Genomic DNA, 273,000 nt, shown 5'->3' on the forward strand with positions numbered 1-273,000 from the left:
AAACCTCCCTCTTTCATGTGGGTGAGACAGGGCTGATGGTTCCCATACATGCATCTGAGATTCATCTGTGAGGCAGATGCTCGAGGACAAACATGCACAAAGGATATTGGCTCCACAGTGTGCTCCAGCAGTGGGAATGTGCTGCTTGCTGCCTTTCCCTTTCCTCAGCCCTGTGACTCAAATCTGATCTCATTTCTCATCCCAGCTATGGGGCCAGCCCAAGGCTCAGCAGATGAGGGATGTGGGACCTGTCATATATTTGCTGCTGCTGTGCCCGTGGGATCTGGGAGAGGATAAAAGCCAAACCCTCCTGGAGCTGGCAGTGCTGGAGCATGAGACACAGGGTCCCCAGCTCAGGGACTGTCACAGGCACTGGAGGCTCAGACAGGGCAGCATCCCTTTGTTCTGGGGCTCCTTGTCTCTGCACAAGGGCCTGGAGTTACAGGACACAGGGAATGGCTCCCACTGCCAGGGGGCAGGGCTGGATGGGAGATTGGGCAGGAATTGTTGGCTGTGAGGGTGTTGAGGCCCTGGCACAGGGTGCCCAGAGCAGCTGTGGCTGCCCCTGGATCCCTGGCAGTGCCCAAGGCCAGGCTGGACGGGGCTTGGAGCAGCCTGGGACAGTGGAAGGTGTCCCTGCCATGGCAGGGGTGGCACTGGATGGGCTTTGAGGTCCCTTCCAACCCAAACCATTCCATGATTCCCTGTGCACAGGACCATGAAAACTCCTCGCTGAGAGCACAGTGTGGACGTGCCTCTCCCGTGTCAGAGCAGCAGCTGCTGTCATTTCTCAGTGTGGAGCACGGTGTCTTGCTAGACCTGAAGCCATCCCAGATGACTACACATGAAATGCAGATCTGCCAGGGAATTTCAGGTGTGCAATGCCCCTTTTCCCTTCTGGAACATTGGGAGTCATGAACAAAACCACTCTGTGTGTAATTAAAGCTTTGTTTTTCGTGGGCTGCCATGAACTATCATTGTAACAATTCCTTGCTAGATGTGAGGTGGGCGTGCTGCAGAACATTTTCATGATCCATATCTCATCTTAACCAGGAAGGGGAATTTCTCAGCCACTGCTGAGAAAGGAAGGGAGTGAGGGAGAAAGGTCACAATGCTGTCTTGGTGCTCTGGCAGCAGGAGCTGCTGAGCAGGAGGCACCTACAAACCCAAGCAGCAATTCCCTTAAAATCAACCCTGTCTGTCTGTCCTGTGGCCAGGAGGGAGGAGGATCAGTCTGATCTCAAACTTCTCTGGTTGTGGTGGCTTCTAAGCTTTGTTTGAGAAGAGGAACATCCCACGGGACAGTGATATCACACTTGAACTGTTTTGCCGTTGAGCCTAGTGATGCCCATGTCAGTTGCCTCTTCCAGATGTGACTTTGGGCTGGGGTCTAATTCCTGCAGCTGGAGGTGCAGATACAAAGCGGGGGCCTGAGCTAGGAGAGGTCTAGGTTTGAGCTATGCTGAGATTCTAAATTAATTCTATTAATTCACAAGGATTCCTACCCCAGCAACCAAATTCACCTACAGCTCAGTTGGCCTGAACCTTCTGGCCCTGGCACTGGAGCAGCGAGTGGATCCAGGCATGGAAATGTCAAACTGGGAAAACTGGTCTGCTGGGACGGCTCCGGCACGCACCAGTGCAGCTCCCTCATTTTCCCCTGGGAGCTGGTTCCTGCCAGGAGGAGGTGCAGCTGGAGGGACAGCACGGGGCTCTCTGCCAGGTGAGGGAGGATGAACCGAGGCAGTGCAGCCCGGCCTGGCTTTGTTGCCGGCAGCAGGGAGCCACCGTGGAGCAGCCCAGCCCAGCCCAGGTGTGCTTGGGGCTCCGGCTTTCCCTGAGAGGGGCTTGGATTGAAAAGAGTGAACAATGCCCAGCCCCTGCAAAAGCTGCAGCAGCAGCAGCAGAGCCGGGGCTCGTTCCCCCAGCTGAGAACACCCGAGCCTGGCTCAGATAACGCCCAGGCAGAGGGATCCGTGCTGCTGGAAGCTGCTCCAACCCTGGAGCGGGAGGCGGATGTGGCGGGGAGCCAGCGTTTATTGCTTGGCAGCATAAACAAAACAGCTGCTGCCGCTCAGACGGCCTGAATGAAACCTCCGCTCCTCCGACTCGCTGAGCACAGTCGGACTCTGTCCAGCCCTCAGGAGTAGCTGGGGATGTAACAAAGGTGAGGCAGCTCCTGGCTGGGTGACAGGGTTGGAGACACTTCCAGATGGCTGCTGGTCCCAGCAGAGCCCTGTGCTGTGACTTTCCCCAATTGCAAGGCTCAGCCAGGCTGGGAGCTGCTGCATGGTTGGATCCTATGATCTTAAAAGCCTTTTCTCATCAAAATGAGTCTGTCTCTCTGCTGCTGCCTGTGCGCTCCAGGAGGGCTGTGGGCTCCTCTCCCTGCAGCCCGATGAGCTCCTGTTGGGCTCAGCCAGAGATGGAGAGGGAGCACAACAAGGGTGTGTGAAAAAAGGCCCAGCCTGGGGGCTGAAAATGACAAAAGCATCAGAAAAAGGGGTGGAAATGAAGCTGGTGCATCTGCTCCAGCCCCCAGCAGAAGGGCAGGTCTCTTCCTTCCCATCCTGCCGGCTCTTGCCTGTGCAAGCAGCTCGGAAGAACAGTGACATTGATTTATTTAATTCTGAAATAATGGATCACACCCAAACCATGCTTCTGTGGTGAGACAGTTGGTTGTACCTTTGGTGCCTGTTTCCTCTGACCATGCTGGTTCCTGTCTCACCTTTTCTTTCCCAGGAACTGCCTCCCCTCACCTGGAACAGGGCTTGGAGCACACAGCCCCTGGGGACAGAAGGGGCAGCACCTTCTCCCATTCTTTTGGATAGAGAGGAAACCCCATTCTGCAGAGAGTGACCAGGAAAGGGCAGAGAATACCTTAATCTTTGAAGTTTTGAAGAGATTTGTGTCTCCTTCAAAGACAGAAGGCAGTGTGAGATGTGACCTTTCCTCAGTCCCAAGTTACAAAGATACAGGAAGATCTGAGCCCTTGATTTGGACTGCAGCAGGGAATGCTCCTCACTGTTCTACTGGGAAAACCTGCACCTCAAGCACACAGAACAGGCAAAGGACACAGTGGATTTTATTCAGATTTATTGAAGCAGCTCCAGGCTGAGTAATAAACACACAAAACTGTTGTATAAAAAAGAAAGAAATGTACAGAACCAGCCCATGGGCAAAGTCCTGTCACGTGTTCTGACATTCCAGGCTACAGCTTGGGTGCTGTGAATCCCAGCAGTGCAGTCCTGCAGCTGGTCAGGAGAGTCCTTTCTCCTTTCTAGTATCACTGAAACCAAAATAATTCCTCTGAGATCGCACAAGTTAGACGAAGACTTGGAAACCTTTTGCTGTCTCAAGGGACAGCACAAGCTGTCAGCCCAAGGAGGTCCCTCCATGCCTGTCCCCTCCCTGGCCTGACCAAGGGGATGGATTTGCAGAAGCAATTCAAAGCCAAAACCGAGTTGCCTTGAGCTCTGCTGGTGCCGATGGGCTCCCTGCTGGAACCCAGCTCACAGACTTGCCAGGTGGGAGGAGGTGCTCCTGCTGCCTGCGTGTTCCATCTGGATCCTCAGTCAAGCGAGGCACTTGGCAAAATCAGGTGAGAAGCCTGTGGTGCAGAGCAGAGTATTGTGAGACCAGGGCACAGCAACCCCAACCCCACTCCTCAGCCCTCAAATCCCAGAGAAATCCCAGCAATGTCTGCTGATTTCCCTCTACAGCCAGGAATTTTCTAAAGGTGTCACTGGATGTTTTATTACAGTAAGTAATTTTATTTAGACAGCACGACTCCTGCAAGCAGAAAAGGAAAAAACCCTGCAGGGTCTGTGATTCACTGGCATCGTTTCTGCCAAGAGCCTTTAGAAAGGTTTAATTCCAGTTGCAAATGTTGAAAGTCAATCTCTGTGTAGCAGAAAAGTAATGGCATGAAAGGGACACCAGGGAATAATTAGAAGCAGAGAAACCCTGTGTTTATACATAGACAAGGCTTGTCTTATAAATGCAATTACCCACCATTCTGGGACTAAATCCCAGCTATAATCTTGTTCTGGCACCAGCTCACAGCCCTGGCGTCCCACAAGACATTTGGGTGCCACTGGCAGATTAAGCGTGGCACCAGGAGGAGGAGGCTGTGCTAAAAGCAGCAGCTGGACCCAGTGGCACCACGGGGTCTGTCCCAGCTCCTGCAGACAGCCTGCCTGCAAAAACATCGACTCCTCCAGCCTCCAGGGACGACACCCAATCCTCGCACACAGCATTCCCCAAAATCTTTGCACAGGCCGAGATGCCAGGTTAAGAGTCTTTTTATTTATACCCATCTTTTCCCTGCAGCGTTTCAGCACCTAGAGAGACCTTCTCTCTCCTGCAGGGGTTTTAGATCCCACACTACCAGCCAGGAAGTTCTGGAGCTGACGTTCACACAAGGCCGTTCTCTAGGACAACTCCAGTCCAGAGCCGCGTGCATCTGCCCCTCAGGTTTTAACCTGATACAGAGGAGCTCTGGTTGACCCACAACTATTTATTTACCTTCCAGGTGCCTCGCCACGCTCAGGCAGACAGGTACTTCCAGGTGCTGACGAAGGCGGTGGGGATGAGGGAGTAGGGCACCGTGGTGACGCTGCTCCAGGTGTCGGACGAGGGGTCGTAGCAGTCCAGGGTTTTGCAGCGCTGCGCCCCGCAGTAGCCCCCCACCACGTAGAGCCTGTTACCCGAGGTGACAGCGCGGCAGCTGATGCACTTGGCCGTGACATCCCCAAACTTGGACCACTGGAAGGTGTCGCTGTGGAAGCGGTAAGCGGAGCTGGCGGAGAACTCCGTGTCCCCGCCGATGACGATGACGTGGCTGCCCACCACGGCGGCGGCCGTGTAGCGCCAGGGCTGGGGGCAGCTGGCGGGCACCGTCCAGCGGTTCTGGCAGGGGTCGAAGCACTGCACCTTGGGCAGCTTGTTCTGGTTGGCGCTGGTGCCCCCGAAAACGAACAGCTTCATCTTGGCTCCCACCACGGCCGCGTTGCTCACGCCTTCCCGGAGAGGAGCCACCAGCGACCACTTGTCCAGCTGAGGGTCGTAGTGCTCCACTTGCTTGAGGGACACGGAGGGGGAGGCCGGGAAGGCGCCGCTCATGGCCGTGTGACCCCCCCACCACGTACAGGCAGTGGTCCAGCTCGGCGGAGCCGTGGCCAAACCGCGCCACCAGCATGGGAGCAGCTTTGGCCCACTCGTCGTGGAGGGTGTCGTACACCCAGACGTCCCTGGAAGCGCCGTTCTCCGAGCCCTTGCCGCCAGTGATGTAGACCTTGCAGCCGATGGCGCAGGCACTGCACTCCTTGCGGGGGCTGGGGATGTCGGCACGAGGGATGATCTCGCTGCTTTTATGGTCCAGCATGTAAATCTTGTCGCACATGAAGGTCTGGCCCCCGAGGAGCAGCAGGGCCTGGCTGACCTTGCGGGGCCGGGCGCAGCACCCCGTCACCAGGCCGTCGTTCTGCAGGATCTTCATTTTGCATCGCACGGCGTCGGCCACGATCTCCTCCCCCAGCTTGTGGCTGGTCACCAGCTTCTCACAGGCCACCTGCTTCCGCAGGTAGGACTCGGGCAGCAGGGCCAGGCGGACGGAGCGCAGCAGCTCGGGCAGAACTTCGTGGCGTCGGGGCAAATCATAGCGGATCCAGCCTATAACGGCTTCATAGACCAGCGTCTCATCCTCTACCTCCAGCTCCTCGCTCTCCACCAGCTCCAACAGCTTGTCTTTGGGCAGCCGGAGGAAATCTTCGGTCTTGCAGAGCGAGGTGAAGTTGGCCAAGGCCATCCTCCAGGACAGCTCCAGCAGCCGCTCGCAGCAGTGGGCATCGGACAGCAGGAGCATGTTCAGGCAATTCCCAGGGTAGAGATTCTTCTCCAGAAAGTCAGCCGAAGCATCCCGGATATCCTGGAACTGCAGCATGTCCCCGGCCTCCAGCAGGGACTCCGCGTTCTCCTCGTTGATCAGCACCCGGGCTGAGTAAGCGTAGTCCAGCAGCAGCTCCAGCACCTCGGGGTGCAGCGAGTCGTGGAAGTTGACCTCGCCGTCTCTGCTCTCCTTCAGGCCGCCGCTGAACATGGCGTTGAAGTAGCGGCTGCAGGCGGCCAGGACGGCGCGGTGGCACGGGAAGCTCCGGTTCCCTGCCCGCAGCACCACGTCGGTGAAGAGGTTTTGCTGGCGGAGCAGGTTCAGTTGGGTGAGGAGGCTGTCGGCGTGGCCCGGTTTGTGGAAGAGGTGGATGTTCATGGAGCCGGAGCTCGAGCGGGATTTCCGGTTCTCGTGGCTGCTGACGGACATAGTGCTGAGGCCGCTCTGCGAGGCAAAACCGGCGAGTCAGCACGGGCAGCGCGGTCCCGGGCCCGGCACGGCCGGGGCTGCGGCGGGACGGCGGCCGCGGAGAGGAGCCGGTGGCGGGAGCGCGGTGGGGCCGTCCCGCAGCCGCGGAGCACCGACCGAAACGGGGCACCGGGAGCTCCCGGACCAAACACCCGTGCATCGCACGGCTCCGCGGGGCCTCACTTAGTACCGGGGAGGGGGCGACGTGCGCTCCCGGTGATGCCCGCGTCCAGCCCGCCCCGCGATCCCGCACCAGCTCAGGGGTCCCGCACCCGGCTCCGCTGTCCCGCACCCAGCTCAGGGGTCCCGCACCCGGCTCCGCTGTCCCACACCCAGGTCAGAGGTCCTGGACCCCGGTGTCCCACCCGGTTCCGCTATCCCGCGCCTGACTCAGATATTCTGCACGCGGCCCCGCGGTCCCACACCTGCTCCAGTTGTCCCACACGGTCCCATCGCGTAGCCGGTCCCGTACCTGGTTCCGCGCGGTCCCCGCTATCCCGTACTCGGTTCCGTACCCGGTCGCCGCTATTTCGTACCTGGTCCCGTACCCAGTCCCCGCTATCCCGTACCCGGTTCCGCGCGGTCGCCGCTATCCTGTACCCGATCCCGTACCCGGTTCCGTACCCGGTTCGGTGCCCGGTCCCGCTCCGCTCCGGCTCTGCCGCCGCCCCGCCACCGCCGCCGCGTGGCCGCCCCACTCCGGCCCCGCCTCCGCCCAGCTCGCAGCCAATCAGCGGCCGCGGCGCCCAGAACTCGCTCTTTGTGAATGGGAGGCGGGGCCGGCTGTGCGCATGCGCCGCCCGCTGACCCCGCCCTGCCCGCGGGCAGCGTGGCCGTGTCCCCTCCCCACGTGTGCGGTGACCCCCGGTGACCCCCCCGGTGACCCCCGGTGTCCCCTGTCCGAACATCGCCGCACGGCCCGGGCCCGGCCAGCCGCGCTATGGGGCCGGGAAGGCGGAGCTGAGGCTCCCGAGCGCGGCGGAGCTTTGAGGACGGAGTCTCCCCCGTCATAAAGGGCCATAAACGGGAGAGCCGCGCTGGGATCAGCAGCGCCTGCCCGCGGCCTTTGGATCCCGGCCTGCTGACAAAGGCAGGTCGCGGCCGAACGAACCAGCCCCGCTCAGCAAATGTTTTCCTGCATGGAGCCCACCTCAGAGATGTGGAGCCCGGCCCGTCATCTGCACCACCAACACCAGGGCAGGGGGCTTTCATCGCCAAGGGAAGGAACTATCACCCTCTCTCAGGAGCAAGAGACGAGTTGGGCTGATGGTCACATCAGAAAAGAGAAGAAAACCACCAGGTTTTGGGAGGATTTCATCTGCCTGCACAGAGTCTTGTGCTAAAAATGAGCGAGTGCTGCTCTGGAGAGGCAGCAGCAGCCAGCACAGGTGTTTAGTCACTGTGTGTCAGCAGGGATCAAAACCACCTCAAGAAAAAAATACGAATTCCAGAAATACTGAATTACCCAAATTTGATTTATCTCTGCACGTTCCAGGTTTACCAGCTGCAAATTAAGGTTACTCATTGAGGAACTGATGAAGCAAATGCACTTAGAGCAGTTCACACTGTCCTTTCTCTACGTTAAAATTAATGCATGGTGAAGAGGTTTATTAATTTGGCATCAGAGGTTATGTGGGTTTTCTTGGTTTGTTGTTTTTTTTTTTTTTTAATTGGCAGAGCTACATCTTGTCCTGTGCTGAGCAGGACAGTGAGTCCTGGAGGAATGATTCAGTGGGGTTAAGAATACAAAATAAATCTGATTTATTATTAAAAAACACTAAAATTCAGGAGGAGCCACCACAGTGGGTGACAGGACCAGGCAAGAGCCAGAGCTGTCCCTAAGCAGAAGGACTCAGGTGCTCCCCGTTTGGGCACAGGACTAAGAAAAGGATGGAAAAAACAAGAGTCTCCCCCAGGTAAGCCCTGAGTTGTACGAAAATCTGTCAGTCTGGCAGCAAATCCCAGCACGGCCTGGAAGGCATTCTCAGGGACACTCTGCAGGGTGAAGGTCCAGATAAACACCAAGGACAGGGCAAAGAATAAAGAGTATCCAGGCCTCACTCTGCTCTTTGCACGCAGTTCCCCGTGTCCAGGCCAAAGACAACACCACAAGCCAAGGTCAAACCTCCTGGAAGTGCAGCGTGTGCCGTGCTGGGGGCAGGGACACGCAGACTAAGCAGAAATGTTTTCAAAGGATGCATTTCCACGGCAGTCAGGCAGGGACTGGGAATTATTTCAGCAGGAGGAAGGCTGGTGACACGTGTGGAGCTGCAGCTCACACAGCACTAATGCTTTGGAGCTTTCCAGAACCAAAGACAAAGAACTCCCTGTTATCAGGAGGAATGATCACTCAAGGCCACCTTTGAAGCATTTGTGTCGTTTATTATTAGCAATGCCCAGACTGTAACTGCAAACCCAATCCCAGCATTGGTTTGATTGCTCCTTTGAAAGGTGATTAATAAATTTCCTGCCTTTTTTTTTTTTTTTTTTAATAAAATAGGTCCGTTGGCAGCTGCGGGAGCCTGGTGGAAGAGCTCCACCCGGTGGCATTCCACAAAGGCACAGCTGGAGCCTCAGCTTCTCCTTAAACGGGCAAGGCAGGCTAGGAAGGTTCACGCTGCTTCCAGTGGCAATTTCCTGCCCCTCCCATCTCTAAGGAAACAACTGTCACAAACAACACCCCTGCTCGCTCCTGTCTGAGCTCTGGGCATCAGCTCTGAGCCTAAACCCCAAAATTCCTGGAGAACTCCCAGGAGAGGGGTCCCATCCCTGGCTCAGATGGAGCACCAAGCACCGAGCCCAGAGTGTGAACCCACAGGATTCATCCTTTACCAGTTCTCTGTGACAGAACCGTGGCCACTGTGCTCTCTTAAGTGGCAGAAAACACTGGGAGGTTGCATTTATCTTTTGGGACAGATGGAAGCAACTCTTTCCCCCTCAGTTTTACCCATCGTAGAAGATTCTTGATTTTCAGAGGATTCATTATTTCTGAATTATTTCTCTGATGAAGAGTAATAAAAACTGTCAGCTGCAAACAATCCCCTCTGCAACAGGCACCTGGATTCCAGTCCCGATTATGGGATATCTGGAATGACAATCATCAACCCAGGAAAGTTAAAATACACCCTGCCTCACTAAAGGCACTTTTACCATGTGAAAATTGAGCTTGTGAAACTCAGTTATGGCTTAAGCAGCTTCAGAATTTTCTCCTCTTGATGCCTGGTAGATTCCAATCAGGGAGGAGATGGTCCCCAGGAGTCCTACTAACCATGGAGGGAACTTTCCTGCCCAGAGGAACCCTGGAGGCAGCCAGTGGATTGCATTGGAGAGATCTGCTGTGCTCATGAGGATGCTCAGAACTTCAGCCTTCACCTGGGCTCTCAGCTTCTGCTGGCTCTGAGGTGAAGAAGTGCTGCTGGAAGAAAAGGTGATATTAGTGACAGTCCAGAATGGCCTAATGACTGTGATGGCTACAGATGAGAACTGACAGATGCGGGTGAGTTACACGAAAAGATGGAGAGGGACTTTGGAAAAGGGCATGGAGGGATAGGACAAGGGGGAATGGCTTCTCATTGAAAAAGTGAAATTTAGATGGGATATTGGGCAGGAATTGTTCCCTGTGAGGGTGGGCAGGCCCTGGCACAGGGTGCCCAGAGCAGCTGTGGGTGCCCCTGGATCCCTGGCAGTGCCCAAGGCCAGGCTGGACAGGGCTGGGAGCAGCCTGGGACAGTGGGAGGTGTCCCTGCTGGATGGCCTTTGAGGTGCCCTCCCAACCCAAACCATTCTGGGATTGCATGATCAGCTCTACAGCCACGCAGGGAAATCATACCACTTGTGCTGGCTCAGTTTTCTTCTTAACTGGTACAAGATTCTCAGGGATCTGAAAAGAACAGACTCATTTCTCCTCCAGCACCAAACAGGAGGGGGGTTTTTCCCCTTCCACTAACTGCTTCAGTGAGGAAGAGCACCTCCCACAGCTCTGCTGTACGCGGTGCCCCGGGCTCCTCCCCGCACTCCCGGGCCGTACCGCAGGATGTCCAGGAGCAGGGCACAGCCCCACAGCGCCGTGCTCCGCGCCCACCACTGCTGCGAGCCGGCGCGGACGATGCCGACATCCGCCGCCCACGCCAGGTGCTCGCAGGGGTAGTAGAGCTGGTTGGCCACGTTGCAGAGCACCGAGAGCCCCCGCACCAGCGCGTCCTCGCCCTGCGGGGAGCGGCACATGGGGCACGGCCGCGGCGGGGCCGGGGGGTGCTGCCGGGGACCCCCGGAGCCGCGCTCACCTTGGGGCCCAGCCCGTAGCTGCAGCTGTGCCGGAGCATGGCCAGGTCGTCGAAGAGGCGCAGGACGGTGCGGCAGGAGCTGAGCTGGGCAGAGGCGGCCAGGAGCCCCCCGGGCAGCCCCGCGGGCCCGGGCAGCGCTGCCCCCGCCAGCTGGCAGCCGTAGGACAGCGCCCGGACCTGCGGGGCACGGCCCGCTCAGAGCCCCGGAACCGCCGGGGGCAGAGCCCAGGGAAGGGGATGCTGCAACCAGGGCTGCTGATCTCTGTTTCTCTCTTTCTCCTCTCTTTCACCCCCCTCTTTTCATCTTTCTTTCTCTTCTCCTTTCTTTAATTCACCTCTCCCTCTTCAGCTTCTCTTCCCGTTACCCGAATCCCATCGTCCTGTGCTCCGGGGCTCCCATACCCATTTCCATCCCCAAACCTGGATTGTTTGTGGACTCTCTGCCTTTTGTCGTTCCTTTCCACCAAGGAGCACTTAGGAATCTTCAGGTGCTTCCGTCCCCTCAAGAGTCGGTTGCTACAGTAGAGTCGGGTCCCGTCGTTCACCGCCCGGTTCCGGAGGGCTCAGATCCCCCTCCTGTCACTCACCGCCCGGTACCGGATGGCTCAGATCCCCCTCCTGTCACCCACCGCCTGGTACCGGAGGGCTCAAATGCCCCTCCTGTCACTCACCGCCCGGTACCGGAGGGCTCAGATCCCCCTTCTGTCACCCACTGCCCGGTACCGGAGGGCTCAGATCCCCCTTCTGTCACCCACTGCCCCGTACCGGAGGGCTCACACCCCTCACTCACCGCCCGGTCGCGGCCCCGGTGCGTCTCCAGCGCGGCCATGAGCCCCCAGAGCGCGCCCGCCGCCATGGCAACACTTCCGGGTGTGAAGTCACGTGCGGACGCGGGGCACGCCGGGAAGGCGGCGGAGCCGTCGCCATGGCAACGCGGCCTAGCTGATCCCGGCCCGGCCGGGACCTGCCCGGGGATGGAGACGGGACGGGAATGGAACCGGGCCCGGGGTGGATTCAAAGAAATCTAGGAAATACAAGTTTAAGAGGCCCCTTGGTCCCCGTCGTGTCCCGACGGTCCTGTGTTCACATGCTTACAGATCTCCACATCCCCGTCATTGCCTGGGACATGGGGACATCTTCCCCTGTCCCACCTTTAGAGAGCTCCCAGCTCCCGGCTGGGTGATGGGAGGGGAACATTCTGTGTGGAGACAGAAATGGGGCTCTCTCCATCCTCCTACACCTTCCATACTGCACATGGATCCCACCCACCTCCTCCCAGGCTCCAGTGGGTCCAGTGGCTGAGCAGAATCACACTCACACTGCTGTTAGTTAAAGCTGTAAGAGCTACTTGGACAGTTTGCTTTCTCTTTTCACAGCTGAGCATCACAGAATCCCAGAATATCCTGAGCTGGATCCCACAGGATCATCATTCCAGCCCCTGTCCCTGCACAGACACCCCAACAATCCCACCCTGAGCAGCTCTGAGAGCGGTGTCCAAACGCTCCTGCAGCTCTGGCAGCTGGGACCATTCCCTGGGGAGCCTGGGCAGTGCCCAGCACCCTCGGGGGGAAGAACCTTTTGAGTAAATCAAGCTTTTGAGTAAATCATCCTTTGAGTAAATCAATCTGATTTCATGGAACAGGTTCATAGCATCAAGCAGAGGCACTCCCAGCCAAGCTTTTGCTATGCAGCCTCTCCAGTCTGGGAGCTGGACTTGTGATCCTTGTGGGTCCCTTCCCATTTGGGATATTCAGTGACTCTGTTCTACACTTGCTGTATCCTCGGATGCTGCAGTTCTCCCACCTGATGCACCACATCCTTGTTCCACAGTCTTGTGACTCACCTCACTGCAATCTGGTGTCAATCCCTTGGCAACTTCACTATGTAAAATGAATAAAATGAATGAGTTCTGGGACATGAACCAATGTCTTGATCTTTCTCCATCGCTACTTTTGTTTTTAAAAGTTGCTTTACATTTATTTTTGGGAAGCAGGAAAGGATTCTGATCAAAAGCTGTTCTTATGCAACCTCAGGAAGGGATGTGGTTAGAGCTGGTCATGGAAGGCATTAATAAAATCCTCCTCTGACGTTGTCTCCTGTTTCTCCAGCAGTTAAGAGAGCCGTCCCTTCATGCCATGGATCTGCGTTTAAGCCATTTGATTTACTAAATGTGGAACAGATCACAGCTGAATTGGTCTTTTCCTTGGCCCTCAACTTCTGGAGCGGCTCCATAACTGCCATCTGGTGTGATATTCCCGTAACTGCCACGTGAATTTCTTCATGTGCCTCCTCATCCTGAGAGTTGTTTCTGTTTGGGCGAAGGTTTTGAGCAAAGTGCTGACGGCAGAGTCGGCCTTTTCCTGTCTTCAGGGGAAATGCACACAGGGATGCACACTGCACAGCTTTCCTGCTGCTGCCTCCTAATTTACTGCCTCGAATTTAATTTTTATTTTTATTATCTGTCAGCAGATGAAAGTTCTGTCAGAACCACGCCAGCCATGCTGGTGCCACACAGGCAGCAGAGGGGCTCCCCAAAGATGTGCTAGAGCAGGTCCAGCCTGAACAGGCTTGGATTAACCACGGGGGAGGTGGGTTTAAACCCAGCAAAGCTCCAGCCTCCCCTTACCTCACCTTGGGGAGTGCTCCTGAGCTACTTGAGATGGACCAGTGAGCACCAAACCCTGTCTGCACCAGCCTCAGGTGGGAGCAGAGTTGGAGATGAGAAGTATTTTGAAGGGAGAGGAAGGACAGGCAACCAAATCCCTAAGCCAGGGAACGTTGGAGAGAGGCAGAAAGTGACTGAAGACCCCACAGAGGATCAGAGGAGGGAAATTGTCATGGCTCGAGCTGCCCAGCCAGGGTAAACATCTCTGCAGCACCAGCAGAGAAAGCTGAGCCAGGCACCAGAGACAGAGGATGCTGCAGCTGCCCGGTGGGGCGAGCCTTTAGTAACAACACAGGGCTCACATCTTGGGGCTGCCAGGTTCAGTGGTGCCACCTGCCCCTTTCTAGCCCCATCCCCGTGAGCTGAAAGCTCTTTTGTCTCCTCAGATGAAATGCTCACCCCAGGGACTGCCCAGGAGGGCACGGAACCTCTGCAGGGCTGAGCAGAGACACGAGTTCACACCCAAGCCCAGAAGCTGAAAATCCAAAATGCAAACTCCCAAGTGAGCTGTGTCCCCGTAGGTGCCCTGGCAGGGCCCTGTCCCCAGAGGAAGGTGATGTCCTCCCTTCTCCAGCGACTGCTGACGCACTCCGAGCTGCCTACACGGCGTGGGATCTCAGAGCCCTCCTTGTGCTCTGCTCTTGGCCCGTCTGCCTGCTGTCACAGCGAACATCTATTTCTCAGATTGAATGAGGACACAAGGAGGTGTTGTGACAGCAAGAATAAACACTAGGAGATTAGCCCAAAGGCGTGGGTGACACATCCCTCAGCACTGCAGGACCCACGGAGCGCCTCTGGGCAGGCCCCGGGGTGGAACAGGCAGAGGGAAGCACGGAGGAGAAGCAGGAGATCAAACAGAGCGAGGGGCACCAGCAGGGCTGGGTGGGGGATGGAATATTCCCTTATTATCTGTTTGGATTTTGGTGTCAAGGCCTGCAGCCAAAGGTCAGTGAACAGTAGGACAGCGAGGCAGCTCTGCCCAGCTCGTGATGAGTGGGCTGTTTTCCTAGAGGTGAGCCCCGTGTTTTTGTCGAGTTGGTCACTCACATGGGCTTCCCGACTGCTGAGCTTGCACTAACTCTGTTTGGGATCTAGGCGTGTTCCAGAGGGATCAGTGGGGGCAGGTCAGCCCCGTCCCTCGGGGGCTGAGCGAGCAGGGTGGCACAGCTGCCACTTCACCAGCTCTTCTCAGCCTTTTCACGCACACTGATTGAATTCCTCGGGACCCTTTGAGCACGGGGCTGGTGAAGTTTCACAGCTGCTTCGGTCTGTGTGTGAGCAGCGCCTGGGCCCACGAGCCCTGAACTTTCCTTTATGGATTTGACTATTTTTCAGGGATGGGGCAGTCTCTGCTCCACACGTGCTTCAAAGAAGTCGTGCACCCACATCTTCCAAGTGCACACAGGCACTCACATCAGTCCCTCACGCCAGCACGTTGTTAAACGCCTCCAGTCAAACACCTCAGTTGCATCATTTGGTGGAGTAACGTGGACTTGCATCTGCTCCAGGTGTGCCCCATTACTTCGATGTGACCCTGAGGTGGCATTGCCGCCTGTGCTGCAGGAACAGCCACGGGGATAAGCGCTGGAATCACCCTCGGAGGCACCAGCTGCCTGGGAGAACTGCAGGGACTCCCTGTGATTATTCATTTTCTTTTTCATGTGGATTTTTGTGCAACTTTAAACACGGAAAGCAAAGCTGCCTTTTGGAGCGAGGGCCTCTGCTTTCCAAACTCCTGGGAATGCCCGAACCGAGGCAGTTTGGCTTTCTCTGGCTGCCCCTCTGTGTGAAACGCGCCAGCACGGCCGGCGGTGGGTGACACCCCTCCCTGCCCGCGCAGCCACCGGCACGTCCCGGTGTCACGTCGCCGGTGTCTGTGACTCAGAGATAAGACGAAGCCACGTTGTTTTTTTTGGGTTTTTTTGTTTTTTTTTTTCCCCTCGGTCGGTTTAAAAACGCGTCCCTCCTCACCGCGGCCCCGGCCCGGCCGCGTCGCCGGCCTCACTCGCGTGCACGAGGCCGACGCTAAAGCGTCGCTGCGAGACGGGGGCTCCGTCCAAGCCCCGGGAAGGCCCGCAGGGTGGGGCCAGCCACGAGCCGGGGATAAATTCCCGCATTTTAGCGTCGCCTTTGCTCTCCCTCCTTTCTCTGGAAAGCTCCAGGCAGGCAGCAGCCTCCCGGAGCCTCGAGGGCGGCGTGGGCAGCGGCCATGCGGCCCCCGGGGCGCGTGCGGCGGCTGGCGGTGAGGCTGGAGGACGGCCCGGCGCGTGGCGGCGGGGAGCTGCTGCACGGCCGGGTGCAGCTGGAGCTGCGCGGGCCGCTGCGGGTGCGGGCGCTGGAGGTGTGCGCCCGGGGCATGGCCGCCGTGCACTGGCTGGAGAGCCGCAGCGTCGGCCTCAACGTCGTCTACCGGGACTACTCGGCCTGCCAGACCTTCCTGTACCGCCGCCGCCAGCTCATCCCCGGTAAGGCCACGGCACGGCGGGGGCGTCTGCGCCAGGGCGGGGGGCTGGGACCCCACCGGGTGGGTCTCTGCCAAGCCATGTGCTTTTGGAACCCCCTGGGTGGGTCTGTGTGCCAGGGCAGGGGGTTAGAACACCCTTGGATGGGTCTCTGTGCCAGGGTGTTGGGATTGGAACACCCTTGGATGGGTCTGTGTGCCAGGGCATGAGATTGGAACACCCTTGGGTGGGTCTGTGTGCCAGGGCATGGGATTGGAACCCCCTTGGATGGGTCTGTGTGCCAGGGCATGCTTTTGGACCCCCCTGGGTGGGTCTGTGTGCCAGGGCAGGGGGTTAGAACACCCTTGGGTGGGTCTGTGTGCCAGGGCAGGGGGTTAGAACACCTTTGGATGGGTCTGTGTGCCAGGCTGTGGGATTGGAACGCCCTTGGATGGATCTGTGTGCCAGGCTGTGGGATTGGAACATTCTTGAATGAGTCTGTGTGCCAGGGTGTGGGGCTGGGATCCTCCCAGGTGGGTCCGTGTGCCAAAGCAGGGGGTTGGAACCTCTTTGGGTGGGTCTTGAATGAGTCTGTGTGCCAGGGTGTGGTTTTGGACCCCCTTGGATGGGTCTGTGTGCCAGGCTGTGGGATTGGAACACCCTTGGATGGGTCTGTGTGCCAGGCTGTGGGATTGGAACACCCTTGGATGGGTCTGTGCAGCACCAGATTGTGAGGTTGGAACCCTCCCAGGTGGGTCTGTGTGCCAGGGTGTGGGATTGGAACACCCTTGGATGGGTCTGTGTGCCAGGGTGCGGGGTTGGGACCCTCCCAGGTGGGTTAGTGTGCCAGGACAGGGGGCTGGAACCCCCTTGGATGGGTCTGTGTGCCAGGGTGCAGGGTTGGGACCCTCCCAGGTGGGTCTGTGTGCCAGGGGGTTGGGTTGGGACCCCCTCAGGCTGCAGGTGTCCCCTCAGAGGAGCCTCTGCCCTTGCGGGTGTTGCCAACGCACTCGGGGCTGTTTGCCCCTCCTCTCACCTGCGCCGAGGGTCTCTCTCCCTGCTGCTGGTTTCCAGGAGGCTGCTGGCAAAGCCAGGGCTGGGGAGCACCAGAGATTTGTGGCTTTTGTTGTGTTTGCACAGGGAAGAGCAAACACGAGTGTCTGTTCACAAGTGTGGAAAGAGCACTCAGTGCTTCAGCCAGTGTTTGTTTTCGGGTCCCTGACGCCGGGACCGCGTGCCCGGCTGGCATGTTGCTCACATCTGCTGCAAGAGGACGAGCCACTTGCGTGCCACAAGCCATTCTTTGTGTGCTTGGCATGAAACGATCCAGAGCCGAGGGATATGGGATGTCTCAACTGTCCATCTGCTCATTAACTCTGGCTTTTCTTGGGAACATTCGTGTCTTTTATCCTCCCCTCCAATAACACTGTCACAGCCGTTCCTCTGCTGCTTCTCCTGCCCCTTTCCCTGTTTCTCGTGGCCTGTGGCCTGCTTGCCCAGCCCTGGAGACGGCTGTAGGATTTATGCTGAGGGCATTTCACCGTGTCAGCGGCCAAGTGCAACCCAGAGTGGTGCCAGCCCTATCTGGCAAGTGTAGGTGTTGCAGGAATAAACTGGAGGGATGGAAAGAGGACCTGAGTTGGCTTCCTGGAGGTGTTCCTGTCTCAGGACTGCACTGGGAAGGTGATTTTCTCTCTTTCTGGATGACTGTGCCCTGCCATCTGCTCCAAACACCAGCACTGCTCTGGAGTTTTCCATCTTTTGGCAGCAGCTCTTCCGTGCTGTGCTTAAGGATGTCCCCTTGGCAGCTGCACCTCTACAAAGTGCCCAAATTACAATTAAGCCCTTGCCCTGGAGACCAGCAGCGAAGGTCCTGAGCACTTGGTTTTGCAGTGCTTGGTCCTCGTTAGCTCTGAGGTGACAGGGTGAGTTTTATCCCCCATTATCCCTGCAGGGAATGTCCCACAGGCTGCTGCCGGCACGTTTGGGTTGTGCTGCTGCCTTTGTGTGCGATGATGGGAGCCCCTGGAGCCGCCTGGGGAAGGGCACTTGGCCAAGGGCTGCGGAATTGCAGGAGCTGCTCGGCCTCACGGGCACCCTGCACACCCAGAGCTCGGAGCTGCTGGCTCCGGGTCCTCTCTCCCTGCACAGGGAGCGCTGAGCTGCACTGCCAGGGGGGCACAGAGCCTCACCAGGACTCGGGGAGTTTACTGCCTCTGCCCATCCACAGATTCCTTTTCTGCCGTGTGAGAGGGACACGTGTGATCACCAGGACGTTTTAAGGCAGTGAACGGCAGAGAGGGGCTGTCCTGCAGCCAAAATAACTTCCTTTGCATCCTGCTGTCCCCTGTCCTGTCCCCAGCAGCAGCGTGAGGCCCTTCCCGATGTCAGCTGGTGAGAAACGTGCCACCATCCGACAGGCAGTCCCTGTGACTGCTCCTTTCTTGTTGCTTCTCCACGAGATCAGCTGTGTCTGCGTGGTGGTTAAAAAATGCAGGTTTTGTCATGGTAACAAGGCAGTGCAGAGGAGGGGAGCCGGGCACAGATAAGCGCCCTCCCTTCTGCTCTCCCCTCAGCTGAGTTTATCTGCAGTTTCCTGGCAGGGTGGTGAGCGCTGGCACCGGGCTGCTGCGCTGAGAGACAAGAAGAAAGTGTGCAAGGAGGATGTTCAGGCAGGGCCTTTAAACGTGTGTTGTGTAATCATCTGAGAGAGGAAAAGACAGGGGATTAATGGGCAAAGGAAAGCCCTGGACTCGTCTCCGTGAGGTGATGGGAGCGTGCCCTAAGAAATAAAATAATTGTTGTGCGGTGATCTTTTCTGTCCCAGGATCCTGCAGCACTTCCCAAAGGTGCAGTTCCTGCCCTGGTGAGAGGCAAACATTACCAGAAGCCATTTTATTTTTGTGGAGACACCCAGTAATGGCATCAGGGTTCTCCTTCCTCTGCGGGGTGCCCCTCAATCAGCCCCTGAATCCTTGTCCGTACGCGGCGGTCCCAAATCTGGCAGGGATGGAGCTGCATCCTCAGCCTGGGAGCCTGCGCTTGTGCCAGGCTCTGCTGGCACCTCACCCCCACGCTGGGCAGCTGCCTCACCTCTTCACCTGCTGCTTTCCCTTCTCTCCAGGGCCCCTCGTGTCGCTCCGGGCTCGGTGGGGAGAAGCCAGCAGGTGCCAGCAGCGGCTCGGGGAAGGTGCAGCCCCCGCGGGCCGGGCAGGGAGCGGCTCCAGCCCGGCCAGGCTCTAGATGGGGCTGGAGAGTTGGAGACCTTGCCCCGAGCGCTGTGCCCGGCCTGGCTGGGCTTGCCTTGGGCACCGGCAGCGCTCCTGGAAGGAAAACCCTTGGCTGTGCTCCCGCAGCCCCGCACCCGGCGATCCCGGGAGAGGGGAGAGGGGAGAGGGGAGAGACCCTCTCGGGGTGCGGGGGTCCCAGAAGGGTCCCAGAGGGGTCCCAGAGGAGATGCCCTCCCTCCCCACGTGGAAGGGACAGCCGGGGGCATCGCGTGCGCTGCCACGGGAGGGAGGTTCGGCTTGCAGGGATCCGCATCCCGTGGGCGAGGGCTGAGTCACGGCCCAGGGGTGTGTGCCGGCAGGCGGGAGGAGGAGGATGCCGAGCAAAGAGAGGGGCCCAGCCAAAGCTCCAGCCCCTCTCAAGAGCCTCCCCGCTTCTAATGTCACTGCAGGGACACCAGGCGCCTTCCCAGAGCCGGTGTCACCGCTTAACTCGCGCTGTGACGTGCCTTCCTTCCTCCTTTCCCTCTCCCTCCGCGGCGTTTGCTATGATTCACGTTTGCCCGTGGCAGCAAATGGTCGCGCATATAAAACAAACCACAGTCCCCTTCCCCTGGGGAGGGAGACAGACAGCTCCAGCCCGGCCTTGGAAGCAGCTAAAGCAGTGCCAGGCTTCAGCCCCGCTCGTTTTTTAAGCGGCTGCGATCAGGCGAGTTCAGCACAGCAGGTCCTGCCCGGCGTGGCTGGGAGCAACTCAAAAATCCCCAAAACTTGGGCGGCCAAATGCTGAGTAACATTTTTAATGCCTGTTCTGTCTCTACCCCCGCCCGTGCCGGGGGTGCAGGGCTCTGGTGCTCGGCAAACGTGACAACCATCGCTGGAGTGGAAGTTTCTAAGGTTGCATTAACCCTTTTGGGGGGCACGGATTCCTTTTTCCTCCCCTTTTACAACATCTCTGGGCGCTGCTGATGGTGATGTCCTCCCTGGGAATCCCCAGCTCCCGGTTTCCACAATTTCACCGCGGATGCTGCAGATGGAGCAAGGCCCTGTGCTGCTCCTGCCCACGCAGGTGGAATTTATCACTGGCTCTGGGACACCGATCCCAGCAGGATCTGGTGGAAAACCGGCGCTGGCCCGGTTAACAAGCGCAGGGAAGAGGATTGCTCAGCCTGTTGCACAAGCTGAACCCCAGCCAGTTCTTGATTTCTCAGAACTTAGTGATGTCCCACACATCACCGCCAGTTGGCAGGGCCCTGTCAGGAGCACAGATCCAGTTGTGGCCTGTTCCGAGCCCTGGGAATGGCTCTTGGGAAGGGAAGGATGAGGGACGATGTGTGGCACTGGAAGGAGAGAGGCTTTGACTGAGGAATTTGCCCCCCATGGCTGGGAATGGGGATTCTGGATGAAGATGGGGTGGGATGTCAGGACTGGAGCTGCAGGGGGAGTTTGAGGGGCAGAGATGGGGATTTTGCGGGGCAAGGATGGGAATTTTGTGAGGCAAGGACGGGGATTTTGGGGGGCAAGGATAGAAGCTGGTGAGGGAGCTTGAGGAGCAAGGATGTGAGCCAGAAAGGAGTTTTGGGGGACAAGGATGGGGGTGGAGGGGAAATTTGGGGGGCAAGAATGGAAGTTAGAGGAGGGCTTGGGGATCGAGGATGGGGATTTTAAGGGGCAAGAATGGGGATTTTTGGGGGCAAGGTTAGGAGCTGGAAGGGAGTTTTGAGGGGCAGGGATGGGAGCTGGAAGGGAGTTGGGGGGCAAGGAGGGAGTTGGAGAGGAAATTTTGGGGGGCAAGGATGGAGCTGGAAGGCAAATTTGTGGGGCAAGGACAGAAGCTAGAGAAAGGCTTGGGGGCCAAGGATGGGAGCTGCAGGGAGTCTTGGGGGGCACTGAACGACCCGGCAGCACTGGCAGCGTTCACCGCCTGCCCAGCCCACGTCTCCGCGGCGATGTCTCGGTGCCGCACCGGGATAAAACCGGGGATCCCCGCTGGGCCCGGACACACCCCCCCAGGCTTCAACCCCCCCGGGCAGCCGTCGCCAGCCGCGCCGAGGGGCCGATCCGCACATGCTCCCTGCCTTGTTTTGCAGGGCTCGGCGGGGCCGGCCCGTCCCGTCCCGTCCCGCCCCGCCGGGGCCGCCCCCGGCCGCTCCGGGCGCTTAAAGCGGGGCCGAGGCGCGCCGGGCAGGGCAGAGCCGGCAGGGCAGAACCGCATCCAGCCGGTCGGGACCGAGCAGCGCCATGATTTTCGATCGCCTCAAACGTTTCTGCATCGTGCTGGAGGGCTCGGAGCGGGACGGCCCCGCCGCTTTCAGCCCCGGGCAGGCGGTGTCGGGCCGCGTGGTGCTGGAGCTGGCGGCGGCCGCTCGGCTCGGGGCGCTGCGCCTGCGGGCGATGGGCGCTGCCCGCGTCCACTGGACCGAGTCCCGCAGCGCCGGCTCCAGCACCGCCTACACGCAGAGCTACAGCGACCAGGTGGAGTTTCTGAGCCACCGCGACACGCTGATGGCGCCGCCAGGTACGGCATCCCCTGCCCGAGGGGCACCGCCGGCACCCCCGGGGGCTGGGGCAGCTCAGCGCGGGTCTTGGGGCAGCCCCGACACCCCCCGGCTGTTGGGGGCTCCGGGCACCACAACCGGCTGGAATCTGGGCGCCTGGGGCAGCCGCCGATGCTGGGTGCGTGGCACCCTAAAACTGCAGAAATCTGGGGACAGCTTGGCTGCTGGGTGCTTGGTGACACACCAGCGAGCTGAAATGTGGGTGCAAGGGGTGCCTTAGGGTGCGAGCGCTCTGGGAATGGGCTGTGTAGGTCCCTGCGGACGCCTCACGTTCCGGGTGCATCCCGAAATCTTGGGGTAGCAAGATCGGGGCACCTCGGTTAGGGACGAGACTCCCCCTTTCCTCCGAGCTATTCATGGCAGGGAAGCAGCGTTGGAAAACTGTGGAGGTTCAGGATCAGGAGATTGTTTTGGGCAGCAGGGGTTGGCCTAAATGATCCCCTGAGGTTCCCTCCAGCCCTGGGGTGCAGACTCTTGTGGGGCACGGGGGCTTGGCTGGCCACTCGCCCTCCAGCTGGGCACCCTGGGCTCTCACTCAAAGCTGTGCAGCAAGGGCTGCAGGATGAAGCAGAGCCCTCCTGGGGAAGCTGCCCAGCTCTCCGAGGAGGTGCCTCTGGGTCATGGAATGCAGACAGTGCCCAGCTCCTGTGTCACAGCTGCTGCAGCTCAGCCCTGGCAGAAACTCTGCTGTGCCCTCGTCCTGCTCCTTGCTGGGTGCTGCACATCTCTGCGACCCGCCCGGGGAGGAAGTTTGCAGGAGGAGTTAATCCTCCTCAATCTGTTTTGCCCACAGACAATGGTGAGGCCACTGTCCTGCAGGCAGGAAGGCACGAGTTCCCCTTCACCTTCCAGCTCCCCGAGTAAGTTGGTGTTTTTGGGGGGAGAGGACATCTTGGAAATGAGGGTTGTTTTTTTTTTTTAGCAAAACCCTTCTAAAATTGTTTGTTGCTCGTGCCCAGGACCCTGGCCACCTCCTTCGAGGGGAAGCATGGCAGTGTGCGCTACTGGGTGAAGGCCAAGCTGCACAGACCCTGGTCAACAGTGAAGAAAGCAAAGAAGGAGTTCACTGTGATTGAACCCATCGACATAAACACCCCTGCGCTGCTGGTGAGCTCCCCCTGCTCCACCCCGGGGCTCTGGCATCCAAAACGTACCCAGGAAGCCCATGGGGAAGGTGTCTGCCTCCCCTTCAGCATTGCAGTGCAGGCCTGGTTTCCAGAGGGAATATGTTCCCCCCTGGAACTTGTGCCCTCCGGCGCTACCTGGGCTGGGCAGAGGTCAGCTGTGCCTCTTTGTTTTTGGAAACTTTAATGCATTGCAACAGCTTCTTGCATCAGATACCTGAGAAGTTGCTGATGCTCCCCGGCAGGTTCTTGGTGCCAGGGAGGTGATTGCTTTGAGTTTCATCCTTAGTTGCTAAATAGCCTGAATATTTCCCCTTCTCCAGGCTCCCCAGGCAGGTGCCAAGGAGAAACTTGCTCGTGCCTGGTACTGCAACCGTGGCCAAGTGTCTGTGACTGCCAAGATTGACCGAAAAGGCTACACCCCAGGTGAGACCAGCTGCTGGGGCCCTTGAACCTCGGTGGGCCCTGGGGTAGAGCCCAGAGGAGGGGCTTTGGGTCACTGCGAGCTGGCAGGAAATCAGAGAGCTTCGGTGTGCGCACCTGGTATGGGCAGCGTCCTTGGGACCTTCCTCCTGGATGAAGCCACGTGCCTGCCCCATCAGACAGCGTGACCACCCCTCAGTGCAGCAATTCCTCGGGGCAGGACTGGGCTCTGCCTCCCCTCCTCCAACGTGTGTGTGTCTGTTTTGGCAGGAGAGGTCATCCCCATCTTTGCCGAGATCGACAACTGCACGAGCCGCGCCGTGGTGCCCAAGGCAGCCATAATCCAGACCCAGACCTTCATCGCCCGGGGCACCAAGAAGCAGAAGAAGTCGGTGGTGACCAGCATCTCTGGGGACCCCATCCCGGCCGGGAAGCGGGAGGTGTGGCACGGGCGGGCGCTGAAGATCCCTCCGGTGGGGCCGTCCATCCTGCAGTGCCGCATCATCCAGGTGGAATACTCCCTGAAGGTGAGGCAGCTCCCCAAGAGCTCCCCAGGAATTCCCTGCGGAGCTCAGCCCCTCCAGACTGGGAAAACGCCGCCGGCTGAGCTTCCCTGCTGCTCTGTGTCTCGGCAGGTTTGCGTGGATATTCCTGGCACGTCCAAGCTGCTCCTTGAGTTGCCTCTTGTCATCGGGACCATCCCGCTGCATCCCTTCGGGAGCCGCACCTCCAGTGTCAGCAGCCAGTACAGCGTCAACCTGGAGTGGCTCAGCACCATCCCGGAGCAGCTGGAGGGTGAGCATCTCCTTCTCCCTGGGATGAACCCCCTGTTCAGGACAGCGAGACTCAAAAGTTCTCTGCTGGGCCTGTTTTGGCTTTTTTTTGAACCTAATTTTTTGGTGAATCTCCTGGGAGCTGGGAGGCTTTGGGAAGTAGTGGGTTTGGAGTCATTTTACCTGCGTGTCCCTTGTTTTTGGTGAGCGTTTGCTGTTCCCTGATGGTTATCCTTTCTCCTCAGCCCCCCCTGAGTACTCAGCAGTCGTGTCCAGCCCGGAGGCCGAGCAGAGCCTGGCTCCCCCGTGCCGCAGCGAGCTCGGGGACATCCTGGAGGGTCCCTTCTTCGCCTACATCCAGGAATTCCGCTTCCGACCGCCTCCGCTGTATTCAGAGGTGATGAATCCCTCTGGGCTGGGAGGCTGGTGGAGGCTGGGACGTTCCACCGCTGAGGTTTTTGACTCTGGACTTGGCTCTGCAGGTGGATCCGAACCCCGCGTCAGACAGCATCCGCCCGCGCTGCATGACCTGCTGAGAGAGGCACTTTGACGGCGTGTGACGATCCCTGGGGATGGCAGCTTGCACCCTCACAGCGCTCTGGGTCTGGAAACGGGGACCTGAGACCCCGACCCCGCTCACGGCCCTCGGCCGCTCCTGTCGTGACTCCCACGGGCCCGGAGCCGGCGCGGGCAGGGCGGGAGAACACGAGGGGCTGGCGCCGTGGAGCGGCTCCGTGTGCTGAGGACAGGAGCAGGGTTCACAACTGCCCCGGGGTTTGGGCTTCGAGCAGGGAACACGAGCCGAGGTCGCTCTCTCCTTGCCTGCAGTGCCGCGCTCCGAAAATTCCCGTCGGCTCCTGGCGTGGAGAGCGGGAGCTCGGAGGCATTTCTCAGGATTACTGGAGAATGTTTGGATGGTGCTCAGGGTTGGGCCCTGGGGTGATGCAGGTGGAGCCCTTCACCTGTGGCTCACCAGGACTGCAGGTCCCCGAGGCAGTGAAAGGTCCTTTTCTGGCTGGATGAAGCAGAGGGCTCAGCCACTGCTGATAATCTTTGCCACAAGCCTGCGGGTACCTGCGGGGGGGAACAGTTTGAGCCATTTGACCAAACTCAAAAGGCCTCCAAGGGCTGATACAAGGACTTGGGAGATGAATTTATGATCTGTGGCAGTGTTTTGGTGCCGTTTACTGAGAGCAGGAAGGCTGGCTTGTGAGTGTCAGCACCAAACCTGCACGGTGTGCTGGTGCCTCTCCCAGGATGGGGCTGAAACCGGCCCCAAACTGTGCTACCAGCACAGGGCCTTGGAGCTGTGCCTGGTGGCCAAGGAAGAGAGAGGGAAGCCCAGTCCAAGGCTGGTGGCAGCCACAGGTGCTGATGGGAGCTGTGGAGTTGGATGAATCCCTCAGGACTGGGAGTCCTTGGTGCTGCGCCCACAGAGGTGTTGGGGGCCCAGGTGGGGTGAGGACAACAGCCTGTGCTCACTGGGGTGGGAAGGGGGAGCTGGATGTTGTGGTGAGGAGCCAGGGGCTGACCCTGCTCGCTGCAGGGGGACCTGAGCAGAGTTTGGGGGCCGAGGACCTTTGCATTCCCTCGCTGAGACAATCCGTGGCCGTGCACAGCGTGCCTTGGGCTCTGTGCTGGGGTTGCTCAGATGAGTCTTTTCTATCTGTGAACACTTTTGTAATGACCACTCTTTGTCTCTACTCTTTTTGTACAACTTTTCGGTGGGGGAATTTTTATGTCTGAAATAAATTCTTCAAACCAATCTGTTGCCTGGATAGTTTTATCTTCCTCTTTCTGCTTCCCGTTGTCTGTGGCATGTGGGAGTGCTCCCTGCTCTCTCTTCGCTGCCCTGCAGACGCCCAGCTCCACCCTGGGCCCAGTCCTGCGCTGGGATTAACTGGGTCACTCGGCCAGCACTGCTCCCCGGCAGGGTTGGTCTCCTGAGCCTCCAGCTCCTCCACGTCTGTGCAGTTCTGGCACTTCTCCCCTTACCTGCGCTGCAGGGCTGCGAGCAAACCTGTTGGATTTTTCCAGGCTTGCTTCCTGTTTGCGTCCAGGCTCCTGGAGGACAGACACAGTGGAAGCCTGGCAGGGACCCAGCAGCTCCAGCTGGGAGCTGGGACACTCCTGCCTTGGCTCAGCCAGTCCCAAGGAGGCTCGGGATCAGCCCCATGCTGTGCTGCCTGGGAGCTGCTGCCGTGTGGGAAGAGCAAGGAGCGTCCTTCGCCTGCTTCCTTGGGCTGGAATTTGATTTTTCACAGCGTTTCTGTGCTCCACGTCTCTGCTGGGCACGGCAAATCTTGGTGCGTGCGAGGCAGGGTTTGAATCAGGGCTTTAGTTTGCTCTTCCATGGACTGTGCTGCTTGAAAATATTGCCACTGGAATGTGATTTCCCCTCCCCTTTATTTATTTTTTTTTTTTTGTTTGCTGAGCTGCTCAGCCCCGCAGCTGCATCAGAGCACGTGCTCCTGCCCTGGGCCAGGGGAGAGAACTTGTCCCTGTGTTTGCCTGTGAGAACCTGGTGCTCCTGCAACCTTTATTCAAATCTGCTTTTTATTTGGCATCCCCGGTGCTCTGATTAATTCTTCCCGGGGGAGGATTAACCGGCCTCGCAGGGAATTAGTTTAATTTGTTTACATCCCAGTTTTGGGGGGGGATCGTGTCTGGATCTGCCGCTGGCAGCGGTGGCCGGTGCTGCGCGGCCTCTCGGGTTTTTTTTTTTTTTTTTTGGTGACATCAAAGGGGACACGAAGCACAGCGCTGCACCCCCCAGGTGAGGATGGCCCCGAAATCAGCCCTGTGACCAGGCTGAGCCCAGCCAGGCACAAGGGAACCATTCTGTGCCGGCAAACGCCGAGCAGCGGGCATGGCCGGGGGCTCCTGGTCAGCCCCGGATCATCTGCCCCGGCTGCACAAGGAGATGTTTATTCCCCGGGCCGGAGCGGGGGGGGCGAGCGCCCAGCACCCCGTGTCTGTCCCGCTCTGCCTTCCTGGGAAAGCGCATCACCCGGTGACGGACCGCGGGCCAGGCCACGCCGGCCCGGGGAACCCGATGCCGGTGGGCAGCGCTCCCGGTGTGAGAGCCGTCTCTCCAGCGGGGATTCTTTGTCTCCAGGTTTTTCTCTCCAGGTTTTTTCTCGTACAGTCGGGCAGTAGCACAGCGAGGTTGGGGGGGGGCACGGCCAAGCTGGGGCTCCTGCCAGGAAAGGGCTGCACTCCTGAATCCTGAACCCCGGAGGGGCTAAAAATACCTCGTCTGGACATTTGGAGCCAGGGCATGGTGCAGACCCTTCCAGGCAGCGCTTTCACAACTGCTGGCAGCGCTGCCGGTGCTCCCTCCAACCTTCTGTTGTTTATCTGCCCCGGCTCCAAAGTCCTGATTGAACAGCCCGGGCTGTTCCATGTTTATTGGTACAGCCCGGGAGTTTGGGGCTCCCTGGGGGTCCGCTGAGCCGGAACGGCCCCGTGCCCTGGCGGCGATGCCGCGGCAGCACCGAGCCCCGACCCCGGGCAGGAGGCGCGTGATGCAATTACAGTGCCGCGATTATTTATAGCTCTTGGCCCCGTGCGCTGGAAAATGCCGCCCGGACCATCCGTCAGAATCCGCTCCTCGCGAGGGGCGCGGAACCCCAGCCCAGCCCCTGCTCTGCTCCTCTATCCTGTCATCTTCGCCTTTCGATCCCAAAATCGTGAGAGCCCCTTGCCTCGGCCGGGCGCTGCTGGGAACGCGCTCCCGGCTCTGCAGGGCGCTGGGACACCCCGGTCCTGCCTCCCCTTTCGGCGGCATTTTGGGGGGGCTCCCCCTTCCCCAGCCCGCCCCGCTCGGTGCCATGGCGGTGACCCCAGCCTGCAGCTGAGGCTGCTGTTGTCCTGCGGCCTGGGGGCTCCGTGGCGGGGGCCAGCGTGGCCGGTGACACGCGAAGCTTGGTGGCCGTCCCGCTGGCAGGGACAGAATGTGCCGGGGCTGGCGCAGCCCCGCGAGGGCCGGGATTAGCTGCGCCGCTGCTGCCTCCGGCCCGGGCGCCCGTCCAGCTCCCAAAACGAGCACCGCCTTCCCCCACGGCAGCTGGGCTGAGCCCTGCGGGGTGCAGCTCACCCCAGAACCTGCCCAGGGGCACCCACGGGTGCTGATCTGTTTGCAGGGGGGACGGGCGGTGATGATAAATCTAGATTTGCTCTGTCGCCGCGCCGGGGTCGGGCGCTGCCCAAATTCAGCATCCTTGGGCCGGTGCGAGGCTGGGCTCGCAGCGCTCGCACCCTGAGGGGCAGCTGTGGGTGCTGACGGAGGCTCGGGAGCACGGGGACCTGCCCAGCCCCGGTTACAGGGTCCCTGAGCACCGCGGGGACACTCACAGCCCCCAGCAACACCAGGCCTTGCTCTGGGTTTGCTCCAAGCCGCCGGCGCTGCAGAAGCACCGGGGCTGAGGACGGCACGGCTTGACCCCGGCAGCATCTTTGAGGTGTGGGACTGCGAGGCTCCCGTCCGTGCGGCAGAGCTCTGCCAGGGGCTCCGGGAAGCAGCCGTGCACCCCGACATGCCGGGGCGGCATCGCGGCCGCCCTCCGCCCGCTGACTCAGCCGCCTGTTTGCCGGAGCTGCTCCCGCCCACGGAAACCGCAGGCAAAGTCCCCGCATCCCTCCGCCGGGGCTTCTCCCTCCCTCCGGCTCGACAGGAATCGCAGCTTTCCCCCAGCCTGGTGCGGGCAGCGAGCCCCTCCGGCTGCGGGGGGGAAACTGCCGAGAAACCGCAGGATTTTTTTTTTCCTTTCTTTAATTCCAAACCGGTTTTTTGAACGGCGAAGAACGGGGTCTGGAGCTGCCGGGTTGGCCGCTTTGCACGTGCCACACGTCCCGTGCCCTGCGAGCATCGTGCGGTGACATCACCGGGACACCCCCAAACGCCGGTGGTGGCCGGTGCTGCCGGCGTTGTCTTTGCAGCAAACTTCTATTCGCTTTATCCAAACCAAACCTTTGTTTTTTTTCTGGGTCTGACCCCTCATTTGGGGTCCCTCGCTGTTGGCACTGCCCGGCCCCTTGCACAGTCACTCCTCGCTCCTTCCCTTCCTCGGGCAATGGAAAATTTTGGTGACTTTTTGACTTTCCTGCAGTTGTTTGGGAGCGAGGAAGGGGCCGGTGCCGCGCACAAACATGTCTATGTATAAACAACACTGGGGACAGCGCCAGGGATGGAGCCGCCGGCACCGGACCCTCCCCACGGAGCCGGGTGTCCCCCCCTCCTGCCGGGACCCCAGCGTGGCGTGCCGTGCTCAGTGACCCAGAGCCGTCCCCGTGGGGACGCAAATATTTTGGCTTTGTTAAAACAACAACAACAACAACAACAACGCTTAAAGAAAAATAAATAATCCCACCCCCCCCCCTCCCCTCCATCCCGGGTCATCCACGTGATGTGTTGGCACACAAACAGGGAGCTGGGGACAGCTGGGGACGGGGCAGGGCTCCCACGCCACGCGTGGGGACGGGCTGGGGTGTGCGGTGACACGGCCGTGCCCCGCGCCGGGGATGTGGCGCGGTGGGACTTTGCTCCCAGCGCCGCTCCACACCCCGGCTGGCTCTGCTGTCACTCCCAGGCGCCGCTTCAGAAACCGTGGAGAAATCCCCGAGAAATCCCCGAGAAATCCCCGTCCCGCCGCGGGTGTGTGCGCACGCCCGTGCCGCATCCCCCGGCCGTGCGCAGGTGGCACGGTGACATCCCAGCGCGGAGCCCAGCGCGCAGAACCTCGTTCGAGTGGCGGGTGGCACCGGGGAGGAGCGAGGGGCTCCGCGGTCACTGCCGAGCTGCTCTGGGTGCCCTGGGGACGCGGCTGTCACCCCGGAGTGACGGGGCAGCCTGGTCAAACCCCGCTCTGATCCCTCCACACAGGCCCCAGCCTCAAAGTCCTCACAAACCGGGCTCTGCTCCTTTCTCCTTCCCTATCGCCCTGCAAGAAGCAGCAAATCCGAGCTGATTTCAACAACAACAAACAACAAAAACCCTCAGAGCGAGCTCGGTTTGGGGGGAGAAGGGTCCAAGGCGGCTCGCAGGGATGCTCACACATCGCCTGCAGTGACCCCCCTCCCCATTCCCCAAGCCCATCAGGGAGCCTGAAGGAGTTATCTCGAAACGCGAGGGGTTATGTGGAGCACGGAGAGGGATTTTCCTGCCGAGCAGCTGCGTAAATGCCACCGCATCCCGTCCCAGCGATGGAGGCAGCGATAGCCCGGGGGCTCCCGGCTGGCTGGAGGTGGCTGTGCCGGTGGGGAGGGCGGTCCCGGGGGGGCTCGAGCCGGTTCCCTCCGCTTTCCCGGCGGTTTTGGCGCGTGAAAAAAATACGAGGGAGAGTCAATCTGCTCGCAAAGAGCTTGTAAACACCCCGGGAGCGAATCTGCGAGAAGGGGGGGGGTTGCTCTTGGTCCCGTGTTTATCGCCGCAAAGCTGGGCTGGCGGCGTGCTGGGATGAGACAGATGGGGGAGGCTGCCGTAAAAGGCGATTTTTTGGGGGGCTCTCCGGTTATCGAGCTGTCCTCAGCTCAACTCAGGCCGTCTGCTTGAGCAAAATATGTTTATGCTGCAGAACCTCTGGCCGGCTGGGCTGCCAAGGGGGCAGGGAAGGCGTGTGCCGATAAGGGCGCAGCGTCCTCCCCTTCCCGATCACCCGATACCCGGGGCCGCGCACGGCGGCGGCCGCCCGCCTCCCGGCACCCTGAGTTTACAATTTCTTTTACGGTTATTACAAAGTTTCCGTTGAAATAAAAAAAAAAAGAAAAAAAAAGAAAAAAAAACCCCAACCCAAAAATTCGATAGCTGTTGCTTTGCCTCTGCCAAAGCCTGGAAAGCTCTCGGCCGTGCCAGGGGCTGAGCTGCCCCAGGGGCTGCCGGCGCTGCGAGCAGCCATCCGAGAATATTCGAAGTGCCGAGAAGAAAACGCTTCCTGCCGTGGCCCGGCCGCTCCGGGCAGGAAGAAGATGCTTTTTCAACCACTTCTCCCGGCTGGAGTTCTGGAGCTCGCAGCATCCCGGAGGGGTTTTCAGCGATCTGAGCACCCAGCGCTGCCCCCGGGGCAGCTCCGGGCCCCTCTCGGTGGAGGGGAAAAGATGAAATATTCACTTTCGCTGCTGCTTGGAGTCGATTTCCGTGGCTGGGTTTGGAAACAGCCCGGCTGAGGCAGCTGCAGCTGACGTGAGCAGGAAAGAGCCGGGCCGGCCCCGGGGCCTGTTTGCGAAGTAGAACCGAGCTGTTGTTGTTGTTGTGACACCGAATGGTTGCAAAACGCCGGCGTTTAAACACCCGTGACTTTCAAAACAAGCTGAGCCCAGCTGCTGCCGGCGGCTCGCTGGCCACATGTGTCCGTCTGTCCAGCTGTGGGCCCTGCAGCCCCTTCCCTTCCCTGCTGGGATGTCTGTACCAGCAACGCTTGGGGATATTTTTTTATTTTTTTTTTATTTTTTTTGAAAGTGGAAGAAAAATCCCAGAAGCATTTTTTTAGGGAGGAAAAGTCCCAATTCCCCACCCACAGGGAACAGTCAGATATCCTGCCCGGGGCTTTGCAGTGCCTGGGGGGTGGATGAGATGAGCTGTCTGCAGCCCTTGAATTCTGCTTAAAATATAATTAAAAAAAAAAAATCCCAGGGATCAGTTTGTTTGCTTAGGGATTAAGTCACCTAATCTGCCTGGCAGCGGGTGACATTGTGGAGGTGGTGGCAGCGATGGCTTTTTGCCCGGCAAATGATCCTGCTCCCGGCCAGGGCTGGTGGTCAGGCTGGGCTCAAACCTCTCACTGGCATCAGCTCTTCTCCAGGATGGGGTTTAGGGAGCAGGAAATGGTGAGGGGTGCAGGGAAAGGGTTGGGAGAGGGATGTATGGATGAGGAAAGGGGCTGGGGAAGGGATGGATGGATGGATGGATGGATGGATGGATGGATGGATGGATGGATGGATGGATGAGGGAGGGGGTTGCCAAGTTGTGACCTTCTCCTCTGCCAGGCTGTGGCTCTGCAGGGAGGTTTCCCCGAGGTTGGAAAATAGGTTTAACTTCTCAACCTGGGAGCAAAACATCCCAATCTGGTGTTAAAATGTCACTCTGGGCCTTCAACTCTCCTTCTGCAGGGGCTCAGGCCCCCAAGAGCTGATGTTGATGGGGCTGTAGCAAACCCCGCTGGCTGTTTTATGTTCTGAGATCACATCCCCCAAAATCAAGAGGAAATGGCTTCAAGTCGCACCAGGGGAGGTTTAAGTTGGATATTATGGAAAAATTCTTCATGGAAAGGTTTGTCAAGCCCTGGCACAGGCTGTCCTGGGCAGTGGTGGAGTCACCAGCCCTGGAGGGATTTAAAAGCTGCATGGCTGTGGCACTTGGGGATGTGGGTTGGTGGTGGATGGACACTGAATAATTGGACTCGATGATCTTAGAGGGCTTTTCCAGCCTTAACCACGCTGTGATTCCATGAAATCAGGGAGCCAAGAGCAAACCCCCAGGCTGCCATCACCTCCCTGCAGCCCCTTCTGGCTGCCCCAGCTGCTTCCCTGGGATGCAGCGCTGAATTTTCCACTCCACAGGAGCAAGTGGAGCCAGGTCAATCCACGTGCACGTGTGCCCAGTGCCGTTTACTTTTGGGGACACAGCACAGGGACCCTGTGAGAATAGGGACAATAGGGAGAATAGGGACAATAGAAACAATAGGAACAATAGGAACAATAGGGACAATAGGGACAATAGGGACAATAGGGACAATAGGGGTTTTTCCCTTTAGGGCAGGGATGCTCCACGCCTGTGCCAGCAAATGCCATTGTCACCCGCGGTGTGTGGGCAGTGCTGGCACCGCTGGCGTGGACAGGGGATCCCATGGAGTGACTTTGGTGTTGATGCATCCTAACAGGACTGGGCTGACCTTTGTCCTCCCTGCTGGGATGGATTTTGTATCCCAGAGCTGTCCTGGAAGGAATCCCCCGCTGGTGTAAGGAGTCCCCCGCTGGGTGCAATGAGTTGTCCCCGGGCTGTGGGTGGCACTGGCTCCTGCCAGGCCTAACCAATGCCCTGTGGCACGTCTGGGTGCTGCGCTGGGGTAGAGGAGCAGGCAAGGTCACATCCTGGCTGCAAAAGCTGGCCTGGCGGCTGTCCTTGGGTCACCCAGCTCAGTGTGACGCCTGGGGACTCATTTGGAAACCAGTCCTGTGAAATTTAAACTAATTAGCAACTCCTGAGCCAGCTAGGACTAATTGGCAAGCCTGGCTTGATTAGTTTTCCAAGGCACGACCGTGTCTCCGCATGGCACCGTGTTCCTGGCAGAGCACTGGCCAGCTTGGGGCACGTGTGGGGAGAAACGCCCGGGGCCACTGGTGGGGACAGAGCCATTGCTGGGGACAGAGCCACCCCTGAAGGTGTCAGAGGGGATGTGAGTGGCACCACGGGTGGGATGGATCCCCGTGGGGGCACTGAGGGGGGTCTGGTGTCCCCTCCCTGCCCGGGGTGTTTTTGATGCAGCGGCCGGGCCTGGCTGTCCGGCTGTGACCTCGTTCCGTGAGCTGGAATGAGTAACTGGCATCGGCGCTGGCACGGAGCCGGGCCGGGTGTTCGCTGCCGCCACCCAACCGTGCTGAGCTTCCAGAGACCCCCAGCGCTTCCCCGCACGGCTCTGACCCCCAAACCCGGCTGTAAACGGGGCCGGGGCTGAAACCAGAACGTGCCTGGAGCGCCCGTAACGCGATACTTCCTCCTGAAGTGAGCCTGGCATCGCCCAAATCCCCACAAAATCCCTAAATCTGATCCCTGCGCTGGGCCACCGCCTGGCAGGATGCCGGATCTTCCCCCTCCAGCCGATCCCAGGGGTGCGGGGGGCCGGAGAGGCAAAGGGCGCAGGGGCCTGCCCGACGCTCCTGGCACACATTCCCGACACGCGCAGGGAGGGAACGATGGATTTGCTCTTCCCAGAGCTCGGGGATCGCCGTGGGGACGTGGGGCTGGTGCCACCTCGTGGCTCCGCCAGCAGCAGAGCCGGGCGGGCCGGCGGCGACAGGGCGCTGGTGACACGGCGCTGGTGGCACGGCGCTGGTGGCACGGCGCTGGTGACACTGCGCTGGTGACACTGCGCTGGCGACACTGCGCTGGTGACACTGCGCTGGTGACACTGCGCTGGTGACACGGCGCTGGTGGCGCGGCGCTGGTGACACTGCGCTGGTGACACTGCGCTGGTGACACGGCGCTGGTGACACTGCGCTGGTGACACGGCGCTGGTGACACGGCGCTGGCGACACTGCGCTGGAGACACGGCGCTGGTGACACTGCGCTGCTGACACGGGGGTCCCGCGTGTCCCCTTCTGCCCTAACTCCAACCCCGGCCGCCCCTGGCACGGCTGTGGGTGAAGGTGCCGCCCCGGAGCGCTGTCTCCGCTCGGCATCGCCGCGGTTTCCGCCCGCTGCCGCGAGTGCAATTTGAGTGGAACGCTTTGCAAAACTCGAGTGGAGCCGAGAGCGGCAGCGAGGAGGGCGAGCGTCAGTGGCTGAGACGCCGCGGCTGCCGCACCTGGATTTCCCCGTGTTACTAAATTCACGTAGCTTTTAGGTTTTTAAGAGGGTTTTTTTTGTTTTTTTTTTTGCTCTCTCAGCAAGTGAACACCGCCGCGCCAGTCACAGAAAGCCACAATTTTTTTTTTTTCTGTCCCAGATAAGGCCCGAGGCGGCGGCGTGGCCCCACGGGAAGGGGCTGGGGGGCCCCCCAAGGATCACCCCCACCCCGGCTGCCTGGCTGCGTCCTCCACAGGATTGAACCCCGGCTCTAAATCCATGCTGTAATCTGCTCGGGTCAGGCGAGGAAAAATCATCTCAGCCCTGCTGCTTTGTGCAGTTATTTTAATTTTTCCCTTTATTTTTTGCGCTTTTTTTGTTGTTATTGTTGCTGTTTTTTGCAGGTTGCTGGTGTTTGGTGCTGGGGCTTTTTGTGTCCCCATCTGGATACTGGTTCTGGAGGGAGCAACCAGCTGGGATGAAGCTCTGCCTCTCCTCCCAGTCCAGGCATGGAAATACCCTCTGTCCCAGCCAGACTCTGCAGCCGCCTTCGCTCGGGTTTTATTGTTGGTGAAAGGTTGAGGCTGGAAATGACGTGGCTGAAACCTGTCCCGGTGCAATGCTGCATCCAAAGGCATCACCTTCCCTGTCCTGGAAACCAGAAACCCCCTGGAAGTCCCAGTGCCACTCGCGGACTGGGCACTCACATCCCACTCGGCGTTCCATGGGACACCCCCGTGCCCTTCCTGCCCTCCATCCCCCCTGCTCCAGCCCGGTGATGGCTACAGCACCGACTGCTCCGGCGAGGGATCCCATCGCTCCTCATCCCTGATGATGATGGGTTTGTCGGAGATGAGCAGGGCGATGGGGATCAGCGGCTGGTGCAGCCCCTGCCTTCCCTCCTCCTCCTCCTCCTCCTCCTCCTCCTCCTCCTCTCCGGGTGTGTGCCCGGTGCAGCTGGTGCTGCCGGAGGCTGGAGAATCCCCCGGGCTCAGCATCTCCTGCCTGCGGTAGGCGAAGGGCAGCTCCTCCCCACAGCCCGGCGGCGTCACCACCGCTGCCACCGGCTTTGCCAGCGCGGGGCCGGGCTGCGACACGTCGGGCTGTGGCACCGCAGTCTGGGGGTCAGTCTGGGGGTCAGTCTGGGGGTCAGTCTGGGGGTCAGTCTGGGGGTCAGTCTGGGGGTCAGTCTGGGGGTCAGTTTGGGGGTCAGTCATCTCCTCGCTGGGATTCTGCTCCGTCAGCAGCAGCTCGGCTGGGTTGAACCTCTCCGAGGGCTCCAGGAGGCCTGTCCGGGGCTGGCCCTAAGGGTTGGGTGGGTTTGGGGTAGAACATCCCGTGTCAGGGCTGTGCGTGGGCGTTTGGGGCTGTGGGATCTGCCCCCTCCTGCACCTCACACCTCACCTGGCTCATCTCGCCGTCCGAGAACTGCATGGCTTTGGTGCCCACGGGCTTGGGGAGGGGTGGGAGGAGGAGGCGCCGAGCTCTGGGGAGGGAGTGGTTGGTCAGGGGGTGGGCAGTGCTGGGGGTGGCCCCAGCGGCTTTGGGGACGAGGGTGCTCTGTCACCTCTTTTTGCTCAGGTGGTAGATGGCAGCTGCGGCGGGGAGACCGAGCGAGATGCCCAGGTACTTCAGGCTGCCTCTCCACGCTGCTCCATGGGGACCTGGGGATCGGCACGGCCGGGTGGTGACATCCCAGTCCCCAACAGGGACACAGGAGACGTTTTGGGGTGGGGGAGAGCACTCAGTGGAGTGAGCACCCCACGGGAGTGGGAATCCCAGCCATTACCCAGCGCCTTGGTCTGGAAGAGCCTCCAAGCGCTGCAGGTCCTCTTGCTGTCCTCTGCCACCTCCCAAACACCCACCCTGTAGGCTGTGCCAGGCTGGAGGTTTTGGAGGGTGTAGTTTGATGCCGTGGCGTCCACCTCACTGTCTGGCCAAACAAAACCGAATGTGGGGCAGTCTGGCAGCTGCCTGCGGGCATCACCCTCCTCCTGCCCCACGGGGATCGGGGGGTCCCACTCACAGGTCACGTTGTCCCCTTCAGCCCCGTGGCAGACGAGGTACTTGGCCAGCGCTCTGGGACAGGCGGCACGTGGGGACGGTTTCCACCGGAGCACAACGGCGGCCTCGGCGGTGCTGATGTTGATGGGCACCGCCAGCGAATCTGCGTGTGAAAAACCCAGGGGGATTATTTCAGGAATCCCCTCCTGGAGTGAAAGCAGTGCGGGTGCTCCGTGTTGGCACACTCACCGTTTCTGGAGTAGCGGTGCCACAGGGCGAAGGTGGCCCAGCCCCGCTCGGGGTCCCAGCCGTGCACGGCGAGGCGGTGACAGCCCGGCGCTCCCAGCGCTCCTGGGGAGGAACGGGGGTGCTGCTTAGACCCTCTGCCTCCGGCTGGGGGGACAGCTGGGGGCTTGGGGCGCTCCCTTGCCTCTCTCCACGTGGATGCTGTTGGCAGGGAATTCCTGCTGGATGCAGACTCCCTGTTTGGGAGGCCCTGGCAGTGTCTGCTGCTCGAAGCAGAAGGCGTCGCCGGGGACCGGCGCTTCCCACCGCGCAGTCACGGTGCCGCCGGCCACGCTGATCTCCTTGAAGCTGAGATCTGGGATGAAACGGGGGGTACTCGGGGTAGCTGGAAAAAAACCCGCCCTGAAGGCTGCCGGGGGAGCTGGGAATTTCTGGGGCAGGTACCTGCGTGCTGCTCTGCCGGCACACGGAGCTGCCGCGCCGGCCCCGGCCCCGCGGCGTTGACGGCGGTCAGCAGGATTTCGTATTCAGCCCCGGAGAGAGTGAGGTTGTGCTCTGTCACCTCCCAGCCCAGCTCCACACTGTCCTCCTCATCTGAGTCTGCACAGTCACACGCCAGCATGTGGACATCCAGCTTGTAGGTGACATCCCTTTGCTCCTTGAGGACTGGCTGGGGAGGAAAAGGGGCTGGCTGGGGGCATGGAATGGTGGGGGACACCCAGGAGAGCCCCCAGGGATGCTGCCGTACCTGCCAGCTGAGCCTCAGCACCCGCTGCCCGTCTCTGCCCAGTTCGCCCAGCTGGTGGCTCAGCACCGGGCTCTCCAGGATTTCTGCGGGAGGAACGAGCCTGACTGAGCCATCATCATTGTTTTGGGAGCTGTTGGGATCTCACCAGGCTCCTCTCCTCTTCCTCACCCTCCGGAACAGAGATGTTGCTGCTCCAGTCACTCCAACAGCTGCTCCAGTGGGGAGGCTTGTGCCGGAGCTGGACCACGAAGGTGCCATTGACCCCCAGGGCACAGGTCACTAGAGAGGGGTGGCAGGGTCAGCTGGGGCGTGACCCCTCCTTTCTCCGAATTTTGGCCACCATGGAGTGCTTGTCCCCAGCAACCCCACAGGATGAACCAACCTGAGTCATCTTCATCTGTCACCATCACAGTCTCACATGTCACCTGCAGAGAGAACCGGGCATGGAGACACCCACCCCGTAAAACCAGTATTTTATTGGGACATCAATAAATGTGATCCCCAAACATCCCAGGGACTGGGGGAGGCAAACAGTGCAGGGGACGTGGTGGCCAGGGGTTCTCTCAATCCTGGGGCTCTCCTGGCACAACTGAGAGGGATGGGGGGTCCCCAGCTGTGAGAGCTTCACTGGGGACAAGCATCCGGATTTGATCCATTGTCGTCATTAGTATAATCCAGGGTTTTGTCTGTGTAATCCCTGAGAATCCTGTTATGGGCAGCAGCAGGATCCCATGGCCAAGGCAGAACCGATAACAGATGGGACACAGCTGGGTTTGGGGGGGGACAGTGACATCACTGAGCCCCCACACTCCCTGGGCTGCCGTGATGCTCCTCACTGTCCTGCCAGCTCCAGCAAACAGCTTTTTTACCTGTGTCCAGCTGCTGTCTCCCACCCTCCAGAAGCGAGCCTCACGCTGTGGCGGCTGCTCCAGGCCGTGGCACCGTGGCCGTGGCACCCGCACCCTCAGCTGGCCGCCAGTCTTGGAGAAGCGCGTCCCAGCAGGAGGTGGATCCAGTTTGACTGCAAAGATGAGGCGTTTTGGGGTGGCCTGGCGGTTTTTAGCGCTGGTGCTGGCTGCCAGCCCGGTCCCTGGGGCACTCACCAGCCTTGTCGAGGTGAAGGGTGTGGTTGGGGGTCCTGTGGGCCTGGTCCCCCCAGCGTGCCTCCACCCAGGCCGTGGTGTTCTCTAAGGTGTACACTTGGTGATGCGAGGGGCTGTACTTGGTCGCCGTGCCCACCTCAAACCGGCGGCACAGGCTGCGCTTCTCGAAGCTGGGGAGGGAGCGGGCGCAGGGTGGGATCCGGGACACATCCCCTGGGCTCCCCGCTGCCCGCCGCGCTGCCCAACTCACCAGAAGTTCAGGGTGTAGGAGGTGCTGCCGGCGGGGCCGAGGGGCGGCCAGGAGCAGTGGAACGGTTTGTAGGTGTTGCATTTCTTCCAGCAGGACACGACGTGGGCGGGCACGGGGCCTGCGGGGACAGGGCGGTGGCTGGAGGCTCCTGCATCCCAAACTCCATCCCGTGCGTGGAGGGAGCAGCGGGGCCGAGGTTGCCTGCTTGCCGTGTTGCTCAAACGGGGAATCAGAGCAGCTGCATCAGCGATTCTCACCCCAAGCCCCCCGTGTTCCCCTTGTGTTCCCCCTCCCCGGCGATGCGGCGCTGGCCGGGGCCGCTCGCCCCGGCTCCTGCCCGCTGCCAGATTCACCATCTTTACTCCGTCCCTGTGGTTTTGGGTGAGTATCTCCCATCTCTCTCCGGGAGCTCCCCAGGTCTTATCGCCCCCGAATCATTCATTGAAAGTCTTCTGAAGTTATCTCTCATCTGCCAGCACCGCAGGAGCACTTACCGCCCTGCGCCAGCGCCGCCAGCGCCGCCAGCAGCCAGCCCAGCATCGCCCACCCGGGCTGTCCCGCACCGGCTCCGGGGCTCCGCTGCCCTTCCCGGCTGCCCGATGCCCCGGTACCCCGCGGGTGCCCCTCTCGGGCGTGGCGCCAGCCCCGGTGCTCAGCGCAGCTTCCCGCGCTTGGGGTTTCCTCTTCTGCCGAAATGTGCCGTCCCCAGGCAGGGCAGAGCCCTAGACGTGAGTGCTTGCCCCACTTTTACCAAAAACAAAAGAGAAAGCAAGCGGAATATCCCCTTTTTTTTTTGGCGGGCACGGCTGCTGGGATGAAGCCAGCCCTGCCCCGCGGCCGCTCCACGTGCCCCGGCACGGGGAGAAGAGCAAGGTAAGCAAAGATGAGTCTCGGCGGTTTTGCTTGGGGTTTTTATTTCTTTGCTTTTTCCTTTGCACACAGCGTGCTTCTGCTCCTCTGCCCGTAACTGGGTGAATCTCCGAGGTTGGGGTTCTCTGGGTTGGTTTTTTTTTTTTGGGAGGGGGGTCCGGGGCTCTGTCCCCAGAGCCACACTCATTCCCTGCGCTGCGAGAACAAAGCCCCAGTGAGGCAGGAGAGCGCGGTGGCACCGGGACGCCAGAGCCGTGTGACGGGGCGGGTGACCCGCGACGGTGGAGCCGGGTGGCACCGAGGGCCGGGCACAGAGCGCCCTTGTTCCCGCAGAAAGCCGCCCCTTGTGCGGCCCTCGCTGGGGGCCGGAGGGCGGCGGGAGTGTCCCTGTGCCGGGACAGCGTGGGCACAGCCGGGATGGGGGCACAGAGGCTCCCCGGGCACCTCCTGACTCTCGGTGTGCCCCCCCTGTTCCTGTCCGGGGTGGGGGGTACAAATCAAACCGTGCTGGGCTTTGCTGTGCCACAACAGACAGCAGGACTGGGCTGGGCTGTGCCATGCTGAACCAGGCCAGGCCATGCTGGACCATGCTGTGCCACACCTGGCTGTGCTGTGCCATGCTGGAGGGTACTGGGCAGTGCTGCCTCAGGTCATTCACTCCGTAATGCCCAGGACAGACCTAGGCTGGACCACACCAACCCCAGGCCCTGCTGTGCCAGCCCCAGGCCTTGCCATGCTGGGCTGTACCATGCCAGGCAGCCCGTGCCAGCCCCAGGCCATCGTGCGTGTGCCAGAGCTGCTGCGCTGGGCTGTGTCCAGCCACAAAGACTGTGCCAGGCCTGGGCTGGCCCGTGCTGTGCTGTGCAGGCCCCAGGCTGTGCTGTGCCATGCCATGCTGTGCCATGACGCGCCAGACTCTGCGGTGCCGGGACACGCTGAGCCAGGCAGACTGTGCCAGCCTTTGCCAACCCCATGATGTGCTATACTGTGCCGTGCCATGCCAGGCTGTGCCATACTGGGCTGTACTGAGCCAGGCAGACTGTGTCCAACCCAGAATGTAGCATTGCCCCGTCAGCCCCACACCTTGCCATGCCATGCCAGCCCCGTGCCATTTCAGCCCCATGCCATGTCAGCCTCATGTCTTCCTGTCTGATGTTGTGCTGTGTCATTCCAGCCCTGGGCCATGTGGGTCCCATGCCATACTGTGCCAGGCCTGTGCTGTGCTGTGCCAACTCCATACCATGCCAGCCCCGTGCTGTGCCAGCCCCATGCTGTACCATGCCAGCTCCGTGCCATTCCGAGCCAGCCCCATGCCATGTCAGCCCCATGCTGTGTCAGCCCCCTGCCACACCAGCCCCATGTCATGCCAGTTTTGTGCCATACCAGCCCCATGCCGTGCTGTGCCAGCTCCATCCTGTGCTGTGCCGGCCCCACTCTGTGCCACGCCAACCCCATGCCATGCCATGCCATGCCATGCCAGCTCTGTGACATGCTGTGCCAGCCCCATGCTGTGCCAGCCCCATGCCGTGCCAGCCCCATGCCGTGCCATCTCCATGCCGTGCCGTGCCAGCCCTATGCCCTGCCAGCCCCACGCCGAGCTGTGCCATCCCCATGCCGTGCCAGCCCTATGCCATGCCATCCCCATGCCGTGCCGTGCCAGCCCTATGCCCTGCCAGCCCCATGCCGAGCTGTGCCAGCCCCATGCCGTGCCAGCCCCACGCCGAGCCGTGCCATCCCCATGCCGTGCCAGCCCCATGCCGTGCCATCCCCATGCCGTGCTGTGCCAGCCCCATGCCGTGCCATCCCCATGCCGTGCTGTGCCAGCCCCATGCCGTGCCAGCCCCATGCTGTGCCAGCCCCATGCCGTGCCAGGCCCACGCCGAGCTGTGCCAGCTCCGTGACGTGCTGTGCCAGCCCCATGCCGTGCCATCCCCATGCCGTGCTGTGCCAGCCCCATGCCGTGCCAGCCCCATGCCGTGCCAGCCCTATGCCGTGCCAGGCCCACGCCAAGCCGTGCCAGCCCCATGCCGTGCCAGCCCCATGCCGTGCCAGGCCCACGCCGAGCTGTGCCAGCTCCGTGACGTGCTGTGCCAGCCCCATGCCGTGCCAGCCCCACGCCGTGCCAGCCCCGGGCTCGGTGCTGATGCGTGTCCGGTGACGCGGCGGGGCCGCTGGGCGGCGCCCCGGGCGCACCGGCGGGGCGGACCGGGCGCACCGGGCGGAGCGGGCGCAGCGGGAGGCGGCGGCGGCGCGGCGGGATGGACGAGCCCAGCATCCTGCGGCGCCGGGGCCTGCAGGTGAGCACCGGGCACCGGGGGCACCGGGGGCACCGCGGCCCGGCGGGGCGGGGGCGGGAGGGGGCGCGGGGAGCCCGGTGCCGGTGAGCCCGGGCCGGGGGCTGCGCGGGGCGCGGGTCCGCAAGGGGTGGGAGCTGCGGGGACGCGGGGGGCGGGCGCTGTGGGTGAGAGGTGGGTGCTGTGAGCGAGGGGTGGGTGCTCCGGGCGGGAGGTGGGTGTTGGGGGTGAGAGGTGGGTGTTCCGGATGCGGGTCTGCGAGGGGTGGGCGCTGTAAGTTGAGGGGTGGGTGCTCCGGGGGTGGGGGTGCGAAGGGTGGGTGCCGTAGGTGAGCGGTGGGTGCTCTGGGTGCGTGTGAAGCGGGTGCTGCGTGTGCCAGAGGTGGGTGCTGCGGGTGAGAGGGGGGGGCTCTGCGTGTGCCAGAGGTGGGTGCTGCGGGTGGGAGCTGGGTGCTCTGTGCGAGTGTGCGAGAAGTGGGTGCTGCGTGTGGGAGTGGGGGGCTCCGCGTGGGTGCTGTGGGTGAGAGGTGGGTGCTGTGGGTGAGCAGTGTGTGAGAGGTGGGACAGGAGCCTGGCAGGGTCTGAGCCCCAGCTATGCCATGGGATGTTGGTGGGGGGTACCCAGCTGTGTGGGGGCTCCCGTGGGAGCACCGCGGTCCCTCCAGCCCGGCTCCCGATGCCGGTTGGTGCCGAACCGCTGTGCCAGCCCCTCTCTGAGCCCCTCTGTTGCCTGGCGTTCCCGCTGCCTCAGGCAGAGGGACACCCACCCTCCTGCCCATCCTGCACCCGCTGCCGCAGGACCCCCGGCGCTCCCCGGTGATCGCTGGGGACCCCCCCGGCTCGCAGAGCTGAGCGCTGAGCCGGATTTTCCGGGTGACCCCGACGCCTCCATCCCCATCTGCGGGATCCGGGGGGCCCGGGCGGAGCTGTCGGGGCGGTTGGAGGATGGCACGGCGCTGCCTTCATCCGAGCCGGCAGCTCCGCGGGCAGCTGCGCTCCGCCGCTCGCTCAGCCCGGGAGAGAGCCCTGTGCGGGAGCTGCCTCCCCGCCGATGCGGGTGGACAGAGCCGTGGCCGTGGGCTCTTGGCTCTCGGCTCTGGGTGTCGCTCCTGGCGCTCTCGGGAAGGGCAGAGCCCTGGGACCCCGCTGGGTGCCCACACGCCCGTGGCAGGAGGGCTGGGAAGGGGCTCCCACAGGGACTTAACCCCAAAGCGCTGAGCAGCGATGCCGTCCCCGATGCTGTCTCAATGCCATCCCCGATTCTGTCGCTGATGCCATTCCTAATGCCATCACTGATGCCACCCCTGGGGCTGTCCCTGATGCTGTCTTCACCGGGATCAGCTGATGGTTGATCCTGGCTCCCACTGGGGCTTGCTGGAGGGAGATGCACAGTGCTGGACAGGTGTATCAGGCACCCAGGGGGTGCTGGCTCCGTGACACTTCCCCACATGGGTCCTCAGGGCCCCTGGGGGATGCTCTGGGTGCCCCTGGGGACACAGAGTGGCTGGAGAACCCCTGGCAGTGAAGGGTATCGGGTTCTCTGTGCTCTTGCACCCATGGGTGGGTGAGCAGGGGGGACACTCCTCCGTCCCGCTGTTCCGTCTGCACACGGCTGAGCAGTAAAACCCTCAGCGTGACACTCCCCTGCTCAGGGGCTGGTGGCCAGTGGCACAGCTCCAGGTGTGGGTGGGGATCCGGGCTGGGTGAGGGGCTGGGGGGCTCCCCCTCCATGTAAGGACCCTGTACCCCCTTGCCCAGCCCAGGCCTGGCATCAGCCCGTGCTGGGTGCACGGGGACACCCACGCCCACGCCGTGTCCCCTGTCCCTGCACCCACAGACGTGTCCCATGCCACCCCGGGGCAGACGCGCACCCGTGGGCCCCGGGGCTGCCGAGTCCCTGTGCACCCAGGCATGATGTCACCCGTTGCCATGGCAATGCTGCTGCATCACTGCGTTGCAGAGCGCCCCAATCCCGGGATTTCCACAGGGGCTGCGTGGCGTGGGCAGCAGGATGGGGCGTGGGTACCTCGGGGACTGGGGGGCGTATGGGTGCTGCTGGGGGCTCCCACAGGGGTGGCAGCAGCTCCAGCCCGCAGGGAGCTCTGTCCCTGTGCCAAAAATGGGTCTGGGCTGCTCAGGGGTACGGGACTGGTGGGCACAGGGTCAGGGCAGTGATGGGGCATTAACCAGCACTTGCAGCTGCCACGTGTGCCTGCATCCCATGGTGTGCCAGGGCACACATCAGCCTGTCCACATTGTGCCACTCACAGCGTGCTGGGGCGATCTGTGACACCGTGTGCGGTGACAGGTGGCACTCAGGTGGGCACCAGAGCAGTGCTGGAGCTGGATGGCACCCAGCACACCAGGAGGATGGCACCGGCCTGGGTTCCTATCCCCAGCTGCCCTTTGGCCCGTTGCACCACCTGTGAGCAAACAGTTCTGACAAGAAATATTCCCAGAGGCTGGAAAAATAAATAACGTAGGGGCTGCTGGCTGCTCCCCTCCCCCGGGGTGGGGGGGACCAGGTGGGGACAGGGTGAAGCCACCATCCCGGGGCCACGCTCCAGCTGGGCACATGGGTGCTGCTCCCACAGCACCGCCCTCGTGCCATCGCTCCTGGGCCTGGCCGTGGTGCCACCAGCCCTGGGGACACTGCAGGATGTCCTCCTGTGCTGGCCCGGGGTGGGTGATTTGTCACCCTCATCCTGGGCACTGGTGACAGCCAGGTGTGGCAGTGGGGGTGCTGCCAGGTGTGTGGGTGTGGCTGGCAGGACTGGGGGTCCTGCAGGTGGCACCCCCAGCTCCCAGGGCCACGCTCTGACCCCACCTCGTGCTTGTCTCGTTGCAGAAGGAGCTGAGCCTGCCGCGCCGAGGAAGAGCGTAAGTCCCCAAGCTGGGCCCCCCAGGGCGTGGGGTGGGGTGTCCCTGGGAGGGCCACACTTGGGGACACAGCACTGGCACCGTGGGTGGCAGCAGGGATGGCTTTGAACGGCACCAGGCCTTGTTGTCCCCAAATCTGGAGTGGCATCATTGTGTTCTCTGGCACTGGAGGGACCTGACTGTACATCTCCTGGGGTGTACTGGGGTGTACTGGGGTGTACTGGGGTGTACTGGGGTTAACGGGGGTGCACTGGGATGTGTTGTGCTCTGCTGTAGGTGTGTTGGGGTGTTCTGAGCTGTACTGGGGTGTACTGGGGTGTACTGGGGTGTACTGGGGTGTACTGAGGTGTTCTGAGCAGTACCGGGGTGTCCTGGGGTGCATTGGGGTGTTCTGAGCACTACTGGGGTGTACTGGGGTGTGTTGTGTTCTGCTGTAAGTGCGTTGGGGTGTTCTGAGCAGTACCGGGGTGCATTGGGCTACACCGGCTGTAGCAGGAGGCTGCTGCAGAGCTGCCCTGGGTGTTTGTGCCGGGGCCGTGCTGGGGATGCCCGGCACCAGCGCTGGGGCTGCGTTAGGGATGCACTGCAGCCATACCGGCACGGTTAGGGATGCTCTGGGGCTGTACCGGGCTGTACCGGGGCTGTACCGGGCTGTACCGGGGCTGTGCCGGGGCTGTGCCGGGCTTGCGGTGTCTCAGCAGCGGCAGCGCCCCGGCACATCCCGGGAGCGGTGCGGATCGGGGCCGCCGCTGGACCGGGCGGGCCGGGTCGGGTGTGCGGGTACCCGGGGGCTCCTGTGCCGAGCCGAGCCGAGCCGAGCCGAGCCGCGGGGGCGGGCCCGGGCCGAGCAGGGAGCCCCGTCGGGGCCGCCGGTGCCGCCCGCCCGCGGGAGCCGCCCAGCGCGGGGGCAGCCGGTGCGGCGGGAGCGGAGCGGGAGCGGGAGCGGGAGCGGGAGCGGAGCGGGGCGGCGGCGGCGGCATGAAGTCGCGTCGGGACAGGCTGAAGATTCCCTCGCTGACCTTGGAGTGAGTCGGAGCCGGGGCGGGGCGCGCCGCTACCGGCACCGGCACCGGCCCCGGGGAGGGCGGCAGGATCCCGGGCCATCCCCGTCCCTCTGCTTCCCTGTCCCGGCATATCCCCCATCCCGGGCCACTCCTATCCCGCTGCATCCCCACCCCCGGGCCGCGGGTCCTGGTCCCTTCTCCTGCGGCCCCGCAGCCTCCCGGTGTCAGCCCCCGCGGCAGCGCCAGACCACCCGCTGTCGTTCCCAGCCACAGACACACGCTGCAGTGTCCCCGCTGTCCTCTGCGCTCCCCCTCCGGCTCTGCCTCGCTTTCCTTGCCTGACCCCCCCAGCCCATGTCCCCTCCTCTCTGGGCCCCCGGCCGCCTCCAGAGCCGGGGGTCGGTGCCACCGAGGGGCCACCAGCGCCATCCGTCCCCCGCTGACACCGCGCCGGCACATCTTGCCTTGCAGCTTGTCTCCGAGCGCCAGAGCCCGACGCTGCTGAGCCCCTGCAGCCCCTGCAGCCCCTGCAGCCCCTTACTAACCCTGCACCCCTGGAGGTAAGACCCCCCCAAACCCTCCCTGGGAACCGTGGCCACCCGCTCCAGGGAAGGAGGGGGCAGAGGTGGAGATGGGGACAGAAAGGCGGGTCCCCTCCACCAGGGACGTCCTGGGCACCCCAAAAGGGTACGAGTGTCTTTGATGAGACACATGGAGTGATGTGGCTGGGGTCTGTGCCAACCCCTGCACACCCCAAAACCAGCCTGGCCGTGCTGCTGGCTTTGTTCTGCTACTGACCGGTCCGTTTTGGGGATCCCCATGGGAATGTTGCGGCAGCAGCTCAGGCTCAGGCTCTGAGCACCCCTGTTGTGAGGGGGGATTTCGAGACTGGAGCAGGGCAGGGCACCGCCATGGGAGCAGGGTGGGAGCGGGGATGGCGCCTGGGAAACCTCCTTTGTCACCTCTTCTGCTGCGCCGTGTGAGGAGGGGCTGCTCCGGGGGTGGGGGGTGAGTTCCCTCCCTCTGCTCCCCCCTCTGTCTTCCCCAAAACACCACACGCCCCTTGTTGGTGCCCCGCCGATGGAGGTGGCGGCCGGGCCCTGCGCCCTGTGCCAGCCGCGCTCTGCCCCGGGGACAAGGTGCACCCGCTGTGCTGGCACCGGCGGTCACAGCCCGCCCTGCGCCCCGTGGCACCCGCGGCACGGAGCTGCCCCTGCCCGGCACCCGGGCGTGACGCCGGTGCCTCCGTCGGTCTCCCGGGGAGAGCAGCTGGTGCCGGCAGAGCGGGATCCGGTGGGGAGCTCTGCCGCTGCTCAGCAACAGGCAGAGCCACTTGTGGGCAGCAAGGCACCTGTGCCCTGCCAGCACACGGGCACCCCGCTGGCACACGGGCACCCCGTCTGCACACGGGCACCCTCCCTGCCGGCACACGGGTACCCCGCCCGCACACGGGCACCCTCCCTGCCGGCACACGGGCACCCTCCCTGCCGGCACACGGGCACCCTCCCTGCCGGCCCCTCCGGGGCCCTGCCCGGCCACCGCTTGCCCCGTAGTGACCGCAGCATGTGGGAAAAGCAGCGCGGCCTTGTGAATGCTCCACTGAGGCCTTGAGGAGAGAGTTTTTGGGATGAGATGGTGACAAGGAAGGGGGATGAGGATGGGGACAGGGACACAGGGACACAGGGACACAGGGACACAGGGACACAGGGACACAGGGACACAGGGACAGGCAGTTCCGTGCTGCTGTCTCATGGCTGCTGGGCAGCACCCAAGGGGAGAGGCGCCGAGCCCCTGCCCAGCCCAGCAGCACCAGGGTCTCTGCCTGCGGCACCGGCCCGGCGAGTGTGGCGATGCCATCATGCCACGCAGCTCGGGAGGTTCTGGTGGCCCCGGTGTGCCACCACGCAGGAGGATGGGTGTCCCTGGTCCGTGCTGGGATCTCCCCGGCTGAACGGGAGAGCCGCTGTGGGCGGGAGCTTGCGGGGCGCTGCCAGGACGCTGCCGGCCGGGTGCCCTTGGAGGACGCATCCCACGGGTGGCGGGGTGCTCCCAGGAATCCCCAGGCTTTGGGGCTGCCCCCGCTGACTTAGGGGATGATATTCGTGGCCCTCGAATGCAGCAGTGGCAGATGTTGAATCTCCATGGTAATCCTGACCCCATTTTGGGGCGCTGCCCTGTCTGTATGGTAACCCTAAGCCCATTTTGGGGCGCTGCCCCATCTCTGAGCTAACCCTGACCCCATTTTGGGGCGCTGCCCTGTCTTTATGGCAATCCCCATCTCCTCTTGGGACGCTGCCCCACCTCCAGGCCAATCCTGACCTTATTTTGGGGGTGATGCCCCATCCTTACCGTCACCCCGACCCCATTTTGTGCGGCTGCCGCCTTTCCGCGCTCACCCCCCCCACCTCCACTTCCTCTCCTTTTGGGGGGGATCCCCCCCATCTCCATGGAAACCCCGACCCCGTTTCGGGGCGCTGCCCGTTTCCATGGGAACCCCGTCGCCGCCGGGCGGGAAGGGGCGGGCGGCAGCGGGAGGCGGCGGCGGCGGGAGGCGGCGGGAGCCCGGCCCCGCTCCCGGCCCCGCTCCCGGCCCCCGGCGCGGCCCCGCACGCTCCCGGGAGCGCGGCTCGGTGCCCGGGAGCGCCGCTCGGTGCCGGAGGACGCGGCCGGGCCCCGGCGGGGCCGCGATGTCGGACCCGAGCTGCTGGGGAGCCGCCCCGCCCGGTTACCGGGGCCAACGGGCGGCTGGAGCCCTCCTCCAGCGCTCCAAGAGGTACCGGCGGCCGCCACCGGCACCGGAGGGGCACCGGCGGGAGGGGCTCAGGGTGGGAGCGGCGCCGGGATGCGCGGTTCGGGGGGGTTTCAGTGGGGGATGCAGCGGGTGCGCGGTTTGGGGGGGCAGCACACGCCACCGTGACCGGGCGGGGGGGATGCGTCCGCACCGGGGGCGCACGTGGTGTGGGGGTTTGGGGGGGTCCCCGGGGTGTGTGGGTTTTTGGGGGGGTCTGGGTGCACCAGAGGATGGAGCAGTGTAGGGTCTGGGGGGGAACACGTGTGTTTGGTGTCTCAGCACTCGGGAGGCACAGTGGGGTTGGGGGGGGTCTGTGCACATCGTGGGGTGCAGCAGGGTGCTTGGTTTGGGGGAGGCAACAATGCACGGGGGGCTGGGCGCCAGGCTGTGCGATATGGGGGAGGCTCCGCACCAGGGTGTGGTTTTTGGGGGTTCTGAGCACTGGAGGGTCACACGTGGCTGTGTGGGTTTGGAGGGGCTGTGCACCACAACTGCATCTTTTTGGGGGGTGCTGTGCACTGAGGCAACACCCTGCAGATCCTGGGTGGGGTGGGCTCTGCAGCGTTGGGGGGGTTGGTTGGGACCCCAGTGCTATAGAGGATGTGGGGTTTAAGGTTCCAGGGCATTCGGGGATGTTTTGGGGTGCTCTGTCCCCATCCTTGGTGTGTGTGGGTTTGGAGGGGGTGTCTTACATGTTCGAGGGGGGGTCACCCCCTGTGCCAAAGTGGATGCTGCTGATGGGATGGAGGCCATGTGGCACGTGGCCTGAGCCGGGGTGAGGGTCCCCAGGGTGCCTGGAGGGGTGGGAAGGGGCTTCATGGTGGCAAAGAACTCCCACCCCCTTTGGCAGCAGGGCTGGGGCAGTGCTGGGGGGTGATAAATGGGGTGCAGTGGGGCTGCCCCGCGTCTCCAGCTGCAAGGCCAGGCCTGACCCAGGCAGGCTGATGGGACACACCCCGAGGAGCGGGACAGGAGGTGCAGGGCACCCCCTGAGCCCCCCAGGCGTGGGTGCTGGAAGCTGGGACTTCCATCCTGCAGGTTCGGGGTGCTGTAGCTGGCCCAGGCATCAAACCCTCGCAAGGCTTTGTGTAACTGAGGTGTTCAAGCTGGTGCGGAGGCAGAGCAGAGAGATTCCCATTGTTGCTGTCTCTCAGTGTCAGAGTGAGCTGGCACAAAGCAACACGGTTGCTTAGCAAAGGTATCCATCCCATCCCAGCCCGGGAAGGCGCCCGCCTCACCTGGGCTGTGGGAATTCCCGCTGCCAGCGCACCAGGACGGGCAAAGAGGGCCTTCAATAATTAAGAAAAGGCACTGCATGGGGTTTTCCAATCTGGAGTGGCCAAGCCAGGGGGGGTTATGGGAGAGATGTGTAATTGGAAAGATGATCTAGGCAGTCATCTGTCTCCAGCTGAGCATGATGAGGCTGTAATTCTCATGAAGGGCAGAGGATTTGCTCTTCTTTCATTGGCATTCCTAGAATCCACGGTGAGGAGCGGTCTGGCCTATTTAACAGAGAGCATATGATGTTGTTTAGTGGGATTAAGAGGTTTGAGGGATCCTAATTTCCCGTGGGGGGATGCGGAGATGACCGGAGCAGGGCAGCAGAGTCGGTAGTTCGATGCTGACGGGGTTCTCCTTCTCCGTGGATGCTGCCCGTGGCTGTTCACACCCCAAACAGCACAAGAAAACAGCCCAGCCAACCTAACAGGTACGATTTCCTACCCACCACCGGGAACCCGCGGTGCAGGGACGTGCAGGGATGCACCCCAGGGTGCTGGGCAGGCTCCTGAGGCTTTTTTTTTGCAGTGCAAAGAAATAAATAAGTCGATAACCAAGTTGTTACCCTGTGATTCCCTTTGAGGATTTAGGACTTTGCTCTTGGGACGTGCCTGATGTGTTGCTTGGTGCTCCAGGGCGGGTTCGTAGGAGCACCCACAGTGCTTTTGGCTGGGGTGGGATGAGGGGACAGGGTGAGGGTGTGGGGGGTCTGTGCCAGGCGGCGAGCTGCATTTCACCATCCAGACCCTGCTCCTCATCCCAGCCCCACTGCAGCCCTCTCCCAGCCCCATCCATCCCTGGAGGCAGCCGAGTTCAGCGCTGTCACAAGTCCTGGAGGACAAGTGTCACGGAGAAACTTGGGATGCAGCTGCTTGGTTCAGTGGGTTTCAAAGTTAAACATGAATTTATCCCACTGGAAAGCAATTTTTTTTTTTCCAGGACGCGGTGATCCATGGCACTTCCCCAAATCTCCAGGCACATTAGAGCTGTTGGGGGATACGGAGCCAGCAAGGAAAGGAGCTGGGAGCACGGACACGTGCTCTCAGTCACGCAGCAGGAGCGGAGCCGCCTGCTCTGCCCTTTGAGATTGCGCCTGTTCCCTTATCACCTCCGGACCCCGCCCTGCTCCCTCCACCCCGCACCCACTTTGTCCCAAACCGATGTTTTCTGCCTCGGATTCACCCGCCTGCAGCCCCGGCAGCGGGCTGGCATCTGGCACATGGTGCCCTGATGCCCTGGGAAGTTTTTAGGGGCGGATCCCGCGGCAGAGGAGCGCGAACTGCAGCCCCTTCGTGCCCTTCCCTGCCTGGACCCCGGTGTTGCACAGCCCTGACCCCGGGCCACCCATCCCTGCTCGCCTGGCAGAGCCGTTTGCCGTGGGACCCCGGCGCTGTGCGGTGCAGCCGCATCCTGGGGAGAGAGGCTCCAGCCTGAGCTCAGGGAGCGTTTGGGGGCAGCCCAGTGGGGTTGGTGGGGTGTCCTGAGCAGGGCCAGGAGTTGGACTCGATGATCCTTGCGGATCAGCTTCGGGATATTTTGGGATTCTGAGGAGCTCTGCCAGGCTCTGCTCCATCTCCTGCCTCTGGACACCCCGTGCCGAGGCCGGCTGCTGCCGCGGTGCCGGCGGGAGCTGGGAGATGCCGGTCCCTCCTCCCAGGCAGCCTCCCGAAGGGTGACACGCCATTCTGCTCCACGCTTTGGGGTCACGCTGCCTGTCACACACTCTCCATGTCCCCTGGAACAAGTGCTGGATGGCAGCGGCTGCGCCGCGGCCAAGGCAGCCTCAGCGCGAGCGGAGCGGGAGATGCTGACAGCGATTTTCCACTCCATTTTTGGTACCAAACGTGCGATTAGGTGATGGAGGCAGAGCGGGCAGCAGCCCCAGCGCCTGCCATCGGGGCTCGGCGGCTGCCTCTGCCCTGGGGCTGGATTCTAGCCCGAGGTTTCCGTGCGGGAAGGATGGGAAGCAGCTGTAGATGATGTGTCGGGCGGAGGGAGGTTACAGCGGCTCAAGATGGTTGTGGGAGCCGAGGGTGGAGCGCACCAGAAACAGGAAACGTCGGCCTCTCTCTGTGTCACCATTACTGCAACTCGCTTCACTAAAGGTTTGTTTTCATTTCCAAAGCGAAAGCGAGGGAGGAGAGGCGACCCCCTTTGTCCGCCGGGCTGTCCCCTCTGCAGGACAGAGGCGCGGGCAGCCCGGTCCCTGCAGCAGGGCCGGCAGTGGGGCGATGTCAGAGCCGCTGGCAGCTCTTCGCAGCTCTGCTGGTTCCTAAACCTCTTCCTGTGCCGCTGGGGGCTGGGGCAGGGCTGCTCACGCTGCCTCGGTTTCCCACCCGGCACACGGAGCCGAGGCTGTGGGTTCTGGCTGCGAGTCTGCAGCTCTAATTGGGGTTCAAGGCTGTGATTAAAGGAGGAAATCAAACACCAGAGGCAGGAAAGAGAGCAGGGTTAGATGGGATGTTGGGGAGGGATTGTTCCCCGTAGGGCAGTGAGGCCCTGGCACAGGATGCCCAGAGCAGCTGTGGCTGCCCCTGGATCCCTGGCAGTGCCCAAGGCCAGCTTGGATGGAGCTTGGAGCACCCTGGGGCAGTGAAAGGTCCCTGGTCATGGCAAGAGGGTGGGATGAGATGATCTTAACGTTCCCTCCCGACCCAAACCATTCTAGGATTCTGTGATTCCAGGAAGGGGCAAATAGTCAGGGAGGGGAAGGTTTCTGTCTCCCCCCAACATCTCAGCTCAGCCCAGGTGCTGAGAAGGAACCTCTGAGCCCTCCAGGGTCACTGCAGCTCCAGGAGAGCTCAGAGCAGTCACAGGATGTGTCCCCGGGACACCCAGGGACCCCTCATCCTGGGTGCAGGGAGGTGCAGAGGAGGGGTTTGGGTCCGTGTGTGTGGAGCTCTGTCCATTCCTGTCCATTCCTGTGGAGCTCTGTCCATCCCTGTGGAGCTCTGTCCATCCCTGTGGAGCTCTGTCCATCCCTGTGGAGCTCTGTCCATGCCTGTGGAGCTCTGCCCACACCTTGCTGACGTTGGCTGTTCATCAGTGTCTTGTCCAGGTCCCACCTGGAGGTTCCTGTTGTGAATCCCTGTCCTTTACACCTGGATACCACAGCTGCCCCTCCCTTCTGCTTTTGGGATCCGTGGAGAATCCCTTCTCTTCCAGTCCACCCCCTCAGTGCTGTGGGTGTTTGTGGCCGTGGTGTGATGTTAAACCCTGTCCTTTAATTAGTAGCATCTGTGTGGGTTCCTGTTCCCAGCCTGGTGAGGAAACTCGGTGTCTTTGCGGAATCTGCAGCCTGAGGAAGCGGAAATACAGGAAGGGGAGGGTTGTCCTCGTGCTTGGGCTTCTGCTCTGTGCTGTGGATATTTGCAGTTTCCTCTTGGCAGAGTGAAGGAGAATTTCAACGAGCCCATCATGTTTTAAATGGGGTTGAAATGTGGGAGTGGGGTACGACAGGAGTGGGAATTCCTGAGGCTGAGCCACTCTTGGACTCAGGGCTGAAAGGAAAAGAAAACCAAAATTCCTGTGAGGGTTGAAACCTCGTGTGCTGGGAGGGTGGGAATGGAGATGGGGATGTGAAGACCCAGCTCTTGTGGCTGTGGCCTTGCAGAGGTGCTCTGTGGGATGCTGGGCTGTGGTACCAGGGTGGGATTTTTGGGGATTTTTGGGTTGTCAAGGTGCTGGTTCTGCTTTTCACCTGCTGCATGTGGCTCACTCCTGATGCTGGAGAGAGCACAACCCAGCCAGGCGAAAATTCCCACAAATTCCTGCTGACACAGCAGTCTCAGGGGGTTGGGACCTCTCTGCTGTGACATGGGGACACCAAGGGCAGGGAGATTTATAGGAACTGGGGGCATTTTCCACCCCTGGAGCAGGTCAGGCTGTGGCCGCTTGGCATTTCCTCCTTTTACATCCCGTTTTCTACTCCTGCCTGGGGCTGTTGCCCAAGGAGCCTCCTGCCTCTGCTCTCCCCAGAGACCAAAACCAGAAGTGGGACCTTGATGGGACAGTTCTTTGTTAAAAATAACCCTGTCTGCCCATCTCCAGCAGCGCTGGGCCTGGGGATGGATCTGTAATCAGTGGGGTGACAGCAGCCGTGTTCCCTGGCACAGGAATTCATGTGCAAGCAGATCCTTACGTGCCTGAGCCCGTCCAGCTCTGGCTGTCATTGATTCCCCGAATTAATTCCCTCTCTTTCCTCCCCAGTTGCCGAAGCAGCAATAGGAAGAGCTTAGTGGTGGGCACCCCCTCTCCCACCCTCTCACGGCCTCTCTCCCCGCTCTCCGTGCCAACAGGTAAGGGATTATCCCAGGGGATGGGTTCAGCATCCCCCAAAATTACCCAAATATTTTGGAGGGCTTCAGCACCTTGTCAGCAGCAGCAGAAGACTGGCTCTGGGCTGCCAGGTGCCTTTTCCGGGGGGGGAAATAGGTTGGGAAGTGGCTTAAACACTTTCTGCTGAAGGAGCAGCCCGAAGCACCCTGGACATTGCACTGGGGTGCGTTTGGGGATGAATTTTCCCCCTTTCTCCCTGCAGCTGGGAGCAGTCCCTTGGACAGCCCACGGAACTTCTCTGCCAGCACCTCCATCAACTTCCCCTTCGCTCGCAGGTGAGCTCCCAACCCCAGTGCCAGAGCAGTAAATATTCACTAGTAAAGATCATTCCCCCACCAGGGAACTGTTCTGTTGATCTCAAGTGACTTGTTTTCCTTTGATTTTTGCTTTTCTTCTGCCTGGTTTCTGGCCTGGTGATGTTTCCTCTGCCATGACTGGTTCCTCCCGCCACCCCAGCCATGCTCCTCGGACTGACAGGTAAATACCAGGGATGGGCATGGGCTGCATTTTGGGGAAGTGTCTGCTCCACATCATCAGGGACCTTCTTTTCTAAGTGTTCAAGGCCGAGCTGGACAGGAGCTGGAGCAATCTGGTCAAGGGGAAGGTGTCTCTGCACATGGCAGCGAGTGGGACTGGGTCTTTGGGCTCCTTTCCAATGCAAGCCCATCTGGGACTCTGTGACCCTTTGTTTGCATCCCTGGGTGGGAAATTTTGCACCAAGACTGGTGCAAATCCCTCTGTTCCCATCACACCACCCCTGCCCATGTGTTCAGCCCCTCCTCGGATTCCTGATGGATTTCTCAGAAGATCTCCAGGGATGGATGCTCATCCAGGTCCCCAGAGAGGCATCCCCTGCCCAGCCCACGCCGCCCCAGATGCAGCCACCAAACCCTGTTTTACTAATTAATTAATTGCGCACACGGAGGGCGGGTGGCTGATTTTAACCCGTCAATCGTCTCATGGAAAAACGCCGGCGGCTCTCGGGTGCTTTGCGCTCTCGGAGCAGAGGGAACAGCCAGGCTGTGGGGTCAGGAGTTTGCCAGTGCTGGAGCTGGATGTGGCACCCTGCCAGCTCCTGCTGTCCTTGACCCCGCACGGGAAATGGCAGTGGGAGGCGAAGAACCTTGTCTTGACCTGGACGTGTCCCCATCCCTCGGAAACATCTCCGAGAGGAAACATTCGCCTGCGTATGAGCAGTTCCCTTCCTGTTTATGGCCAGGATCTGCTCCCCGGCGCCTGCTGTCTCAGGATGAGTCTTTGGGAAATCCCAGTTTCTCACCAAGAAATCTCCCAGCAGGCTGAGTTTTGCTCTAATTAAAAATCAGACTCTCGCGGGCGTTTTTTTGGAGGTTTTTTTTTTTTTTTGCCCTGTCTGAAAAGGATTTGACGGAGCCCCAGCTTTGTCCCTTCGCAGTGACCCTGCTGCCTGCCACTGTCCCTTCACACTGTGGCTGCAGAACAGCCCCCCTCACCTGCAAACCCCTTCTTTCACCCAATTTCAGTCCATTCTGAAAAAGTATTTCAGAGCTTTATTCCTCAAGTCACCCCTGTGTCCTGTTCCCCAGCTTTTGGCTCAGATGTTGCTGATTTGCATTCAGACGCTGGGTTTTTTTTCCCTGTGTGTGATTTTCACGTTTGCACTCGCAGGGCTGATGGCAGAAGGTGGTCACTGGCTTCGTTACCCTCCTCTGGCTATGGGACCAACACCCCCAGCTCCACGGTCTCGGTAACGTCTGCTCTCTCATGCTCTCTCATTAGATGATAAGATCCTAAATCCCCTGATTTTTGGTGAAATGCCTCCCAAGCTCCATGGTGCTGGCTTCTAAAGGACCATCCTGCATCCTGCTTCCCAAATGAGCTTTCAAGACAGTCATAAGGCTTGGCTGTGGGCTTGCAGCATCCCTGGGGTGTCCAATTACAGCGTCTCTGGGTTAACTTCATCCCTGGGGTTACAGCATCTCTGGGAGTTACAGTGTTCCTGGGGTTACAGTGTTCCTGGGGTTACAGAGTTCCTGGGGTTACAGCATCCCTGGACATTAGAGCATCCCTGGGGTTACAGCACCCCTGGGGTTACAGCATCCCTGGGAGTTACAGTGTTCCTGGGGTTACAGTGTTCCTGGGGTTACAGTGTTCCTGGGGTTACAGCATCCCTGGGAGTTACAGTGCTCCTGGGGTTACAGTGCTCCTGGGGTTACAGTGTTCCTGGGGTTACAGAGTTCCTGGACATTAGAGCACCCCTGGGGTTACAGCATCCCTGGGGTTACAGCATCCCTGGGAGTTACAGCATCCCTGGGGTTACAGTGCTCCTGGGGTTACAGCATCCCTGGGGTTACAGCATCCCTGGGAGTTACAGCATCCCTGGGAGTTACAGCATCCCTGGGGTTACAGTGCTCCTGGGGTTACAGCATCCCTGGGGTTACAGCATCCCTGGGGTTACAGCATCCCTGGCAGTTACAGTGCTCCTGGGGTTACAGCATCCCTGGACATTAGAGCATCCCTGGACATTAGAGCATCCCTGGGGTTACAGCACCCCTGGGGTTACAGCATCCCTGGGAGTTACAGTGCTCCTGGGGTTACAGCATCCCTGGACATTAGAGCATCCCTGGGGTTACAGCATCCCTGGGGTTACAGCATCCCTGGGGTTACAGCATCCCTGGGAGTTACAGTGTTCCTGGGGTTACAGCATCCCTGGGGTTACAGCATCCCTGGGGTCACAGCATCCCTGGGAGTTACAGTGTCCCTGGGTGTGACAGGACTGAGGTTCCTGCATTGCCGGAGTTACAAGGGATCAGTGGAGCCAAACTGAGTGGGAGAATGGAGGATTTGGGCTGGGAGTGGGCAGTGCAGACCTCCCCAGACTGCTGCTCAACACATTTCACACTCCCAAGCCCAGCCTGTGCTGCCTGTCAGCATTTCCAGGCTCCTAAGAGGCTCCAAGGGACATTTGCCTCACGTGCTTGCTGGTTCCTGCTGCTGGGAATCATGTGTTGGAACCCTGGAGGCTGAGAATTTCAGGCTTTCTGTGCTAAAAGGCACTGACCCTTAGGCAGGCACTGCATTTGACCTGAGGCCGTGGAACAGGCTTCCAAAATTGAGTGACGGCACTGGGGTTGTGAGTGTGTAGTTTGAATGGTATTGTGTGATCTCACAGGGAGAAAAACTTTGGATTTAAGGTTTTAGTATACAGTAATGTATATGGGGGAAGATGGAGGATTTTGGGCATTGTCTAGGTTCTAGTTCTTTCACCTTCTTCTTCATTGTTTTGAGTGGTTTTTTCTAATTGGGTGAAGAGGTCTGCATTGCGGACCTTGGGTGGTCAATTATTGGGTTAAAAGTATAAATAATATAGGTGTCATCTCATTATTGGGTAATTAGTGCTTAAAAGACAGTGGAAAGAGTTAGAGACAGAGCCGTTTTCTACCTTTTTGTCTGGAACTCACAACTGGTGACACTGCTTTAGATAAGAATTAATGAACACCTGAGTCCCAACACGAGAAAGCTCCGTCCCCTGTGCTTTAATCCCGGCTGTAACACAAGAGGAGATAAGAAACCGACGAGCACGGAGCCATCCCCTGATCTCCTGCATCCCTCTCTCTCTTCCCAGTCATCTTCATCCTCCCAGGAGCGCCTGCACCAGCTGCCGTACCAGCCCACCCCCGACGAGCTGCATTTCCTTTCTAAGCATTTCCGCAGTACGGAGAGCGTCACGGACGAGGAGGGCAGGCACTCGCCCTGCCTGCGCCCACGATCCAGGAGCCTCAGGTGGGGCACCCAGCAGCTCCCAGGACACTGCACCGGGTGCTGGCACCTCCAGGGCATCCTCTGCCCTCTCACGAGCTGTTCCTGGGGTGTCCTGGTCCTGCTAAGCCTGTCCCAAACCCTGATCCGGGTTCTCCCCTTGGGGGGAAGTGGAGGAACTTTGGCTTGATGTTGTAGGTGCCTCATCCCTGGAAATATTCAAGGTCAGGTTGGGTGATGCTCTGAGCGACCTGGCCTGGTGGAAGTTGTCCCAAAGTATTCCATGATTCTGTGGTCCTGAGCACCACGGTCTGGCTCTCAGCAGGTTCTCAGCTGTTGGGATGTGGCACTGCTCTCCTGGCAGCAGGCAATGCCTGTCTCTGTTCTGAAGAACCACCACATGTCTCCTAGAGCTGAAGCTGGAGAAGCTGGGGTTTGTCCCACAGTAGTTGGTTTGCAGCCTCTTGCTGGTTTGTCTGAATGATTTTGGTGGCGAGGAAGGGGTCACCAAGCAGAAGCCCAAGCAGTGGCCATCCTTCTATGACTTACCTGCAGCAAAAAAATGAAAATCCCATTTCTGGGCTTGGATCAGAAAACATCACCTTTGCTTGCTGGCACTGGCCTTTGCCTCTGCAAAAGAGCCCCACGGGGCGAATGGGCATTTGTGAGCTGGAGAGAGGAAAATTTGGAGGAGGCGTCAAGGCAGTGGCCATGGCACTGTGTGAGCTGACCCTCAGCTGTACCTGCTGAGCTCCAGGCTGCTGCTCCAGGAGCACACCCTGTGCAGTGAGCCACCTACGCCGCCCAGCACCGCCGGCTTGTGCTTTTTGCAGGGGATGTTTTGGTTAAATCCTCTTTTCCCTCTGAAAAATCTCCTGACCCTCTTTGCTACCAGAGGCAGAGCCACAGCCCTGCGTGTTGCCGGCTAAAATTTCATTAAAATCAGATTAATTACCTGACAGGGGTTTGCAAGTGGCGAGATTTTCACTGAGGAGATGCCAGTTCTGCAGTTGGCACAGCAAAGGCTGAGACAGGGCTGGGGCTGGTTTTTATCACCGTGTTTATAATTTTATAGTGGTTAATGGGCTGCTGGCTGCTCCTGTGACTTGCTTTGCGTAACAGGATCATGGGGCAGAGCCCTGGGAGGGGCAGTGTCGGGTGAGGGAAGGAGGAAAACCATGTTTAATGAAGGTTGCTGTGTCCACCACGAGGTTTGGTTGCGTTTTTTGTTTGCTGGCGAGCTGCAAAAATGGCAACGATGGCAAGAAATTGTGGGCTCCAGAGGAAGGGAAAGGTGAGCTCGTTCTTCCAAGGCGAGTGGATGACGGAGCAGCCTCTCAGTTCTGGATTTCCAAGTGACTTGTGCTTGGGCACCTGGGTTAATCTTCCCTACACCACATCCCAGGGACCTCCAGTGGTCGGGATGCTGCTGGGAGCGCTGCCCAAGGCTGGTGGCTCCACTTGGAGGGGTTTTAACCACTTGGAGCCAGGAGTTGGGAGGAGGGACCGGACTGCTCTGCAGGGGCAGCGGCTGTTTGTGTGAGTGCAAATGAAGCTCGTAACGCCGCCCTCCTCCTCCCCCTGCAGCCCCGGACGGACGAGCGGAACGTTCGATAATGAGGTGGTGATGATGAACCACGTCTACAAGGAGAGGTTCCCCAAGGTAACTGCCAGGACTCCGGGCACGAGCGCGTTGGTGCCTCCTTGGCATCCTGGCAGTGCCTTCTCCAGAGCGAGCTCTGCTCCCTGCGGGAGTATGGAATGCCTGGGTAGATCACGGCGGGTGCTGGGGACACTGGAGGCATCATAAACCTGAGGTTTCTTACCCACACGAGTGCCCCATCACGCAAGCGGGCAGAGGGCTCTGGAGACTTGGGTGGAGCTTTTGCAGTCTGTTGGAAGCTGGGTCCCAGGTGGGGCCTTTTGTTAAAAGTTAAATCCTCACATATCACAGCTACCTCCATGAATTTGTTACTGCTAAAATATTTAGTCCTGGGTAACACATCCCAAATATCATAATACAATTGTGAAAAGGGTCAGTAATTTAAATAAAGTTTGCTGCGCAGCTATGAAATTAATTTCATAGGTTGATCAATGCAAAGCAATGCCTAATGCAAGCCTTAAATCACTTCCCTAAGGCAATAATTCCATTTCAGCAAGGATGAGAGGCTGATCTCTATTAAAAACATAAAAAATGGCCCCAAATATTGACATGTGTACGTAAATATTTGAGCTGCAGGAGGTGGTGGAATGAGATTCTGGATGGCCAAACCGAGTGCAGGAGGTGGTCGGGTGAGATCCTGGATGGTCAAATCAAATGCAGGAGGTGGTAGGATGAGATCCTGACTGATAAAACCCAGTGCAGGGGGTGGAAGGATGAGATCCTGACTGATAAAATCCAGTGCAGGGGGTGGAAGGATGAGATCCTGACTGATAAAATCCAGTGCAGGGGGTGGAAGGATGAGATCCTGACTGATAAAATCCAGTGCAGGGGGTGGAAGGATGAGATCCTGACTGATAAAATCAAATGCAGGGGGTGGTAGGATGAGATCCTTACTGATAAAATCCAGTGCAGGGGGTGGAAGGATGAGATCCTGACTGATAAAATCAAATGCAGGGGGTGGTAGGATGAGATCCTGACTGATAAAATCCAGTGCAGGGGGTGGAAGGATGAGATCCTGACTGATAAAATCCAGTGCAGGGGGTGGAAGGATGAGATCCTGACTGATAAAATCCAGTGCAGGGGGTGGAAGGATGAGATCCTGACTGATAAAATCCAGTGCAGGGGGTGGAAGGATGAGATCCTGGCTGGCCAAACCCGTGTGTTCCTGGCCATCACCGTCCCCTCTGCCTTGCAGGCCACGGCCCAGATGGAAGAGCGCCTGCAGGACACCATCACGAACTTCTCCCCGAGCAGCACCCTGCCCCTGGCTGATGGAGTGCTGGGCTTCATCCACCACCAGATCATCGAGCTGGCCCGGGACTGCCTGGCCAAGTCCCAGGGAGCTCTCATCACCTCCCGCTACTTCATGGAGCTGCAGGAGAAACTGGAGAAGATGCTCCGAGACGTGAGTACGGGGCAGTTCCCTGCCTGGTGCCACCTCGTGGGGCCACCAAGAGACACCTGTCTTCTGTCTCCATTCCCGACAGGCTCAGGAGCGTTCTGAGAGCGAGGAAGTGAAGTTCATTGACCAGTTGGTGAGGAAGCTGCTGATCATCATCTCCCGCCCTGCCCGACTTCTGGAGTGCCTGGTAAGGCTTGGAAGCTCCTGTCTTGCCCTTCATGGTGTGTGCCAGCCCGGAGAGGAGGCAAAGCCTCCAGGATGCCCCTGGATCCCTGGAAATGTGCAGGGACAGGTTGGATGGGGCTTGGAGCAGCCTGGGATGGTGGAAGGTTTCCCTGCCCATGGCAGTGGGTTGGAATGAGATGATCTTCAAGTTCCCTTCCAGCCCAAACCGTTCTGTGGCTCTGTGGTTTTCAGGTTTTTTTTTTTTTTTTTTTTGGCTGATTTGCTGGATTTCTAAAGCTGTGACTTTTTGCTGTGGCCCCTGATGAAGTTTTCATCTCCCTTAGTTTTTCTTCCAAGGCCAACTCACAGAGCTGCATTTTTATTTGCATCACCCTTGACGTGGGGAATGATGGGGGAACGCTGCGTCCGGGGCCTGTCCCCAGTCACAGGCGTCACCTGCAAGGCCTAGAGGAAAAGTTTAACTTTGCAAAATCTCTCTCCTCAACTGTGCTCGGTTTTCCCCATCCAGGAATTCGACCCAGAGGAGTTTTACCATCTCCTGGAAGCTGCAGAAGGACACGCCAAAGTTGGACAGGGAATAAAGACCGATATTCCCCGATACATCATCAGCCAGCTGGGGCTCGTCAAGGACCCACTGGAGGGTAGGGAAGCACTTGGGCTGGGGGCTCTGAGGTCTGCAGCAGGATTTGGACTCCCAGTTTGGCCGCTGGTGATCACGATTGAGCACTGGGAGGTGTCAGGGTGACCTGTAGGGCTGAGCTGGTGTCATGGCAGGGAGGTCACAGCAGGACCAGGATGATGGCCAAGTCCTTCTGGCCAGCCCCACATCCCTTATTATTGCTTTCAACACGTTCAGCAAAGCAGATTAAGCTCAAAAACACTTAATCCATGGCCCTGGGGGGGAAATCATAATCCCTGGAGAATGCAGGAATGACTATCAAAAAAAAAAAAAAAAAAAAGGAGAATTATATAAATGTTTAACCTCGTGTTGAACTTCTTAACGTCATGACCTGAATTTCTCCATACAATAGCTCGAGCAAAGCATGTGGCTAAATCCCCGCGGGGTCTCTGGATTTGGAGGGAGAGTGGTTGGGCAGGGGGTGATTTTGATGGGTGTTGAGCATGAGGGAAGTGAAAACCATCCCTGTCATCTGCAGAAATGGGGCAGCTGGATCACTTTGACAGCGGGAACACCATCACCCCGGAGAACGATGACACCTGTGAGGTGAGAGTGGCCTCACCCGCGTGTCCCACCCGCTGCCTCCAGCTCCCTCCCACCTCACCCCACAGCAGGGCTCCTTGCAGCTGTCCTGCACTGGGAGATGTTCATTTTGGATTGTCCCCAGGGGTGATTGATGTGTTCAAGGGGAAGATCTCAGTGCCTCATTTGGCTTCTTGAGTGGACAGAGCTCAGAGTGGGCTCTTGATCTGCAGGGCATCTCGGGCTTCTGGTTTGGGGTTTGTGACTGGGGAGGGCTCTGGCAGAAAGAAGCTTTTGGAAGTGGTACATGATGGTGCTGGGTGAATTCCTGCCTACATTAAAAACCCGTGTCTTCCTCAGAGCCAGCCTTCGGTCACCGTCCCGCGGAGGAAGCCCTGCGAGGGGGACTTTGAGACCATCAAGCTGATCAGCAACGGCGCTTACGGGTGAGTTGGGGAGCTCCTGTCACTTCTCTCCACCCGTAAACGACTCCCCTCTTTGTCCAAGCCCCATGTGTGGGGCGGTCAGTGCTGGTGGTGGAGGACCTGTGTTGAGGTCCAGCCGTTCCTCCAGGGCCGTGTACCTGGTGAGGCACAGGGAGACGCGGCAGCGCTTCGCCCTGAAGAAAATCAACAAGCAGAACCTTATCCTGAGGAACCAGATCCAGCAGGTGTTCGTGGAGAGGGACATCCTCACCTTCGCCGAGAACCCCTTCGTGGTCAGCATGTTCTGCTCCTTCGAGACGAAGCGACACCTCTGCATGGTCATGGAGTACGTGGAAGGTGAGAGCAGGACTCGGGGCTGGATGGTGCAGGGAAGAGGGGAGGACATCAAAGTCTGAGCATCAAGGACACCACCTGGACACCTCCTGCCCTGCTTTGCTCCAGGCAGCAGAGGGAAGCACAAGGAGATGGTTTTGTGATCCTGATCTCCTTGATGAAGGGGGTGGCCGTGGTCACCTCGGAGAGCGTTTGTGCCCCACGCCTGGGGATCAGCTGCTCAGGGGGGCTGGCTGGGAGCCTGCTGGTGCTGCTGACCTCGCTGCCCTCCCTGAGCCCCCCGTGTTCCCACAGGGGGGGATTGTGCCACGTTGCTGAAGAACATGGGCCCGCTGCCCGTTGACATGGCCAAGATGTACTTTGCTGAGACCGTTCTTGCACTGGAGTATCTCCACAACTACGGCATCGTCCACCGGGACCTCAAACCTGACAAGTGAGGATGTGGGCCAGGTCTGAGCAAGGGTGGGGGTGGCTTTGGATGGGGAAAGGAAAGCCAAGAGGGAAGGGCAGGATGGGTTTTGTTCCCCAGAAACTGGTTCTGTGCTGTTGCATCAGGACCAGAGGCCCTGGGGTGCGGCTGGTCCGTCTCAGGTCTCCCCAGAAGCAAGCAGCAGCATCGTGGGGTGTCTGTCTTCTCTTGCAGCTTGCTCATCACCTCCATGGGCCACATAAAGCTGACGGACTTTGGTCTGTCCAAGATCGGCCTGATGAACATGACCACGAACCTCTACGAAGGGCACATGGAGAAGGACACGCGGGAGTTCATGGACAAGCAGGTACGAGGTCCTGCCCCACGGGGCTGACCTGCCGTCACCGGGGCCTCAGATAACCTCGGGATTTGTTGCAAGGGTCACTGCAGAGGTGTCAGCCCCTGCTTCCCACGCAGGTGTGTGGCACTCCAGAGTACATTGCCCCCGAAGTCATCCTCATCCAGGGCTACGGGAAGCCCGTGGACTGGTGGGCCATGGGCATCATCCTCTACGAGTTCCTGGTGGGCTGCGTGCCCTTCTTCGGAGACACCCCCGAGGAGCTCTTCGGGCAGGTCATCAGTGGTGAGTGTCAGGGCAGGTTTGTGCTCCCAGCAGCCAAGGCTCGTCCTTTAACGCGTGGGAAGCTTCATTCCTTCCTGTCACACTCTGAACGGTGAGGAGGCTCCTCAAGCTTTGACTTCCCGCTTTGGGAGGGCCCTTCCCCTGCTGCTGCTCCCCGGGGACTTCCCTGTTGCCCAGAAATGTCCAACCCCTTCCAGCCACCCCAAACCCCTGTTTCATTTTCCTTGCAGATGAAATTATGTGGCCAGAAGGGGACGAGGCGCTCCCTGCAGATGCCCAGGACCTGATCACACGGCTGCTGAGGCAGTGTCCCCTCGAGCGCCTGGGCACTGGTACGCACGCCAGGCCCCTCGGGGGGTGACCTGGCACCTTGATTCCCAACAAATTTGCATGGCTTTGAGTCCAAAGCATGTCCTACCATGCTGAGGGTGCTCTGAGGAGGTCTCCTGCTCGGGGTTCCCCCCAGGAAGGCAGCACAGGGCCCCAATCCATCTTTTTTAAGCTGTTTGCTCTGTGTGGAGGAGAGACTGTGCTGTTTGGGGTGGGAGTGGGAGCATCCTGGATCCTGCCCCATACCCGACATGGGTTTCTCTGCCTGGCAGGAGGTGCACATGAGGTGAAGCACCATTCCTTCTTCCTCCATCTGGACTGGAATGGGCTGCTGCGGCAGAAGGCTGAGTTCATTCCCCAGCTGGAGTCGGAGGATGACACCAGCTACTTTGACAGTGAGGCCAAACCCACCCCTCTTCCACCTCTGCCAATCCATTATCCCAGCTGCACTTTGGGTGAAAATCTCCAGGGTGAAGCTGGTGGCTGTACAAGCCAAGTCACAAAAGATACAATCTTCTTTCCAGGCTTATCAGCTTCCTCCCCATGAAACTCCCTTGGGGTCTGGGACGGGGCTGTCACCCCACGGGTGTGGGTCCCACCTGGCCCTGCTGCAGGCAGGATGTGGGGTGCTGCAGGCAGGGTGACATCCCTTCCCCCTCTGGCTCCTGCTTTCAGCTCGCTCCGAGAGGTATCGTCACTTGGATTCGGAGGATGAGGAAACCAACGACGAGGAATCGTCGGTGGAGATCGGGCAGTTCTCCTCCTGCTCCCACCGCTTCAGCAAGGTGCTCCAGTCCCTCCTGCAGCATCCAAAATGCCTAAATTCCCAAACTCCTGCTCCTTGCTGATGGCTCCTCTCCTTTCTCAGGTGTACAGCAGCTCAGAATTCCTGGCGGTCAACTCCACCCTCAGCCTCTCCTCCTCTGACCGGAGCCACTGCGATGACAAAGAGGAGCGGTGGGACCGGCACTCGGGAGATGAGGACAGGAGCCGGCCAGCGGGCACTGAGCCGCGGTGCGTGGTCAGGGGGGGCTGCACTGCTGGTGTGGGCTCTTGCCAGGGCCCAGGGCTTGTGCCAGCACTGAGGGATTGTGTCAGGACCAAGGGTTTGTGCTGCCATCACGGGTTTGTGATGGTACTGGGGGGTTTGTGTTATTTCTGAGGGTTCACCGAGGTCAGCGGGACGTGTCCTGGGGGTGCTGCAGTGGCTCAGTGCCACCCCCCTTGCCCGCTTTGGGCTGTCCTGAGCCCTCCCGCTCTTCCCACGCAGCCTCCGCTCCTGGACGTCGGGCAGCTCCACGCCGTACACCTCCCGGCACGAGCGGAGCCGCAGCCCCACCGCGCTGCCCAGCACCCTCAGCCTGGACACCATGCCCAAGTTTGCCTTCTCCTCGGAGGACGAGAGCCCTTGCGTGGCGTCCTCCAAGCCAGAGAGACCCAAGTTTGTGGTGGGAGACTCGGACGCGGGGGCTGGCGGCGCGGTGAAGCCGTCGGCGTTATCCGGTGCGTGGGCTCTGGGCACCGGTGTGGGGCACCCTGGGGGCAGCCAGGGTCCTGCATGGCACGGGATGTCTTCTCCACGTCCCCAAACTCTCCCTCCTCCCCTCTGCGCAGCCGATCTCGTCAGCCTGAACCGCATCCGCCTGCGGAGCAACAGCACCGGCACCAAGAACTCGACTCCCCGGAGCCTGGAGCCGAGCGGGGGCCGTCGGCTGAGCACCCAGAAGGATGTTCCGGAGAGGCAGAGAGCCTCCCTGGGCAGCCGTGTGCCCAAATCTGCCTCCGTCTCAGCGCTGTCCCTCATCATCACCTCAGGTCCGCGTGCTGCGCCGTTTATCCCGCCGGATGGCCGCTGTCGCGTGGCTTTGCCGGACTGAGCCGCCTCCTTCTGCTTGCAGATGACTTCGGCGGTAGTGCCCTGATGAGCCCCATCTCTCCTCATTCCCTCTCCTCCAACCCCTCTTCCCGGGACTCCTCCCCGAGCCGAGACTCCTCGCTGGCCATCGCCAGCCTGCGGCCGCCCATCATCATCCACAGCTCGGGGAAGAAGTACGGCTTCACCCTGCGAGCCATCCGCGTCTACATGGGCGACAGCGACGTCTACACCGTCCACCACATGGTCTGGGTACGTGCCCTGGGGCCTGGTGCTGCCAGACGCTGCCTTTCCCGGCGGGAAAATCCCAGGAGGAAGCTGGCATCCAAATAAAATGGCTACGTTGGGGTTGCAGAGCGTGGAGGAGGGGAGCCCCGCGCAGGAGGCCGGGCTGAGGGCGGGCGATCTCATCACACACGTGAACGGCGAGTCCGTGCTGGGCTTGGTCCATCGGGACGTCGTGGAGCTGCTGCTGAAGGTGGGTGACCAGAGCCACTCTGCTCTCCCAGGACATCAGTTCAGCAGCTCCCTGGCACTGCCTTTGCTGGCAGCTGAGGCGGGCGCTGGCTCGGATCTGGTGCTGCAAAGGTTTGTTTTCCATCCCTCAGAGCGGGAATAAAGTGGCCCTGCGGACCACTGCCCTGGAAAACACCTCCATTAAAATCGGGCCTGCACGGAAAAACAGCTCCAAGACAAGGATGGCGCGGAGGAGTAAAAAGAGCAGGAAAAGGGATGGCCAAGACAGGTAGGTAAAATGGGGATAACATGGCATTTATCCCAGTGTGTGAGGCACTGGGGGAATGCTCTGGGTCTGCCATATCGGGGTGTCCTGTGGGGTCTGGTCCTGCCAGCATGGGTTGGATGCTCTGGATCTGCCATACTGGGACGTCCAGTGGCGTCTGGTCCTGCTGCCACCACGTCAGCAGACTTGAGGCTAACGGCTTTAAGGAGAAGCCAAACTTATTCCTGTCCCTCCAGCAGGAGAAAATCCCTTTTCAAGAAGATCTCCAAGCAGTCGTCGGTCCTGCACACCAGCCGCAGCTTCTCCTCGGGTCTCCATCACTCGCTGTCCTCCAGCGAGAGCCTCCCGGAGTCCCCCACGCACAGCCTGTCCCCGGGCCCCACGCCGCCGTGCCGCAGCCCCGCTCCCGACCTGCCCTCAGGTACCCGCAGCGGGGATGTCGGCTCGGGGCGGGGCAGGATGCTGCGTGTCCCTCGGGCAGGCCGTGTCCCTCCACCCCTACAGTGACCTTTTCTCTTTGTACGGCAGATGCTGTGTCCCCTCAGAGCACCTCTCCCTCCTCCAGCACCCCAACGTCACCCGCCGGCCACGTGCGCCCCAGCTCCCTGCACGGGCTGGCCCCCAAACTGGGTGGGCCGCGCTACAAAGTGGGACGTCGCAAATCCACCAGCAGCATCCCCCCCTCGCCCCTGGCCTGCACCCCTTCCTCGGCCCAGCGCCCGCCTTCCCCCCAGCGCTCCCCATCTCCGCTCCCTGGGTACCCCAAAACCCCCCATTCCTTCCAGGGCAAGACCCTGTCCCCCCCCACCATCGTCCGGCAGAGCTCCCGGCCCCGCAGCGCCGACTGCCCCCGCTCCCCCCTGCTCAAGCGCGTCCAGTCGGCCGAGAAGATCGTCACCATCCTGGCCGAGAAGAAAACGGGCGGCGGCCGCAAGCTGGGGCTGGAGATGTCGGCGCCGGATGGGGAGGCCATCGGGGAGGGCGACGCGCTGCCGTACCCCGGGGAGCACGGGTACCACCCCGCCAGCTCCCGCCTGGCAGAGCGGCACGACCGGGACCAGGAGATGGTGGTGATGCGGCGCCTGAACCTGTCGGAGCGCCGGGACTCCTTCAAGAAGCAAGAGGCGGTTCAAGAAGTGAGCTTTGACGAGCAGGAGACGGCGGCAGGAAGCGAAGAGGGCGGCAAGAGTGAAGAAGGGCAGGGCGCAGCTGGCACGGAGCTGCCGCCGAAGCCCAAGCCCGGCACGGTCCCGCAGATCGCGGTGCAGGGCTCGGAGAGCGACGAGCAGGAGCCGGCAGTGGCCGAGTGGGAATGCCAGGGCTCCTACCCCATGGGCGGCAGCGAGCAGCCGAACAGCAGCATCTCCTTGCCGTGGTGGGATGGGTGCCAGCACCGGGACCGTGGCTCCCAGCAACAGCGGAACTGCGGGCAGGGGTCACCCGGCCACTGGCAAGGGCCAGCACAGGGCCAGGAGGCGCAGGGTGCTCATCTCCCGGCTCCCCGGGGCACGTGGAGCGGGGCCAAGCACGCCTGAGCCCCACGCTGGCACCAGGGATGGTTCAGGCTCCCTGTGGCATCCCAGTGCCTCCCCAGCATCCCGTCCTGTGCGGCAAATCCGTGAGAGAAACGTCCCTGGAGCCACTCCGGACCTTGGCCGGGCCGGCTGCGCCCCGGCTCCTCGCCCCCCTGGAAGGCTTTTTGTACTCCCTGAAAGATGCTGATATTTTTATAGAGACGCAGGAGCTTTTCCGGCAGCGGCGTTTCCACAGCTGGGCCCCAACCTCTGTGTACAGAAAGGACTCGATGCAAATATTCCTTAATTAATTTATTACTTTTTATAAGCTAAACGGGCAGTGCAGGACTGTCGCAGGGGCCAACCCAGCTCTGGGAGTCCCAGCCTTTCCCGTGCGTCTCCCAGCTCCCAGCCCACTGTTTTCTAACCCACTCGCTTTTCCCTACTTTTTAACTTCAATTCTAGCTGGAAACACCCCAGATCTCCTAAGAACCCCATAATTCTAAATTTTAAAATGAAAACAAAACCCCAAATCCACAACAGCATCCCCCAGATGCTGGTGGTGCTCCGGGCTGGGATGCAGAGGGGGGATATTCTTTGCACATGGATCATCAGATGATGAGCATAGGGATCATTTTATAAGCTCATAGGAGATATAAAAAGGGTTTAATTATTTTCTTTGGAGATTTTATAGCCACCTGGCTCCACTGGCCCTTCCAGGTGGGGAAAACTGAGACATTCCCTGGACAGGAATATTAATGGGATTTTTAGGTCAGTTTTTGCTCTTTCCATTTCTCCCACACAAAATCCTGTGGTGTTGGTTGGGCAGTGCACAGACACCTACAAAATCCCAAATTATCTCTTTTTTTAATTATTATTATTTTTTTAATCGCCCCAACCCAGCGAGCACCTGTGCTTCTTCACTTGTAATTTGGGAATTTCATCCCTTTCTTTCCTCGCCCCGTTGCTCTTTATCCAACCAACAAACAGCTCAACCCAGCATTTCTCCCCCGTTTCTACCGTTTTCTGGGATTTAAACGTTTCCATTTGTTGATGCATGTTCCAGCTTCCCCCCCTCCGCCGTGGTTTGGTGCCGTGGTGCTCCGAGCACCGTGACGGTGACACGGGGACATCCCCGGGGTTTGCCGACCCCGCTGCCACCAGGCATCACCGTGCCCCCGGTGGGTTTTTGGCTGCGTGTTGGATTCTTTTGTGCACGTGTGGTTTGTGCCAGGCTCCGTATCCCGCTTCTCCGGTTCAACTGGTGCTGTTAACCCCCTGCTCCAAAAAGAAACCGAGTAACCAGGGCTGCTCCGTGTTTCCTTTGCTTCTCCCTTCACCCTCTGTATTAAGGTCTTGGAAAGGCAGCGGGGTTTTGGGGAGACACCGGGCACCCCCTGCCCACTGGCACGGCAGGATGGGGGGCTTGGCTGTGCACTGGTGGCGTGGATAGGGTGGGAAGAGGATTTTTTCTAATGGGAAATGTCTTAAAAGCCAAGGGGACTGTGTCTTCCTGCCCAGTGCCCGGCTCTGTTCGTACCTTCGGGAAGTTTTATGTTGGATTAAAATTGTCCCTTGCGCTGAGTGTGGTGTCCGGTGGCACTTGGAGCGTGCGGGGCAGCGAGTGCCCGCTCTGGGGGCGATGGCAAGGGGGGAACGGGGTCCCAGCACAGGTGGGAGGGGAGGGAAGGTGTCCCTGCAGTGGCACCAGGATGGCTGGCACCCAGCCTGGCTCCGGCACCGGGTCCCGGCTGTGGGTGCTCGGTGCCCGGTGCTGGTGCCTGGAGCAGTGTCCCACAGCCCCGCTGCAGTCCCAGCGCAGTGACCTGTGCCCAGGGTAGTGCCCGGTGCTTGGTGCCACTCCCCACTCCCAAATCTATGCCCCACTCCCAAATCTAAACCCCATTCCCAAATCTGAGCCCCATGCTCTATGCCCGGTGCAGTCCCGGTGCAGTGCCCACGTCCGGTGCTGTGCCCAGTGTCCAGTGCCCGGTCAGTGCCTGGTCAGTGCCCTGTTCCCGGTGCAATACCGGTGTCCAGGGCAGTCCCAATGCCTGGAGCAATCCCGGCGCCGCCCCGGCGCTGCACCCCGTTCCCGGTTCAATCCCGGTACAATCCCAGTACAATCCCAGTTCAGTCCTTGTGCCATCCCGGTGCTATGCCCCGTTCCCGGTGTGATCCCCGTGTGTTCCCGGTGTGATCCCGGTGTGATCCCGGTGCAGTGCCCCGTTCCCGGTGTGATCCCGGTGTGTTCCCGATGTGATCCCGGTGTGATCATGGTGCTGTGCCACGTTCCCGGTGTGGTCCCGGTGTGATCCCGGTGTGATCATGGTGCTGTGCCACGTTCCCGGTGTGGTCCCGGTGTGATCCCTGTGTGATCCCGGTGCTGTGCCCTGTTCCCCGTTCATTCCCGGTTCAATCCCTGTTCATTCCCAGTTCAATCCCTGTTCATTCCCGGTTCAATCCCTGTTCATTCCCGGTTCATTCCCGGTTCAATCCCTGTTCATTCCCAGTTCAATCCCTGTTCATTCCCGGTTCATTCCCGGTGCCCGATGCCGTGCCATCTCCTCTCGCCACCAGGGGGCGCCGCCGCGCTCGCCTTCCGCGCCCCCTCGGCTCCTTCCGGAGAGGCTCACGCGGGAGGCGGGGCCCCGATTGCGATCGGGCCATGGGAGGGCGGGGCCAGAACCTTCGGGCAGCTCCGGCCTCTGTCGTCTGCTCTCGGTTATTTCCGGGAAAGACTCGGGCAGTTCCGTTCTCTCTCGGCTGCTGTCGGCTGTTTCCGGGGCGGGATCGGGCCGTTCCGGCGGCGCTCGGGCCTGTCCAAGGCTCCGCCGGGCCGGAGGCAGCAGCGGGCTGGAGGCGAGCGGCGGCGGATGGGGCCGGCGGAGAGGTGCGGCGGGGCCGGGAGCGGCGGGATCGGGATCGGGGGGATCGGGGTCGGGGAGAGCGAGCCCGGATCGCAACCAGGCCCGGGGTGGGCGTCGGGACCCCCTCATCGTGAATCGCCCCTGGGCTTAGCGGGGAGCACCGGGGTGGGCCCTGGGCCGAGCCTCTGTTCCTCATGGCACAGCCTCGGGGATGTCCCCGGACCCTTCGGGAGCTGCCGGCGCACGGTGTCCCGCTGCCAGGGCAGTGCTACTGCTGGGTGGCTTCACCGTGATGCCAGGGCTATGCCCCCAGTCCCCTCCAGGGCTGTCCCTGTGTCCTCCCGGTGCCCGTGCTGTGCCCCCCGATCCCTCCCGAACTGTCCCTGTCCCCCCTCCCCGGTGCCCGTGCTGTGCCCCCCGATCCCTCCCGAACTGTCCCTGTCCCCCCTCCCCGGTGCCCGTGCTGTGCCCCCCGATCCCTCCGGTGCCAACCCAGCAGTGTCATCACAGATTCCGCCCCTGTGCCGCTGTCCCCACGGTGGTGACAGTGCAGGGACCCCCTCAGCACAGCACAGTCCCCATTACCGAGGGTCCTGGGGACTCCGTGGGGGAGGTGAAGCCAGAAAAGAGCGACCTCTCAGGGGCCCAGCTCTGTTCCCCCTGCCCGGGGACAGTTCAGCCCCAGCAGTTCCCAGGCTGGAGCTGGTGCCCCAGGGATGTGCCAAGTTCAGTCCGAGAGTGTCTCAACACAGCATCCCCCAAAGCCTGGCTCTGGGATGAGCCCCCCCACTGCTTCCCAGGGAGGTTGGTCATTGCATTTCTTCTCTTTCTGTGGATGTTTCTCAGCCCCTCGAGGAGGAAGATTCCCATGGCCATGTACCTCCTAAACTGGGGGTCTGTGATCGATGGGAGATAAAATCAGGGGAAAAAATTGTCGAAAAATGAGAGCTGTGAAGAGCTGGAGTGGCCCCAGCGTTGCCTTTCAATGGAGCCGTGCTGCCTCTCCTCCCATTAATGCGCGGCTTTGATTTCCCAAGCAGCTCTTGGAGCCGCTGGGGAACTGGCCCTGTGACTTTCTCTGTGAGAGCAGAGAATGGAGACAGCTGAGTAAATATAGCCTAAATCACTGCTTTCCTGGCCATTCCCCCACCCTTCCCTGACATGCCAAGGGCTGGTGTGTCCCCGAGGCTGCACTGGGCTCTGCTCTAGCCCGTCCACGATGTGGGAAAGTCCAAAAGCCGTGCTTTGGTTTCTTCGGTGACTCTCTTTGACGTGGGCAGCTCGTGCTTCCATCTGCCCGCGCGGTTCGTGGCACGGACTCATTCCTCCTAAAGCTGATCTCTGCCCCAAAACCCCGCGTTCCCAGCTCGCTGGAACAAGGTTTTAAGCACGCAGGAAAATCCTCTCTGCCTGCAGTTGGGTCTCGCTTGGACAAAAGCGCTGGGTTGGAAGGGAAAGCGCGGCTCAGCTGGAATGTGGCGAGGAGCAGAGTGGTTTGCGGAGCCAGTTTGGAGCCGTGTCAGAGCTCTGAGTGCCGGGGTGTGTTTACAATGAAAAAGAGTATTTATAATATCGAGGGCTCTTTTAATTCCTCTGGGAATCTCTGAAGCCGCAGCTTGGAGCTAAAGTAGCCGGGTAATGGAAGATGAAAAGCAGACAGAGGAAGGGATGGTGGATTTCTCAAGTTGGAAGAAGGTCTTGGCTCTCTCACCAATATCCAAATCATGCTGGTCTATTAACTTGGGTGCTTCTTACCTCGTCGGTTACTTCATGTGATCGCTGAGCTGTACAGAGCTGCTAATAAATCATATAAATTCCGAATACCCCGGGGAATGTGATTTTAAGCAGATAAGTTAGCAAGAGCAGTTGGATTTTTTTTTTCGTGTACTCAGGTTTTTTTTAGAACTGTAATTTTTTTGCCAAAATACAGCTCCTGGGTTTCTATATCCCTAAAGCCAACTCCATGAATGCTCCTAAAATGGAATTAGTGTGTTCTTGCTGCATGGGGGATGGTGTAAGAGCAGCCTGGAGTGAGGTGATGGGGCTGGTGTTGGGTGCTGGGTCCTTCTCTGCCCACTGCCAGCAAATAAAATTCTCTGGCCAAGTAAAAAGCTCTTGTAGGCAGGAGGAGAAAGTCTGTGAGGTGGTTAAGAAAGAACAAGTTTCAGCTGGAGCAAGGAAATTCAGTGTCAGGAGAAGCCTCTGGACAGTATGAAAAGTCTTGGAGTAGGTGTGCAGACTGCCTGAGGTGGTCTCATGTTGTCCAGCCTCTGAGCAGGGGGTCTCTGGTACCTCCAGTGGTCTCCCAAAAGTGAGGAAGGTATTGGTCATCCTGATTTATTCAGCTCCTCGTGTCCCTGCTAAATCATGACATTGACCTTTCCAGTGAAATATTTCAGATATTCCTTCACTTCCTCGGGCTTTGGTGAATAAAGCAAAATATTTAATGAAACTCAGGCATGGGCAGTAAATGCTCTGTGTCCCTGGCAGAGGGTGGCTTGTGGTTGTGGGCAGGAGCTGCTCCTCCTGGGGATCTGTTGCTGGCTGGCTGGGAAGCATTTCTGGGGAAGAGAAGAGGTGAAAACGGCCTCGGTTGTCCCATGCCTGGCTGGGGCACGGCTCAGGCATAACTCCCCTCCTCCCCTGCAGCTTTTCCCTGTTTGGAAGGAAATACCAGCTGGCTTGGCAGCGCCGTGGCCAGCCCAGGCTCCAGCTCTCCCTGCTCCGCTGGCCGCTTCCCCAGGGGCAGCTGCTGGAGCGTGTCCAGCTCCGCTTCCCGTCCGCTCCAGCTCCCTGCAGGCTCTCCCGGCTCCTTCCCCCACAGCTCCTCGTGGCACTGCTGCCTCTTGCACGGCCTCGCTCATGGCTCCAGCCTCGCGAGACGTTTTTCCAGTCATTGTTCCTGCTGGGGAGGCAGCGGGCCCGGGAAGCTGCCTGGGAGCACAGGGGTTTGCTGTGCTGTTTGTCCTGACTGTGAATCAGGGCTTGCCAAAGTCTTGCCCTCTCTGCCTCTGCCCCTTGGTGTTGTGGGTGCTGGTGGGCACTTGATGACCGGTGACGTGCTTGCCACTGCCAGCTTCAGGAGCTGAGGCCATCAGAGCTGTCCTGGCTGCGTGGGTCAGAAGGATGTGATGCAGCAGCAGATGTCACCATGGCAGGCAACTCCCTGTCCATTTTTATTCCCATCCATCATTGCATTGTTCTATTTTCTCTTTTTATTAAAGGAAAAGTTTGTTCTTTTTGTCTGTAACTTGCGGTTCAAACTCGATATTGTGTATGTTTTGCTCGCTGAGGATCTGCTATGACTTGGAGAGGTTGGAGCTGTGTGAAAACTTTTCTTTGAAATATTTTTATGCATTCTTTCCCCCTCCCTGGAAAGAAAGTAACTCAGTCTCACTTCAAGTCAAGCTGCACTTTGAACTGCATTTGGAACTGGGTTAAAAAGCACAGGAACCACATTTAAAATGTTAAGATGCTTTTATTTATGCGCTGGGCACAGAAAAAAAGACTTGTAATGTGTTTTTTGTTTCAAACCGATGTATTAAACAAAGAAAGTATTGACAGCAGTTAATGAATCGAGGGATTGTTTCTGGGCGCTGAGATAGATTTACCAAAGGTATTTAGCTGTCTGATGCATGGGATTTTCAGAGCAGCCCAACTAAGCAAGTGCTCGCCAGCACAGACACACGAGGTTCCTCTCCGAGAGCCGAGCAAACCTGGAGCTGGGCCCAGCAGAAATCTTTTGGCAAGGTGCTGCCTCTCTCCTGCTCGGAGGTGTGCTTCCAGCCGACAGGCTCGTGCGTGTCCCGGCCTCTCGGCGCTGCCTTCCCTCCAAAGAGCTGTTCCAGGGCTTTGGGAAATGTGTGCTCCCAATCCCCGAAGACTCTGTCAGCTGCTCTCCGAGGGTGCAGAGCTTTCCTGCAGCTCAGCCAGGGAAGCCTCTGGCTGGGTCTGTGGCAGGACAGAGGACAGCTGTTGCCCCTGGAGAGGACGGTGCCGGCATTAGCCATGAGGATTTGGGTCTCCTGGGGGGCTCCCCACTCGTGTTCAGGAGCACTCAGTGCCCACCTGGGCTGAGCGTGGGGAAAGCAGGTGAGGTTTCTCCAGGAATAGCCTGGCTCTGAGTTCTGGCATTTTTCGTGTGCCCAGTGACCCGGTGGGACGTGCAGAGCACGGTGGCACGGAGCCGTGCCTGCGTTCCCACCCCAGGGAAGAAGGCTGTGGAAGGAGTTGGTTGGAAGAAGCTGCGGGACCTGCTCTTTGGAGACACTCAGTGCTCCGGAGTCACTCTCCTCTTCCCACCCCTCCACTCAGATCTGCCTTTAAAAGCTACTGAACAAGTTTGCCAGGCCTGAGCGTTTTGTCCTTCCAGCCTCTTCAGCTGCGCTGGCTTGTCGGAGGCGCCTGGAGTCGGGGCTGGGATCCGCGGGTGGAAGCTGGGGGTGCCTGCAGGGGAGCGTCAACCCTGCTGGGGTTGGGTTCTGCCCCCTCTGGGTCACTCTGGGGTCTGTCCTCTCCAGGGGGAGCCACGCTGGGGTCTGTCCTCTCCGGGAGGAGGGGGAGCTGCCAGTGCCGTGCCCAGCGGGCAGCGGCCACTCAGGCCCTTGGCATTCAGACAGTGCCCCCGGCACAGCGACTCTGCTCTGGGGAACCCTGACAGGCAGCACTCAGAGGGGCAGCCAGTGAGCCTGGTCATAAATCTCTCTTTATGCTCTGGATTATGAAGTAATATTTTCCTGGCTGGGGCTGGCTGGACTGAGGAAATGCGGGCTCTGCTGCGAGCTCTCTGCCACCACCATCCCAGCACGGTGGGAGCTTTCACAGCGGCAATGCTGGTATGTGCTGCTTCCCCCGTGAACATCAGCAACCTCTGTAGGATCTCTCCATGAATTCTGCAGTCTGGTGTTGCTCCTGGAGTTGTGGAGAAGCAAGCTGGATCAGGCTCAATCCTGTTCCCCACCCGCCTGTGGCCGCAAGTGCCTCACCTCCCCGCGGGCAGTGCCTGTTCATTCATGGCAAAGACAGCCCAGCTGGGACGCCTGCCCGAGCTCAGGCAGGCGGTGCGGGCTCTGGCTGCTGCACAGGTTTCCTGTGCCATGGCCTCTTTGTGCCTTTTGTCCTTGTCAAGGGAAGGAGCCCTGATGCCAGGCTGGAGAGCCTGGCTGAAAGGTGGGGCTGGCTCCTCTCAAGGGACTCACCCCGATCTCAGACTTTGTGGCAGCACGTGCAGGTGTGGTGACACGTGCAGGGGTGATACCACGTGCGGGAGGAAAGAGGGATTTGTAGCTGATAGGAACTGGAAGGTATTGCTGGCCTGGAAGGGTTCTTTTGAAATCCTGCAGATCACCACCGTTGGTGCCTGTCACAGAGTCCAACCAGCAGGCAGAGCAGCCTTGGCTTCGTGCCGTGCTTGGTTGTTCACTGACCCCGCTGGGAAGAGTGTCCTGGCTCCCTTTGCCTCCTCGCCTCCCTCTGCTCAGGCTTCCACAGCCCTGAGAAGCACCTTCCTGCTCGTTAATAGTTTTCAGATGAGACTCAAGAGTTTGAGCTGGGTTTGGTGGTTTCTGGGCCAAAAGAGCTCAAGCCTTTAAGAGGACCTGCAGCGTTTGAGCAGGCCCAGGGTGTCCCTGGGAAGGCTGAGTTCTGGCTGCCCTGGTGCCTTGTAGGTCCGGTCCTCGGCCTTATGCCATTTCTGCGGGAACCAGAGCTCTGGGATTTGCCTGAGGGAGGTGGAAAACTGGCCTGTGCAGCCAGGAGGGGATGGGAAAAGAGGACGTGCCTGGCTGGTGGGAATGTCCCGGCTCGTACATCTCTTCCACAACATGTTATAACCCAGGTTTATTCTTTTTGGTGGATTTCTGGGCAGGGCGGGCAGCATATTCAATTTCTCTCTGAATAGCTGAAAGGCAGTTAGGAGCTCTAAGTAGACTTGAAGGCTTCTAAAGATTATTTTAACTCCTTTTGCCTCCATCTCTGCAAAAAACCTGTGCCTGCACTTGATGCTGCTGCTTTTGAAAAGTTCAAAAATTGACTTTTTGCTCAGAGCCAAGCTTTGAAGTGCTGCTCTGTGGGAATGGCAGCGCATCTCGAAAGCCTTTTGCTGAAAGCGTGGTTAACCTACATTTGTGGGCAGCTCCCTTCAGAAGATGCCTTTGTGGGGGATTGCGTGGCAAGATGTAAAGGTGAACTGTGAAATTTAATCGATTTAACAAGGGAAGGTTAAATCTGTTTGCTCTGCTCCCATTCAGGGCCTGCAGCTGGTTGGGTGCAGGGTCACCCTTTTCTGTATGCAAAAGTTATCCTGCATAAAGGCTGTTTTGTCCCACTTGTTGTCTCCTTGTTTGCATAAGTGCTGCGAGGAGGGTAAGCTGAAGAATCAGGGGTGAACCTCTTTGAGATGCAGAGCTGGTGCCTGGCTGTAGCAGAGAGGAGGCAGCGTTCCTGCCCGCAGCCACTGGCTCCTCGCTTGCTTTTGGGAGTGTAAATCGGGATTAGCATGCCCTGCTTGCAGCCAGGGCTTAGCATCAGCTGCTAGGTAGGAGAGAAACGCGTCCTGCCTCTCTCAGGTGAACCCCTGGTTTGAATGTTGGCGTGTCAGGAGGGTGTGGGGTGCCTGGCTGTGCAATTCCTGACAATTCTTCTTCTCTTTGCAGGCACTGGGAAGGGGAACGTAGCGTGTGACACTGTTCCAGGCTGGAAGCCTACTGTGCTTTTCCTCCCCAGATTCCAAGAGACTGGCTTTTTTGGTGAAACAGACCCTGATCTCGGGTTTCTTTGCTGCATGCCCGCTCACCAGTGCTGGATTATGTTCGTCTCCTTCTCCCTTTGCTCCATAATTTGGTTGAATCGTGGTTTCAAGCTGAGGAAAAGGGGCTGCACCTAAGCGCTCCGGGGCACCCAGACCAGGCTCCTGGGGTGCCGGTTCACACAGAGACAGTTCAGAGTGCTGATGGGGGAGAGCTGCCTCTGAGGGCCCTCGTCTCCCGCCTGGAACGTGCTGCCTCACCCTTCAGAGCCCTTCTCCCCTGGCAGAGAGGATGGGCAGCACCGACGGCTTCCAGTACCGCGCGCTCTACCCCTACCGCAAGGAGCGCGAGGAGGACATTGACCTGCTGCCCGGGGACATCCTGGTCGTGAGCAAGGGGGCCCTGCAAGCCTTGGGCTTCAAAGACGGAGATGAGCAGACCCCCAACCAGATCGGGTGGATCCTGGGCGTCAACGAGCGCACCAAGCAGAAGGGCGACTTTCCTGGCACCTACGTGGAGTACGTGGGGCCGGTGAAAATCGCCGTCCCTTCACACCGGCCCCGAGTGCAGAGACCCCTGCCCGCCACACCGGGGGCCAGCGGCTGCCGGCTGCCCGAGGCCCTGGAGCAAGGTAAGCCCTGCTGTGTGCCCTGGTGTCCTCCAGTCTTGCTGTGTGACAGATGAGAGTGTGTGAGTGGCCTCGTGGGATGGCGGTGAAACCCTCAGCTCGGCAGCACTGGGTTGCTCCACCAGCAGCAGTGTGGTTGAGTCTCAACCAAAAGCCGGCTTCTCTCAGTCCCAGCTCAGAGAAAAGCACTTTGTTCCTCCAGCTTGTCAATCTGCTCAGCAGAGTTTCCTGGGGCAAGCCTTGTCCCACTCTTACATCTCCAAGATCCGTCTCCTCTGTTCTGCAACCAGCCAGGATCCCTATGGTCCCTCTCCCTGCTCCACTGAGTTTTGCCAGGCTCCCTCCCTTCAGGATAAGTCCTGACCTCTCCCAACCACCACCTCCCCGCCTCTGCAGCGCCTGGGGCAGTGCTCCCTGCCAAGAGCTGCTCAACCCTGCTGAGAGACACAATTACTTGTCTCTGGGCAAGAGGAGAAAAGTCAGGGTCTAAAAGAGTGCTTCTGAGAACTGGAGCTAATTGCTTGTCTGCCTGGCAGCCAGCCCACCCCGCGGGTCGCAGAGCCCTCGCTGGGGCCGGGCAGCCACCCTGGGGCTGGGCATGGGCTGTCCTGCACCTGCAGCTGCCTCCCAGCCAGCCTGGCCTTGGCATGGACCCGGTCCGGGAGAGCCAACGTGCCTCAGCCCTGCCTGTGGAGCTGTGGCAGCTGCCTGCTTTTAGCCTGTTTTTTTGGCTCCCAGGCACATAAACCCTACGGCCAGAGGCTCAACAGCCCCCGGTTTTCCCCCTTCTACTCTTCCTTTGTGAGACCCCACCTGCATTGCTGAGTCTGGGTCTGGACAAAACAAGAAAGGTGTGGACCTGTTGGAGCGAGTCCAGGGGAGGCCACAGAGCTGCTCCTAAGGCTGGAGCCCCTCTGCTCTGGAGCCAGGCTGGGTGAGCTGGGGCTGTTCACCTGGAGAAGAGAAAGCTCTGGGAGACCTTATTGTGGCCTTCTAGCACCTAAAGGGAGCTTATATAAAAGAGGGAGAGAGGCTTCTTATACAGGCAGATAGTGATAGGACAAGGGGGAAGTTTTAAATTAAAAGTGGGAGAGATTTAGATTAGATGTTAGGCAGAAATTCCTGACTGTGAGGGCGGTGAGGCCCTGGCACAGGTTTCCCAGAGCAGCTGTGGCTGCCCCATCCCTGGAAGTGTTCCAGATCAAACTGGATGGGGCTTGGAGCAACCTGATCTAGTGGAGGATGTCCCTGCACAAGGCAAGGGGGTTGTAGGTAGGTGATCTTTTAAGGTCCCTTCCAATCCAAACCCATTCTGTGATTCTCTGAGGGGTGACAGCCACACTTGGCTTTCCCATGCCTTGCAGAAAGCCTCGTGTAATGGGAGGAGTGGGGTCAGCAGCAGGGGCTGGAGGGTGCCAGGGAACGCTCCCAGCTGGCAGCGCTGCCTCCTCCCCATCCCTCTCTGCCTGGGAGCCACGGCTACCCCAGCAGATGCTTCTGGCTCTGTGAAAACACCTCTGGGGTCTTACGAAACCGGGGTTGTGGGGCTGGTGTGGCTCCCTGCAGCTGCCTCCCTCGCTCCTGCTCCCGGAGCCGGAGGGGCGGCCCCAGGAAACATCTCCGCAGGGTGGGAATGCGGCCGGGCCCTGCGTTTGGGTTGGCAGCGAGAGCCTGACCTGAGTCATCCCGCTCACAACCTGCCTTTCCAAGAAAGCTGCTCCTCTCTGGGATGTGCTCTGTGCTGGATGTGCTGGCCTTGCCTGCCTGCAGCCCGGTGCTCCCTCGGGGGCTGGATTTCTGCCCTCCCTGGCTCTCCCCTCTTTTCAGGGGGCTTGGTGGAGGTGTCTGGGTAGTCAAAGCCACTGGTGTGGTCTCTGGGTCGTGGAACAAGATACGTGCCAAAGCTCCTGAAACACAGAAAACACAGATTTGGGAAGGAAACCAAAAGCCAGCCTCTCTGCATCCTGCCCAGGGATGGAGGGTGTGGTACCAGGGCATGTGAAACCACTGCCAGCCCTGTCCCTGTCCCCTGTGGGGGCATCCTCAGAGTCAGCCTCCACTCTGGGCACAGGCGTGGCCTGCAGGGAGGCAGTTCAAACACCCAGAGCCATTTTACACTCAGCCTGCAGGTTTGATCCCTCTATGGGCCATTCACTTAAGAACTGGACTTGATAATCCTTGTGGGTCCCTTCCAGCTCAGGATATTCTGTGATGCTTTATTTCTGTATTCTGCTGGGGAGACACATTTTTTTGCAATGGAAAAACCGTATTTGAGCCAAGCCTGTCTTATTTCTTCATGGTGTGCACTTTAGGAGGTGCAGAACCGTCTCCTGGCAGCCCCACCAAGCTCCTTCCCTGCTTCCCAGCTCCTTCCCTGGCTGGCAGGGACCCCTTCTCCCCTCGGTGTCACTTGTGGAGCGGGGCCAGCGCCGCAGCTGTCCCGCGAGCGGGGCCGGCCCCGCGGAGCAGCGAGACCCAGCGCGTTCTGCCAGTGGATTTACGAGCTGCTGGTGTTTGCCTTCCGCAGAGAACACGAGCGGAAAATGCGGCTCGGGAATATTTCCGCAGCTGCCCGGGCCGTGCTGTGAGCAGCCTTGTTCGCGGCGGCCCAGCCCGGAGGCCCGGCAGGCTCAGGAGCTGCTGCTGGCTCCGGCTCTGTGCCTGACAAAAAAAGACAAGCTGCTGCCTGCTGAAGCAGCACATTCCCGGCCGGGCCACGTGGGCAGCGCCAGTATTTACTCTCCTTTCAGCCCTTCCCAAGGGTCAGGCCGGGAGCTGCCAGCCTGGAAGTTTGCCTGCAGCTTCCCCACACTGACCCGCACCACGCTGGGCCCCTTCCTGTGCCCAGGAGCTCGCTCCAGTGGGGGATTGTCCCCCCTCTCCCCAGCTTTTGCAGAGCTGCCGGGTGCCTGACCTGTGTGCTTCCCTTCCCGTGGCTGTTCTGTCTCCCCTCGAGGCCGTGGGTGCAGGAGGCTGAGCTGGGTGCGCAGTTCCAGCTTGCTGCGCCTTGTGGTGAGACCACACCAGGCGAGTTCGGGTCAGATCCATGACAACGGAGCTGTTTCGCAACGGGGAGCAGCCTCTTGGCTCTGCCTCTGCAGAGTGGAGTGTGCTGGGTGTCCTCACCCACTGCAGGCTCCCCAGGGTCTGCCAGGTGCTGTGGACCAGCCTGGAGGAGCCTCCCGCTCCGGCTGGTGCTCCTTTGGAAGCAGGATGGAGCCTGGCACCGCTCATCCTTCGGCAAACCTCCTGCTGGCAGCTCCTCAGCCAGGCCTGCGTGCTCCTGCCCTGGCATGCACAGGGGAAGGGGGTGCCTGGAGCCAGAACCTCAAGATTTTCTGGAAACCGCAGTGAAATACCACCCGACACGGGGCTGCAGATCCCCCGGGAATGGGGGGACCCTGATCCCGTGCCACGGGCTGTCTGTGCCCTGTAGCAGCTTGCACAGAGGCTGTGGGCTCGCGAGGAGGGGGAGGCACAGGGCCGGTTTCCATGTTAAACGAGCAATCAAGGGCAGGAATTTGCTGACACGGCGTTCTGTCTGAATCGCTGGATTAATCACAGCTCACCACGGAGCAGAGCGAGCTCCCTGGCCCTGCTCTGCTGCCAGCCCTGCGCAGCCCCTGTGCTGGGCAGGGACCCAGCCCTGAGCTCCAGGAGCCCCGGTAACCCCTGTGCTGCCTGCCCGGGGGGGTACGGGTCCCTTGGGGGTCGGGCTCTGTCTCCAAGCCTCTGCACAGAGCAGCAGATATCTGCCTGTGCTCACCCAGTCAGGGCTGGGGTTCAACAAGTGCTGTGCTGGCTCCTGGGCAGGTTCCTTGCAGGCTCCATGCCGTGTTTGCCTGGGCCACAGCCTCACAGCGGGGGCCAGAGCTTTCCTTGCTCCTGTTGGGAGTTGCCCGGGTTGTGCCCTGGCCCAGCTCTGAGGGCTGAGCTGGTGCTGAGCCCTTCTCTCCCTCCCTCTCCCCCAGGGTCTCCTCTCCCAGACTTGCAGGAGCAGTTCAGCCCTCCCGAGATTGCTCCTCCGCTCCTGGTGAAGCTGGTGGAAGCCATTGAGAAGAAAGGTAAGGTGGCAGTGCTGATACACCCCAAAACCCCACAGTGAGAGGTGAGCTCTGTGGGACACACGGGACACGGCTGCTCTCATGTTCCTCCCTGGGTTGAGCTGCTGAGGCCCCTGAGGGTGTTCGGTTTGAGCACCTACACACATGGGGTGGGTGCTGAGGTTTGGGAAGTGCTTTCAGCCTGGATCTGTGCCACGGTGGAGAAATGGGGCCACTGATCCGGGTGTCCTGGGGGCCAAGGGGGCCGCAGCAGCCTCTGCAGGGGGTTGGCTTGGACGCCATCCAGGCCTTGGTTGGCCGTGCCACAGGCATTGCCCAGCTGGCACCGACACAGTGCCTGTGCTGGAGCTGACAGCGGCGTCCCCCCTTCCGCAGGGCTGGACAGCGAGATGTTGTACAGGACATCTGGCTCCGAACTGAGGCAGGCGCTGAGAACCGGTAAGAACCAGCTCTGCGCGGTGGAGGCGAATCGGCTCAGATGGAGGAGATTAGTGGATGTGACAGCGCCAGCAGTAATGCAATCCAGGCCAGGCTCGCCTGTCCCCGGCAGTTCCTGACTCCCAGCACGCTGCCTCTGGGGCTGGGCTGTCCCCATCCCGACACGTCCTTGTCCTGCGTGGAAGGGATGGGACAGGGGGGATTCCTGCCACCATCCCTGGGGGCAAACAAAGGGATGTGGTGCTGGCTCAGAGACTCGCAGGCAAACGAGTGAACCCCTGTGCTTGTCCCCCGCTGTCTTTGGGGTGCTCTGCTGACGGGTTGGTGAAGGCTTCTGTGGCTCTGTCATGCCACTAATAAGCAGGGGAGGATCTTTCAGCTCGGCTCGGTGGGTGGAGCCGTGGCTCCGCGGTGCCGGCAGCCCGTGTCTCTGCCGGGGAGCCCTGGGAGCCGTCTGCCTCTCGGCTGGGCTGGGGCCTCATCCGGCACCACACTGGCGAGTCCCCTCCCGCAGACCTTCCTGCAAACCCCAGCCACGCGGTGCTGTCAGCCCGGGCTGTGCTCTCAGGACAGGCTCTGTGTGCTTCCCAATGTCCCGTGTTCGAGGGAGGTGTTCTCCCCGTTGGGTTCAGTGTGTGGCTGCTCGGTCTGCACTCGACTCTTGCTGGTAGTGAGGAGCAGAACTCTCGCCCAAGCTATGCCTGCCCAGAATTCCTGTGTTGGGGCTCAGGGCAAACATTGTGGGTACCCAGAATGACCTCTGCCCTCTCCCAGGGGGAACTGCTGGGGTTCCCAGAGCTAGCTTATCTCTGGGGTGCACATCCTCTGTCACATGGGCTGCCTGAGCTCCCTCGTGATGCTGGTGAGCTCTCGTGATAGCTGTCTGCCGTGTGATGGTTTCTGGGATGGGTGTTGGCAGCACCAGAGCTGCCAGCTGGGTGACCAATGCTGTATCCACCCTCCCATGGGAAATCTGTGCCCTGACAGATTGGACCCTGGGTGACCTGGAGCCCCTGGACGTGCACTCCCTGGGCGAGGCACTGCGAGGTTACCTGCAGGACCTGCCCTCCCCCGTGGTGCCGGTGTCGGCGCACGGAGATATCCTTCGCATCCTGCAGGGTAAGGACCTCCCCTGGCTGCCTTGGGAATGGGCAGCTGGGTGGGGTGGGACACATCTGGGATATTAAAATAAGCCCTGTCCCTGTGGGGCCTGGCACACGGCCCCGCTGCTGAGAGCGCTCCTGTGCCGTGACGCAGCCGCAGCGTGGAGAGCGGTGCCGGCTGTCCCAGCTCTTCCCTCGTGTCTTGTTCTCTCCCCAGAGATCCCCCAGCCAGAGAATTGCCGGAAGCAGCTGCTGCTGGCCCTGGAGTCGCCTGCGGTCCCGCTCCAGAACACGCTCACCCTGCAGTTCCTGCTGCGGCATCTGGGGAAGGTATCGCAGCAGGCCGAGAGCAACAGCCTCCACCCTCGGGCCCTGGGAGAGATCTTCGGCCCCCTTCTCCTGCGGCTGCCTGGCGCCAGGTACGTGAGGCTTTTGGTCCCAGCAGTGTTCCCAGCTCCGGCCGCCGTGGACAAGGAGTCCAGCCTGGAACAACAGTGCTGCCCACAGCCCCTGCTGGGCTGCACGTGGGATCAAACTGCTGGCAGCACGCAGAGGTGGCACTCAGAGCCGGGACAGCGCCCTTGCTGCCCTGTCAGCCTGGGGATGAACCAGCTCATGCCAGGGGACATGGGAGCAGTGCCATGTTCTACCCCACAGCTGCTGTTCTTAACTTGCCTCTTCTCTCCCTGCAGCCCAGAGCTGAGCCCTGACTTCTCCGTGCTGTTTCTGGAGACGCTTCTGCAGACGAAGGAGCTGGAGCCCGAACAGTTGCCTCCAGGTACTGAGACAGCTCTTCCTTGGGGCCTGAGGCGTTTGTGGGTGTGGACTCTCTGCCCCCATGATTGGATTGCCGAGGGTGTTTGGATAGCCCAGCTGTGCCTGGAGGCCAGCTCAAGGTGTTCAGCTGCTGAGATGTGCCTGGAGCAGCTCCAGGAAACGTGGTGGCCAAGAGGCCTTCCTGGGCCAGTCACTGCAGGGAGGGGGACTCAGCACTCTGAGGGATTGCCAGTGGGGATTTGGGATTTGGGTTCACCCTGTTTCATCCTCCTCCTCCTCTCACAGCCCTGCCTCCCAAACCGCCGAAGCCAAAGCCCAGCGCAGCCAGCCTGGCCAACGGGAACAACGCGCCCTTGCAGGACGCAGAGTGGTACTGGGGGGACATTTCTCGGTAAGGAGGTGTCTGGCAGCTGACACTTGGGGTGCCCTGTCCATCAGGTGGGCCTTGGGGTCACCTCCCAGGCCGTGACAATCCTGTTCCGTGCAGGGAGGAGGTGAACGAGAAGCTCCGGGACACACCAGACGGGACCTTCTTGGTGCGTGATGCCTCCAGCAAGATCCAGGGGGAATACACACTCACGCTCAGGTAGGGCTTTGGGATCCTCTGGGAGCTGGGATCCCCTGGGGGCCTCAGGGGTGCAGCTCTTGGGATGTGTCCCTGTGCTTCCAGCTGCAGGGTTGCCGAGGTCTCTGGCTGGTGTAGGGTGCTGGGGTGGTGCTGAGTGCCCTCTTCTCTCCCCTCCACTCCAGGAAGGGAGGCAATAACAAGCTGATCAAGATCTTCCATCGGGAAGGCAAGTACGGCTTCTCAGAGCCCCTGACTTTCGGCTCGGTGGTGGAGCTCATCACCCACTACCGGCACGAGTCGCTCGCCCAGTACAACGCCAAGCTGGACACCAGGCTGCTCTACCCCATCTCCAAGTACCAGCAGGTGAGGCCTGTGCTGCAGGGACAAGGCTGGCAAGCACAGCCTGCGCCAGGGGCGTGTGTTCATCCATCCCTGCCCCTTTGGTAGACGACAATGTCCCATCCCTCTCCCTGCGTGCTGGAATGTTTTGCCGTGGGGTTTTGTGGGACCAGCTGGAGCGGGTCCTGACTGAGGCTGTGCCTGTGGCAGGACCAGGTGGTGAAGGAGGACAGCGTGGAGGCTGTGGGGGAGCAGCTGAAGGTTTATCACCAGCAGTACCAGGACAAGAGCTGGGAGTACGACCTGCTGTATGAGGAGTACACACGCACGTCCCAGGTATGTGGGCACTGCCATCTCCACAGGCCACCTGAGACCCCCAAGGGCTGCTCTGTCACTCCCTGAGTGCTGGCAGCCACCCTGCTGTGCACAGGGGAGACCAGAGACAGGGCACCTGTTGCCCCATTCGTCAGCTCGTGGACTTGCAGGGACTCCTGAGGATGGGATTTGAAGAGGGGATATTTTGGCCACAGAAAGGACAGAGCTGCTTCGGGGAAGTCGAAAGAGGGTCTGCAAATGTGCAGAAATGTTCCTCAGCTTTTCCCTCCCTTGTCCCCAGGAGCTGCAGATGAAGAGGACGGCAATCGAGGCCTTCAATGAGACGATCAAGATCTTTGAGGAGCAGTGCCAGACACAGGAGAAGTGCAGCAAGGAGTACATCGAGCGCTTCCGGAGGGAGGGCAATGAGAAGGAGGTGCAACGGTGAGGATGGGGGTGGTGGTGGCCTGCCCTGCCTGGAGAACGGCCCCAGGGGCTGGAAGGATCCTCCTGGCTCAGCACAGAGCCGAGGCACGCGGACTCCTTGTCTCTCCAGCAGCACGCTGTGGGCTGGAGCTGGCAGGCTGCCTCCTCCGCCTCCCCCACTCTGGCTCACAGCCTAAATCCCCCCCCCTCTCTCTCCCAGGATCCTCATGAACTCGGAGAAGCTCAAGTCCCGCATCACAGAGATCCACGACAGCAAGATGAAGCTGGAGCAGGACCTGAAGAAACAAGCCTCGGAGAACCGGGAGATCGACAAGCGCATGAACAGCCTCAAGCCAGACCTGATGCAGCTGCGCAAGCTGCGGGACCAGTACTTGGTGTACGTAGTGCCCCTGCAGCCCCTGCGGCCCGGGAGCCACCCGCCTGCCTCCCCCGGGGCTCCGGGGCTCGTTGGACCGGCTCGCAGCGTGCTGTGGGCAGGAGCCGCTCCCGCGGCGCGGCCTCGGGGCTCGGCGGTGCCGGCAGCGGCGGCTGCTGCTGCCCTCTGGCGATGGCCGCGCCCGGGGCTCGCTGCGGCCGCGCTCAGCTCTGCCCTCCTTCCCCAGGTGGCTGACGCAGAAGGGTGCCCGGCAGAAGAAGATCAACGAGTGGCTGGGCATCAAGAACGAGACAGAGGAGTGAGTGTCCTGCTGGTGTGCTGCGGCATTTGGGGGATGTGGGGGCACAGGCTGTGCAGCTGGTTCTGCCCGTGCTGCGGCGCTGGGCAAATCCCAGCTCCCTGCCTGGGGGGCTGAGTATGTCTTCCCTGCCAGATGGGCGATGGCAGCTGGCAGTGTGGGGAAATGTGGGGGCCACACCCCCAAATTTAGGGAATCTGACCCTGCCTGTGCTCGGTTGCAGTCAGTACTCCATGATGGATGATGAGGAGGAGCTGCCCCACCACGAGGAGAGGACGTGGTACGTGGGGAAGATCAACCGCGTGCAGGCAGAGGAGATGCTGTGTGGGAAACGGGACGGCACCTTCCTGATCCGTGAGAGCAGCCAGAAGGGCTGCTACGCCTGCTCCGTGGTGTGAGTATCCCTGTGCCGGTGGGGTGGGATGGGATGGGATGGGCTGGGCTGGGCTGGGCTGGGCTGGGATGGGATGGGATGGATGGGATGGGATGGGATGGGATGGGATGGGATGGGATGGGATGGATTGGGATGGGATGGGATGAGATGGATGGGATGGGATGGGATGGGATGGGATGGGATGGGATGGGATGGGATGGGATGGGATGGGATGGGATGGGATGGGATTGGGATGGGATGGGATGAGATGGATGGGATGGGATGAGATGGATGGGATGGATTGGGATGGGATGGGATGGGATGGGATGGGATGGGATGGGATGGGGTGGGATGGGATGGATGGGATGGGATGGGATGGGATGGGATGGATTGGGATGGGATGGGATGGGATGGGATGGGATGGGATGGGGTGGGATGGGATGGGATGGGATGGGATGGGACTGGCCCAGGTTGCATTCCAGCATTGCCCCACCCTCCCCTTGCCAGATGCTGGAGGTGACAGTTCCATCTGCCTTGGCTTCTCCTGCCAGGGCCAGGTGTATCTTTACACTGCTTTGGTGGCCCTGTTTGTGCTCCCCTGTCCCACTGCTGACCCAGGCCCCCGTGTCTCCCTGGCAGGGTGGATGGTGACACCAAGCACTGCGTGATCTACAAGACGGCGACGGGCTATGGGTTCGCCGAACCCTACAACCTCTACGCCTCCCTCAAGGACCTGGTCTTGCACTACAAGCACACGTCCCTGGTGCAGCACAATGACTCCCTGAATGTCACGCTGGCTCACCCGGTCCTTTCCCAGCCACCAGCCAGATGAGCAGCCCATGCACAACACAACAGCTGCCTTCAGCTTCTCCCCAGGGCGCTGCTTTCTGGCTCTGGACTCTTGCACCCTGTATAGTTGAGTCTCTGTGCTCCTCCTCCTTCAGAGCCTCTGAGATGTCTGTGACCGTTCCTGATGTCCCTCTTGGTCAGTAGCTGAAACCCGTGTTGGCTGATGGGACAGAAAGGCTGGGCTGTAGATTCGCAGTGGGCTCCAGCCTCTAGGAGGTGGGATCCAGCTGTGATTGAATTGCTGGGGCTGAGCACAGCCCCCTCCCCTTCCCTGATAAGCAGGTCAGGTCCCCTTCTTGCTGGCAGGTCGCCCCGCTACGCATCACTGTAGAGCTTTGGTTGCTGATTCCTCGGTGCTGTGCCCGAGGGGTTCCCTGCCGGGACACCCGAGGAGGCAGAGGAGGAGCCTCCATTGAGCGTGTGCATCCTTCACTCTGGCTTCCCTCGGTGGCCTCGCAGGCTGTGATGGTGTCTGGTACGAGGGGCGCTGCTCTTGCATGCAGAGACACATTTAGGAAGGAGAAACCTCATCCTCCATGGGGCTCCCCTGCCGAGACCTCCGCTCCGTGCTGTGCCCCACCTCGCCACCATTCCCTCTTGTCATAAAGCACCTCTGGAGTGTTACTGCCTGGGCAGGGAGGATCTGCTTAGCCGCGAATCTCCCGCCTTCGTTGTGCCAACGAAGCTGTGAAATCCCTGTTGGTACCCGTGTTTTTCCTGGCAGGATCTGTGGGATGCACAGCTCGTTGTTTCCGGCCTGTTTCGGTGACTCTGCACACGTAACCCGTTGAAGCTGACTGTAGCTCTGTAAATATGGTTCTTTTTGTGACCGGCTGCTCCCCTGGTGCTGGTGTTTGCTGAGCCCCCAGTGCCGCCCCCAGCGTGGGCAGCAGCTGCCAGGCTGCCGCAGCCCCGGGCCCTGCAGCTGAAGCGGGAGAGGGCTGGAGTCCAACGCACACGACGAGCCCTACCTGGAATGAAGGACCTCTCTGCTGCAGGAGGACACATCTGCGGGGCCCAGGGCATGCTGAAATGTATCTGCATGATGGTGAACTACGTATGCAAAGCACTTACAATCGTGGGTACTGTATGGGGCCGGGGCAGCGCTGCCCACCACAGCCAGCTGCTGCGGGCAGGGCGCTGTGTCCGAGCTCAGAGGGCCCAGGTGGGCCTGGAAGAGCTTTGAAAGCTGAGCTGAGAGTTGAGGCCATGGTGGCTTTTGCTTTTCTGGGTTATCTCAGTTGCCTGGCTGGAGGAGAGCGTTCCTGGTCCTCTTGATTTGCCAGAGTGGCTCGTTCCCTCTCGGAGGCTCCTCCTTGGGACAGGCGCGTGGATGCCGTGGACTTTGGCACTTCTGTTTCCTGTTGCAGCTTGGGTTCCGATGGATCCGTGGGGTGCTCTGTGCTCATGCTGTGCCTGCATCCTGTCCTTGGTGTGCCACCTGCGTTGGGGACTGCTCTGTCCCTCCCTCCCCGGCCAGCTCTGCTGCTCACCTTGCTCTGGGCTGGTCCCCAGATCCTTCTGGAGCTGGGGCTGCTGGAGCAAACATCCCATTCCTGTTTCTTGTGGCAGCTCTCCTATGCTCAGCTGTACAGCCCCGTTCCCTGCTCTGCATGTCCTCTCTGGGCCCTGGGCCCTGGGTTTTGGCTCTGGTTTGTCAGTGTTTGGTGCTCAGGTGAAAGCAGTGGGTCAGGGGAGCTGTGGGGACACGGCCCAGGAGAGATTGTGGTTGGCTTCAGGGATCACTTGGGAAAAGCTGCCAGGGATGATTAAGGGAATAGTTTGGACTCAGGCACGTGAGAGATGAGGGCACGTGGGAGTGACAGGGAGGCTCAGTCCTCACAGCTCTATCCAGAGGCCTCCTGAGGCCTGTGGAGTGGCCAGGGGCCTGCACCAACACTCCAAAGCTTTGTTAATGTCACAAACCTTTTCAGCCTGGGGACTCTGCTGGTCCTGTGCTTGTCCCTGCACGTCCAGCACGTCCCCACGTCACAGGACAGGCTGCAGGCAGATGGGATCCTCAGCCTCTCATCCCGTGGGCTCCATGTTCCTCCACCACCACCCCTAAATGTGATCTTGGGGCCAGTCCTGCCTCGGGAGATTGCTCCCTGCTCGTGTCAGGACCTGCTGAGCATCTGGCAGAGTCTCAGCTTGAAGCTGTCCCCTGTCAACACTTGCTTGGTGCTCACCTGGCTCTGCTGCCCAGGGCAATTCCAGCTTCTCTTTATCCTGTGTTTTTTATCCTTTTGGCTGAATTTCCGTTGTTCTCCCCGTGCTGTCCCTTTCCTGCTGTCCAGCCACAGCCCAGGGGGGGTCCCAGCCACCCCTCTGCACTTCCAGCACTGCCTTCCCTGCCCGCCGGCGGCCTGTCCTTGCCGGGGCACTGCTCACGCCCTGTGCACGACGAGGAGGAAGATGCCCTTCCCCGGGGCTGCCTTTCCCTGACGGTGCTTCACTTGGCTCCCCGAACAGCAGCTTTCCCCCGCTCTCCCTGGGGTGGAAGCCCAGCCCGGAGCTCCCCCAGCGTAAGCTCGTTGTGATTTGTCCTTTGCTGCTTTGGCTCGTTCTGAACCCGGCCGCCTTTCGAGGCGCTGGGCTGTGCTTTGCTGCTGCTTGTGACCCCCATGTCCCCCCAGCCGAGCCACACGCCCGCGTCCCGCGGGTGCCACACGGCTGTTGCTGCTCCCCAGGGCGCAGCCTGGGGATTGTCCCTCCGTGTCCCTGCTCTCGGGGGGCTCCGGGCTCCCCCATGTAACCCCCAAGGTGCCAGGGGAGGCTTTGTGCTCGGAGAGGACGTGGCTGCTGCGTGAGGTTTTAGTTTCTAGGTATATGCAATAAGGAATAACCTGCCCTCCCCCGTCCCCGAGCTGTCCGTTACCAGCAGTAGTGCTCTCTGCTCTTTCTGTTGATGTTTACTAATGTAAACCCAGTATTTGTTACTGTAAGAGGATTTTTTTTTTTTTTTTGTACGGTACTTCGAAAAAACCCACGAAAACAACCAAAAAACCAAAAAAAAGCCGGAAAAAAAAAAAAAAAAAAAAAAAAAAAAAAAAAGGAAAGAAATAAACAGAGTTAATGAACCAGGCTGCTGGATTGCTGGGGGAGGTTGTGCGGGGGCAGGAGGGTGGCGGGGCTGTGCCCCAGTTCCTGGGCTGGGTGCAGGATGTGACCCATCGCGCCAGGATTGTGCTCCCCGGCTTTGTAGGCACGTTGGGACGAGGACACAAACGAGGGAACGGCGAGGTTCCTCCTCACCCGGCCCCGCAGCTGAGCTCGGGGTGTCTTGGGCCGCACCCGCGTCCCGCAGCCGGAGCTGCCCCGGCACCCGCACCCCCCGGGGGCTGTGCTGGGAGCCAGCCCCGCTTCCCTGCTCGGGGAGGCTGCTCCAGGCTGGGTTTCACTCCCGGAGCTCTCACAACCCGCGGGGAATCGGCGGCTGCGGGCAGCGCCGTGATCCCGGGGCTCAGGGGACAGCGGGGACCCGGTGTCCGGAGCCCCGGTGTCCGGAGCCCCGCGGCCCCACGTGGGCCGGCGGCGTCACGGGAGGCGGCGGCAGGAAGGGCAGGAAGGGCGCGGGGAGGCGGAGGCAGCCGAGCTTTAAAAGTCCCCGCTGGGACGGGCTCGTTTCCGCGTCACCCCGGCGTCCTGATGGCCCCCGCGGTGCCGCTGGCTGTCCTGGCGCTGGCGGCCCTGGCGGCCCCGGGGCTCGGCGCTGCCCCCGGCTGTGATCACCCTGCTCACCGCTGGTGCAGCTCCCGGGACATCGCCGCCGCCTGCCAGGTCAGAGCCGCTGCTGCTGCCGGCGCTGGGGACGAGGGCAGGGTCACCTGCCCGGCGGCGGGGACGAGGGGCGCGGGGACGGGGTTGGGCAGCGCCTGGAGCGAGTGCCCGCTGTGAGCATCGCCGAGGCGCAGGCCGTCACATCCACAGGGATGCTCAGAGCCTCGGGTGCCCCACGGGCGCTACGGCATTCCCCAGCATCCCGCGGAATGACTGTGGTCCAGCCGGACCCTGACCGCGGCCCCTTCCCAGCTGCCGCTGGCACTTCTGCTTTTTGAGTGTCAAACTGCTTTTCGGCTTATCCTGCCCCAAACAGACCCGCGGGGCTGCGGCTTCCCCCCGGCAGCGGGTGCTGGGCCATACCCCCCACCCAGGCATGTCCTGGGCTAAATTTGTTTCCCCCTAAAATATTTTGGGGAAGTTCTGCTGGAAAGCCCCAGCGCTGGGTGTCAGCCACGCACAGGAACCTGTAGCAGCAGAAAGCTCCCGGCCACTCTCACTTCCCTCTAGCCCTGCACATCCTCATCCCCTTTTCTCCCTGCATCCCCGGAGCTTTGCCGCATCCCTACAGATCCCGGGATGGGGGGGCTGCAGCCACATCCCCCCCCCGTGCCCCCCGAATCCCTCCCGTGTGCAGGTGCAGAGCCGCTGCCCCAGCCTCCCGCACCCCGCGGCCGCGCCCGTGGAGCTGAGCCTGTACTACGAGAGCCTGTGCCCGGCGTGCCGCGAGTTCCTCGTCTTGAAACTCTTCCCCACCTGGCTGCTGCTGCCCGAAGAGATGCTGAGCATCACCCTGGTGCCCTACGGCAACGCCCAGGTAAGGAGCCGGCCCTCCCGGCGCCGCGGGCGCTCTCGCCGGTGCCGCCGGCCCCGCTCAGACCGGTTGGTCCCGCAGGAGAGGAACGTCAGCGGGAAGTTGGACTTCGAGTGCCAGCACGGCCCCGAGGAATGCTTGGGCAACATGATGGAGGTGACGGTCCCCGTTCCCACGGCGGCGGCACGGGGGGGTGCAGCGGCCCCTCACCGCCCGCCCTGTCCCCTCAGGCCTGCCTGATGCACGAGGCCAAGAACTTCAGCACCTACTTCCCCGTCATCTTCTGCCTGGAGTCGGGCAGCTCCGTCACCGAGAACCTGGAGGCCGTACGTCCCCCTCCCCGCCCTCGCGCCCCACGCTGGGGGACGTCCCTGTCCCCCTGACCGTGTCCCCCGTGCCCCCCAGTGCCTGAAGATCTACGCCCCGGAGCTGGACAGCGGCCGCATCGCCGCCTGCGTGCAGGGGGACACGGGGGTGGCCCTGATGCACCACAACGCCCAAGTGACCGAGGCGCTGGAGCCCCCGCACCAGTACGTGCCCTGGATCACCGTCAACGGGGTATGGCAGGCGGGCACCGGGGTGCCAGGCAGGGCTGGGGCACCCTGGGGACACCCCTGAGCGGCCCCGTGTCCCCCCCACAGAAGCACACGGACGAGCTGCAGGCACTGGCAGAGGCCTCGCTGCTGGGGCTGGTTTGTCACCTCTACCAGGTAGGACACGGCTCTGGGGGGACAGCAGGGCTTGGGGACACGTCCCCATCCCTGCTGGGGCTCTCATGGCTGCGCTCTGGCAGGGGGAGAAGCCTGAAATCTGTGGGGGCTCCAAGGCCCCGAAGTTCCCACCCGGCTGCAGGCGCTGAGGGACGTCGTAGGAGCAGAGAGAGGACAATAAAAAGGATATTTTTGTTGAAAACCACCGGGATGTGGAATGGTGTGCTGGGGGGAGCAGGGAGGGTGTGGGTTTGCCCAGCCACAGTGGGAAAAGGAGAGGGGCTGGGCACTGGGGCTGACCTCCAGACTCGGGAATTACCTGCTCCAGAGGTTCACAAGCTCCTTGAGGATTTGCAGGGAACTCTGCTAAGCAGCTCCCTGAGGAGCAGAACATTTCCTCTCTCCAAGCCTTGGGAAGCAGCTCTGGTGTCCATCTTTCTCCTCACACTGACAGCATTAAACTCAACCATTTCAGGAGCACTGGGGCCAAGACCATCCCAGGTCCCACCAGCCCTTCTCCATTCCCAACCAGCAGGTTTAGGATGGCATCTGCCCTGGTGGCTCCCTGAGCACTTGTGACAAGAAATTCTCTCCAGCAGACTTCAGGAATTTCCCAGGCTTCCTTGCCCCAGCCAGAGGCCGTTCCCAGACGGGGTCTGGGAAACTGAAATTCACCACAAGGACAAGGGGACAAGGAATTCCTGATCCAGAGATTTCTCCTCACTACCTGTAGAACAACACCTCAGTGCTGGGGTCCTGGCTAGGTGATGGGCACCAGAACCCACAGCTGATTCTTTTTCCATCCCCCTCATCCTCAGCCAGAGGCTCCCAGGTGCAGGCACTGCCCTCAAGCCTCTCCTCACACAAGGTGTGACCCCATCCCAGTCCTGCAGGCACAGGACTCATCCCATCACATCCCAGCTCCGGGTGCAGACCAAGGGCACTGAGAGACACCTGTATCCCCCCCTTAACCCCTTCCCAGAGGAGCTGGGCGTGCTGTGGGAGCAGGAGGGACACAGAAAGCCCAACATTCCATCCTCAGAGATGCCAGAGAGCTGTGGGCAGCCAAAAGCCAGGAGGAACCACGGCCCTGCCACCACAGCATCACTCGTGTCTCTCTCAGGCTCGGCCAACCTGGCCCACCTGTCCTGGGCACCCCTCAGTGTCCCCCCCACCCCAAGGACTGCAAGGGAGGCAGCTGCAGGCAGGCAGGGACCCTCCTCCCCCTTGTCTGGCTGCAACTCAAGATGAGGGGAAAACCTCCCCCACCCAAAAAAAAAAAAAAAATCACAGCATCAACCAGAGAGTGCCTGGAAACTTCATCTCTCTTTATTGTCCATTTCTCATCCAAAACCTGGACCCCAAACCCAGCTCTGGGCCCTGAGCAAGCACAGTCCCACGGGCATGAGCACAGCACGGCACAGCTCCTGCTGCTGCTCAGCATCTGCCTCGAGCATCGTCCTTGCTCCTAAACTTCTGTCCCCTGGATCAGCTGCACCGCCACTGCCCACAGCTCGCAGGGCCATAGAAAACTCTTCTGCTCGAGAGAGGAAGGGAAAAGAACAAAAACCATTAAACCCTAACCCTGAATCTGAAGGAGTCTCAGCGCCGGAGCACGAGTTCTCCTCTGCCGAAGCCCTGGGGCTGGCACAGGGCCCGGTCCCACAAGTTGTGGGGCTGGGATCCCCCCTGCGCTGCCAGGGCATCGCTGCCAGCGGGGCAGACGCTGCTGCCCCACGGTGTCCAGGACCCCCCCGCGCACCCCCGGCCCATCCCCAGCGGGGGAAAGGCCTCGCTGCTGAGGAGGGAGCCGGGGAAGGCGTTGGAATTCCCGGCAGCGAAGTCACCGCTGGGCCAGGTGGGTGCCAGCGGGTCCTGGCTGAGGAGGAGGGACAGCGACCCTGAAGCATCATCGCGCTCCGGGGAAGCGCCGGGCAGGGAATCCTCGAGGCCGCGGGGGAAGCTCAGGGCCGCCGGCACCTTCCAGGAGCTCACCACCCCCTCGTCCCCGGCTTTCTTCTTGCCCCCCTTGCCGCAGAGCCGGACCACCCTGACGCTGTGCCAGTCGCGGTGCCCGAGGCACTCGAAGGCGCTGCGGGCGCTCTCCAGGCTCTCGTACTCCACCAGGGCACAGCAGCGGCTCAGCAGCTCGGGGAACCGCGAGGAATATCTGCGCACGTCCGACGGCAGCTTGCGGCCCGGCCGCAGGAGGCGGATGGAGGCGATGGCTCCGAAGGGGCTGAACATCCTGGTGATGGTCTCCAGGAAGTTTTTCTGCAGGGGCAGGTCCTGCTCCCGCGGCTGCAGCTCCCAGGCCAGCAGCAGTTTGCTGGGGGGGACGCTCAGCAGGTGCTCGGGGATGGGGAGCCGCCGCCTCACTTTGGTGCCCTCCTTGTTCACCTCCAGCAGAGCCGAGAACTTGAGGGCGTAGAGGGTGAGGCGCCAGTCCCGGGTCAGGTATTTCACCTGCGCCGAGAGGGTGGGATCTCCATCAGCCCTCATCCCCCAGGCAGGGATCGCCCTCAACCCACCCTCCAGGCAGGCTGTGACCCCATCCAACATCCCCCTTGGACCCGAGCAGCTTTGAGAGCTGCAGGCAGTCCTCAGCGGCCCCTGAGCTCTGGCGAGAAGCCACAACTTCCCCCGAAGCCACACCACCAGTGCTGCCCCGGGTTTGTTCCGTGAAGGGCTGCTCACCTCCAGAGCAGCCCGGGGGAAGCGGGGGGGGAAGAGGTGAACGCAGCCCTGGGGCTCTTTTGAGGAGCGTTCCCTCCCTGGGAGCAGAGCTGCCGCGGGGTTTGGAGGGCAGGAATCACCGGGACGCAGCCCAGAGCCCCCCACACACCTTCTTGAAGGATGTCAGCAGCTTGATGCTGACGAAGCCCATCTTGTTCTTCTGCACGTGTTTGAGGAGGAAGGCGTCCTTGGCCAGGTTCTCGTCGGACAGGTAGAACTCCACCTGGGCCACGATCCTGCGCACCAGCTGCGGGTCGGGGGCCGAGCAGCTGCAGTCCAGCAGAGCCACCCCCAGCTCGCAGGAGTCCCTGGCACAGCAGCGGGGACACGCAGGGTGAGCTGCTGCCGAGGCCACCGCCGTGGGGTAGCGTCAGGGGGCACGGCAGGGTCAGGAGAGGGGACAGAGGGACAGGGGAGGGGAAAACGGGGGGTAAAAACCAAAATAAACCAGACACTGGAGGGGGGGTGACGGGAGCAAACCACAACCCATCACCACCGTGGGACAGCAGGGACACCGCGGGCACCCAGGGCTGCCAGCAGCCATGCGCTGGGTACGGGGAACAGCTCCAGCCTGTGCCTCGGGAGCCTCCCAGGAGAGCCCGACTGAAGCAGACGCAGCCAGGCAAGGGACAAACACACGGGAGGAGCGGGGCTCAGCCCTCCCCACGTACCCGCCGTAGCTCTCCACGTCCTCCTGGCCGAGCAGGGCGAGGGAGCAGCTCCACGGGGCAGGGAGAGGCTGTGGCAGGAGGGAATTCCTCGGGGCAGGCGCCGCAGCGCTGCAGCTGGGCTGGGAATCGAGCCCCAAGGCCAGTCCAGAGGCACGGGAGGACATTGTCCTTCACCTGGGACACGACACAGGAGAAGGACGGTGCTGGGACACCCCGAGCACAGCAGCCCTGGGACAGAGCCCTGCAGCCCCCAAAGCCAGCCCAGGGGCACTGGAGGAGGTGGTTGTGTCCTTACCTGTTCCACCTGGAAGGGTGGAAGTTCTAAATTCTAGCAGCGCGCCCCAGACACCCCGAGGCAGCAACTCCCAAATTCCCCTCAGCTCCAAACGAAAGCTCCCAAAATGCAAAGGCAAAAAAAAAAAAAAAAAAAAAAAAAAGGAAAAAAAAAAGGAAAAAAAAAGGAAAAAAGAAAAAGGAAAAAAGAAAAGGGGTGGGGGGGAAGAAAAAAAGGAAAGAAAGAGAGAGAGAGAGAAAGCCCCTGGGGTGAGGGGGTGTGGGTTTATAAACACACCCTGAGGGCACTGCAGGGGTGGTTGTGGACCTGCCCCCAGACTGCCCGCTCCAGGTGAAACCTGTTTGTGGTTAAACTGCCCCAGCTGAGCCCTGGGACCAGCCAGGCTCCTCCTCCCCAGGCCGGGCACCGGGCAGGGCAGGGCCAGCAGAACCTGTCCCCTGCGGTACCCAGGGGGCAGAGAATTGCACAGTCTGTGCCTCAGTGTCCCTGCCTTGTGCGGGGACAGTGGCAGCCGCGTGGAGTGGAGGGAAGTTTCTGCCCAGGGAATCCTTTGGGCTCTCAGGGCTGCCAGAGCAGCAGGGAAAAACTCTTCTCCCTCAGAAACATCCCCCAGGCCAGCGAGGGAGCAGGGATGGGGTGAAGCCCGGGGCAGGAGGGGCCCTGGCTCCATGGGGAGGGGTCTGGAGGGGAACATCCCACGGCCTGAGCCCCGTGTGGGGCAGCACGGGAAGGTGAGGACACAGAGGCCTGGGGCAGGTGGGGGGTGACACTGGGCTGGGGACAATGCCAGGGCAAGGGGAGCTGGCTGGAAGGGCTGGGACCCACCTGAGCCTCTCCTGCCAGTCCAGGCAGGGGCTTGGCTCATGTTCCTGTGGCCACATGGACAGGCCAGGGCTCCTCTGGCACAAGAGAAGATGCTGTTTCACACCAAATGATGGGAGAAGTTGCAAGCAAACAACAGAAGGTGGTTCTGGCCCCTGGTTTCAAATCTGTATTTTTGTGTTGGTTCATTTTGAGAACTTCAGCTCATTTCTCCTCACAAGTCCCCCTGCCCCAGAGGCCTCCTACACACAGGTGCCTCTTCCCCGGCGCTGTGGGGACAATCCAGGAGTGCCAGAGCATGAACCTAAAGCCATCCCAGCCAAGGGACACATTCCTGAGGGGACAAACAGGAGACAAGTCTGGAGCTCATCCCATCCTGGCTGCCAGCATAGAGTGAAGCTCTCCGAGGTGTCCTGGCTGTCCCCAGGCTGGTGCCCTGCGGTGTCCCCTCCCCTTGGGCTGCTCCCAAGGAATCCCTGGGCTGTGCCACCCTGTGCCCAGCTCCAAGGTCGCCCTCCTGGGATGAGCCACAGGGACTGGCAGTGTCCAACTGCTTCTGGAATGTTCTAACCCCCTGATTTCCCCGGGCTTGGCGTCAACCCCCGGCCACCTCCCCTTCCCCTGCCACCTCCTGGTGTTCTCTGCTGGTTGGGAAGAGGAGGAAGACAAAATCCTGGGATGCTTGTGCTGAAATCTCTGCAGGATTTGTTCATCTGGGCGAGGAGATGGAGCCAGAGGCAGGCTGAGGATGGGGGTGGAGGTACTAACAGGAGGACTTGGAGCTGTGGTTGCTTTCTGCCTAGAGGCAGGTTTTCTCAGCGTTAGGAGGTGCTGCCCAGCTCCCCTGGGGGGAATAATGCAGGAATCTCCTGCTTCCAGAGCCCAGATTCCCAAAGGAAGAGGCTCTGTCTGGTCCAGCCAGGCTGGGCATAATCCAGAGGCAGAGGGAAGCAAAGGCACAGAGGCTGAACCTTCCAAGGGGTCAGAGCAGGAACGACCCAGCACTTGTCACATCCCTCCCATCCTCACTGCTCCCGTGCTCTCAATTAGCCTGGAAGCTTAATTAGAAAATCCTCCTGTGGGCCTGTGCTCAGTCTGATCCTTCAGCCTCTGAGGCTGCCTGTGCCAGGGGCCATCCCCACACACCAGCTGCTGCTCCAGGGGGATCTGCAGACCCCAGATCCCTGCCCAAAACTGCGCTGATCACCCTGCCCTGGGCAGCTCCTGCATCCCCCCGAGGCTGCGGCAGCATCTCCTGGCACCTCTCAGGGCTCAGAGAAGAAATGGGACCACGACACTCCTTGTGCAGGCCTGAGCGTTGGATACACCTTTATTGCTGTTCAGGTTGAGCTGGGAATTCTGTGCAAGGGGCTTTGGGGGCTTCTCCAGCCTCCTCACACGCTGCTGCAGAGCTCCAGAGCATCTCCTCTGCACGCTGCCTTCCCTTGGAGGAAGAGCTGAACTTCCTACGGCCCTCAGTGGGAGCAGGGCAGTTAAGATTTGGTCGCTCTGTTGTGTTTTTTTAAGACCCTCTTATCTCATCAGCAGGATCCCGAGTGTGGACTCTGACCCGGGGAGTTTTCATGGTTATGTACATTTAAATCTGCCTCTCTCCCTTCTCTCCTGCCACCTCCGTGTGAGGCATTTACAGACAAACATCACCCTGCCACGACAGCGTGGGACACAGGGGAGACGTGCCACTGCACACACTCTCATTTCCCTTGCCATTAGGAACGTGTTTGAAGGTGTCACCTGGGAACTTAGTGCCACTGGGAAGGAGGAAAATGGAGATTTGGATGGGATACGCTCTGCCTGGGAAATGTACACGAGACCCCTGGAAAAGCTCACGCCAAACACTGCATCATCAGAAACCATCATGATAATAAAAGCTATTTATGACACGGCCTTTATTCACAGAGAGATTTGCCCCAGGGCTTTGTTTTTGCAGTTCAGCTTGATGACAGATCCCCCCTCTTCCTCTGCCCTGTGGCCCCATGGCACCCCAGGGCGATCCCAGGGCCACGGGAAAGGGAGCAAACCCTGCTGAGCTCCCTCATCTCGGCCCCACGGACACGGGAAAGGGAGCAAACCCTGCTGAGCTCCCCCAGCTCAGCCCCACGGACACGGGAAAGGGAGCAAACCCTGCTGAGCTCCCTCATCTCGGCCCCACGGACACGGGAAAGGGAGCAAACCCTGCTGAGCTCCCCCAGCTCGGCCCCACAGACACGGGAAAGGGAGCAAACCCTGCTGAGCTCCCCCAGCTCGGCCCCACAGACACGGGAAAGGGAGCAAACCCTGCTGAGCTCCCCCAGCTCAGCCCCACGGACACGGGAAAGGGAGCAAACCCTGCTGAGCTCCCCCAGCTCGGCCCCACAGACACGGGAAAGGGAGCAAACCCTGCTGAGCTCCCCCAGCTCAGCCCCACGGACACGGGAAAGGGAGCAAACCCTGCTGAGCTCCCTCATCTCGGCCCCACAGACACGGGAAAGGGAGCAAACCCTGCTGAGCTCCCCCAGCTCAGCCCCACGGGCTCTGCCGCCGCAGGAAAGGGCAAAAGGATCCAGAGAGGGAAACGCCACTGCAGTGCTGAGCCCACCCCGGGTCTGTGCCAGCCCCTCCCTACCCGGGATGGGCTCTGCTGGGCCAGTCTGGGCTGTGCTGGGCCAGTCTGGGCTGTGCTGGGCCAGTGTGAGCTGTGCTGGGCCACTCTGAGCCGTGCTGGGCCACTCGGAGAGGGGGAAATGGGAACAAGGCTCACCCTAAGGCACTGCAGTCACACACCCTCGCCCTGCTCCCGACCCCCCTTCAACATCAGAGCAGGACACGGAGTGGGAATTTCACAAACCCCAGGGTGTGGGACCAGTTCCTGTCTGCCTGGGCACCGTGGAGGATGGGGATTGCCATGGATTGCCATGGGGTTACCATGGATTGCCATGGGGTTGCCATGGGATTGCCATGGATTGCCATGGGGTTGCCATGGGGTTACCATGGGGTTACCATGGATTGCCATGGGGTTGCCATGGGATTACCATGGATTGCCATGGGGTTGCCATGGGGTTACCATGGGATTGCCATGGGGTTACCATTGGGTTACCATGGATTGCCACGGGGTTGCCATGGGGTTGCCATGGGATTACCATGGATTGCCATGGGGTTACCATGGGGTTACCATGGATTGCCATGGGGTTGCCATGGGGTTGCCATGGGGTTGCCATGGATTGCCATGGATTGCCATGGATTACCATGGGGTTACCATGGGGTTACCATGGGGTTGCCATGGGGTTGCCATGGGGTTACCATGGGGTTACCATGGATTGCCATGGGGTTGCCATGGGGTTACCATGGATTGCCATGGATTGCCATGGGGTTGCCATGGGGTTGCCATGGGGTTGCCATGGGGTTACCATGGGGTTGCCATGGATTGCCATGGGGTTGCCATGGGGTTACCATGGGGTTGCCATGGGGTTGCCATGGGGTTGCCATGGAGTTGCCATGGATTGCCATGGATTGCCATGGGGTTGCCATGGTGTTGCCCCCTGGCATGGTGGTGCAGGGAACAAAGAACACGCTCTGCCTCCAGCTGCCGCTGCCTCGGAGTCCTTTGGTATGGTGAGTCGGGGTCCCAGGAGCGTTGGGGTGCAGTGCCAGGCTGGGGAGGTGTGGAAGCAGGTGGGAACGCTCATCCCGTAGTCCCAGAGCACGGCCGTGTCCGCTGGGATGCGCAGCCTGAGCCCCTCCCCGGGCGGGGACACGAGGCACAGCCAGCACGGCTGGTCTGCAGAGGCTGGAGGAGCAGGGCCGGGTGTTTCCCCTTCTTCTTGGGCACTGATTGGTTCAAGTTCGTATCACAGTGAAGTCTGAGACGCGGGGAAGGAGCCCAAAGCACCTTCCCTGACAGAGAAATCCTCGTTTGTGCAGCTCGCTCCGGCTGCAGAGCGAGGACAGGACCCTCCCTGCCAGGCACATCCCGCCCGCTGCTGACCACTGAGGCTTCCATCCCTCGGGAGCAGACCCTGCAGCTTCTCCCTCCGCTCTGGAGGGACGCTGCCGGCCAAACCAGCGCCTGCCCCGGCTCAGCCCATCCTCAAACACGAGTAAACATAAAGAGAAACTAAGAGGCACTATAATAACGCAGATCCGGGGAGGCGCAGGCTCGGCACGCCCGGCCGGGCTCCGCACGGCTCCGTGAAGCGCAGAGGAGGGCTCAGATGTCCTGCAGGGAGTGGCCGGGCTCGCTGCGCTCCCGCTTCACCAGCGGCTCCCCCAGCGCCCGCTCCGGCTCCTCCTCGGTGCCCAGCTCGCCGATGTCATCTGCAAAGGACACGGGTCAGGCCAGGGCACCGGGACACCGGGAGCGGCTCGGGCTGCGAGGGGCAGAGCGGGGTGCGCCCCTCGAGGGGCAGAGCGGGGTGCGCCCCTCGAGGGGCAGAGCGGGGTGCGCCCCTCGAGGGGCAGAGCGGGAGGCCCCCTTCGAGGGGCAGAGCGGGGTGCGCCCCTCCCGCCACCCCACCCCGGCCCCCAAGGGGAGGTACCTTTGTCCAGCAGCGTCGGCGACAGGGACGTGAGGTCACCAAACTGAAAGATAAAGGGGTCACGGGGTCAGTGAGGCTGCGGGGAGCCCCAGGGCAGAGCTGCCCCATGGCATCAGTGAACAGTTCCAATAGTGCCAGAGCTGCCCCATGGCACCACTGAACAATTCCAGTGGTGCCAGAGCTGCCCCATGGCATCACTGAACAATTCCAGCTGTGCCAGAGCTGCCCCATGGCATCACTGAACAATTCCAAATGTGCCAGAGCTGCCCCATGGCATCACCAAACAACTCCAACCACCAGGAGAGACCCTGAGCACCAGTGCTGGTGGTAGAGAGCAGAAATCAAAACCAACCACGGGTTTTTTTGGTGAAAAGCCTTTTGTTGTCATTTAAACCTCTGGGCAAACACCACACACCACGATCCAGGGCAGGATTTAGCTCTGGAATGAGGGGAGAATTTTTTCCATCCCCCAAGTGACGACCAAGTGGTGCCACAGGCAAAGGTGGTGCCTTTTCTCCAGGCTTTTCCGCCTCTCAGGCATTTCCCCTCTCCTGGGCTCCACCTCTCTGCAGAGCCTTTGCAGTGATGCCAGAGAGAGTTTGGCCAGCGTGGTGCCAGGTGGGACCAGAGAGCTCCTTGGTTCTGGAGGTGTGGTGTCCCCCTCCACGGCGAGGTCTGAGACACCAAATTGCTGTAACAGCAACGCTGGAAAAGTCACGGACAGCTGGGCAGCAGCAGGAGCGGGGAGAGCGGGAATTGCAAAGCTCAGGGGGAATGGAAGGACACCATCCATCCTTCCTCGCTGGGAAGAACCAGCCTCCTCCTGGAGAACAGGAATATTGCAAGGGTTTGGTGAAGGAAAAGCCTGGGGGCTGAGAGCCTCCCACAGCTGGGTTTTGCTGGGAGCCAGCCTCTGCCTTTCGTGTTCCTTTAACATCAATAGAGGTTTTGCAGTTGGAGCAGTGTGGGAGGAGGAGGGAAGGCAGAACCGACGGGCTTTGGTTTGCCTGGCTCCCTTCGTGAGCTCTGTGGAAGCTTCAAGGAGCAAATGAGATCAATTTTGAACAGTGAGGCTCAGTTTTGAACTCAGGTAGTTTCAACATTGCTGTCACAGGTTCATCTGGGGCTTTGAACTCTGTATTTCAGAGGGGAAAACTGGATGTGGCTTCAGCTAGGCAGGACAGGACCTGCCTGCAAACCAGGCACCAGACTTACTGCGAACAAAAAAACCCCCAAACCCTCACACACAGCCCAAACAACCCCATCATCCTCTTCTTCACCTCAGAAACCGAGAGAGTGGCTGACTGTGCACGTAACGCTGGAGCTTGTAGAGGCCTGGAGAAGTTCATTGCTGAAAGCAATTTTTGGACCATTTTTGCTTGGTTTTGACGGACTTGGCCCTGTCAGGAGTCCCAAAGTCAGGGACTCAGAGAAGTGGGGACACCATTTCCCTCCCTCCTCCAGGCCTCCAAAGCCTTAATGATGCTCAACCACCCCAAACCCAAACCCAAACCCAAACCCAAACCCCACCAGCTCAGGGAAGCTGCTCCAGCAGCTCTATCCTTGTATTTCCTCCAAACAACCCAGCGAATAATTTTTGCTGCAGAACAAGCCGAGGGCACGGCGTGGTTTGTGAACCAGTGGCGTCTCTTGAGAGGAGCTGCTTCCTTCGGGCGGGTTTGTGGGGGATAAAGGGTTCTCACCTCTCCCATGACAGCGATGGGGGTCTCCCCTGTTGCCTGGGCCACGCGATGCTCCACCAGGTAGAACATGTACTCGTCGTAGAGCAGGCGGATCAGGTGGAAGGAGCCGAAGCTGGCGGCGCTGCGCAGGGTGAGGTCGCGGATCACCATGGAGCTGGGAACGCACAGGAGTCACAGATTTGGGGTGAGTTTTACACCTGCGCTGTGGCTGGTGCGAATTCTGGACCCTGGAGGTACGGCGGGACCCAACACTGACCCGAAAGTGTCAAAGCACCGTCAGTAATTAGTTTAGGGAGCATCCTATCCCCATCCTGAAAGGACACACGGTTATCCAGAGTTTCATGGGAGTAAAGAGCCTGGCCTTGGCTTTTCAAGGAGCTCCTTACACGCCCCAAGCCTGACGCAGAAAAAAACCCCAAAATGAGAAAGAAAACGTACCTGTAGAAGGACCACTTCAGCAGGAACTGCCTGGCTGCCTTGGGGAAGCTGGGGCTGCCCTCGTGATGCTTCAGCACCTGAGTGACAACATTGTCCAGCCAGCTGGCCCACTGGTCCAGAGAGCTCTGCTGCTGCAGGGTCAGCTTGAAATCCTGCTCCAGCTTCTGTACCATGCCCTCCTCGCACTGGCACACCCACGAGGCCTGCTCCTGTTTGGAGGAAAGGCTCACAGTTACTCATACCCTGCTCCTGTTTGGAGGAAAGGCTCACAGTTACTCATACCCTGCTCCTGTTTGGAGGAAACACTCACAGTTACTCATACCCTGCTCCTGTTTGGAGGAAAGGCTCACAGTTACTCGTACCCTGCTCCTGTTTGGAGGAAACACTCACAGTTACTCATACCCTGCTCCTGTTTGGAGGAAAGGCTCACAGTTACTCGTACCCTGCTCCTGTTTGGAGGAAACACTCACAGTTACTCATACCCTGCTCCTGTTTGGAGGAAAGGCTCACAGTTACTCGTACCCTGCTCCTGTTTGGAGGAAACACTCACAGTTACTCGTACCCTGCTCCTGTTTGGAGGAAAGGCTCACAGTTACTCATACCCTGCTCCTGTTTGGAGGAAACACTCACAGTTACTCATACCCTGCTCCTGTTTGAAGGAAAGGCTCACAGTTACTCATACCCTGCTCCTGTTTGAAGGAAAGGCTCACAGTTACTCATACCCTGCTCCTGTTTGGAAGAAGGGCTCACAGTTACTCATACCCTGCTCCTGTTTGGAGGAAGGGCTCACAGTTACTCATGGCCTGCTCCTGTTTGGAATAAGGGCTCACAGTTACTCATACCCTGCTCCTGTTTGGAAGAAGGGCTCACAGTTACTCATGGCCTGCTCCTGTTTGGAAGAAGGGCTCACAGTTACTCATGGCCTGCTCCTGTTTGGAATAAGGGCTCACAGTTACTCATACCCTGCTCCTGTTTGGAAGAAGGGCTCACAGTTACTCGTACCCTGCTCCTGTTTGGAAGAAGGGCTCACAGTTACTCGTACCCTGCTCCTGTTTGGAAGAAGGGCTCACAGCTGCTCATGCCAGGCCTGCACAGTGTTGCATCCCAACCCAGGAATTCATTTCCAGCAGGCAAGGGCTGCAAAGCAGCTCTGAACGATGGCCCCTCTGATGTGTCTGCACCACAGCATCCTTGGAATACACAATCGTTGTGCTTTTCTTCACTGGGGAAGTGGGAAAGCATTGGACTGGGGTGCCCAGAGAAGTGGTGTGGTCACCACCCCTGGCGTGATCCAAAAATGAGTGCACGTGGGGACACGGTTCAGCTGGGCTCAGCTGAAGGTTGGGCTGGATGGCCTTGGAGGTATTTTCCAGCCTGTGAGTCTTACAGAAGCTCCTCTCCCACCGCTCGCAGCGAGGCGGAAAATTTCCCCGGCAAAGTGACGCCAAACCCATCGCTCGTTCGTTCCTCCGGCTGCCAGCGCCGGGAGCTGAACCCAATTCCCAGCAGAGACCCCGGCTGTGGAGCCCCAGGTGCGGAGCAGCCGAGGGGGACAGGAGCCCCTGGTTACCTGCACGTTGGCGAAGTCCACGCGGTTGAGGTCGCTGAGCATCTGGTTGATCTGGGACGTGTTCTGCAGCACGGCGCGCGCCGCCTGCGCCAGGTGGTTGAGGGACGTGTACCTGCGCAGGGTCTGGGCAAAGGCACTCACCACCCCCACCTGCAACACAGCACGGGGGCTGCAGGGCACGCTCTGCTCCCCGCACGGCCCTGCAGGCGCTGCTGCAGTCACCAGCGCTGCAAGCGCTCCAAAATCCCCCTGGGGACGCGGTTTAGGGGTGGCCTGGGCAGGGCTGGGGTAGTGGTTGGACTCAAATCGTCTTAAAGGTCATTTCCAACCTAATCCCCGTGCCAGGCACTTGGAACAACTCAATCCTTGGGCACAGCGTGGTTTGGGAACCGACGGTGTCTCTTTGGGCGCTGCTCAGTTTTTGGGTTGGTTTGTAGGGAATAAAGGATTCTGATCTCTCCCATCACGTCTCCCTGGCTGCCTGGGCCACACAGTGCTGCACCACGTAGAACATGCACTCGTCATAAAGCACTGGAAGGACCCAAACCTAAATAATTCCATGATTCCTTTATTTATTCTCTTTAAGCTACCAGGTTTTCACACTCTGCCTCCAGCAGAGACCAGCGAGGTGGGAAGAGGCAGCAAGAATCCCTGGCTTTAGGACAGCAGGAGCCTTGGGGCAATGCCAGTCACTCCTGTGCTCTCCAGGAGGACAGAGCCTCATTCCAGAGCAGAGATAACAGGGAATGGTCCCAGCCCCGAGGCTGCCAGAGCTCCAGGAGCGTTTGGACACCGCTCTCAGGGGTGCTCAGGGTGGGATTGTTGGGGTGTCTGTGCAGGGACAGCGTTGGACTGATGATCCCTGTGGGTCCCTCCCAGCTCAGGATATTCTGTGGCTCTGTGATTTTCCCCCACAAATCTTTATCTGCCATTTCAGGACACAGGGAACAGCTCCATGGACAGGGCACCATCAGCTTCTGGTACAAAGGAATTGTCCCGCCTGTCCTCCCTCTCCTGGCTGCTTTTGGTTCAGAATCAATCACTGCACCGTGCCAGGTGGCCAAACCCCAGCAGGAATTCCCAATCCCTGCGGAGAACAGACGCAGACACCCGCTGGGCCCATCTCTGCTCACCTTGGTCTGCACGACCTGCGGGGGGAATTCACTCATGGCGTTCATCAGCCACCCCTCCAAACTCTTGGCAAAGTTCCGGATGGCCTGGGTCAGCGTGCCTGCAAAGGAGGCTGCGAAGTCAGAAGGGCTGCTCTGCATTTTTGGGCACCACTTTGTAGCTCAGGGCTGCTGGGGAGGCACAGCCTGAGGGCTGGTTAGCTGGGGGGTCAACTCAGCCCCGAGGAAATCAGCTTCGATTATATTATTATTTTAAATTATTCTTCGATTTTATTACTCAAACTCTCCCTATTATTCTTTCTCTTTTTCATTTTTTCTTATTCTTACTTTTATGACAATTGGACTTGTAGGTCTTTTCCAACCTAAACAGTTCCATTTTTTAAAAATTATTATTCTTATTTTCTTTTGTCCTTTTCTTATTCATGGCCCTTCTGAGGATTTTCCAAGCATTGAAATTCTCTCTTCAAAGACACCCTCGTGCCCCAGCTTGTGACAGCCCTCAGAGGGACATTTGGGAATCCAAATCAGAGAGAAACCCCTCAATGCCCCATCATTAATCTCCCAAAAATTGACCCCTAATTTCCAGGAGTGCAGTCAGGGGCAGGATGTGCAAACAAAGAGCTCCAAGGAACAACATCCCAAAGAGCTCCCATATCCAAACTGTGTTTTTCACCTGACTCCTGGCCAAAATCAGATGAGAAAAGGGAGGGGAAATCCCAGAATATCCCCCCAGAGCAATGCTGCAGCAGGAACTCTGCTGTTGCCGTCATATTTAGGACAAACCCCTCCGAGTGGGTTTTTACAGTGGGAATCTTTGTGGCGAGCGGTGGCCGGGGTGAGATCAGGCCGAGGTGCCAGGAGGGGCTGTGGGTACTCACTGGGCACTGGCCTGAGCACGTCAGGGATGAGGATCTCCACCAGGGCCTGGTACAGGATGTGGTCACAGCTCCTCATCCACTTGAGGATGGGCTCGTACTTGCACAGCGTGATCAGTTTGTCCTTTGGGAGGGCCCCCTCGGGTTCCTCTTCACTGCAGGAGGAGGAGGAGGAGGAAGGAGGCAGAGTTAGCAGCAGGTTTGCATTCAGTGCTTCCCCCCTCCTCTGCATTTCTAACTCCAGTTTTCAGCGGAAAAAAAGATGTTTGTGCGCCTTGCGAAAGGGAATGTTCGACTGCTCGTACAGGTCTGGTCTCTGCCAGCACCTCCCCGTCCTCGGGGCCAGTTTGGAGCAGCTGTCCCTCAAATCCACACTCCTGGTGCTTTCCTGCCTTCCCCTGTTCCCTTTTTCACTTCGCTGCCTCTCACATCCCCTGCTGATGTGGGAGCTGAGCTCCAGCACGGTCATTTCAGCCAGCAAAGGCTCGGCTGGTTCCTCCTCACAGCCCCAGCTGTTCCCAAAACCTGCCCACCCCTCTCCTCTCTCCTCTGCTCTCAACCTCCTGAGCCACAGAGCTGGGAACTAAAACTGTGCAGCCAATGCAGGGGCAGATGAGCTGATATTGAGATGCTTTCAAGGTGTTTGGCAGCTCCAAATGCTGAATGTTTAGGAAGGACGGAGACAATGTTTGGATGAGAACAGAACATTTCGGCTGTAACTGACGGAGGTCAATCCAGCTTCCATGATTTTCACTTGGGAGATGTGCAAAGGCACAAGATCTTTGTTAGCAAAGAGGAAGCAGAACGAGCTGAAACCTGAATGCGCTGAGAGCATCACAGCAGAGCTGCTCGCCCCACACATTGTGTCAGGAATTGGGAACTGGGGTCTTTCCCCATGCATTGCATCAAAATCATTAAAGCCAAGCCTTGGACGTGCTCTAAAGGGGAACTTCGAGCCTCAGCCTGCAGGATTTTAGTGGTGAACTCCACGGGCACAGCTCCTGGAAAATCCCACATGGAGAAACAGGTATTGAAACTTGCTGGGAGGTGCATCCACGTTCTGCATCCTCTCGCGCTTTCAGGGCTCCACTTCCCTGATATCTGGGGTTTATAGTTCTATTTCTATCCTAAGAAGGGGAGGGAGCGTGTTCTTCACTTCTCTGGGTTACTGGCAGAGGTGGGAGAGCCCTGCACAAAAGCTGCCTCCAGTTTCCCCTGTGTAGAAACAGCTCCTGGGGTGTTGCAATCTGCCTGGGAGCTGTTCCCTCAGGAAAAGTGAGATTTTAAACCAAGCAAACACAGCTGCAGTGAGTTCTTGCAGGAAAATATCCCACGGGCAACATCTGCAGGGCCAGATTCCACAGATTTTGGAGGCATTTTTGCTTATTACTCAACGTTTTACCATTTTTCTTATTTGTCTTTCTAGCATCAGTTAAGAGTGGACAGAACTGTGACAGAAATTTTTAGAAGAAACCTTCACTTTTTCAATTTTCTCTGCTCTCACTTATTTCCATTCCCCTGGCAGCAGCTCCCAATGCATAAAGGATGAGGAAGAGGCACAGCAACGAGCCGGGCAGGAGCGAAAAGTTTAAATCAGCTTCGTTTGCAACGATCTGCCTCAAAACACGAGGCCCTGAGAGGTCTGGGCAGCCCTCAGTCTGGATATCCCAAAAACCCTAAAACCTCAGAGAATCCCTAAAATCTGAGGCAGAGGATGGCAGTGATTGATGGCAGGGAACCATCACCCTGTGCTCCCGAGCAGAGGAAAGCAGCATCCCCTTCTGTGCCGCAGGAGGTGCAAGGGACACGGATCTCCAGCTCCGGGAGGAGAGGAAACAGCCTCAAACTGCCCCAGGGGTGGTTTAGATTGGATATGACGGAAAATTTCTTCACTGAGAGCGTGGTCAGGCAGTGGAACAGGCTGTGGTGGAGCCACCACCCCTGCAAGCGTCCAAAACACGCGCGGATGCTTGGGGACGTGGCTGAGTGCCGCGTTGGCGGATGGACTCGATGATCTTTGGAGGCCTTTTCCAACCTCAGTGACCCCACAGTCCCCTACTCAGACTTTCCCAGGGCTCTGCACTTTGCGTTACGACATGAAACACTTCCAACGCTCTCTGTCACGGCTCTGCGGGGCAGGAAGCACTCCCAAATTCTCCAAATCACTCCAAAAAAAAAAAAAAGCCTAATAAAAAACCCCACCACATCTCTTAAAACGAGATCTACCAGCGAGAAACGGAGCAGGGAAGGCTGGGGGGTACCTGGAAGGCAGAGCGGTGGGGCCATCACTAGAGGGTGCCTTGGGACTCCAGAAGGATTGCCACAGCTTCTCGATGTAGTGGAACTGCAGGTTCATCACGACATCCAAAGTGGCCTGACAGCAAGGAACACGGCGGGGTCAGCGCTCGGCTCGAGCGCTGCCGCTCGCGGGAAATAATTGACACGGCAAACAAGGGAACTGGCACTGCTTTAGTAACCAGATAAAGATAAAACAGGTCACAGGGTGAAAGGAAAAAAAAATTAAAAAAAAAAAATCAGTGTTTGAGGTGTAATTCGCGGCAAGTGAAGCATTCCTGAGTGTATTCCAGCAAAGAGGAGGATATGAGGGATGTCCCACGTTAGTTAATAAATCAGTTATCGATAGTCACCAAAGAATATTGCAAACAATCACCTCGCAGTGCCTCCTGTAGAGAACCTGCAGGGTTTTCACGTCGTTCAAGGTGAAACCTTCTTGTAAGAGGATGTTACCAAGATCAGGGGCTGGGAACTCGGGAAAGACGTGGGTTACATCTGGGAAAAGAAATTGGGAGAGATGGGGAGGGTTAGGAAAGCTCAGAGTACAGGTGAGCACAAGGTGCTGCTGTCACTGGAGGCTCTTTCGTGTTCCGGCTGGGATGAGACAGGAAAAATGAGATAATTTAATCCTTTCCCTGATTTGTGCTCTTACACTGAGAAAAAGTAAACAGCCACAGCCCACTGGATTCAGTGGGAAAAGGAAAATGTTTCCCTTAAAAGAAAAGGATTGCCCTAAAATCCTTTCCTAAGAAGAAACAAGAAAACATCACCCTCATCTACCAGCCATTAGAATTTCCCTGAAGCCTGGAAAATCTCTCTCTGGCATTTAAGGAGTAAATGGGGAAGAGAATTGGGCAGCAGAGGTGTCAGGAGCTGGGATTTGTGATGGAGACACCCAGATCCAGGCCCAGCAAATCCAGACTTCTGTTCCACAAGGAGAAGGTCAATATGGATCATCTCCACCCAGATCCCCACTGCAGCCTTTGCAAGGAAGGGAATTGCTTTCCCCCTCTGGCCAGGACCTTCCATGGAATTTAGATAAACCCAGATGGATTAAAAACACACTGTGAGGGACCCAACAGACCCTCAAGGAAAAAAACCTTCCTGGGGAGACAGGAGTCAGCAGATAAACTGAGCAAGTGTGACACTACAAAAACCTACAGAACACACGCTGTATATAAAATACATATATCTGGAAAAAAATGAATAAATAAAATGCTGTCGATTTATTAGGAAAGCAAACAAATGCACGGGACAAATGCACATGGATAAAAGCTTCCCCTTAAAGCCCAAATCCATGATGTGGAGTAATTCATCCCCAAAGGAGTCTCCTCACCTATGAACTGCTGGTGGTGCTGGCTCTGAGCAGCCACTGACTGCTCGGGCGTGGTGTGGGCGTTGCTGTTGGATGCACTCTCTGCCATCCCATCCATCTTCTGGGCTGCTCTGTACCTAAATCCCATCAGAATTTGGGTGGATTAGGATCCACACAGACAGGAGAAAACACCTACACGTTATTTACAACGCACATCTGTGAGCTCCTGGAGGGCTCGGAGCAGTCAAGGCAAATGTGTTGGGGGCTGATCATTTATAGTGTGGACTCAAATGGAGGGGAAATGGGAAGCTCCTTTTGAAAAGCTTCCCCAAGACAGAACTAAAGGGGCTAAGAAGTTTGGTGACACCAAAAAGTCAAAAAAGAGAAGCAGAGCTGCAGTGGGTTCCAGAGCAGACAGTCTCAAGCACTGACTTCCGCATTTACTTTCTCTTTGGGAGCTGAAGAAATAAATTCTGCTCCTTCTGCACTTCAGCAAAAACCAGAAGTGTCCATGCTTGCAGGAAACAATTCCAAGTCCCTTTCCACACTGGGTTTTACCTTTAAAATCACTCAGGCACAAGACTAAGCATGGCATTATTTAACCTGCACTTTTGCACAGAAGAACACCCAAACCCCAAAATCCACCCAAATGCAGCACAAGCCCCCAGGTCCTTCACACTGATTGGGCACCAACATCTCCACAGCTGAGATCCTAAAGGCTGTGAAAGGTGGCACACAGGGTGGAACGTGCCACTGGCGAGGAGAATAGGCAGATAAATCCCACTCCATGGAATTCCAGAAGAGTTTGGGTTGGAAGAGTCCTTTAATGACCGTCTGGTCCAACCCCCTGCAGTGAGCAGGGACATCTGCCACCAAAACTGATTGCTCCAAGTCTCATCCAGCTTGGCCTTGAATATTTCCAGGGATGGGGCATGACCTGGGATGGGTTCTGGACCCTTCCACAGCTCGGCTCTGGCTTTTCAGCAACATTTGGCTTGAACTTCCCAAGCGGAGCCAAATCCCAGGGAATCCCTGAGTATTTTGGGAAGGGCCTGGGAGCACCCACCTCTGCTTCTGGTGGATGGGCTGCTGCCTCATGGCCATGTACTGCGTGTCCTCCTGCAGGCGGTTCAGCGGCGACTCCGGCTTCAGGCGGATCCCGTAGTAGTGATATTTGGAATTTCCCCTGGAAATATCAACTTGGTCAGTGGAAGGGGCATTGTGGCCCTGCATTTCCTGCAGCACACGGCTGCCAAGCGCTGTTTGAGTGGTTGAAGGGATGAACTAAAGAAATGCCATCACCCCCTGGAAAATTTAACCCCACGCGTGGCCGAGTGCAGTGGCGCCCACGCTTAAACCTGGCCAGGATTGTTCCAAGCCACCCATGGTGACTGGGGAGGAGAGGAGGGAAGGGCTACAATAAAAAAGTGTTATTAAGCAGAGTGACTGAAAGACCACAGGAGGCATTTTGCTGTTTGGTTTTATGGATTTGGGGTTTTTTTCCCATAAAAACAAGCGGCCGTCTTTATCTAGACTTGGACAAAACCAGCCTGACTGAGTGGCTCACTATGAAAAGAAAAATTTCTGCTGCCAGCACTTCTGCAGCAGCAGCACCAGGCTTTGGTGTGGTTTTGTCCTTGGAGCTGCTCATTTTTTGTAGGTTTTGTAAAAGCTGAAAGCTTTCTCCAAGCACGGGGGGCTTTGCTGCTGTGGTGCTCCTTTAGGAGGATGTGACTCCGCTACATCGCAGAGAGACGTCGTCAGCTGAAATTTTTCCACCCAACTGGAATTTTTTGGTCCCAGTGGGAGCGAGGACAGTTCTGCAGCCATGGACACATGGTGACACATGGTGACAGCGTGTCCAACTTGGCCTCAGCCCATTTGTCACCATAAATGGGTGAACTGAGTCCTCAGAGGGAGAAGAGACCAAGCCAGGGAAGCACCAACAGCATCTCCAGAGCACAGAGTAGGGAGGCTTAAAATTCCTTTGCTGTGCCACTAAAACTGGGACTGGAGGGACCTAAATCCAAGGGTGCTTCCCACTGGAAAATTAGAGAAATATAAGAGAGGAGTATTTATCAAATTGGGTCCTTCTTGGGGGGAATTTGCTCTTTTCAAGGGCCCAGTTGAATTGTTGGGTCTTTGTCCCTGCAATAAAGGTGAGCACCCCATGTTCACCCCTGCCCTAAGTGATTTAAGCGCCTGCAAATTAAATAACAGCTGCCTTTATAACCTAAAATTACAATGAGAAAGGAAATAATGGGGGTCAGCTCTTTCCATACGAATTGAGGTTCACTGTCCCCTTCCCAGCCTGCACTTTTCCAATGTTCAGTGTGGTGTTTTTGCTCGCTTGTTTACTCTTTAATCCTTGATGGGATTAAACAGTTTCTCTCCTCCAAAGAAATTACTTCAGAGCTCTTGCATTTGACCCAGTCTAGAGAAATCCAATGCTCCCCTGCTCTTCCTATGACTGTTACCTTCACAGTCCAGCTGTGGAATGCCCTGGTCACATCTGGGTTTGCTCTCATTTAAAAGCCCAGATATCTAAGCTTGAATTTTATAATAAAATCTTCAACAATCAGAGCAATGACTGTTTAACAGGCAATATATTACCCTCTTTTTAAATATTATAAGCTGGGAGAAAGTTCACACTCAGCTGTGCAGAAGCTTTGGATGCTCCCTTGAAGGACACATCTGTAATTACAGGAGTTTATTTTCTCATATTACACCTCTCTTGTAACATCTTACGGATCTTTGCTGGTTTAGAAGAAAAAACCCTCTTGCAAGATTCAGCCTGATGCTTTGGGTATTCCTGAAATAAATCTTTTATAATTTTACACCTTGTCTGCACCAAAGCTGTGAGCACGGGAGATCTTTACTGGACCCAAAGGGAGAAATGGCTTCACTGACCAAGAGTTTTGGGCTCTGCAGTGGAAATTGTGAGGAGGAGTTACCTCATCTTTGTCAGACAATACAGAATCCCTGAATATCCACAAGGATCACTGAGGCCCTGCACAGACACCCCAACAATCCCACCCTGAGCACCCCTGAGAGCGGTGTCCAAACGCTCCTGCAGCTCTGGCAGCCTCGGGGCTGGGACCATTCCCTGGGGAGCCTGGCTGTTACCCTGGTTTTTCTGAGTTTCTTTATTAGCCTTTTGATTTTCAAAAATGGAGTCAGATCTTTTAGTTACTGTAGAATATTAGAGCAGTTTTCTACCTTTCCCACAGAAGTAATATAAACAAATCCTTTGTTTTTCATTCTCTGTCCTTTGTTTGCGTATTTCTAACCTAAAAACAAATGTAACTGACAATTTGTCTGGCCACTGAGGCTGAGGGGTAGAAACATCAAAAAGCCAATCTTCTGCTAGACCCACAAATGTATTAAAAGTAAAAAAATAAACAAAGGGTTCTCCTCTCCGCTCTTTCAGCTGGGAGCTGGATCAGAAGAACCTCTGCGAAAATCTCTTGTCTGCGTGTGATTGCTTTGTGTGTCTCGGTGACACCTGGGCAGTGCCCAGCACCCTCGGGGGGAAGAACCTTTCCCTGAGCTCCATCCCAAGGCCTGGCACAGCTCCAGCAGTCCCTGGAGCACTGGGATCTTCGTGGCATGAGAAGCAATTCACGTTCACATAAAACACATTTCCCCACCGGATCAGGGTCGGATGTTCCCCTAAATCCCAAAAGAGAAAAACCCGAACCTTCCAACCGTGCTGAGGAGGCTCTGAGCGCACCAGAGATGCTGCAGGAGGGGTTTTTTTTGCGTTTATTTAACCGCAGATTCCCACCAACCTGGTGCCCAGGCGCCGAGTCCTCAGCCCCATGAAGACGGAGCGGATGAGTTTGCCGAAGGACGCGGCGTTGACGGGGTCCAGTTTGTGCTCCTGGCAGTGCCGCAGGTAATGGTTGTACAGGGAGCTCCTGGGCAGGCTCACGCCCTCCGCTGTCTCGTAGTTATCCAGCAGCCACTGCAGCTTCAGGCAGGGAAAAACAAAGAACACGCGAGTCTAAAGAGTGCTGGGGCATCAGGCGGGGTCGGCGCGTGAAACGTCCGGCCGGAGAAGTTCAAGGGAACTGAGTAATTAATTTATGCGGGTTAATTCTTAGTTTATAGGATGGCAAAAGCACCCCCAGCCCAAACAAAACCAGTCAGTTTTATCATTAAAACACAGTCCTGCTGCCACCTCGGGGTCCACCTCGGGTTCGGATGAATTCCTGCAGAGCCGAAACGAAGCTGTAAAAACTCGCGTTTTCCAAGGAAAAGAGATCTTGAGATGCTGCCTAAGAGAAGTAAATTCTAGGGGAAGCAAATTGATGCAAAGTCTTTATTAATTGGAAGATTGGCATGTCTGCAACGGCTCCCTTAACAATAAAATTAACGGTTGCCAAAGCAACCTTCAAAATCGGAGGGAATCCATCTACTTTGCAAAATTTACTGTCTGAACTTCTGACACGGCTGTTGATTAAAATCTGCAATTAATATAAATTATTTATAGCGAGATGGTCTGAAAGGGCAGGTCCAGCACACGGTGTCAGCACAGGAATTCGAATGCAAAGCCCCCGATCTCCTTTAATTGACTAAGTGAGTTCAGCATCAATAAAATGAGTGTTGTGATAATTGAATTTTGGAAGGAACTGGGTGTACAAGTTGGGCTAATATCAGCAGGGTGAGTAGGAGCAATTTCGCTGTCGTGAGGGATGTCTGGGATTAACATTTTCCAGGCTTCCCTCTCCCCCCAGATCTCCGTCCCTGCCCCAGAACCAGCCGCATTCCCACCAGATCAGACTTGGGTTGTGGATGTCAAATATCAGCCACAGCATCTCCATGCAACTGAGAGTCCAAGCAAACATGGGAACTGAGCATGGATTTAGTCTAGAAATCAGTGGGATTTGACAAAACCCATGGATCTGCACTCAAACCCCCTCCACTCCCACCCCAGCGTCCTTCTCCTTTCTCCCATTCTCTCTTGGTGACACCCCAAGGTCCCAATTCACCACAAGGCTGAGGTTTTACATCGATAATTCTGTGAAGATACAACCTGAGCTGTGTGACGACATCCCTGGCAGCTCGCTCCAGGGAGCTGGGCTCAGTTTCTGTGCTCCACATCCCACCCTGCTCTCTCACAGAGGCTCTGCAGCACCCTCAGCCTGGGTTCCCTGCGTCTCCTTCACACATCCAAATTTAAACTGCTGCTGCACAAAGTCAGCTGGATCCAAACCTGGGCACTTTAAGCTCTACAATTAAAACTGTTCCACTCAGCCTGGAGAGGAGAAGGCTCCAGGGAGAGCTCCGAGCCCCTGGCAGGGCCTGAAGGGGCTCCAGGAGAGCTGCAGAGGGACTGGGGACAAGGGCTGGAGGGACAGGACACAGGGAATGGCTTCCCTCTGAAAAAGTGAAATTTAGATGGGAGATTGGGAAGGAATAGTTCCCTGTGAGGGTGAGGAGGGGCTGGGATGGAATTCCCAGAGCAGCTGTGGCTGCCCCTGGATCCCAAGGCCAGGTTGGACACTGGGGCTTGGAGCAGCCTGGGACAGTGGGAGGTGTCCCTGCCACAGCAGGGAGGGGCTGGATGGGCTTTAAGGTTCTTCCAACCCCCACCATTCCATGATTTGTCAGCTGGAGCCGATCCAGATCCAAGCCCAAACCCCCCATGGCTGCACCCATCAGCTCTGGTGACCTTTGGAGCAGACCAGGGGCTGCCACAGCTGGAAGAAATTAAAACCTCTTGGCCACTTTTCCCTCCGTCCTGCTCCTCAGGAGCTGCTTCTCCTCCTCCCACCTTCCCCCAGCTCCACACTCTTTGAGGGCATCTCCCCAGACAAAGGCCATTCTCCAAACCCCCCAGCTCCAAGGGATGTTTTGTTAATGATCCATGATGATGCATCCTGCTCCCATCTGCAGCGCACACACCCCTGGAAGCCCCAAAAAGTCTTTCCTGAGCCCCCTCCAACCATTCAGCTCCCTCAAACAAAAGCGGATCCTGGCGGTTTTGCCATAAAACACCAGCAGGAATTCCGTTTTTAAGTTGTCCACAGCTACGTTCATTTTGGCCCATTCCTTATATTTAAAAGATTATTGCTTATGATCTGTTCAAATTTTTAAGCCAGGTATTTTATTTACCCTGTGGAAGGTCCTGAATGTGCATCAGCTATTTATCTCCCAAATCTTAGGCCTTAAATAAAAATATAAAAGTTTTCTCTTACGATGGAAAAATCAGATAGAGATAAACCCTCTCATTTAAATTTGATCCTGGGCATTTTTTATTCTAATCCCTGATATTTCTAGAAGATTCCCTTCATCTCCCAGCTTCCTTTTCCTGCAAAAGTCTTTTCATATTCCCTTAAACACTGCAGAGTTTCACAATATGAACTCCCACTATTGAATTAGAAATTTATTACGAAGCACACAAAAGAGCTTGAAACAGAGATCTGTCAGAATATAAACAATTTTCCAAACGTGATTTTTGCTCTTCCTGCACAACTAATAGCACATTGGGCACTTCAAATGACAAAATTAAAAACTCCTCCCATTTGGATCTCTTATTCTGTTTGCTTTCTGAATTTTGTTCAGCTGTGACAATCAGATATTCCCCAGTTTATTTCTGTTTATGCCACGATCGGGTTCCAATAAAATCACTCTACAGCCATATGCTGCTGTGGTTGTTATAGGCACTACAGGGGAGCATTTAATTTTCATTTCTACCTTAACTTTATTTCTATCTGACTCTTTGGTTTCCTTTGGAAAAAAAAAAAAACAACACTCTGGCAAAAACCTCATCCTGGTTTGATCCAAGGATGGAAAAAGCCGCTCTTGGAGCTGGCTGAGAAAATAAAAGGCTTTTTTGGTTTTTTTTGAAGGTCCAGGTTGGGAGAAGTTTTCTTGTGACCACGTCTATGAAATATAAAAAAGAAACCACTTTTGGGTCATATTTAAGGTGTTTTTAGCTGGGACCATGAGCAGCAGGTTCTTAAATTTCCCCTCAGTCGAGCTCAGAGTTAGGGCAGAGCCTTTCACTCACAGGAAAGAATTCCAGGGGAGGCTATTTTGTGGGGTTTTTTGTATTTCATTTTGCAGACAATGAGGAAAAAAAAAATCACATTTTCTCCCTCCTCCTACTCGTGCTGTGGACATCCCTGAGCCGCAGGGCCTCAGGCATCCAACTCCTCCAACTTCAGGCTCTGGAGCACAAAAATTGCAGTGTTTTTTCTCTGATTTCTTTGCATCATCTGCAAGCTCATAACTGGCAGGGAAATATTCAATCCCCTGACCCTGTGCACTGCCAGCTGCAGTCACACATTGGCACAATTTCATCAGAGCCACCCCCTGCCACCGGGGCTCAGCAGGAGCTTCACCTTCCCCACTGCACCCTTCAAGTGCACTCAGATAACCTCCCAGGGAGGTTTTGAAGCCAAATTCAGTTATCAAGCTCCATTTCGTGCTGATTTTAGTTAAATTATGTGAAAAATTCCCTCGGGACTGAGATACCTTTAATTGTCCTCTTATTTTGTTTTTTAATCCCAAAGATTCCTGGCACCAGCCATCCGCTGATGGTAACAAAATAAACCTCGTTATCCCAAGCATTTGCACTCCTCCAAAATGCCAAACTTAAAACGAGGGGCAGAAGACAACGAAAAACTCCGCAACCTTAAGGCTCAGAGCAATTAAGCCACAACTAAGCGCAATTAGCATCATCTCCTTGTTTCCTCTTGCTTTTCCCAAGCTGGAATTTGCTTTTTAACCTCGCCAAATTGCAGTCACCTGCTGCTTCCTTCCTCCAGCATGAGGCTATGTGGCAGCAGTGGGGGATCTGGGGTGGGTAATTCTCTCCCTGGTGCTCTGGTTTTGCTCTTTGCCATGAAGAGGTGGAACTGGAGCGTCCTGGAGAGCAGCACGAGCTGGGGAAGGTGCAGCACCGGTGGCACTGGGATGTCCCCACCCTCTGGCCTCCTGCAGTCTCCATCCCTGGAGCATCCAAAGCTGCCTTGGGCAGAGCTCTGAGCCCCCTGCTCTGGTGGAAGCTGTCCCTGCCCACGGCAGGAGGTTGGAATTAAATGAACTTTAAGTCCTTTCCAACCCAAACCACCCTGCTCCATGCAGGGCTCAGGTCCCTCGCTCAGATGAGTCCTGAAAGAATCTCCTCCTGCAGAGCCTCCCTGGGTCATGGCTCTGGAGTTCCTCCAGCCCTGGAACTGCCTGATCTGGCTCCCCAATGTGCTGTGTCCCCTCCAGGCACTGCTCATCCCATTTTTTATCCCCACTTTTCCCCAGACACCTCCCTGTGCCTGGGAGGGCGAGCAGGGACATTGGGGACAGCAAGGAGCCCGCAGGGTTCCTCAGCTCAGGCTCTGTGCCCTGCCCCTTGCGCAGGAGCAGCACCTTCAGAGGGACCAGCCGAGGGTGGATGTGTCCCACACGCTCAGGAAGGAGTTTGTTTGTGCCCACAGGGGCTCAGGAAGGAGCTGGTGTGCTCCAGAGTTTGTAAGAGCACTTCAACCTTAGGCCAGACCATGAACCACGACCCAGAAGCAGGGACACCAAGTTCTGCACTTCTACCCTGCAGGACAAGGGAGGGGAAAGTCTGACCAAGGGCTGGATGAAGCCCCCATTCCATCCTGCACAGCTGGTGGTCAGTGAAATCTCTTTTCTACCTTTTGCTTTCTTTCCTCTGCTCCTTTCCTGACTTTTTTTTTTTTTTTTTTTTTTTTCCCCAAACCTTGTCCTCGACGAACAAGAAAAAAAAAAATCCCTCAGAGCAGCACAATCCTCGTGCAGCACTTCAGGAGGGTGAGCCTGGCACAGCCTGGGGTGGGAGGGATGCAGGGACTGCCTGATCCTGCAGGTTTGTGTTCCCCCAACTACCAGCAGAAACCTTCCCTCTCCACCAGCTGAAATAAGGATTGAGCTCCCCCAGGAGCCCTGGCTTGGAGTTTGAAATCAGCTGAAGAGAATCAGACTGGTTTAAAGTTCCTTTAGCTGTCTCAGGCTGTTTATCTACGGTGAAGAAGCCAAAGTTGTTGTTTTGGGGTATTTTTTTTTTTTTTTTTTTTTTTTTTTTTGCAGGCCCTAAGAATGACAGCAAAGCAGCCCCCAAACCCAGAGGAAATCTGTTAGAAGAGAATCAGACTGGTTTAAAGTTCCTTTAGCTGTCTCAGGCTGTTTATCTACGGTGAAGAAGCCAAAGTTGTTGTTTTTGGGTTGCAGGCCCTAAGAATGCCAGCAAAGCAGCCCCCAAACCCAGAGGGAATCTGTTAGAATAGAGAAGCACCACTCTGTGCACTGGGATTTATGAGTGCAGGACATGCTCGAGCTTCATCCAAACACAGGGAAACCAAGGCAAATCCAGGGACCCCAACATGACCTGGATCAACCCAAATCTCCCCCAGGCATGTGCTCACCCCTCCGTGCTCCTGCATGGGAGCCACAAACCGAGATGCAAAGGCCCAGCAGAACAGCGGGAAGATCACACAAAGCAGGGAAATCACTGGCGGAGTGCGGAGAGAGAGGCCCAGCACATGGATTTAGCACAGCATCACGACAGGGATGGGTTTCCTGAGGCACAGAGAGAGGTAGAAAAAGGCATCCCCAGGCTTTTGGTGCGTGCTGGCTGAGGGGAATCTGCCACGGTTCACACCGAGCCCTGGCTGAGGATTTACAAGTCATTTTCCAGCCATTTTTCAATTCCGGTGAAAGGAAGAAGAACTTCCCCCAACGTGTTTATGTGATTGCCAGCAATTTCCATTGCAAGGCAGATGAAATAAATAAACACAGGGCAGAGGCAGTTAACAGACCCCAGAGCATCTCAGCAGCAGACATGATCATGTGGCAATTTTTGCAGACTCCTTTTCCTTGGGCAGGGGCTGTTTTGGGCAGCACAGCTCGATCGCAGGCTGCTTTGGAGCGACTCGTGCTGTTGAATCCACCAAAGAAATAATTCTCCTACCCAAGCAGGGGAAAAGGTTGTAAATTCTGATTGTAACTTACATGGCTGTTGAGCAAACTGCTTTTGTGTGATGTAATCCCTTCATTTTTTTGTAGGTTTTCAATCGCCATTTCAAGCTAAAGAAAAAATGTGCGCAGGAGAGAGAGAAAAACAAACAAACAAAAAAAACAAAAAACAAAACAACAACAAAAAAAAAAAAGGGGAAAAAAAAGAAAGGAAATCAGATAGTTAGCAACAGCCAGGATTATTGTTTCTTTATTAATATTTGAATGATTAATGCTTTACATCAACAAGCTCGTGGAAAAGAGGCAAACAGATGAGCACAGTCGGTGTGGATGGAGCTGCAGAGGCGTTACTGGGACATGCAAATGGACACACAGCAGGAGTCCCCACAGGGGTGACAAAGCCAGGCCAGGGGGGGTTTATCTTCCACTAAAAGCGCTGCTTATTTATTTAAAAAACCCCCAATTTTCCTCTTCTTTTTCCTTTCCTGCTGAGAGCAAAGCATCGCCGGGCAGATCCGCTGCAGCGGGTCGGGGGTTGGCTGCAGAGCTGTACCCAAGGAGAGCTGGCAGTGATGACTCGGTCACTGTCACCTCCTCATATTTTGTCAAAAAACCCTAAAAAATGAAATAAAACTGGGGTGCAAGGAGAGGGCATGAACTGGAATGGGCAAGGGCTCTCTGATGCAGGGAACTGCGAAGGGAAGAAGGGAGGAGGCAGGTTTCAGTTGGGGCAGTTCTCCCCCAGAAGCCAGGACGGAACATTTGATGCTGCCTGTGCTCATTTCTGTTGATCTCAGACGAGCCAAGGTGAGGCCTTCTGGCTCCTGAGGAGCCCCTCGCTCTCTGTCTGGCTCCTGTTCCACCTCAGCCCAGCTGTGGCTGCTGCCTTGTGCCTCAACTCTCTCCTGAACCTTTCTTGTCTTCTCCATTCTGCTGCGGGGCAGAAGCTGGGAAGCTCCTTTAGCAGACAGCTGCTGGTCCCAAAGCTCCAGTGCTCCTCTACAAGCTTTTTACAAGAAAATAAAAATCCCCAGACCTCCCCAAACCCCACATGAGAGCCTGGCAGGAGCAGAACTACTGTTTGTCGCCAGCAGATGTTGTCAAACCCCGTTCTCCGTGCCCTGGCAGTGCAGGCAGGACAAGGCAGCAGCACCCAGAACCTGCCTCTGTCCTCATTTAACACCTCTGTGGGCACACCCAGAAGTCATCTGCAGATGATCTGCCCGTGGCCTCCTGCCCACACTCACAGGCTGCACTGACTCAGGGAGATAAACCCAGCCCTTCACAAAGCCAGGCTCTGTCACAGGGGGGTGCAGAGCAGAGCCGGGCTCTGAGGTGACATCCAGCGAGCACCGTGCCACATCCAGGTGTGGAGGTGACACTCCACCTCCAGCACAGTCCCTTGGCTCCACCCCAGAGTGGAAGCACTTCTCGAGGTGTCCTCACCCAACTCACTCTCAGATCAGAGGGGTTTCTGAGAACACGGCCTCACCGTGATGGACCACGAGGAACCAAAGCCTGAGCGCTGACACAGCCTTCAGGAAATGAGTCACAGTTAGAGGGAGACCCAATTTCCTTCCCCTTCTCAGCAACAGCTCCGAGGAGAGCACAGAAATGCTGCCTGGCCTTTTGCTGTTGGCAGGTGTCCCATCCTAAAGGACACCTTGCCTCTGCAATAAAAAATATTACAGGGGAAAGACTAAAAGCTCTTAGGCAGTGCTGCAGGAAGGTGAAGAGCTCTGAGGACCCACTTATGGGAGGTCTCAAGGATTTCCTCTCTTGGTCCAGACTAATTTAGGTGAAGATTACCAGTGCTGTGTTGGCAGATATTGAATGGGACTGTTCCCTGTGCTGTTTCAGCCCATCTGATGGAGCAGAACATTGGTATTCCGGCAGACAGGGAAGGTTCCTTCAGAGGTTTCTCCAAGTACTTGAAGATTTTTCTTTAGTGCACACACAGACTTTACCAAACATCTCCCAAACTCCTCAGGCAGCTCTTGAGCCTGCTGATCCTCCCTTGTTTCCATTCTCCTCTGGAGGTGCCCTCCTTGGTCTCCTCCCCAAGCCCTCAGCACCTCCAATCCCTCTCCTTCCCCACTGCTGACCACTCTGATGTCCATCCCCAAGGCCACTGCAAACACTTTGTCCTCTCTGGCTCCATCTGCACCAGCTCTGTTTTCCTTTCCTCCCACAAAGCTCCCAATCCTGCCCCACCACCTTTTGCCAGGACTACCAGAGCCCCTCTGGCCCCTTTAACACCAGCCTTTCACAACCTCTGTTTAGGCTGGACATTAAACCAGAAAATAATGTTCCTGCCCATGGATTTGATTCAGTTCCTGCTCTCCTGGAGCCACCCATCCTTCCCTGTGGGTGTCTGTGTTACCCTGGTTTTTCTGAGCCTTTTGATTTTCTTAAATGGACTCAGATCTTTTTAGTTATTGTACAATATTAAGAGCAGTTTTCTACTTTTCTCACACATGTAACATAAACAAATCCTTTGTTTTTCATTCTCTGTCCTTTGTTTGCATATTTCTAACCTGAAAACAAATGTAACTGACAGTTGGTCTGGCCACTGAGGCTGAGGGGTGAAAAACCCCAGAAGCCAATCTTCTGCTAGACCCAGAAATGTATAAAAAGTAAAAAAATAAACAAAGGGGTCCTCTCTTCTCTCAGCTCTTTCAGCTGGGAGCTGGATCAGAAGAACCTCTGCGAAAATCTCTTGTCTGCGTGTGATTGCTTTGTGTGTCTCGGTGACATGTCTGGAGAAGCTGTGGCTGCCCCTGGATCCCTGGCAGTGCCCAAGGCCAGGCTGGACGGGGCTGGGAGCAGTGGGGCAGTGGGAGGTGTCCCTGCCATGGCAGGGGTGGCACTGGATGGGATTTGAGGTCCCAAGCCAAGTGATTCCACGATTAAGTGAAATTCCAAGCAGTCAAGGCTCTGCTCCATCCCCTCCAGCCCCGGTCTGTGCTGGAAGGACTGAAGCCACACACAGACACAGCCCTGCCAGGCTCCTTTCCACCTTCTCCAGCCCTTCCTCAGATATTTTGTGTTAAAATACCTTCAGAAAGCTCATTCCTACATGCAACTCTGTGAATTTATCTCAGATGTATTTCTATAAAGGTCGCTTTCTAATTTTATTATTTTTTTTTTCTGCACGGCCTTATCTCATGTAATAACCACCAACTAAATCCATTCGTGGGATATTTCTACTGACATATTTTCCACTTGGGCTTTTATATTGTGCTCATCACCGTGGAAATTACAAAAACCTCCACACAACAACAAAAAAAATCCCCCCAAAAATCCAAGAGTAAAGTTGTGCATCTTTGTAAGGTGCAGTCCCACACTGGTGATGCTCCCAAATAATAACTTTGAGCAAAAAAATCAAACGGTCCAGTGCTAATTTTTAACTGTGAACAGTTAAAATACGCACACACACACGATTCTCACCCAAGAAAAGAACCTCAGCATCTGTCATTTTCTCTTCCACCCAACCTAAGGACTTTTCCCTTATGCCTACCCAAGGCAGAGCACATTTACTACAGGACCAAAGCAACCTTTCGAGGCACAAAGATTCAAAAAACATAAAGTCTATATTCTAAAACTCAGTGGGAAAAGAAAGCACAACCTAACAGGCCAGATTTATAGGAGTTCTCAGTAGCAACAGCTCCTCTTTTTCTCCCTAGTGATGCTGCTCACATTTTAAATTCTGGCTACGTACCCTGAATTACACCTACATTAGTATTTATATTTATATATGAATGCATAAACACGCAGAAGTCTGCAGAGGGAGGTGAGCAGTGTCCCCGGAAATGAGCTCCGAGCACTCCTGGCAGCTGCTAAGGGCTGGGAGATTCCCAAATCACAGCCCTGGTGCTTCTTACTGCAAAAAAGCTGCTTGGGGTGAAGAGCTGTAAGGCCTCAGTCCCACACAGCTGAGCTCCCAGCCCCTGCCACCTCGGCTGGCGGCTGGAGGGACACGACTTAGAGAAATCAGAACTTTAAACCATTTCTGTTCCATCAGTATTACCCCTAAAAGACATTTTCTAAACGTATGGCAAGGAGAGAATACGCAATGGTGTAGGAGCTACATACACAACGAGTTTTTGATCACTGTGCACTTGGCATGATCAACTTGACATCATTTATGTGCTAATCATCCACTGGGCTGAGGAAGGATTTCTCAGGTTTTCTTCGTAACTGAAGCTATATTTCAACATTTTGGGTAAGCACTTATCAGAAAACGTAAACAGAGACAAATCTTTAAAAGCCAAAATATTTTGCTCGGGGCATGGGCGGGGAAAAACCCCAACCAAATCAATATTTGAACGATTTAACTCTTCCCTAATCTCCTCTCACGCCTCAGAACTTCAGCGGCCTGCCGAGCGAGAGGAGCGGTCCGAGCACCGAGGGAAGAAAACGAGCGCGGCACACCAGTGCCTATTCTCTCCCTTGCACGCACGTCACAGACACAAACAACGACGACTCCGGGTCAGTTTGACTTTCTGAAGGCTTTTCAAGCTCCCTTCGGAATCATTCCTGGCCCCCGAGCTGCGGCGCCTGCAGGGCTACGTACCGTTGCTGGAGAGGAGCGCGAGGTGTGCGACAGAGAATGTCTAGAGTTCTCCAGCCCCCCATGAATGAGATAGGCTCCCGAGCCGGAGAGGAGCTGACTTCCCCCAATGTCCATGGTGATGCCCACCATGTTGTGAGAGGGAATGGCCGGAGGAGAGGATGCCGCTGTAGTCACCTGAGCTCCACCTCCTCCCTGCGCGTCGAAGTAGGGCGCGGCGCCGGCGGGAGCGTAAATCTGCGCCTCGCTGCTGTAGGAGTAGGCGGCTCGTCTGCGCAGGGGACAAAAACGGGGACATGGAGAGGAGCTGGAGGAGGAGGGGATCTCGAGGTTGAGAGATTCTGGAAGATGCAGGAGAGCGTCAGGAGAGCCCCGCAGGAGCTGGTGGGGTTTGCTCTGTGGGAATGAGGGACTGTGCCGTGCGGCACGCGGGGAGGGCAGAGCCTGGAGGTCTTGGAAGGAACCGGGGGGAGGAAGGACAAGAGGAGGCACAAAATGGGGCACAGCAGACAGGAGGAAGAGGAAATTTTAAAGGTGGAGAGGCCCTGGTACAGCTGTGGCTGCTCCAGCCCTGGAAGGTCCAAGGCCTGGCTGGATGAGGCTTGGAGCAGCCTGGGACAGTGGAAGGTGCTGGGGAGTTGGAAGGAAATGGGATTTAAGATCTTTTCCAACCCAAGCCATCCTGGGATTCCTTGACTCCACAAAATCTTCCAACACCCCCTTTTTTCCTCCCAAATTTCCACTCCTAAAGCTGCCCATGTCACCACAAAAAGTGCCCGGCACAGGGGAACACCAAACCCTTTCATGACCAGGATTCCCTGGAGAACCGTCCCTCCATGAGGACAACACCCCCAGGGCTGGAGTCTGGCTGAAACCACCCTCACACCCAAGAGAACACCTGAAACAGCTCCTCCTCCTCCTCTTTCCACCGTGGGGCTGGGGTGGAAGGAGCCTGGGGCAGGGAAGGGCTGGGAGGTGGGAGGGGGACGGCTCGGAGAGGCTCTTACATGGTTCCATTGGTATAAACAGCTTCTCCTCCTTCCACATACTGCACCTGGGCTGGATAAACGTGCTGCACTGACTGCACCTGCAACAGGCGGCAACAAGTCAGGGATTGCTCAGGGAACCGCTGCTTTTTCCTTTTTTTAAAAGAAAAGGAATAAAAAAAAAGCAAATACCCTTCCTGCCCTCCCCTTAGGAGTCCCAAAGGAGGTTTTTATTTTCAAAGGTCAAGTTAAAATAGATAAATAAGTGGTTGCTCCACGAGCAGTGGAAACAATGGAGCTGGGTTTCCTCTGGACACGTGTCTGGGGCTGACTAATAGGGCTGAGCTCATGCTGCAGCCTTTCCTTCAGGGGGGAGCCTGACAGCGTCCAGCTGCACCCCAGCCACCTTTTTCACTGCTCTAGGAGGGATGGAGTTGCCCTCTGTCAGTTTTTCCCCCCCCCCCTCCTCTCTGAAATGGAGCAACCAAATCAAAAAATCACAAAAGGAAATAAAAAATTAAGAGGGCCAGACTCGCTGTCCACATGGAGCAGCACCACATATCCCTGGTTTCTCAGGAAACGAGCCCTGGAAAAGGCAAAGTTCAAATAAATAAAAACACTTGCACAGCTCCCTGGCACCAAACCTTTCTATGGAGCCACGTGCGGTCAGTAAATTTGTTTAATTTAAAAAAAAAAACAAAACCCAAACATTTTGCCTCTAAAATCGTCTTTACCAAAGGAGATTGCTTTTAATTTAACTTTGATTTAATAAATGTTTTAAAATTTAAGTTGAAAGCATCCATCAAATCTTCAAATACACGAAAGACAACTGCTACAGCAAAGGTTCTTTCTTCAAACTTCAAATATCTTGAGGATTTCTTTTGTCATCAGTCTAAAAAAGGAGGGGAGAGCTGGAGAAAGTGATCCCAGCTCTCTGACTGCCCACAAGTCTTTAATTTAGGATTTTCTACATCTGGCACCGTTTCAGAAGTCGTGTGGGACGTGGGGACCCGTGTGTGTCCCGTGTTCCTTACCTGTTGTGGCACCTGCTGCACTCTGGGAACAGAGATCTGCTGCATCTGCGCCCCTTTGGGAGCGGAGCCTGCGGCTTGCACCAAAACCCTCTGCAAGAAAAACGTACAGGGAGAGACAATTTCAGTCCACAACACGGGTGAGCCAAAATTGCACTCTCTGACACCAGCAGCAGCAGTGGCACCCTGTGAGTGGGGTCCCTGTGGTCCCCACCCTCCCCGTGGGGTGCACCAGCCTGAATTTGGGCAAAGCTGCCTCCACAAATTCTGACAGGAGCCATCCTCAAACCTCCATTGAAAGGAAATAGCAGGTCATTGACAAGTTCAGCCACAGCTAAAGAAGAATCTCTCCTCACACGTCCACATTTGGCTGCAAAGTTCCTTCTCTTAGAGCTGCCAAACCCAACCACACTCTGCCTCCTGCAGCGAGAAATCCCCCCGAGCTTCTGCCAGCACCAAAGCTCAGGTGGTTCTGCTTCCCCTGCAGTGCCACCAAGGGCACAGGGACCTTTCATTGTGGTGGCTCTGTCACTTCCATCGTCCCTGTCTTACTCCACTTCCAGTCTGAGCCTGTCAACACATCTCAGAGTGCTCAGCACCTTCAGTTCCAGCGAAACAAACGTGGGGATGTGGTGGATGGAATGAAAGGATTCGGTGGGAACAGAGCCAAGTATCCTCATGGCCTCTTAAACCTTCTCCAAGCAGACACATCCTCTGTGGTTGGAGGCTTTAGAAACACCCACAGCAGAACAAAGAGCCAGAAAACAATCCCAGAAGCAGCCTTGATAATTGCTGGCTACCTTATACATGGATATTTATGATTTTTACCCCTCCCAACATATCTACGTAACAACCAGACATCCAGTCCTAGCAGAGGTACAGGTTCGTGACAACTGCTCAGAGCTCCAGGCAGCTGCTCTATCTGCATTCCCTGGAGATCCTGCCCTGAGGACACCCACACTTACACCAGCCATCACCTGGCCTCTTTTCCCTGCAGAAGGGGCTGTCACCAGTGCAGGATGGGGACATCACAAACCCTGCTTGAAGTCAGGCCTTGGCACTGCCACCTACATCACAGACTCTTTCCTTTCTCCTACTTCTCTTGCCGTTTTCTGGCACTGCTTTTGCCAAATGCCACGTCCCTGGCCCAGCTGCCCAGCTCAGCTCCTCACTGCCTGTCCAGGTGCTCTGTTATCATCTTCCAGCCAAAAGAAGGAATCATCCCCAACCTGGAAGGTGAGGCCCTCCTGCTCAAACGGCCTCTGCTCACGCCAAAAGGGGATCCGGCGCTCAACAACCCCGAGGGCTTCATCCTCACACCATTCCTGCTGCCAGCAGTTCATTCCCAGGTTTTTCTTTGTCCTGCTGGTGAGAAGGGAAGGCTCTGGATGCTCCTCCTCTTCAGCAGTCTTCCACTGTCCCCCAGATTTTCCTTAATCCATGGAGTTCCGCTCGGTGCTCCATGCCCCGACGACAGCACAGGCGAAGGCTGGATGGGTGATTTCATAATCCAGAGGTTTTCCAACCTTTGTTCACAGCCAAATCCACACTACTGACCCCAGGGACACCTGGCACTGCTGGTCACTGCTGTCCCCATCCCTGTCACGCCAGCAAGGAAGGCTCTCCATGGATGGGAGGGCTGGGAGGGGACAGCAGCACCCCGGATCACCTGATGGGAACGTCCGTGGCTCCTGGAGAGTCCAATATTCCTTCCAGTTCCCAAACTTTAATTGCTCCTCTTCATCAGCATCCAATGGCAGCTGCTGCTGCTCACTTGGGAGTTGGAGAAGGATGAAGCTGAGTTACACCCACCCATCCTCTTATCCCTCCAGCTTCCTGAGACAGAAATTTCTTTTGAAAGTTCCCCAAAAGACATAAAAAGGAACAAAAAGGAACCAGTTTCACTTAACCCTTCCCGTTTTGCACTGGGTGGTTCCCGTTCATCACTTGAAGCTGTCACTTTTCTCCTGGGCCTCCCAAATGCAGCATATTCATGGACATTGATCACAAATCCCCCCTCTGCAAATTAAAATGTTGGGATCCTGTGATGGTTTCAGGTTGAAACTGGGCAGGAAAAAAACAGCACAAGTCTGCCTACCCAAGGAATCATGGAAACATGGAATGGTTTGTGTTGGGAGGACCTGAAAGCTCATCCTATTCCACCCCTGCCATGGCAGGGACACCTCCCACTGTCCCAGGCTGCTCCAATTCCCAATGTCCAGCCTGGCCTTGGGCACTGCCAGGGATCCAGGGGCAGCCACAGCTGCTCTGGGCACCCTGTGCCAGGGCCTCAACACCCTCACAGCCAACAATTCCTGCCCAAATCCCATCCAGCCCTGCCCTCTGGCACTGGGAGCCATTCCCTGTGTCCTGTCCCTCCAGCCCTTGTCCCCAGTCCCTCTGCAGCTCTCCTGGAGCCCCTTCAGGCCCTGCCAGGGGCTCGGAGCTCTCCCTGGAGCCTTCTCCTCTCCAGCTGAGCACCCCCAGCTCTCCCAGCCTGTCCCCAGAGCAGAGGGGGACAATCCCCTCGCTGGCCTGTGGCCACAACTCTGTGGATGCAGCACGTGGCTCCTCCAGCCTCTCTTGCATCACCTCTCCCTGTGCCCTGGGCACTTCCAGGACTGCTCCAACTTCCCCTGCTTTTATTGACACACCAAACAACAACAGGAAATTAACCCCAAGCAAACACCCAGCTGGAATGAAATCACTCCCCTGGGGACCTAAATTAAACCCCAGACCCCACTTTTTAAAGCTTGCACGTGGATTGGGAGGGCTCAGACCCACAGGGGACCTGAATTAAACCCCAGACCCCACTTTTTAAAGCTTGCACGTGGATTGGGAGGGCTCAGACCCACAGGGGACCTGAATTAAACCCCAGACCCCACTTTTTAAAGCTTGCACGTGGATTGGGAGGGCTCAGACCCACAGGGGACCTGAATTAAACCCCAGACCCCACTTTTTAAAGCTTGCACATGGATTGGGAGGGCTCAGACCCACAAGGGACCTGAATTAAACCCCAGACCCCACTTTTTAAAGCTTGCACGTGGATTGGGAAGGCTCAAACCCACAGGGGACCTGAATTAAACCCTAAACCCCACTTTTTAAAGCTTGCACATGGATTGGGAGGGCTCAAACCCACAGGGCCTTTACCAACACCTCGTCCAGCAACCGGTTGTCCCCGCTACCTTGACGAGCTGATGAAAAACCCTCTCCCCACTATCAAAACCCCACGATTAAAACACATCTGCCAGGGAAAGCAGGGCTCTTCTCCATGGAAACAGCATCTGTAGAAATTGCTTTGCTGCTGCTGCTGTAGACTCCAGGACGGTGTAGATAAATGCAGACGAGAGATCCCTGAAGTTGGGTTTTAGAAGATGAGGTTTATTGTAAGGGATGTGAGGCCCTGCTCTGAGCTGCCAGGCTGCAGCTGGTGGCAAGGCCTAGGGAGATGGGGAAGGGAGAGGTTGGGAGTGGAGGAGAGCAAAAAGCAAAGAGCAAAGGGGCAAAGAGCAAGGAGGGCTGAGCCACCTTCGCAGCCCCCTGATAGGGGTCTCGAGGTGGGCTGGAACAGGACTTGTGCCTATGGAGTTACAGATACCTGATACTTCAGGGGAGGGGTACAGGTGTGGGATGAACCATTGGGGGGTGAGACAGAACATTCCATTTGACCTGGGTCTGGCTGCAGGTGACCTTCAGCTGGTCCCATAACTGTTTTCCCAGACATCCAGTAGCTAATACATCTCAAACATCAAAACTTACTTTCAATTCTATCTCACTTACAGGTTTCTCATTCTCAGAATCTAAGCAATCATATTTATAGGGCTTTCTGGCTTCACCCTCCCCAACGAGCATCCCCAGGCGCGCGTACGTTACCTGCTGCGAGGCCGGCACCGGCTGCACCACCGGCGCCTGCGCCGAGGCCGAGGCGTGAAGAGCCACGGAAGCTGCTGAGTCTGATCCACCCTCGGGACTCTGCATGCTCACTGCTGGGGACAGCACAGGGACATCAGTGGGGACAGCACAGCACGGCCACAACCCCCCCCCCCCCCAAGCCCTTCAAACCAGGGGGAAAACCCCAGCGGGAGATCCAGAGGGAAGCGCTGGGAAGGGAGGCAGCTCCCGTCCTACACGCGGGACTCTTTTTTAGTCCTGCGGCTAATTTTAATGCAGAATTATATGGAGGGGGAAAGAAAGTTGCACAATTGTTTCACGGAGGGGAGAGGGAAGGAACAGAAAATGCACTTCTATATTTAACCGAAAAGCGGCGTTGGAAAATTATTGTGTCACGGTGAGCGTGGCACGTGATGGGGAGGAGTAGGGGCACGTTTTTAAAATAATGCTTTCTCCCCCTCTGCCTTAGCACGTTTAACTGCTGCAAAAAGGCTTTTAACCAAACCAAAGCCCGTGCCTGGAGTTTAGCTAAGATTTCACTGGGAAAGTGGAGCGGCCAGCTTGGGTTTATTACCAGAAATAACCGAGGATGTAGAGCGCAAGAAATCATTTAGGAACCCCCGAAGCAGCATCTCCACCCTCCCAGCCCTGCCCTTGCCCCAGAATCCCACCGAGGTCCCAGGACAGCCACAGCATCGCCCTCCAGTGCCACACAGCCCTGCGGAGCTGAGGCGCCCTGCTGTGCCAGCCCTCCCTCCTGGCACTGTCCCAGCCCGTGCCCATCCCTGGGGCACCCAGGGGTGCTGACGTGGGGCTTCTCACAGCGCGCTATGGCATTTTGAGGGGTTTTTTTTGGGGTGGGGGAGCCTTTTTTTCCTCGGTTTCTTGTGAAACTTCCTGCTTAATAAACTGTTTTTAGGAGGGTTTCTGCTGTCGCTTCAAAATCAAAAGGTTAAAAACATCCAGATTTTGGGCAGTGTCATTTCTGCTTTCTTGGCCTCGCTGCCGAGCCTCCAAACAATATTATGATGTCTTTTGTTTTATTTCCCTTCTCCTGCCGGTGTTTAAACTTTTCCCTCAACTTTGTGCAAGTTAAGAGGGAAAAGGAAAAATGAGAAACCGAAAGACACTGGACCTGCTCATTTGTGTTCAAAAGAAATGCAAGGGGATGTGAAGTCACAAAATTTATTCCTTCAGCCCCTGACAAAACCCCCCAAATACTAAATTTCTCCAAAAAAAAAAAAGGTTTTTAAAAGTCCCAATACTCCATGCTCCCACTAGCAAATTACAATTAGTCTCCCAACCTTCCCCAAACCCCAGAGCTCGCAAATCATTCTTCTCACATCTGGGAGAAAAAAAAAAAAACAGATACAGAAGCCACAGAGTCACAATCCAACAATCCCCAGAAACACGGGGAATGAAATCAATATTTATTCCTGTGTCCTCCCCAGGCCCCCGAAGCTGCCCTCAGCACCCCAACCCCTGCAGCTCTGCTATATAAAGGCAGCACCTGCCTCTCCCCATCACTGCCTGGGTTTTAGCCAAAACCTCCCCATGAGAAGATTTCCAGTTGCAACAGCGCCGTGGGATCGGGAAAATAATGATTCTGCCAGTAAATGAGGGAAAGAGCTCCTTGCCTGCTCCAGCCCCTAATTATCGGCAATTAAGCACTCGGCCAGCACATTCCAGTTTGGAATGCTCAGGTGGAGATGCTCAGGGAGGAGAGGGGGGCACTTTTACCACATCTACTCCCCTAACTTTTCCAAAAGTATTTATTGTCCGTCTCTTGTGCCCAGGGCTTTGGTTTGCAGCTTTCCAGGGTTTTCTGAATGTAAAATGTAGCATAGCTACAGGAGAGAGGTGAGTGAGTTGACAGAGATATTTTAATCACCTATTTATGGTTCTGGCAGGGTCAGCTCTTGGCATTTTAGGTCTACAAAAGGTCTCCTTTTAAGTGTGGCTATAATCAGAAAAGAACACTTAGAAAAGATGGAGTTGGACTTTGATGATCCCAGAATATTCCATGACTCGATGATTCCGATCACCAACGACTCATCCCTGCCGAAACATTTTGTCTTCTGCTTTCCCCTCAGTGACCAGAAGAGAGCAGAGGGATGTGGGCAGGGTGGAAGGTGAGTTGTCTGCTGCCAAAATAAATCCCCAGGGTGATTTTCAGGTTTGTTCCACAAGGCAGGCCCTGGCGGTGATGACAGCCACGCCAGACACAAAGGCTCCGAGGAAATCTGCAGATGGCACTTCCAGACAAGGTAGACAGACAGAGAAGTCCTGCACTGCCAAGCCACACGTACAGGACTCGTCATTATTTTATTTATCAGTGCAACATCCTGGAGAAAGAACAATTCACTTCTCATTAAAGCCATCCTGCGCATCCTGAGAATTGGCTTCAGATCCGTGTGCGCCATCTGCTCTGGTTAATTTGTGCTGATGGAAAGCTGACAGCACACACAGAATTCCTGCGCTCCCAGAAACCGGCACAAGGTGCTGCAGAGCCCTGCTGTGCCCTGGCAGCACGGCTGCCAAGAGAGCTGGCACCTTGAGCCAAGGCTCCAGAGGGTGCAGAAAGCATCGGCTTCCAAGGAAATGTGGCACCCAAAGCCTTGCTCTTTCCTCTTCAGCTTGTTTTTGTTTTTTTCAGGACAGGTCACGCGAATCAGAGGTGGGACTGGCGTGGCCTTGGTTCTCATGGGGTATTTAGGTCTTGTGTTTCCATCACGGATTGGTTTGGGTTGGAAAGGATCTTATACCTTAAACCTCCCAGTGTCCCAGGCTGCTCCAAGCCCTGTCCAGCCTGGCCTTGGACACTTCCAGGGATCCAGGGGCAATTCCTCTCTCAAACTCCTCAGCAGTCCCAGGCTCAGGAGCTCCCCTGGAGCTCCCTCAGCCTCGTGCAGCTCTTTGGCAGCTCTGCCACATCCCTGATCAAACCCCTGAGAGCACTCCCTGCTCCCTCCCAGCCCCCTGTTCACCTCTCACAGGGGAGCACATTTTACAGTGCTCTCGATCACCTTGGCAGAAATCACTGGCTCAAAAGCCAGACCTGCTTCCCACAGATCTAAGCTTTGCTCCTTCCTCGTAGATCTGGCCTAAGAGAGAGAGGTTTATCCCACCTGTAGCTCTCTCACAGAAGGACTGACAGAAGCCATCCAAAGGTGTCTCGTGGCCTCTGGCAGCCCCTGGGACTGGGGAGTTTGCAAACTGAGAAGTTAATTAATAATCAACAAAGCTGCTGGTGGGTCACAGAGAGGATCAGCAGCGCCCACAGGTGATATTCTCAGTTCCAGGGCTCCTTACTGGTGATAAGTCAGTTATTGTGGAGAAAGGAGCAGATGGACCTGACCATGCAAAAGGAATAAAATCGTGGTGGGAATCCCAGAATGGTTTAGGTAGGAAGGGCCCTTAAAGCTCATCTTGTTCCAATACCCTGACCCTGGCCAGGGGACACCTCCCACTGTCCCAGGCTGCTCCCAGCCCTGTCCAGCCTGGCCCTGGGCACTGCCAGGGATCCAGGGGCAGCTCTGGGCACCCCGTGCCAAGGCCTCACTGCCCTCACAGCCAGAAATTCCTTTTTAATTTCTAATTTCTTATCTAAATCTGCCCTCTTTCACCTTAATGCCATTCCCCTTGTCCTGTCACTGCATGGCTTTATAAAAAGTCCCTTTCCAGCTCTTTCATAGGCACCTTTTGGACACTAAAAAGCTGCTTTAAGTTCCTCCTTACGGTGGATTTATTCAACACATTGGCATTTCAGGGAGAGACAAGTTTAAAGGCCTGGTTGCTCAACGTGGCCGGTGATGTCACACGGGCCACCAGGGCCCTGGAAGGCATCACAGACATCTGGATTCCAGGTTGCATCATCACTGAATGAATCAGGCAGATAAGGAGGCTGCTGCCGCTGGAAACCTTCTGTTTACACACAGCTATCTCGGTATCCAAGCAAACAGCAGGGACGGGAAAGGAAATTCAGGAAAAAAAACCCCCAAAAACAAAAAAACCAAACTTCTGGGTGCTATTTCTGGTCCTGCCACCAGCTCTCTCCGTGACCTTGAACAGGATGCTTCCCTTTCCCTGTGCTTTCATTTTCCCACTCCTAAAAAAGCCACAGATACTCCCCCAGGCAAGGTGTTTTTCAAGCACTGCTCTCTGAGGGCTGCCAGAAAGACAAGGAGCAACAGTGCAAGCCTTGAGGGCTGATAAAAACTCGGGGTTTCATTCATAAGGAACCTTTGCCTCCCCTGTAAATGGCCTTGCCTTTGTTCACCTCTGCTGCTGAAAGCAGCTCCGAACCCCTGGGAAAACAGAGATAACGGGAGCATTTCAAAATATTTCCTATGTTCCAATTTGCAGGGGCAGTGCTGGGGAAAGGAGGAGGCTACAGAGTGACTCCTTCAAGGGAGGGGATGGAGCAGCACCCCCTGCACCCCAAGAGAGCCTGGGCAAGGAGGGGCTGATGCCAGAGCCGGATTTTTACACAGAATGCTTGAACCGACCCCATTGGCCCCCGAGCCCTCAAACACTAAAGTTTCGGAGCTCAACGCGGAGCCCTCAAACGTGGAAGGAGCTCTGGTGATGTGAGCCAGAGCAGACGTCAGGGAAATGTTTGGTTTATCTGTCCTTGGTGCCGAGGTCCTGGCTCCGCAGAGCCCGTGGCAGCAGCCCCCATCCAGCCCAGGCAGCTCCAAACTCCAAATTAAAGGGGATTGAAATTCCTGGCTTCCTCAGGCTCAGGACTGCTCCTGCTGTAGTTGTGGCCACGCTGCTTTTTAGTTTTATCCTACAGGTCCCCACTGGACATGGATAGAACTCCTTCTCCACCTTATTTTTATTTTTTAAGAGCAGGTCACATAAATCAGGGGTGAGACTGGCACAGCTTTGGTTCTCATGGGGTTATTTAGGTCTTTTTTTTTTTTTTAAGGTGAAAATGTAAAACCTATGAGCTACCCTACAGCAGCAGCCAACTCAGAAAATCATGGAATATGGAAAGTTTTGGATGGGAAGGGACCTCAAAGCTCATCCAGTGTCACCCTGCCATGGCAGGGACACCTCCCACTGCCCCAGGCTACTCCCAGCCCTGTCCAGCCTGGCCTTGGGCACTGCCAGGGATCCAGGGGCAGCCACAGCTGCTCTGGGCACCCTGTGCCAGGGCCTCAACACCCTCCCAGGGAGGAATTTCCTCTCTACAGAATCATACATTTCTATTAGTGCTGCTTTCAGAACATTAAAATTGTTCCTGTCCCAGTGAATCACTCGCTCGTTTGAAGGAAAAAAACCAGATCGTGAACTATTTTATTGAATTTGCTTTTCAAAGCTTACTTGGTTGGTCATTCTTTGATCTTATTTAAACTTTTCAAATTCCTTTATTACATCCTTTTATTTCTAGCAGGACTTTTGAAATTGAATATAATACCGGGATATAAATGAGGGAAAATAAAATATCCTCAGTGAGGGTTTTTGTTAATTTTAAGAACAATCAATTATTAGACCTCTGGGATAAAGTTTTTTTTTTTTATAGCTACTTATATTTAAGCTTCCCAGTAAACCTTGGTGGGTGCTTTTACCTCCATGGGTAAGAAATCCACTGCCCCTGCCCTTGCCATACATAAATGTATGGCATACATACATAACAACTTCTTCTCCAAGGGGATTTAAACGTGGGGCATAAAAATCCAACAGAAAAATGACTGCCTAGAGGTACAGGAAATGTTAAATCAGATTTTTGATGCCTGGAGGATGTATTTATAGAATCCTTTCGGTTGGAAAAGACCTTTGAGATCATTGAGTCCAACCATCGTCACTGCCAAGTCAACCACAAAACCCCACAGCTTTTATTTCAAATTAAAAGGTGGGAGAAGTTTATTTTTCCAGGTGAAGCTGCTCTGATGATGCTGGCCTTTTTTATTTCTGGTGTTCCTCAAACGCCAGCAGCCTCGGCTCTCCAGGTAAACCCGGGCATCCTGAATTTCCAATCATCACCTGCGCAGGCTGTCAGACGCTTCCTGTTGTGAGGATTGAAAAGAAATCTGCAGCTAAAATCTCCACAGACACGGGAGAGAGAGACAAGCTCAGCTACAGCAAGATTTGTATTTGTTGGACTTGATTTTAGAGGTCTTTTCCAACCTTAAAGATTCCGTGGTAGAGCTAAAAGCGTCGCATGCACCAGAATTGCAGGAAACTTGGGAGGTGGATGGGATAGCCAATGGCGTTTTGTACAGGAAAATTCACCTTGAATTAATACAGCAAATAACTTTTGTTCATCTTTAATATTATCAGGAATTAATGAGCCTCAGTTTGTGCTCCACGTTTTCCTCCTGCTGATCGGATCCCAGGCTGGCCAGGGAGGGTGAGTTACCCAGGGAATCTCATCCAACCCCATTTCCATATGCAGGTTCCATGATGCAGCTATGAATTTGTAATATAAATCTCCTGATATCTGTTACTTTACTGAAAAGAATGGGAAGGCTGAAGTTCAACTAAAATAATAATAATAAAACAAATTCCTCATTCACAACACTGACCTGCAAGGATCAATATTAAAATCCGGGTTTTTCTTTGTTTTTTTGGTTGATTTTGTGCTTTTTTGGTGGTTTTTTTTTTTTTTTTTTTTTGCATGCTTTGAAGGGAAGGCTTGTACTTAAAAATAGTTATTTGGTTATTGGAACTTTTATTCAGGTTTACTTGGCTTGGAGCTTAGATAAATGGGAAAACCAGAAGAGCAATAACGGAATGCAGGAGAAATAAAAATGCCATTGAACCATCATGCTCTAGATGGGCTCTAAATGGTATTTTCTCCCCTGACTGCAGAAAAAGGAACCAGAGGATTTACATTTAATGGTTTCACTACTGAGAATTCTCAACACTCTCAAAACAGACTGAAAATAATAGAAGCAATGCAAGGAATGGCTGATTTTGATTCTTTTCTAGCAGATGCAAGCATCCATTTACTTCATCCACCGCACTCTAGGCCGCAGTTATTTTACTAAAGAAAACTTTCTTAAATATTTTCCATTTCATTCAACATTTCTGGCTCAGTCTGGATGTAATAACTTGCCCTGAAAAGGCATTGGTTGTGCTCGAAGCAGGGCACAGAAAGGAAGTGTTTCATTCTTTGGAAGAAGGAACTGGTTTATTTGATGTGAATGAAAACGGATCGAGTGACTTCTCCCTCCTCTGAGGCAAATATTTGTGTTGAACCCAGCCTGGCTCCTGCCTCACACACATCCTTCATCCCTGCTGCTCATGAGACCTCCAAGGAACAACAGGCGTTCCCCTGAAATTCCAGTCAGGAAAACGCCAATTTCATTTTTTCCATCGCCCGAAAAAAAGCTCCCAAGGTGGAGGAGCACAGGAGCGGGACACGGCTCCTAACAAAGACCACGGGGTGCCCCCATCTCTGCATCCTCTTTGGAAAAACACTATTCCAGCTCCCTCAGATGGAGAATCAAAGGAAACTCTTTGCTTTTGATGGCTGAGCAAAGGAGAGCCCAGCATTCCCATTCAGGAATTCTCTTTTCCTCAGACCACACAGGGATGCTGAGAGAGCAAAGCTCCCGCCTCGGCTGTGAGCAGTGGGTGCAGCTCAAAGCTTTGGGATTCTGCCTGTCCAGCACCTGAGCTCAACCTCTGTCCATGGTGTTTGTGCCAGTTGTGACATTCCCTTGGAGGACAACTGGGAGCAGCAATTCCTGGGATTGAATGGCTCTGAAAGCACTGGGAGATGAGCTGCTGCTCAGGATTGAGAGGGAGCCAGGAAATCTCACAGAATCATGGAATGGTTTGGGTGGGAAGGGACCTCAAAGCTCATCCCATTGCAGCCCCTGCCATGGCAGGGACACCTCCCACTGTCCCAGGCTGCTCCCAGCCCTGTCCAGCCTGGCCTTGGGCACTGCCAGGGATCCAGGGGCAGCCACAGCTGCTCTGGGCACCCTGTGCCAGGGCCTCAACACCCTCACAGCCAACAATTCCTGCCCAATCTCCCATCCAGCCCTGCCCTCTGGCACTGGGAGCCATTCCCTGTGTCCTGTCCCTGCAGCTCCTGACCAAGAGCCTCTCTCCAGTTTCCTTGCCAGCCCCTTCAGATCCTGGAAGGATATGGGAGCAGGTTAAGACCAGACAGATCCTTGGCTCATCCAAACCGTGACCTCAGCACCAGAACTCTCCATCCCACGTGGAGGTGACACCGAGCCACCCCACAGAGCCTGGGACAGGGTGGGACAGTGCCCAGCATCCCCCCAGCAGCACCCACCCTTGGGTGGGTACCGTCCCACCAAGGGCTGGAGCAGCCTGCACCTCAGAGCCAGCCCCTCCTCACCCAGCAGGGCAGGGGGAGAGCTCTGGGCCACCTCTGACAGCCAGGACACGTCCCTGTCCCCTCCCAGGCTGCTGGGAGCTGGCACCTGAACCACGTGTCCTCACCTCTCCCCCTTCCATGAGCCCTGTTAAGTGGAGGGGAATGGAAGTGGGAAGCAAACACGCCAAGGAACTCGAAAAGAAGCTTTCTGAAGAGACTACTCATTACACGGCTTCAAAATTTTATAAACAAGAGGAGGCACCAGACCCTGCCACCGATTAGGTTAAATTAATTTAAAACAGAAGCAAATACTGCTTGTCTACGAGCTCCAGTTACCTGGAAACACAGATAAACCCAAAACATACTTTTCAAGGGCAGCAGGCACTATAGTTGGGGTTGGGTTTTTTGTTGTTTTTTTTTTTTTCAGAAACCTGGTCCTCATGGAAAAATACAAATTTGGAAATAGCTTTTATTAGCAAGTTAATAATATACTGAAATACAAATATACACTCAGTCTTTAATTAGATTTCACAGAATTAAGTCAAGTAATATATATACACACACACATAACTGTTGTGTAACAGCCGTTCACTGATCTCTGGTGTTTCTTTAAAAGTAACTTTGAGGACAGAAAAGAGTGAGGAATGGATCTGTGCTGCCCTGGAATCTGGAGTTTCCTTAAGAGCCAGATGAAATTGAAGAGCAAAAACCACAATAGTTTAGGGGTTGCTGGCAAAATCCAAATCCCACGTGCAGGAATCTCAGACATGAACAGGGGCAAAATATTGTCGGGAACATCCCATACAAAAACCTGTCCTGTTTTCTTTTGGGTTAATAACCTGAACACTCTCCAAGCATCAAAAGCCAGAGTGTCCCTGTTCCTGCCCTGCTGCTCCTCACCCTCAGGAGAATCCCAGAATATCCTGAGCTGGGAGGGACCCACAGGATCATCATTCCAGCCCCTGTCCCTGCACAGACACCCCAACAATCCCACCCTGAGCACCCCTGAGAGCGCTGTCCAAACGCTCCTGCAGCTCTGGCAGCCTCGGGGCTGGGACCATTCCCTGGGGAGCCTGGGCAGTGCCCAGCACCCTCGGGGGGAAGAACCTTTCCCTGAGCTCCATCCCAAGGCCTGGCACAGCTCCAGCCCTTGCTGGGGCTCTCACAGATCACCTGCATCACTCACAGCTCTTTACTGGTGAGAAAAGTCCAAGAGGTTCCAGATTTTTAGTGCAGCACAACCCTGTCAACAAGTGGAACTCCTTATTTCTTTCCTATGAACCTCCTAAGCCTTGACTTCAGAAAGGTTTTGCTCCAATGATGGCAAATGTTAGCTAAAAAAACAACATCTGGGTATCTGCTGAGCAGTGAGGATGCTTCCACATCTGGAAGGAGGCGTTAAAAGTCACCTCCGGTGCTCTCCATGTCCAGGCTGTAACAGACACATTGGTGCTACCTGGTGAAAACAAGCACGGGTTCTGGGCTTCAATTAATTGTTTCCCATATTTTTAACATGTACATTGTAGGAGTTTTCCCAGGACTGTGATTCAGTGAGGGAAATACAATTCCTGAAAATATAAATATTCTGAAATAGAATCCCAGAATGGTTTGGATTGGAAGGATCTCAAACCTCATCCCATTCCACCCTGCCATGGCAGGGACACCTCCCACTGTCCCAGGCTGCTCCAAGCCCTGTCCAGCCTGGCCTTGGGCACTGCCAGGGATCCAGGGGCAGCCACAGCTGCTCTGGGCACCCTGTGCCAGGGCCTCAACACCCTCACAGCCAACAATTCCTGCCCAATCTCCCATCCAGCCCTGCCCTCTGGCAGTGGGAAGCAATTCCCTGTGTCCTGTTCCTGCAGGCCCTTGTGAGAAAACAGCGTCTCCAGCAAAAATCTGGCACAAAAGCATTTCCAGCTTCCTTTCCAGGACGCATCTAAAAGTTTCCATCATCAGCCAAACCAGAGCCTCTGGTTCCTTGTCCCCTGCAGAGCTGGTGCCTGCTCCCAGGACAATCCCAGCTACCTGGGTACAGCTAATCCTCCTCTGGCTGAATTGGGCTCGTTTTGGAACAAGGAACTGCAAACCTTGGTGCTGCTTTTTATAGCTTGTCCTATGGCTTTTATATCCTGTCCGACGTCAGACAGCTCCAGAATGTGTCACTTGCTTGAGATGAATTCCAAGAGAACGGTTGAACTCACACCTGTAGCTCCCCAGCCCTCATTTTTTACTTGCTTAGTGGAGACAACCCTTCACTGGCTGTAAGACCAAGCAGCCTTTTGGGAATTTCAGTGGGAAGCAGGAAAATTACTGCAGTATTCCATGGAGATTGGCTGCAGTATTGCATGGGGTTTAGATGCAGTATTGCATGGGGTTTAGAAGCAGTATTCCATGGGGATTGGCTGCAGTATTGCATGGGGTTTAGATGCAGTATTGCATGGGGTTTAGATGCAGTATTCCATGGAGATTGGCTGCAGTATTCCACAGGGATTTACTGCAGTATTCCATGGGGATTGGCTGCAGTATTCCACAGGGATTTGCTGCAGTATTCCATGGAGAATTGCTGCAGTATTCCACGGGGATGTGGGGCGGCAGCAGCAGCTGTTTCCAGCCAGCACAGCAGGAACTGCTGCCAGCACAGCCCAGGGTGTTGCTATTTATTCACACAGCACCACTCAGGAGCGTTGTGGTGCCTCACGAAGTGAAGCAGAAGAAGCAACAAACACAACCCGGGGCTGTTTGGAGAAGGGATGACTTTGTGTCAGATTTTACAGCTTCAGGGGAGTCAGGGCTCCGCATCTCCAGAAGATCCCACCATGGGGTGAACTGTGGGATGAACCGGGGGTTTGTACTTTGGGAGGCAGAAGAGGAGGAGGCAAAGGAGGAAGAAGAGAAGGAAGAGAAGGAAGAGGAGGAGGAGATTCCAGGTTGTCCCAGCTCAGCACCACACAGGGAACATTGCTCTGGCCAGGAGTTGGTGTAACTGGGGACCACCTCAAAAATCTGAGCTCTGCTGCTGCACTCCACAGAAAATGGAATCAGGGAGAAGAGACCTGGAGAAGGACTTTGGGCAGGGGCCTGGAGGGACAGGACAAGGGGGAATGGCTTCAAACTGCCAGAGGGTTGGGTTAGATGGGATATTGAGAAGGGATCACCACCTGGGAGGGTGGTGAGGGGCTGGGATGGAATTCCCAGAGAAGCTGTGGCTGCCCTTGGATCCCTGGAACTGTCCAAGCACTGGGCTTGGAGCACCCTGGGACAGTGGAATGAGTCCCTGCCCGTGGCAGGGGTGGCACTGGATGGGCTTTGAGGACCTTTCCAGCCCAAACTGTCCCATGATTCTGTGATCTTCAGCCACTCCTCAGTCACACGGGGTGGCCCAAAATTAAACTCCCAGCAGCTCCTCAGCTACCCCATCGCTGTGTCCAGTGCACATTTCAGCAAGCACAAGGACACCAGCAATTCCTTCCCCACCTTCGCACTGCCCCAGCGAGGACGGGGAAGGAGCTGGGGATTTTTTTCTGTGGCAATTTAAGGTTCATAAATCTGCCAGTGACTGGCACAGATTCCAGGACTAAACAAGACCCCAAATAGAAGACAGAAACTATCTAGAGACAGGCAATTCTCCCTGGAAAGGCAAAGAGAAGGCTGCTGTAGGTGTCCTAGAAACGCAGTTTGGAATATGGATTTGAATATTCTGCACTTGGAGAACGGCACTGGTGGATTTTTGGTGAGGACAGCAGTAAGATAAAGTGTATCCTACAAGAACAGGAGGAGATAAACAGCTCCCAACGGCTCCACACTGCTCCACCAGCTCCCACTGTCCCAAAGAAAGAGAATTGACTGCTACAGAACTGGAATTAACCGAGCGAGATCATTTATGCAGGCAATAAATTCCTGTGGGCAGCGTTTTTGGCCTGGAAAACCAGTGGGTGGCTTTGTGACAGGCAGCTCACCCCAGTGACCTTTCTGTGTCTGGTCTGGCTGGACAAGAGCACTGAGGATGCCAAAACCCACCTCATCCCACCATCTCCAAAACACACCACACCCAAAACCCACCTCATCCCACCATCCCTGTTACCCTGGTTTTTCTGAGTTTTTTAAAGGTTTTGAATTTTCATAAAAATGGAGTCAGATCTTTTTAGTTACTGTACAATATTAAAAGCAGTTCTACCTTTTTCCCACATATGTAACATAAACAAATCCTTTGTTTTTCATTCTCTGTCCTTTGTTTGCATATTTCTGACCTGAAAACAATTGTAACTGACGGCTGGTCTGGCCAGTTGGCTTGAGAGGTGAAAACTCTAAAAGCCAATCTTCTGCTAGACCCACAGATGTATATAAAGTAAGAAATAAAACAAAGAGGCTCTCTCTCCGCCTGGATTCAGCCTTGAGCCGGATCGGAGAAGGACCTCTGCCCTGCGAAACCTCTCTCTCCGTGTGACTGCTTTGTGTGTCTCGGAAACACATCCCCAAACTCACCTCATCTCACCTACTCCCCAAACCCACCATCCCCAAACCCCATCTCATCCCACCCCACCATCCTCAAAACTCACCTGATCCAACCATCCCCAAAACTCACCTCATCTCACCTACTCCCCAAACCCACCATCCCCAAAACCCATCTCATCCCACCCCACCATCCCTAAAACCCGCCTCACCCCACCATCCCCAAAACTCACCTGATCCAACCATCCCCAAAACTCACCTGATCCAACCATCCCCAAAACTCACCTCATCTCACCTACCCCCAAACCCACCTCACCCCACCATCCCTAAAACCCAGGTGACCCCGCCATCCCCAAAACCCATCTCATCCCACCCCACCATCCCCAAAACTCACCTGATCCAACCATCCCCAAAACTCACCTCATCTCACCTACTCCCAAACCCACCTCACCCCACCATCCCCAAAACCCATCTCACCCCCATCCCCCCCAAGGCCTGCCTCCCTCCAGATGCTCCTGATGCTCCAGGACGAGTGAGGAAGATTTAAACCCTTTTGAACCACAAACTGGGACGGGGTAGGGGGAAGAAGAGGTGGGAATATCTTCGCTGCTAACCCTGAGACCCCCTCGCAGAGGTTTCGAGGAGCGGCCCAAGCTCCCAGATCCCTGCGGCGGGCGAGGAAGCGGCGGATGGCGGGGAGGATGCGGGGGAGGCTGCGATGTTTGGGGAGCAACAGCGGTTGCCAGTGGTGACGCTGTCCCCTCCCCGGTCCCCTCCCCGGTCCTTTCCCGTTGCCGGGAGACGCGGGGAGCGTTTCCCAAACCAAACATCCCCATCCCTCTGCCCGCCTGACGAAATATGTCAGCGGGTATTTTCGGGAGGGCGGGCGAGGCAGGACGGACAAATAACGCCTCTGCCATGGAAACTGCGAGGGGGGAGCCGCGGGCTCCGCCGAGGCTTTTGTTTCGGTTCGGGTTTATTTTATTGGATTGTTATTTCAGAATGAACGGATTAGTGGGTTCGGGGAGAGCTCGTCAAAGCGGATGCTCGGGAGAGAAATCTTTTTTTGTTCGGTTTGGGGGGGTTTTAAAAATAATATTAAGGAAATTTTGGAGCTGGGAGTAAACTACTCAGGGTGTTTCTGCGCTCCTGAACACACACAAGTCCCTCAGCAAGTTCTCTTTCAACTTATTTCTTTTTTTTTTTTTCCCCCTCACTTATTTGTAGATCCCTCGAAGTTTTCCAGCAGAATTTAGATCCTTTTCAAGCAGGGCTTAGCTTACTTAAAACAGGTTTGCTTTTCTTGGTGGTGGCTGTGAATCCAGGCAAAGGCAGCCAGGCTGGGAAATGAGCTTTTGGGAGAGGGGTGTGTGTGTGTGTGTGTGGTTTCGGAGTGTCCTCTGATTTGATGGAGAGGAGAAATTAATCAAAAGGATGTTTTCTTCTAGTGCCGTGAACACGGAAAGCTAATTTAAATTCTCCACATCGATATTTTTTTTACATTAGGATTTGAGGCAATTAATCATAAGCAAAAGTGTAGAGACACTCGGAGGACTTTAAGGGAGGACTTGCTCTGGGGAAATAAAGATTAGAGAAAAGCTTTTGTTGGGCTGGTGGAAACATCATTGTCCCGGGTGCCGTGGTCTGATCGAGCACATAAAAGTTCTGCTGTGCTTGCTGATCATCACTGAGGCCACAGAGTGCTGTCACAGGTCCCCAGACTCAACAGGAGCAGATCTGGGGCAGAATTTGTCCCTCCAGCTTTTCAATCTCAGCTTAGGCAGTGGCATCGCTTCAGTTCACCTTGGCGGTGATCAATAAAAGCTCAGCACCGGTGATTTCCAGGGGTGGGCGCTTTCAGTGCTTCCTTTGGTGTTTCTGCAGGTGTTTTCCTACTGATCACAGAATCACTAAGTTGGGAAAAGAGCTGCAGGATAAAGCCCAGCCTCAGCTGGAATGCACGGGCCCCCAGGGCGCTGCACAAGCTTGGACTGAGGCATTCACTTCTCGGAGGCACATGTCATAAAAAAGCTGGAATCACTCGTTCACTGGATAAAAAGGAAAAGTCACAATCCTGAGCACGTTTTAAATAAAGCCTCCCAAAATTTGGGTTCTTTGTTTAAGGATTTTTTTTTTCCCTCAGCTATTGCTGACCCAGCCCTCAAACTACTCCTTGGTCTTTTAGCATTTATCTCCTTCTCAGGGGAACTGCCCTGCACGAGAAGAGTAAACCCAGAAATATTCTGAAGGAGGCAAATAATCTTTTGCTGGAGATGTTCAGAGCAGCTACTTATGGAAGACAGGCAAGAGCAACTTAAAAATGACAACTGGAAATTAAAAAGTCATCATTTGAAGACTCTCCCTGGCAAAGGGATAACACAGAGAGCACCTGCAGCTCTTTGAGGTGATCCGGGAGCGTTTACACTCATTAATGAAAAAGTCAATCAAACCGAGCTCATCCAACCCTTGCCCATCCCACCACTGCTTTAAGGCCAACTTCAGCCCTGCAGCCTCCGAACTGTGTGAAAATGGTTAAAAGATGCTTTAGCACATTTGGCCAAGTGAAGGACTTCAAAAGAGAATTCTGGTCACGCCAGCAGAAGGAGCAAAGGTGGACGTGACCAACCTCCTGACAACTCTGGGCTCACTCAAAGCCCAGCCTGTGAAACCAGCCCAAACTCCCTGTCTGGACCCCCTTGCTCCTTACACCGGAATTCCTGCAGGGATATCTTTGCTGGCACTGACCCAAGAGCCATCAGCTCCTCTCAGAGTGTAAAAGAGACCAGCTGCCCTCAAAGACCCACTATATTTATTCCAAATTAAATCCAAGATCCTTCTCACTTCATCCCTTTCTCCTAAGTGCCCTTTTCCCTGCTTTAATATGCTAAAAATTACTGCTGGGATGAGGAAAACACATTAAAATTGAGAGTTCACACCTCTCAAGTGTGGATGGCAGCGGAGGTTTTAGGATTCCAGTTGCTGGAGTCCTGTAACTCCCACAAGTGCCTGATGAGGAAAAGGGTTTCCAGCTTTCCAACTTTTACTGGAAAAAAAAAAAAAAAAAAGTCAGGAGAAGAACACGATTTCAGAAAATCACTATTTAAACTGTCAGCCTTCCTTATTTTTTATCTCCTAGTGGGTTTTAACCCAGCCTTATACTCTGGGGCATTTCTGTTCTCATGGGGGAAGAAGTTTATTTGCACTCATAGAGCAGCTCAACCCCACTCCCCTTTTTTTTTCCCCCCCGGTTTCTTTCTACTTTTGCTTTTCAGAAGACGAAATGAACTTCTTGCAGGAAGGAGAGCAATGCAAGGAGTGTTAAGTGTGACTGCAGGAGCTATTTCCAGTCTCTACAGCATTTACTGAGCAGTATATTGAAGAGGCCATGAAATGCTAATGATCTCCAGACTGCCAGAGATACCGTCCTAAATAGAAGGGAAAAAATCTCTTTGAGATATATTTTTTTTTTTCTTTTTGCCTATTCCATCTCCAGAAAAACCACACAAAACTTTAACACCTCCCCTTGGCTAAAGCTCTCCAAGTTACACTTGAAAAAAAAAAAAAAACCCCGAAAAGGAAAACCAGATGGGGGTGGGGGAGTGGATAGAGATGATCCAGAGCTAAAATATCCATTAGTGGTAAATTCCACAATCTCCTCCCCTTCCCACCAAAAAAAAAACAACAAACCAACCCCCCCCAAAAAACCCCAAGCGGGCTGCATGGGTCAGATTCCACCCGCAGACCCAGGAACCAGCTCCAAACACATTCACTCAGCCCTTTTTGTTCTCTTGCTTGTCTAAGTGGCTGCTAGGCAACCCCAGCAGCATCGCTGCTCATATGCATTAAGTATTAACTATTATTTCATTCCTTCCCCTCCCCTCCTCTTCCCACAAAAAGGCAGCAACCTCAATTCCTGGCAGATCATTCTTTTCCCAAAAGGGAATGCTGCCTGAAGGAAGCTGGGAATGGAGCCGTGGAAGGGGTGGATATTCCCAGTTTAGTTCCAGGGTGCATCCACCACCCTGCACTACCCACCTGGAGCTCTCCTTAGGGGATGGAAAACTCATTTTTGGTACACCGGGAGATGCAGCTGCTCCGAGCCAAGCTCTGGAGGGAATTGCAGTGCTGCCCACACAGGGAGCCAAAAATTCCGGTGTCGGTTTGGTGAAGCAGCGACCACCCCCGCTGCTGCAGCCCTTGTGTCCCTCTGGAGGTGGGAATTCAGTGGGAATAAGCCCTGATTCTGCCAGAGATGGACAGCAGCAAGGATGCTGCTGCCCTGCCCAAGGTAGGATTTGAGACACAATTCAAGGATTTCTGCTCCCCTCCCTCTGAGAGCCGGTTGTGGGAGCAGCATCCCCATCCCTGCCAAAGGCAACTCCTCCAGCCGTTCCAGGGGCTGTTCTGTCTGAAGAAATAAACATCAAAATTGGGATGGGACAGAAGAAAGCAGAAGCTGGTGGTGTTTAGAAATGTCTGGGATACTTCAGCTCAGCAAAGAAATCCAGTGATGTATGGAGCTCCCCTCAGCCTGGTCCCTAACTTTGGTGAGGCTCCTGTACCATTACCAGGACAATCATTACAACAGAGGAGGATAGGTGCTGCTCGGGATAACAAAACCTCAGGAAAATTAATTTTTCACCTGCAGGAAGACTCCAGGAAGCAGGAGAGGGAAGGCTGCTGATAGGCAGAGCCCTGCACTCTTCCAGCCCAGTGACATTTCTGAGTAATTACAAACCCTTACGATCCATTATAATGTTAATTTACAGGCCAGTTGTTGTGGAGAAGTGTGATTAGATGTTGTGTAGCTACGATGCAGACTGGAAGGAATGCTAAGAATGCCTCCGCTCCGAACTGAAGTGAGCAGCAGCGGGAAGAGCGGGAGCTGGAGCAGAGAGGGGCATCCCAGACACCTGCAGCTCCTGGGCAGGATCACAGGCACGGGGCACGTCCTGGCAGCAGGGATCAGACCCTCTTCTGCTTCCAGAGAAGCTGCCAAGCAATGGAAAAGTTCACAGAATCATGGAATGGTTTGGGTTGGACCTCAAATCCCATCCAGCGCCACCCCTGCCATGGCAGGGACACCTCCCACTGTCCCTCCCAGCCCTGTCCAGCCTGGCCTTGGGCACTGCCAGGGATGCAGGGGCAGCCACAGCTGCTCTGGGCACCCTGTGCCAGGCCCTCACTGCCCTCACAGAGAGGAATTTCTCCCCAGCACCTTTTGTGTGAGATCTGCACACTGTGTGTGTGGGAGGGAGAGGGTCTCGCTCGTGTCACTCCTCACATCTTCCAAACAAAGAAATGAGCATTTGCCTTCAGCTGGGAGCATCCTATTGATTTATGTCACCAGTCCAATTCAAGGGTCCAGGCTAAGTGTTTTCTCTAATACAGACCAGCCAGAAAATGTTTGTTTTTCAAATTACGAGACATTTCTCATGTTGGGGCTTCACTCCTAACCAATACCAGTTGAGGATGACAACTTTTAAAAAGGCTTTAAAGGATGACAAAACCTGTTAAAAAGGTTTAAAAAATGAAAAAAAAACCCCTCTTTATACACAATGTCTGCCCATTTCACAATGAAGAGAGGCAAAACTTGTAATTTTAATTTTTTTTTAACACTAATGTCACAGAGCATTTGGAACCAGAATGAGGCATAATTTCATTTCTGAAGCCTCCCCATTAAAAGGGCTGCCAGATTTGATATAAATTTTCCTCTACAAAACAAATTGATTAAATGCAGACTGAAGTGGAGTCCCTAAAGCTTTGTCACAGCAAACTTCACGCAGCAGTTTTGTAATTTGCAGGTGGAAACACATCAGAACATTCATTTTCAGCCTCATACAAGCACCTCATTAGTCTGCAAAGTAATATTTTTCATCTGTGAATAGTATCTAAATTATTCAGGGATGGAAAAAACAAATCCATCTCCTCTGGAAAGGAAAGCCACCAGCTACTGAGAGCAGAGAGATTCTTCTCCTAAGGCCAAACAATCAGCAATGCAAATACCAGTGGAGAAGTGCAGCCCTGTGAGCAAAGAGAAAGGTTTTCTAGGAATACTCTTGCAGGGAAAAAGGGTTTTGTGACATCATTTAGGCTGGAAAAGAACTCCCAGACCATCGAGCCCAAGCTGTGACTGATCCCCAGCCCAGAGCACTGAGTGCCACGTCCTGGACACCTCCAGGGATGGGGACTCCAAACCTCCCTGGGCAGTGCTTCCAATGTTTAATTTAAATTATTACATTATTAACATCCTTACGTAATGCAATTCTTAACATTCCAATGTTAAATCCCTCCCGATGGCCAGGCTGAGAGGGTGCAGCAGCTCACGAGGGAGCAGAAAAGGCAGAGGGAGAAGGAATCTCCTCAGCATCTCCTGAGGTTCTGACACAGCCAGGCCAGCACACCTGGAGCTGCTTTTTTTCCCCGTGGATATTTCAAATCTCAGTCTCCTGCCACGCTCAGGGAGAGTTGAAATGGGGACAGGGAGGTGTCTCCTGTGCCACTCCATGCCCCAAACCGTGCCCTGGAGTTCATCTCACACCACGCCCTGCGCGGGCTCGGGCCCTGTCGGGACATTCGCACAGATTTAATTCTCTGAGCCCATGAAGGGGGAGGAACCAGGGCTCCTCTGCCAGCCTCAGCTCTCTCTTGGCCACCCAAATGTTGGCAAATTCCCACAAGGAGCCCAGTTGCCAGTGCAAGGATTAACTCGTTTTTGTTCCAGCCTCCCTTCCAGCCACACCCCGGCTGACCTCAAAGAGTTTTGTGCCAAAGCTCAAGGACCAGGAGCAGATTTCCTCTTTCTGGAGCACCAAAGGAGGCAGGAGGATGCTGCCCAGGCTGCAGCTCCTGGATATTTGTGTCTCCAGGAGCAGCAGCTGAATATTGCTGGGTTCAAGCACTCCCCAGACTTGTCTGGGGCATCGACTGGTTCTGGATTTTGGAAAATCACAGTGCGAGAACACTGAAGCAGCAGCAGCAGCAGCAGCAGCTTTCTGGTTCCGCTGTGAAGAATACTGAAGATCTGCCATCACACGAAGCAGAGGGAGATCAGTCTGAGGCACTGAGGACCAAGACCCTGCTCTGTGTGGGCTGAGAAGCTTTCAAAGGATTTCTTTTCCATAGGAGACATTGCAGAAAAGGCTTGATAACTCACCTCAAGCTGACTCTCCTGCCTGAGCTACCCAGTTTCTAAAGGATCAGAGGAATCAGCGTTCAGGTCTTCCACTGTACTAGGGATTCACTCAATTTTCCTTTTCAAGTTATGAATTGTTTGATTATCACCCCATTATTGCTCTCTTAACTTTCCTTTGTGACTGAATTGCATAAACCTGTAGTTAAAAACACACAACCTAACACTAATCTGATATTCCACAGGGTAAACCTCCTCTTGGCAGCGTTCTTCCCAAACAGACAAAGAAGGAAAAGAGTCCTGGAGGAAGGGGAGAGAGGACAGGTCACAGAGATGAAACTCCACTTTATTCTGTTATTGAGGTTTTGGGGTTTCTACACCGTCCACACTCCTCTCTGACTCACAGGTCTCTGATGGGCCGTGAGCTGTGGGTATTTATGAGCCAAACTTGTTCCAACAGCTCAAAGCATTTTAGAAACAGCTTCCAGCAGCTCTGGAGAGCCTCAGACCAGCAGGTAGCCAGGAAAGACCACGGTACTGCCAATTTTAACAGCAGGATGATTTGTTCTCTTAAAAAAAAAACCTTAACCTTTCATTGGCTCCTTCATTTACCAAGGAGAGATTTGGGTGGGGAATGGTGGGGAGAGTCTCTTCTGTGCAGCCAGATGGAATTCCAAACCCAGTTAGTTCAGGCAGGGAGCGAAGGGGAAGATGTCAAAATATGTTTTCCGTGAACGTAACAGCGGAAAACACGAGTGGTTTAAAATACAGTGTACAAACAATTACTGCTCTGCTACCAGAACCTGTGCCAACAGGAGGGGTTTTGTCACCATAGTCAGTTTAAACCAACAGCAACAGTTGTAAGTCAGAATTATGGTATTTTATGCTGAAATATTTGCTTGGGGTGCTACTTGACATCAGACTTTAGTCAAAATAAGCTTTAGCAAATGATATGTTAAACGATCCCATCTGCCTGTTTCAAAGGCAAAAAAAGCCGAGTAGATTTTGTTAATCCTGAATTTCCAGTTCAACCTTCCAGACTAGAAGGGACATTTTCTGCTCTTATTCACCACGTGGTGCTAAAGTGAATGGAGTTATTGGTATAGAGCAGAGGAGTCCAGCAATCAAGACATTAACAGCAAATTTTAACAATCAATAGAACATTGATTTTTTTTTTTTTTTTTTTTTTTTTTTTTTTTTTTTTTTTTTTTTTACTGGAGACGTTTTACTTTCTGCAGATGGAAGGGAGAAAAAAAAGAGAGCACCATCATCTTCCCTGCATCTGCACTCAGGTGCTGTGGCAGAAAACACTCCAGAAGGAATAATTCTCCTTGCTCTGCACTCACAGCTGAGGGGTTTTGTCTCTCACAATCACTTTGTGCCAGAGTGGGGGGTGACTTGGGGGGTGACTCCCGCTCCAGGAGTGACACAAAGGCACAGAGGGAGCCTGGAGTGGCACAGTCCAGGACTTGGACCCAAAGGAGCGACAGGGAGGGGTTTATAGGAGTTCACAAGAGGTGGTGGTGTCTAGGAAAGGCAGTGACAGCTGTGGAGGGAGAGAAGGGGAAAGGGGAGAGGGGAAAGGAGGAAAGGGGAAAAGAGGAGAAGAGGTAAGGGGAAAAGAGAAAGGAGGAAGGGAAGGGAAGGGAAGGGAAGGGAAGGGAAGGGAAGGGAAGGGAAGGGAAGGGAAGGGAAGGGAAGGGAAGGGAAGGGAAGGGAAGGGAAGGGAAGGGAAGGGAAGGGAAGGGAAGGGAAGGGAAGGGAAGGGAAGGGAAGGGAAGGGAAGGGAAGGGAAGGGAAGGGAAGGGAAGGGAAGGGAAGGGAAGGGAAGGGAAGGGAAGGGAGAGATTTAATCAAACAGTGCTTGCAGCCTGGCTCTCCAGTCCCACGAGCCTCTGCACTCTTGTGAGCAAGGGCCAAAGTTGTTTGTGCCTCTGCAGTGGGAAAACAGTGACAGTTGTCCAAAACTCAGGGAATGGCATCCCTAGGGGTGATTGACCTCCCAGCCAGGCCAGCAGCACTCAGCATCCTCCAAGGACTCACACAGCTCGCTGTACCCAGCTGAGGCTGGAGGGAGGGGCAGGCTTTTAATATTAAAATCCTGTGTTAGTACATTATTGAACCTCATTACTGCCTATGGCCTCTAACCAGTCTGCACACGCTCTTGTTTTGGGGGAAATCATTCTTCCAGGGAACGGGCAGCAGCTCTGCTCTTACATTAACTTTCAGATTGTTGATACAGGAAAAATTAGTAAAATTTTTATAAACCTGAGAAAGAAAAAGGTATAAAAATCACTGCAGAGTGGCCAGAGGCTGCCAGTTGTCACCAACTCCCACTTCACTGCTGTGCCACAACGGTTATAAACCTGAAGTGTAAAGTGGAAATTCATCCGCAGACAATTTACTTTTCCCCAGCAGAATATTGCATGATGTTCTGTCTAATCACATAATTCAATCCTCATATATTCAGAAAGCACTCAGAAATCAGGAGAATGCATTCAAAGTGTTCACTGTGTGGAACAGTTCATTGCCCAAACATCACAATATAAATTCAAGCAAGAAGCTGCCAAAATGAAAAAGTTAGAACAGAAATTCCTTAGTGATTGACTAAGGAGAGACTCATCACCAAAGCATTGAGTAATTCTTAGGGAAAGTGAATTCGAATTGCAGCATGTGATGTATTAATTATTTGGTGGCAGTTGAAGGAAAAAGCTTGGGTTTTAAGGACACGAGGTTAGAACACAGCTGGAGGAATTTAACCCATTATGTAAATTGACTTTTTAAATGTGCAAAGAGGGAAATGTCCTGAGTTTCACTGGGTCCTGCAAACAGAGCAATATAGAATAACAGAGTTTTGCTCATCTGCAGTTCATTTTTGTTCCAAAATTCCTTTTTTAGAGCATCCTAGCTGTGTGTTTGTCTGGATTGTAAAACAGCCTGAAGAGTGACACTGGAGTCACTTCAGCAAGAACTGCCCCAAGCACTCATTCCCCCAAATTTCTCTAATTAAACCATTTCCCAGGGGTTTGTTGGCTGTTTTCCCTCTCTCAATTTTTTTCAGCACCAAAACACAGCACTGAGCATCATCTCTGCATCTCCACCAGCTCAGGCCCTGCAGGATCCCTACCCCCAGCAAACTGGGAGAGGAAATTTTAAAATAAGAAAATAGGAAAATCCTCTGGGTAGGGGCTTTTCCTGGGGGATCATTTCCAGGGAGCAGAAAGAAGCCAGGAGGTCCCTTCCAACCAAACCATTCTGGGATTCTCTAAGTGCCTCTGAACAAAATATTCCAGGAGGGCACAAAGCAGAAAAATAATGACACCATCCCACCCCCCCCCCCAAAAAAAAAAAAACCAAACAAAAAAAAGGAAGTAGAACAGCAATGACACCATCCTCAAAAAATGTGTGTCTTGTTTTGATCGGTGAGTAAACCAACAATCACCTGAGGCTTTCAAAGCACTTTACAAATATTGCTCCTTATGAGTTTGCCCATCTTAACTTTCGGGCTTCTAGGGAAAAGAAAAGGAAAAGAAAAGCAGGGATTGAATTATTCCCTACTGGAAAATGGAAATGAAAGCACAGAGCAAATGAAGTAGGGTTTCCCAAACACACTCTGAAGTGAATGGATGTGGATTGTGGATCAGAAAAATCCAGATCAGAGATTAATTCACAGCTCAGAGCACAGGTCTGAGTGTGGGAGCACAGAAAGCCCAGTGAGGATGGAGTCCAGAGGCAAAGAGATGAATCAGAAATGTGGAATAAACACCCCTGGAACTGCACTTGATCACAATTCACTCTTGGAATTGCACTCTCTCATAATGTGTCCGTATATGTATGTATACAGGTATATTTCATACATCAGTGGGTAGAAATATCTAGAAAATGACCCAAATCCCACAGACCCTGATACAGCTGCAGCCCCAAGGCCTGAAAACCCAGAGGTTTTGTGACAGTCACACCCTCAGATGTTTTGATATGAAAATATCTCCTTTCAGTCCTCAGGAAGGAAGTGGTGATTTTGATTTTTCACAAAGACAGAGCCTGCAAGGAACCTGTGGAGCTGAAGACAAAGCACATTTCCCCACAGTGCAGCCGCCAGGGACTTCAAAATCCTCAGCATGACAAGATGGATCACGTTTGTACGACAGATTCCATCCATGAAAAAGGGGCAGAAAAGGACAAAGTGAGGCTCACTCTGCAATCCATTCCTTGTAATCACAGAATCATGGAATGGTTTGGGTGGGAAGGGACTTTGGAGATCATGGCAGGGACACCTCCCACTGTCCCAGGCTGCTCCCAGCCCTGTCCAGCCTGGCCTTGGGCACTGCCAGGGATCCAGGGGCAGCCACAGCTGCTCTGGGCACCCTGTGCCAGGGCCTCACCACCCTCACAGCCAACAATTCCTGCCCAATCTCCCACAAAAATCTCCCCTTTTCCAGTGGGAGCCATTCCCTGTGTCCTGTCCCTCCAGCCCTTGTCCCCAGTCCCTCTGCAGCTCTCCTGGAGCCCCTCCAGGCCCTGCCAGGGGCTCGGAGCTCTCCCTGGAGCCTTCTCCTCTCCACCTGAGCACCCCCAGCTCCGGAGCAGAGGGGCTCCAGCATCCCGGTGGCTCTAACCTCACTCTCCATGGGGTTTATCCCTAATTAACAGGGTTAATTAGCCCCGAGGTTGCTCACTGCGGCCACAGCCCATCCCACCAGCCCGGGTGGGTGACGAAGCTGCGCTGGAATGTCCTGGATGGGGATCGCGGAGGAGGCTCCTGTGAGGGATGAAAGGCGCTGACAGCACGGGGTGATTAAATAATTAACCCCCTGTGGGACGATCTTTGCTCTGCCTCTCCCGTGAAAACCTCTGAGAGCATTTTGGGGCACGGAGCAGACCCCACCCCAGGCAGGGTAAGAGATTATCGGGATCCTTCTGGGGTTCCTGGCACTGCAACAGCTCAGAATGTCACGGTTTTTAACTAATATTAGATAATGAGACGTAAAGAAGCTATTTCTACTTAAGTGCCTCTACCTCACTCTATAAGTTTTATGCTATATCGGTTTTATAGTCGCTTTATAAGAATAAATAATGATCTGACTCCATATTTCAGTAGCCAGGTATAAACTTCTGGGAACACAGAGTTTTCTGATTGTTACAAAAAAACTATTGCACTTTTTACCTAAAACCAAGTCGGGATTTTGTGACATTTCGGGGTTTTTGTTGTTGTTGTTGTTGTTATTTGTTTGGTTGGTTGGTTGGTTTTGGGTATTTTAGAGTTTTTGTTTGTTTTGGTTTGAGGTTGTTTTGTTTCATAGATGTTGTTTTTTAAGATTTTTTACATTCTGAGCAGCATCACTGGGAGGCACGAAACTGTAGAGAACAGCAGTATTAAGAATCAAAAAGCACTTTTGCTGCTCCAGTACAATTTGAAACATGAATTATCTGGTTTACAACTCCTCACCTTCCACAATTACCTCTAATAGTGGCAGCACACAAGACAATACTCTGGAATTTAAATAAGTCCATTTATTAGCACAACAAGCAGCAGTTCTACCCTTCTGAGAGCTTCCTGCCTGCCAGGAATATTCAGAGCACCACAAAACCATGGAATTATTTGGGTGGGAAGTGACCTGCTCATCTCCTTCCACCCCCTGCCATGGCAGGGACACCTTCCACTATCCCAGGGTGCTGCGTCAGTCACGGTGTTGGGAGTGATCTTAGGGAAACTCCCAGATTTTCCCATAAATACTATTCCAAAATGAAAACATGGACCCCAACAGATCTCTAAGCTACACCAGGAGTAGCAACAACTTTGTTTTTACAAGCCCAGCTCAGGTCAGAGAGGTGCAGGTCAATGTGACAGAGGAGGTGCTGAAAATATGAGGGTGAACTTTGCATTTCTGGCTTGAAGGGAGGTGTTTCATACAGAAAAATCAACATTCTGAGTGCAGGCAGCTGTGAGAGCTGGACAGCCTGCAGGCCAGCCCCAGGTTCTTCAAGGGGCTTGAAGAAATATTCTGGGGAGGATATTTCACCTTCCTGGCAGACAAGCATCTTCTAACAACGGTGCTCATCCATCACATTAAGGAGGATAAATATTTGCTAGGAAGAAGGAAGCTCTGAAGACCAGCCTGGTGATCAGGAGCCATTATTTCTCTTATTATTTGTACCTATTAAAGAAAAATTTCCTCCCATGATTGGTCATTTAAGGCCATGCATATTTGAAAAGATCTGCATTTCCTCTCCTTTGGGGTGAAGGGTGGGGGTTTGAACAGCACAAGAAATTGTTTAAATGAAAGGACTGAAGATAAATTAGACACAACCAGTCCGTGTGCTCTTATTCTCATCTCCCTCCAAATTTCACAGCTCAGAGGTGGATTTTGATTTTTTTTTTTTTAGATTGGACTATCCCAGACAGCTCAGGGAAGGAGGAGAAAAATATCCTTGTACAGAGCAGTGAGGTGACAGCGCTGACAACAGCACCTCCAGCACACGGAGAGCTTGGACTTATCTCCCAACCTGCTTCCTCCCACCTTATCAGAGGCTCTGCACAACCTCCCCTTACTGCCCAAACAAGAGCCCTGGGTAACAGAAAATATGAGACTGTTGGTCAGAAAGGGCCCAGAGCTGGCTGGAATATCCAGAACCCATCCTTGTTTCCATGCCTTGTTTCCCATGAGCTGTGCAGAGAAGGGCTGTTGTCCACCTCACCACGCATCTCCAGGTGCCTCCTGCTCCAGCCTGGGCTCACAGAATGCCAGAATATCCTGAGCTGGAAGAGACCCACAGGGATCATCAGCCCAGCCCCTGTCCCTGCACAGACACCCCAACAATCCCACTCTGAGCACCCCTGAGAGCGCTGTCCAAACGCTCCTGCAGCTCTGGCAGCCTCGGGGCTGGGACCATTCCCTGGGGAGCCTGGGCAGTGCCCAGCACCCTCGGGGGCAAGAACCTTTCCCTGAGCTCCATCCCAAGGCCTGGCACAGCTCCAGCCCTCGCTGGGCTCCTGTCCCTGTCCCAGAGCAGAGCTCAGCCCCTGCCCCTCCGCCTCCCCTCGGGAGGAGCTGCAGCCCCCAAGGAGCCTCCCCTCAGCCTCCTCTGCTCCAGCTGAACGAGCCAAGTGCCCTCAGCCCCTCCTCAGACCCTTCCCCATGTTTGTATCCCTGCAGGGCTGAGCAGGCTGCAAAGGTTTGGCAGCAGGGAGGAACAGGCTCAGGAAGGACACACTGCTCTCCGCACACTCCCCGTGGTGACACAGTTCTGTCCTGGGCACTGGAGACACTGGTGGGACTCTGTCCCACTGTGGTCATGAGGTGATGCAGAGAGAAATGCCACTTGCATTTGGAGCTGTGCCTTGTAAAGCACCCTCGTTCATACACTGGGTAAAGGATAATTAATAAATCATCTAATTGTGAAACTGTCCATTACCAGCCAGTAGCTGAACCCATCCTAGGTACCATCAGCCGACCCACACATCATCAAGCATCAGCTGAGCTCAGGATCAGGTCTTGGAGAAAGCCAAGAAGGGAACAGAAAAAGAATCCCAGAAATGGTTTGGGTTGGAAAGGACCCTAAAGCTCATCCCATTCTGCCTCCTGTCACCTCCCACCAGACCAGGCTGCTGCAAGCCCCATCCAGCCTGGCTTGGAACCCTTCCAGGAAGCCACAGCTTCTCATCACTCACACAGGGAACAATTCCTTCCTGATATTTCATCTAAACCTCCTCTCTTTCAGCTTAAAGCCATTCCCTGGCACATGAGCTGACGCTCCACTCCTACAGCGCACCTAAAACGTGGGAAATCCTGCGTGCAAAAGCATCACCAGATGCTCGGGTCTGTTCCAGCACCCATTCACCATAAACAACCCTCATAAATCAGGGGAACACAGTGACTTCCACCAGCATTGCACTGAGACCAGCACTGTACTGCTGTGTAGCACTGCTGGATGTCTCTACATTATAATAATAAAAATTCAGTGCTCAGCGCCCTGGTTTCTCCAATCACCGTCCTTGCCAAAAATCCCGCTCTGTCCCTGCTCAGCTGCACAAGGGCAAGGGCAGCGCAGGGTTTTACCTGTCAGTGTGAGGCTGCTTTATCTAAAGCCTCCAGGACTGACACCAGAGGTCAGAAGAACGAGAATAATTGATATAATTCCCTGGGCAGGGTGAATGTTTAATCAGCTGTGTGTTAAGCCAGAAATTCTCCAGAACAGTTCCAGGGTTGTCATGGTGGCAATGGGATCTTAAGCTGATACTAAGGAACAGGCTGACAATGACTAACCAGGTGGTGGTTAAGGAAATCGTTAATTCTGCTGAGGTTGTTTGCCTGTAATCATTCCACCCCCGCCTTTTCCCTTCTCTCCTCTTCCCCTGATGTTTCTTGTCAGTCTTAACTAGTGACACCTCCAGAAGAGGCATTCTTAATTAGGGGCTCCATTCAGCAGGACCTTTTGCCTCGTGCTAACCTCAAAGAACCACCAGCCACGTAATCCCAGACAAAATCCTCAATTACTGGTGCCTCCCTGCACACAATTGACTTTACCCTCGTGCTTCCAAACGAGTGGGGCACTTCCAAAACTCAGCCATGGAGGCAGAACCATCTCTCTTCAGGCCTGGATTTGCTCCTGATGTGTGGAGTCCACAAGGAATCCCTCATCCCCAGCGCAGCTGCAAACGGGATGTTTATGAGTTTGGAGCATGGGTTTAGGTCCTGATGGGAAAGGGAAAATGTGCACTCCAAAGCTGCTTGGGAGAGAAGTAAATCCAGCCAGGATCTTCTTCTCTGGAATGGATGGGGAAATATAATTTTATGTGCAAACATAAAATCCCAGAATGGTTTGGGTTGGAAGGGTCCTTAAAACTCCTCCCATTCCACCCCTGCCATGGCTGGGACACCTTCCACTATCCCAGGGTGCTCCAAGCCCTGTCCAGCCTGGCCTTGGGCACTGCCAAGGATGAGGCAGGCACATCTTCTCCGGAAAACCTGTGGCTCACCCTCCTGACAGCGAAGAATTTCTTTGGTTAGCAAACCTAAATCTCCTCTCTTTCAGTTTCAACCCATCCCATTGCCCCTCCAGCTCCTGATTCAGAGATGCTGCTACACGGTGCCATCCCCTGAACCTCTGCTGTGTTCCTGCTCATGTCCCACGTTTTCTTTGCCAGGATGAGAGTTTGTAAGGATCAGAGATGCCCTGAAGAAGTCAGAGCACGGAGCAACCCTGCCAGGGGAGACAGGGATGTGTCTCGAGCTGCTCCTCCTCAGAGCCTGCTGCCGTTTGTCCTCACACATCCACACATTCTGCACATGAAGACAAAGATAAAAACCCTCAAACAGGACAAAAAAAAAAAAAAGATTTGTGGAACCTGGATGGTGGGAATGTGCACCAGTGAGCCAAGTGCAGCGTCAGGGAGGAATATCTCTACAGTCCGTGTAATTATTATTTCTGTCAGCTTCTTGCTGGAGACACTGAGGATTTCTTTCAGATTTGAGACAAAAAAACCAAAGCATCTGATTTTTATTTGGATATTCTTTATATGAAAGTCATAATTGCTGCAGCATTCTGTGACCTGTTCCTTTGACTGCAATGTTCAGTCTCTAACCTCTTGCAAAGCTTCCTCCCACGACACATTTGTACAAAGCTGAGACTTCTCTGGCATTTATTAAGCTCAGAAAAACAAATTCCTAATAGAAATCCAACTCAGGGAAAAAAAAAGCAAACTTATGAATTGCCTTTAAATGACTTTTCAAATGCCTTCATTTGGGATTTCTAGAGCTCTTCACTCCTGTGGAACATCGGGAAATACCCAAGGGAATGACATGAAGTTGTGTCAGGGGGTTGGGATGGATCTCAGGGAAAGGCTCCTCTGTGGTTTTATGACCAGCTCAAGCAACCAAAGCAGTTTCTAAAGTTCTGCCTGGGAAATTTCTTGCTTCTGTTTCAATTTAAAATACACTTGTAACTTTATTGCTGGGTAGACACTGCCTAACCCCTGCAGCGACATAAGCGAGCAGGAATACTGTGGGAAGAAGATTTTTCTCATTCATTGACATGAAACCACATGTCTAGACATAACTACGAATTGTTTTAACAACTCAGCTGAATTAACAACACTTAAACTTCTCTATAAATCGCCACCTTTCATAAAACATCACCCAAAGCTGAAAGTAAGTTTGTTTTTTTTTCTCTTCCCCCTGCTACCTGGAAGTAATTTGTGTATTAACGTGTCCTGAAATCATTTCTGAAATGCAAACATTGCCATCTCTTATAAAACATCACCAAAAGCTGAAAGTGGGTTTATTTTTTCTGCTTTCCCCTTGAATGAAAATAATTTGTGTATTAATATGACCCTGAAATAAATTCCTCTGTGCCTTGTGTGCTAAGAAAAGGGACTCTAGGAATTGCCCTGTACAAATGGATTCCTCTCTGCTCAGGGAGTTCAGGTTTGTGCTGAAGGCATCTATTTATGAATTTATGGATAATTAGTCCATAAGATGCTTGGATTCCTCTTTGCTCAGTAGGATAAGGGGTCCATGGTTTGTGCTGAAGGAAGATTTTGTCATCTATTTGTGTATTTATGGATAATTACTCCATAAGCTGCTGGGACAGACAGACGTGGGAAAGCCGGCACGTTCCCAGACAATAAGCTGGATTTGTGAGTGTTTGAACAAAGGAATAAAGACTTGCCAGTCCAAATAAGACAAAACAGCGCGTCTCAAAGCGCAGATTACGGAGAGAAACCCTCCCTTGCGTGTCAAATATCGGCAACGCCGCATCCCGACGGATCCCAACCCCCGAGCCCGGGCGAGCCCTGGCACGCCGGGCTCCCGCTGGCCGGGCTCCAGCCCTCACTGCGCTGGCATTTGTTCCGAGGGAGGCAGGCAAAGGAGGGAGAACTCGGGTTAAATATAACTCGGTGTCCTCCAGCAGAAACTCCGGCGGAGGAGCCGAGCGGGCGGGACCCGCCTGTTGAATCAGCAGCGCGCCCGGGCTCCGCTTTTAGCTCGGGAAGGGCTGAAAGAGAGCGGGGGAAATGGGCTGGAATACGTGAAAGCAGCTCTGTTTACGGGCCCGTATCGGCAGGGAAAACACGCTGTGATTAAACGTGGCAGCTGTCGGTGCTCCGAGGTGTTACAAGCAGGGGGTTATTTAAAGACAATGACTGGCGCCGTCTATTCCGCCGCGTTTGCGGCAGCCCCCAAGTTATTGCGCGGCAGAAGGGGACTTTTAGTGGCAGGGAACACTCTCAGCTGGAGGATTTCCCCCAAAAGCCAGGACGAACGATGTCATCAGAGGCTGCTCAGTGATTACAGAATCCCAGAATAGGTTGGGTTGGAAGGGGGCTGAAATCCCACCGTGGTCCAGCCTGTCCCATGGGCACCTTCCACTAGCCCAGGGTGCTCCAAACCCTGCCCAGCCTGGCCTTGGACGCTTCAGGGATGGGTCTGTTCGTGTTTACACGCACAAAAGTACACAGAAACTGTGTTTCTGATGTGCCTTCACATACCTGACACACAATTTAACAGTGACTCTCTCTAGACCACGCTCAGCCTTAAGTCTTGGGCTGGGTGACCCCATCCCTCCCTCCCAGCCTGGCTGCAGGGGCTCAGTGAGTCCCTTGATGAAGGAGGAGCCTCCATTTACAGGCCAAATCTACAAATTTCTATGGCAATCCTACCAATTTCTATGGCAATCCCACAAATTTATATGGCAAAGCAACAAAACACTCTTGAGAGGGCAAGTCTGATGCTGAAGGAGAAGAATCTGCTGCTGGCCACGGTCCCAGGTCTCAGCCCCTCTGCAGGTGCTGCAGATTTCCCACCGGCTCAGAGCCCTGGCCAGGGGCAGAGCCGGCACACGGGGCCCCAGGACAGGGACACGCTCCTGTCACAGGAATTCATGAGATGCAAATGGCTCAGCAGGGAGATGCAAAGCAGGGAGTGTGTGTGGGAGTCACGGTGGCTGTGACAGACCTGGCTCTGCCTTTCCTCTGTGGCACTGGATGCTCCCATCCCCATCCCCAAGCGCACCGGGATCATTCCTGTTTTGCAGGATTTGAGCAGGGACAAAGAAATTCCAGCTGTCAACCCCTTCTGGCTGCGCTTTCAGCCTTCAGGCCAAGATCCTGTTGTTACCTGAGAACCCAGATTCCGATTAAAAAGATGAGCAGTTCCAAACCTCGTGGTTATGGGAACAGCTCTGACAACACCAACTCCAAACAACAAACCCCCAGAGCCTGCCCACAGCTGTGTAACCCCGAGGCAAATGCAACACCTCTCACAGAATTCCAATACATCTCCCCTCCCTTGGGACAGCAACACTGAGAGGTAAAGACCCAGCTGGATGTGTTGTTGTTTTTTCTAAAAACATGAACAAAGATTTTCACGTATCCAACACCCCACAGGCTGATCCTACAAAGTCCTACAAGGTCCTGCCTTGGGGGTTTTGCCTCATCCAATTCCAGCCACCCAGAAATCAAACTGTACATCCCAAACTCCCCCAGCAGACACAGTCAGAGGTTGACTCAATTCGTCTTGAACAAGGTAACCGTGAAAGAGCCTCCCAAAATGTCCCCCCTTCTACTAAAAGTGCCACTTTAAAATAAAACCTGAGACTGAACTGATCCTGAACTGACTGAAGCAAACTCAGACCGAAAAGTGAAACAGCAGAGGCAGAGAGGGAAGCCCAGGAGCTTAAGGTTGGCATTTAGAGACTGATTTTTTTCTTTTTTTCTAAGCCAGATGTTACTTTCTATTCTCAAGTGATTTGTACCCAAGATAGAATTGAAAAGTTTGGGCAGAAGCAGATGAAAAAAGCCTCGACTAAATGATTCCGAAGCCGAGCTCTCAGTTTAAACCTACCAGTTAAAGCCTCAGTTTAAGGACATTCCAAATGCAAAAATGTAAAGCAGATTTAACAATATTTAATAAAATTGTTTTTTATTCTGCTCTTTAATTAGTAAATCTCGCCTCTTTCAATAGCAAAGTCGAAATAAAGGCTTCAGAGAGCTATCTAAGTAAAAAGAATGGAAAAATTTAATCAGGCAGCGGGAACTCACGCTTGAAACAGGCACGTCCACAAAATCCCACTCTAACAGGAGATGAATCTTGTCTGACAACACACTTTATTCAAAACAAACAGGAGGAACCACGTCAAGAACAGGCGGCAGTTGCTTGTAAATAGGTCTCGCTGCGATTTCCCCTCGTTTCTAAGACCGACACGGAAGCGAGCGCCGGGATCTCCCAGCTCTGGCAAACTCCAGGGATGAGCTGGAGTTGAAACCACCTCCCTCCACCCCCGAAGAGGAGGAGGAGGAGCGCTTGGGGGGGTCGGGGACAGCACGGGGAGAGGTTCGGGGACAGCACGGGGAGGGGGACAGCAGGAAGAGAGGTTCGGGGACAGCACGGGGAGAGGGAGAGCACGGAGAGGGGCACGGGGACAGTACGGAGCGCTGCCGACTCCGAACCCAGGGGAGCGGCTGCGCTGTGCCCCCTCCCGACCCTGAGCGGACACTTTGGGGCTCTCACCCCGCGGAGCCGGGCGGGACCCCCCGGCAGAGCCGCGTCCCCGCCGAGCCGGGAGCGCGGAGTTCCGGGAAGCCCCGCGCCGGGAGCGGCGGTGCCGCGGGGGCCGCGCCCCCGCCGCCGGCCGGGCGGTGCCGGTTCCCGTGCCCGGGCGGGGCCGCGCTGCGGGCGGTGCCCCGGGTCAGCGGCACCGGCCCGGGGAGGGGGAGCCCGGAGCGGTTCGGCGCCGCCGCTTCCGCCGCTCCCCCGCTCCCAACTTTCCGGGGGCGGCGCGATCGGAGCCCCCCGCCCCGGCGAGCGGCGGGACCGCGCATCCCGCGCCGGGACAAGCGGGGTCCGCGCCGCCGGCCCGCGCCGCGCCGGCCCCGCGGAGGACGCGGAGCCCGCGCACATCCCCAGCACCCCCCTCCGGCCGCGGTGCCACGTCCGGCCCGTCACGGGGCGGCCCCGCTCACCTGCCGTCCCCGCCGGGTGCCGCGGGCTGCGCTGGGCTCCGGCCGCCGGGGCCGCGCGTTGCCGCCGTTGGCAAGTAACAGTCTCCAGGGCTACGGTCACTATGGCGCCCGGCGCCGGGTCTCGAGGCAACTGTTGCTACCCCGGCCCCGCGCGTCACCGCCCGGACCCGCCCTAAAGAGGCGTGTCCAGAGCATATACTCTTCTCATTGGTGCAGCGTCTGTCAATCATCTGAGAGGGCGGGACGCATCGCGGGAGGACCAATGGCGTGGCGGAGAGGGCGTGGCCAGAGCTTGGCGCGCCGTTTGGCGCCTCGGCGCGGGGCGGGGCGGGCGCGTGACGCCAGCGCGCGCGGGGGGGGGCGGGGGGAGTGTGAGGGAAGGGGCGGGGTGAGGGGGCGGGGCCGGCTCGCGCGCCTGGGTGATTTCACCTCAGTAAATCACCCCCCCAAAAAATGAAATAAAATTTTAAAAAAAGAAAGTTGATTTTCCCGCCCTTAGACATTACGAAGTGGCGGGCTGGCGTTTTCTGCCGTTGCCGCTGGGGTTGTTTTTGTTTTTATTTTGTTTTGAGGTTTTTTTTTTTTAAACCCACTCCTCATGACATCAAACCGTCGTCATGGCGACGGCGGCGTGACGTCAGCGACAACAAACAGGACGGGAGCGGGTGGGGAAAGCGGGGTTTGGGGCGAACCGGGGGGATTTCGGTGAATCGCTGCTCCCTCCCGCTCCGGACGCGGCGCCCGGAGCTCGGCGGGGGCGGGGAGCAGCGGCAGCAGCGCCCCGAGACACCAAATCGTCATCTGCGGGGGCCACGGAAGGACGCGGGGCTGGCGGAGAAAGGCCGGAGAAAACCACCGGGGTGCTCCCAGGGCTGGACCCCCTCTGCTCCGGAGCTGCTCACCTGGAGAGGAGAAGGCTCCAGGGAGAGCTCCGAGCCCCCGGCAGGGCCTGAAGGGGCTCCAGGAGAGCTGCAGAGGGACTGGGGACAAGGGCTGGAGGGACAGGACACAGGGAATGGCTTCCCTCTGAAAAAGTGAAATTTAGATGGGATCTTGGGCAGGAATTGTTGGCTGTGAGGGTGTTGAGGCCCTGGCACAGGGTGCCCAGAGCAGCTGTGGCTGCCCCTGGATCCCTGGCAGTGCCCAAGGCCAGGCTGGGCCGGGCTTCACTCCCCGCATCCTGTCCTGTTTTATTTTGTCAGTGACACCCAGCACAAGCTCTAGGTCGCTCTCGTATTTTTTTGAATGCAGGTGCTGCCAAGGAAGACAGCATTTTTTAGAAAGCTTTACGAAATATCTCTGTTTGTGGGGTTTTCATGGGTTTTCCCCCTTACAGTTAAAGTCAGCAGAATCACCGCTGCTTTGCTCTGAAAATTCCCCGTCAGGAATTTTCACAATTTCCAGGATCTCCTTCCTGACGTGCAATAAAAGAAAGCTTTTATGATGTATTTTTTTCTGCAACGTTTTCTGAAAAGTATGTCCCAGCCTCAGCCAAGGAAGTGTGTGGAATTTGTACCCATGGAGACTCCAATAACACAGCCCGCTCCAAACACCACAGGATTATTACTTTTCTTACCTAATGCTTCGGGAAAGGAGTTACTGGAAAAGGAAGTGACTGAATGAGGCAATATAAATTGGAGACACTGGTTAGCATGTGGCCCATCTGCTGATGTGGGGTTCCTGTTCCTGCTTTTGGGGGATTACACTGGAATTACACTGGAAAAATTCCTGGAGCTGTGTGCCTGACCACCACGGACACACTGAGTGAGCTTTTGAGAAGCTCCTGAGAAAAATAATTTTTGTTCTTAATGGGCTGGAGATGCTTAGGCCACGGATATTTAAAAAGAACAACATTTAGCTGAGTGAAACATGCAGTAAAAGAGAAAATAGAGGTGGAATAGTTTTTTAAAAACTCTTTTTAAACATCCACCTTTACTCTTGGAAACTGAGACCAGATTAATAGATTTGCCTTTAAAACTCCTGATGTGTTTGAACGTTGTTCTGATTCCTTCCCTCAATCTCCTGTTTTACAGATGAAGCAATCCTCTGGTTTTCATGCTGGAAAAGCCCAGACCTTTCCTAAAAAACACTCAGTAAACAGCTATTTTTTAATAGCTCTTAATAGTCATTTATCCCTTCTTGTGCAACATGCATTGGGTTTGGCCACACTGAACTGCACCATGCTGACTTTGAATTATCACTCATATTTCCCGGGAACTAAATGAAATTCCTCAGTCCTCTCCCCTTTATCACCTCCAGTGTGTTGTTGCAGCTCTGCCACCACTTTATTTTTTAGACCATGATGAACAGCGAAAGAAATGTAAAACACATTTGGATGTGCGTTACCCTGGTTTTTCTGAGTTTTTTATAGCCTTTTGATTTTTCATAAAATGGAGTCAGATCTTTTTAGTTACTGTACAATATTAAAAGCAGTTCTACCTTTTTCCCACAGATGTAACATAAACAAATCCTTCGTTTTTCATTCTCTGTCCTTTGTTTGCATATTTCTAACCTGAAAACAATTGTAACTGACGGCTGGTCTGGCAGGTTGGCTTGAGAGGTGAAAACTCTAAAAGCCAATCTTCTGCTAGACCCACAGATGTATATAAAGTAAGAAATAAACAAGGAGTCTCTCTCTCCGCCTGGATTCAGCCTTGAGCCGGATCGGAGAAGGACCTCTGCCCTGCGAAACCTCTCTCTCCGTGTGACTGCTTTGTGTGTCTCAGTAACAGATGTGCTCCCGTTCTTCCCAAAGTGCCAATCACTGCGTGAAGCCCAAAGCACAGCATCCCGAAATTCACAGAATCACAGAGCCACTGAGGCTGGAAAAGAATCATCAAACCCAACCACCGGCCCAGCACTGCCCAGGCCACCACCAACCCCGTCCCCAGTGCCACAGCCACGTACTTTTAAACGCTTGATAACGCTTGAAATTTTTGATAACGCTCAGCACAGCACCTTTGGGAAAGTCTGCAGCCCCCCGGCAGTTCCCAGGGAATCACCATTTAACTCGGGACCTGCCTGCCTCCTCCTGTGCCAAGCTGGTCACTGGGGTTAATTTTTCTTTCTTTTTTCCAGCCTGTTGGTGAGGCAGATCTCGCTCCTCTCACACCGTGCCAGGCTCTGGGGGAAGGAGATTCGTTTCAAAAAGCTGTTGGTGAAGAAAGAGGAGTTTGGTTTTTCTCTCCCTTCTCTTTTCTCCCGGAGGAGCAGCCTGCTGCAGCTGTCTCTGCTACCCACAGGAGGGCACGTTCCTCAAAGCAAACTGGAATTCAGCTCCAACCCAGTCCCGCCCCAAGGAGCTCATTGATTGACTCCATTTCACTAAAGGGAGGTTTTGACAGAAAAAATAGTGTTCTGATGAAAGCAAATTCCTCGTGAAGGTAGCGGGATCCTTTGAAACATTGCGTTTATCCGCGAAAAATATTGTTAATGGGGGTGCTGGAAATGAAACCTGAAATGAAACTATTCCTTTAATTGTTTCCTGCGTGAAAAAAAAAAAAAATTCCCTGAGGGTTAAAACAGAATATTGCCTTTGGGATTTTTTTTTTTTGCTTAAAGAAAATGTTTGTTTGTTTTAAATGGGAGAATCCCCATTCTGAAACAGGTACAGAATCCCCATTCTGAACAGCACTTTCCTACCTGGGAGATTTCCCCCTGGTCCTTGGAGGTGTTTTCCAACCCTAATGGTTCTGGGATTCTCTCCATGCCGAGTTTTACATCTGGAGCCTGAACTGGTGCCTCTCCGTGTCCCCTGTCCCACAGGAGCAACAGCTCCATCCCATGTGGGTTATGGGGATCATCTCATCTGTGATCCTGGATTTTCCCTTTAATGTATCAGCCTTCAAATTAAATGTCACGATCCTTTCATTCGCGATCATTTTTAATTTGTGGCGCGCGTAAACGGCTCCCGGTTTTGCAGGCAGGGGGTCACTCAAGGGGTGCGCTTAGGAATTAAATCTCCATTTTAATCTCCATTCCAGCCATTTCCGAGGAGATTTCAGTGGGACTGGTGCAAACTGCAGCTTTTCCTTCACGGAGCTGCCGCACCCCTTGGCACAGCCCTGGCACAGCCCCTGCTCCAACCACGGCCCCCAGGGCTGTGTTTGGTGCACCACAAACTCCTGACCTTGCTGCTGGTCAGACAACAACATTCTCCAGCGCTTTTGGCTGGGCTTGAGAGGAGGAATCTGTTGAGTGTGGCTGTGCCAAGGCCACGCTGGCATTTCCCAGTGGCGCTGTGCCCTGTCCTGCTCTGCCCACGCGTCTCTGCAGCAGAACAATGAATTCCAGGCTGTTATGGGATTCTCTGTCCTGCCCTGGCAGTGGCCCAGAGCATTTTTTATTTTTTTTTCCCCTCAGCCTTGCCCAGGCTGGAAGCTAACAGGTGAGTGCTGAAGGTGGGAGAAAGAAGAGAGGATGTTCAGCAGCTCTTTTTCCTGTCTCACTCGGGTTGTATCCCAACAATCCCTGGCAAAATCTTCCCTGCACAATGTGGGGTTTGGAAGGCTCACTCTTCCCAACCTCACATTTCCCCCCTAACAAGTTTTTAGCGCAGCTAAAACCCCAAATGCTCTCTTTCCCCCCCTACCCTGGAATTTTCCTTCTGCAAGATTTAAAGGACCAAACATTTATCTGCAGTTTTATCTGTTTGGTTTGGCTGTAGCTGCCTGGAAATTCCAGAGAAAACACTGGATAAAGCAATGGAAAAAACCCGGTGCCTGTGGGGTTTTGTGTGCCACTCCCTGCAGGGAACTGCAGCCTCCCGAGCCCACAGAAGCAGGATGTGTCCACAATTTGGATGTAATCAAGTGCAGTCATATTGATATGACCGAATCCATGCAGCTTCTGTCAACACAGCTCCTGCACGGAGGCAACATCTGTGTCATTAAAGCCTCGGTGGCTGAACAGCCCCTGTGCAGGGCTCAAATGGAATTTCTGCACAAGGCACGCGTTTCCTGGTGAGGGGTGTGGATGAGGCTCCTCTCATTTCCCACATAACCACAGAAACAGTGAGTGGGAGCCTTGAGGGAGTGAAAAGTGAAAGCCTGGGTGATGTGGTGGGAAGGGGGCACAAAAACAACAAAACGCACGGTGATGGCACCTTCAGCACCTCATGGCAGCCAAGAAGAGCCTCTGAGGCACCTGGAGAGAGCCTTCTCTGCTGCTCCTCATCACACCGCTGCTCCAGCCCCTTCCCCAGCTCCGTTCCCTTCCCTGGACACGCTCCAGCCCCTCCACGTCCTTCTAACCATGAGGGGTCCCAAACAACCCAGGGTTTGAGGTGTGACCCCAGTCACTGCTCCTGCTGGCCACTGGCACAAGCCAGGTCTTCTTGGCCCCCCCTGGCACACTGCTGGAAGCTTGGAGTCTGAACATTGACCTAAAAGGTTTGGTTTGTCGACGTGGGGAACATCGACATCCTCACGGCTGCGAGCGCCTTAAAGCTCTGTAACTCTTTGACTCCGGTGAGTTTATGTTTAAAACCCACGGAAAATGATTAAGTGGTGCTGTGGATGATTAACATTTCGGGCTGGATCGCAGGTGCAGAGGTCTTGCAGTGTTACCCTGGTTTTTCTGAGTTTCTTTATTAGCCTTTTGATTTTCATAAATGGAGTCAGATCTTTTAGTTACTGTAGAATATTAGAGCAGTTTTTCTACCTTCCCCACAGAAGTAATATAAACAAATCCTTTGTTTTTCATTCTCTGTCCTTTGTTCGCATATTTCTACCCTGAAAACAAATTGTAACTGACAGTTCGTCTGGCCACTGAGGCTGAGGGGTGGAAACCCCAAAAAGCCAATCTTCTGCTAGACCCACAAATGTATAAAAAGTAAAAAAATAAACAAAGGGGCGCTCTTCTCTCCACTCTTTCAGCTGGGAGCTGGATCAGAAGAACCTCTACGAAAATCTCTTGTCTGCGTGTGATTTCTTTGTGCGTCTCGGTGACATTGCAGCTCGCTCCAGCTCGGTCAGCCATCAGCAGAAACCCTTCGGCTCCCCGAGTGGCACCTGGCCGGTGTCACCGAGGGCTCGTTTCCGTGCCGCTGTCTCTGGTTACACATTCATCCCTTTCCTGTTTCAACACAGCTTCGGTGGGGCGGGCAGCGGGGGCACAGCCTCGCTCTGCCTGGCAAACATTGTGACCCCAGTGCCACAAAGCCCCTTGGCTCGGCCCTGGGGGAACATCCCATTGCCCTCAGCCTCCAGCAGCAAGGGGAAAGACAGAATTCCATTTTTACTGGAGTTCTGGAGGCGCGATTCCATTTTTTTTCCTGAGCTGGAAAACAACTTCTTTTGCTGGAAACAACTCTTGTTTTGCTGGAAACAGCTCTTCTCCGTGCAGCTTCTGTATCCATCTCATTTTAGAGCAAGCTTTCCAGCAGAATAGGTTTTCCAGCAAATTCCTTTCCAAAACTGGGATTACCTGCGGGCATGAGTAGTGTCACAGTGTGGGTTTAAGTTTAATGTTCAGGGGATATGGGCATGGCTTCTGGAGTGAGGTGATATCTAACATCAAGCTAAATAATTATACAGCCAAGAAATCCTAATTCTCCACTGCTTTTCAGGCTTTATAAATATGTATTCCACACCCTGCACTTTGCATACTGCATAAACAGCCTTTGCCCGCTCCGTGTTGTTTCAAAATCCATGAGTGTGCAGTTTTAAATGAGTTTAAAAAAAAATTAAAAAGGAGTTTATGCCCATGACAGGCCAGGGTAAATTGGTTTTGCCCCGTTTTATTTATGAGAATTGCAGAAGAGTCATTTAATCACAGACAGAGGCAGATAAGGGTCAGTTATCAGCTGCCGTGTCCTGGTGATGAGTCCTTGCTTTGCTGATTTATGACTGTTGGGAGTTGGATATTAATCTAGAGCATAATTTGGTGGGGATTTTAGTGTGTGTGTGTGTTTCTGTTGTGTTTGGGTGCTTTTGGGCTGTGGTTTTTTGGGGTTTTTCCAGTATTTCCCACTCCTATTTGCTGTAGACACTTTCACATGACCAGAAAAGATGCTGCAAGCACTTGATGGGAAAGACATCATGAGCATTTTAAGTCTGGAAATGACTCAGGTACAGAGACACTCTTGTCTCCTTTCCTGCCTGTGACCACGTGGTTTCCAGCCTGTTTCCTCATCTCCTCCTCCTGTCCAGCTTCAAGTGGAAATTGCTGAAATATTTTATTGCCCCTTTATCTTCCAAGTCAATGTCCTGAGGTGCAACAGCTTGGGTTGAGTCACTTGCTACCAGCGACTCTGGAGCTGGAAATTTGGGAGTGTTATCAGAGGAGTCTGAGCCCAGAATAGCTCCCAGATCCAGTGCCAGGGCTGGTGGCAAAAGTGGAAATTATGTAAACTGTGTTGAGTAATTCAGATGGGCCCACAGGGCTTGATCCATACGGGGAACGATTCAGCTGAAGAAGAATCCTGTGTCCACTCTCCGTGTCCGCAGCTGTACCAAGAGATGATGCTTTGCTTGAGGCAGGAGAGGAAAGAACCTGCAAGTGGAAATTCCACTGGGGTGATGTTCTGCAGGGCACAGGAAAGCTGTGCTGAGGTGAAGGAGCAGCAGCCAGCCTGTGTCTCACTGCCAAACCTGTGCACCAGAGTTCCTGCCCTCGGTGACGTGGTTTGACATGCACAAATCTGGAATCCCACCCCCCAATCTGCATTTATCCTGGGCCTTTGCTCTAATCCTGATGCTCTTCTCTTGTGAGGGACAGCTCTGTCCCTGCTGGCATCTCCCCCTGCCTGTGAAGTACCTGGAAATGTCAAAGTAACACATAAATGTGAAAGCATTGTGGAATTATTTAAGTTGGAAAAGATCCTTAAAATCACCAAGGCCAATAATCTAACACTGCCAGCCCCTACTAAACCATGTCCTTAAGTGCCACCCCTCCACATCTTTTAAACCCGTCCAGGAGCGTGTCTGCTCTTTGGAAAAAGTGACTTTTATCCCAGAGGTAAAAATCTGTAACAGCCCAGCACAGACATCCCAGACACTGCTGTAACTCACCCAGGATCATGAACTGAAGGCTTTGTGCGTGTTCTCACCACAGATTTACCAACAGGGACAGAATGGATTCTGTGGAGGCTTTGGCCCTCCTCTCGAGGTCGAGCCTGTGCTCTCAGCAGAGCTCGGACTGCTGATCCTGCAGCCACCTCCTCTCTCCTGATCTTGTGGCACAAGAAATGACCCAGTCCAGCCAAGGCAGGGTCACCTGGAGCAGGTGACACAGGGAAGTGTCCAGGTGTGTTTGGGATATCTCCAGAGAGGAAGACTCCACACCCTCCCTGGACACCTGTTCCAGTGCTCCTACCCTCAGCGTAAAGAAGTTCTTCCTCATGTTGAGGTGTTTGTCTTGTGTTTTAGTTTGTGCCCATTACTCCTTGTCCTGTCACTGGGCACCACCTAGCAGTGGCATCATCCTCTGGACACCCCTTGGAGATATTTATATAGGATTGATGGAATCCTCTCTCAGCCCTCTCTTCTCTGGACTAAGCAGGCCCAGCTCCCACAGCCTCTCCTCATCACAGAGATGCTCCAGACTCCTCATCATCTTCGTGGCCTCCACTGGATCCTCTCCAGTAGCTCCTTGTCTTTCTTGTGCTGAGGAGCCAGAACTGGACCCTGGACACTGCTCCAGATGTGCCTCACTAGGACCAAGGGGCAGGATCACTCCTGCCCTGCTGGCCACACTCTTCCCAACGCCCCCAGGGTCCCACTGTCCCTCCTGGGGTTGTAATTCCCTCCCAGGTGTTTCTCTGCAGAGCTGCTCTCCACTGGGTCACCCTCAACCTCTCCAGGTCCTGATTCCTTCACTCTCCTGGAGCTGCTGGGGCCACCCTGCTCCTGGTGCCTCAGATAACGAGAGCCCTGTGGCTCCACAGGAGTTAATCCTGGCAAACACAGAGCCAGCAAAGGAGCTGTTTGACCAGATGCCCAGTCACTCTGGTGCATTTGCTATTCCAAGCTCAACATCTCCCTGCTTGTTTATAAAAGGCTGTGCTGTGCTATCACCAATCAACGATACCTCCGAGGTATCCGACTGTCACCGAGACACACAAAGCAGTCACACGCAGACAAGAGATTTTCGCAGAGGTCCTTCCGATTCCAGCTCACAGCTGAGAGAGCCAAGAGAAGGAAGAGACCCCTTTGATTATTTCTTACTTTTTATACATTTGTGGGTCTGGCTGAAGATTGGCTTCTGGAGTTTTTCACCCCTCAGCCTCAGTGGCCAGACCAACTGTCAGTTACAATTGTTTTCAGGTTAGAAATATGCAAACAAAGGACAGAGAATGAAAAACAAAGGATTTGTTTATGTCACATCTGTGGGAAAAGGTAGAAAACTGCTCTTAATGTTGTACAATAACTAAAAGGATCTGACTCCATTTAAGAAAATCAAAAGGCTCAGAAAAACCAGGGTAACATCAGACCCTCTCCTGCCTGTGGCAGGGGAGCCTGAGGACCACCTGTGCTCATCTCTGCTCTTCTCCACCAGCGTGCTCCCCTTTGGCCCCAGAACCAGCAGGAGCTCAGCAAACACCACAGGAGTTACCTTGAGAGTGATGCAACCTCGGTGTGATGGACAAGGACACGTGCAGCACAGAAAAAACAGCTCTCACGAGGAAATCTGTTGGCTCAGGGAATGGCCAAAAATAGATCTGGTGACTCCTGCCGCTAGAGCTAACCTTTGGGCTGTGCCCCTGGAGCTCTCCTTGGTTCACTGGGGATTACAGTCAGCATAGCGGGTCCTGGCTGAGGACCAGGGCAGGCTGGAGTATGAAGGTCAGGAATCTGAATTTTACAGATCTCGCCAACTCACAGGCTGCTGTTCTGTCTCGCCCTTCAAACTAAATTCGCCATCTGAGTGAGAACGGAGCCGCCTTGGAGGGGCTGCAGAGAGGAGGAGCTGAGACAGCTGGGGAGAGCTGGGAGCGCTGAGGAGCTGCAAGGGAAGGCTCAGAGTGCAGGAGATGGGAAATGGCCAACACAGCAGGAACTGGAGGTGCCTGGGCCGGAGGACAGCACAGGGCTCCCCAGGCTGCCTTGGCCCTCCCGTGCTGCTCTGCTGCTGCAGTTTTACAGCTGCAATATCCCCAGCACTGCTCTGTCCTCGGGCCCTGCCCCTGCTCCAGCTGCAGCCTGACCTTCTGGCAGGAGCTTCCCTAATCACATATTCCTTAGGTTTGCTCATCAGCTGAGCGGTGTGAACCCTCCCCTCCCTGCGTGAATGAGGAATGTCTCTGGGCTCTGGGAGGAGGTAGAGAACAATTCACAGGGGAAGGAAAAAATGGCTTGGAATTCTTGGTCTGCAGCAGGAAAATAGCAGCAATAATTCATTTCACAGATACAGCTGTTTTCCTAACAGGATAAACAAAATCCTGGCTTTTCTGCAGCTTTATCAGCCAGGAACAACTGCGAACAGTTACATGGATCCACCTGATCATAACCCTTAAAAATAAATTAATGAATAAATCAGTATGCACTGTTGGATTCCAGCTTAAACAAGCAAGACCCAGGGAGGGCAGGGGATGGTGGAGGTGCCAGCAGATCACAGGTTCTGGTAATGGGGGGCCCAGACATCACGGCCAGAGCTGCCCAGTGCTTCTCCTGGGGCTGGTCCAGCCTGTGCCCTTGGTTTGTGCTGGCTGGAAGACAACAGCACGGGGCTGGTTTGTCCAGGGCTGTGCTCTGCAGCCCCCACACTGCTCCCCCCTGGAGCGCAGGGGCTCTCTCACCCCCTGCATGCCTGAACCTAAAAGCCTGCTTTGATTCTTCCCCAGAGATTTCTGCTCCAGGTTGGACTGTTCCCCCAGCCGTGGTGGGAGCACGTTTTACACCTTGTCCTGTCCAGAATGGCCCAAGAGCTTCTTCATGAACCATCTCCTGTTTCATTTGGTCGAAGGGTCGTTGTTGCTCAGGGTTCTGCTTGAAAATCTTTTTCACAGAATCATTAAGGCTGGAAAGGACCTCTGAGACCAAATATGACTATCAACCCATGGTCACCATTAAACCATGTCCCCCAGTGGCACATCCATGAGTTTTTTTAGCTTTTCCAGGGATTGGGACTCCACCACTGCCCTGCACAGCCTGTTCCAATGATTTACAACCTTTTCCATGAAGAATTTGTCTCTGATGTCCAACATAAATCTCCCCTGGTGCAACTTGAGGCCATTTCCTCTTGTCCTATCGAATCTCACCCTTAACCTTTATTTTAGGGAAAATCAGCTTTCAGAAGGATTTGGACTGTTTTCCTCCCTTCCCTGGTTTTCTGCTGGGTCAGCCCACACCACCACAGCACCCCAGGCACTTCAGAGCTTCAACCTGTTCCAGAACAGCCTGGGACAGAGTTTGGGCTGCGATCCCAGCCCAGGAACAGGCAATTCCTGGTGTTTGGCACAGCCCAGTCCCAGTGTCCAGCACAGCACATTCCCTGTGTCCGGCACAGCACATTCGCAGGGTTTGACACAGCCCATTCCCGGTGTTTGGCACGGCCCATTCCCGGTGTTTGGCGCAGGCGCATTCCAAGGTGTTTGGCGCGGCGCATTCCCGGTGTTTGGCACAGCCCATTCCCGGTGTTTGGCACAGCCCATTCCCGGTATTTGGCACAGCCCATTCCCGGTGTTTGGCGCGGCGCATTCCCGGTGTTTGGCACGGCGCATTCCCGGTGTTTGGCACAGCCCATTCCCGGTGTTTGGCACGGCGCATTCCCGGTGTTTGGCACAGCCCATTCCCGGTGTTTGGCACAGCCCATTCCCGGTGTTTGGCACGGCGCATTCCCGGTGTTTGGCACAGCCCATTCCCGGTGTTTGGCACAGCCCATTCCCAAGGTTTGGCACGGCCCATTCCCGGTGTTTGGCACAGCCCATTCCCGGTGTTTGGCACAGCCCATTCCCGGTGTTTGGCACGGCGCATTCCCGGTGTTTGGCACAGCCCATTCCCAAGGTTTGGCACAGCCCATTCCCGGGGTTTGGCACAGCCCATTCCCGGGGTTTGGCACGGCGCATTCCCGGTGTTTGGCACAGCCCATTCCCGGGGTTTGGCACAGCCCATTCCCGGGGTTTGGCACAGCGCATTCCCGGTGTTTGGCACAGCCCATTCCCGGTGTTTGGCACAGCCCATTCCCGGGGTTTGGCACAGCCCATTCCCGGTGTTTGGCACGGCGCATTCCCGGTGTCCCAGACACCGCGCCGGGCATTGACCACGAGTAACCCGAGCAGGGAGTGGGCGTGGCCTGGACGTTATTGACAGCCGCCTCCTCCAATCGCGTGGCGGTGCGTCTCCCTCCAGCTCCGGGGGCGTGGCCGCGCTCTGCCCACCGCGGTCTCACCCAATGGGATGTTCCGAAAGGGGGCAGTGGGCGGAGCAGAGGGGTTGTGGCCACGCCCCGCGCTCGCGGGCCCTGTAAAAGGCGCCTCCCAGCGGCGCACGGGAGCTGCTGAGGGGCCGCGCGCGCCCGCCGGGCCCGGAGGTAACGCGCGCTCCTGAAGCCGGGCCCGGGGCTCAGGGAGGGGGGTCCCAGCTCCACGAAACCCCTCTGGGTGTCCCTGGCGACACCTGGTCTGTGTGGGATGCTCCCCCACCGCGGGGGGGTTCGCTGTTGGGGTCGCCACCCCGGCGGATGCTTCTCGTGATGTCCCGTTCGTGGGTGGGTGTCTGCGCAGCGCGGGGGGAATTCTTTAGTGGTTTTGGTTAAATGAACACACGGTGGGTTGTGGGGGGAGTTTCCCCCAGCCGCCTGTCAGGGCAGGAGGTGTTCTGAGGAGATGGGATGTCCCTTCCCCTGTGCTGTCCAGGCACCCATCGTGAGGACCGTGAGGTGTCCTGAGAGCTTGGGATGCTCTGAGGTGTCCTGGGAGGTGGGAATGCTCCGTGAGGTGACCTGAGGGATTAAGGATGCTCCCTGAGGTGACCTGAGAGTTCGGAGTGCTCTGTGAAGTGACCTGAGGGATCGGGGATGCTCCGTGAGGTGACCTCAGAGTTTGGGGGTGCGTTGAGTGACCTGAGAGTTTAAGGATGCTCCACGTGGTGACCTGAGAATTTGGGATGCTCGGAGTGACCCAGGCGCTCGGGACGCTCCTGTGCCAGCTGCCAGCCCCGCTGTGCTCCCGGGGGACACAGAGCCACGTGCGGGAGCACAGGTGAAAACACAGCCCCGTGCTTTGCTGCTCCCCGCGCTGTGCAGATGTGTGCTGAAGCAGGGCTTCAGCAAAGAGGAGCTCGGCGCCGCCTCCTGCTCAGTCCCACTGCTGGGGAATTCCCCTGAAGCATGCCGGTGCCCTGGAGAAGCAGTGCGCCTGAAATGGAGAGTCCTGTGTTTGTCTGCTGACCAGGCGATGGTCAGTGGGAGGCTTTCTGCGGACTAAAGCTCAGCTCTGAAGGTGCTGCGGTGGAGTCAGCAGTCGTGACAGTCACTCACAATCCTAACAGAGGCTGAAGTTACTTTTCCTCCTGTTTTCTCCAGCATCAGGAGGGCATGGGGTGACTGCCCATTACTTACGGTCAATGGTGCGGTCGAGGATAAAACCTTTTACTGCTCAGGAAGTTTTTGTCACTGCTCTTCCTAAAAACAGAGTTTATCTAAGAGGAAGAAGAGTGAGTTGCGCAGCTTTTGTTTCCTCACCTAGGAAGTCTTTAAAGGGAACAAAGGAACAAAAAGGCCCAAGTTTCGGTTTTGACGGTGATGTGGCGATTGCCTGGAGCTGCTCTGGATAGGAGCAGAGCGGATGTGGTGCCTTCACCGGTTAAAAGAAACCAGCTACAGGAAGCCGAGTGGGGCCGTGCTGGAAAATGTCAAGTGGCTGATAAGTGCTCGGTAATTTGAATTTGAACTGGTGTTGTTGAAGCTCTGTGTGTGTTTTAGGTAAAGGTGTGTCCAAAGCCTGTTAGGAATGAAAACGTCACTCCTACCCCCTTCAGTGTCACGAGTTTGCACGTTCTCAGACCTTTATTTGGTTTGTCAGTGAAACCCCATAGTGGTTCCAAAGAAACACCCCATTTCCAGTTCTTCTGGGTCACGGTGCTCCCTCCAAGCAGAACGCGTTTTTATTTAAATAATTTAAGGAGCCAGACAGGGTTAATTAAGAGGGAGGTTTCTTCCCGCAGGTTTTTTGTTTGGGAGTGTGTCCTCCATGTTCCCGAACACTGTGGTGCATCGTGGTGTGCTGATTCCTCAGGGAACAGCGTGGGGTTGGGAGTGTTTGGTATCCAAGAGTTACACCTGGCTCTGGTGAACCATGAGATGGTTTGGGTTGGAAAGGACCTTAAAGGTCATCTCCTCCTAAGCCTGGAACGTGTGTTTGTAACTAAGCATCAGGGAGGGAAGGCCTGAACTGCAGTGCTGAGCTAGGCTAGGGAGGCTCTGTATATGTTGGGAAATATTTGCTCCTAACCTGAATTTGTTGGATGAAACGCATGTCTGGTTTGGGAAGCTGCACAATCAGATTGCACTTCAGTTCATGGTGTGAGCGTACCCCGGGTTGTGCATGGTGAGAGCAGAACTCAGGGAATCATCCCTGGGAAGAGCTTTTCCCTCTTGGGTGACTGAAGGTGATGCAGAGATGCCACCATGGAATGAAACTTAGAGGGATGGATCACCTCTGATGTGAGGGAGGGATGAGAGAATTGGGATTGTTCAGCCTGGAGAAGAGAAGCTGTGGGGTGACCTCATGGTAACCTTCCAGGACCTGAAGGGAGCCTGCAAGAAAATGAGAGACAGAGAGAGATGATTTGAAAGGGTCTGGAGTGCCAGGGAGAATGGCTTCCCACTGCCAGAGGGCAGGGTTAGATCAGGTATTGTAGGAATTGTTGGCTGTGAGGGTGTTGAGGCCCTGGCACAGGGTGCCCAGAGCAGCTGTGGCTGCCCCTGGATCCCTGGCAGTGCCCAAGGCCAGGCTGGACAGGGCTGGGAGCAGCCTGGGACAGTGGGAGGTGTCCCTGCCATGGCAGGGGTGGCACTGGATGGGCTTTAGGGTCCCTTCCAACCCAGACCATGCTGGCATGCCGTGATTCCCTGAGAGCAGGAGTGAGAACTCCTCACCCTTTCCCTTGAAACTCCGTTGCTGCACTAATGCACAACTGGCAGGAGAAACGCTGTCGCTAGTGCAGAGGCCAGAGCTTCCCTCAGGGACACTGGGGTGCCCTGAACCCCTCGCTGTGGGGCGCTGGGAGGGAAGGTGGGAGCAGCATTGCGAAAGGGGGTCAGGAGCCATGGCAGCTGCTGCCCTCCCTGCCTCTTGGGCTCTGTTTTCCTTGAGCAAGAGAGGCCGTGGGGACAGCTCGGGTGGCACCGGCGGTGGCTTTGGGCTCCTCCGGGCTGGGCAGGTCCCAGTGGCTGCACGGGGCTGCAGATCCAACACCATCTCACGCTCCCGATGAAGCTCTCCAGTGTCCCAGCCCCCAGACAGCCCTCTGCCAGTCACCCGAGCGCTTCAGAGATGGGTTTTTTGCGGTCATCCCGCGCCCGCTGCTCATGAATTAAACTATTTCTGGCGTGGTGACTGGCAGGCGGTAGCGGAGCGTGGCGTGAGCAGCAACGTGTCCTTGCGCAGAGGAGCAAGCGGAAAGGGGACGGTCCCTGCGCTGTGCCTGGCGTGGCTTTCCCCTCCCGGCAGAGGCAGCGTGCTGCCTCGCATTTATGGCATAAAAAGATCCTTTCACTTCTGTCCCTCATGGACACGAACATGCCCCCCGCATCACGCGGTTTAAATGCGTCTGTCCAAAGCAGGTACGAAATAGCAGCCTAAAATCCACTTCTTAGAGAGATCAAGGATAGTGGGATTCATCTCCAATCAGCTTGAAATCCCTTGAAACAATTAAAACTCGGCCTGGCGACTCATAAGCATCAAAGGCTTCTGATGAGTGTAAACCTTAAATAAAATCAGCGTTTACAAAACACTTCGTTTAGACGATGAAATCCCCCAAGACAAAGTGCTGAAAGCCTCGTGGGAGCCACCAAAAAAAAAAAACCCACCACCCAAAACCCATCTGCAAAACGCTGATTTTGATAGGAACAGGTGAAATGTGAGCTGTCCCAGGGCTGTGTCCCCCCAGAGGCTGCCGAAATCCCCGGTGTGCCGGGGGAGGCGTGGGGCCAGGGCCTCCTTAAGAGGCGGCGGTGTGGGGTGACGAGCCGCTTCCAATTGCAAGGCGGCAGCACATGACATAAGATGCTCCAGATCTGCCTCCTGGGCGCTAGTTTAAAAATAAAGGATCCTGCACGTCGGGCTGGGCGCCGGTGCGGAGCGGCTGCGGAGGGGAGGCTGCGGGACGGGCGATGCGCGGTGAGGCTGGAGGGATCCGGGGGGAGCTGCCAGCTGGGCGTTTGGGGCAAAGGGAGCGTGGAATTGAAATTGTTCGCCTCGTGGTGCTCTCGGGGAGCTGCGGGTGTCACGCTGGTTCTGCTGTGGGGGTTTTGCAATGACTGGAGCGTGCCCGTGGTCAGAATTCCCTGTATTTCGTGCAAATGCGGCAGGCTCGAGTTGTGCCACTTCGGGGTTGCCTCGCTGGCGTCAGCGGAGCTGCTTTGCTGTGACGTTTGGCTGTGTTTTAATTTTTCCAAGCTGTTTTCGCAGGGACGGTGCTGTGTGAGTCAGACGCGAGGATGGCACTGGCAGAACCAGTCTCGGTGGCTTTCTGCAATTCAGCTCTCCGAGGGAGCTGCGAGGTGTCACGGGAAGATGTGCTGCTCAACTCTTCACCCAGGTTTGTCTCATTTGGGATTTCATTCACCCTGTTGTGACCTGTATGTATAGACTGTATTCTACCGTGCTCACTTTGATTAATTAAAATGATTTTGGAAGAGCCCTGCCCCTGCAGGGATCAGCTCATGTGCAGTACTTACACTGATCTCAAACTCCTGCTGCTTAGATTTACAGACTGAAGAGCAGATTAGGGTCTATATCTCACCACAGCATAATGGGATCTAGCTGACTAAAACCTCTTTACCTAATTTTTTGGGGCTGCATTGAATTACATGTCGTAAGGGGGAGAAAAAGATGACTTGACTGACTGAGAGGGGAATAGCTGGGGCTTTTCTGCTCATATTACTGGGTCATTTGCATGCTTTGATCATAAAAGCTGGTGGAGAAATGGTGCAGAACTATTGCAACTGAGGATTAATTTGTGCTGAAAAATGTTCTCAATAATGAGGAGGAAGCACAGACATGGGAACATCTCATAATCCCCTTGGGGGAAATAAAGAAATTATTTACTCAGCCCTGGTTGCTGGCTTGCAGATTGGTTCAGAGAAGCAGCTCTGCTTTAGGACAGGACATGGGATCAACCATGCCAGATCTTCCCTGGGCCTTAAACCCCTTCATACACCCAGAGCAGTCATAGTTGACTGTTGCCTAGAAATTCAGAATAAATGTAGATTAGAAGGAAGAGATTTCCCACTTACCCTGAAATTCACACGGTGCCTGTGCTGGATTGTCTTGTCTCTGGCCTGGTAGAAAGGAAATAAAAGGTGGGGCTTGGTGGGAGCCCTGCCTGGCTTAGGCTGAGGAGTTTGTGTGGGCCCAGAGGAGCTCTCAGCTGTGTACAGTGGTGGGCAGTCAGGGCTCCTTTCTGCTGCCCCTGCAGCGCTGGGTTATTGTGATGTCAGGGCCCTGCTGGAAGAGCCTGGGCTTGTGCTGCAGGTGTTGCTGTGAGGAAGGGAAAACACCGGCCTGGAGAAACAACACCTGAGTGATGGGCTGAGGCAAAGGGCCCGGTAGGGCAGGGCACGATGGAAAGTTTGGGTCTCTGCAGTGTAATCTTAAATCTGCTAAAACTCAGAGCTCTGCCCATGGTGCTGGCAGGGATTGCCCAGGGCAGGGAGCAAACCCTGCCTGGAGCGTGGGGTTCCCCAATGTCACTGGTCTGGCTTCCAGCTCCTGCTCTCAAGGGGGACATGAGGCTTGATTATCCCTTATCCTCCTCACTAGGGCTGTGAGACAGCCCAGCTTGGAAAGGGATGGAGTAAGAAGAGTTTTGCAAGCAGGCAAGTGGTGCTTCACCAGCTCCTGCAGGAGCTGAAAGTGAAAGGACAGCTCAGCTGGGAGGAGCGAGGCTGAAGCACACGGGGATGAGCCTGTTTCTGTTTCTCACTGAGCATCTGGTGGGAACACTGGCTTTAATAGGAATACCTAAGAGCAAGATTTCCTGTTAAATCAATTTCCTGCTCTTCTGCAGGAAATCTCTGTGGGTTTCCCCATGGGGTGACTCCAGAGTGTCCCCAGGGCCTCCGCTGTTGTTGGACTCACATATTGCAGACAGGAGATGAGCTCCAGATCCAAGTGTCCCTTCCTGCCCCCCTTCTCCTCCTCCTCCCAGCTGCAGACTCTTTGTTTCAGACACCTGGAGAAGCCTTTAGGAATTAAATGATGGCTGGTTTTGGGCTGATGTTTATGCATTCTGCTGCAGCTTGTCTGCAATGAAAGCTGCAATTAGGACAACATTGATGTGTTCAAAAACCAGCACAGGCTGAGCTTGCACGCTCAGAGGGACCTGTTCCATTGCTGGGGCCATGCAGGGCAGTGAATTAATAAAGTCACCAGCAGAACATCAGGAATTGCTTTGACATCCAAGGACTGAGTGACATTAAGGGATGGAGCAAACCTGCCTGTGGCAGGCAGCCCTCAGTGCTCTCATCCAGGGATAATTCCTTGTGCCTTGCAGAACTGCTGAGCCACACAACAGCAAGCCAGGGGAAGATTCCAAGATGGAGAAATATCAGGTGAACGAACTCAGTCCCAAAGGTGAGTGGATGGAAGTTTGGGGACTGTGGGATGCCTGAAATTATTATTGCAATGAGAGAGGGATTTGTCAAGCCATGACAATGGAAGAAGCAGCTCGGGTTGCAGGATGGGTTGTGCAGGAGTGTCTGGAACTCAGACTTTAAAGCACAGCTGTGCTTCGGGGATTAAATAGGCAGTGTCAGTGCCTGGTGCTCATCTGCCAGGTACCAGTGTCCTGCTTTCAGTCCTCCTTAAAAGAAAAAAAAAATTTAAAATAGCAGAGTATAAGATGCAGTAAACTTTCACCTTACCAGTACAAGAGCATTAGGGCAGCAGAGCAGGTTAGAGGAGGTGTAAGAGGGAAATGTTTAACAAAATTTGAAAGTGCTCTAGAGGCTTCTAGTCTAAAATACTGAGGGTCACAGTGCAAAATTGAAGAAAGGGTCAGAAAAGGAGAGTGTGTAACAGCATTTGCTTTCATTTGCTTGATCCTTGTATTTCTACTGCTGTTATGGCAGCAGGAAATTTCTAAATCTGAGATGCTGAACGCTTTTCTTTCAAATCAGCCTCCTCCCCTCCTGGCTCCAGTGTGTGGACGACACGCCGCGATGGAGAGGTGAGGCTGAGGATGGAAGAGCAGGGCTCTGGCAGCGAGGCCCCAAAGACTGTGCACCAGCTCCTGCAGGAAAGTGTCAACAAATACAGCGACTATTACGCCCTCGCATCCAAAAAAGATGGTCGGTGGGTAAAGCTGACGTACAAGATGTACTACGAGGAGTGCTGGAAAGCAGCCAAAAGCTTTCTGAAGGTAAGAGTTTGTTGAATTCTCTTTGTGCATATTCACAGAATACTAAAAGCAGCATGGTTTGGGTGGGAAGGGAGCTCAAAGCCCATCCAGTGCCACCCCTGCCATGGCAGGGACACCTCCCACTGTCCCAGGCTGCTCCCAGCCCTGTCCAGCCTGGCCTTGGGCACTGCCAGGGATCCAGGGGCAGCCACAGCTGCTCTGGGCACCCTGTGCCAGGGCCTCAACACCCTCACAGCCAAGAATATCTTGTGTAAATCTCTCTTCTTTTAATTTAAAACTGTTCTCCCTTTTCCTACTGCTGTGTAAAAAGTCAAGTTTAGTGTTGACATTTAAGTGCTGGAATGGCTGCAGTCAAGTCTGTCTTAAACCTGCAAACTCTCTGAGTGCAGATGAATCTTACAGTGCCAGGGAAGTCCCTGAACATGCTATGGACACCTTGGTATTTTTTTTTTTGACAGTTACTTCCACATTTAACCAAGAGAAAAAGCATATAGGGAAACATTTAAAGTGTTTGAGGTGTATGGCAAACCTGGACACTGCCCCTCCAGAGGCATGGAAAGGTTCATCTTCCTAAGTAAAAAACTTCCAGGGATGCTTACAAACCAGACTTAAATGTCCCATGTGGCCTTTTGCTCGTGCTGCTGGGATTAGGAGACTTGCAGACAGAAACCAACCCTACCTGTTTTTACTGTTGGCATCAAGCCTTATCTCTTCAAGTTAAGGCCAGCCTGGTTTCACTCCTGTGGTGGGATCTTCCACTCTGGGACAAAACCAGAGGCTGCCTGGGGGAGTTAAAGACTGGGACTCCAGGAGCTGGAATTTCACAGCCAAGTGTGACTGCCGGTGGATCTCTGGTTGCTCTGGCCATCGCTGATATCTGACACTCCCAATTTGTACCAAATGTCCCAGGAGGTGTTGCCTGACCTGACCTCTCCCCTCCTCATTCCCAGCCCGAGGGGACTCCCTGGATTGCAGGTTTATATTCCTGTTTGTGAAATCCAGTGAGCCAGTCTTTCCAAGGGCAGACCTCAGCAAATCCCTCTTTCCCTGCCCACACAGTGCTGTGAAACTTTCACTGGTTCCACCTTGGCTCCTGGGGAGTTTTTCAGTGTAAGAACAGGAGCTCTTCCCTCAGTGCTGTGCTCAGCACAGAGCTGCAAATGCACCCCGAGCTTAGTCCGAAGCAGAAGCCAGGCTGCTGTAATGCCATCTCTTGTTTACAGCTGGGGCTGGAGCGTTTCCATGGAGTTGGCATCCTGGGATTTAATTCTGCAGAGTGGTTCATTGCTGACATTGGAGCTATCCTTGCAGGGTAAGACTCTTGTTTCTCGCCATGTATTTTGCTTTGGCAGGCAGAGAGTGACTGCAGTATTCACATGAGAAGCAGGTTTTGATTAAAATCCCGGTAAAACAAACCAAAAAAGCCCCAAACCCAATTGCTTATGTTTGGGTTTAATGAAGGTAGATGGAAGCTGAACTATTTCATAATGAATTAATGAGACAAAAATGAAATTCTTTTTTTTTAGCCAGCTGCTTCTCTACAAATAAAATGACCAGAGGTTAACCCAAAAGCATTCTTATATACACAGTGATTAAAATATGGTGGGAAATGCCAGAGAATCCCTGAATTGTGATATCTGCCTTTTACATGAGATATTTTGGTCCCTCGCACCACTCTTGACATTTCCCATGCCCCAGAAGAGAATCGTTCCTCTTGGAATTAAGCCCTCCCCTCTTTGTTGTCATTTTATGGGATAGTCTTCCTGAAGCTTTTTTCTCTGAATTGGTCTGAATTTTGCCAGCAACTCTGCTTGTACTCTAACTCTCTTTTGCTTTTCTTTTTTGTTTTTTCCCTTTTCCAGGGGTTTTGCTGTTGGGATCTACACTACAAACTCTCCTGAGGCCTGTCATTACGTAGCAGAGAACTGCAGTGCCAACGTTATAGTGGTGGAAAACCATAAGCAGCTGCAGAAAATCTTAGAAGTAATTATGTTTTTTACATGCCTGGGGGTCACAGCAGCCTGTTGACAGATGTGGGAGGGTGAAATGCTGTGGAAGGTCATTACCTGAGTGCTGGGTCTGGGAGCAGAGGTGAGCTCAGTGTGCTCCCTGCTCCAGCCAGCTGAGCTGGCACTGGCACTGTGTCTCACAAGAGGTTGAGCGGGGTTTTCACTTCTTAAAAGCCTTGGGCTTAAAATAGGAGAAGCCAAAATGAACAACTGAGCATCCTCTGGGTTGTCTGGCAGCATCCCAGCTCAAATTATGACTGTTTCTGGTGAGGCAAACCCATTCTTTCAGCACAGATGGGATTCTCTTGGCTTTACATAAAGAGGCAAATACGAGGAGCGTGCTAAGTGGGGTTACAGAGGCCTGAAAGGGACAAGCAGCATTTGCTCCTTCTCACAAATCTCCCTTCTTAACACAGATTGAAGACAGACTACCTCATCTGAAGGGGATTGTCCAGTACAAGGAGGAGATCAAAGAGAAGAGACCAAATCTGTACTCGGTAAGTGTTTGGCTTCTTCATGGCTTCTGAGTGCTGGTTGTGTTCAGCTGATGGCTGCAAATGCCTGTGGCCTGCTGTGGGGCCTTAAACACCGGGTGGGTGACATCCCTGTCCATGGCAGAGCTTTGGAATGAGATGGTCTTTGAGGCCCCTTCCAACCCAAACCAGCTGGCAGTCCTGTGACCGTGATCCCCTGAGCTCGTGTTGGCTGTGGTGGGCAGGAGCTGTCTGCTGTTGTGCAACCTGGATAATCTGTGTTGTAAAGGGGGCTGTGAGCCTGCTGACCTTTGCCAGACACCCTGGGGCCCCACAGTTCCTCCAGGGAGTTGGTACAGAGCTGTAAAGCTGCTGGGGGTGGCTCTGGCTGCTCTCTGCTCCTCCCTGTGTCAGCTGCGGGGTGACAGCGTGCATTTACAGCCTCTTCCAGAGCACTGGGCAGGGAGAACAGCTTCCTTCTCCTGGTGTGTAGCAAAGAGTTTCATTCTTCCTGTGGGTGACACCTTACAAAGGGTCTGAGCTCTTGTGTTCTCTGCAGTGGAAGGAGTTCATGGAGCTGGGCAGGGACGTGCCGGACTCGCAGCTCCACGCGATCATCGCGTCCCAGAAACCCAACCAGTGCTGCTCCCTCATCTACACCTCGGGCACCACGGGGCAGCCCAAGGGCGTCATGCTCAGCCACGACAACGTGAGTGCCCAGAGCCACCCAGCCACTGTGACCCCGGGGTGCTGGGGGAGAGCAGCCTGAGCTGGATCCCTCAGGGATCAAATCCAGCCCCTGTCCCTGCACAGACACCCCAACAATCCCACCCTGAGCACCCCTGAGAGCGCTGTCCAAACGCTCCTGCAGCTCTGGCAGCCTCGGGGCTGGGACCATTCCCTGGGGAGCCTGGGCAGTGCCCAGCACCCTCGGGGGGAAGAACCTTGCCCTGAGCTCCATCCCAAGGCCTGGCACAGCTCCAGCCCTCGCTGGGCTCCTGTCCCTGTCCCAGAGCAGAGCTCAGCCCCTGCCCCTCCGCCTCCCCTCGGGAGGAGCTGCAGCCCCCGAGGAGCCTCCCCTCAGTCTCTGCTCCATCTGAAGAAGCCAGGTCCTGCTGTTGGGACCCCAGGATGGTGCAGCTGTGTGCTGTAGCTCTGTGCTGTCCCTGCCCTGAAGCCCCTGTGGGTTCCTGTTGCAGCTGACGTGGACGGCGGCGGTGGCCGGACGCTTCACCATGCTGAGCGACGCCCGCAGCAGGCAGGAGGAGGTGGTCAGTTACCTGCCCCTCAGCCACATCGCTGCGCAGATGTGCGATATTTGGGCAGCCATGACCTTCGGAGTGCAAGTTTACTTTGCCCAACCAGATGCATTGAAGGTAAAAAAAAATAAGATAATAAACTCAGACCCATCCACCTGCTTGAGCTGGAGTGGGTGCTCGAAACGAGGCTGTGTTATCTCGTGGTCTGTCAGCTTTCCTAAGCGGGTTTGCTTTGCCCACTGACCGAGTGCCCCTGTTGGTTTGACTGGAGCCTGACCTTCAGCTTTTGCCTGTCACAAACTGGGAGAGGCTGACCCAGCACTTCACAGCTGGGAGCTGCTGAGTTCTCGCCTGACACCTGGTGCCACATCAAGAACTGGTTGAGCAACAGCCTCGTGTTTGCTCTGCTCACATTGCACCACGGCCCCAGCTAAACCTGAGTCCTGAGTAAAGAATTCCTGTGCCATCTCTGGCACTGAAAGCATTGACCCTTGCTCCCTTCCCAGTTCCTGCTGGAATGCCTCAGGGGTTCCCTTCTCTTGGTGGCGCTGTGAAAAACAAACAATTCCTCAAAACTGATGGCAGACTCCCAAGTTTTTGGTAGTGACCAGTACTGACCTGAAGCCTGCAGTGAATCACTTCTAAAAGCTGCATTAAATCCTGCTTCTCTCAGGGCAGCTTGGTGGAGACCCTGCGGGAAGTGAGGCCAACTGCTTTTTTGGGAGTTCCTCGTGTCTGGGAAAAAATGGAAGAGAAAATGAAATCTGTGGGCATGAAAGCCTCAGCGCTCCGCAGGAGAGTGGCGTCGTGGGCCAAGGGAGTGGGGCTGCAGACCAACCTGAAGAGGATGAACGGGTAATTATGAGCTGCATTTCAGGGATGCTGATGAGCTTTAGGAGAACTTCACTGTCAGATCAGGGGTTATATTCCATCCAGGATTATATCCCACGTGACAGGCCAGTGGCACTTGGACCCGAGGGGGAGCAGCAAGGGCTGGAGGGGGGAAATAATCCATTATTTTATCGAATGAACTAAAGTAGGGTGAAGATAAGAGGAGGAGGGGGCAGGAGCTCGATGTGTGCCCGTTTCCCTGGTGCAGGTGCTCCGAGGTGCCGGTGAATTTCCGCCTGGCCAAGCAGTTGGTGTACAGGAAGGTGCGCAAGGCCATCGGGCTGGACCGCTGCACCAAGTGCTACACGGGCGCTGCTCCCATCACCAGAGAGACCCTGGAATTCTTTCTGAGCCTGAACATTCCCGTGCTGGAGCTCTATGGGATGAGTGAGAGCTCTGGGCCTCACACCATCTCCCTACCTCACGCCTTCAAGCTGGGCAGGTGAGCGCCTTCCTGGGAGCAGAGGCAGGGGTGGCTTCTGCCTCTGGCACATCCCTCTCTCCTGGTGCTGCTCGTGCCCAGAGCCTTGCTGCCACTAAAAGGTCACTGGGGAGCCACGTCACAGGTGAAGAGATCTGCCAAGGGCACCAGCAGCAGCAGGGGTAGCTGAATTTACCTTGGCTGGGTTCTGTGGGAGCTGGGGAAGAAGTGAGGGGCTGGTGGGACGAAGGAAGAATTGGTAACTCCAACCTACCCTTCACTTTAATGGCAAATGACTGAGGGGTGCAGGGTGTCTTTGAATAGCTCCTTCAGTCTGCACAGGGAAGGTTTGCTGCCGAGCACATAAACCTGCTCATTGAAAGCCCAGGTGCTGAGAACAATGAGTGCAGCCCAGGAGGTGTGTGAGCACTGCTCTCTGCAGTGACAGCTCTTTCTGAGCTGCCCTTGCACGAGCAGATGCCTTTGAAGCTCTTTGCTGGAGCTGTTGTGCTAAAACGCTGCTGGGCTTTGTTCAAACCCTTCAGCTTGAGAGGTGCTGCTGTAACCTCTGCTTGGATCCAGTTTAAAATAAATCAATCCTTGGCCTGTGCTCTGTTTCAGCTGTGGGAAGGAGCTGGCAGGCTGCCACACCCTGATCCACAAACCAGACAGGGATGGCGTTGGGGAGGTCTGCTTCTCAGGGAGGCACGTCTTCATGGGCTACCTGAACATGGAGGACAAAACCAAAGAGGCCATCGATGAGGATGGCTGGCTGCACTCGGGGGACCTGGGCAAGCACGACAAGGATGGGTTCCTCTTCATCACAGGCAGAATTAAAGGTAACACATCCCCCAACTTTATCTTGATGCTGTGTGATGGAATCGGCGAGTTGTTAATGTTGGGAAGGACCTCATGGAGCCCAACTAACCCACGTCTCTAGTTTCCACATCCTTTAAATCTCTCCGGGATTGTGACTCCACCACTGCCCTGGGCAGCCTGTTCCAGTGCTCAGCAGTGAAGAAATTGTTCCCAATATCCAACTTAAACCTCCCCTGGTGCAGGGGAGGCTCTTGCTGGTTGTGTGGTTGGGATTTGCACAGAAGAATATTTAAATCCTTCTCCTGGAGTCCCCAGATGAGTGTGGCTGCAGGGTGTCCTCCCCTGTGGTGGGAGGAGAGGGGTGGCCTCTGGAGCCAGGCTGTGTTTGCAGCGCTCTGATTTCAGCAGCAGTGCAGTTGATGCTTTGTGGGCTTCTTTTACCAGCAGCTCCCTCACTTTCAGGAGCTTTGCTGGGTGACCTCCAAGGAAAACAGCAGCTTAACTCTGTTGTGCCAGTGCCTTGTAGCAGTGTGGCTCTTGGGACAGAAGTTTGAGCAACCCCGGACAAAGCCAACGTCACTCAAGCCTTCAGCCCTCAAAAACAGAGAGGTGCTGGTGTGGGGCTGCTCCAAGGAACAGGAGCTTGGGAAGGGGCTGCCCTGTGCTCTGCAGCACAGGGGAACCTCCTTTCTCTTCCATTTCTGACCATTTGGGAGCCAACTTAGGGCCCCAGGGCTCTCTGCCAGGGTGCCAAGGGGCTCACGCTGCATTGCCAGACTGCAAACACCCCTGGAGCATCGAGGCAGCTTTGGCTGAGCTCTGGGAACGGCTCCTGCTCCTCTCCAGGCCTGCTGGAGTCACGGGATCAGCACTGAGGCTGGAAAAGGTCATTGAGTGCAGCACCCCAAGGTCACCACTAAAGCACATCCCCAAGTGCCACATCCCCCATCTTTGAACACTTTTGGGGATGGGCACCCTGTGACTTTCCCAGGCCCGGTGTGCTGCCTTCTCCAGCTCTGCTGACACAGACTCAGCTTGATCCAGCAGACACAAAGGAGCAGTTGAGCTCTTTCAGATTGTGGGAAGGGGAGAAGCTCCAAGCATTAATCAGGATTTGATGGTTTTCCAGAGCTCATCATCACTGCAGGAGGTGAGAACGTTCCTCCTGTTCCAATCGAGGACGCTGTCAAGAATGCTGTTCCCATCATCAGCAATGCCATGTTGGTTGGAGACAAAGCCAAATTCCTTTCTATGCTCCTGACACTAAAGGTAATGGGAAACAGGATGGGGATCCACCACCTGTGCTGCTGAGTCTGATTAATTCCAGGGAGGAAGAGTTGTTAGACATTTTTAGTGTCTTGTGGAGGCAGGAGAGCCCAGAGCACATCTGGCTGTAGCTGAGCTGCAAAGAGCAGCTGAAAGCACGGAGTTGTCACCTGCTCAGAGCATCAGGCTCTGCTGTTGTCCAGGGCAGCTTTTTCTGTGCCACAGAGGGCAGGAAGAAAGAGAAGACCCAAAAGAGAGGCTGGAAAAGCAAACTCTTCTGCTCTCCTCACCTGTTTCAGTCTCTCCCAGAGCAGGCTGGGAGGTAAAACGCTGTCAGGGATTTCTTTGCCAGACTTTGGCTTTAAACTCCACCAGGGCACATCTGTGGTGGCCTTGGCTGCCTGTCAGGGTGGGAATCACCCCTCAGTGACACCGGGGCCTTGGCTGGGGCAGGAGACCTGAGCCAGGCCAGGAGGTGGCAGCCCTGGAGATGGCCCTGCTGCACAGTGTAGGGAAGTAAACTGTGCTCCAGAAAACGTCTGCAAAAAACTGATTAACTTTGGATAGCACAGGAGGAATTTGGCAGATGAGCTCTGCACCCTGCTGGCTCCTGAGCAGGCAGAGATCTGAGGGGGTTTATCTGTGTTTGTCCCAGGTTTCCATTGGCAGCCAGGGGTTGGGTGAGAGCTGAGGTGGGGTTGGGGTGGGGAAGGGACCCGGGAACGTCCCAGGGCAGCGTCTGGGGCTGTGGAGGCTCCTTGGTGCTCAGCAGTGCTCAGTCACCTGCTGTGTGTTGTGATTTCGCCTGCAGTGCGTTGTGGATGCAGAAACGGGCGAGCCCGGAGATGACCTCACTCCAGAAGCTCTGGAATTCTGTCAGAACCTGGGCAGCAAGGCCACCAAGGTCTCAGAAATCATCAGCACCAAAGACAAGGCCGTCTACGCCGCCATCCAGAAAGGGATCTCTGCTGTCAATGAGGGAGCTGTGTCCAATGCCCAGAGAGTCCAGAAGTGGATCCTGCTGGAGAAGGACTTCTCCCTCTTTGGCGGAGAGCTTGGTGAGTGCTGGGCGTGGTGTCTGGGGTTTGCCCTGTGCCCTTCCCTGGCTATTGAACATCAACACAACCACGGCCCCCGGTGCCCAGAGCTGCCCCCAGCCTTTCCTCACTGGGGCTGTTCCATGTGGCAGTTTGGGGTGGGATGAACTGGGGTCAATTCCCAATTTCTGCCCAGCAGCACCGAGTGGAGCAGCACTTACCCTTGTGCTCTGATGCCTCTTGCAGAGTTATGGAACATCCTGAGCTGGGAGGGACCCGCAGGGATCAAATCCAGCCCCTGTCCCTGCACAGACACCCCAACAATCCCACCCTGAGCACCCCTGAGAGCGCTGTCCAAACACTCCTGCAGCTCTGGCAGCCTCGGGGCTGGGACCATTCCCTGGGGAGCCTGGGCAGTGCCCAGCACCCCCTGGGTGCTGCTGTGCTGCTTTGGCTCACTGGGGAAGGGAGGGAGATTCTGTTAAACCCAAAGAGAAATTTAGAACCGGTCCCTGTTCCCGTGTTCTGCCTCTCCCCTCAGCTCCCAGGGGTTCCTCCCCATAAACCCTGTGCTGGTTCCCCACAGGCCCCACCATGAAGCTGAAGAGGCCGGTGGTGGCTCAGAAATACCAGGAGCAAATCGCTCGGTTTTACACGGACACAGAAACCCCCTCGGGGGAGCCCTCGACCCGGACATAGAGGCCTGGGCTGAAACCATTCCCGAGGACACTCCCAGCTGCCCAGCAAGGATTCCCTGGATCCTGGTGAAATAAAGAGGCTCAGCCCCTCGGCGCCGCTTTGCTGTCCGTGTCCTGCCCTGCAGTGTGGTGAGCGTGGTCCTGCCCATGTTCTCCTGTGTCTTGTGCTGAGATATCCCAAATATCTCAACTTCCTGGTTTTTATTTCCATTTTTATAAGGGCGACACAATGTTTACCTGAAATCCATGTGACATGTTACGTTCTAACCAAAGTTTTCTTTTCCTGAGATGAATGTAAAACAGGAGCTGCAAATCAGGAGCTGCCCTCTTCCTGCTAAGGGAGAAAGGCAGATTTCATTTTCCAGCAGTGTCCTCACTCCCTGCTGCACGTTTCCCTGCATGCTGATGGCATCCATATAATTTTAAATCTCCTTCCTCACAAACTGTTTCTGTCTGAGATGACAAATGCTGAGTGACTACACACACCAGTGGAGGTGGAACCTCACATGAACTGGGTTTGTCTGTGCAATATTTTGAGTTTGTTTTACCTTTTTGAGTTATAATGAAGCCATAAATTGTATTGTTGAAGTTGTATCCATGGCTGGTATTCTGGGAAGCGATTTACTCCAGGGATTATTTATAAGGCTGTGTACAATGTGTGAAATCTGTCTGTGTCTTACAATCCAGAGGTAATGAAGTGTCTGAAATGGGGAGCTCCGGAGCGGAGGGTGGGTGGGCTCTGTTCCTGTGCCTGGGGAGAGGAGATGGTGCTGGGAGCCCAGGCTGCTGCCCCTGGGGTCTGTGATGGACCAGCCCCGAGCTGGGCCGGGCCTGCACGGTGAATTCACTGACGGGAGGACACACGCTGGAGGGAGGCCCCTGTACCCAGGAGCTCCCGGTGCTCTGCCAAAGGCTCTGCAGGGATTACTCCAGCCCCAGCAGGGGAAGCGGTGCCTGTGAAATGGCTCATTTCAGTCCTGACCTGAACACAGGCACAGCAGCCCAGCTCTGATTCCCAGAAGCATTTCCCATGGAAAGGAGGAGCTGGGAGCTGCTCAGTGCTGGGATCAGGGAGGGTTAAACCCAGGACTGTCTCTGCTTTGTGTCGGTGTACCTCCACTGCCCGGTGGAAGGGTGGAACTGCAGCTCCTCCTGTGCCAGAGTGCGCTGAGCTGCCTGGGGCTGCAGAGGAACGTGAAATAAACTCCTCAGTTTGTGTCTCTCAACTCTCACTCATTGCTGGGATGGAGCGGGGCTGGGCCATGGGGCTGGGCTGAGCTGTGCCTGGGGCATTCCCAGGGCAGCAGGGACACAGGACAACTCCCTCAGGGCAGGGGCTGGGCAGTGCCACCCTGAACCTGCGCTGAGCCAGGGCTCTGTCCTTGTGCCAAGGGCTGGGATGGGCTGGGAGCAGCGGGGACCCCTCAAATTCCCCGGGAGCTGCCCCAGGCAACGCCCTGCTCCAAGGGCAGGGACCCTCAACAGCCAGAGCTCCATGGATATGGGGACATTGGAGCCACCCCATGCTTAAAACAATTCCCTTTCCCTTGGCTTTTCCCCTCCCAGGCCCCGTGGTGTCACCTGTGCCACGAGGGGAGGTTTTGGGAAAGCCACAGTGGCACCCCTGGAGAAACAACACAACTCAAAACACTTCCAAGCGATACTTTTCCATCTTACTTTATTTCACTTTTTCTAGAAAATTCCTCCATAGTTCCACAAATTTAACAAAAAGTTTAAAATTCAGGACAAACAATCCTGTAACGTATTACAAACATGAGTTTTTTTGTGTTTTTTTTCTTTTTTTTTTTTTTTTTTTTTTAATCTTGCAGTAAGTCTTGGCTCAGCTGCATTTCTTCCAGCTGAGTGAAGAACTTTCTCCCAACACAACTTTTAAAATCCTCAGGTGCTGAGGTATTTAATACCTCGGCTCTAGGCAGAAATACAATTAAAAATTCTCTAGAAGTTGAAGTACTTACATTTCTCTTTAGGAGTGCAAACTCATCTTGTCAGTTTTTGATGGCTATTCCACGCCCCAGGAAAGCAACACCGCTCTGGGTCCTTTGAGCACTAATTAACGCCTGTCCCAGGTGCTCCGGGGCTGTCACAGCATCACCAGGGCACCCGGGCGAGCAGGGAGGAGCCTCAGGCGAGCAGAGCCGGCTCCAGCACATCCCCAACGGAAAACTGCGGAACCGGAGCCGCTGCGGGCTCTGCTCGGGGAGAGGCCCCTCCCTAAGGGACGCTGAAACCTCTCTCACCATCAAACACGGTCCAAGATCTGACAAAAGAAAACTGCTTCTGGATTGTTGCATCAATTGCTTGGCTCGTTCTGATGCTCCCACCGCACCCCACGATCCCACGGGTGGCAGAGTCATTGCACTTCCATGGATTCAGCCTGACCTCAGCCAGCCTCGCTCCCTCCGTGGCACAAACGCCTCAGCCGGGCTTTGCTGCCAGCCTTCCTCTCTTCTGCTTTCCTCTCTTTTTAACCTTTTTCAATAGTACACGTCAGTAATCAAAGCCTCAAGGCTTAACACATCGCAGACCAGGACCCAGGAGAACGCTCCTGGCCCTCCTCGCCCTCTGATCCGACGGCCAAGGATGGAGGAGCCGAGTCCTGATCCCACCTCCAACACGATTCCAACTCGGGAAGCCCTCGGGCTGCCCAGCACCTCTCTGTGCCAGCAGCACCACCACGAAGGACACGGAAAAGTAACAGAGTCCTGTCCATTTTCCTTGGAAAAACCATTATGGCTACAAGTCAATTTGGGATTCTTTTTTTTTTTTTTCTTCCTTTTTTTAACAACGCAAGCTACTACACATCCTCGAGGACCTGAAGCAATGCCCACAGCAGCACTGCCCCCTCCTTCCTAGAGTACAATAATCCATCCATGCTCTCAAGAGTGACACAAGAACAAACACTTTATCCACAAAAACCTGTACACGGCATGTTCAGAACAGCGTTCAGCCAGCCTAGAGGGAATCTACACAGGGAACTCCAAGGGGACACAAGATGAGGCCCAAATGTGACCATTCTTTGTTTGCAGAGTCACCCCTCCTGTGCTCCCCGACGCTACCACATACCCCAAAAACATCAACTCTGTAGAACAACTAAGTACTTGCAAAAACCTTTTAGTAACAAATCAGCATGTGCACACAATGGAGAGGAACTATTGCTGGGGAACAATCCTACTTCGGGTTTTCAGGGGGATTATAAACAGTCTAAAAAAATCCATGTGTAAAATTCTTCTTATAAAAACCAAACGAAATCCCTATCAACGCTCAGCAGACTTCACCAACAAAGTCACTTCCCAGGACAGGACGATGCCACGGCCGCGGCGCCTCCAGCCAGGCTCAGGAGTGTGTTCTGGGCCTGGCTGGGAGCAGGGGCAGGGCGGGGATGGCACCTCCGGCCCCTCCAGGGCGGGGATGGCACCTCCGGCCCCTCCAGGGCGGGGATGGCACCTCCGGCCCCTCCAGGGCGGGGATGGCACCTCCGGCCCCTCCAGGGCGGCTCTGGAGGCTGGGACAGTCTGGAAGTGCTGGGACCGGAGCTGAGGGAGGAGTGACCTGGGCGGGGAGGGCAGCAAGGACTCGGGAGAGCCGGGGTGGGACAGTGTCACCAAACCCGGCCCGGCGTGGGCACAGAGCTGCCGCCCCCGGCACAGCCCCACAGCGACACGAGGAGCTCGCAGCAGCCACCAAGGGTGTGAGCACCAGCCTCCCCCCTGGGTGTCCTGCTGCCACCTCTGCCCCCCGCCCTCCACCTTCTCCGGCCTTTCCATGCAGCCCTGGCATCGTCCAGCAAGAAAGAAAACAGCTGAGATCACTGGCGTGACAGGGTTTGCACCTGGCATGAGCTTGAACTTCCATATATATATATATATATATACACACACACACATATATATATATATATATATATACACACACACACACGACACATGAAGGGTGGTACAAGGACAAAATTAACGGGAATCGGATCAACATGACCCAACTCAAACAAGCTTATCATCATATTGCCACTTCAGTTGATTAGTTGCAACATTTCCATGATAAAGAAAGGGGGAACCCAAAACAAGGGACAGCAAACCTGGAGCGGTGCAACCCTCCCTGAGCAGAGGGGCTCCCCAGCACCGCTGCTCCCACACCGCCCGCGCCCCACGGACATTTGGCAAAAGCTCGGAAAAACGGCAATTCCTGGGCAAATACTGAATTTAGGGACCAGGAGCGTAACACAGCCCACCTGGACAACACTTGGAGGTCAATACTAGTTTAACTAGAAATCTAGGGGGAGGGGTTGCATTAGTGTTTCTGTCTCCTGCCTTTTCCTGCACAGGCAGCGGGGCGGGAGAGGGAGGAGGGAACAAACCCAACCCCACGTCGTGTTCTACATCGGCGTCTCCCAAGATTTAAGCTCTCCCTTGTTTTGGTTTTCCCGAAGTACAGCCACTACTATAGGGGCCACTGTAAGGAGATTCCTCTTTGAGAACACAGAACAAAACCAATCACATGTTTTGGCAAAGTTATCAAACACTGACAAATGGAAAGACGATGGGTGAGCCCCCTCTGGAGCACGGGATGCCTGGAGGTTGCTGTCCAGCTTCCTTACGCTAAAAATCGTCCACAAGGGGCATTGAACAAACGAGTCAAATCTTATTAAGCGCCTTCCCCTGCCAGAGCCATTAAAAAAACAACAGAAAAACACACCCTTAAGATCATAAGACCCAACTAGGCCCTTCTTATACATACAGTACATACATATATATAATATATATATATAAAATATACAGCTTACAGTTTTGGAGTCCTATTACAGTTAAAGCAGATTGAAAGGAGTGGGACTTTGTTTAGGAGCTCAGATCAACAAACAAGACATCTCCAAACCCCAGCAGGAGACAGCAGGTTCCAGAGGCCTCCTCACCGAGCACAGAGCGTCCCTGCAGGGAGCTGAGGGTCCCGTCCCCACCGGGAGCCGGGTCACTGAAGCGGTGTGTGATCCCAGCAGGAACGCAGCCGGAATGCAGCCCCTCTCCTCTGCAGCAGACCAGCAGGACCCCGGGGAGCCTCCCGTGTGTCCCCAGCGTCCCGGCCAGCTCTGTCAAAGCCGATGTCACCCACACGGCGCGGGGCAGAGCGGGAGGGCTCCGGTTCCGGAGCTCTCCACAGGCTGGTCCCGAGCTCCAGGGAAAGGGAACAGCATCCACGCTTCTTCAGAGCTCAGAGATGCCTGGAAAATGTGCTCTTGAAACACAGTTGCTCGAAGGGGAACCGAAAAGGTCGCGCTGTGCAGCCTAAGTGCGGCACGCCTGCTCCGCTCGGGGCCTGGCCCACGAAGCCGGGGGGGACAGACTCAGCAAGGCGGGCGCTGGTTTGAAGCCTACAAGAAAAGTGCAGCTGGCTGAGCGTTCCTAGAGCATGGCTGTTCTCTAAGGCAGTGCTTCTTCGGGTGAGGCAGGAGGATAAGAAGGCCTAGTTCCGTGGGGTGGTTTCCTGGTACCAATGGAGGGGATCTCTGGTTGAAGAGCAGAGCCAGCTTCCCAGGCCCAGCGTCATGTGGCCACGGCCTCCAGGTAGCTCTGCAGCTTGCGGACGGTCGTCTCATCCAGGGAGAAGAGGTCAAAGTCAAAGGTTGTGTTGGTGACGTTGAAATGCCCGGTTTCCTCAATGAGATTCACGATCTGCAGACAGGGAGCTGGATGTGAGTACAGACACAGAGCCTATCCAGGCCTTCCCAGCCCTTGGAGGGGCTCACAACAGCAAGGGAACCCTCTCCCCAAAAACACAAACCAGCTCCTTCTGCCTGACTAGCTCAGTCTGGACAGTGATGTGGGCACATTTCATTTTAAACATAAAATAACAGAACAGCCTGAGCTGGATCCCACAGGATCATCATTCCAGCCCCTGTCCCTGCACAGACACCCCAACAATCCCACCCTGAGCACCCCTGAGAGCGCTGTCCAAACGCTCCTGCAGCTCTGGCAGCCTCGGGGCTGGGACCATTCCCTGGGGAGCCTGGGCAGTGCCCAGCACCCTCGGGGGGAAGAACCTTTCCCTGAGCTCCATCCCAAGGCCTGGCACAGCTCCAGCCCTTGCTGGGCTCCTGTCCCTGTCCCAGAGCAGAGCTCAGCCCCTGCCCCTCCGCCTCCCCCAGGAGGAAGCTGTCAGTCAGACTGAGCTGTCAATCAGACCGAGCTGTCAGTCAGACCAGCAGATCCCAACTTTGGGATTCCTACCAGGATGGCAGAGGGAAGATGCCCACACCACACTCCTGTACCATTTCCGACAAGAACATCGCATGCACAGCTGATTTTATTTTTTTTCTCCCCATTTCTGCTTTCAAAGCCAAGCAGAGCCCCTGTGGAAGGGGCTGGCTGAGCCCAGGTCGGTACCTGCTGGAGCACGTTGCGCTCCCGTAGTGCCATGAGCCGCCTGTGGAGCTCCACCAGCTCATCCGTGTAGGCCTGGAACACAAACAGGGACGCTGAAGGCTGCCACAGGGACTTCCCCAGCGAGGATCAGAACAACTTGAGGCCCTTTCAGACATTCTCAATTTTTCCCAACTTTTTTACTGCCTCTTTCTCAAGTACTGGGTGCCTGAGGAATTCCCTTAAATACAAGTGTTCTGAAGGCCTTTTTTTTTTTTTTTTAATTTAATGACACTTAAACACCTGTAACCAGCTCCAAGGTCAGGGCAGAACCTTTGAGGACCTCAGTGAGGTGAAGTTCACCTTGGTGAGCCTCAGTGTGAGCTCCTCATCAGTGGGTTCTCCTAACAAATTCCAAATTACATGGAAACATCACGTGCATCAGTGATCAGACCCCAGCAATCTGCTGAGCAATGATCTGCATTTAGGTACAGAAAAATTCCTGGAGTGCACTGTATTCCCAGGTAGTTTTCTCCAAACCACAACAGGAAATGAAGGATTGTTCACAGGCTCAACATGCTAATTGTTCTTAGTGCAGAGTGGTTTGGTTTTTCTTCCTTAATTTTAGGATTTTTCTTAATTTTAGGGTTTTTTAGGCAGCCAACAACAGGTCTCTATCAGCAAAACTGATTCACAGAATCAGTGAATCACAGGATGGACACTGCTCTGTCATGCTTAGAAGTAAAAAGGAGGGAATTTCATTCAACAAACAAAGGTTCCAACTAAACCTGCAAAGCAGAGCATCAAAAAATCTTTTTAAGATCAAAGCCAGATGAAACTGCCTTTTAATGAAGTGCCCCAGCACTGCAGCGGTGCCCAGGCCATTGGTTCAAAGGGCAAACAAATACAACAATTTCAACATTTTGCCTATGAACACCACCTGGGGCTCCAGCTATTTAATGTACAAAATTTCTGCAGTGTCACTCTCCAAAGCCTGTCCTTTCAACAGCTGGTTTTTGTTAAACTCAAGCTTTTACCCTGCTGAGCCAGAACAATGAACGGGCTGGGCTGATTCAGGTGGCTTTGTGCACAGTGAGGCCCAACTGTTCTGTGATGCTCAGTTCCTCAAGTACAGAATCCTGGAATGGTCTGGGTTGGAAAGGACCTCAAATCCCATCCAGTGCCACCCTGCCATGGCAGGGACACCTCCCACTGTCCCAGGCTGCTCCCAGCCCTGCCCAGCCTGGCCTTGGGCACTGCCAGGGATCCAGGGGCAGCCACAGCTGCTCTGGGCACCCTGTGCCAGGGCCTCAACAACACCCTCACAGCCAACAATTCCTGCCCAATCTCCCATCCAGCCCTGCCCTCTGGCACTGGGAGCCATTCCCTGTGTCCTGGCACTCCAGGCCCTCATGAAAGATGCCTCCCCACAGGACACACCTTGTCATACGTTCCCTTCTTCAGGATCTTCTCTGGCTTGTTACAAGACTCTGGGCTTTTCCTTCCAGATGCCTGAAGGGAAAAGAAATCAACAACAGGACCAAAATTAGCTCAGGAAAAACAGGGGTGTCACAGCAGCTGGAAAGGGAGGAATCACCTGAGGACAAGAATAGGGAAAATTTGGTGCAGGTGGGAATTTCCAAGGCGGGGGCCAGGACAGGTGGGAAGCAGAGCTGTGGGAAGAGGGGATTTCATACCTTGTTGTTTGTTGGGGGCAGCTTCTGCCCAGGAGGCGGCTCCCGGCTGGGCGGGCACGAGTCGGCGCTGTTGTCACTGTCACTGTCACTGAGGCTCAGTCTGAAAAGCCACCAGCAGAGAATGAGCATCACCAGGCAGCAGCAAACTCATCAGCTGCCAGCTGAGCCACACACAGCGGAGGGAAATGCTCGTTTTTATCACAGACTACTGCACTGCCTGGGAGAATGGGCTGCTGGAATTCCAAGGATCCCATTGTTCCCAGCTGATGTCACCTTGCATTCCCAGAGCAGGGAGCTTTAGGTGACACATTACAGGTGGCAGTTCAACTCTGGCAGACACAAGTCCTCTAGAACAACTAAGCACCACTTCCTTTCACAAACAACAACCCCAGGAATTCCTCCCAATGTTACAAAGCACCTGCATGAGATGTTTACTGACACCTACACAGGCAAAAAATGCATTTAGTGTTGCTGTCGGTGTAACCTCTAAGATTTCCAATTTATTCCCATTCTCTCTTGGCCCTACAGATATGGCAGGTACCCCACAACTAAACTGGATATCCCCTAAAGGTCTACAAAGATACCCTTCAAAGTCTCTCCATTCTTATTTCGTTGATGATGACAAGTGCAAGAATGGGTATCTGGTATTTTTTGGTGACCACCAGCAGCATTTCCAATGTGCAGCTGCTCTCTGGGCCAAGCATTCGGGTTCAAGTATTCACCGAGACCCCAGCTTTGGGCTGTAACAGCATTTACTGCAGGAAGAAGTTCAATTCTTCCCAGGGCCTGGAGCAGGAAACAGCTGTCACTGAGGAGTGGAGCAGCCAACACAGGATGGGCAGAGTGACTCCTGAGCCCTGACAGTGCAGGCAGCCAGAGCAGCACACTCTGCCTGTCCCCTACACATCCCCAATCCCTGCAGATCAAAGGTGTCACCCTCCAGCAGCTCTGCAGAGATCTGAGGGTCACAAAGTGACTGTTTGAAGGGGCTCAGTCACTGACACCTGCCAGCTCAGCTCAGCACCCCTCAGTGCTGTCCCCTCATTGTGCTCTTCAGCCAACCCTGCTGCCACCAGCTCTGTGTCCCCACACATCTGCCCCTCCTCCACACAGAGCCCTGTGATTCCTCCCTCCACGTGGAGAGAGGAATCCCAAAAATCCCAAAAGCAGAACAAAGAGCCACCCGAACCCCTCTGCTTGGATTTGTTACCACCTGGAATCCCGGCTGACGGGGTTTGCTTTGACTGCTGCCTCCTCTCCCGAGGAGCTGTCGTCATCGTCCGACTCCTCCGACTGCAGATCCTCCACCATGGAGCGCAGGGGGCCTGGGGCAGGTGGGAGAAGGGAATTCAGCACCAGCACAGCTCCACCCAGCCCCGGCACCTAAACTGAGACACCTCCGGACTCCCAGTGAGATGTGACTGGGAAAGGAGCCTGTCCCAGTGAGATGTGACTGGGAAAGGAGCCTGTCCCAGTGAGATGTGACTGGGAAAGGAGCCTGTCCCAGGCTGGAGCTAAAGCAGAGCTGACAAACTTTACAACTCCCTCCCTTCCCAAATGAGAACAAAAGGACACATTTTTCATGTGTGTGGAGTTGATTTAAATGTCACTGGAGACAGGAGCAACGCAGCATTTGCTGCACTTGGAACATTTACTGTTGCCAGTCTCTCTCTCTGGGTTATCGGTGGAGGGATCTGACAAAGGAGCTGTTGCACACTGGCAAAGTGATGAATGGCACACTTCTAATTTTTAATAAAACATAGATGAGATTGGAGGAGAACTGTTCCAGTGATTCTACAGATCAGGCAGCAGCAACACATTTATAAACCAAGGCAGAAACCAAAGCCAAAAGGGAAAGAACCAAACCCAGAGGGATTCCCTACTCATAAATTAGCTGCCAAGAGAAGAAAAATACTTGTTCATGATGTTATAACATTATTGCCTTTTCTTGCTGAAGCATCACAGCTCCAACACATGGCTGCATGCAGGGGACTATTATTATAGTGCTGGAAAAGCGGATTTAACTCTCTTGAGCCTTTTAAGGTTACACAAGGAAGGTTCTAACAAACCATTTCTTGCAACACACCTTGACTGTGGTTCTGAGATGGCTCGAAATCAGAGTCAGAGCTGGAGTCGGAGCTGGAGCTGGAGTTGGAAGGGCTGGACTGGACAGACTTAACCCCCCATAAAAGGGAAACAAAAGAAAAAGAATCTTAATCTTTCTAATCCAGAAAACCAGAGCATAAAGCAGTGTGAGGCAGCAGCATCTGAGCACTCTACAGCATCACCCATCACTGAATACAGTTCTCAGGGTTACAGAAAAAAGCAAAATGTGAGGTGAATAAAAACATTTCTAGAAGTCTGGCAGGATATAGCTCAGCACTCCTTGGAGCAACATCAAGGACTCTCATCAAACCCCTGCACACCATGAGGTTCAAACCCCCCAAAAGATGATATGGAGCATCTGAAAAACATTTAAATGAAAACCCTTACTTTGAAGTGTGACAGACGACCAGCACAGAACCCACAACTACCCAAACCCTCTTAAAATGTGTATTTATTGTACCCACCATGGTTCCCTTGAACCTCAGACTGATCACTGACATGGAATTACAGGATCATGGGATGGCTTGGGTTGGAAAGGACCTTGAAGACGATTTAACCCAAAGCTCCCACTGTCCCAGGCTGCTCCAAGCCCTGTCCAGCCTGGCCTTGGGCACTGCCAGGGATCCAGGGGCAGCCACAGCTGCTCTGGGCACCCTGTGCCAGGGCCTCACTGCCCTCACAGCCAACAATTCCTGCCCAATCTCCCATCCAGCCCTGCCCTCTGGCAGTGGAAGCCATTCCCTGTGTCCTGTCCCTCCATCCCTTATAAATAGTTTATTTTTCCTGCAGGCTCCTTTAGGCACTGGAAGGTCACAATGAGGTCACCCCAACCCTTCTCTTCTCCAAGGAACAATGCCAGCTCTCTGCCCCTTTCCTCACAGACGTGGAGAGGCCTATCCCAGCTAGCTCACATGATTCCAAAATGAATTCCAAATTATTATTATATCCTAAACCCAGCTGTCTCTACACCAGTTTGAGTGATCCACTGGCTCCACTGAACTGTGGAACATAACAGAGACCAACTCAACCCTTGTGACCCCAACTCTGTCAGCACCCGGCAGAAATAGCAGGAGTATCCTGAGCAGTAAGAGTGAGTGAGGAGTAAATGAACTACTGGTAACAGCAGCGTGCAGGAAGAAAATCTGGGTGAGATCGGGAAATTTTAATCGTAAATCCGACCCTGAGCAGCAATCACCTGCAACAGCCCTGGGAACCGCCAGAGGGCAGAAGAGGCCACGGCAACTCCCTCTGCCCCCAACAGCTCCTAAAATCCCCTTAAAATGGGCGTTTTTGCTACTCAGGTGGGTTCTAGCTTAAAGATTCTCCAAGTACTGGAATATCTTGCCTCTTTAAAAGTAATCCCCTGGAAATGAGCATTTCAGTTTCACTGTTTCGTTCCTAGGGATCCACTTACTACTACTGCTGCCAAATCCTGATGCTGGAACAATCACACATGCCCACTGATAAATAATTTGACAGAGGGAGAGTTAATACTATGAAAACCTTGACATGGGCACAAAGAGGCACACTGGCAGCTTTGGCAATCGGTAAGTGAAAGTGGCACCACAAGTTTTTCCTCCAAGTTCACCCTTTATAATTCCTCACAGAGTCCCTCCTGTCTGTGCCCAATCCCCACCTTGTCCTCAGCCCAGAGCACTGAGTGCCACATCCAGGCCCTCCTTGGACACCTTCAGGGATGGGGACTCCAAACCTCCCTGGGCAGCCCCTTCTGATTGCTGACCACCCTTTCCATGCAGGAATTCTTCCTGGTGTCCAACCTAAACCTCCCCTGGCCCAGCCTGAGGCCGTTCCCTCTCCTCCTGTCCCTGTTCCTGGGAGCAGAGCCCGACCCCCCCGGCTGTCCCCTCCTGTCAGGAGTTGTGCAGAGCCACAAGGGCCCCCTGAGCCTCCTTTTCTCCAGGCTCAGCCCCTTCCCAGCTCCCTCAGCCCCTCCTGGGGCTCCAGCCCCTTCCCAGCTCTGTTCCCTTCTTTGGACACGCTCCAGCCCCTCAGTGTCCTCGTCCTGAGGGGCCCAGAACTGGACACAGCACTTGAGGTGTGGCCTCAGCAGTGCCAGCACAGAGGGACAATCCCTGTCCTGGTCCTGCTGGCCACACTGTCACCCAAGTATCGGCAGGAGTTTCATTATTTCACTGTAAGAAGGGGGAAATGTGTCAAAAATAGTATTACAACCCTTGGGAAGGGTTCAGGAGCAAAGGAGAATAATTTAACAATTCCAGTATCTGTTCTATTGGCACATTGCAGGAGCCCTGGATGTTCAGGGAAGTTTCAACTTGGAAGTGTAGAGCAGGGAGAACAGGTTGTCCTGAGAGGCTGGACATGTCCAAGGCCAGGCTGGACAGGGTTTGGAGCACCCTGGGATAGTGGAAGGTGTCCCTGCCCATGGCAGGGGATGGAACTGAGTGAAATTTAAGGTCCCTTCCAACCCAAACCATTGTGGGATTTTATGAATATTTCCAAGCTAACGGAGCATAGCTCTTGCATCTGAGCCACAGCTCCAATCCTACATCCCTCATTCCTGGTCGTCTGCAGGTGTTCCCTTAAAATGACTTCACAGGAGCTAAGCAGCAGTTGTTGGAGATAACCCATCTCTCCTTTTGCCATTAACACCATCAGCTCTTTGAGCCAGAGGAGGATGCAGCTGGACACGCCTCGTGTGCTCAGTGATTGTCACCGGGATGTGACCAAAGCGACGCCGACAATGGCAAAAAGTAACGCTGCCTCCCATTGCTGCCTCTCCCTTTTGTCAGCACTGAGGCAGCCAAGCATGGGGCCAGTTCAGGGAACTGGACTTGAGGGGGGAGGAAAAAAAAAAAAAAAACCAAGTAATTTCCAGCAGGAGCTGAAAGAGCAGGAGAAACTCCATCCCTCTGCAGAGACCCCCTGTGAGCTCCCAGGCCAGGAGCACAAATGGGAGCAGGGCTGCTCCTCTCTGCAGCAGCCTGTAAAGATTTCAGCTGGGAGCCACTGGAGCTGCAGCCCCGGAGCTGTTGCACAATCCCCTGGCTGCAGCAGCAGAGCTGATTTAAGAGTTTCCGGGCCCTGGTCCACCTCCAGCTCAGTGATGTGGCTCCCACACCACACACAGCTGTGCCAGGAGAAACCCTGGAGCAGCAACCAGCAGTGCTGGGAGCAGGGAGATCCCCGCAGGGTGCAGCTGGGCCCTGGGGCTCAGGTTCCCCAGGAACCTCAGCTGCTGTGAGGGACACTGCCACCGCTCCCTGTGTGTGACACAGTGTCCCCAGGTCCCGCTGTCCAGCGCCCACCAGGAGCTGGGGCCAGGGAGGACACAGGGCAGGAGAGGCTGCAGCAGGAGCTGAGCCCCACTGTCACAGGCTGTGGTTCCATCAGCTCACACCGTGGGGACCGAGAGGGGACAGGGACACCTCGGGGACACCTCCAGGATCAGCACAGTCACAGGTTTGCAGGGAGGGCTGGGAACCTAGAACTGAAATGTGGAGCTTGCTGAGCACTGCTGCACCTTGAGTAAAAGGCTAAAAGGGAAGAGGAACTGCCTCTTAACGCCCAATGTGCACATTTAATCCATCTGGGAAGTCAAGTCCTAAAATCCCAGAATGGTTTGGGTGGGACAGGACCTTAAAGCCCCTCCAGTGCCACCCCTGCCATGGGCAGGGACACCTTCCACTGTCCCGGGGTGCTCTGATCCCCATCCAGCCAGGCCTTGGGCGCTGCCAGGGACGGGAATTCTCTGCAGAGTGGAATTAACACTTGCCCAAAAAACTCTTCCACTGGGAATCCTGCAGCTAAAAACCCCTTCCCAACAAACACATGAATATTTGCTGCACACAGTACTGATTAAATCATAATACAAACTGTCCCTAGAAAAATCATCGTAATAAAATAAACCTTTCTTGAGGTGGTCAGGAGGAAGCAGTTCCAGAATTCCCATGACATTATCCTGTGAACCCCGTTACAAGATACATGGCTTCTTTATAACAAATATACCAGTGAAAAGGAGCAAGAGTTTGGATTTGTCTGTCCGTTGCTTTTTTTTTTTTTTTTTTTTTTTTTTTTTTGCCTTCTTTTGGAAAACACTTTTTAGAAAACAGAAGATGAGGAATGTTCTGAGTTGTAAAAAGGGAAAAATATTTAGACAGCTTTTAAAAATAGTAGTACAAGAACATAATTTGTTTTATGTTTCACAACACAACTTATTTAGATTTAGTGGCATGTGGTTGTATTTTGAGCTTCAGCCAGTGGCACATTTTTTACAGGCCATGGCAGGAAGAGGGGCTTTATTTACATTTAATACTGGGGTTATTTCGTTACCAAAACTGAGATGATTTCTCTCCTTTCTGAAATAAGATAATTTTCTAAAACATTGCTATCATGAGCAGAAAGAGGCTCTGTACCTCTTGTAGCTCGTTACTGCAAGGGATGAATGAGGGACCATAACCTTAAACTCTGACTTTTAGGTAACTGGCTGCAGATAAATCTCAATAAAAGTTTGTATCTGAAACAGGAGCTAAACCACACAGGAAGAACATTTAATTTTGACTGGAGTTTCAAAGAAGAATTTTATTTGAGATGCAACCCAGCCTAAGCATTTACCAATCTGCTGCTCTATCTTCTCTGAGAGATTATTTTTAACATTTTTTTAAGGCAGGGATTTAATATCACCCTTCCAAACTGGTAAAGAATAAATCCAGACTCACCTCTGACTTGAAAGAAGTTTCATCCTCTGAGTTTGACTCCTCCATTTCCACGGGCTTTTTGATCTCCTTGGCCTCGCTCTCAGATTTTACCTTCTCCACTTTGGCATTCATCTTCTCCTTGGTTTGTTTCTTCTCCGGATACGAGGAAGACGAGGTTCTGGGAGATGTTCCCAGGATATTCTTTACCCCTTTGGAGCTACTCTTTTTTTGTTTTTTGGCACTAGGCTTTGGTGACTCCACGTTGGAGGGCCTCTTGCTGGAAGACTTTAACTCCGGCTGTGGCCCCCCCTTTGGAGAGGTGTTCTCCAGTTTGGTCTCCTTCACAGCCAGTTTTGGTTCCTTGAAAGCAGCTTTTGGAGGCGCCTTCTCCTCCTTAGGCAGTTTGTTCTCAGTTGGTTTTCTGGAGGAATCCTTCAAAGGCTTGTTCTGTTCTCTCTCAAGGTCTTTGGAGGAGTTTTTGCTCTCAGAGTCTTTCCTGGGCCTCTCCCTGTGCTCCTTGGTTACTTTGTGTGGCTTGGATGCTTTGCTACTTTCCTTGTTTGCATCCTAAAATTCAGCAACAGAAACATGCAAGCTGGGTATGAAACTGCAGCTCTGCACAGAACGATAAAACACATCCTCATAAATCACATGGCAGCGTTTGTGCCGTGCAGAAATCCACCCCCCATGCCCAGGTAAACATCCACACTTCCCTCAAGCTGCTGCACACAAAACGGCAGTGGGAACTTCAACATTTAGGAAAGGAAGAAACACGTTCTGCTCCTTTCCAGGGTCTGTCAGAGGTCTAGAAACATCTACAGATGTTTAATTCAGGTTTAACCTGAATGCAAACACAGACGCACCTCTCAGGGCACCCTGGAGGAAGGGAAGCAGGAGAATGTTCTCTCTAACAACTGACAATTTTCACCAGAGCTCATCTCAGAGCCCTTTATTCCTCTGCTGTGTTTTCCAGTGCTTAATTCCTGACCAAAATTAAATCAGCCACTAACAGGTAAGTCATCTTCACTCTGTTTCATAACATCAGAGGGCATAACTGAAGTGCCAGAGTGTTTAGAGCCCTGAAGAACACGGCTATCAGAATCGAATTACACTGGAAAATGAATTGTTGTTAATACCTGCGACTGTTCAGGCTGATAAAGTGCATGTAATCTGCTCCAAAACACATTGCTTGGGGATTGTTTCTCCCATGTAGGATTATACAAAAATAGCTTCAGCACATAAGGGAAAAAAAAAGAAAAAACTTGAGGTTCTTTGGAAGTCTCAGGACCTGGCTACTGCTGGAGGCAAACATCCAATCTGGAAAGCACCCGTTGGACCGAGTGAAGCGTACTTGATGTTCTCTCCAGCACTGCCCTGAGGACAGAGGAAGGGCTGACTTTCCACTCAGCCTTCCTGCCAAGAGGCGCAGGGACTCAGAGTGCAGCTGAGCATGGCAGACAGCGAGAGAGCCACGGAATCCATGCTCAGCATCGAGGACACGACCAGAACCATCAGGGAGGATTTCGTCCGTCTTTAAGGGAGATACCATTCACCAAAAATTCCCCGTCTTGCACATTTTATTTTCTTCTCAAAACTTCCCTGGAGAGAAGTCTATCAGATCATAAAAAAGCCTCCTAAAGGCTGGGAAGTTCCAGACGATTAACTACTGAACTGCAGAGTACAAGGAGGTTCAGAATTAGCAGCAGCCAGGAACAGCTGCTGAACAAGCTCTCAGCAGCCTGGCCTCAAAGACTCCCTCACCTCGGGCTGACCCAAACGTGTGCTGCACTGACCTTTGACCCATGGGAGGGTTTGGTCTTCTTGGGATCAGAGAAGGCAGAGAGAGGTATCGTGGGCAGCATCGGATAATCGGGACTTGGCCTTGAAACAGTCTCTGCTCCTTCTGGCATCACCATTACCTGGGAATAAAGAGGAGGGAAATTATGTCTGTGCAAAGTCTCACGGACTATTAACTATTAACACACGATTATGTTAAGCCACTTGCTCAATTAACACACTATTATTCATCTTTTCAATGTTTTTTTCCTCGCCTGCTTAAAGGCCATAAAAAGATATTGTCTCTGGAATGCTCAGTTTCAACTCCTCAAATACAGAATATTAAACCCACAAAAACTGAAAGGCAGCAATGCAATATCGAGTGTCTTTCCCAAAGGGAATGCCAATATTCTGAGCACAGGCAGGCAATAAAGCTCTGGACAAGAACTGTGTGTTCTGCTGCAAACGCTCTTCCCCTGAAAAAGGGTAGGGAGATAAATCTGGAAGGAATGAGCAAGGCTTTCTTGGTTTAGGAGAAGCTGAATTCACTCTTTCAGGGAAAAAAAAAAACCAAAAAAACAACAGAGCTTGGGTCTTTCCCTTTATAAAATCTTAACACCAAGCACTGAGCTCCATGGAACAATTCCCTTACCTTCCCTACATTGTCAGGATAATTCTGTGGAAAATTGCCGCCAGAGAAAAGGCATCAAAAGTGATTAACAGCTGAAACACCTCAGTACACAAGGATTAAAACACCATACTGTGAAAATCCTAGAAAGCAGATGATGTTCCAGCCGTCCTAGGGCTGAAATGAGCACTTTCCTCTCTCTGCCCAATACAGGAAAGCACTGGCACACTGAGGAACAGGAACCATGGACTGACTTAGGTTGAAGGGGCTTCAAAACTGACCTTATTCCATGCCCTGCCACAGGCAGGAACATCTCCCACTATCCCCAGCTGCTCCAAGCCCTGTCCAACCTGGCCTTGACATCCTCTGGCTCATTACAAACTTCTCGCACTTTGTGGCTTGGACTGATTTGCCCAGATCCTGCAGTTATTTGAGGATCATCCTTTAGAGTCTATTGCTCTTCATTACCTTCCCAGATGGAAGGGTTCAGCTACTGTAGCGACCCATGGGCCTTCTAGAGAATATCTATTTCCCCTCCACACACCTGTTTTCACTCTATATTGTCCAAATTTTTATTATTTTTTTATTATCTAAGCCACAAGTAGCTGATGCCAGGTTTAGAGGTCATTTGTTGACCAGGAAGCACTATTAAGCTAGAAAACCCAAATTAATAAGGAATGGTTTGAAAGTCTCTCTCTTTCTCTGAGCTTTTGTGTACTGACCCAGCTCCTGGCACCAGGAAGGTCACAGGTAATTGCTGCTGCCTCACTGACAGCCTGCAACATCCACAGCAGATCTGACTTTCCAGAGGGGTTTTCTGCTTTGATATTAATGCTCACATTTAAACCGACAAATGAAGTGTCACCAATCACATACCAACAACACATTTGTTCTGCTGCAAGGACTGAAGCCCTACAACAACCACAAGTCAAAACTGGCCGGGTCATCTTTTAAATGAATGCAGAAAATTGCTTGAAGCTTGCTGGGCTTAAAGAAACCTCAGAGCAAAACAAGCCCACTCCTTTTAGGATCCCAAATTGAGCACTTACCCCTCCAGCCCTGATGAGTTTGCGCCTGAATTCCTTGGTGGGGTTGTTGAAAGTCAGTTTCTCACAACGAAGGTGGTTCACAGGTGGGTTCCCCTCCAGATTTAGGAACAGGTCATATGTGAAACAAACCTTTTTGGGCTCCTCCTGAAAAGAAGAAAGGCTTTGGGAAACCGGAAGAAGCTTGGCAAGCACATTAAGTCTGGGGATCCGAACAGTCACTCCTGAAAATCCCAAATAAACCACCAAGTGTTGGACTCATGGAGTTTTTCACCATGAGATCAGAGAGCTGGAAATTAAACTGTTTGTGCTTGAGGTTAGCATTGTTCATCAGGAACTCAGGCATGAGGCGTCTCACTGCAAAACAATGCATGGACATAGGTTTTGACACAAAATTGTCTGTTTAAAGCTGTTCAAATCTCCCCAGAAAAGCACATTCACAAGCTTTATGCACTAGTGTTTTCACCAAAATTCAGATCCTATCTCCTTTGGGAAGCAACTCTAAGTATCAATATTAAGAAAAGCATAATCCTTTTTGAGAGAAAGAACAACTTCTGAACTCCCAGGATCTCTGCGGGCACCGAGGAAAGATTAAACGCAACGGGAAAAGGATGGCTTGGTTTGTAAAATCCTTTTCAATATGCATATTGCAGGGGCTGAATGGGAAGATATCCCAGGCTTTTGAACTTTCCAAGGGCACTTTCACCCAAGCAATCCCGAGTTTGTATGCATGGTGGGGGGATCATCTGCGCCTCACTGCTTCTGTTCCACCTGCTGCGTTTGCAGCACAGAATGGAAGAAATCCCCCTCTTTCCCCCCCCCAAAAAATTGCAAATACTCTTCTTGTGTATTACAAATATCGACAGGACACTGCCTGGTGTTTCTTGCAGTTCACATTTCCAAGCTGGAAATTCAATGTGGCAAGAGAGACTCTGCCGGGAAGCCCAGCGAGGCCGGCGGTGCCCTGCGCATTTCCATGAATGCATCCCACGTGCCTCATTCCCTGCGCAGCACCGAGCAGCTGCACAGCAGTCTTTTCCAGAATTCCCATCCAGCAGCTCGATTTCCTGGTGCAGTGGCATTGTTGGATGGGAACAGGCACTGCAGGCTCCCAGCCCCAGCCATTACATTTGCTGAAAATAGGTTGAAATGGCTTCAGACCATCCTGGCTCCTGCTGTTTGCTCCAGAGGCCGTTCCTTGGACAAACTGCACCTCTAACAATACAAAGGGTGGGAGATACTCCTGGTTTACATCAAAATCGGTACCCTGAGCTCATCTAGGAGTCAAGGTCTTGGGTCCTCACCCTCAAACACGGGCAGGCATCAATAGACACAGAGAAGAGTCTCAGATTAACGTGTGGTCAATGCCAGGTCTTCAGACCCTCTTTTGGGAAAGTTCTGAAGAATCCACACGCTCCTGAAAGGAGTTTACTAAAACAGATAGATAGGAGGAAAAAGGAAAATCCTTGCAAAATCCACTGCCCTGTCATTTGCCTGTTTTCCATGCCCGTTCTCATTAACGGAATCATTAGCGAGCTCTGCGTGTGCGCTCGCTGCAGTTCAAACAGCAGCTGCACAGGGTCCCTCAAAGCCTAATAAACTGAAATGAAGGATGAATAGAAATCCAAATATGGCCTAATAATGGCTTCTAAAATGCTTTCCCTGGTTTACAACAGAGTAAATAATCGTGGCTCTATCAGCAAGCGCAGGCTTTGGTCAGGAGATGTTTTGCCATCCCATTACCAGCTCTGCTTTGTCATCTGTCCATTTGCTTTCCCAGCAGAAGAGAGGCAGCAGATCCCTTTCCCTCTCACCATGGGTATCACATTTTTTGGTGCATTTTTCACAAGCACTGAAATATTTATCCTGTGTCTGTTGAATTTTTGTAGAATTAAGGCAGTTTTTTAATGTGATATTTCTCCAGCTCAGAGATCACAACTGCCCTGGGAATTAGCCCCAGCAGAGTGCCCTGATCATTAAAATCTCCTTTGTATCCCCCAGGCCATAAGGAGCCCCACACCCCCCCAGTGAATAGTTGAGATTACAGCACTCCTAAAAGAACCACCACAAAAGTCTCAAAGCAAAAAGCTGCAAATAAACATTCTTTCCTTTACTGCCCTCACTGCCCAGCTAATGATTACAGCTCAGGCCACTCCAAAGCTTAATCCATCCGGTCCTCCCTAAAAGGTTCTTCCCCCAGACAACCATCAAGGGGAAGAAGGAGGGGGAGAAACCCAAGGAAAAATCTCTCTCAATTGACCCAGACCTATCCATCCTCTAACTTTAAATGGAAAGCCAGGCTGAGTCCACAGTGCCACACTTCAAAGGCTTTCTCAATAACCTGTTGGGATCCACACATCCTGCTGCTGGGGGCTGCAGCCCAGAGTAGGATCTTTCTCACCCTACAAACTTTGGTACAGACAATCCTACACATCCTTCATGTAACTCCTGCTTCAGTAGCAACTACAGACACGAGCCAAGCTTTGCTTTTAAGGAATTCCAGCTACTGATATTCCTTGATGTCAATCAGAAAAATTGACAAGGGAAGACACTTTGCTGCTCCCAAGACCATCAGCTTTTCTAAAGGGCCCTACATCCAAGAAAAGCTTTAAAAAGTGGGGATCACGTCCATTTCTAACTGGTAGGTATGAATTGTTCCGATTCAAATTCAGTGGTGCATTTAGCCATGAAATGGTTAAGCTGGTGCACAGATGTCTCAGCAAGGCACCTCAGAACCTCACTTTGCATCTGCCCCTTAAATCCCAGGATGCCAGAGAAGTAAACTACAAGTGAGCACCACAAAGCCAGGGCTTTTATTTGCAGCTGCTGTAAACTTCCCTTCATCCAGTGAATCCCCCTATTCCACCTCCAATCTCCTGAGCTGGGTACATTAGGTTTTATTTTTACTGCTTCCTGTCTGCACAGCCTGCCACTGCGCTGTTACGAGCTCTGAAGCCGCTTTCTTTTTCCTTTGAGTTCTGAAGTAATGGGTTAAAGTTCTTTTGGCACTTTTTGTAAGAGGAGGAATCTTTAAAAGTCTTTTGTTAAAATTTCCTTGTCTTGTTTTTAAGGCAGGGTGTGCCCTTTGCCACCTAACACAAATCAAAAGAATTTCGCTGGTAGCGTGCGCATAAAGCTCATAAATCACTTTTAGAAAGCCATAAAACAAAATTATCTACAAAAATCTAGCACACCAAGGAAGCAGGCTCATGGTTATTCAATAACTATAACATCTACCACCACTTCCCTTTTGCCATAGATCCGGCCTGACAGAGGCATTTATCCGGAACGTCTGGAGAAATGAAACCCCTTCCCAGGCTGGTACAACCCGTCTGACTGGTCCTGGAGCAGCTTCCACACCGGGCATTGGAAAGGGAATAGCCCAATATTCAGATTTGGAAATAATCAGCCTTATGTTCCACTCAGAAATCCATGAACCACCCTTACCTTTTGGGAGATTCTCCAGGGTTAAGTATTTAGGACTTTCCTCAATCAGATGCTTATTACTTCATTTGAAAATTAGGTTTTCCTAATATATTTTTATTTTATATATATAAAATGAGCACAATAAATATATTAGTATAAACAATATGGATTAGTGTAAATATATCTCTTTATCTACTCGCTACTCCAATACAAGCACTTAATAATCTACTAACTCTTACAAATACATGATATGAAGCTGGCATAGCTGATAAAGCTTTTGTCTTTGCAAACACAGCCTTGTTACACACTGCAAACATATATACATACATATATATATATATATAAAAAATATATGTATTATGTGTATTTTCAGCATCTGGAGGTGCCTATGGATTTGCCACACTGAATGGCTACTCAAACACACACAGCCCAGGGGTTTTGGCCACGCTCAGATAAAAGAATGGGTAAACTGATAATCCATCCTAATTTCTGATAGAAAAAGGTAAAAGCAAAGTTTCTCCAGTCAGCAGCAGCAGGACAAAAGGAACTGCTGCAGGTTTGGGAAGGAAGATGGTACAGGACTGACCAAACGTTTCCCTCAAAGGGCAGACAGAAGGACAAGTTTCACTCCTCCTTGCCCAGGTTTCAACAACACTGAACTCCTCCTCTCCTCGAACCTGGGCACATCCTGCCCCAAACGGCAATTTCAGTAAAATCAAATGTCTCATGCGAACACAGGCTCTTCAACCTTCCTTAGGCCGATCCCTTCCTGACAGCACAGCCCTGACACCAGTTGCAGCTGATCCTGTTTCACCTCCCCTGCCATATGTGCAGCCCACCTACAACGTCTCCACTGCGTTCCTACTTTGATACACAAATAATTTTCCCATTTTCCAATATTTCTCTATTTGTTTTCTATATCACTCTACAAGTGTTGCAGAAGGGGTAAAATATGCATATTTTTCTTTTGAACCTCGCTGGAAAAATCAAACGAATTTCTCTGCTTTCTTTGCTTATCTCTTTCTCGCTAATAGGAAAAACCCAAGTTCCATGTATCCATTATGTAAATCCTGGAAGGCTTTTATCTCCAGCACTAAAATTAGGAGGTAGCATCTTTAAAGAGACTTTAATACAACATCTTATCCATGTTGCATTAATATCATCTGCCTTATATCAGAATAACATGAAAATCTACTAGACCTTTAGCTTTGTGGGGAGGATTGATCTAATTTGATTAGGATACAAAAAATGTCACAGGGAATGAATACCAAAGCCAGACCTGTATTAAAGCCTCCAGATTACAACATGTACCACTAGAAGAGATTTATTTGGAGACAACAATGAAAAAAAGCCTCCAGACTGTTGAAATTGAGGGGGAGAGGGAAGGGGAAGAGCAGGAGAAAAACAGCAACGCATTTGTTGTACCCGGTTTGTATCGATTCGAGCACCAGAAGCCACTCACAGCAGCCCTCGTTACAGGAACACAAAGGATTTCAAAACAAAAATAGCACACTAACATTTCCAGTCCAAATGATCTGCTGTCATTAGCCAACTCGACTTTCAAAAGCTTTATCAATCAACCTGCTGAGCCCCTGCCATTTGTTTTTCAGGATCAGTTACAGCAGCAAAGGCTCTGCCAGTGTTAAAGGAGACAACGAGTCCTGTGGCTGCTCAGAGCCCCCAGCTGCCCAGGCTTACTGCAATATTCACAATTTATATTCTGCAATTCAAATACCGACCCTGAGAAAGCACCTACTCATGGAGGAGCTGGATTGCAGCACAGGAAGGACAAACACAGGCCAGCAGTGTTCACAAAGGATAAGAACAGCTCTTACACCTTTTTCACACTCAGCTGACACTTCCCTATCTGACAAAAAGGCACCAAGAGCACCGAGCCTGCTGCTCCAAACGCACAATGAAAACAAAAAGGGAGCCCTCCAACACAAAGAATCAATGGGCAATTTTATGCCAAGTTGCTTAAAACATCCCTGATGAAGTTCATTAAACCAGTTCTTAGTAAAGCTGTTCCTTCCCAGAGCACAGGATGGTATTTCTTCAGTCAAAGCAAAGAGCACTCGGGCTCTGACAGCCAGGATTTGTCATCCCAGTAACAAATCGGAACAGGGAAAGGAAATGGCTAAGAAAGGAGGCTTAAACTGTAGAAAAAAAAACCCCATTTCAGCCAACCAAGGCAAAGATCAATCTCCACAGACTGGCTCACTATTTCTTTAAATCCTTTCTCTTCTCACCTTCATAAAGCTAAACATGCATCGATAAACAAATCCCAAAGCCTCGGCAAGTCTGGTTTCAGCAAAACAACAAAAATGTGTCAGAATGTGAGCAACATATGGCCACAAAACCCACCCAGCTCCCCTGCTCAGTCACCTCCAAGGAACCTTTTCTCCCCAACCCCAGAACCAATCCATACCATCTACTTGAAGAGAATTACTCAAGGATGAGTCCCAAATGCTGTAATCAATTCACAATATCTGCTGCACACACACCAGCTGATCCCCACCACTGTCAACAGGTTTACACAGATCAGAGCGAACACAACGTCTTGAAGTAATGAAGACTTTGATTTATTTGATGTTTTAACATCATCTTCTTTAATTCAGGAGAACACAGGTTGTATCCTAAACCTTTGCCTCCTCCCCCCATTTCCCTATATTTAATTTTTACTATAACCCAATCTTTGCATTTCTGTTTCTGTAGAAGTATTTACCTCTTCCATTTCCTTCAACTCCACTTACTGCAAATGATCAGAGCTCTTAAAATTCCCTGAAGGCGTCATCATCGGGTAATGGTGGACAGAGGAGCCCAGCTCCTCACATAGAATCCCAGAATATCCTGAGTTGGAAAGGATCCCACAGGATCATCATTCCAGCCCCTGTCCCTGCACAGACACCCCAACAATCCCACCCTGAGCACCCCTGAGAGCGCTGTCCAAACGCTCCTGCAGCTCTGGCAGCCTCGGGGCTGGGACCATTCCCTGGGGAGCCTGGGCAGTGCCCAGCACCCTCGGGGGGAAGAACCTTTCCCTGAGCTCCATCCCAAGCCTGGCACAGCTCCAGCCCTTGCTGGGCTCCTGTCCCTGCTCACGCCCTCAGCAGCAGCTTCTGAGCTCCCTGCAATCCTAAGTTATTTCATGGCTGAATCTGAAAACGTGTCTTTGTTCCAATGATGTGCTTGAAGATGGAACATTTTCCACTTTTTACCTCAACCACCACTTGCCCCAATTAAATAATGAGAGGTGCTGCCTGAAACTCCTTAATTAGCAAATTGTTAATCAGCTTAAAAATGGAAAAGAACTTCTCCAGAAAACACGCAGCTAAAAAACAGGGCAAAATGAGTGTTTTGAAGATCTGTAGATTTGAAAACAAGCCTGCAACTATTTATTTGTCATGTTTCTGAAGACCAAAATGTCAGAAACAACGAGCCTTCTCCTAAATTAACAGCTCCTTCCATTGTTTCCAGGGAGAACAGAGCCCACCTATTTCCCTTATTTATAAAAGCCACCTCTCTGCTCAGTGCTGGGGAACAACTCGGCAGTCACGTGCGTGGAGGAACAATGAGGAGTGATGACCCCAGTGGGTGTGAAAGCAAGTTCTAGTCAGAAAAGCTGCCAGCTCCATATTCCATGAGGAACACAGGAATATGAGGGACAGAGGGAAAAGAAAACACAGGAATGCAGATGGCAGACACAGCAAACGTGAGCACCTACAGACAGACACAGAAATGAGGGAGACCTGAGGATTTGTGAAAGAAACCATTGGAGAGCTGCAGGGAAAAGGGAAGAGTGGGGAACAGCTGGGTGATGAAAGGAAGGGAAAATAAAAGGAAAGGGCAGAACTAAAGCAGTTTGCTCCTCCCAGGCATTAGAGGTTCCACTTTTAAGGAATGAGCCTGGAAAAGTTCACATTTTTTGGTCAGGAGTGTAAAGGATTTTGGACCTGACTTAAGCCAACATTTAGTGCAGATGGAGAATTTTCTGATTCCTATCTAAAACCTCAGAAAAGCCACTAGAAGTAAAACTACTTTCAAGCTTTTGGGGTGTTTTTGTTGCACTCAAGTCATAGTTTTCAGTGCTTGCCAAAAAAGCTGCTTTTATCAACAATGTTTACTCTCAGCCCCTGCCTGCCGTTCTCCTTCCCAGCCTTTTGGCTTACCCTACCCACCCAAAAAACAACTTGTGGGCAAAACATTCCCAGGTTTAGGAGGGCACTCTGTCTTCAGTGGCTCAGTCCCATTATCTGCCTTATTCCTCCAACCCATCAAGTGGGGTCAGGGCCATGTGGTAGGCCAAGAACCCAACCCAAAACACTGATTATTCACAAAGTGACACTGCCAGGAGAGTATCCTGGACTGGAGCAGGGACAGAAAGGAACAGCAGAGAGATGTTTGTGGGAGGGACAGGGAAAGGAGGATGGGAACCTAAACAGAATGAGGTCTGCTGTCAACACACCTGGGGTAAGAGCTGGTGCTTGGAGAGCTGAGGGGGTGGGAGAGCACAGATTACAGGGATGTGGCTCAAGATTTTTGGTTTAGTTTACCTCAGTTCCCTCTTAGGGATCATAAGCAAAACATTAGTTTTTATTTTATTATTTAAGCAGTAATCAAACCCAGAAACATCCATTATTCATGTTTAACAAAACAATTTAAGTGAAACTGAGGTAATATGAACACAAGTGCCCAATTCCCAGTTTTCATAACCTACAGCATGTGACCTCTGTGGTAGACTAAAAGCAAGCAATAAATCCAAATTTTAACTTTCATATACCTGCTGGCAATGCATCTTACGACTTAAAATATTTAGTGTTTTCTTTCTGGAAGAGCACTGAGTTAGAACAAGAAAATCTTTGACACAGCTCTAAATACTTGTGCTACACATGCAAATGTTTGTCTTGGGCCTCTGCAGATTTCATACCTATACAGTTAAATTTAATGAGCTTGCAAATTCAAAAGCAGATATTTTAATATATTGACAATCAACACGGTGTTTACAGATATTTATAGTATCAGTGTTTTATGTTTATTTACTTCCATATGTACATAAAATAGTTTAAATTGCTTTAACATCCTCTGTGCTAAAGAAGCTACAAGTGGTACAATCTCTGCTCAGAATCTCTAGGACCATCCACTGTCCCAGTATCACCTTTCTATGCAATTCCATTTCTGCCAAAAGCTTTCTTTTGAAGTCTGGCAGGAGCTTCCAACTCCCAGTTAAATTCTATTTATTAGACTAATAAAAAACACACACATAAAACAGTCACATAATTTAGAGTCTTTCTGTCAGGCAGTTTCAGGCTCTGGCACAGCTCAAAACAATTAGAAGACCAGAAATCAGATTCTACCTTGTTTTTGAAGTGCACTTCAATGGGCATAATGAAGCCAGCGTAGCCAGACTCCTCCACCTTGTAGGGGGGCTCCTTGCACACTGAAAGAGAACAAATAAATGTGAACTTGGAATTCAGCACAACTTTATCTGAGCCAAAAAGGAGCTGCAAGAGGAGAAGTGGGCCTCTGACGACTCAGGGCACAGTTAAAGCACTGACCTCTGTGGAAAAACCCACACAGAATAAGATGGTGGCCACAGGCTTAGTTAAGAACATGAAATCTGTTCTTAGCTCCTCCCATGGAACGGAAACATAAAACACTGCAGGCCCGAGTCTCAGCGAGATCCTTCTCCTCCTGTGCACTGAGATACAATTACATTTCTGGGCAGTCCCACAACAATGCAAACTGCCAGCTCTAAGTGCCTGGCAAGGAAAGGCCAAGATTCAAAAGGTGGAACAGCACAGAAAGGTAAACTTTGATGCCTGTATTTCTGAATCAAAACACTACCACACACAAGCAGGTGATTATTTTTTCCTTGAAACACTCCCCTGCACTCCTCAAAGCTCACAGTTGGGTAACAGCCACGCTCCAGACTGCTGCTTCCCCCACAGGTGAACAAACCTGAAGGGCAGGCGAGCGCTGCTATTTATTTCACACACAAGGAAACACGAGGAGGAAGGTGAACCAGTTTGCTGCTAAGGTCAGAGCTGCTTACTTCAGAAACAGCAATTAGAAAAGTTAATTGCTTCTCAGAAATTAATCTGCATGTCCCTGCCTCGGTTCCCCCTGTCCCGCTATCTGGTGTGGGTTCAGGCTCCCAAATCCTTCCTATTATCCATTCCAGGATATCCAATTTGAAGGATTCCAGGATCATTTCTTTGGCCACGATCTAGCAGCACACAGCAGCTGCCAGGAGAAACATGAGACCCACACAGATATTCTCCCTCTCAGGAACCGGATGCACTTGCATATAATTTATGCACTACAATATATGTAAATAAAGTCAATTAGGTAATTGGAGGAATTCAGTGCAAATCTTTTGAGTTTCTCTTAAGAATTCCAAGTAATTAATATGATTAGGGAACAGTGCATCAAACCTAAAAGCACACAAATTATTTTCCTTTAATGTAGCTGTATTATCCCCACCCAGCCCTAAGCACTTCTACCATCATTAAGGTGCTGGAAAGCAGCACTCTAAATGCAACTGAGAAAAAAGGGCATCACTAAAAATAACAAAAACCTCTAGACTTGCTTTAACTTGCATTTCATATAAGAAACCTGTCATTTAGAGGGGAAAAAATCCCAAACCAAAGAGCAGTGCCAATATGGCAGCAGGAATCTTAAGCCTATCTGCCAAGCAGCCTTTGTTCCTCTGCCACTCTATTCTGACAAATTCCAAGGGCTCCAAGAGCAATCTGCCAGCAGCACGAGCCCACCTTCAGCAGCAGGACCGGCTCCAAGAGGGCACCATCTCAAGAAACCCTTCAAACAAACTCAGGAACAGGAGAGGCATTTTCCACAGTATTTAGGTACAACCCAGACACACCTTGGTCAAAGGCACGCTGGCATTAGGAGCAAGCTCAAGGAAGCATCGAAAACGCAGGGATTGGGGAAAAAAATACCCCTGTAAAGGCAGATGATACTGCTCAGCAACTGAGTGAGTCAAGGCCATGGTTTCATACTGCCAGAGGGCAGGGCTGGATGGGAGATTGGGCAGGAATTGTTGGCTGTGAGGGTGTTGAGGCCCTGGCACAGGGTGCCCAGAGCAGCTGTGGCTGCCCCTGGATCCCTGGCAGTGCCCAAGGCCAGGCTGGACAGGGCTGGGAGCAGCCTGGGACAGTGGGAGGTGTCCCTGCCATGGCAGGGGCTGGAATGGGACAGGCTTTAAGGGCTCTTCCAAACCAAACCTTTCCAGAATTCTATGTACTATCCCAACACAGTTATTTGTAATAAATTAATTACACCAGAAAACAAGAAACACAACCCACAGATTGCATTTTTATTCCATAAATCAGCTTTCAGCTCAGTCCTGCACCTGCTTATCATACATCAGTTTTAGCAGATCACTTTGAAGGAGATATCAACACACAGACCAGAGTCACACCCTTGTGAATGCTGAGCACCTCTCAGTTCCTTTCCACTGTGGACTCCCACAAATACCCAATGTCACAGGTTGTCCTGAGGCATCCTGAGTGTCCTGCTCCCAAAGCAGGATTTCCAAGAATGCACAGTACAACAATTCTCATGGGCAGCTTGTATTTCTTAAAGCACTAATGCTGCAGCTTCAGTTACACAATCCTACACAGATGTAACTGCACTGCCCCCGAGAAGGGCAATTCCTGCTCCTCAACCTTGCGAGCTTCATGCCAAGAATAAGGTTCATTTTGCCAGAGAGTCAGAAAACAATGTCAGAAAATAACACTCCAACCCAACCAGAATGACTGCACCAGGCTTGCAGGGGGAATCTACAGCAAAGACATCATCACCCCATGGCAGCACTGATTTCTGCTGGGTTAAGGCTATCTGAACTGGCACCTGAGACTAGAAATTGCAAGAATCTGCAAGACTCTCCATACCCAGTACACATCTGAGCCCAGTATTAGAGCCTCTCCCATGTGCTTCCAGCTTTTGCTGGCGAATTCTAACAAATCAAACCCATCCTTCCTATTGTGTAACGTGAATTATCTTCTGCTGTCACTTGTGTCTTGAGAACCTGCACATACTAATGCTTAAATAAGAGGAGAAGGCAGCTCACCTCCTGCCCTTTCAGCAGAAGAAAGGTCCCATTCTCCCTGACCTTCCTCAAACACAGTGGGGAAAGGTTAAAGCTGGAGTGCACGCAATGGACATTTAGCTCCTCTTTAAGGAGATATTTCACAGAAAAGTGACAGTTCAAGACAACCTCGACTTGCAAAATGCTCTTTCATAAAGATAAACCACGTGCAACCCCTCTGACCTCGCTTGGGTTTTGGGAAGCTCTCGTGCAGCCGGAAGACGACGCGCTCCACGAAGTGCTGGATGTCGCACTGCTCCGGGCCCCGCACGAACACCATCCAGTCATGGGTGAACCCTTCCGTGGTCGGCTTCTTGCGCAGCTGGGCCCGGTGCCCCAGCTCCAGCTTCACCTGCACCGTGCACTGCGTGGGGACAGAGGCAGGACCGTGAGCAGAGAGAACACAAAACCCCGCTGGAAGGCACTGGATGCGCCAGGGAACGCAGCAGCCCCCACGGGGGGATCGGCCTCAGGCTGCAAACCGCTGTTATCAACGGCAACGCTGGCACAAAAATAGCTCCCAACACCATTTTATACCTATTTTCTTCCTAATATTAACACTGCAGAAAAAGCAGCTCTTACCAGAGGGATCGGTTTCTCTGCCTTACTTATCAGTTAAATTGTCAGCAAAGTCCTAATTGAGGAATCTTTATTTCTAGAAAGTGTCAGAGACAGAACTTGATGTTCACAGCTTACAGAATTCACAGCACTGACAGAAAACTCATCTTGAAACAGGAAAAATCAGACGATGAATTGGTGGTTTATGATATTCTTTAGAATATATCACTCACCAGAAGAAAATTATGTTTCCTGTATGGTTCTAAATATATTTTATTATCTCACTTTCAAAGACCAAGTTAACATATCTATCTGCCTGTACAATGTCCAGCACTAAACTGACCTAATTCTGGTTTGCACTCCTGAATCCTGCTCTGATCACTGAGAATACACACAGAAAAGGTGGATTCCACGTCTGGCTCAAAGCACAAAAATCCCATTAAGTGCCTTAAAAACCAAATGAAATTAATGGTGAAAATCCACATAGTATTGCAGACTTCAGAGCCAGGAGAAAGGAAATGAATTAAACAGATGAAACAGAAACAGAGAAAAGGCAAATGGGATTCTGACACAAGATAAATCAAGGAAATCTTAAGAGCCACATCTATAGACAGAGAATAACAATCAAGGTACCCAACTTTTGTGCACATTTGTTACACAAACCAGAGCAGCAGCAGTGATTCCAAAATAAATCTACCAAAATCCAGCTTCAGCACCAGGAGGCTCAGGGAAAAAGGGGAAGGTTTTAGTTCCTACCCCATTCTTCACTTCAGGCTTGAAAATGAGAGTCTTACTCTTCCTAGCAAGTCCCAATTACCATTGAGAGAGGCAGCATTATTTGTCATTACCTACATTACATGTTGACCTGAAGCCAAACCAAGGGCATGTTAGACAATGAGCAGGGAAAGAGAAAGCTTCCTGAGCTCCAGACAAATGTTTAGGGAAAGTATCATCCTGATTTTCCCCCTGACAAACTGCAGCAAGGAGTGTGACCACAATTTATGCTAAAAAATATTTTGCATCTCCAGCCCGACATTTTTTTCCAGAGCATGGCGAACGCTTGCTGAAAAGGCACAAGTGACTCCATCTCAGCCTTCTTGTCTTTGTAAAAAGCTCTCACAGGAGGTCTGCAGGGCACCAGGCATCAAAGCCTGACCTCCCAAATTGCAGTCCAGTTCCAATTTCAACCATAAGCCTTAACACACTCTTTCAGGCAGTTTAAATCCTTACAGCAAAATACCTTCAGCCACCCAACACATCAATCCCAAGGCTCGGGGACAAACTCATCTAATTAATTCCTTCACCATTATTGCTAGAGCATTTCTTTGGGATTCCTTCCTCTGCGAGTTCTCTTGGCAGGCCATTTTTTCCTGTTCTTAAGGCTTATCTACAGCAGCTCCACCTCGCTCCTGCGCTAAGAACCAAGGCCCAGGGCCGGCTGTTCTTTCATGTCGCATTAAGGGCTGAGAAGAAAGGCAAGGTGTGCTTCTCTCCAATGCTGCAGAAGCATTATGTGGAGCCAGCCTGCCGAAATCCTGAGCTCACATTGGAGTGTGCCTGCAGGCCTGCTTTATCTGGGATGCTTCCCACAGTGTTCACATCCCCTGAGCCAGGCTGTGCCACAGCCTCACGTTATCGATTCCATAATTACCCTTTAAATCCTGCTACTGTTGCCAGTTACTACCCCTCTCCTGAGAAGTGCAAATGACTGTCAGGCTACAAAATCTGCCTTTCCGAGTTGAAACGGCTGAGAAATTGGAGCTGAGAACCAGATGGGGCTGTGTGGAAGAGAACGAAATTAAACATAAAAGAGAACTGTTTAACTGAGAGTGAAAGTTGTACTTGCTGCACTCCTCACACCCTGCTCCAATTAACAATCGCTGTGAATTAAGCCAGAAGTTGAAACACATTTGAAAATAAGATCTCCAAACATAACCAGCATCCAAAGTTGCTCCGCTGAAAATGGAGGGTTTTTTCCTTTTTTTTTTCCCAAGCGTGTCTCTCAACAAAGGGAAATCAGGATCCTATTCAAACAATTTGTAATAATACAAAGGAGCCTGCTTTCAACTTCTCAATAAACATTCTGAAGGCTGCTCCGGTTTTTGTTTGATGTGCTAATTGCCTGAAAGCCATCAGCAGCTCCCATTCCCGCTCCTCCGGGTGATTATCGGGGATAGCGGGGCTCGTTCCGAACCTCAGCCCGGGAGGTACCTGTTACCCGCTCCCCGCACACAAAAGGCTCCCCATCCACACCACCTCAGGTAAACTTCCCGCACGCATCCCGGAACCCCCCCGGGCCGGTAGGGACTCTCCCGGTGGCATTAACCCTTCCCGGTGGCATTAACCCTTCCCGGCTCGGCTCAGGGGGGGGATCACCCCGCTGGCACCTCCCTCCCCGGCAATAATCCCAGGCAGGAATTTGCGGGAAATGCTGCTCACACCCCCCGCCGCGGGCGAGGCTGCAGCGGCCGCCCACGGAGGGGAGAGGGCTGAAAGCCCCCCAGAAGGGTGTGGGGAGGTGTCCCCCCTCAATGGGATTAGGGAGGGGGTGTGATCCCCCAAATGCGGGGTGGGAAGAAGGAGTTCCCATCAAATGAGGGGTATGATGTGCCCACCCAAATGGGGTCGGGGAGATGATGTACCCCCCAGAAAGGGGGGTGGGGAGGAGGAGTGCCCCCCAAATGGGGGGTGTGGAGGATGTGTGACCACCACCCCCCCCCCCAAATGGGATTGGGGAGAGGTGTGGGAGGGAGGAGGTGTACCCCCCCAATGGGATTTAGGAGATGTGTCCCCCAAAAGGGGAGTGGGGAGAAGGCATGCACTCTCCCCAAACGAGATGGGAAGGAGGTGTGACCGCCCCCCAAATTAGATTGAGGGGATTTGCCACCCCCAGAAAAGGGTGTGAGAAGGAGATGTGCCCCCTAACTGGGGGGTATAGGGAGGAGGTGTGTCCCCACAAAGCGGTGTGAGGAGGACGTGTGCCACCCAAACGGGATGGCAGAGATGTGCCCCCGCAACAGAGTGTGGGAAGGAGGAGGTGTGCCCCCCATATAGGACTGACGAAACGTGCCCCCCCCAAAAGGAGTTCGGGAAGAGGTGTGCCCCCCCCAAAGGGACTGGGGGGAAGGTGTGCCACCCAAATAAGGGGCATGGAGGAGGTGTGCCCCCACCCAAGAGGGTGTGAGAAGGAGATATGCCTCTCCAAAGGGGGGCGATGGCCTCCAGACCCCCCTTCCCTAGAACGGGGGTGCCCCCCCCATTCAGGGCCCCCTCCCCGGGGGTGCCTCCCCTACGTGCCCCCCTCTCTGAGGGGGGGGCGGCACCGCCCCACCCCTCCGGCAGCGCGGCGCGGCCGCTCCCCTCACCTGATTGTCCATGGCTGGGCACAGCAGCGCCGCGGGCCCCGCTCGCTCGCTCCCGCCGCCGCGGCGGTTTCGCTGCCCGGTCGGCGGGGCGGGGGAGGAGAGAATCTCTTCCCCCGCTCTGTCCACTGAGCGAAGCCGCTCTGTCCGTTCCCCCCCACCCCCCTCCCCACCGCCTCGGCCGCCGCCTGCTCGGTCGCGGCCCCTCACGGCCCCGCCGCCCGCCTCATTGTGTGTCACTCACAGGCAGCGCCAGCCCCGCGCCCGCCCCGCGGAACCGGAAACCGCCTCAGCGCCACAGCGGCCCCCGCGCGCCGCCAATGCCCGCGCGCCGCACGCCGCGGGGCGCGGCCCCGCCCCCCTACCCGTGATGGACAGGCGCATCCACCAATGAGCGGCGGGCGGGCTGCGGAGTGGGCGGGACCGTGGGCGGGGCCAGCGCTGTGGGTCAGGCGGGGGGCGGGAGCGGGGTCCCACCGCCCCCCCGGGCCCGTGTGGGGCGATGCTGCGGGCGCTTCGCCGCCTCTGCTGTCCCGGTGCTGTCCCCGGTTCTGTCCCCTGCGATGTTCCTCTTAGTGCACAACCAACACCGGGACCAGGCGTGTGGGCCTCGCCGTGCGCTCCCGGCCGCGCCATCCCGCCCCTTCTCCTGCCATCCCGCCCTCGGTCCACGTTTCCCCGACGGTGTGTTAATTCCCGACACAAATGAGGTGGGAGCGAGGGGAAAGGAGGGAAGCCGCAGGTCCCGATGCGGCGGGCTCGGCAGGCCGGGATGGTCGGGCCGGGCTCGCCTTGTTCTCCGCAGCCTCGTTCCTTTCTGCGCCTTTTTTCTCTCCGTCTCTCCCTCACGTTCCCCCGTCTCATTTTCCCCTCGTTGCCTTTTTCCCTCCGTGCTCCCCTTTTTTTCCTGCCCTTCTCATTTCCCCTCAGTTTCTCTCATTTGCTCTTATTTTTCCCCGTTTTCCCTTATTCCTTTTATTCTCCCTTGTTCTCCCTTTGCTCTCTCTCGTTTCAATTGCCCACTCTCTCATTTTCTTTCCGTTTCTTTCATTTTCCTCTCAGTCTCCCTCATTTCTCCCATCAATCTCCCACATTTTCTCTCAGTTTTCATGTTCTTCTTGTTGTCCATCCTTTTTCTTTCTGTTTTTTCTCCTTTCCCTCTTTCACTGTTTTTGCCTTAGTCTTCCTCATTATTTTTCCCTTGGTCTCCCTCATTTTCTTTCAGTTGCTCTCATTTCCACCCCCTCACTTTCTCTCCTTTTCCCCTCAGTCTTCCTCATTTCCCCCTCAGTTTCTGTTTTCCCTGCAGTATCCCATGTTTTCTCTTCTTTTCTCCCTCAATCTTATTTTTTTCAACTTCTCTCCTTTTCCCCACTCTCATTTTTCCCTCAGTTTTTCTCGTTTCCCCCCATCATTTTCTTTCCTTTTTCCCCTCAATCTCCCAGATTTCCTCTTAAGTTTCCATTTCCCCCTTGTCTCACGCATTTTCCCCCCAAGTCCCCCTCATTTCCCTCCATTTATCTCTCTTTCCCTTTGGTCTTCCTTGTTTTTTCCCCTCAGTCTCCCTCATTTTATGTTTTTCTCTTTTTCCCCTCAGTCTCCCAGATTTTCCCCCTCAGGCTCACACATTTCCTCTCAGTTTCCATTTTCCTCTCGGTCACCCTCATTCCCCTCGTTTTCCCCCCTCAGTCCCCTTCATTTTGCCCCTCGGTTTCCTCTTTTCCCCTCACTCGTCCTTATTTCCCCCTCAGTTTCTCTCCTATTTCCCCTCCATCTCCCTCATTTTCCCCTCATTCTTCCCCTCAGTCTCCCACATTTCCTCTCGGTTCGCATTTCCCCTTCACTTCCCTCCTTTCTCCCCTTTGTCCCTCATTCCCCCGCAGTTCCCCTTCCCGCCTTCCTTCCCCCTCTCCCCCTTCTTTCTCCCTCCCTGGGAGAGTTTTACCCTTTCTTTAGAGTTTTAAGTGACAAGTTATAGCTCCCAATTTTGCCAGACCTAAAGAAACGCGGGGCTGATCTTTACAAGTGCTATTGGTGACTGTTTCCGAGCAAACCTGCTCAGAATTTTTCCTCCGTGCAACTTTCTTGTTTGAGATAGTTTGTTGATCTCTGCGAGGCAGCAGAAAAACCCCGTGTTAGCCAATAACTCTGTGTGTCGCTGACTGATCGCCACAGGCGAGGATTAATCGGTTCCCAAATCGTTCTAAAGAGCCACTTTACCTCATCAACCTGATAGAGGATATTAGCGGAGCAAAATGCTTAATCGCTTCAGTTAACAACAACAACAACAAAAAAGAGCCTGATTTGGGTTCCTTTAAGTGCTCCGGTTTTAATTTTCCATGTTTCTGTCTGATGCAGTCCCAAGAGACATCTCCTTGGACAGTCCCTTTTCTTCTCCATTGAGAAAGGGCCTCTTTCTCTGGGAGTTCTCATTGATATCTTTAATTGTGAACATTATTCCCATGCACGTGACTCTCGGGTCTAAATCTTTTTTATTTTCTACCTCCCCATCTTGGCTATTCACTCACAGCCTCATCACGGTCCTCTCGGTGGTTACATGCCCCCAGGGCTGAGTATTTCCTGGGAATGTCTTCGTCTTTCCCAAGTTTGCTCTTGCACTGCTGAATTTCCACCTTGTGTAAGAGATGTTCAGACGCACCAGACCCTGAGATTTCTCTTGAAAAATTGCCTGTTACTTCCTCTGAAACATCATTAGAATTTGCTTTTTGTTGTAATTTCCCTCAGTGGCAATTTTTCCATGCTTTTATTTCTGCCCAGCCTGGTGTTAATGCTTGTTTTTTGTGCTCTCTGGTTTGGACACAGGTCACTCCTCCAGCTTTCAGGGGCAGGATCTGAGCAAGAACTTGGATAGTTCCAAGATGGGAAACCCAGAGCCAGGTGCCTCAGCTTCCACACGCGTTCTGGCAGCCCAATAATTGGGCATTAAACCACATTTTTACTGAGCTATTCAGGCTGTCCCATTTGGGGTAAGCACCACCTGGTGCTCCAAGCACTCTCTGCTGGGACAAGCAGTTTGGAGCTGGACTTTGCTGATCCCTGTGGATCCCTTCCAGCTCAGGATATTTGATGAAGCGGCGTGAACGGATTAATTTAAAATGTGCTGGGGTGGCTCTTTACGTTCAACTGCGAAAACACTCAAGGAGAGAAATTCCTAGAACCAGCCTTTGCTCTGCTAGCAGTTCCCAGCCTGAACCGTTTCCAGCGCAACCGCTGATCAACCTACCCCCATTTTCTTTTCAAGCTCCCCTCAAAAAGATTAAAAAAAACCCAAAAAACGCAGCCAAGGGTAGAAAATTTGCCAGGCTCTTTGGGAGCGTGTTGGGAGTTTCGGGTGCTGGGGATGCCGGAGCCAGCAGCCATCCAGGCTTCTCCAAACTCCTAATTTTGCAGGGAGATCTCAAGCTAACGAGCTGTCAGCCGAGTGCCTTCGCACCCGAGGCAGCCGTGGGCTGAGCTCCTGGTTCTTTATACCTATTCCAGCAACTTCTGGGCTTTGCAATGAACGTCTGCAAATCCAATTAGCGTCTTTCTTTGTGGCACTGGATGCTGGCAGAGATCCGCTGTGCTGCTGCCATCTACAGTAGGGCCAATGCCAATGGATAAGAAACAGCCCTTATTTGCATATTCAAATATGCAAATGAGACACGACAGCTCTCCTTCATTTTTGTTTGGGATTTTTTTATTATTATTTTTTTTTTTATTTTTTATTTTTACTTCCAGAGTCTTGCCTCAAAGATCCTTGTCTCAGACTGAAAGGTGTGTGTTTAATCTGGCTTGGCCCGTGGTAGGAGACCATGCCAAGGGCTGGTTTTGTCCCGTGAGAGCTGGGGATGATGGAAAATAAAGTGGAAGAAAGACTTTGCACTCCACTTATCCCTGCCTTGGCCAGGGATGGGAAAGATTTCGGGTGTGTTTTCCCAGGTTCCAGCCCTGGGAAAGGACAACACGTTCTTTCTCTCTCCTGCCTGTGCACACCATGGGTGTTTGACAGGCTGAACGTGGCTGTTCCTGGGGCAGAGCAAAGGAGGAACAGCCGGGGTGTGGAGAGCAGATGAGTCCCCGTGCTCCAGTGGGGAAATCCTGACAGAGCAGCCCACGCTCAGGTGTCCCCCAGTCACCAGACTGCCAGAGCTGCAGCAGAGCCCGCCCCAGCTGTGATCTGAGGAGCAGGCAACTGCAGACAAAACTGCCCCTCTTCCCTCCCCTGACTCCCTTTCTCTGCAGGAACACAGCAGTGACCCACTCAAACACACACACAGCCCCCCACCCTCCCCAGCAGCCCCTCCAGACCATCCTCATGCAGCCCAAAGTGCCTGAATTGCTTGTTTTTCAGCAGAAGTTCTTTCCTGTAGGTTTAGCATCCCTCACTGTGAGGTGGGCTGAGCATCAACTGTATATCGACTGCAAGTCCCTGTCATGGTTTTGTACGTCTGTGCTTGTGGCTTGCCCTTCCTGTCTCTGGAGAAACAAGTTTGTTTCACTGTTTTTCATCATTCATTATTATTTTCTCATTACAAATTTAGTTGCAGTCTTTCCTGCTTCCACTCTTGCACTGAAGACGACGACTTCTGTGGTCAGTCTGGGCTCTGAGTGGCTTGGACACCAGCCAGGGAACAAGCAGAGCTGATTCCAACACGGAAAGAATCAGGCAGTGCAGGAGAGTTATCATCTTGTAATAGCTCTAAAGGATTTAAAGATTAGGACACAAACCTCACATCTGAGCAGGGTTTCTCTGAGAAAATTCACTCTTCCTTTTCATGCCCATGTTCAATGTGCTTGAGTGGAAAGATCACCCTCACGTTCTGGACGTCAGTGACTTCACTGCTTTTCCTTACAGCTGCAAAATTATTACAGTGGTCTTCACCCACCTCTGCAAGCACATCCCATGAGCCAAGTGCTCTGTGTTCCTGTGATGAGCAAATCTGCAGCTGAAACCCAGAACTGGTGATATTTAAGTAAGAAAGGGCAGAGATCTTTATCCTGGTGTGAACCAAGACTTTGGTAACCACAGCATCACTTCCTTCTGTGCAGCCTCTGAAAATGTCCTGAAGCTGAAGCTGAGGGAGGATTTCTGGGGGCACCTGGGTGCTGCTCTGGTGTGTGGCACAGGGTCACCTCAGGGTGACAGGGAGAAGCTGTGAGTGAGGGGTGAGTGAGGGCTGCAGCCACGCCGGCTCCTGGTTTGTTAATCAACACTGGGATCCCCGCAGGGAATCCTGTGCTTGTTTCAATCAGCTGTGAACCCCAGCAGTGTTTATTCTTCTAAAAAGTGATTTTTTTTTGCCCGTTGTCTGCCTTCCCCTTCTGCAGTTCACACTCCACACTGCAGTGTTCACAGAACATATTTAACACTGGTGTAGTGTAGCAAGAGCCCAGATTGTTAATAACCAAAAACTCTGACTGCCAAAAAGATACTCCTAGCAACTACTAGCTGCATCTGGGAAAAATTACAGACAGCTTGGAAATTCTTTAGTTCCTTATTAATGAAGGACTTTGTAAAAAAACCCAACCCACACTCTAATATAGTTTAGCTTAACTACGTTCTTTTGTGCCCGAGGAAAATCTAAATTGTAGCATGCTATAGCTACTGAAAAACACAGAAGGATTTAAATGTACAATAACCCTCTAAACCAGAAGGAAGAGGGAAAATTTTCTCAGTTAAGCGGGAACACAATGAGAATTTATTTTATTCTTTCTGGGTATTTAGTGCTGGTGAAAAGAGCCGGATGAATAGTCCCAAACACATCACGTCCCTTGCAGATGCAACATGGGCAGCACAAGCGTCCTCGAACTGCCCCGCCAACGTGACCCAGTTCTGAATGAGCAGCACCAGCTTGCTGGGGGAGAAAGGAGCCTGTCACTATTCAGTCCCTGACCCCTCTGCTCCAGGCCGTTAATGAAGGGGCCTCATTAATGCCAAAGGTGAGCTTGGCATTATAATGGGCTGCTGAAGTGACACCCATCAATCCTGTGCGCTGGCTATTGAGGTGAGGGCGCCTTCCCCTTGTGCTCTGCTCGCAGAGGTCAGCTTTGGCCAAGTGATGTAACAGCCTCTGGTGCTGCCAGAGCTGGCCAGATCTGCCACAGGGAGAATTTCACCAGCTGGATCTGTCCCAGGCTGAATACAAACTGCTGGCACAAGGACAGCTGCAGAAGACGGGTCCGGGCACCTCATGTGGCCATTGGAGCAAACACAATCGTGGCACAATAGCAGGGAGGGAGATTCGCTGCTGAAATCGGTGTCTGCTCTGCACAGGGCTGCTTTTGGCTGCTGCCAAAGTCTTTGAAATGTGCCCATCTGCGTGCTGAGAGAGAGGCCACCTTGTGACTGAGAGGCCACCTTGTGACTGAGGACTGTCACCCTCAGCAGGGTAACCCTAAGGCTACTGAAAAATACCAGATGAGGGAAGAAATAGGTTGAAAAATAGAACATGACAGAAAGAGATCTGTAAGGAAGTCTGACCAGCACCAAAGAGCCTGTTTTGAGTTGTGTTCTGGGTTGAAGAGCCTAAAAAGTGAGTAGGGACGGCTGTCGCACCTTGTCTGGAGCAGCTGTGGCTGCCCCTGGATCCCTGGCAGTGCCCAAACCCAGGCTGGACAGGGCTGGGAGCAGCCTGGGACAGTGGGGGGTGTCCCTGGCCATGGCAGGGGTGGCACTGAATGGGCTTTAAAGTCTCATCCCATGATTCTACAAATACACTGAGACAGAACCTCTCCCAAGGCCCTCTTTGGGGTTTCCTAGGGCTCTAAGGTGGCAGTCCAGTGCTGCATACTCCTGCTTGCCCTGGTTCCGAGCATCCTGAGCCCTTCTCATGCCCTTTGGAGCCTTTTCATCTTGGGACTGGTGTTTCTGCTATTTCCAACCCCAGTAATTGAGCCTGGTGGTTTTGAGAGCCGCTGGCATTTTCCAGGGGCAGTGGATCCCCAGCCCGGTGGTGTGTGATGCTCTCTGCGCTCAGAGCACATTGTGAGACAAAGCCAGAGCTCCTGGAGCTGTTTTTCAGAGCCCATAGCGTTCCAAGCCTCAGCCTGGAGAAAAGGAGGCTCAGAGGGAACCTGACAGGAGGGTGCAGCCATGGCTCTGCTCCCAGGGGACAAGGGACAGGACAAAAAACAGCCTCAAGTTGGTCCAGGGGAGGTTTAGGTTGGATATTGGGAAAATTTCCTCACAGAAAGGGTTGTAAAGGATTGGAATGAGCTGCCCAGGGCAGTGATGGAATCACCATTGCTGGAATTGCTCAAAAAACTTGTGGATGTGGCCCACAGGGACATGGTTTAAGTGGTGGTGCTGCTGAGTTGCAGGTTGGACTCAATGATCTGAACCATTGTGATTGATTCTGCGATTGTATGAAATCATTAAGAATTTCAGAATTTTTTTTTTTTTTTTTTTTGGGGGGTGGATTCTGGGTCAGCTGCTCCCGTGACAGATTCCACTAAACCGTTTTTCTGGAATGGTGTAAGAAGAGCTTTCTCCTGTCTGTACAGCAACTGCAGGAGGGGTTGCCACATATGCAAATGTGTGCAAATGACCCCTGCTCTACCTGGCTCAGGTTCGATACCAGCTCAGATAGTGCCCCACGCTGCAGTGGGGGCTCTGCCAACGTGCTGTGACTCAGGGCATTTGGCTGGCCCTGCCATGCTGAAATTCAGCCCACTGAAACTTCCCTTTATCAGTGCCATCGTTAGCTGTGAGACAGGAGTGCCCCTGATTGCAGCAAAGCCATTTTTTAGCAGCGTGGCACATCCCGAACACCCTGGAGCTGGATTTTGTTGCATCAAAGCACAGCCAGAGCTGTTTCAAGGGAGTCAGGCTGCGATATAAAGTGACAAACACATGTGACAAATGCTGTTTTGACCAGCACAGGGAGGATTCAGAGCTGTCACTGTGGAGGCAGAGCTGTAACAAATTCTTCCCCTTTGTTACCCAGCCATCAAATAAGCCAGGTAACACCCTCCCATGAGTGAATTCGCTGCACTTATAAAGTTATAAACCATCAATATTTGAGCTGGATGAAGGATACAATCAATTTGTGCCCATTTCGTGCAGTTTTGGGATTGCACTCTGCAAGCATTGCAGGTGCAGACCGCTTGGTTTGGGTGCCTGGGCATTTTTATAGGCCAGGAGATTTATTTTAAATACGTGTGAAATGTGTCACGAAACATCTGACATATGTGGGAAACATATTCCTGCACCGTCTGGGCAGTGTGTGAGGTCGCCGGGGAACAGCTTGAAAACAGCAATCATTTGCATATGGATATAGAGTTATTTATTTGGTGACACCATCCCAGGGGAAGGAGGGCATGGCCCAGGTCTCTGTAGGTCACAGGCGATGTCAGGGGTGTTGAACTTGTGAGGGGTAAAATTGGGAGGGCAAATACAAATGGTTGAAGCGTTTGTGCCTGGAAATTTTTATTTGATCCCTGTAAAAGAGTTTTGGGGAGGTTAAGAGGCAGAAAGAGGAAAATAATGTTCTTTTTGACCCTTTGCTCTATGGTATTTTAATCACTAAGAGTCATAGAATCACGGAATGTCCCAAATTGGAAGAGACCCACAAGGATTGTGAATCCAACTCCTGGCCCTGCACGCATCCCCCAGCAATCCCACCCTGTGCATCCCTGAGGGACTTGGCTTGGAAAGGACCTTAAAGATCATCCCATTCCAAATCTTAATTGGAATTAATCTGTGCCTGCCTGTAAGGATGGTAAATGTTATTTAATGTTGCATGGGTAAATCGTGAAGCCTGATAGGATGATTCATGATGAACAACACATGCAACTTGTTGCCGTTTTTGCTCTGTTTCACAGATTTGGGTTTGATTTCACTTGTCAGTGCTCTGGGGGATGTTAATTCTCGGCAATATTAGGATAGCAAACAGCAAAATCTCACATATATTAATTCCTGCGTTTTCACACGACAGATCTTCATTGATTAATTTTTAAACTGGTCCCAGAAAGCACTTAGTGAGCTATTGCAATTTGCACTTTATTGGCATTACATGGCACTATTCCTTGCTCCAGCTCAGCAAAATATATTCTTAAGTGTAAGTGCGTGCCATTGATATCAATGGAATTATTCATATTCTTAAAATTAAACATATGCTTAAACATTTCAGGGAGCTGAGACAGCTGGTCTCTTGTTGAAGGCCTATCTAAATAAACACAGCGTCTACAGCAGATTGTGAAATTTATAACCCCACACACAACTTAATGTTGAATATTTCAGCATTTCAGGTAAATCTTCACCTTTTGCTGAATATTCGTGCCAAAGAAGCTCAGTGTGACATTTCAGAACAATCCAGTTTTATATTTGAACACATCTCTGAAGAACCTCTGCAGAACAGAGCTCATGAACAGGGACAGAAGCGACTTCATGTTCATAGAAAGTGAACAAGGAAAAAAAAAAAAAAGAAGAAAAGTGGAGACCAACCCTAATTGAAACCACCTTTCGAGCTGTAATGGGAAGGCACAGTAAAATTAATCCTTCCATTTTAGGTATTTTGATAGCAGCCATTAGTGGGGAGTTGAAGTTATTCAAACCACTTTGCCAGACAGAAGGGAGCTGCTTGTTTTTCTTCTGCCAGCAGCAGTGAGAATGTCTTCCCAAGTGGAACCAAACCACGGGGGTTTAGAGAAACAGCTGAAGAGATTATTTGATCTTTTGATTAAAACCTCATTTTTTGGTCAGCTGGTTTGTTTGCCCAGGTAATGGCTGTGCTTCTCCTTCCCCGCATCTCTGTGATCCCTGGTCAAACCCAGCCCTGGCTGTGGGTGCAGCTCAGACAGAAGGACACAGGCAGGGACCTCGACACCCTGCAAAACCAGTGACAGAGCATTCCCTGGAATGTGCTGACAATATTCCCTGTCAGCCAGTCAGGACCTGATAGCTTCCACCTTTCCAGAACAGCCATCAATATCTGTGAAATCCTGGCATTTATGGTCCATTTTTGTCTTGTAAGAAAAGTGGACAGCAAGGATGTAGGGAAAATAATGGAAAAAAAAAAAAAAGGAGTGTCTTTCCTAGCAGTTGTGAAGTGGGTGGGACAGGACTGCCAGGCCCCAAGCTGGAAATCCTGTGTCAAACCTCAAAAGTTACACCGAGAGTTGAAAGGACAAGGCTTTTAGAAGTAATAATTCTTGGGGCTTATCTCTTTCCTTCCTGGGTTTCTCAGCCCTTTGTGTTCATGGTCTCGAACTTTTGACTGCAGACATGGGAGATTAAAACTAAACATAAAATCTAAGCTGAATCAATGTTGGTTTCTCATGACTCCAGCAGAAGGTTCTTTAAATCAATCCTGGAGATTGCCAGGCTGGCACTAAAATCCCAGGACTGTGTGACATCCATTCCCTGTTTCAACACCACCCTGTCCTCTCTCTCCGAGGCACTTTAACAAATAAAGATCTTTTCCAAAAGGCATAAGCGACACTCCAGTGAAGCAATTTCTTTTCCTGGCATTGTTAAGAGCAGGGACTGAGTTATTATTAATTACTTTTGCATTATTTATGCAGGTCCATGAATGTGCAATATCTTTTACAGATAAATCACTCTGCCTTGAGAAGTTTCCAGTCTGCCAGCCAAATCCTGGGAATCTGAAACAGCGGGAGGCAACTGGTGCAGCAGAACAGGTAAATGTTAATCCTTGGTGCTGCAGGACTGGTGCCTTATCAACGTTTTTCTTTCATTTGTTTTGCAATTGCACCAAATAGACTCAACTGATGCTGTTGTTTCCCAACCTCTTTAATCTGGCATCAGCTGACAGCAGCAGCCTCCATCCTCTTCCTCATTCTCTCTCCCTCCCTTGCCTCTCTTTTTCGTGCTTTATGCAGCCACGTGGAGAGCCAAAGCAGGGAAACGATGTGGCAGAATTAAGGGGAGGTTTATTTTTGGCTGGTCCCAGCCGTGCCCCTGAGCATGGAGCTTTGCAGGTGCTCCTGCCCTGTGTGTTGTCCTGTGCTGAGCTGGTGTCACAGCCGAGGATCCGGGGCACAGGGAACCCTCACAGCTCCCCAGGCTGTCGAGAAGGGGCCACTGCTGCCCCTCACCCTCTGAGGAGTTCCCCATTCACTCTCCTGTCCTTCCCTTTGTCCCCCGGACAGTTTTCAGGGGTGTTTGTCAGCTCTGCCTCGCAGACTGCAGCCGTGGCTCGCTGGCAGGAAGGGCAGAGCATCCCCAGCAGCTCGGGGACATTTTGGAGGTGCAATCCCGGCCTCTGCGCAGCCCTGGGGATGCCCAGACCACCGTCACCGGCTGGTTTTGGGGCTGCTTTGCTTTCTCAGGCTGCAGCTCTCTCAGAGCAGGAGGCCCAGCCTCGGGCGCTGCCGCCCTATTAAAGCTGCTTTGTGGGTTTCTTTTCTTTTCTCCTTTTTTTTTTTTTTTTTTTTTTTTTTTTTTTTTTTTTTTTTTTTTTTTTTCTCCCCAGGTTCCCAGGGCTGGGGATTCAGCTTCTGGCCTCATCCAGAAATCCCCGAGGGTTTCAGATCCCCACGAGGCCTCTCAATGTCTTGATCTGCTTGAATAGGCATTTTTAAGGCGGCCCCGGCTGTCATCGGGGCCTGTTACAGTCACTCAACTGCAGCAACATTGTTCTCCCGGCTGCAGCGCCGGGGACACCTCCCTTATTTCCATACGGCACGGGGGAATTTGGCCGCCGGGCCGAGCATCCCACCGGGGCTCGGTGGCCGGAGGTGGCCAATTAGCCCCGCTCGCCCCCGGCCCGGCCCTTCATCCCCCCGGCCGCTCTCAGCATCTCCGGCCCGCGGGGCTGCTGGCTCCTGTCCATCTCGGCGGCTCCTGCCGGAGGTGAAGGTGACCCCCTTTTCCTGTGCCAGGGGCTCCCTGGCAACGCCGCCTTTTCTTTGGAAGCGGCCTCCTCCACCCCCTGACGGGGCTGGGGGCTGTGAAAGCACCGCTGCACTTTTGAACTTGCTGCCGGCGCGTTCAGTGGCTGCGCGGGGCAGCGGCGGCGGCGGGGCCGGGCCCAGCGGGGACCCGGTGCAATTGCCCAGAAGTTATTAATAGGCTGGGGAAGAATGTGATGGGCCGGGGAAAGGATGAGGAGGGGGAGAGCGGCTGGGAGGGTCAGCGAAAGGGAGACGGGGTGATGAGCGGAGAGGTGGGAGCGGCGGCACGCAGGGGAGACAAAGAGGCAAAGAGGCGAGATGGGCACCAGGACGGGCAGACGGGGGCATGCACAGGCTGGAGGGGCGAGTTCCCAGTGCCCTGCACCTTGTGCAGGTGTCTGAGGGGTGGCCGTGCTGGAGGAGAGGTGTCTGACCCCAGTGCTGGAGGATGGAGAGAGCAGAGGGACCAGGCCTGGGAGTCCAGTCTGTGCTCCAGGATGAAATATTGCTCGGGGTTCATGAGCCAAATTTGCCATCTAGTGGCCCTGGGGGCCATTGCAGTGGGAGCCGCGAGGCGGCCGCGGCCATGGGAGGAGGCGCTGCCCGTCACCTTCTCCTCAGGGATAAAATCCAGAGTGCCCCTGCTGTTGCTTTACTCGCAGGGACCCAAAAATGGTCCCTGGAGCGGCATTACCTTGGTGTGGCTGCATTGCAGGGAGCCAGCTTTGGTGCTGCCCAGCGACAGTCCCTGCAGGCTGGGCCAGGACCCAGACCCACCACAAGGCTCAGCTTGTCACTGTGAGCAGCAAGGTCTGGGGAGAGTGACACGGAGAATGTCCCGTGGCTGTGAGAGCAGCAGTGGGGACAACCTGGGATGCACAGCACCGTCCGTCTCTGAGGTTTTGCATCTCTGTTCCTGCAAAGGTACATTTTTATTTAATGTCATAGAATCCCAGAATATCCTGAGTTAAAAGGGACCCTCAGGGATCATCAGTCCAGCCCCTGTCCCTGCACAGACACCCCAACAATCCCACCCCTGAGAGCGGTGTCCAAACGCTCCTGCAGCTCTGGCAGCCTCGGGGCTGGGACCATTCCCTGGGGAGCCTGGGCAGTGCCCAGCACCCTCGGGGGGAAGAACCTTTCCCTGAGCTCCATCCCAAGGCCTGGCACAGCTCCAGCCCTCGCTGGGCTCCTGTCCCTGTCCCAGAGCAGAGCTCAGCCCCTGCCCCTCCGCCTCCCCTCGGGAGGAGCTGCAGCCCCCGAGGAGCCTCCCCTCAGTCTCCTCTGCTCCAGCTGAACGAGCCAAGTGCCCTCAGCCCCTCCTCAGACCCTTCCCCAGCTCCGTGTCCCTCCTTTGGACGCTCTCCAACAGCTTTGGATCCTTCTGATCTTGTGGTGCCCAAAGTGCCCCCAGCACTGGAGGTGAGGCTGCCCCAGCGCAGAGCAGAGCAGGACAATCCCTCCCTCAGCCAGCTTTGACTGTCCTGGCTCCTTACCCCATCCTGCCCCAGACTGTCCTTCCAGAAATCAGAGGAGTCTCCAAGTTATCTTTGGAGACTCAGAGCTGGGGAGGAGCAAGGGCCACTGGGGTTTGAAGGAGGGGAAGAGCCTGGGGAGGGCACCCCAGGACCTGAGCGAGCAGAGCCTCTTTTGGGCTGTCACCCAGGATTTCTCTTTAAAAACAGCTCTCCCTGGGTCAAAGAGAGCTTTGGTCCCCCTGTCTGTGGGAGCGACTGGCAGATGATAGGATGTGGTACAGTCAGGAAAAAAAAGGCTTCAGTATAAGTCAGTGTCCACAGCTTTAATGCACAGCTCTCCTGAGTAAGACCACATACATCAATAAATAGAGTTAATAATAATAATTAGAGCAGCCCCAACAAACCCAGCTGTCACCAGTTTGGCTTCAGTGTTCTCTGCCGTGCCTGTGTCAGCAAGGGGTGCTGGTGCTTGACTAACACAGAGGACACAGAAGCAGCACCGTGTCCCTCCCCTCCTCGTGGGGATCTGCTGGAGGAAATCTCCAGCTCCCTCAGCACCAATCTGGGCAGAGCCTTCCGAGGCCCCTGTGGGCTCCCACCTTCGTTTCATGCCCAGCATCACGAGGCCTCAGCTGCTCCCTGCCCCCTCCGCTGCCCCTGCCTGAGGAACAGGAGGAACACAACCGAGATGTTCCCCGTGTGAGCATCAAACCCCCCGTGCCCCAGGGAGGCCTGAGGGCACCCAGCTCTAGCACTGCTTGTGGGGTTCCTCCAGGGTGACGTAGGGCACCACAACAGGCCACGAGTCGCTGGGCCAGTATTCCAGCTTTGGCTTGAACGCGGGCATCTCGTAGCTGACGTCGAAGTAAATGACCAGCGGGCAGCAGTACAGCAGGGACATGGCTATCAGCACGTGCCTGCCAGGGAACACAAAAACATGTGTTGGGACCTTTGCCTTGCTGGCATGGTCACCCTGAGGCTGCAGGGAGTGTGGGTCCTGCGGGGTTTGTGCTACAGGGAAATCCTGGCAGAGCTCTGTGAAATGGGCTGGGGGAAATTCCTGGTGCAGAGGGACTGGGATGACACAGGGGACTCCTTCCAACCATTCCCCTTTTCCTGGCTGCATTGTCTGTCCCAGCCATCCCCGTGCTTTGTGAGGATGGATCTGAGTGTGCAGCACTTGCAGCCCCACCTGGGCCGGCTGGGAAATGTCAGGTCCAAACAAAGCCTTGCCTTTCATTTGGCTGCTGAAATAACCCCGAGGATGCTGCACTTCACACAGCGCCCCGGGAGCAGCCACAGCCCTTTGAGAGCCACCTGCCCACCTGGAGGGACTTCTGGAACCATTTCACTTGCAAAGCAGTGTTTGGCTGGTGTGGAGAAGGAGAGGGACATTAAACAGTGGTTAGGGGTGAATCCTTGGGCTGAGTGAGGAGAAGCACCCGTAGTGACAGGAGAGGGGGACAGGGAGGGGAGATGTTTCCCTGCTGTGGACATTTCAGCCCAGGAAATGTTCAGGATGGGGTTCCTGGAGCCCTTACCAGAAGCTGTGGAAGTAGGGGAAGTTGATGGCCTGCCAGAGCCAGCAGAGCCACCGGTCGCTGATCCAGCTGGTGATGGCCAGTACCCACCACATCACCATGACCGCGGCCATCCGGTGAACCCGTTTGTCATTGCACCTGGAAGACACAGCAGGGACAGGGAGCAGGGTAATTGTGGTGGAAGGAAAGGGAGTTTTAAAGAGGGCTGGTTCCTGCCTGCACATACAGCAGTGCTCCTTCTGGAGAGTATTCCTGAGAATTCCACAGGAACTGGAGAAGTGTGGCTCTGGGGAGGGGATTTCTGACTTTCGGGGTGTGAGGATGGTGGTGGGAGATGCCAAAGCACTCCTGACTTTCTCTCTAGACCCTGGTGGGTTCTCCCAGCTCCACACTAATTCCCAAATGCCCCACAAAGGGGAAGGAGCTGCAGAGATGGCAGCTCAGGGGGAGAATCATGGACTCATAGAACTGCAAAGGTTGGAACAGACCTTTAAGATCATCATATCCAACTGTTAACCCAGCACCACCATCATGATCAGCACAAACCCCTGTCCTCAAACACCTCATCCACAGGGTTTTTAAAAACTTCCAGGGATGACGACTCCACCACTGTCCCACGGGTTGTCCCCATTCTACACGGCCACCTGGGCCAGGTGCCCTTCTTGTACCCCACAGTCCTGCCCGGGCCTCTGCCTGGCCCCTCCCCTGGTGAAGACTTGGCCTCAGTTCACAGTTGAGGACAGAGTCCCTGCCTGCCAGGAGCACAGCTGGACCTGCAGGTAACCCCTGAGCCCCCTCCTTACTTCTTGAGCTCCCGCCAGGTCATGTACAGCAGGTGGAAGGCGATGCAGTTGAGCGCGTAAGCATTGAGAGTCGGCTTGATGAAGGACATCAGGGTGCTGATCACGGTGGTGGTACCAGTCAGCCAGAAGAAATGTCTCCTGAGGGGAGTTGGGAGTGAGCGTCAGTGCCCCCAGGGCTCCCAGGAGGGGAGGGTAAGGATGGGAAGGGTCCTGCTCCTCTCCTGAGAGGGGAGAAGCTTCTCCAGCACCCCTCACACGTGGCTGACCTCAGTGTCCGTGGGGTCCCGGCAGGAAGGCTGAGGTGACAGCCCCCAGTGGGTCCGTGACACACCCGGAGCACGGCCCGGGGGGCAGCTCCTGCGCTTTCACGGTGGTGCCAGGATTGAGGCAAAGGCAGGGAGCTCTGCACAGCCAAGGGCTGCCAGGCAGGACTGTGCAAACACCGATTTGGGATCCCTGAGTAACAATAGGGCTCCGAGGGGCCTTTCACATGCAAATCCCTTCCCAAGTCCCTTCCCTCTCTCCCAGCCGCGTCTCCACGGTGAACTCCTGGTGACCTCCTGTTCGGCATGGGAAGAGCAGGCTTGGAGCAGGTCTTTGCAAGGAGCTGGGCCGGCTCAGAGGGCTCCAGCCAGGAGGGGACATCCTCTGAGTGAAGCCCTGCTGGGTTCCCATTTCTGCTGCTCCATGCCCTCCCGGTGGCCCCATCCTTTGGGCTGGGCTCCTCCAGCCCAGCCAGCCCTCCTTGAAATGAGGGGTGTAACCACCTTGTCCTATGGGAAACCCCCTCAGCCTTGAGGGAAAGCTCTCCGTGGATGATAGAGGATGTTGGAACAGATTGACAGCGTGAGTAATTGAATGTTAATGTTCAGGAACCTTTCATTTCCTAATTAATTTTGAAATTCTCCATGCAAAGTTTGCTCTGCAGCGATACAAACTCAAACAGCTCCAGCTGAGAGGAGCCCGGCGCAGGAGGGTTTTGGTTTTTTCTGTGTCAGCACCAAAAGAAGGAGGGTCCTAAAGCCCTTCAGTGACCTCAGAGCTGACCCCTTGCAGGGGAACTGGGGGATCTGTGGGTCACAACACCTCAGTGTCAGTGTCCCATCCCTCCCCTCAGAACCGTGTCCCTCTGGTCGTACCTGGTCTTGATGCACTTGGGGAAGTAAGCCTGTGGGTACCAGAAGGAATAAGCCACGGCCAGCGTCCAGAGGATGGAGAGCTCATCCAAGAGCTGTCCCACGTAGCTCAGGGTCATGTGGAAGTACATGGAGAAGACACCTGCAAGGAGCAAGGGCATTTTGAGATGACAAAGCTCCATCCTTCCACAAACCCCTGGGGAGCTGTTCCTGAAGATACACCATTCCTGAAGAGCAGGGTGTGGATTTTGGTGTTCAAGGTGTTCATTCCCACCACGGGGAATTACAAGGCTGGAAGCTGCATATCCACAGCTGGCAGGAATCATGGGCTGCAGGCTTCTAACAGACCTGGCTGCTTGGTTGCCCACCCGAGCTTTCCCTGTGCTTTGGCCACTGAGACCCTCCAAAGGTCTCATGTTGGATGGGCTGGCAGCCTGTCTGGTCTTCCCACAATGCTGGCACCCACCTACGAGGAGGAGCAGCCCCGAGATGGAGTAGAGTGGCACAGCCTTCTTCTGGCAGTACTGCCGGTTCAGGTACAGCAGCGCAGGAGACAGCACGAAGAAACTCACATTGCTGATCTGAAAAACAAGAGGCACGCTCAGCTCCTGGGCAATCCCCACGCCACCACGTGCCTCAGTGTCTCCGTGTGCGGGGAGGATCCTGATCTCCAGCAGGGAGCGGGGGTTGCTCTCGGCACAGGGACAGGGCAGAGGTGTGTCTCCAGAAGCCAGGCTGGAACTGGAAGGGCAGCTCTTGCTGTGGCAGCGGTGGCTGCAGCACCTCTGCCCTCCCTCTGGGGCCAGCAAGGCCAGGGTGAGCTGCTGTGTGTGTCCCTTTTGGGCGATGCTGGTTTATCTTCAGCTGCCCGGTGTCTCCAAGCAACTCCTGTTTGCAGCCATCTCTCCCTGATGTAAACCCAGACCCTCCAGGAGCTGCCTGGATGGCTCCTGATGCTTCCAGCCAGCAGTGATTCCCCTGTGAGGGGTTGGAGGGTGTGAGGAGCTCGGCCAGCACAGCAAGCCACGGTCAGCAAAACATCCTGACCTGGGAGTGGGTGTGGTGGAGAGCAGCAGGATGAGCAGAACGTCAGTAGGTGGGAACGGGCAGGACAGAGGTGACATCCTGTGGCGTCAGGTGTGAAGCCACCTGGCCTGGGGAGGGAGGTGTTCTGGACACTGGTAATTACGTGAGGTCATAAACCTCTTCTAAACACACCTGGCAAATGAACACAGGGGAATTATTCTGCTCTGGTTTCCAACTCTGTAAAACTCCCTCTTTGATGGACTTTGATTAGTCTGGGGAGCAGGGGATGGTGCTGGGGCACAGCCTCTTGCTGGACTGGCTGAAGGTGCCAGTGCTTCAGAGAGAGGAGATGCTGATGGGCAAAATGTGGGAGCTGGGGAGGAGCAGCGAGTGCCCAAAGCCTGGACCTGTCTGCTGGGCCAGTCCTGCTCCACCCTGCAGCACGAGGGAGGGAAATATGAACTAATTTAATTACCCTCTGTGGGTTCCTACCCTTCCTTTTTCACCTGACTTTGCAAGCTCGGGGAAGGGATATCACTGGGAAGCACGGCCTCCCCAGGGAAAACGGTTCTTGTTTATGAAACGTTGGGATTGTGGTGCTGCATTTACCTGTCAGACAGCTCTTTGGGGCTCTGGAGCCATCTGCTGAAGTGCCATTTGGCAAAGCACCAGGGTGACTTTTATCTCAGCCTAACAATCCTTTCCCTTTCATCTTCCAGCTCCATGCTGACCCAGACCCCGTGCCTGGAGCTTGGCATCCACAGCTGGAGTCTCCCCAGCCTCGGCGGCACCAGGTAAATTGCAAAATCGGTGCTGGGCTTGTGGTGTCCCCTGGGATCCCAGTTTATGGTAACAGGGCTGCAAATCACTGGGATGTTGTCATCTCTCTGGAACACACCCTCTCCTATTCCAGAGGGAAACACAATTCACGCCTAATGTGAGATCTCTATTCCCTTAAACACCGGAGATTCATCTTGATTTTCACTAAGGCTTCCATGAGACAAGTTGATGCTCCCATTAGCAGCAGTTCTCAGGCCGAATGTATCGGTTTTCCGCAGGTGCTTAGAGCCAAATCCAGGCCAATTCCCATTCCAGCCATGAAAAGAGAAGTGCTGCTCCCACTTGCACCCTCGAGGTCAAATTGTTCAGAAACGACTGAGAAATCAAACCACGTGTTCGAGCAACAACCATGCTTCAAGCATTTCCTTTCCCCTGAAATGATTAAGGTGGCTTTTGGAAGGCGAGCAGGGATAGCAAGGAGAGGGAAAACGCTCGGAGAAGAGGCAGGAGAGTGCAAGTGCCAGCACGCACATCGGTGAGGTGACAGGGGAGAGGAGAGCTCTGCATCCCTGAGCACCAGGCATTGCAACAGCGCCGTTAATTACATGATAGTTGTGTTATCACTTCATTAATTCGGGACGGGATGTGCAAGATCAGATAGCACAGAGGAGGGACAAGCGGGGGAACCGCGCCAATGGGGTCAGGAAGATAAACGGGATTCCTTGCAGAGCAGCCAAGCTGGGAGCTTAGGGGACAGCTCCCACCCCCGTGGGGACACGGGCTTTTCGTCACTTCTTGGCTCCAAGCTCTGATTTGTAAATGCTGACTTTCTGTCTTCCCTCTAGGATGTGGCAAGCTCCATCTCAGACGGGGTTAGGAAGGTTTTGCTCCCGGGACACCCATTAGAAGTTTTTCTGGAGTTTCTGCTCAGGCTGGGATCCCCTAACACAGCTTCTATTTCAGCCTCTCTGGTCACGCTGCCCAGGATGTCAGGGAGATAAGGGAGTGGTGATGGAGCTAAGGGGTGATTGGACAAGTGAGAGTTCCCCTGCCTGAGCTCCCAGCCTGTCCTGCTCCCCAATAATGTGAATTATTGCTCCAGGTGCCTCAGCTGAGCCCAACTGTTAGCTTCTCTTCCTAGGAGAGAAGCGAGGCTGGGATCAGCAACACGGCTCTAATCGTGGTGCATTAATAGGATCATCGGGAAGACCCCAACTGCTGCAACTCCAGCCTGAGACAGAGGGGCAGAACCTTCACCTGTGACAGGTGAGAACAGCCTCTGCCGTGGGTTGAGGCAGGAGGTGCTGGTTTAAGCACAGCAGCAGTGCAGTGGCAGCAGAGGCTGCTCCTCTCTCCAGCCACACACCTCTGAGGCTCTCCAGACCTGTGCAGCAAGTTCCTAAAGCCAGACCTGTGTTGCAGGGGATGAGGCTGCAGGTCCTGACATCGCAGTGCTGCTTTGGGGCAGGAAGCAGCACTTTGGGGAGTGTCTGCAGCGTCCTGAGCACAACTTTCTGGGCAGGCAAGAGAGCCATGGGATTAGTGAGAATGTGAGAGGGCCGGGACACCCCACACAGCCCTGCCACTGCCACTGAGCCCTTCTCTGGTAGATCTGCACCCTTTATTTCACCACTCAATGGAGCATCCAGGAGCTCTGGGTGTGAGCAGCATCAGAGCTGCTGGAAAGAGACTCTGCTGAGGACGTGGGTGTTGTTACCAGCGTCCTGGATCAATCATTTCAGCAAAGAAACGAGGGTAGCAAGACAAGTCCCTGACTGATGACCCTCCTGGAGCACAATTCTGCTCTCCCCCGAGCAGCCAGAAGACAATAAATTTCTGGGTCACTGAGTCACTATAAACAGAGCTTTGTTGCTGAACTGCATCCAGCCATGAGCCGCCATGTATTACTAGGCACTTAAAGGTACTGTTTACATTCTTTTCTCATACCCCTGGTGCTTATTTCTAGTAAAAAGCATGGAAGCCAAGCAGGCCTGAGAGAGTGTGGCTGGCACAGAGCAATCCCCAGCAGCACAATTGCTGCTGCTGGCACGGAGCGGCTCCGCTCCAGCCCCGGGCAGGGCTGGGAGGAAGACATTGAAGAGGATGCTCTGTGAGGAAACCCTGCTGATTTAGTGATCCAGGAGGCCTGGCTAGGAGCTGGCTGGGTTCCCAGCTAGCTTAAAACTCCAGAAAATTGACACTGAGGTAAATGTTGGTATAATTAATTCAGGGCAGTAACGCTTGCTGAATATAGGGAACAGGCACCTGAATATAGGGAGCAAATGAACGGGGGAAGAAGAGAAGATGCAGGCTGTTAGGATCACACCTGGGATAGTGCTCTGAGCCCCAGATGGGTCTGCAGGATACAGCCAGCAGGGATAGTGACAGATCTCAGCCTGGTCAGATTTCTATAACCCCCCCTTTAGGGCACATCACGAGGAGCCTGATCCTGGGGGAGATCCCAGAGCAGGAAGGGGGAATCCCTGTGCTGCTGCAGGAGGTGAGACCCAGGCAGTGCCAGCCGAGGATGGGACCCAGGCAGTGCCAGCCAGGCTGTGCAGGCTGAGGAAGGGGTGATCCCCATGTCAGTGATGTTCCTGCCCACTTTTGGGTACAAGGTCTGGCCCTGAGCAGGGCACAGCCTTGGGGCTGTTGTCAGATGCTCAGATTTTAGGAGGATTTGCTCCTCTGCCCCCCTTGTCTGGACAGGAGGTCACCAGCCAGCCTAATGCAGGTAGCTGATGTGGCAGTCAGGAATCACATCCTAAGACAGATTTTTTTCCCTCCCTTCCTGCACAGGCACTCTGCCGATGTTCTGAGCCTGGCAAATAGGACATCAGTGCAGGAACCATAAAAATCTCTTTCTCTGCTGAGGAAGAGGTGCCCAGTGTCATACAGAGGAGAACAAGGGCAAGTCCAGCTGCTGGAAAAAAATCCTGCAGGGTTTGCTTGTCCACATCCCTCTGTCCCTCAGTATCACACTTGTTTTTATCTGCATTGAAACATGCATCGGAGAGGTTTTCCTCACTGTGTCTGAGACCCAAACAGTGAGAATTCATCCCAACAAGCGCAGTGGTGTGGTGTGGAAACCTGGGACACGGCTCGCAGGGACCTCCCTCCAGGACTGGGCACCTGGGTGAGATTTTTCAGGATTAGCTGCAGAATTTAGAAGCTTGCGCCACAAAACGACCCAGGCAGCTGAGAGTTAAAGTTTTATGGGAATTAGAGGGCCTACAAGAATTAGTCATGCATCTGGCCACACCAGCTGGTGTCCAGCAGAGGAGTCCGACACTAAAGTGCTTTTGAGGAGCTCCTGAGATAGTTGTTGGTGGGATAAGGATTCCGAGCCACTTTGCCAGTCTGGCTGTAAATGGTATCTCATCTCCAAAGACATATTTAAAAAATGCTGCCTTATGTATCAAACTAGGACATGAGGCAGAGTTATCTCCTGAAAGGAATTCAGATCAAAACCAAAACCTTCACTTAGAGGCTTTGTGCTCTTGGTACAAATCAGCCCCTCTCCAGTGCTAGCAGTGACTCTCTCAAACACAGAGGCTTTGGGCACTTCCAGCTGCATTTGGAATGGTTTGGGTTGGAAGGAACCTTAAAAATCATCTCCTTCCCCCCCTTGCCATGTGCAGGGATGTGTTCCACTCAGCAGGTTGCTCCAAGCCCCAAGAGCTGAGATGCTGATGTGAGTATTGAGTGATTTCTGTATCTCTGCCCTTCTCTGCGCCTCTGAGCCCCTGCAGCAGCAGCAGTAAACAGCAAACAGCACAAAACACTCAGCTGGGTGCCACAGGGAAGCAGGATTAGGTCTGGACTGGCAGATCTTTCTTTGCTGAGTTCATCAAAGAGCAGTGACTACACACAGCCCCCTCCTCGGAGACCCTGGCTGGGGAATTATGGCTATTACAGGTAATTTATTAAAAACAGGAAATGCTTTAAAAAAAGAGGAAGAGCCATTTCCATGAGAACAAGATCTTCTAGTGTTAGCCAGTAATTGCCAAAAGTTGTAAACAAGGCCTGTGGAAGGCTGTAAATCCACATGCCTCACACCCCTGTGAGCCTTTAATTGCTCTGAGGGAGCAGGACACGCTAGGAGAGGCCGCTTATCTCCCAGCCCTCTGCAGGCAGGTACGGATGCTCCAGCCATGCTGCAGCCAAGGCGCTGGCACCAGGTGAGAAAGGATCACAGGAGGTGAAACTGGCTCACGCACCAGCTTCCCTCTGCGCCGAGTTCCGTATTCCCAACCCGCCTGACACGGTTCATGGAAGTGCTGCCTCTCGTTTTGCCACTCCTGTGCGTTTCGCTGGAATATGTGAGCCCTGTGTGGGACTTACCCCGGCTGGCAGCAGAGCTGCAGGACTGGTATAACAGGATCTCACAGATCTGGGCTGCGAAGGAGCTCTGCCAGAGTTTTCTCGCTGGGAATCAACCCCACACACACATGCCAGAAGCGCCCCTGACCCCGGTAGGTTTTGGGGAGCCACCGTTGCAAGCAACAAAAGTCCCGTGACTGACCTGAAGCTCGGAAAACGCTCCCCATACCAGCACCCTCCAGCACCAGGAAGTTCAAAGGAGCAAGGAGGAGGAAAGGAAACGGGGATGTCCCATCCTGCCTGGATCCCAAAAGCAGCTCCGGGGTGCCTGGAGCCGGCCCCAGCCTCCCTGAGCACTCACGGTGTTGTAGTACTCAGCGATCACCGCCGAGCGCACAAAGTTGCTCTCGCACCAATCCACCTCGGCACTCTGGTAGGAGAATATGCTTGGCATCGTCAGGCACCTTGGGAGAAAGGAGAGGAGCGGGTTAGTGGTGGGCACGGGGGAGGAGAGGGCTGCACACCCAAAGGGGACCCCGCTCCTCACGCGTGTGGCACCAGCCAGCCCAGCACTGCGCCTTACCCGGCTACCAAGGACTCATCCTCTTCCCAACACACATCCTACTGCACAACAGCTCCTCTCTGCCCTCGCTGCAGGAGTTGAAAATCACCCCCAGAAAATGCTCTTGGACTCTGAGGATGGTCACCAATCCATGGCATTAACATCTCTCCTCAGGTGCCGTTGCTGCCACACGACGCTTCCCCATTTCAGCCCAGTCCTTGTCACCTCGTCTTCTCCCTTCTCCTCACTTTCTTTATGACTCAGACCTTCCTGCCAGGAGGACTTCCCTGTGCTCTGTGAGTTACCTCTGGGGAGTGGACAACCCTGCAGAGGTTGGTGCTCATTGGCTCTGTTCTCCACCGTCGTTCCTCAGCATCTTCCCGAGGGCTGGAACTCGGCTCGTGGGAGCTCAGCCCCGGAGCACCAGCACAGACCCTGGGCATTACCGGAGTCCTGGGGCTCTGGGAGCACGGGGAGGTGCCTCTTCCCTCTGATTTGGATTTCACTTGGAGTGCACTCCCAGGCAATCTCCACCCTGGTTTGCCAGTGAAAGGAATCAGAGTTTGACACTTCCAATGGGTTCTCCACTGCCAGACCCAACCTCTGGTAGCACTGCGGCTGCAAATGGGACTCCAAACAAAAAGGAAGTCTAACCTTCTGCTTGGTTTTTTCTTCATGTTAAAAACACTCCTGTCCTCATTGTTTCTCAGCACTCTTTCATTACTTTGAAAAAGCAGTTCTGATCTTATTTTGATCAGAAGTTTCCTATTTGCCGTATTCTTTTTCAGATCCTTGAGGCTTTAGTGCTGTTTCTGAAGACAGGTGCCGACTTTAGAGGCATCTGGAAGCACGGTAGCTGGATTTTTGGTACAAAGCAGAGACAGGAATCCCCCGGAGCTGAGCAGTTCAGTCCCTGGATGTGGTGTGGGACTAACCCAGCCACCTGTCTGCTCCAGCCCTGCAGAGTGAGCAGGTTTGGGGTGACACCGGGCAGGTACCGAGCTGACACTGCCTCAGTGGCACCTCTGAGCTCCCGAGGCAAGGGTGGCAAACAGCTTTCTTTGCTCCTCTTTGAAAATCTTTTCAGCTCTAATGCAGAGAAGGGAAGTTTGTCTCAAACCCACTCATCAGTGGATGATGTTCTCGAGGAGAAACTCCCAGTTTGCAGCGGAGCCACCACCGTGTGCAGCAGGGTGGGACTCCCACAGCTTCCTCTGCCTCCCTTCCCGAGCAGTTCAAAGGGAGAAAACGCAGGAGTGGAACACAACACAAACGAGCTCTTCTGCAGCTCCTGCTCCGACCAGACAGACCGACCCGAGGGAGAACCTCCACGGGTAGTGATGGCCTCTCCTTAATCCAGGCTGCTGAGATCACAGCTACAGGAGGCAAATGGGTGGCAGGCAGAAGGGTTTGAGGGCTCACTCTTCAAGCTCCTGGCTTTCCACGTGCTCCTTCACACCACAGGGACACGCTCTCCTCGTCCCTCATCGCTTCTACAGCGATGCAAGGTGAGAAAACAATCTTACCCAGGGTGACAAATCCCACCTCGTGGCTCAAGGGATGTCAGTGGAGAGATGGCGAAGGGATGGAGAGACAGAAGGAGAAGAAGAAGAAGAAGGAGCAGAAAAATGGAAGCGGTGATGGAGTGCTCAGCACTGGGTGCTGGTGTCTCCTCCCAGCCTGGCTTACCTGTGATCCCCGAATGGACCAGCACTGCTTCCACACCCTCCGGGAGCTCCAAGGTTTCCAGCAAAGCGGGAGCAGCAACCTGCCCTGCTGCTCTAGCTCCGAAGGAGTGCCCAGAGTGTGAGCTCAGCGCCAGCAGCCGCCAGAAAATCCCCTCGCTCCGTCCCTAGGGAAAGAGTTGGGATGGGACAGGGGCCATGTGCACCCTCCAGGCAAACCTGGGCCCCCACAGGAAACATATTGGCTGGAGGGGTTTATATCCGTGCCCCCAGATGGGCAGGGGCAAGGAGGCAGGGCAGGGAAGCGTGAGCTGGAAGGGTTGGAAGAGCGGGGTGGAAATGCAGCCTGAAATCATCCGTGTGCCCCCGGGCGGGTTCCCTGCGCAGGCGCACGCACCTGGCCCTGCTTCTCCAGGGGAGGGAACATCCACACAAACTGCCCTGCACATGGAGAAAAGGACAAGACTTTGCAGCAAAAAGTGTGGAGCAAGGTGATGCTGCCTGTTTTCAGGATTTAAATTCAAGCCACTTCTCAACTTTTTCCCCCAAACGCTGTTTTATTATCAAAAAGAATGTTGTTATCAAATCTCACTTCTTCTAGCCGGTTTATTTTGTTATTTAGTTAAAGAACTATCTGAACAGGACACCTTTGGTTGACTGCTTTGCAAATATTTTCCTCCTGGACCTCATTCAGGCGTTCGAGAAATTTGGCAGCAATTAAGCTTTTCCCCCAAAACAACATTTTTTTCCCCCCTCCGTGTAGAGCTGAGTGAAATATGTTGTTTTCTTAAACATGAAACTTATTATTTGGCCACTGCTTCCTGGTGGAGACACCACAGGCAGGGTGAGACCAAGCTCTAAGGTGTTCCTGTCCCTGTCCCTGTCCCTGTCCCTGTCCCTGTCCCTGTCCCTGTGTCTGTCCCTGTCCCTGTCCCTGTCCCTGTCCCTGTCCCTGTCCCTGTCCCTGTCCCTGTCCCTGTCCCTGTCCCTGTGCTTCCTGAAGAGTCGGGATCAAGCCTTTGCCATGGAGAGAAGCTCTTTGGAAAGCTCAGCCATTTATTTCGCTACTCCTATGAAAAGGAGCATCCCTGGGAGACCTGGGCTGTGCCAGGGCTTACAAAAGCCTCACAAATCCACCTGGGTTTGGAAATGAGAGCAATTAACCACTGCAGCAGCAGCTGATATTGCACCATGGGGGAGCCTCCGTTACGTGCCACCAAACCCAGGCTTGGAGTCCTGCTAGGACAGACTTGGAGCAGAGGATCTGAGGGGATCCCAGAGAGCTGCTCCCACCCCTGGATGGTGAGGGAATCTGGGATGGAATTGCTTTTTATCCACCTGGAACTCTCAATGGACTCTGCAAGCAGGAGACTGAGCTCCCAGGCTGGAAGGAGCTCCCCAATTCCGTGGGGAATCTCAGTGAGAAACAAGTGGTGACTTGCCCATCCACTGCGAAGAGAGGCAGGGAAGGTGGCAGAGATGGATTTGGGAAGAAGAACGCACACAGGTGATGCCTGATCCGTGTGAACATCCTTGAAAAGAACGAGTTCTCCCACCCCAAAACCTCTGGCATCCTTGGGGTGAGCGAAGTGTCCAAGCATCCCTGATACATCCTGTGCCATGCAGTGGGTAAATAATTGGGGAGGGTGTCACAGGTCTGCATCTCCCCTGATTCATCAATAACTAGGTCATGAAGGGAGCTTGGTTTCCTGCTGAGTCCTCACTCCAAACTCCTGCTGATGTTTACATCCTCCTGCCTGTGGTCAGCGGGGCCTGGGGTGCTGGGGATGCTGCCACAGGGGAGGGCTGGGGACAGGAGGGTGCCCAGGGAGCACAGGGTGAAGCTTCTGGGCCTCGTGAGAGTAACACAGAGACACCCCCAGTGCTGGCACTGCTGAGACCCCACCTCAAGGACAAGAAGGACTTTGAGGGGCTGGAGCGTGTCCAGGGAAGGGAACAGAGCTGGGCAGGGGGTGGAGCCCCAGGAGGGGCTGAGGGAGCTGGAAAGGGGCTGAGCCTGGAGAAAAGGAGGCTCAGGGGGCCCTTGTGGCTCTGCACAACTCCTGACAGGAGGGGACAGCCGGGGGGGTTGGGCTCTTCTCCGTGGCAACAATCAACAGGACAAGAGGAAACAACCTCAAGTTCCTCCAAGGGAGGTTTAAATTAGGAAATTAGAGGCTTTTTGTTTTATTCACAGAAAGATTGTAAAGCACTGGAATGGGCTGCCCAGGGCAGTGGTGGAGTCACCATCCCTGGAGGTGCTCAAAGGCAGTGTGGATGTGGCACCTGGGGACACGGGTCAGTGGTGAACCCGGTGCCGGTGCTGGGCTGATGGTTGGGCTCGATCACCTTAAAGGTTTTTCCATCCTTAAGGTCTCCGTGATTCTGATCCTCCCTGTGTCTGAAACTTCTTTCTCTCAAAGCTTCCCTGGAGTCCTCACCTCCTTGCTGAGCCCTGCTGCCTGCTCCCCACGTGGCTCCCCACAGGAGATGCCTCAGCCCAGCTCTGTGAAGGTCAGTGACACGTGGTGCTCCTCAGGGACTGTCCTGTCCCTTCAGCTGGTCCCTTCCTGCTCCCTGGCGCTGAGGCCCTCTTGCAAGGCCCCACATCCCAGGTTTTGTGACACAGGACAGGGTTTCACCTGCACAGCCTCATCCCAGCTCCTTTTCCTCTCTGCCATCCCTGGAGTGGGCACTGGGTGCTGAGGCTCTCACTGCACAGCGGAGAGCGGGCAGTGCACCACAGAATCCCACATGGTTTTGGTTGGGAGAGACCTTAAAGCCCATCCTTAAAGTCAGGGACACCTTCCACTGTCCCAGGGTGTCCCAAGCCTTGTCCATGTTAAGGGATGGAGCAGGAGCCTCACGGGAGCTGAACCAACAGCCTCAGGGCCCAGCTGCCAGGGTTTTGTAGCTGTGTGCCCACCAGCCGTGCTGGGCAGGCAGTTCTGCTGCTGCTGCCACCAAAAGCTGGGAAGTGGAGACTCTGGCAGGTGAGTTTGGGAGAATCCAGTTGCTTAACTTGAGGCTGGTCCTACCTGCTTTGTCCTGTGGCACCTTGGATGGAGATTTCCAGCCGAACTGCTGCTGACGAGGGATTTTTTTCAAGAAATACCAATTGTACCTGTGGCTCAGGGCCACGTGTGTTTATTTATTGCTCTGGCTGCTGTAGGCAGAGGGGCAGCAAGAGCAGGGCAGGGAGGATGAGGTGGGAGTGCTGGCATCCCACATTCCCACTGCTGTTGGCTCAGCACGAGTGAGTCAGAGCCCTGGGGTGGATGGAGACAAATGACTTTGCTCCATTCTCACAGCGAGGGTTAGGGCGAGTCAGGAAGGGAAACCAGGCATTTTGGCTCTCTGTCATCCTGCTGCAGCACTCTGTCCATGCCCAGGAAGGCCCTGGAGCTGCCTGGACAGGCTCCATCCCACTGCCATCCTTCGCTTTTGGTACTTCAGCTCCAGAGCTGCAATTTCCTGCTTTCAGGTATAAAAACACAGCCAGGTGACCTGGGAGCCTTGCTAATGCTGAACAGGCAGATAATCCTCCTCCTTCCTGGCTCCACGGGGCAGGAATCTGTCCTTTGGGAAGCTGTTTAACAAATTGTGGTCAGGAAAAAATAACAAGAGCAGCAGGAGATGTGCTAATGCTGGCTGAGCCTTGCTCAGCCAAATGGGAGCATTTGCCTTCATTGCTGCCTCGGAGCCCCTCAGGAGCGATGTCCCCACTCCCTTCCCTTCTGCAGAGCTGGAAATATCTCTGTGTTTCCTCACCAGGCAGGGCAGGGGCTCCAGGCAAACAAAACCCAGCAGCAGCAGCAGCAGCAGCAGGAGGAACAGCGAAGCCAGGAGCACCCCACGCCAGGTGTGGCTTTGGAGCCTCCAGTGCCTGAAACACCTGCTCTGTGCAACACCTTGTGCAAGTCAGCCTCCACAGGGGCACGGCACAAGCCTTGTCAGGCCCCACAGGGCTGGTCCCGGGGTCCAGGAGAGGTTCCCCAGCAATCCCTCAGCACTGAGCAATCTCCCAGGCAGCCCATGGTCGGCGCCCCGGGCAGGATGCCATTCCTGGCAGCCCAGGAGGCTTTGTCAATCTGAGCACCCCGGGCTTGTTTGGAAATCCTGACGGGTTTAAAGCAAATGCCGTAATTGCCGATGGTGACAGCGAGAACAGCAGTAATTAAAGGACGTTCTCCCAGCGCCGTCATCTGTCACGTGTGCCGCCAGCACTGCGAGGTGTGCGGAGGCTTCGGCTTGTGTAACTCACCGGGGGCTGCTGGACCTGCAGGGGCTGAGCAGGGACCTGCCCCACTCTCCCTTCTTGTAGATGAAAACATCTGAATCAGGAGGGAGAACAAATCACCTCGGCCATGCACAGCACAGCACAGCCAGGGCTTTCTCAGCCACGGGGCTGCCTGGAGTCCTGGAAGGTTTTGGATTTAGCAGCTGCAGAGCAGGGAGGCTCCTCTTGCAAAACCAAACCAAACCGAACCAAACCAAACCAAACCAAACCAAACCAAACCAAACCAAACCAAACCAAACCGAACCAAACCAAACCAAACCCCTGCAGCCAGAAACTCGCCACCCTCATTTCATAAAATCCTAGAAGAGTTTGAGTTGGAGGGACCTTAAAGCCCATCTCATTCCCATGGGTTTTAAGCTTTCCTCTACCCCGGGCTGCTCCTGGCCTTGGACCCTGCCGGGATGGGACATTTGCTGATATGTTAAACTGAAGAGATGTGAGAATGGAAGGGGATGCAGAGAAAGTTCCTTTTTGCTGGGGCTGAGCCTGCAGCTCCCCGTCCCAGCTGGCAGAGCCTTGGCAGCAGCTCAGAGCAGGGAGCTGTGTTATCCCATGCCACAATCCTGCCCGGAGTGGTGCAAAGTTTTGGCAGGAGACCCCTGCGGTTTGTGCAAGTGCTGGGAGAGATTTGATAGCAAAGTCTGCAACCAGCCCTGGGAACCAGAGACTCCTTCATGCAGGGCTGTCTCTGAGCTCTCAAGGAGACTCCTGGCCCCTCTTTGCTCCCTGCTCCCCCCTGGGCAGAGAGCAGGAGCTGCTGCCTCTGCTTCAGGAAGGGGAATTAGCCGTAGGAAGTTCCTGGGAAGCAGACACAGGTTTGCCTCCTACCCCATCTTCTGGTGGTCAGTGATTTAATACTTCCTTAGCTGGAGGTCCTGGATCACCGTGTTTAATCAGCCAGGACCGGCCAGTCCTGCCCATGTTTATCTGAGCCTTTTAAAGACCATTTTTGTTGTCATATTCTACAACAACAAGGTTCTGATTAATTAAGTGCTGGCTGGAAAAGCACCTCCTCTTAGAATCCCAGCATGGTTTGGATTGGAAAGGACCCTAAAAAGCATCCAGTGCCACCCCTGCCATGGCAGGGACACCTTCCACTGTCCCAGGCTGCTCCAAGCCCTGCCCAGCCTGGCCTTGGGCACTGCCAGGGATCTGCCACAACCCCAATACCCCGAGCAACCTGTGCCAGGGCCCCACCACCCTCACAGGGCAGGATTTTTCCCCAGTGTCCCATCTATCCCTGCCCTCTGGAATGTTAAACCAGTGCCCCCTTGCCCACCTGCTGCCTGAAGGCTGCACTGGGAGCCCTTCCCTTCTGAAATGGGAAATCCCAAGGAGTTGTTCCCTGTTCCCATCCCCCAGACCTCCCCATCCCACCCTGCTCATTCCCAGTGCTCATCCCTGTGCCTGGTGGAGTTTCCCGTCTCTGCTCAAGGAAGCACATCCCATCCCAGGTGCTTTCAAGCTCTGTCTCCCTACACAAATAAAGGATATTTGGGACAGTGTGTTTTGGAAACAGAAGTTTGCTGTGAGGGCACAGAGGGGCTGCTGGAGCAGGGACACGGTGACACTTTGAAGTGCCACTGGAAAAAGCTCTTGGGAGAGTTTGTCACCTGAACTGAGAAGGGCAGGGCGGTGCAGGAGTGTCCCTGGACATTCCCCCTCTGTGCACATTCCAGAGGAAAGGTCCTGATGCCATTTCCAGGGTTGTGCCAGCGCCGATGTGTTGGCAAACTTGTGCCCAATCTCTCAGGGCTGCGCCAGGGAATCGCCAAACGCGGAATCACAGAATCCCTGGGCTTGGAAAAGCCCTCTGAGGCCATCAAGTTCAACCATCAACCCAGCACTGGCAAGGCCACCATTAAACCTTGTCCCCAGCTGCCACCTCCACGGGGATTTTGAGCACTTTCAGCCATGGCAGCTCCACCACTTCCTGAGACAACCTATTCCAGTGCCTGGACACCTTTTCCACCAAGGAATTTTTCCTAATACCCAATCTGAACCTCCCCTGGCACAATCTGATGGGCAACCGGGTGTCTGATGGGCCAAACTCTGCGGAGAAGATGTTTGAGAAGACTCGTTTTATTGAACATCCACCCCAGCCCTCACCAGCCCTCGCCTGCAGAGATGTTTCCTTCCTTCATTTAATAACTTCCCAACTCTTCACCACCTTGTTACTCTTTTAATTCCTGCCTCTCCCTGCAGGAACTAAAACCCATCTCCAACTAATAAAACCAACTAATCCCAAGAGTTTGAGTCTTCAGGCAACTCTGAGGTGAAGCTGAAGGGCCCAAAATAACCCCTGGCTGCTGCAACTCCCTCGACTTCCTGCTTGCATCAGGATGGAGTTTGGCATCAGAACAGCTCCGGGCTGTCAAATCGGCCCTCGGGAGGATCTGGCCACCCCGGCCCAGCTCTGGAGGCAGGCAAGGGCTGGAGAGGTTGGATGTGGGAGACTGGAGAGGCTGCAGGAGGGAGCCTGGGGGCTCTCCCGTGCTCCTGGAGCTGTTTCCCAAGCCCAGCTGGACCCCGAGCAGCTCCTGCTTGCCAGGAATTCTCCCACACCTTTGGAGGGAGGGCGAGAGGGTTGCACAAGGCTGGTGACAGAGGAGGAGGCTGCTGTGGCCTCCAGGCTGAGCCCGTGCCTATCTCCCCTGTTGTTGAGACTGGGAAACTGGAATGGGAACTGGGAGAGGGAGCCATCCCACCCACAGCGTGCCTCTCCCTGTGGCACCCTTTCCCAAAGACAGATGTTTCCCAAATCTGATTTTCATGTCCTGAAATCTCACTGCAGGCAAGGAGCAGAGCACAGCAGCCCCCTCATGCTCTGGGGCCACGGAGGTGATGAGGAGAGCTCCAGCTTGCCCAGGGATGCTCTCACTCCAATGTTTCTCCTGCAAAAAAACAGGATATTAGCACAAACTATGTGAATTAGGGGCAAGCGCAGCTCTGACTGAGCGGTACTGTGGGATCAAACAGAGAAATCCTGATTTTTTCCTACCTGATCACAGAAATCCTCCAGACAAGTGCAAGCCCAGAGAAGGGAAAGGCCTCAGGGTCCAGCTCTCCATATCCACGTTGAGCAGAAATGTCACAAAGCTGGCTGAGACCTGACGCAGCTGAAGCACAATGCAGGTGGCAGGAAAGCGGTGCAAGGCCAGGACACGGTGATATTCCAGCGAGGGTGTGAGCTCTGCTTCAAACCCTCACTTGTGAGCTGTAAGCCCCAAGGTGGTGACATTTGAGGGTCCTGCACACAGACACCTCCTGCCTGTTGGCTTGACTGTGTCGTGATCCCGGACTGAAGCGCTCTTTGGTGCTCCTGGAAATGCCATCCCAGCAGATGCAGAATCATTTAACCCGAATCAGGGTCCCTAACTGGGGCCTGAGGCACCTGGAGTCCGTTTCCCACCTGTGGAAGCTCCGTGGGACAGGAGGTTTCTCTGAGACCTTTGGTTCCTTCACAGGGGATCCAGAACCCCTCGGCAGTGCCAAGCAGGAATTGCCATTGTGGTTGTTCCTGGTGCTACTGCTTGGTCTGCCTGAGCTGGGGGACACTGTAAAATCAGTAATTAATTTTTACCAGGTCTTGCAAACAGGGAGGCAGAGGCAATGCCTCAGATGTGCTTAAAGCCTTATGTGTTTTAAATTTTTTAAATAGCTCTTTTGCAGAACCAAATCCACTAAATATTAGGTATTTTTCCAATAGCACACAGGCAAAATTGAAAGAAAATCCTTTAGCTTTGATCAAAAACCCAGAAACAGGACAAATTAAAGGACAAATTTTCGCTAATAACCTGGGGCAAATGGTATTTGCTTGTGTCTCCACAGGTTCAGGATTCCAGTGAAGAACGTGAAGCTTTCTCAAGCACAAAAACACGCTGACAGCTCCAAGGGCTTGGAGAGCAACCAACCTCGTGGTCGTTCCTGGTGTTACTGCTTGGTCTGCCTGAGCTGGGGGACGTTGTAAAATCGGTAATTAATTTTTACCAAGTCTTGCAAACAGCCTGGGGGGTGCTGGGGGCAGCCAGAGGTGACAACTCCCCAGAAATCCCACCCTGGCCACATCCCTGCTGATGCCAGAGCCCTTCCCACCCATCTTTCCAAGGCAGGGGAGGTGGTGCCGGATTGTCTGGGAGCAGCTGCGCCCTGACTGTGCAGGTGGTGCTGGATCAATACCTGGCTCAGCTTCGCTCTCGGGGAGATCGGGCTGGCATCTGCAAGGTGCCTCCAGATCTGCTCTGAGATAGGGGCTGGCTGTCGGTACAGCAGAGGGATGCCGGAATCCACAGCTAATTACTGCAGAGCAGAGCTAATTACTGCAGGGCAGAGCTAATTCCTGCAGGGCAGAGAGGCAGCGGCTGAGCTGTGACCAGGGGAGCAGGAAGGCCGGTGGCACCTGGCTGGGATCAGGAGAGTGGCCAGCACTGGGCAGTGACTGTCCCCTGTGCTGGCACTGCTGAGGCCGCTCAGCTCCTGGGGACAGTTTGGGATCCTCACCCCAAGAAGGGCCTGGAGGGGCTGGAGCGTGTCCAGGGAAGGGAACAGAGCTGGGAAGGGGCTGGAGCCCCAGGAGGGGCTGAGGGAGCTGGGAAGGGGCTGAGCCTGGAGAAAAGGAGGCTCAGGGGGCCCTTGTGGCTCTGCACAGCTCCTGACAGGAGGGGACAGCCGGGGGGGTCGGGCTCTGCTCCCAGGGAACAGGGACAGGAGGAGAGGGAACGGCCTCAGGCTGGGCCAGGGGAGGTTTAGATGGGATATTGGGAGAAATTCCTCCACGGGAAGGGAAGTCGGGCACAGACAGAGCTGCCAGGGCAGTGGTGGCGGCCCCATCCCCGGAGATGCTCAGAAGCAGCACGGATGTGGCTCTTGGGGACAGGGCTTGGCGGTGGCCGTGCTGTTGCTGGGTTAATGCTCCCGTTTCGGACCCTTCTGCCGAGTGGCCTGGAGTGACCCCGGTGACACCCAAACCCTCGGGGCGCCTCCGCCTTGTCCCGAGTCACAAAAAGCCGCCTGGAGGTCGCACATCCCAACCCGGGCAGCGCCGGGCCGGGAGCGCCCGCGTTGTCCCAGCCCAGGACACCGCGCCCGGGGTCACCTCGGTGACGCCAGCAGCGCCCAGCCCCTCTGCACAGGGGTTCTCCTGCTCCCCCCGCCCCATCCCGGGGTCCCCACGGACCCCCCGGGCCCCCCCACGGCCCGGGACACCCCCACGGCCGTGCCGGTGCTGCCCCCTGCGGGTAACGGGGCCGCGGTGCAGCCGGAGAGCGAGAAACGGAGATTGGGGTACGGGGATTGGGGTACGGGGATTGGGGTACGGGGATTGGGGTACGGGGAACAGGGATTGGGGTACGGGGAAAAGGGATTGGGGATTGGGGTACGGGGATTGGGGTACGGGGAACAGGGATTGGGGTACGGGGAAAATGGATTGGGGATTGGGGTACGGGGATTGGGGATTGGGGTACGGGGATTGGGGTACGGGGATTGGGGTGCGGGGATTGGGGTACGGGGATTGGGGTACGGGGAACAGGGATTGGGGTACGGGGAAAAGGGATTGGGGATTGGGGTACAGGGATTGGGGATTGGGGTACGGGGATTGGGGTACGAGGAAAAGGGATTGGGGTACGGGGAAAAGGGATTGGGGATTGGGGTACGGGGATTGGGGATTGGGGTATGGGGATTGGGGTACAAGGAAAAGGGATTGGGCTATGGGGAAAAGGGATTGGGGTATGGGGAAAAGGGATTGGGGTATGGGGATTGGGGTACTGGGAACGGGAATTGGGGTACCGGGATTGGGGTACAGAAACGGGGATTGGGGTATGGGGATTGGGGTACTGGGAACGGGAATTGGGGTACAGGGATTGGGGTACTGGAAAGGGGGATTGGGGTACGGGGATTGGGGTATGGGAAAGGGGGATTGGGGTACAGGGATTGGGGTACGGGGATTGTGGTACAGCAAACGGGGATTGGGGTATGGGGATTGGGAATTGGGGTATAGGGATTGGGGTAACAGGGATTGGAGTACAGGAAAAGGGGGATTGGAGTACAGGGAAAGGGGGAGAGGAGGATCAGGATATGGGGGAAAGGGGGGTTGGTGTACAGGGTGAGAGGGATTGGGGTATGGGGAAAGGAGGTCCCAGGGTTCAGGGGGAGGAGATCAGAGTACAGCAGGAGATAGAGGAGCTGGGATATGGGGGGAAAGGGAGCACCCAGGGCAGGGGAGAGGGCAGATCAGGATCTGGGGGCGGAAGGATGATATGGGGTATGAGGGAACCCGGGATACAGCAGAAAAGGAGGGACCCAGGGTACCCTGAGTTTTAAATCCCAGAGAAATGAACAAACAAAACTCATGGGAGTTGTAACTAAATGATTTTTAAGGTCCCTTCCACTCCAATCTGGTCCAGGATTCTACCAATTTCTTCTAAGGGCTACCAGGGCCTGCATGAACCTCGTTTGCCTCCTCCTTGGGAGTGGTTGGGATGCACGAGGGAACTTGGCTTGTAGATCTTCAGTGAAGCTGATGCCATCTTCCAGTTCTGCAGATCACTGCCCATCCCAAACTGCCCTGAGGGTCTCTGGAGCAAGCTGCCTTATCCTGGAATCCCAGAATGGTTTGGGTTTGAAGGGTCCTTGGAGACAATCCCATTCCAGATTCCAACCCCTGCCATGGCAGGGACACCTCCCACTGTCCCAGGCTGCTCCAAGCCCTGTCCAGCCCGGCCTTGGGCACTGCCAGGGATCCAGGGGCAGCCACAGCTGCTCTGGGCACCCTGTGCCAGGGCCTCAACACCCTCACAGCCAACAATTCCTGCCCAATCTCCCATCCAGCCCTGCCCTCTGGCAGTGGGAGCCATTCCCTGTGTCCTGTCCCTCCAGCCCTTGTCCCCAGTCCCTCTGCAGCTCTCCTGGAGCCCCTTCAGGCCCTGCCAGGGGCTCGGAGCTCTCCCTGGAGCCTTCTCCAGGTGAACACTGCCAGCTCTCCTGGCTGCTGGGGATCTGCAGCCACCGGGACATCGGGGGGATGTCCTGAGGACAGGGCAGCCATGCTGGGCAGCTCCTTGTGGCACGGCCAGAGCTCCCCAGGGACTCTGAGGAGGCACCGGGCCAGGCACGAAGCAGTTAAACACTGTAAAACACAGGCCGGTGATATTGTGTTGTATAACAGACAGATAATGCGTTTTCCCCGGCATCTGTGCTGCAGCTTGCCTGAAAAGCTCCAGACCTGAATTTCAGCCCCCGTCAGCAGTTCCAGCGCAGCCTCCCAGCGCTGTCACCCGCGCAGTAAATTACCGGCTTCGCGTTAATCTGCCCGAGCGCAGAGAACCGAGATCCCCGCGAAATGCATCTCCCAGACATCCCCTGCAAGCCGCAGCTTTAAAATCCATTCGGGGGAAGCAGAGCAGCGGTTTTATTGGAAGGCAAACATAAAGCTCGGCTCCCGAGGGAGCGCGGCCCAGGGGAGGGGAGATAAAGCCACCCCGGCCCGGGCGGGGGGAACGGGCCATTGTTTGCTACAAAGGACAGGAAACGAGCCTCAAAGGGGACGTGAAAGAACCTTAAAACAAATGCAGATCAGCGAGCGGGGATGGCTCCGAGCATCTCCCGCCTGCGCTGCCCGGGGCTGCTGCGGGGGGGCTCGGGTGGGGAGCCGGGGACCCCTCGGGTGCTGGACCTGCCTTTCCCCCCGAGAGTGGGGCTTGGTGGAGCCGAAAAGAGCCAGAGGAGCCTGGGATCACCCCGAACCGGGGTGAATCACCAAACAGAGGAATGGTTTAGGATGGAAGGGACCTTAAAGCTCATCCAGTGCCACCCCTGCCATGGCAGGGACACCTCCCACTGTCCCAGGCTGCTCCCAGCCCTGTCCAGCCTGGCCTTGACCTTATGGTTAGACTCGATGATCTTAAAGCTCTTTTCCAACCTAAACAATTCCATGATTCCAAACCCCATCTCTGCATCACCTGCTGGGGTGTGAGTGAGCCGGCCAGGGCACTCAGAGCTTGTCCTTACTCCAGCCTTGGGCTGCTCTCCCGCTCCTTCAGTGCCCCCAAAGCTCATCTCATCCTCCATCCCCTCCGCCCCACCCCACACAGCCCAGAACCGGGTGTTTTTGGGTGTCTCCTCAGGGCCACCCCAAGGAGGGGGAGCTGGTGTGGTGCCCCACTGGCTTGGAGCTCTCTGGCTGGAGAAACCGAGCTGCTCTCAGCGAGAGAAGTCACAGAGCTGCCAAAACTGCATTAAAGCCAACTTCTCTACACGGAGATACCCCTTATCTGCTCTGAAAGAGTGGGTTTGGTCCCTTTGGAGCTGAGCCCCTCTGCTGAACGTTCTGCCCCTCCCAGTGAGGGCAGGCTGGCGTTGGAGCCGAGTGGCAGAAATGACCCAGAGTGGCCCACAAAGCCATTTCCTGCCATACAAGGCAGGCTGGTGGCCCTCTGCCAGAGGGGACAATGAGGGACGATGGGGCCTGGCCTGTGAGCCCTCGTGTTCCTGTTTACTTGGAGCCTTGGTCGTGGATCAGAGAGATTTCTCCGGCTCCTTTTTCAGCAATTTTGAACGCAGTGGCAGGCAGCAGTGCCCGAATCCTGCAGGAATCCTCCTCCTCTGCGGGGTCCTTGGCACTGGTGGCTCTGTGTCATGAGAGGGGACCTTCCCCAGCCCTGCAGGGGATCCCACCAGCTCTGTCACCCCCTGGAAGGACAGCAGGGCCCGAGGCCATCTCCTGGGCCGTGGGCAGTGACCGCCCCGCTGGCCCTGTCCTGGCCCCTGTGACGCCAGCAGCGTTCCTGGCCCTGCAGCTCGTGGCCAGCTGGGACGAGCCCAGGGCTCTGTGCGCTCCCGTCACACCGGGGAAGGGAAAAACATCACCCCAGCCCCGCAGTGACGGGGAGTTCCTGCTGTTATCTCGTCCTTCCTTCAGCCCAGAGCCCGACCAACACCCTGCCTTTATCAGCCCGGCCTGCAGGCAGGCAGGGCCGGGATGGGCTGGGACAGGGGCCGGGCAGGGGGACAGGAACGTGGCACTGGGGACAGGAACGTGGCACCGGGGACAGGAACATGGTGCTGGGGACAGGAACATGGCACTGGGGACAGGAATGTGGCGCTGGGGACAGGAACATGGCATTGGGGACAGGAACGTGGCACTGGGGACAGGAACGTGGTGCTGGGGACAGGAACATGGCCCTAGGAATGGGAATGTGGCAGTGGGGACAAGAATATGGGAGTGGGGACAACAGAGTGGCATTAGGGACAGGAACGTGGCCCTGGGAATGGGAATGTGGCAGTGGGGACAAGAACATAACACTGGGGACAGGAATGTGGCCCTGGAGATGGGAATGTGGCACTGTGGACAGCAAAGTGGTATCGAGGATGGGAAAGTGGCACTAGGGACAGGAACATGGAGTCAGAGAATTGTTGAGGTTGGAAAAGCCCTGTGGGATCTTTGAATCCAACCGTTACCCCAGCACTGCCAAGGCCACCACCAACCCACGTCCCCGAGTCCCACATCCACACTTGTGTTGTTTGAGCACTCCCAGGGATGGTGACTCCAGCCCTGCCCTGGGCGGCTGTGCCAGTGCCTGACCGCCCTTTGTGTAAGGAATTTCTCCTCATCTCCAATCGAAACCTCCCCTGGAGCAGCTTGAGGCCGTTTCCTCTTGTCCTGTGCCTTGGGCTCAGGAGAAGAGCCCGACCCCCACCTGGCTGCACCCTTGGGAGTCAGGAGATTGTGAAGCACCTGGGGGTGGGAGCATGGAGCTGGAGAAGGGGTTGTGGTGCCAGGGGATGGGAACAGTCCTTGGGGACAGGAACACAACGCCTGGAGTTGGGAATGTGGCTCTGGAGACTGGAACACAGTGCCTGGGGATGGGAACACACTGCTTGAGGGTGGGAACATGGCTCTGGAGAGGGAACCACGGTGTCTGAGAATGGGAATGTGGCTCTGGAAAAGGAATGATGCTGCTTGAGGATGGGAACGCTGTGCTGGAGACTGGAATGCAGCGCCTGGGGATGGGAGTGTGGCTCTGGAGATGGGAACAAGCTGCTGGAGAAGGAACCAGGGTACTTGGGCATGGGAATATTGTTGTAGAGGAGGAACTGTGGTGGCTGAGGATGGGAACGCTGTGCTGGAGACTGGAACACAGTGCCTGGGGATGGGAACACAGTGTTGAGGACAGGAATGTGGCACTGGGGATGGGAACGCAACACTTGAGGATGGCAACGTGGCTCTCATGATGGGAACGTGGTGCTGGAGAAGGAACCGTGGTGCCTGGTGATAGGGATGTGGCTCTGGTGGAGAAAACATAGTGCTTGAGGATGGGAACACAGCACTGGAGAGAGGAACACATTCCCTGGGGTTGGAAATGTGGCTCTGGAGACCGGAAGACAGTGCTGGAGACTGGAACACAATGCCTGGCACTGGGAACAGGGTGCTTGGGGATGGGAATGCAGCTCTGGAGACGGAACCATGGCTCTGGAGATGGAAAAGTGGCTCTGGAGAAAGAATCATGCTTCTTGAGGATGGGAACACGGTGCTGGAGATTGAAACGCAGCACCTGGGGATGGGAATGTGGCTCTGGAGATTGGAACACGGTGCTGAAGACTGGAACACAGCATCAGAGGGTCGAAACGCGGCCCCGCAGATGGGGACGCGGTGCCGGGGTTAGAAACGCGCCGCTGATGCTTGCGGTGCGCGCTGATCTCGGGGGGTCGCTGCCGGGCGGTGTCGGGACTCGAACCCGCGGTGTCGGGACTCGAACCCGCGGTGCCGGGACTGGAACCCGCGGTGTCGGGACTCGAACCCGCGGTGCCGGGACTCGAACCCGCGGCCCCGAGGGCGGGGCGGTGCCGGCAGGGGGCGCTGCCGCGCGCGGGCGGGGCGCGGGGAGCGCGGCGCGCGCGCCTTTGTTGCCGTTGGCGCCTCTTCCTGCGCCGGGCGGCGGCGCGCGCGGGCGGGGGCGGCACCGGGGGAGCGGCACCGGGAGCGCAGCGCGGCTCGGGCCCGGCGGAGCGGAGCGGGAGCGGCGGGAGCATGGAGATGGAGAAGCGCTTGACGCTGGAGCTGCGCAACAAGAAGCCGAGCGAGGTGCGGCGGCGGGGAGCGGGCGGCACGTGTTGCGGGGTGGGGAAGGGGGGGGGTGGGTGGGTAGGCGGGCGGGCGGGCGGGCGGGGCGGCGGGAGAGCGGCCGGCGGAGGGTCCGGCGCGGCGGGGAGCGGGCGGGTTTGGCGGGGCGGTTGTGGCGGGCGCGGAGCGCGGCGGCGGGAGCGCTCCCGCCCGGCCCGCAGCCCCGGCATGGCGGCGCGCACGTGCGCGGCGGGGCCCGCCCGCACCGGGGCCGCGCTGGAGGCGGCGGCGGGGCCCGGCCCGGCCCGGCCCGGCCCGCGGAGGGGCGCGGGGGCAGCGCGGGGAGCAGCGGGCCGGGCCGGGCCGGGCCCCGGCGCGCCGAGTCAGCGGGCCCGGCCCGGGGCGGCCAGCGCGGCCATGGCGGCCCGGCCATGTTAGCGGGGCCCGGACGGGCCCGGAGCGGCTCCCGCGGGCTCCGGGGCCGCGGGGATGAACCTTGCGGGGCCGCCCGGGCCCAGCGCTCGGCGCCCGCTCCGGGGCCGCCTCATCCCCGGCTCTCCTTTTCCTCCGGCCGCCCCTTCCCGGATCTTCCCTTTCCCTGGATCTCTGTGCTGCGCTTTCCCTGGATCTCCCCGTCCCCGGGCCGCCCCGCTGGGCCCTGGCCGGTCCCTCCCTGGCCCCGGGGACGCTCGGTGTCGTGGCACCTGCGGGCCGAGCGCGGGGGGAACGGGTGGGGAGCGGGCCTCGGGTGGAGATTAAAGCGGCTTCGTGCACGGCGAGGGGATTTGCAGGAGCAGAGCGGCTGGGCAGGAGGAGCTGCGAGCCTGGTCCCCGTGGAGTGACGCCAGGAATTGCAGAGCCGGCGGGGTCAGGGCTGGCTGTCCCTGCGTGTCCCGGGACTGCTGTAACTGCAGCGCGTCCTGGGCCCGCTCTGGGGTTGAGCTGGGCTCGGCTGCCTTAGGCACAGCTCACCCAGAGCGGCTGTGGCTGCCCCTGCGTCCCTGGCAGTGCCCGAGGCCAGGCTGGATGGAGCTTGGAGCAGCCTGGGACAGTGAAAGATGTCCCTGTCCGTGGCTGGGGTGGCACCGGATGTGCTTTAAGGTCCTTCCGACCCAAACCATTCCAGGATTCCATGGTGGAATCCTGGTGGAGTTCAGGCTCACCTCTGTGCCCACACAGCACAGCAGCAGCCACCCAGGCCTGGCCTTTGCCACCTTTACATCCACCACGGTGACAGTCTCCGTTTGGTGGGAGCCTTTTCTGGTGTGCTGGGAGCAAAACACGCTCGGCTCCGAAACTTCTGGCAGAGCCTCAACTCAAGCCCCCATCAGCGATGCCACTTAAAGAGTTTGAAGCGATAATTCATTCCGAGCTTGTGCTGTGAAGGTGGCAAAGATGGCACAGCAGCCCCCAGGCTCTCCCTGTGGGAAGCAGAGTGCTTTTAAAATGACTCCCCAATAGCTGGCTGATGTGAGCTGCAGAGGTAAAATGGGAGCGCTGCGAAGGAGGAATTTGGAGAGCAGCACGAGCCTTCTGGCCAAGGCTCATTTTTGCATCTCGCTGTCAAGAATGTGTAGGGTAAAAGCAGGTTTTGGAAGTGGTTTATGAGAGCTGGGGCTGTGTCTGGGGGGACGGGGATGTTTCCCCCCAGGTGTTGGGGTGCAGCAGTTCTGTACCGCTGCTTGGTGGTCCTGGTGGCACAGGGGGGTTGATTCCTTCATGTGCTGAATTCCTGGCTACTCCTGAAGGTTCCTGGATGCGGAATCCATGCTGGGCACAATGTTTGATGCCATCAATAGTCTTGTGTCACCAGCCTGAGGCTGAGCTCATGTGCTGAGCGCTGCTCAGGCGCCCGTGTCACCTCACTGGACGCCGTCACAGGGAGGTCACTCCTCTGGGGACAGGTTCTCTGGCACCGCAGTGGTGTGGGGGACAAAGTGGGAGGGGACAAACCCAGCTGACCTCGTTTGGCCCCTCATTAGCAGAGCCTGAAGCGTGACTCTGAAAGCTTTATTGATGCCGTGACCTCGTGGTTCCAAACCCCTGCGTGCTGCTTCCTGGAGGACGGGGACCTTGGTGGGGACAGCAGGAGTGTGTTGGTGGCTTGTGCTTAGAGGGTGAAACCCCGGCCACGGTGAGGGACTGTCACCAAAAGTTATTTGGCGTTAAGGTGTTAAATTTGGGTGAGGAGGAACTCGAGGCACGGCCGTGCTCTGGGTGTGTTGGCGATGTCACCTCGAGGGGCCCGGGGGGCTGTGGCAGCTGTGGTGACAGCTGTGGGTGTCCCCGTGCAGGTGAAGGAGCTGGTCCTGGATAACTGCCGCTCTGAGGATGGCAAGGTGGTCGGTCTCTCCTCAGACTTTGAGAACCTGGAGTTCCTCAGCATGATCAACATCAACCTGCTGTCCGTGTCCAACCTCCCCAAACTCAACAAGCTGCGGAAGGTGAGTCAGGGCTCTGCTCCCATCTCCAGCAGCCCTTGGCCTTGTGCTGCCCCTGGTGGCACTTGGTTCTCCTGTGTTTGCCAGGAACAGGCCGTTGAATTTTGCTCTTTGCTCGCTCTCTAAGCAAAGTTTTAATGTGCAGCAAAACCCTTCTGAGCTCTTCGGGTGTTTAAAGCCCTTCCTCCCTTGCTTTTTTGCTCTTGTGCTGCTGTCAGAAGCTTCGTGACACCATAAACATTTTGGGTTTTGGAGCACTTAGCAGCGTGGGGGAGTCTGGCAGTGCTGTGTCCCTGTGGGAGAGGGGTTCTAAGGGCAAACTTGACCTGCTGCTCTGTGAGCTGAAATTTGGGTGCTCATTGTAGCCCAGTTCTCAGGGCAGTTTCCTTCCCTGCATCACGAGCTTGAAACACTTGGTGACCATGTGATATTCCCTCCCTTCAGCTGGAGCTGAGTGATAATAGGATTTCTGGTGGCCTTGAAGTTCTAGCAGAGAAAACTCCCAACCTAACACACTTGAACCTAAGCGGCAACAAGATCAAAGACATCAATACCCTGGAGCCCTTGGTGAGTGGAGGCTGTGCTGGAATCCCAGGGATGAGGTTTCCTTTGGGGAATGGGTCTGTGCAGCAGGAATCCAACGTCTTGGTAACTGTTCCAACAGCACTTCGTGGTTCTCATGGGAACAGATTTGATCCCAGTTTGAGGCTGGGCCAGTAGTTAATGGCTCCTCAGTCTGGAAAAGCAGCAGCCAGTTGCTAAAAGAAGCGTGAAATGGGGCTGGATGAGTAAAACTGTGGATGCTCAGTGCCCATCTGAGAAGGGACCGGGAGAGGGTCGGAGGCAGTTGGAGGTAGGTGGCACCTGGGGTGTCATGGAATGAGGGAACTGGACACCAGTGAGGGCATCTGTCACATCAGCCTGAAGGTTATGCTGCAGGGCTCCCTTCCCCATTCCCACAGCGATCAGTGAGGCTGGAAAAGGCCTCTGAGGCTCCATCTGAGCTGCCCCAGGAAGGCTTGGGCACCTGGAACATCTGACACAGGGCGTTTGTCTCATTGCCTGTTTGTC

The 273,000-nt window shown here is 54.9% G+C and overlaps 13 protein-coding genes and 1 long non-coding RNA gene across 32 annotated transcripts in view; 7 read left to right on the forward strand and 7 right to left on the reverse strand.

Moving 5' to 3' along the window:
- Positions 1 to 3,141: 3,141 nt before the first annotated feature.
- Positions 3,142 to 7,026, reverse strand: LOC120763419 (ectoderm-neural cortex protein 1-like). The gene is given in 4 exon segments (XM_040086706.1): positions 3,142 to 3,610; positions 4,528 to 5,139; positions 5,141 to 6,334; positions 6,971 to 7,026. Coding segments are annotated over 2 exon segments (1,770 nt in total). The 5' UTR covers positions 6,320 to 6,334; positions 6,971 to 7,026; the 3' UTR covers positions 3,142 to 3,610; positions 4,528 to 4,548.
- A 1,716-nt stretch (positions 7,027 to 8,742) lies between these two features.
- Positions 8,743 to 11,497, reverse strand: PEX11G (peroxisomal biogenesis factor 11 gamma). The gene is made up of 5 exons (XM_040086721.2): positions 11,432 to 11,497; positions 10,642 to 10,818; positions 10,386 to 10,564; positions 10,188 to 10,238; positions 8,743 to 9,773 (listed from the first exon to the last, which is right to left on the reverse strand). Exons 1-5 carry the CDS (start codon positions 11,495 to 11,497, stop codon positions 9,545 to 9,547), a joined length of 702 nt encoding a protein of 233 aa, XP_039942655.1. The 3' UTR covers positions 8,743 to 9,544.
- Positions 11,498 to 21,174: 9,677 nt separating this feature from the next.
- On the forward strand, positions 21,175 to 25,617 carry ARRDC2 (arrestin domain containing 2). The gene is made up of 8 exons (XM_040086855.2): positions 21,175 to 21,492; positions 22,326 to 22,392; positions 22,492 to 22,639; positions 22,980 to 23,082; positions 23,350 to 23,606; positions 23,715 to 23,874; positions 24,098 to 24,249; positions 24,335 to 25,617. The coding sequence occupies exons 1-8, from the start codon at positions 21,216 to 21,218 to the stop codon at positions 24,386 to 24,388; spliced, it is 1,218 nt and encodes a 405-aa protein (XP_039942789.1). The 5' UTR covers positions 21,175 to 21,215; the 3' UTR covers positions 24,389 to 25,617.
- Positions 25,618 to 34,712: 9,095 nt separating this feature from the next.
- IL12RB1 (interleukin 12 receptor subunit beta 1) lies at positions 34,713 to 38,797 on the reverse strand. The gene is made up of 13 exons (XM_040086763.2): positions 38,455 to 38,797; positions 38,221 to 38,372; positions 37,734 to 37,776; positions 37,520 to 37,630; positions 37,352 to 37,434; positions 37,048 to 37,273; positions 36,788 to 36,958; positions 36,607 to 36,708; positions 36,380 to 36,520; positions 36,143 to 36,286; positions 35,921 to 36,017; positions 35,758 to 35,839; positions 34,713 to 35,657 (listed from the first exon to the last, which is right to left on the reverse strand). The coding sequence occupies exons 1-13, from the start codon at positions 38,783 to 38,785 to the stop codon at positions 35,136 to 35,138; spliced, it is 2,205 nt and encodes a 734-aa protein (XP_039942697.1). The 5' UTR covers positions 38,786 to 38,797; the 3' UTR covers positions 34,713 to 35,135.
- Positions 38,798 to 41,806: 3,009 nt separating this feature from the next.
- Positions 41,807 to 70,222, forward strand: MAST3 (microtubule associated serine/threonine kinase 3). Of its 10 annotated transcripts, none has more exons than XM_058423634.1 (28): positions 41,807 to 41,871; positions 44,716 to 44,747; positions 54,030 to 54,118; positions 54,361 to 54,433; positions 54,615 to 54,635; positions 55,806 to 55,884; positions 57,763 to 57,920; positions 59,484 to 59,559; positions 60,755 to 60,964; positions 61,047 to 61,148; positions 61,656 to 61,788; positions 62,305 to 62,372; positions 62,709 to 62,794; positions 62,922 to 63,130; positions 63,422 to 63,560; positions 63,771 to 63,903; positions 64,014 to 64,179; positions 64,410 to 64,511; positions 64,782 to 64,904; positions 65,185 to 65,294; positions 65,378 to 65,523; positions 65,780 to 66,012; positions 66,124 to 66,324; positions 66,408 to 66,634; positions 66,738 to 66,860; positions 66,991 to 67,127; positions 67,361 to 67,545; positions 67,629 to 70,222. In XM_058423634.1, exons 1-28 carry the CDS (start codon positions 41,833 to 41,835, stop codon positions 68,657 to 68,659), a joined length of 4,431 nt encoding a protein of 1,476 aa, XP_058279617.1. In that variant the 5' UTR covers positions 41,807 to 41,832; the 3' UTR covers positions 68,660 to 70,222. The 10 variants fall into 10 exon arrangements, with proteins under 10 accessions (XP_058279617.1, XP_039942953.1, XP_039942956.1 ...); XM_040087019.2 differs by having other exon boundaries at positions 67,653 to 70,222; XM_040087022.2 differs by having other exon boundaries at positions 67,364 to 67,545; positions 67,653 to 70,222.
- A 1,223-nt stretch (positions 70,223 to 71,445) lies between these two features.
- PIK3R2 (phosphoinositide-3-kinase regulatory subunit 2) lies at positions 71,446 to 91,845 on the forward strand. Its single transcript, XM_040087023.2, has 16 exons — positions 71,446 to 71,531; positions 78,162 to 78,885; positions 82,854 to 82,946; positions 83,322 to 83,384; positions 84,372 to 84,503; positions 84,705 to 84,906; positions 85,180 to 85,265; positions 85,550 to 85,655; positions 85,752 to 85,850; positions 86,015 to 86,195; positions 86,382 to 86,507; positions 86,788 to 86,930; positions 87,133 to 87,309; positions 87,536 to 87,607; positions 87,831 to 88,001; positions 88,620 to 91,845. Exons 2-16 carry the CDS (start codon positions 78,546 to 78,548, stop codon positions 88,810 to 88,812), a joined length of 2,184 nt encoding a protein of 727 aa, XP_039942957.1. The 5' UTR covers positions 71,446 to 71,531; positions 78,162 to 78,545; the 3' UTR covers positions 88,813 to 91,845.
- A 625-nt stretch (positions 91,846 to 92,470) lies between these two features.
- Positions 92,471 to 94,338, forward strand: IFI30 (IFI30 lysosomal thiol reductase). The gene is made up of 7 exons (XM_040086775.2): positions 92,471 to 92,609; positions 93,247 to 93,426; positions 93,505 to 93,579; positions 93,654 to 93,749; positions 93,829 to 93,981; positions 94,065 to 94,133; positions 94,217 to 94,338. The coding sequence occupies exons 1-7, from the start codon at positions 92,478 to 92,480 to the stop codon at positions 94,280 to 94,282; spliced, it is 771 nt and encodes a 256-aa protein (XP_039942709.1). The 5' UTR covers positions 92,471 to 92,477; the 3' UTR covers positions 94,283 to 94,338.
- A 1,110-nt stretch (positions 94,339 to 95,448) lies between these two features.
- On the reverse strand, positions 95,449 to 98,008 carry LOC120763465 (uncharacterized). Its single transcript, XM_040086781.2, has 4 exons — positions 97,836 to 98,008; positions 97,541 to 97,714; positions 96,979 to 97,177; positions 95,449 to 96,599 (listed from the first exon to the last, which is right to left on the reverse strand). The coding sequence occupies exons 2-4, from the start codon at positions 97,702 to 97,704 to the stop codon at positions 95,736 to 95,738; spliced, it is 1,227 nt and encodes a 408-aa protein (XP_039942715.1). The 5' UTR covers positions 97,705 to 97,714; positions 97,836 to 98,008; the 3' UTR covers positions 95,449 to 95,735.
- Positions 98,009 to 100,001: 1,993 nt separating this feature from the next.
- RFX2 (regulatory factor X2) lies at positions 100,002 to 166,821 on the reverse strand. 7 transcript variants are annotated; one of them, XM_040086636.2, is made up of 18 exons: positions 166,788 to 166,821; positions 132,924 to 133,036; positions 129,054 to 129,143; positions 128,041 to 128,120; positions 127,037 to 127,304; positions 122,497 to 122,571; positions 116,307 to 116,488; positions 113,582 to 113,701; positions 112,537 to 112,652; positions 111,577 to 111,695; positions 111,167 to 111,279; positions 108,909 to 109,060; positions 108,034 to 108,131; positions 106,901 to 107,050; positions 105,331 to 105,539; positions 104,893 to 105,046; positions 103,190 to 103,232; positions 100,002 to 102,968 (listed from the first exon to the last, which is right to left on the reverse strand). In XM_040086636.2, the coding sequence occupies exons 2-18, from the start codon at positions 133,026 to 133,028 to the stop codon at positions 102,862 to 102,864; spliced, it is 2,181 nt and encodes a 726-aa protein (XP_039942570.1). In that variant the 5' UTR covers positions 133,029 to 133,036; positions 166,788 to 166,821; the 3' UTR covers positions 100,002 to 102,861. The 7 variants fall into 7 exon arrangements, with proteins under 7 accessions (XP_039942570.1, XP_039942571.1, XP_039942573.1 ...); XM_040086637.2 differs by having other exon boundaries at positions 132,924 to 133,033; positions 166,788 to 166,810; XM_040086639.2 differs by lacking the exon at positions 166,788 to 166,821 and adding an exon at positions 165,867 to 166,323 and having other exon boundaries at positions 127,211 to 127,304; positions 132,924 to 133,033.
- Positions 166,822 to 179,222: 12,401 nt separating this feature from the next.
- On the forward strand, positions 179,223 to 196,406 carry ACSBG2 (acyl-CoA synthetase bubblegum family member 2). 2 transcript variants are annotated; one of them, XM_040086964.2, is made up of 15 exons: positions 179,223 to 179,258; positions 183,361 to 183,490; positions 185,447 to 185,526; positions 186,072 to 186,313; positions 187,537 to 187,625; positions 188,176 to 188,296; positions 188,739 to 188,819; positions 189,355 to 189,504; positions 189,995 to 190,171; positions 190,728 to 190,909; positions 191,154 to 191,387; positions 191,988 to 192,205; positions 193,315 to 193,454; positions 194,263 to 194,509; positions 195,075 to 196,406. In XM_040086964.2, the coding sequence occupies exons 2-15, from the start codon at positions 183,390 to 183,392 to the stop codon at positions 195,185 to 195,187; spliced, it is 2,175 nt and encodes a 724-aa protein (XP_039942898.1). In that variant the 5' UTR covers positions 179,223 to 179,258; positions 183,361 to 183,389; the 3' UTR covers positions 195,188 to 196,406. The 2 variants fall into 2 exon arrangements, with proteins under 2 accessions (XP_039942898.1, XP_039942897.1); XM_040086963.2 differs by lacking the exon at positions 179,223 to 179,258 and adding an exon at positions 182,975 to 183,069.
- A 1,570-nt stretch (positions 196,407 to 197,976) lies between these two features.
- MLLT1 (MLLT1 super elongation complex subunit) lies at positions 197,977 to 229,076 on the reverse strand. Of its 2 annotated transcripts, none has more exons than XM_040086765.1 (12): positions 228,943 to 229,076; positions 225,203 to 225,383; positions 222,264 to 222,346; positions 213,487 to 213,630; positions 211,827 to 211,952; positions 210,055 to 210,600; positions 205,338 to 205,425; positions 204,465 to 204,576; positions 203,252 to 203,351; positions 202,995 to 203,066; positions 201,579 to 201,650; positions 197,977 to 200,867 (listed from the first exon to the last, which is right to left on the reverse strand). In XM_040086765.1, exons 1-12 carry the CDS (start codon positions 228,952 to 228,954, stop codon positions 200,739 to 200,741), a joined length of 1,665 nt encoding a protein of 554 aa, XP_039942699.1. In that variant the 5' UTR covers positions 228,955 to 229,076; the 3' UTR covers positions 197,977 to 200,738. The 2 variants fall into 2 exon arrangements, with proteins under 2 accessions (XP_039942699.1, XP_058279592.1); XM_058423609.1 differs by having other exon boundaries at positions 205,338 to 205,433; positions 210,054 to 210,600.
- A 10,418-nt stretch (positions 229,077 to 239,494) lies between these two features.
- On the forward strand, positions 239,495 to 248,828 carry LOC120763473 (uncharacterized). Its single transcript, XR_005704100.1, has 3 exons — positions 239,495 to 239,583; positions 247,502 to 247,576; positions 248,704 to 248,828. It is a non-coding gene; the product is annotated as an uncharacterized LOC120763473 (long non-coding RNA).
- On the reverse strand, positions 243,025 to 252,339 carry ACER1 (alkaline ceramidase 1). The gene is made up of 6 exons (XM_040086801.1): positions 252,247 to 252,339; positions 246,223 to 246,337; positions 245,760 to 245,898; positions 244,621 to 244,758; positions 243,818 to 243,955; positions 243,025 to 243,193 (listed from the first exon to the last, which is right to left on the reverse strand). The coding sequence occupies exons 1-6, from the start codon at positions 252,337 to 252,339 to the stop codon at positions 243,025 to 243,027; spliced, it is 792 nt and encodes a 263-aa protein (XP_039942735.1).
- A 17,044-nt stretch (positions 252,340 to 269,383) lies between these two features.
- The window catches only part of LOC120763539 (acidic leucine-rich nuclear phosphoprotein 32 family member B), a 6,374-nt gene continuing 2,757 nt past the window's right edge, over positions 269,384 to 273,000 (forward strand). For both annotated transcript variants that reach the window (XM_040086966.2, XM_040086968.2), the window contains exons 1-3: positions 269,384 to 269,509; positions 271,783 to 271,932; positions 272,374 to 272,496. In XM_040086966.2, coding sequence (XP_039942900.1) covers positions 269,456 to 269,509; positions 271,783 to 271,932; positions 272,374 to 272,496 — 327 coding nt within the window. In that variant the 5' untranslated portion in view covers positions 269,384 to 269,455. The remainder of the gene's footprint in view (positions 269,510 to 271,782; positions 271,933 to 272,373; positions 272,497 to 273,000) is intronic.

This window comes from Hirundo rustica, chromosome 26, assembly GCF_015227805.2.
Source record: "Hirundo rustica isolate bHirRus1 chromosome 26, bHirRus1.pri.v3, whole genome shotgun sequence".
Taxonomy (NCBI): Eukaryota; Metazoa; Chordata; class Aves; order Passeriformes; family Hirundinidae; genus Hirundo; species Hirundo rustica.

What these genes read in the sequence shown, in the direction of transcription:
- ACSBG2 (XM_040086963.2), top strand. An exon ending in GAACGAACTCAGTCCCAAAG is followed by an intron (nt 185,527 to 186,071) that starts GTGAGTGGATGG and finishes CTTTCAAATCAG; the next exon opens with CCTCCTCCCCTCCTGGCTCC. An exon ending in TCATGCTCAGCCACGACAAC is followed by an intron (nt 189,505 to 189,994) that starts GTGAGTGCCCAG and finishes TTCCTGTTGCAG; the next exon opens with CTGACGTGGACGGCGGCGGT.
- ARRDC2 (XM_040086855.2), top strand. Translation starts at nt 21,216, where the DNA reads ATGATTTTCGATCGCCTCAAACGTTTCTGCATCGTGCTGGAGGGCTCG. An exon ending in TAAACACCCCTGCGCTGCTG is followed by an intron (nt 22,640 to 22,979) that starts GTGAGCTCCCCC and finishes CCCCTTCTCCAG; the next exon opens with GCTCCCCAGGCAGGTGCCAA. An exon ending in CCGAAAAGGCTACACCCCAG is followed by an intron (nt 23,083 to 23,349) that starts GTGAGACCAGCT and finishes CTGTTTTGGCAG; the next exon opens with GAGAGGTCATCCCCATCTTT.
- PIK3R2 (XM_040087023.2), top strand. Translation starts at nt 78,546, where the DNA reads ATGGGCAGCACCGACGGCTTCCAGTACCGCGCGCTCTACCCCTACCGC. An exon ending in AATGAGAAGGAGGTGCAACG is followed by an intron (nt 86,931 to 87,132) that starts GTGAGGATGGGG and finishes TCTCTCTCCCAG; the next exon opens with GATCCTCATGAACTCGGAGA. An exon ending in CTGCGGGACCAGTACTTGGT is followed by an intron (nt 87,310 to 87,535) that starts GTACGTAGTGCC and finishes CTCCTTCCCCAG; the next exon opens with GTGGCTGACGCAGAAGGGTG.
- MLLT1 (XM_058423609.1), bottom strand. An exon ending in AACCCTCCCATGGGTCAAAG is followed by an intron (nt 210,601 to 211,826) that starts GTCAGTGCAGCA and finishes GCTGAATTTTAG; the next exon opens with GATGCAAACAAGGAAAGTAG. An exon ending in AGAAGGGAACGTATGACAAG is followed by an intron (nt 201,651 to 202,994) that starts GTGTGTCCTGTG and finishes TTTGTGTTCCAG; the next exon opens with GCCTACACGGATGAGCTGGT.
- MAST3 (XM_058423629.1), top strand. Translation starts at nt 46,106, where the DNA reads ATGTCCCCTCCTCTCTGGGCCCCCGGCCGCCTCCAGAGCCGGGGGTCG. An exon ending in CCCGACTTCTGGAGTGCCTG is followed by an intron (nt 61,149 to 61,655) that starts GTAAGGCTTGGA and finishes TTCCCCATCCAG; the next exon opens with GAATTCGACCCAGAGGAGTT. An exon ending in TGACACCAGCTACTTTGACA is followed by an intron (nt 64,905 to 65,184) that starts GTGAGGCCAAAC and finishes TCCTGCTTTCAG; the next exon opens with CTCGCTCCGAGAGGTATCGT.
- RFX2 (XM_040086636.2), bottom strand. Translation starts at nt 133,028, where the DNA reads ATGCAGAGTCCCGAGGGTGGATCAGACTCAGCAGCTTCCGTGGCTCTT. An exon ending in GTTTATACCAATGGAACCAT is followed by an intron (nt 127,305 to 128,040) that starts GTAAGAGCCTCT and finishes TCCCCTGCGCAG; the next exon opens with ACGAGCCGCCTACTCCTACA. An exon ending in CCATCGCTGTCATGGGAGAG is followed by an intron (nt 103,233 to 104,892) that starts GTGAGAACCCTT and finishes TTTATCTTTCAG; the next exon opens with TTTGGTGACCTCACGTCCCT.
- IL12RB1 (XM_040086763.2), bottom strand. Translation starts at nt 38,785, where the DNA reads ATGCAACACCTACAAACCGTTCCACTGCTCCTGGCCGCCCCTCGGCCC. An exon ending in GAGACAGCAGCTGGACACAG is followed by an intron (nt 37,777 to 38,220) that starts GTAAAAAAGCTG and finishes TTCTCTCTGCAG; the next exon opens with GTGACATGTGAGACTGTGAT. An exon ending in TGCTGAGGCTCAGCTGGCAG is followed by an intron (nt 37,274 to 37,351) that starts GTACGGCAGCAT and finishes TTTCCTCCCCAG; the next exon opens with CCAGTCCTCAAGGAGCAAAG.
- PEX11G (XM_040086721.2), bottom strand. Translation starts at nt 11,497, where the DNA reads ATGGCGGCGGGCGCGCTCTGGGGGCTCATGGCCGCGCTGGAGACGCAC. An exon ending in CTGCTCCTGGACATCCTGCG is followed by an intron (nt 10,239 to 10,385) that starts GTACGGCCCGGG and finishes TGTTCTTTTCAG; the next exon opens with ATCCCTGAGAATCTTGTACC. An exon ending in AAACTGAGCCAGCACAAGTG is followed by an intron (nt 9,774 to 10,187) that starts GTATGATTTCCC and finishes CTTTTCTTCCAG; the next exon opens with CAGCACTTCTTCACCTCAGA.
- LOC120763465 (XM_040086781.2), bottom strand. Translation starts at nt 97,704, where the DNA reads ATGTCCTCCCGTGCCTCTGGACTGGCCTTGGGGCTCGATTCCCAGCCC. An exon ending in GACGTGGAGAGCTACGGCGG is followed by an intron (nt 97,178 to 97,540) that starts GTACGTGGGGAG and finishes CTGCTGTGCCAG; the next exon opens with GGACTCCTGCGAGCTGGGGG. An exon ending in TGCTGACATCCTTCAAGAAG is followed by an intron (nt 96,600 to 96,978) that starts GTGTGTGGGGGG and finishes CTCTCGGCGCAG; the next exon opens with GTGAAATACCTGACCCGGGA.
- IFI30 (XM_040086775.2), top strand. Translation starts at nt 92,478, where the DNA reads ATGGCCCCCGCGGTGCCGCTGGCTGTCCTGGCGCTGGCGGCCCTGGCG. An exon ending in ACATCGCCGCCGCCTGCCAG is followed by an intron (nt 92,610 to 93,246) that starts GTCAGAGCCGCT and finishes TCCCGTGTGCAG; the next exon opens with GTGCAGAGCCGCTGCCCCAG. An exon ending in TGCCCTACGGCAACGCCCAG is followed by an intron (nt 93,427 to 93,504) that starts GTAAGGAGCCGG and finishes TTGGTCCCGCAG; the next exon opens with GAGAGGAACGTCAGCGGGAA.
- ACER1 (XM_040086801.1), bottom strand. Translation starts at nt 252,339, where the DNA reads ATGCCAAGCATATTCTCCTACCAGAGTGCCGAGGTGGATTGGTGCGAG. An exon ending in GGGGCTGCTCCTCCTCGTAG is followed by an intron (nt 245,899 to 246,222) that starts GTGGGTGCCAGC and finishes TGCTCCTTGCAG; the next exon opens with GTGTCTTCTCCATGTACTTC. An exon ending in CCCTACTTCCACAGCTTCTG is followed by an intron (nt 243,194 to 243,817) that starts GTAAGGGCTCCA and finishes GTTCCCTGGCAG; the next exon opens with GCACGTGCTGATAGCCATGT.